General features: G+C 50.2%; 6 protein-coding genes, 2 long non-coding RNA genes and 4 other non-coding genes across 38 annotated transcripts; 9 read left to right on the top strand and 3 right to left on the bottom strand.

Annotated features, from left to right (window-relative positions):
• Positions 1–14,766: 14,766 nt before the first annotated feature.
• PDIA4 (protein disulfide isomerase family A member 4) lies at positions 14,767–34,179 on the bottom strand. 3 transcript variants are annotated; one of them, XM_051839384.3, is made up of 10 exons: positions 33,998–34,179; positions 28,193–28,373; positions 26,509–26,714; positions 23,378–23,516; positions 21,600–21,805; positions 21,302–21,460; positions 19,240–19,391; positions 16,914–17,070; positions 16,283–16,516; positions 14,767–15,536 (listed from the first exon to the last, which is right to left on the bottom strand). In XM_051839384.3, the coding sequence occupies exons 1-10, from the start codon at positions 34,083–34,085 to the stop codon at positions 15,121–15,123; spliced, it is 1,938 nt and encodes a 645-aa protein (XP_051695344.3). In that variant the 5' UTR covers positions 34,086–34,179; the 3' UTR covers positions 14,767–15,120. The 3 variants fall into 3 exon arrangements, with proteins under 3 accessions (XP_051695344.3, XP_051695345.3, XP_051695346.3); XM_051839385.3 differs by having other exon boundaries at positions 28,193–28,358; XM_051839386.3 differs by having other exon boundaries at positions 14,770–15,536; positions 21,683–21,820; positions 23,379–23,516.
• Positions 34,180–59,241: 25,062 nt separating this feature from the next.
• On the bottom strand, positions 59,242–118,668 carry LOC100353522 (zinc finger protein 786). Of its 5 annotated transcripts, none has more exons than XM_070071350.2 (4): positions 113,244–113,370; positions 70,980–71,106; positions 62,788–62,937; positions 59,242–61,271 (listed from the first exon to the last, which is right to left on the bottom strand). In XM_070071350.2, the coding sequence occupies exons 2-4, from the start codon at positions 71,011–71,013 to the stop codon at positions 59,311–59,313; spliced, it is 2,145 nt and encodes a 714-aa protein (XP_069927451.2). In that variant the 5' UTR covers positions 71,014–71,106; positions 113,244–113,370; the 3' UTR covers positions 59,242–59,310. The 5 variants fall into 5 exon arrangements, with proteins under 5 accessions (XP_069927451.2, XP_008256275.3, XP_051695338.3 ...); XM_008258053.5 differs by lacking the exon at positions 113,244–113,370 and adding an exon at positions 75,256–75,397; XM_051839378.3 differs by lacking the exons at positions 59,242–61,271; positions 62,788–62,937; positions 70,980–71,106 and adding exons at positions 97,668–100,130; positions 108,579–108,737; positions 118,498–118,668.
• A 28-nt stretch (positions 118,669–118,696) lies between these two features.
• Positions 118,697–122,214, top strand: LOC149127608 (uncharacterized). 2 transcript variants are annotated; one of them, XR_016231792.1, is made up of 2 exons: positions 118,697–118,968; positions 121,870–122,214. It is a non-coding gene; the product is annotated as an uncharacterized LOC149127608 (long non-coding RNA). The 2 variants fall into 2 exon arrangements; XR_016231791.1 differs by having other exon boundaries at positions 118,820–118,968; positions 121,866–122,214.
• Positions 122,215–132,950: 10,736 nt separating this feature from the next.
• ZNF398 (zinc finger protein 398) lies at positions 132,951–171,318 on the top strand. Of its 2 annotated transcripts, none has more exons than XM_002711940.6 (6): positions 132,951–133,289; positions 138,086–138,481; positions 147,506–147,632; positions 148,157–148,270; positions 167,319–167,432; positions 168,673–171,318. In XM_002711940.6, exons 1-6 carry the CDS (start codon positions 133,266–133,268, stop codon positions 169,824–169,826), a joined length of 1,929 nt encoding a protein of 642 aa, XP_002711986.1. In that variant the 5' UTR covers positions 132,951–133,265; the 3' UTR covers positions 169,827–171,318. The 2 variants fall into 2 exon arrangements, with proteins under 2 accessions (XP_002711986.1, XP_089185691.1); XM_089329565.1 differs by lacking the exon at positions 132,951–133,289 and adding an exon at positions 133,438–133,544.
• A 10,012-nt stretch (positions 171,319–181,330) lies between these two features.
• ZNF282 (zinc finger protein 282) lies at positions 181,331–207,645 on the top strand. 7 transcript variants are annotated; one of them, XM_051849850.3, is made up of 8 exons: positions 181,331–181,618; positions 183,687–184,106; positions 192,080–192,206; positions 192,729–192,848; positions 194,828–194,941; positions 196,916–197,029; positions 198,801–198,914; positions 205,239–207,645. In XM_051849850.3, exons 1-8 carry the CDS (start codon positions 181,454–181,456, stop codon positions 206,036–206,038), a joined length of 1,974 nt encoding a protein of 657 aa, XP_051705810.3. In that variant the 5' UTR covers positions 181,331–181,453; the 3' UTR covers positions 206,039–207,645. The 7 variants fall into 7 exon arrangements, with proteins under 7 accessions (XP_051705810.3, XP_051705809.3, XP_008256274.4 ...); XM_051849849.3 differs by having other exon boundaries at positions 196,913–197,029; XM_008258052.5 differs by having other exon boundaries at positions 194,822–194,941.
• LOC149127607 (uncharacterized) lies at positions 184,198–192,073 on the bottom strand. Its single transcript, XR_016231790.1, has 2 exons — positions 191,467–192,073; positions 184,198–191,357 (listed from the first exon to the last, which is right to left on the bottom strand). It is a non-coding gene; the product is annotated as an uncharacterized LOC149127607 (long non-coding RNA).
• A 5,270-nt stretch (positions 207,646–212,915) lies between the features above and the next one.
• On the top strand, positions 212,916–236,983 carry ZNF212 (zinc finger protein 212). The gene is made up of 5 exons (XM_008258051.5): positions 212,916–213,064; positions 232,186–232,575; positions 232,702–232,828; positions 234,824–234,913; positions 235,669–236,983. Exons 1-5 carry the CDS (start codon positions 213,041–213,043, stop codon positions 236,526–236,528), a joined length of 1,491 nt encoding a protein of 496 aa, XP_008256273.2. The 5' UTR covers positions 212,916–213,040; the 3' UTR covers positions 236,529–236,983.
• LOC127491870 (U6 spliceosomal RNA) lies at positions 220,409–220,515 on the top strand. The gene has a single exon (XR_007920803.1). It is a non-coding gene; the product is annotated as a U6 spliceosomal RNA (small nuclear RNA).
• A 152-nt stretch (positions 236,984–237,135) lies between the features above and the next one.
• On the top strand, positions 237,136–271,914 carry LOC100353013 (zinc finger protein 783). Of its 13 annotated transcripts, none has more exons than XM_089329563.1 (8): positions 237,136–244,512; positions 245,880–246,263; positions 246,361–246,487; positions 246,635–246,766; positions 254,120–254,287; positions 254,590–254,718; positions 255,542–255,652; positions 261,376–261,528. In XM_089329563.1, the coding sequence occupies exons 1-8, from the start codon at positions 244,489–244,491 to the stop codon at positions 261,393–261,395; spliced, it is 1,095 nt and encodes a 364-aa protein (XP_089185689.1). In that variant the 5' UTR covers positions 237,136–244,488; the 3' UTR covers positions 261,396–261,528. The 13 variants fall into 13 exon arrangements, with proteins under 13 accessions (XP_089185689.1, XP_089185685.1, XP_089185678.1 ...); XM_089329559.1 differs by having other exon boundaries at positions 254,590–254,886; XM_089329552.1 differs by lacking the exon at positions 261,376–261,528 and adding an exon at positions 256,397–259,270.
• A 3,936-nt stretch (positions 271,915–275,850) lies between these two features.
• On the top strand, positions 275,851–275,922 carry TRNAC-GCA (transfer RNA cysteine (anticodon GCA)). Its single transcript has one exon. It is a non-coding gene; the product is annotated as a tRNA-Cys (tRNA).
• Positions 275,923–279,159: 3,237 nt separating this feature from the next.
• TRNAC-GCA (transfer RNA cysteine (anticodon GCA)) lies at positions 279,160–279,231 on the top strand. The gene has a single exon. It is a non-coding gene; the product is annotated as a tRNA-Cys (tRNA).
• A 1,241-nt stretch (positions 279,232–280,472) lies between these two features.
• Positions 280,473–280,544, top strand: TRNAC-GCA (transfer RNA cysteine (anticodon GCA)). Its single transcript has one exon. It is a non-coding gene; the product is annotated as a tRNA-Cys (tRNA).
• Positions 280,545–280,817: the final 273 nt, after the last annotated feature.

Below are 280,817 nucleotides of genomic sequence, written 5' to 3'. Positions count from 1 at the left end.
CTCGATAGTGAAAGGAAAAAGCAAACTCACATTTCATCCAAGAAAACTTGCTGTGGGTCAGTTAAAATGAAAAGGCTCCTTGGAGCCAGCGCCGCGGCTCACTAGGCTAATCCTCCGCCTGCGGCGCCGGCACACCGGGTTCTAGTCCCGGTCGGGGCACCGGATTCTGTCCCGGTTGCCCCTCTTCCAGGCCAGCTCTCTGCTGTGGCCAGGGAGTGCAGTGGAGGATGGCCCAAGTACTTGGGCCTTGCACCCCATGGGAGACCAGGAAAAGCACCTGGCTCCTGCCATCGGATCAGCGTGGTGCGCCGGCCACCTGCCTTGGCGGCCATTGGAGGGTGAACCAACGACAAAGGAAGACCTTTCTCTCTGTCTCTCTCTCTCTCACTGTCCACTCTGCCTGTAAAAAAAAAAAAAGAAAAGGCTCCTTAAAAACAGTGCAGAGGTGAGGCAAAGATGAATGGAGTCGCAGAAGACGTGTACATATACCACACACGGAGGCCCTCCCTTTGCAGGAGTGCATGATTACTGGCCATGCAGAAATACCATTCATGATGAGGAAGCTCTTAGGCAACTGTTCTTTTGAATGACTGGACTTTGATAACAAGCTGTCCTACACAAACTCCCCACGAGCCATTACACTTACCACCTGTGGTCATGATTCTTGATTTGTGATGAGACCCACAGGATTCACAGGGGCTGACTGGAGAATGTTTCAAGTGCCTGCAGTAAAATTGCAGATTTAGGGGCCGGCGGTGTGACATAGCAGGTTAAACAATTGCCTGCAGCCATTTTGGGTCTCAGATACTCCACTTCTAATCCAGCTCCCTGCTAGTGCACCTGGGAAAGCAGCAGAAGATGGCCCAAGAGCTTAGGCTCCTGCACCCTCGTGGGAGACCCAGAAGAAGCTCGTGGCCAGTGCCACTGTGGCCATCTGAGGAGTGAACCAGCCAATGGAAGAGCTCTTTCTTCCTCTCTTTGTAACTCTTTCAAATGAAAAATAATTAACTAACTTTTAAAAAGATTTAGGTTTTCTCAATGATTAGTCTTTCTTAAAAATATTTATTTATTTATTTATTAGAAAGTCAGAGTTTACAGAGAGACAGGGAGAGACAGAGAAATCTTCCATCCACTGGTTCACTCCCCAAATAGCCACAATGGCTGGGGCTGGGCCAGGCTGAAGCCAGGAGCCAGAAGGTTCATCTGGGTCTCCCACGTGGATACAGGGGCCCAAGCACTTGGGCCACCTTCTACTGCTTCCCCAGGCGCATTAGCAGGGAGCTGGATCAGAAATAAAGCAGCCAGGACTCGAACTGGCGCCCGTATGGGATGCCGGCACTGCAGGAGGCAGCTTTACTGTCTATGCCACAGTGTGGGCCCCTATTAAAGTCTTTAAAAGACAGAAACCACTAAATTTTCTGAGGTCGAGATGTGGTAATTACCAAACTAGAAATCTCTCCTAAATTTTACCTCTTCAAGGGCATAAAATTTTGAGTCAAGGCCGGTGCCGCGGCTCACTAGGCTAATCCTCCACCTAGCGGCGCCGGCACACCAGCTTCTAGTCCCGGTCGGGGCGCCGGATTCTGTCCCGGTTACCCCTCTTCCAGGCCAGCTCTCTGCTGTGGCCCGGGAGTGCAGTGGAGGATGGCCCAGGTGCTTGGGCCCTGCACCCCATGGGAGACCAGGAAAAGCACCTGGCTCCTGGCTCCTGCCATCGGATCAGTGCGGTGCGCCGGCCGCAGAGCGCCGACCGCGGCGGCCATTGGAGGGTGAACCAACGGCAAAGGAAGACCTTTCTCTCTGTCTCTCTCTCTCACTGTCCACTCTGCCTGTCAAAAAAATAAAATAAAAAAATTTGAGTCAAATAACCAAGGAGTCTAATTTGAGCAACTGCTATAGGTCAAGAAAGAGTTTGAACTGTTAGAGTCAACCGCCCGAAAAACGTCACCAAGAGACATCTCTTATGCAAACAGCAAGGGGAAGCTTTATTGATTATCCAGCATGCTGGGGCTGTCTGATCATCATGAGCAGAGCAGCCCCGAATAACCAAAGGTTAGGGTTTATAAAGGCAAAAACCGCAAAACCGGGAAGGGGAAGAGAATACACGGTTGTTAAGCGGTTGCTAAAGTCTTACAATCAGCAATTATGATCTTAAGACATAGACAAATCACATCTTCATTATTAGCCCAGGTAACCCAGGTGCAACCTTTCTACTTTTAAGCTTGAGCAATCATGCTAGGGGGTTTTTGTGTGTTGCCAAGGGTGATGTAGTGCACTGCTATTGTCTGACTATTTGAGATCATAGTTTCGGACCAGAGTCTCACGGTGGGGGGTTGCTTTCCCAGAATGCAGTCTCAAGTGCTCCAAAATGGAGTCCCTACTGTCAAGGTGCTACTTCACTGTTTTATTTTTACAGCTGCACTAGGAAGGTTTAAACCTGTAAGCTTAACTTTTTACACCCGCACATATACAATTTTAACTCTTCAGAACATTTATGCTAATTTCAAAATATAGGACTACATGAGTGAGAAGCTGTTGCTAGGGAAGATGAAGTTAGGGTGGACATGACCGGTTCTTACCAACTACGTCACCTTCCTCTAACAGAGCCCTCATTCAGCTCTCCACCTCTTCCACACAGCTCACCCATCAGGGAAAGCAGCCCCACCCCCAGCTTTAGGGACGGATGCTCCTGTTCTAAACACTCCAATTCCATCCTTGCCGGGCCCTTGCCTGGAACTGGCTCAGGATTTCAGCCCATCAGGGCATGGCCTGACCTGGCAGTATTGCCTGGGAGCCGGGCACATGACCACACCCTATTGATGGAAAAGACCAGTCTCCCTCCAGGGGGATGTGAATCAGCACACATGTTTTCTCACTTGTGCAAACGGGAAGGCCCCTGAGGACGAGGCCGCACAGGATGCAGAGCTAAGGGAATTCCAGACAGACCAAGCCAGGTCCTGATGGGATCACCCCTGGAGCCCAGCTGTGCACGGCACACAGTACTTTCCTGCTTTTTGTTTTGCTTTCTTTAAAAATTCTGGCAAAAATTTATAGCCTAGGGGCCAGCATTGTGGTGCAGTGGGTTAAGCCACAGCCTGGGACACCAGCATCCCATATCGGACAGCTGGTTCAAGTCCTGGTTTTTCTGCTTCCACTCCAGCTCCCTACTAATGTTCTCCCACATGCAAGACCTGGACGGAGTTCCTGGCTCCTGGTTTCAGCCTGGCCCAGCCCCAGCTGTTGCAGGCATTTGGGCAGTGAACCAGCAGATGGAAGACCTCTCTCTCTCCCTCGTTGTAACTCTTTCAAATATATATATATATATATACACACACACACATATACATATATATATATATATATATACATATAGCCTAAATGGTACCATCTTAACCACTTTAAATGTGCCCCTCAGTGGTGCTAAGTTTATTCACATTGTTACACAATCTCCAGAATCTTTTCATCCTGCAAAACTGAAACTTTGTACAACCCTTCGCCATCCCTGGTCCTGGCCAACCCCACTCTGTGTTCTTTTTCTAGGAATTTGACTACTCTGGTACGTTTCTGTCGGTTTATCCATTCATCCGTCAAGGAACATTTGGGGGACTGGCTATTGTGAAGAGTGTTGTTACGGACATGGGTGTACAAGGATCTGTTACTTTGCTTTTTAGACACTAGTCTGAGGGGCACGATTTATTCTGAAGCTGTAGTCTGTACGGCCGATTGTTGGATTTGCATTATCGTTCAACTTCTCCCTCTACCCAAACCTGTCCCACCTCCTCTCTTTCCTTTCACAGATGCTGATCCCTAAGAAAAACCTGGGACTCCAACCGCTTTGCAAAGGCCCCAGCACGGCTGTCTTTATGCCCCTCCTCCCACCACAGCCTGACCCTCCTTGTGTGGGCATCAGGCACCCAGGGCTTTCTTCACTCTCCCGTGCAAAGCTTCCCTGGAGCCATGACCCCACCCTGGGACTTTTCTGGAGCCTCTGAGAGAGGAGGCGGTGGCACAACCTGGCCAGCCTGGAGCTAGGGTTGGCCAAACGTGCTCCTATAGGTGATCCACGTCAAAGCCAAACCCTTTCACGGTCCACTTCCCACAGTTTGTGTCAGGGGTCAACAGCGGTGGTTCCATCACTCTTTTTGTCAGTCGGCCACTGACAGATGCGGTGGCACATGCGTTGAAGTGTTTTAACCCACCTTGTCTGGTATGTGCAAAAGCAGTAGGAGACAAGGCTCTGGAGAAGGGTGTGGTCGAGGGAAAAACTGATCGATTATTGGGTATCCGGGTACTTACTTGGGTCCTGCTAATGCAAATGGGAAATGGTACACTCGCTGTGGAAAAACAGACAGCACTTCCTGAAAAAAATAAATAAATAAAAGCAGAGTTACTATGTGTTCCACTTTTGAATAGATCCCTAAAAGAAGTGAAAACAAGGCCTTGAACAGCACGACTGACAGGAGCCAAAGGTGGGAGCAACCAAGTGTCTGTTGACCGATGAATGGCTAAGTAAACCAATTTATGTACAGACCACGTTAGCCCATTCAGCCATAGAAGCAAGGAGATTCGGACAACACAGATGAACTTTGACACCAGGCAAAGTGAAATCCGACAGGTACAAGAGGACAAATATTTGAGACACAGTGTTCTGTGGAACTGAGGGTACACGGAAAGTCTGTACCGTTAGCTCAATTTTGCTGTGGACCCAAGACTGCCCTAAAAAGAAAGTCTATCTTAAAAACAAAAGCAAACGGGCCAACACCTCCACAGGATAGCGAATGCTTTCAGACAAGAAACAGAATTCAGCTGCTACGTTCTGAAACACAAAATTTAAAAGCGCAGTCTTTCAAAACTGAAGCCGAGGACACGACAAAATGTAACATGTTTGTTATTCGGCACCTACAGATTTCAATTCCTCCATGAAATATTATACTAAATTTGAGAGAAAAAAAAATTTAACACAGTAGTTCACTCTTTTTGCAAATTGTTAGGGGCTCGTTCCGAAAGCAAAGGACGAACGGGGAGAGCAGGGACCCTCGATGGCCATCACCTGAGCTGTGCTGGAAGCAATTTGGTCGTACACGAGGGTGCACGATGATGGGCGGGAAGCCTCAGGTCCCGGCTGCGGAACGTGGAAACGCGAACGGCTCGGCCCAGCCCGCGGCACCGCGCGGCAGGCGGGGGCGGTGCGGTCGGGGGCCGGGGCCGGGCACGGGGGCCGGGGCGCGCCTGCCCCTGAGGAGGGGACCGGGAGGTTCCTGGCTGCAGGGGTCTGAGGCCACGGCGCGTTGGTCCTCCTCAGCACCATTTAAACACACATTGCTACTTCTGTGCTGGTAATCTCCGCTGCCGTGGGCAGAATCCACTTGTGTCCCTTTCTGTTCAGACGGGGAGGACCCCTGTCTCCCCCCGGATTACCTCGGAGCCCCCAGTTCTCCTTGCAACAAAAGCGCCAGTCAGGGAGAAAGCGACCCCGGGCGAGCGCTCCCGAAAAGCGGCCCCTGAGCGTCTCGGGGCAAACGCGGACTGGGACGCGTCTTCAAGAGCAGCGGCCGCTCTCGTGGGGCGCCCGGCGCGGGGCACTGCATCCACGCCTCCTGCTCGAGAAAACTGCGCGGGGCGGCCCGTGTAGACGCCAGGACTCCCTCAGCGAATCCAATCGTGGAATTCCGCTGTTTTTGCATACAAATCACCCACAATGCTCTGAGCGGGGCTTCTCCGGAGAGCCTTTAATTTTATTGAGAAATTTTTCCTAACAAACTCCATGTGTTTAATGTACATGGTATGTATTTGGAGTGTATCGTATACATTTTAAAACAAGCGCGCCTTAATAATCACCATAACTGTTAAAGTATCTCAACTTTGGATTCTTATATAAGCCATAGCACAACAGGCAGACTTGGCTGGTCCGAGTGCAGTGGTGTTTACAACTAATTGATCACAACCAGTTACAGATTTCTTTGTTCCTTCTCCACTCCCACTGCTTCACTTGACCAGTCTTTTGCGGTCAGATAGGAAGACAAAGAAGGTGTTGAAAAGTGCTTTTGCGCTTTTTTTGTGAGACGGCCAAAGAACGATGTTTTCTCCAAGAATTTAGAAAGCACCTGTGCAACACTGCACCTGCCAGTAAAGATGGCTAAGGGACTGCAGCAGATTACGCGTTTAGGAGTCTGTGCTACTCCCTAAGAATTGGGAGAACCGTGAGTAGGGAATGATTCTTCCATGAACCATACGCCTGCACGAAGACAGCAGGTCAGCAAGGCACAGCAGAGTGTAAGAGCAAGCTTTGCGAGTTGCAAAGTAGTCTGTGTAGCGGGAGTCTCACGCCTACAAAGCAAAACTATCCGAGTCAGATTGCGTTGGCTTTAGCAAGGTGACACGGTGAAGAAAGAAACGCCAGAGTTGTCCATCCGGAATGACGCGAAGTGCAGCTCTCCTCCTTGGGCCTTGCTCAGACTGCACAGTTCATGATATTGGCTTTAAGATCTGGGAGCACCAAGCTTTGCTTTTCTTGATTTGGGTATTGGAGGGAGAGAATCCATTCTCTTATCAAATGTATCAAATGCCTGGCTTTTGCAAGTTTTGCAATTTTTGGCTTCCATAGCGCATACATAGTGTGTATGCAATGCTAGCAGAATACGCTACACAAAACTTGGGACATACTTATAACTGCTATTCAAATTCAGATTTGACTAGTGCTACTGTCTAATTGTGGCCCCTCAGTTTCACATGTTGGAAATTAAATCCGTCATGCAAGTGTTGGAAGGTGTTTCCGTCGGAGGACTTAGAGCCACTCTCTCTGAAAGGGGCTTGCAGGAGCGGGTTCTCGCTCTTCTGCCGTCTGCCATGCACCGATCTAGCAAGTAAGCGCTCATCAGATGCCCACACCGTGATCTTAGACTTCCGGCCTTCAGAACCATGAGGACATACACTTCTACCCTTTATCAATAATCGCAGGGTCTGTGGCATTCTGTTACAGTGGCACAGAATGGATGAAGACAGCTGGGCATCCTGTATTTTATCTGGCAACCCCATTGTAGTCGAATAAGGCTTAGGAAAGAACTAACCCCAAATGCTTTTTTTCTACAGTTATTGTATGACTCTGCGTTCCGTTCCACGGACTATTCATGATGGCTTTGTAGATATCTGGTTAGCAATCTTCGGAAGATGGGACACATATGTCATCAAGACAGATGACATCGTCTAGTCCTATAACCTGTGCAGAGAGATCTTCCAAGTGTCAGAGAAGTAGACTTTGCTCTCAGCGACTCTTGTTTCCTACACCTGCAGTTATTCCACCATTCTCCCCCCCTCCCTTTATTTATTTGTAATGTTTCTACCGACTGGGGCAGTACGGCAATTGGTTTCATGGCTCTGTTTCCCTGGTTTTGTTGTTGATTTCTGCATCATAGAGTAGCAGAGAGCATTTTGCTGAAGAAGAAAGGTTATCCTGGCTCTGCAAACAGTGGCTGGCTTTGAACTGCCCTTGTGATCCCTTAAACCTCAGTTTCTTCCTTTGTAAAACCGTAATGCCTACCCCACGAACCCAATAAGCTTGTAAAGAATATTCAATAAATAACACAAATACAAATACTCTGCATCTTATAAAAATTAGTACAAATGTAAGGATTTTTCCTTGACACATATTGATGATGACCAACAGACTGATATTCTCTTTATTGCCATTGGTATTCTATTTACTGTATCACTTAATGCCATTATTCCTTAGAGACAAGGAGAGTCGTGTGCTAACTACTGGTAGGTGAGCACAGTGCTATCAACTGGCTTGACCCATCCACTATAAGACAGATTTGCCTCCCAAGAGGGAACCCGTCACTGACGGAGCAGCGAGCTGTACGGGAAAGGACATGGGACCTAGACCGCGAAGGCCTGCTAGGGTGCCCCGAGCTGCGTGTCGCCTTCCCTGAGCCTGGCGCTCTGAAAGATGCCTCTTTTTCGTGGGAGTTCCCTGGAGACTGAAAGATGATAACCGTGGAAGCCTTAGGAAACCCAAATGTGCTTTCAAGGCCGCACCTGTACAGACAACATTTTCTCCTCTTGGCTACCGGCTGTGGTGGGCACACTGCCGAGACACCACCGCACTTGTCACGAACAACGCCTGGCCTCTGAGGCCACTGGGAGCCTGCGCTTGCACCAGCAGAGGGAAGAGGCAGAGCTTGGAGGCAGCTGAGCTCTAGGACAGGGAAGGAGGCGTGGGCCGAGCCGCACGAGAAGGCTACTCTGCTGGGCACCCCACAACACGCTCTGCCCTCTCCTGCCCTGCTCTCTAGTTGCCGACTTGCAGACTTGTTTTTTTTCCCTCCAAAACACGCTCTCTCTGAGCATGTTCACATTTCCATCTTCAAAACCTAACAAGATTGTCGGCTTTGAAACGTCTCCCGATTTTGTCTATTGGATGTTGTGAGCATCGTGTAATACCAATCCCTCATGCTTTTCCTATTAAATCAGTGAAAAACCTTCACAAAGCCCCAAAGATTCTGCCTTTCATCTTCCATCCCTCCTCCCTTTCTTCTTCTGTTTTCAAATGACTTAGAGGATGCAGAAATTAGGAGCAATCCATACTACATTAAAAAGTGAGAAAATTCAAAGCCCTACTCCACTCCTGCCCCGTTTCCTTCCTTTGATCTCTTAAGACAGATGCTGTCTTCACCAGTTGTTGTCCTTGGGAGGCGGGGGAGGATCCGTGGATTTTCTGAAACTCACTGAGTTCCTCCCGGGAAAAGCCTAGATTTCTCTTTTTACCTTCCTGCATTTAAAGCTTTTACATCAAGGACAGAAACACAGAATTACCACTTGGAGCTTTCAAATTTGTTAAAGCAGGGTTAGAACGGGAGCAGCACTGCAAAAGACTAGTCTAGTGCAGTAGTGAGAAGGGGGGAAAGAGTAGATCAGGAGATCGGTCTGTAACTGACTGTGAACAATCAATTGAGATAACTCACTACCTTCGGACCAGCCAAGATAGCTGCCCACTGCTTGGACTATTTAAAGCCCAAGGACTTTTTCATTTTTCCCTTATTGTGATATTTCATTTGTAACGAGGCGATGGCTACACTTACGGTATGGATAATCTACATCCTCTAAGGATTCCTGGAGGCATCGGGTTATCAATCGGTTGGATAAACATATTTCAAAACAGGAATCAGATGCTGCTCTTCCTTGCTGAGCATCCTGGGAAAAAGGCATGCAAAATTAGCATCCTCTCACCAGGGCATCCCTCCTCCTGTCCTGTTGGTCCGGCGCGGCTCGGCCTCGCAGGGAGCGCTGCCCAATCGGCGCTGGCCTCCTTTGTTTACTGCACTGGCCCTGGGGACTGCGCTCCCGGACCCGGAGGAAAGAGCCAGGCAGAGCGAGCCCGGCGCTTCCTGCCCCTGCAAAGCTGGAAGCTGACTCTTTCCCATCGGAAAGGAGGGAAGGTGCCTGCCCGCTGCCCACGATCCTCGCCTCCTCCCCAAAATCCCGAGCGATTGAAAGACAGAAAACCGCCCAGAAACGTGGGGGGTGGGGGTGGGGGGTGCCTGAAACCCTCGGAGGACGTCAGAGCTGAAAGGGACACCAGGCAGGAGCGGGAGGAAAGACGCCTGGGGCGAGCGGGCGGATTTCTGCAACAGCGCCTCGGAGCCAGAGCACACCAGGGCGCCGGAGCCGGGGAGCCGGAAGGCGGTGGCCGCCCCGTGCGAAGAACGCATCTCTAGGGCCAGGAATGACGGGCCCTGGAGACCGCGGCTGATGGGAAAAGTCTGAACGGCCGGCTGCAGCCGGGCGCCGACAGCACCGAGCTGACACTCTGTCCTGCGCAGGGCACACGCCTGCGACGCTGTTCCGGCTTGGATCCTGCACAGGCTGGAGTGGTCCCTGCGGCTCACAGACGGGACACCCCAGGCCTGGCCAGCCCCAGAGCGCTAGGTGGCTCTGATCCAGAATCCCCTTCCTCCCTGAGGAGGTTGGCTGATGGCTGCTTTCCTTTGCTCATGGCTCAAAGCAGGATGGGTCTGACCACAGTGTGCTAATTCCCAGCAAGGGAAGAGCCTCAAAGTCTCAAGGAATTGAAATGGGGCATCACCAGTAGACTTTCAGCCCTTGTGCCTCTGCAAAGCTGGAAGTGCCCTGGCCAGCCCTCCTGGCTCTTCAGCCTCCGGTCTCTTGCAAGGGAGGGAGATGGAAGAGGTACGGCTTTGGAAGGAACAGCAGATTTGGACGGACTTGAGCCCAGCCAGCCCCACTCTCAGGGAGCTGTTGCAGCCTCTCAGACCCAGATGAGCCTTGGGGTGACCAAAAAGCGACTGCCTAGGTTGAGGCGTGGCAGCTCTCAGCCAGTGTGCTATGAGAGAGGGCGGAGAGCGGGCAGCTCCACCAGGCAGTATGTCCAGGGGACCCACGAGACGCAGCACGCCTGCCTGGCCAACCGACAGCTCTTGTGCCCAAACTCGATTGAAGCAGGAGCCGTGCCAGGCAGCCAGTCCCCCATCCAAGCCACCTGCCTGCAGTCCACAAGCCAACACGGGACCGCAGCCTTCAGCTTTTCAAAGGGAAAACCTCAATTTTTGAGCCCTCATTATGCTTGTCAGAAGCTTCTAACCGAATCCTGCCCTAAATGCCTTTTCTCTGGCCCACATAGTGTTGCTGAAACAATTTGAATTAGACCTGGCATTTTAAAGCTGGAAGATTTATGGAGTGCCTGTGTTTAAGTCCTGGATCTTCTCCTGCTAACATGCACCCTGGGGGGCGGCAGGTGATAGCTCAACTGGCTGGGTCCCTGCCACCCACGGGAGACCCGGACTGAGTTCCTTTCTGGCTGCTCCAGGCTTTGACCTGGCAGAGCCGCTGCAAATGTTGCAGCATTTGGGGAGTGAACCGGTGGATTAGAGATTCTCTCTCTCTCTCTCTCTTTCTGCCTTTCAAATAAAACAAACACTTTTTTAAAAAAAAGTATTTATTTATATGAAAGGCAGAATTACAGAGACCCAGAGATCTTCCATTTGCTGGCTCACTCCCCAAATGGCTGCTGCAGACAGAGCTGGGCCAGGCCAAAGCCAAGAGTCGAGTCAGGAGCTTCTTCCAGGTCTCCCACGTGGGTGCAGGGGCCCGAGCACTTGGGCCATCTTCCACTGCTTTCCCAGGCACATTAGCAGGGAGCTGGATCAGAAGCGGAGCAGCCGGGACTAGAACTGGTGCCTGTATGGGATGCCAGCACCACAGGCAGCGGCTTTACAGGCTCCACCACAGCTCTGGCCCCCAAAGAAACATTTTAAATTGGGGGATTTAACATAAAACTGCTTGGCTTTTCTTGAGAAATCAGGATAGTTACAGTGGGCCCAAATTCCCAGAAAAGTGTCTGGGGCCCACACCAGCACCCCTTTCAAATGGGACACAGAACCTGAAGTGTGCCCTGGTCCCCACCACTCCCTATTGCTCCTGCCTCCACTTACCTTACCTGTCTGCTTCCCGGAACACTAGAGATGCCAACCTCTGACTTCCAAGGCCTCTAAAGCTACCTGTCAACCCCAGTCATTTCTCATTTCTGAGCAGGACACTTTGGCCGCAGAGGGAGGGAGGATTCAAAGGCATCACAGGTGCACCTGCGTTGAAGCACACTTTTACATCCACGTGAGAAAACCCAGGAAGGGCTCCTTTCCCTCAGCATCCCTCCTCCAAGCCTCAGCCACGGCTCCCTACAAGACCCCTTCCCAGTCCCCACTTGCTTATAAGCGTTCCTTTGTCCTCTGCCTGCCACAGTTATCTCAGTAATCCAAGATGGGAGCGCGTGGATTTAGCGCACTATGCTGCTTTTGTTTTGTGCTGAGCCAGTGAAAAGAGAGGGCGCGCAGGGGAGCTCCGGAGGCTCTAGGTCGGGCAGGAGAGCCCCTTCTCCTAGCCTCCGCTCATTCACTCAGAAGCAGTTAACCCGCTGTGTGCTGGGTCCTAGGCGGCCTCCTGGCTCCACCTCTCCCTTTTTGCTTCCTTGCTTGGCACAGTCAGCCAATCACCAAGCGGATAACAGCCTGGTGGGGCGGGAGAGTGCTTTTCCTCTCCGTGGGATGGATTTGACATTGCTCTTTGATTCCCAGTGGGAGGTTCCAGTAACCTCCTGCCCGCGGGGTTCGTGCCTCCGGCCCACCGGCTAGGATTTTCAGCAGACAGGAGAGACACACGCGCTCTCTGAAGCTGTGCACCGAGACGGCTCCAGGGTCAGGTTTGTCCTTGGGGCTTCTGGGGTCCTCTGGGTCCACAGATGCGAAAGGGGCACGGGGGGCTGCTGAGCTAACCGGGGGTGCAGTCACCGCGGAACTCGGGGGCCTTGCCTTGTCCTTGTCTCCTGACCGCCCCCTTCACTCTCAGGCAGCTCTGGTGTTCGCCACGCCAGAGAATTCCGGGAATTCAGTTATGGACCGCCTTCAGAAATGTTCTGCCAACACATTGGGAGATGCAGGTGCTATGGAAAGGATACTAGTTCTTTTGCTTGTTTAAGTTATTTGTTTGAAAGGCAAAGTTACGGCGAGAGAGGGACACACACACACAGAGAATCTTCCATCCACTGGTTCACTCCCCGGGGGGCCACAACGAAGCCAGGAGCCTGGAACTCCATCTGAACCCCCACGTGGGTTCAGGGGCTCGGTCTGTTGGTCCATCTGCCGCTGCTTTCCCAGGCGCGTTAGCAGGGAGCTGGCTCGGAAGTGGAGCAGCAGGAGCTCAAACTGGTGCTCACAGGGGATGCTGGCCTGGCAGGCGGCGGCTGAACCCCCTGCACCGCAACCTGAGCTCCGGTTCTGGCTTCCCACTTACACAGCCAGCCGGCGGCTCCAGAGCACAGCGTCTAACCTCCCAGCTCTCCACGCCTTTTCTCCTCGATGGAGGGCAGCCAGCCTGCCCGCCTGCAGCACGGGACTCACTGTGCTGCCGATGGGAGCTTTTGGAAACATGGGAGGCGCCAAGGCTGCAGGCTGACTGGCAGCAGCCAGGGTCGGTACTCAGGGACCCACAGCCTTAGCTGGGCACCTGCCCTGCGAGCTTGCGGAGCTAAAGGAAAAGGCTTTCAGATCCAGCTTTCCAGGGCTCCGGCAGCGGTCACATCGGTGCCTGAAGTCCTGTGCACCAGCTACCAGCTTCCCGTTTCATTGTTTACATTGTGTACTTACTCAAGTTTTGTGTTTTCCCAGAGGGGTGGAATATCCTGGACTTTGCCCAAGGTAGCTTTTTTCCCTAGCCCAGCCTCAGGGGTCTCTTACAATCTCTCCTTGCAATGGTTTTCTTCTATTGGGTGCCAAGTGAGCAATGCATGGATTTCAAGTTTTTGCACCCAAAATAAATTTAATCCCATTTCCATGAAATTTCTGAAGTATCGATAAACTCATTTTTGGACACACTTGAGATGTTTCATAATTAAAGAAAAAAAAATGTCTAGAGGACCAGCATTGTGGCGTACCAGGTAAAGCTGCTGCCTGCAGTGCTGGCATCCCATATGGGTGCTGGTTCTAGTCCCAGCTGCTCCACTTCTGATCCAGCTCTCTGCTATGGCCTGGGAAAGCAGTAGAAGATGGCCCAAGTGCTTGGGCCCCTGCACCTGCATGGGAGACCTGGAAGAAGCTCCTGGCTCCCAGCTTTGGATTGGTGCAGCTCCAGCTGTTGTGGCCAGTTGGGGAGTGAACCAGCAGATGGAAGACTCTCTCTTTGCCTCTCTGTAACTACCTTTCAAATGACAGATCTTTTTTTTTTCTTTTTGACAGGCAGAGTGGACAGTGAGAGACAGAGAGAAAGGTCTTCCTTTGCCGTTGGTTCACCCTCCAAAGGCTGCCGCGGCCAGCGCACCGCGCCGATCCGATGGCAGGAGCCAGGAGCCAGGTGCTTTTCCTGGTCTCCCATGGGGTGCAGGGCCCAAGCACCTGGGCCATCCTCCACTGCACTCCCTGGCCACAGCAGAGGGCTGGCCTGGAAGAGGGGCAACCGGGACAGAATCCGGCGCCCCGACCGGGACTAGAACCCGGGGTGCCGGCGCCGCAAGGTGGAGGATTAGCCTAGTGAGCCGCGGCGCCGGCCCAAATGATAGATCTTTTAAAAAGTGTATACTATGAAAACCCAGCACAAGTGTAAGAAAAAATTCCTATCAGTCCTCTCTGGTCTACTAACTTGCCTGCAACATCTGTCAGCCTGAGTCTTGGGGATTCTGCCCCCTGAGCCCTGAGCCCACCCTTTCAGTACTGGGTGCAGCCGGCCCATCACTCACTCCCTTGCTCCGACACCTGCTTTCGTACAAGGGAGATGCAATAGGACGAAGGCCAGGGGCTGCCCTCTGGTCCCAGCCCTCAACCTGCCATACACTCCTGAAACTCCCATGCCCAGGGCGTTCAGGATCAGGGGTGGCAACCCGCACCCGGCCCAACAGGCCCAGGCCAGGCCCTCCTTTGGCTTCCACCCAAACCCTCTGCTCCCAGTCACAGCAGGTGTTTTCCGACAGTCAGGAGGTAGATTTTTAATAGTTCTGTCTGTCCCTGTCTTTCCCCCTGCTCTGAAGTATCTGCGTCTGTGTCTGGGTACATCTCTTCTGGCAGGGACAGGTTGGGGAGACCTGGGCAATGCTGCTCCATCTGCAGCCCCTGGTGTCCTGCCTGGAAGGCACGTGCACAAAGCAGGCCAGGACGGTGCCACAGCACAGTGCTCGGTGACACCTCTCACCACACTAAAACACACCGCCAGTCAAATCCCAAGGAAACCACTCCTCGGACAATGAGACAATAAAAGGCAAGACAAACATGGTTTGGCAAAGGTTTTTTAAACTTTAAATTAAAAAAGAAAACATTCTCACACAGAAAAGATTCAACTTATCAGCTTTGAGGAAATATTAAAGAAAGTGGAAGGCCAAAAAAAAAAAATCAAACCCCAAATGATAAAAATAAATGTATCCTCCATAAAAATCTGAACTAAACTATCGAGTCATTCACGGCTACTCAGTATTCAGAATGTGAGCTGAAATACCAAAGTATAAAAACGGCCAAAGGGTCACGATCCCGCCCTTGCACCACGGCCTTGGCCCGCAGGGCTCCCTCGCGCCCCGGCCAAGTCTGCAAAAGCGTCTGGTCCCCCCGCCCTCCGCAGACGCCTAGGCCTTCAAAGCTCCTCCTTGGTCCGGCTCTGTGCTGTGGTGTGTTCATCTACAAACTGGCTCAAATGCTCCAAATCTCTGTCTCCACCCTCAAACTTAATTGGGTTCTTTTTGTCCCCACGGGGGGCAAAGTAGATGGTGGGGAAGCCATCCACCTTGTAGCGGTCGCTGGTGATGTCGTTGGCGGTGGCGTCCATCTTGGCGATGACCAGGCCCTTGTGGCTCTTGTACTTCTTGGCCAGGCTGGTGTAGATGGGTTCCAGCTGCTTGCAGTGCCCACACCATGGAGCGTAGAACTCAATGAGTACATCCTTCTTGGGGTCCATCACGATGGAGTCGAAGGTCTTCCCCACCACGACCTGGACGGGTCCCTTGTTGTTCTTGGGCACTGGCTGGGACTTGATGACTGGTTTCAGTTTTCCTGCCAAGGAGAGCAAGTGGGGAAGGCACGGTCAGTGCTGGAGAGGTCCTGGACCCTGGCTGCGCTAACTGGACCAGGCAGCAGGGCCGTGCGACACAGGGCACGGTGATGCCGTCGGAAGGGGTGAGTCATGTGCTGGAAGGGCCAGGAAGGGCCTTGTCCTCCAGAGCCTCACCCCAACAATGGGCACCTTATTTCTCTGCTTACCCCCATCTTTGCTCTCCAGTCCCTGCCAGCAGGGGCAGGTGAACCCTACACTCGGTGTAACGGGCCCCAGAGCCCGGGAGCCCCGTGAGGAAAGCTCCAAGGCAGCGTGGCCTGCCTGCCATGTGGCGAACACCAGCCACTGGGGCCATGTTCAACCAGGATCAAAGCAGGCCTTCCACACACACCTAACTGCGGTCTAAACCCAGAAGATTTTTTACAATAAGGCTTCTTAAAATTTCTAAGACATCTCAGTTCTTTGTCTCAAAGAAGGAAAGCAAGCACAGAGCTGGGGTCTGGCTCTGTCCTCCCATCCCTTAGGTCCAGGACAGCGAACGGCTGGGAAAGAGGCGGCTCCTGGTCGGGCTCTGAGGCCACAGAGGCAAAAGACGGAGGAGCTGTTGGAAGGAAAAGCAAGAACCCTACACGTCCCACAACGCTTGCTGTCCTGGTACTTGCAGTTCAGGCTACACGGGGCCCTGCCCGGCAGACAGCGTGCACGGGAGGGGGCTCAGCGCTGCCCCACCCCCGCCCAGGCTGACCTTTTTTGAAAGCTGTGACGAACTCGCGGAGGACGTCCGAATCGAACTCCTCGGGCTCCATGGCGAACTTCCTGCCGCTCTCGTCCAGGATGGCCGCGTTGACGTCCTCCCCGCTCTCGCTGAGGCCCAGGTCCTTCACCTCCGCGGCGTAGTCCTCCTCGTCGGCGATGGCAAAGGTGTACTCGGGGAAGTCCTTGGCCACCTCCAGGACTTTGCTCCGCCAAAACTGGGTGGCTGCAACAGACCAAGGGCTGTGAGCTCAGGGTCAAGGCTGCCACTGACCTTCTGACAGGGCACCAGCCCCGGCTCTACAGCAGTCGCAGGGAAGCGTCCTGAGAGACGCACGTGCTGTGAGCACAGCTGGGCCACGGCTGCAAGCCCAGGGGACCTGTGCCGGGGCAACACAGCCACTGCCAGGGCTGGAGGCTGGTCTGGTCCCCCTCAGGTGAGGCCTCAGCCCTAAGCTTCTCTAGAAGGGAAGGAGAAGGGACAGTTACGCAGCACAGCATAAAGATGATCTCGAAGCCATAAATTTAAATCAACCTGTGCCACAACCTGCCAGGGTCCCAGGGCAGATCTCTAAAGGAGTGAGGCGCCCTCCCCCATGCAGCTCTTGGTGGGAGCCCCTCACCCGCTCTGTAATCGAAGCTGAAGTCCACGCCGTAGTACACGACCACCAGGGGGCGCTTGGTGTAGCGCTTGGCGTCGTTGGAGGTCTTGCGGTGGCCAACCAGCGGCAGGGCGTGCTTCACCACGTGGTCCTTGATGGCCGATCCCTCCGTGGAACCCTGCTCCAGAGGGGATGGACGAGAGGGGCGTTAGTGAGCATCGCGACACAGAGGCACGTATGGGCAGTGGAAGGGCCCAGTCTGGGGAAGCACAACACCGGGCCAACCCCTCTCAGCACTGCCCAGCCACTCCCTCGGCTATTGGAGCCTTCTCTCGCTGTGAACACTAGCGTGCTTCATGGCACACTGTCCTTTGGCTCTGGCCTCACCAGGCCCCGTGGCTGCTCAAGGAAGGCCTGGCTCTCTGCCATTCACATGGACGGATCCGTGCGGCTGGCCTGGTCGTCACCACAGCCCCGAGAGGTACACTTCCTAAGCGAGGCCCCGTGACACCGCGTTCTGCCTGGAGAAACCGCCTCAAGCCTGCTGGCACCAGGGGGGAAGGCAGAGGCGGCGGCCCTGGAAGCCACAGCAAGACGAAGGCTTTACTCCCAGGCAGCAGTCCCGGAAGTGATCTTCACTCAGAAGACGGGAACTCAAGAGCAAAAAGCGCAGCCGTGTGCTTCAAAGACCGGGCACATGGAACTATCCATCTCTGGGGGTCAAGGGCTGCTTCTCCCAATGCATGCACTCCTGCAGAGAGCTAGGCCTGATCCCCTGGGGCCCACGCCTCCACCCTCCAAGAGGACCCCAGCTCTGTATCTCTGGATGAGAGAGGCCGAGGGAGGAGTCACAGCAGCTGCCCTACACCAAGAAGAGGGCACAGAGAAAGAGATGCGGCAGACAAATGAGCAACACCATCAAGGACCGACGGAAGAGGACGAGGGACAGGAGAGCTGGAACCTGACCCGGGGTGCAGAGAGGGGGCCGGGGGAGGCCAGACAAGGGTACCCAAATGCAGTCAGATAGAAGTAACAAGCACCAGTTCCACAGCACAGCAAGACAAAGAAAAGAAATGGACAGCCTAGTTGCCTGGGTTGACTGGTTTGTGCTGTATTTGTGTGTTGAAATGTTCTGCTGTAGCCCACAAAAATGCACAAGTATTGCATGTTAATAAAAAAAAGTTCATACATAATACAAAAGGTGAACACCATAAGGGTAAAAACAGATTAAATTTGACTACATGAAAATCATTGGTAAGAAGTATCACAGAAATGACAAGGTGGGAAAAACCTTTGTGGCATACACAGTGAACGATTTCAAAGACTTCTTACAAATCATTAAGTAAAAGACTACTAGAAAAATGGCAAAACACAACCAATGTGGCAAAAAACAACAACAACAACAACAAAATTATAAAAAGTTCTACCTCCCTAGTAAGCAAATGAAAGTACAGAACAGAACAGAACAGCCACTGGCTTGGGTTGGGAACAAGGCACCACCACATTCCTCGTTTCCTGACGCTCCTACCTCCTGAGCTCCCCTGCCTTGCCCTCTCCTCCTCCAGGTCTTCACCCAAACAGCAGGGACCCAGTGCCGGGGGTCCGCAGAGCTCGGGAAACGCTCCTGCCTCTCCTTCTCAGCTCTGCTTCCACCTGCTGCGCTGTCCAGGACGGGTTCCAGAACTCTCTCTGCAGCCTCAGATCTGGCATCTGCAACTCCCTCCAAACCCGAGGTCTATCTGGTGACGCCCCTGGAACCCTAAGCTGGACCCAGGCCCATCCTGGAATGGGTGATCTCTTCTACAGCTGAATGCGTCACTCCCCTTAAGAAGAGGAAGTGAGTGGGTCTGGAGTGGGGGATTGGAAAGGCAAAAATCCATGTGTTAAGCTCAGCAGCTCCATCCAGGGAACAGAAGGGCCTGCCCTTGACCTGCCAGCAAACAAGGCTTGGCTCAAGCCCCAGCAACACACCTGGCTACACATTGGCTAAGCCTGCAGTTGAATGGGTGCCGAGGGAGACCAGCGTTTGCCTTCCAGGAGATATGAGGAGTGGGAACAATTGTTCTGGCAAAAGCAAGTGGAGCTTTGCCAGGGCCTTTGTCCCAGGATGTGCCAGGCACACCTGAGTTCCCAACGCTGCCCCTCCTGCAAACCAGGACGAGCCACCTGCTGGCTGCGCTCCCTTCCCGTGCCTTCAGGCAACCTGCCTCTTAACCAGTGACGTAGGGTAGGTGGGGCTCGGAAAGACACTCCAGACTCTACAGACAGGACAAAACCAGGCGTCAAAACCCCAGAATCCTCAGGCCTGCCAGGTGCCCGTCATGGGCCCCAGAGAACCGCCACGCACCTGAATGTCCAACACATTGGTCCTGGGCTCATACTTGGACTGGAACTTCTCAGGCTGCATTACCACCAACTTCCCTGGGGACACTTTCAAGAACTTCGCTATTTCAGTGCTGAAAGTATGGTGAAATTTGTAATCTTCTCTCAGGTTGTTAGCTGAAAAAATTATCAGAATGATAAAATGTAATTTATCAAATTGCTCACACAACTGAAGTTTAATTTGTTACCCTGATCAGCCAGAGCAAATGCCCAAACAGTATAATCACCACCATAAAATCTGTGTGGACAACACCGGAGCTTGAGCACTTGAAGAGTTTGTTCTGAAAAATTCTGTGCAGGTGTAGTAGTATCTAAGTCCTGTGGTCTTGGAATGTGTCAGAAATAAACCAGATGTTTCCCAGAGAGGCTCAGAGCTGATGTCAGCAGCAACGGCTGACTGTGCCTACCAGGAGCACTGCACACACCCCCTGGACAACAGCATGCCCTGGCTGACAGGCAGGTGCCACATGTGCCCAGGTCCCTGTGCTGTATTTATGTATTTGAAAGGCGAAGTTAGAGAGAGAGAGAGAGAGAGAGGGAGAGAGAGAGGGAGGGAGAGGGGGGAGGAAGGGAGTGGAGGAAGGGAGGGAGAGAGAGAAAAAGGGAGGGAGGGAGGGAGGCACGGGGGGAGAGAGGGAGAGAGAGAGACAGAAGAGAGAGAGAGAAAGGGAGGGAGGGAGGGAGGGAGGTCAGTCTTCTATTTGCTGGTTCAGACCCAAAATGGCCCCAACAGCTGGAGCTGGGCCAATTTGAAGCCAGGAGCTTCTTCTGGGTTTCCCACACGTGTCCCAGGGCCCATCTTCTACTGCTTTCTCAGGCCATAGCAGAGAGCTGATCAGAACTGGAGCAGCCAGGACTTACACCGGCACCCGTATGGGATGCTGGCACCGTAGGTGGCGGCTTTACCTGCTATGCCACAGCGCTGGCCCTCCTCCCTGTGCTGTTTTCACATCCAGTATCCTCACAGGGAAGTGGGAGAGATGCATGCACATGTGCACAGACACAAACCCCACATTCCCATCTGCTGGTCTGCTGGCTCACTCTCCACATTCCAGCTAGGCCAAGGCCAGGAACTCACTCCAGGTCTCCCATGGGGGTGGCAGGAGCCCAATGACTTGGGCCATCACTGCTGCCTCACATGGTCTGTATCAGCAGGAGCTGGAACCAGGAGCCAGAGCTGGGTACCAAACCCACACGCTATTATGGCATGTGGGCATCTTCTTCTTCTTCTTTTTTTTTTTTTTTTTTTTTTTTTTTTTGACAGGCAGAGTGGACAGTGAGACAGACAGAGAGAGAAAGGTCTTCCTTTGCCATTGCTTCACCCTCCAATGGCTGCCGTGGCCGGCGCACTGCGCCAATCCAATGGCAGGAGCCAGGTACTTATCCTGGTCTCCCATGGGGTGCAGGGCCCAAGCACTTGGGCCATCCTCCACTGCACTCCCTGGCCACAGCAGAGAGCTGGCCTGGAAGAGGGGCAACCGGGACAGAATCTGGCGCCCCAACCGGGACTAGAACCCAGTGTGCCGGCGCCGCAAGGTGGAAGATTAGCCTAGTGAGCCGCGGTGCCGGCCGGCATGTGGGCATCTTAACTACTAGGTCAAATGCCCACCCCCTTCATGGGGTTTAAATCCCTCCTCCCAGAGGTGGTAGGCTGGAGCCCCAAATGTTGCTCTTTTACATTTGACGGACCCTCACGTTGTGGGTCAGCAGCCTTTCCCTCTTGCAGGGGGTCCTGGGGAGGGGGCTCCTCAAGAGAGGAAGGCAGACAGTGAGCTGGATGAGTCTGACCTGCTCCTCCCCTCCTTTGAGCGACCAGCAGGGAGATGGCACGGAGGGTCTGCTCCACGCCCAGTGTGATCACACCATCCATGTACAGTGAAGGCAACAGCGACCAACTCAGCCCCAAAGGGAAAGCTTATTCCCACAGACACCACCTCGGTTCTCCCACCAAGTCACTCCCTACACTGATGCCAACTTCCCACGGTCCGGCAGAGGTGCGCGTCGCTCAGCCCGCAGTCACAACTTACCAGCATCCTGATACTGCTGGTATGCTGGGTCACTCTCCCCCTTAAAGACCCCAATGATGATGACATCATCTCCGTCCTTCAGGAATTCCTGGACCTGCTTCAGGGTCGGAACCTCCTTGGAGGGAGGCCCGGACTGCTCGATCATGTAGTCAACGATCCCTGGGAACAAAGCACGCCTCTGAGAAGGGGACCTCAGAACTGCCTGCCCCCTGCCCCCTGCCCCCAGCCCTTCCAGGGGCAGTGGCCTGGCAGGGAGCCGCCCTTCCCCACGGTGGCAGCAGAGAAGGAAGCGGAGTACCATATTTTTCTCGTGGGCCATTGTAGTCAAAAGGCTTTCCTTTGCGGAAGATTTTCAGGGTCGGGTAGCCAGACACATCGAACCTCTTGGCCAGGTCTGTTTCTGCCGTGGCGTCGACTTTTGCCAGGGGAATCGGGGGCGTGCGCTTGCTGAGCTCCTTGGCTGCCTTCTCGTACTCGGGGGCGAGCTTCTTGCAGTGCCCACACCTGCCAGGAGGAAGCCAGTTCTGTCAGGGGCCTGCTGCACTGCAGACTCACCCCCTTCCCAGGCCAAGTAAGGTGCAGAAACCCATCCTGTGTCTCACGACTGTCACAACCTGCAAACCCTAACGTCTGCTAGGTGAGGCCACTGCACAACGCCCCTCAGGAGACACCAGCAGGATGAAGACGTGAGCCTCCTCGGAGCCATTCACACCCTGGGGGAGGGCGCGTGCACACACACATACACGCACAGCGTGTTTCCGTAGCGTAGTGGTTATCACGTTCGCCTCACACGTGTACACACATGCAGACAGGAGCACCAGGACTGTGGCACAGGGAGAGCCACGGGCAAGCCAGGAGACGCGAGGTCTACCCTGAGAAGGGTAGACTGGTAGAAGCCAGTTCATTTTCCTCTTCCAAAACCCATATGTCACTCAGCGCTGAGGCATAGTGGGTTAGGCCACTGCCTGCGATGCCAACCTCCCATACCCTCCTCTACTTCCAATTCAGCTCCCTGCTTGCGCACCTGGGAGAGCAGCAGAAGATGGCCCAAGTGCTTGGATCCCTGCCACCCACATGGGAGACCCGGAGGAAGCTCTGGGCTCCGGGCTTTGGCCTGGCACAGCCCTAACTGTTGTGGTCAATTTGGGGAGTGAACCAGCAGATGGTTTGTCTCTCCCTCTAATTTTGACTTTCAAATAAATAAAAATGAATCTTTAAAAAAAAATACCACCCATCTGTCTTCTCTTTTTCTTGCTGTACCCACTGATTACTGGATGTGGTGGTTTTTGCTGTAAAATCCAGAGACCATCAGGTTTGGGCACACCCAGGCACTGGCTGGAGCAAGGCTGCCCTGGCCAAACCCACCCTCACCATGCAGAAGGTGCGACCCTGCCCACCACGCATCAGCCCCAGCCTATGGGCTCCAGGCCCAATTCCTCTCTTGCTGATCCCCAAAGCCCATCCACACAATACATGCACTAGAGGCCATTCTTGGCCTGATGGTTCCTATTCCAGATTCACAGTTTGTTGGATTTCATCCTAGTCTACACAGTACATTCAAATAAATAACAGGCCTGCTCAATAACTAGAACCACCATGTCAGGTGACCCATGACAAATTCCTCCTAACTGGTACCTTGGGCTAGTTCTTAGAAAAGTTGACATCCTCGTGTGGAGCTGCACTCAGATCCCCCCACTGCTTCCCTGGCTCACCCATGCCACTGGTCATACCTCTGTTCCCTGCCCTCCTCCCCAGGAAGGAGGGTAGCAGCAGCCACCTTGGGTCCTCAAACTGGGCATCTCACACAGGCATTACCTCCCACTGTGCTTTTCTTTCTGCCATCTCCTAGCATTGGGGTCCCTGCTCCCCTGGCACCTCTCTCCTTACCCGTCCCCACAATGACCCTCTTCTGATCAGCCCTCTTCCACAAGACTTGGTGCCGCAGCTTGGCCCTGCAACTTGCAGAGGCCTGTTGTCCGTCTGCCTGCCACGCTCTCACCCAGGGCCCAGCAGAGTGCTGAATCTGCAAAGGGCCGCACCAACACCCTAAGAGTGTGAAACTCATACCCATCTTACCATGGGGCATAAAACTCCACCAAGATGATATCTGCATCATTCACAACATCATCAAAGTTATCTTTGGTCAACACAAGTGTGACTTCCGGTGGGGGAGTCCAGTTGGGCTGGGAGACCTCTTTGACCTTGGCAACAATTTCTGAAAGAAAGCAAACAGGCTGAGTATGAGGAGACCCTGAGTTGGCAAGTCCTTCACCTCACCCAGGGGCAGATAGGGATGGGGCCAGAGAAAGTGGCAGTGGCCTCGGAGACCAGGGGATGTGACCTGAAATCCAACTGCATCCCTAGCCAGGGCCACCCCTGCAGTTTGAAGGACACAGTTCAGAGTGGGGAGGCCCACTGTTTCCCAGCAGCCACCTGGCACATTTCTGCCACTACACAGACAAGCTGTAGGCTTCTCCAGATGACCTAAGATCCACCTGTCAAACGAGACTTCCTTTATTCCCAGACTATGGGACCAGCTGCAGGTAAACCCCGAGTGCTGCCTCCTAATGACTTGGACCACATGTGCCCATTAATACAATCTGGGGCATCCCCTACCGTGTACAAAACATGGTATACAGTATTCAGTCATGCCCATCCAGCAGGAATGCAAAGATCAAGAAAAATGTCAAAGACGAGCAGGAGCTTGTGGCCTCATTCCCCAAAACGGATTCCACAAGCAGAGTAGGACACAAGAACGTGTCCTGACAAAAACCCTGGCAGGTGCTTCCCAGGATCAGGGCTACACACTCTCTGTGCCCGTTGCAGAATCCACCAGGAAGGCAATTCTGGAGACCGACTGCTGCGACACAGAAGCCTTCCAACTAAAGCACTGCAGCGCGTCCACGCACAAGCTGTGCGCCCCTCCCCACACCCAGACTTCAGCCAGTGAACCTGAGGGGGCCACCCCTTAAGACACTTGGAGGGGAGGGCCCGTGAAGTGAGGGGCCCGCTTTGGACTGCGCTGTCCTAGTGGGCCATGCTTCTCACGGTCAAACACTGGGCACAGACCTCCAAGTAGATATGTCGATTTACTTTCAACCTGTTTTACTTTTTATCACTTATTTTTATTTATCTCAAAGGCAGAGAAACAGAGAAAGACAGAGACACAGATCTTCCATCCTCTGGTTCACTTCAGCTTTACCAGTAGAAGCCAAGAATCCAGATTGTGGAACTCCATCTGGGTTCTCCCACATAGGTGGCAGGAACCCAAGTACTTGAGCCATCACCTGTTGCCTTCTAGGGTGTGTGTTTGCAGGGAGCCAGAATTGGGAACGGAGCTGGGACCTGAAGCTAGTGCTCTGATAAAGGGTGCAAGTATTACAAGCGGTGCCTGAACTGTTGTCCCAAATACCCGCCCCTAAACCTGCTTTTAGATCAAGTTCCTTATGTACTGATACAGCCAAGATATATTTGTTAAATAAAAGCATGAAGGTGCAGCATGGTATTTAAGATAAGCTCATGATTGTGTAAAAATGAGAAAAATTATATACACACAAAAACATACTTGCTTTTATGTGTACAAAATATGTCTGAAGACCACACTAGTCACATTCCTGGAGGGGAGATGACTTATTCTAAAAGAGGATTCACAGTGCCACCTCTTTGAATTATGAAGCAAATACATACGTTTCCTAGTTAACAGACAAATACACTGTGAAATTAAGCATCGAAGGAAGCGACGCTGTTTTCTTTGGGCACCCACGATGGGTCCAGTGCTCCAAGGAGCAGAGGAGAGATTCTCACACCAGCTGGACGGGACTCCGACAACACGTCCACCTGGTCTCAGGGTCCACCCGAGAGTCTAAGGCCCAGCACACGTGCCTGTTTTGTGGCTTTAAAGAAGTGGACCCCATTCAACATCCTCCCCCCATTCCACACTGGGAAAGGACAACGCAGCATCACTTTGCTGGTGCTGTCGTTGGTGGTGATAAGACGCGGGGGTGGGCATTTGGTGCAGCAGCTAGCGATGCTGCCCGGCATTCAGGCGTCCCAGCTTGAGTACTCCTAAGCTTCTTATCCTTCTTTGTGTTAACGTGCACCCTTGGAGATGGCAAGGTGAAGGCTCAAGTCCCTGCCATCCACGTGCGAGACATGGATTGAGTTCCAGACTCCCGACTTCAGCCTGGCTCAGCCCAGGCTATTACAGGCATTTGGGGAGTAAACAGGCAAATGGGAGATCTCTGTCTCTGTCTAATAAAGTGAAAATAAGAAAGAGGGTCTCGCTGAAGGATGTTACAGTTTTCCTTGTTCATTCATTTAATAAAATGTACAGTGCCTTGGCCAGCGCCGCGGCTCACTAGGCTAATCTCTGCCTGCGGCGCCGGCACCCTGGGTTCTAGTCCCGGTTGGGGCACCAGATTCTGTCCCAGTTGCCCCTCTTCCAGGCCAGCTCTCTGCAGTGGCCCGGGAGTGCAGTGGAGGATGGCCCAAGTCCTTGGGCCCTGCACCCCATGGGAGACCAGGAGAAGCACCTGGCTCCTGCCATCGGATCAGTGCAGTGCGCCAGCTGCAGCGACCATTGCAGGGTGAACCAACGGTAAAGGAAGACCTTTCTGTCTCTCTCACTGTCCACTCTGCCTGTCAAAAAAAAAAAAAAAAAAAAAAAAAAAAGTACAGTGCCTAATCTGAGCCAGGCAGCAATCCATCAGGCCCAGGGGAAGGTGCCGGCAGAGCCCTGAATCGGCACTCTGCACCAGTGCTTCTCAGTACAAGGCTTGGCGAGCCCTGGGCGCCTGTAAGGAATGCCAGTTATCTGGTCCAACTTGAAACTCACTGAACCAGAAACTCATTTGAGCAAGCCCTCTGGGGGACCCTGATGCACGTGAACACTGAGAACCACTGCTCTAGAACTCCAGAAACCATGGACATTGATGTCATCTCTTAGCACTCCTGTTCTAGATCCTCACTTTCAACGGTCTAGAATGGGGAAGACGCTCCTCCCACCCAAGGACAAGTTAACGGAGATCTCCGTTGCCCTAAGCTGTGCAGTAGAGCTGCTGTCTTGGGGAAGCCAGTCTCGGGTCTGTTCAACTTTTCCTCCTTTCCCTCTATTATCCAAGTGCTCACCACACCCCTCCCCCCACCTTGTGTTCCCAGGGAAGAGTGTCCTGGCCCCAGATCCTCCAACAACTCAGGTGCCAGCTCACCTTCCTGCGTCCTGGAGCCCTCGTAGTCGACGGCCTGCCCCTTCTTAAGGATCTTGATGGTGGGATAGCCACTCACGTCAAACCTGCTGGCCAGCATGGACGCTGAAGTCGCGTCAATCTTAGCCACAGCAATGGGAGGATCATTTTCCTTCAAGACTTTGGCTATTTTTTCATATTCCGGAGCAAACTGTTTGCAATGTCCACACCTAAGGATTAAATTTAGGGAAGGAGAAATAGGTTAATTGTCCTCTTGGAAATTTAAATTGATGCATACAAAAACAGGAGCTTTAGGAAGGAACATGCAGTTAAAGGAGAGACACATGGGACACAGTGGAGGGAGCCATGAGGGGCTTGGACGTCCAACTGTCCATGGTTTGTGGTCAGCTCCGCCCTGGGCAAACACTTTAAACACTGCTCAACCTCCATTTTCCATCTCTAAGTCTTGCAATGCTTGGTCCAATGACCCCTTCTCAAGGAGTCCACGAGGTCAGAATCCTTCATGTAAGACACTGTCCCTGTCACTCTTCTGAGTGTGCACTGGGGTTTTCCAGAGCCACCCTGACTGACAAGCATGTCAGCCTTCTGATGTTAACGTGTATTGGACTGTTGTAATTTTAAAATGAATAAACTCTTTCAGAACTCCTTGGTTTTAATTTCTAATGTGGTTAAAACTGGTAAGCACAATGCACACACAAAGCTCTTGGAGTTCTACATTTTTAGGAATGTTAAGGAGCCCTGAAACCAAAGAGTTTGAGACTGCTGATCCATAAAACAGAAATTACATAATCTCGTAACCCTGTTAAAAGAACTAGATATTTATTTATTTATTTGTAATGCAGAGAGACAGACACAGATTTGGTCCCATCTGCTAGTTCGTACCACAAATGCCTGCAATGGTCAGGGCTGGGCTAGGCCAAAGTTAGGAGCTGGGAAATCAATCCAGGTCTCCCGTGTGGGTGGCAGCCATGACCTACCGCCTTCCAGGGTGTGCATTAGCAGGAAAGTAGGATCAGGAGCAGAGCCAGGACTCAAAGCCAGGCACTGCCGTAAGGCACACAGGTGTCAACAGGAATCTTAACCACTAGGTAAAACACTCACTCCTACATACTTTACATAAATGTTTGAACTAAGCTTGAACATCAGGCACTAGACAAACAACACCTGCACATATCCTTTTACCTCAGAAATGAAACAGAGAAGGCAAGAGAGAGAAAAGAAGGGGTTATGAGACATAAAACAGAAGAGAGCTGGGGGCAGGGAGACGAGTTACCACATACCACATCACGATAGGCCAAAGACAGGAAAAGGTGTGGAGTGCCACGCAGGCCAACAGTATGCACTTGGGGCAGCCACCTAAATACCAGCCCTATGCGGCCAGAGAAGAGGGAGGTGTATGACCCAGGGATGGAATATGGAACAAGGACCTGGCCAGTCCTAGCCCCAGTCTCTGTGTCAACACCACGTGTTAAATGCCTGTGCCCAGCCGCAACTATCAGGATGGATCCAAATTTAAACCCCGCCCCTGGAAACAAGAGGAGACTGCCTTCCTTGTAGGCTCCTCATTCAACACAGAGCAGTTCCTCAATGAAGAGGATGAGTTCCTGCAGGCAGCGCTCCCACCCGCCGTGGGGAGAAGGCGCAGCCCAGGCGCCGGCCGGCTGCGGCACAGGCTGCCTGTCCTTACCACGGGGCGTAGAACTCCAGCAGCACCGTGTCTTTGTCAGCCACAAAGTTATCAAAGTTTGCATCATTCAGGACCAGGACGCCGTTTTCTTCCTTAACTTCCAAATCGTCTTCCTCTTCATCATCTTCATCCTCCTCCTCTTCCTCTTCATCCTCAATGGCATTTTCTGTAACAGAAGAATCTGAGTGGAAAATATCCAGAGTGGTTAGGAAGCCAGCCACTCTTTAGAACCTTCCTAGACTCCAAAAAAAAAAAAAAAAAAAAAAAAAAAAAAAAGCCTCAAAGTGTGTGGCCCAGGGGATCCAGAGATGGGTCACATCCCTCAACAAGGCACTAAGGACCAGTTAGGATTTCACAGCTACACGATGTGTGAAAACCACAGCCTCAAATTTAATGTCCAAATGTCCCAGTTGGATTTGGAAGGCAGGACCAGCTGCTTCCCCACTCAGTCCTCCGCCCTGTTCTGCCTTCCACAGAACCTCCCGTGGCCCCCAAAACAGTACAAACAGGAAACAAATACTCATTCTCAACTTTCCACTGTGGGGGACTGAATACTAACTTAACTTCTGAAATGGAGAGGCATTTATCTCGTACTTGTAAAGCCCTACAGGTCAAGGGAAACGGAAAATACGAAGGGGAAGAGGATGAGGAATCACGTCTTACCTCTACAGTCTCCCTGCTTAGTCTCCGGGGTGGAAATTATTTTGAGATGATGAATTGAGGGGCCACATCATGTACCAAAAATATACAAGTATTCGGTGCAGTAGCTGAGACACCCACATCCCGTCACTGGAGTGCCACCCAGGCAGGAGTCCTGGATTAAGTTCTAGGCTCCTGGCTTTGGCCTGGCCCAGCCCTGGCTCCTCCATGCCCTTGAGTGAACCAGCAGATGGGAGAGCTTTCTTTCTTTCTCACACATACACATACTCTGCCTTTCAAATAAAAAAGTTTTAAAATATATATAAAATTACACCTTTGCTTGGAAGCAAAATTTTCTTCCCAGAATGTGAGAAACAGTATGTCTTACTGTGAAGGTTTAACTTAATTTCTTTTGGGCAAATGGCCACATACAGACAAAAGGAATTGTGGAATTATGGTTATTTATTAAGGTTTACTTATTTATCTGAAAGGCAAAGTTACACAAGAGAGGGAGAGATAGAGATATGCCATCCACTGGGTCACTTCCCAAATGGCCAAAACAGCTGGAGCTGGGCCAAGCCGAAGCCAGGAGCTGGGAGCTTCTTCCAGGTTTCCCACATAGGTGCAGAGGCCCAAGTACTCAGGCCATCTTCCACTGCTTTCCCAGGCCATAGCAGGGAGCTGGATTGGAAGTAGAACAGCCAGGACTCCAACCAGAACCCATATGGGATGCCAGCACTGCAGGTGGTGGCTTTACCTGCTATGCCACAGCACCGGCCCCACTACAGTTCTTATTAATAGGGTTCTCCAGCTACTGTCACATCATGAAAAGAACTGAGTGCAGCCAGAGGGATAATTCATGAACTCTGAAGCCAGAATGTTTCAAGGGGCCAATTATTCTCCTTTGGAGAGGCTTCCCGAGAGATAAATCAACAGTGCTAGTTACTGCTGGGAGCTGTGGACAAGGTGAGGGCAGGAACACCTGCCCTCAGGATCCTGGACCCCTAGGGTTTGCAAGTGCTGGGAAGAGGGAGAATCCCCACAGGGCCCCCCCCCCAACACACATACACACACCCTGCTGCTCATTCTACTCCCAGGCCTTGGTGGGTGGGCAGCTTGATTCATGCTCATTGAAATTTACCCACCTGCAAACTACAGAGAGGCCCATCCCTCTGCAGTGGCAGCTCACCAACCCTTACCCCTTAGACACCCCTGCCCCTCTCTCCAAACTAAGGTAACTCACTCCCTTATTGAAAGAGGGACAGACAGCTCTAAAACACGGAAAGCAAGCTCTGATTTGAGAAACAGGCTCCAAGCTGGCTTCGTGGTTCTCCTGCCACCTACTTTCCTCCCCACCATGAACCCAGAACAGAAGAGCCAGGTGCCCAGGTGCCCTGGGAGGACAGGACACAGCAGAAGACAACCTGGGCTCCGGCCCCGCTAGCACGGCCTCGCTACTCTTGGGCGACTGCATGGGAACAGCCCACCTCTGAGTGTGAGAGACCCACAAGTGCTTTCCCCATGTCTCCCAGGGGAACAGAAGGCAGCTGCTCGCCCTGTTCCCAAATCCCTAACCAAATCCTTCTAGACCCCTGGGGGTGGGAAGGGGACCGGGAGCAAAAGAACCTCTGCTTAGCAGTGCACAGAGACACTTTCTGGTCTATTTACACTTCCCGGAAAAGAACCCCATGAGGTTAAAATACACATCTTGCTCTGATGTTATTAATTAAGACTAAATCGAAGTGGCAAGTAACCATCCATTCCAGGGCTGATGGCCTAAGCTCGTTTCTTTACACACACACCAGACCAAAATCCCTTCTACTTGTGACCGGAAGCCCACACAGCCCAGTCCTCAAGAAATCAGAGGACCTTGGAACGCAACACTGGTTCTCTGGGGTCATTGTTCCTGGTGTGCCCAGGAATCCGTGGCTACAGCAGCTCTGTCCAGCCAGGTGCTAGTCACAAGGCTTCCCCAAGGCTAGTCTGAATACCCCTCACTCCTGCAAATGACCTGGGGGCAAATGACCTGGGGGCGTGACTCAAGAATGTTCAAGCTGGCAGCAGGGGGCCTGGGAGCATCATTCTCTACCCTGTGATCTGATCTGTGCGCTGGCGCCAGCTGAAGGCCCGCTGTGGCCAGTGAGGAAGGGTTTATGGGCCATCTGAGCTCTCACCGTCTGGCCGCTCTGCCCAGGAAAAGAACGGACTTCCCATGCAGGCAAATGGAAAGACTGGAGTAAAGTTGGAAAGGAAGAACTGGGGAACTTAGTCCACTGTTCAGGCTAGAGGAAGAGCAACTCAACAATCCACTCAATACACAGGTGTTCAGATTTACTTTACAGCGAAAAGCCTTAAGTCATAGCCACATGGGGACGGCCTGTCCAGAGTGAAATTTACAAGAAGGAAATATCAAGATGCTTCCTTACTTCCGCTCAGCCTGAAGTGGACTCTACACTACTAGTGATGCAGTGCTCAATGGGTGTCAGTGAGCTGACACGGGACACAGCATTCCTAAGAGGCATCTTATTTCTGGACACTTCAATAAAACGAGTATGTTTTAAGGACAAACAAATGCACAGTACACTCCCTCTATAATTAATGAACTCTGAAGCCAGAATGTTTCAAGGGGCCCTATATAATTAACGCCTCTCAACTGTGTCAAGGCGTGGTTCCTATCTTCTCATTGCCCCCAAGTGAGTGACAACCCAGGACTCATTCCTCTGCACTTTGAGAAGGTGCTGCCTCTGTATTTTTACCGGAAATCCACGCACCTCCACAAGGAAAACACCCCACATTTTAACGGGGAGACTACTTTTCCCTGGGCTTCACTGAAAACCTCCCAGCACCTTCTGAAAGGGTATGAGCCTCGGCAGCACGGGTCAAATGAAGCCTTCCCGTGCACAGCCACCTGCTCAGCCTGCACGGGAAGGCTGCTCCCAAAACGTGCCAACCTAGCCAGGTTGCTGCAACCCCCCACTCCACGGCACACAGCTGACAGCAGTAAGGGACCCTGGCCCAGCCTGGATGCAGGCCATGACTTCCAGGATGTCCTCACTCTACTCTTCAGCCGCTGACTCCCCAATCAACAGCAGGATAAATTACTGCTATTACGCCATTACAGGTTGGTTTATAGCAAATACAGAAAGTACGAAAATTTTTATCCGCTATTTACCACTATGGTTAATAGTATGTGCCAGGCCCCGCGCCAAGCTCAAACGCGTTATTTCCACCCCTTGAGGGAAGTCTGTTACACGTACTCTAGAGAAAGAGCGGCACTGAGAACTTGAGTCACTTGCCCAGGATCCCAAAGCTACCAGGGCTAGGTGGTGGGTCCTCCCGCCCTAACTGCTATGCTGTGTTGTCACATCAGCTTCTCCTCCCAAACACTGAAGGCTGTAGGTGGAATCATCCAGGCCTCCCACTTCTTTCAGGCTCTGAATATAATTACTTCTCAGGAAAGAAAATAAGGGGCGGTTTTATAGTTCCTTAACATAACAGACAAGTGAATTTCCACTTACTTCTAAACAGATGCAACCCTAAACAAATGCAGGTAAGAAAGAGCAAAATACTCTATTTAACCTGGAAGGATGTGAAGAGGGCAGGTGACCTCTATCCTGAGAAAGTCCTGCAACCTGAGGCTCAAATCAACCAGGCTTAGGAGCTACTTAGTAATACACACACACACACACACACACACACGAGTTAGGTGCCCAGACACCACTGTGCTATCACATCCAGTAATGGGGTGGAGGAGGGGGAAGCCTAAAGACTTGGACTACAGTGGTTAAGAGGTAGGTACAGTCCCCAGATACATCTGTTGCACAAGTGACCCGTGATAACCAGAGAAAATGGTGGGCCAAGGGTTCCCTCAAGGATGGGGAAAGAGTCCAGATAAATGCTACAGTCCCTCCCCAGAGGACCTGCCCTGGAGGACTGTCCTTGGCAGCCAGGACCCCAGGGATTCTGGGGCAAGTAACCCACAGGAAAAACCCCTCCCTGTCTGTAACAGCCCGACATCTCACCAAAGTTTGCCTCTCTCCCCGTCTCTCCAGAATCACCCCCCAAACAGAACTGCTGGGTCAAACCCAAGGCAAAGCTATTTTCTATGTTGCAAAAAGTACCCTCCACATACACCTAACTTTAACGTGCCTTCCAGAGTTTTCTCTGCCCTTGAGCCATGAAGAACTCGCTTAAAACGCAGAGTCTGCTTCAGGGCGGTTTTTTTTGGGTCTCTGAATTTACATAAAGGTCCCAAGACAGCACTGCTACCTGTTTCCTTCCCACAGGTGTTTCTTTCACAGGGTGTTGGCTCTTCCTTTCCTATTTGGGCAAAGGCTCTCTTAAATTCGTGACCCACACAGAAATGGCCCAACGTGTCTGAAAGAGTGTAAAGTTCACGTTTCTCCCGCAAGTTCACATTAGAAGAGGGGTTTATTTATATTGGGACAAACCCAGTAAGCTCAGTGACAGGGAGAAGGGTTGCTACTAGCAGCCCTGGAACATGCTGTTCTCCAGGAACAGTTATTTTTCCAGCAAGGACTTCTAATGTTCACAGTTCTCTGCTGTCTGCGGCCAGCCGATTTCGAAGCTCGCAGGCAACGACCTGGAGCTGCGTGTTGTTCCTGCCACAGCGGGTGCCTGCTGCATCGGCAGGACCCGGCGTCAGCGCTAAGGAAATGCTGGTTATCTCCGGTTTCCCGAAGACGAACACCGAGCCTCCCTCTCCCCCTCAAAGCAGGACGTCTGGATTAATGACCCGCGGAGCCAGGGATCCCGCGTTTAAAAGTAGAACGCGTGCCGCTCGCAGGGGCTGCGGAGGGCTCCCACGCCGGTCTTCACGCCCGCGTGAGGTGCCCGAGTGGGTCCTCCTTGGCTCGCTCCCACGTTCACACCCCCCACGCGTGTTCGCCCGTAAGTGCTGGCCCTTCCCAGGAGCGGACGGAGGGCCGGGAGCCTGGAGGACAATCCAAGTTGGGGACACGGAGCCAGCTTCGCACCCCCTGCCTCGGCTGGCCCGGCGTCCAGCAGCCCCGGCCGCGCTCCTGTCCCCCCGACCGCCCTGAGACCGCGGCTAGTCCTGGAGGGGATGCGTGCCCACGCCCCGGCCCAGTCCCGCGCGGCGCACGCCGCTCTCCCCGGCCCGGCCAGGCGCGCCCGTCCGCTCACCTTCGTCCGCTTCCCCGGCGCTCGCCACAGCCAACAGCTGCGCCAGCGCGAAGAGCAGGACCAGCAGGCAGGCTTTCCGGGGCCTCATGGCTGCAAGAGCGGAGCGCCGCCAGCCCGCGCCCAGTGCCGCTGAGGGCTCCGCACTCCGGGTCAGGCCCACGGCCCCTGGTCCCCCGAGCGACACTGAGGGGCGGGAAAACCCTCCAGGAAGTCCTCCCAGGCGATTGGCTGGGGGCGGAGGAAGCAGCGGGCTGGCCAATCCCCGCGCGACGCAGGGCGCACGAGCCGTGGCACCGCCCACGCGCCCAGGCCTCTCCTAGCCACCGACACCCCCAGTGCTCCGCGCGCCCCTCGTCAGCGCGTTTAAAACTCCGAGCTCTAACATGAGGTGCCCCCTTCTGATTGGCTGCGTCGCGGCCACCAATCAGAGCCTGCCACTCGGTTTGCGGGGAGCGCACAGGCCGAGACCGGGAGCGGGGGGGAGAACAAAGGCGGCGAGCCGCGCCCGGCGGGGCGGGGCCTGATGACGCCTCGGGGCCCGATTGGCCGGCGGGAAGGTGGGCGGTGCCTGGGAAGCGGGGGCTGCGCTGAGCGCGCTCTGGTGTCGGAACTCGGCCGGAAGAACGCGTGTCCTTACCGCTGTCCGCCTGGTTCGCCAGGGCTCCGGGAGGCGGTCGAGCCAGGCGGGCGGAGGAGCGAGCGCGGGACTCCCGAGAGCGCTTTTACGTTCGTGGGCTTCTCGGCTGGTTTCTTTCAGCTTGAGCTACTAGAAGTCTGCGTTTCCTCTCCTGGCCCCGGGCCGGGCCGGGCCGGGCTGACTGGGATTCGAGGGAGATGCTTTCCAAGGTGTCTTCCGCGAACTAGCCGGGGCATCGCCTCTACGCCGCCTCACGTTCCTTAGTCCTCTGGTGACTTTCTGCACGGGAAGTACCAGACAGAGCGTGCATGTGGTTTGCGCAGCTCCGAATAGGGTTGCTTGTGGTTCTGTGGCCAAGATCGTCTCTCTTGGGAGAAGAAACTTAGGTAGGACTTTCACGTGTCGGAAGTCTGTAGTAGGGTTTGAGACTTTGGACCCCTGGGGATTACTGTGTCTGAAGAATTGCAGAAGACAGGACAAGAGCAACAGAAAATCCCAATGAAACGCAGGACCTCAGCGGTATTTTCTTGTACACGCAGATTATCTGAGGAGGAAAAATGGGGGCCGCTCACAGACAGGCCTTAGCAATTAGAAAACTTCTCTTACACTTCTGTGAACCTGCTGGGTCCTTGACAGTTTTGTAGAGCAGAAAGGTGTGCGCCCTTAAATTTAACACCAGAGTATACACTAAGTGGTTTATTAAAGCGCTAGGGATGTCAACTAGCAAGCAGTTTGGTATCATTTTAAAGAACTCTAAGGGATTCTTAGATAGGGAGAGGTTCTAAGTAGACTAGTACTAAGGGATACTTTCTAATAGGAATCCTTGTCTTTCTTCAGACTTTCCTATGCGTTTATTAAACAGAGGAATGAGGGCCCCATTTGCCCAGATGTGAGACAAATACCACCGACTTTACTAAGGCCCTTTGTTAATTCAGGTAGGGGAGGAGGAAACCTTTAAAGTGCAAAGTGTGCACTCAGAGATGCATGCAGACACACACATGTTGCCAGAGCTGGGCCAACCTGAAGCCAGGAGCTTCCTTGGGGTCTCCCACGCAGGTGCAGGGGGCCAAGGACTTGGGTCATCTTTCACTGCTCTCCCAGGCCATAGCAGAGAGCTGGATTGGAAGTGGAGCAGCCAGAATTCAAACCTGGCACCCATATAGGATGCCAGCACTGTAGGTGGCAGCTTTACCCACTCAGCCACAGCACTGGCCCCAGTAATGTCCTTTTTAAAGCAATTATATAGCAGGCAGTGCATTCCACAGCAAAACATGATCTGATGGAGTTGGAGAGCTCCTGTTCTTTGATCCCTAAGTCTCACCTGATGTGGTTGTAGGTACAATTTGGAGAATGCCTTTTGAGGGTTGGCCTGGAGAGAGAGGACACGTCCACGAATAGCTGGTTGCTAAGCCATAGTATTGGACCCTACTTTGGAAATTCATTCATATAAATGAACTTACCCCTGACTTGTCCCCAGGGCTGCCATTTAACACTATTAGGCTGGGTGTGTAGGTCATTTTGAACATGTGTTTTCCTCTCCTCCCACACTTCACTCCCTAGAGAAGTAGCCTATGGGGAAATAACCTTCATCTACATTGTCTCCAGGTGGATCTGTGACTTTCCTGTCACTTGCCTACCGTCACAGGCTGAGCTTACACGGTTGGAAAACTAACCTGAGACCAGATAGCTGCATAGTCTTTATTCTCTGCCTGTGTGAGGTTGATGATCAGTCCACTGGAGGAGTTAAACCATGTGGGATGGAATAATGTATTGTATGTGCTGGAGACTTCAGGAATAGTCCTGCCTTCCCATGATTCTGATACAGTTCTCTGATTCTCATACAGGGGAAAAGCTGAAGCCTTCAGAGTTGAATTCATTTTCAGAACTCTCTACCTTTTCAGACAGTGATGTAGCTAGAAATATGAACTATATATAATTTTGTATCCTACATTTTAATATCACATCATAATCATTTCCCCATGCTATCACATTGTCTTCTCAGGAAAATTAGCTCTCCCTTGAAAGATCCACATTAACTCATAAAGATTACAGACCAAAATGAAGTCTCAGGCCAACACGCAGGGCTCCGTTAACAGTACAGGCAAGCGGGCAGGGGCCGCGGCTCGCTAGGCTAATCCTCCGCCTGCGGTGCCGGCACACCGGGTTCTAGTCCCGGTTGGAGCGCCGGATTCTGTCCTGGTTGCTCCTCTTCCCATCCAGCTCTCTGCTGTGGCCAGGGAGTGCAGTGGAGGATGGCCCAAGTCCTTGGGCCCTGCACCCCATGGGAGACCAGGAGAAGCACCTGGCTCCAGGCTTCGGATCAGCGCAGTGTGCCAGCCGCAGCGGCCACTGAGGGGTGAACCAACGGAAGGAAGACCTTTGTCTCTCTGTCCACTCTGCCTGTCAAAAAACAACAACAAAAAAACAGTACAGGCAGGCACCTGGGGATGTTGCACTATTCCTTAGTTCCAGTCTATGCTTAACTAAGATATCGTATTCAGATTCTATCATCACATTTTAGAATGTAATGACTAGAATGTAATGCAATTATCTTCCAGTAACTTTGAACACTGCCTTTGATGTTCTTCAACTAAGAGGAATGTTCACATATAAAAAGGGTCTTCAGGGCCGGCCCTGTGGCGCAGCGGGTTAAAGCCCTGGCCTGAGGCACTGGCATCCCATATAGGCGTCAGTTCTAGTCCTGGCTGCTCCTCTTCTGATCCAGCTCTCTGCTATGGCCTGGGGAAGCAGTAGAAGATGGCCCAAGTCCTTGGGCCCCTGCACCCACGTGGGAGACCTGGAAGAAGCTCCTGGCTCCTGGCTTCAGATCGGCACAGCTCCAGCCGTTGCGGCCATCTGGGGAGTGAACCAGCGGACGGAAGACCTCTCTCTCTGTCTCTACCTGTCTCTCTGATTCTTTCAAATAAATAAATAAAAATAAATCTTTAAAAAGTAAAAATGGTCTTCAGAAAGCTTATGGGGAATGCTATTGTGAAAAAAAAACTGCACTGATTTCAAGATTTTCCTGCACCAAAATAAATTCATATTAACTTGTCTGAACAGGATTTAGTTTAAGATATTAAGAACAGTAAAACAGTTTGAAAAGAGCTTCTGTCAGCAATACAAATTCTGCTAAATATTGAAGCAAAAATAGGGAATTTATGTTGAAGTGTGAGTGGTAGAATGGTGAAATCATTGATGCTTTATGAAAAATATATGGTTTCTGTGCCCTGAAGAATTCATCAGTTTAAAACGATTAACCCGGGGCAGGCATTTGGTAAAGCAGTTAAGTCGCTGTTTGGGATGCCCACATATCCCATATAGGAATGCCTGATTCAAGTGCTGGCTCTGCTTCTTTTTTTTTTTTATTTTTTGACAGGCAGAGTGGACAGTGAGAGAGAGAGAGACAGAGAGAAAGGTCTTCCTTTGCTGTTGGTTCACCCTCCAATGGCCACCGTGGCCGGCGCACTGCAACCGGCGCACCACGCTGATCCGATGGCAGGAGCCAGGTACTTCTCCTGGTCTCCCATGGGGTGCAAGGACTTGGGCCATCCTCCACTGCACTCCCTGGCCACAGCAGAGAGCTGGCCTGGAAGAGGGACAACCGGGACAGACTCCGGCGCCCTGACCGGGACTGGAACCCGGTGTGCTGGTGCCGCAAGGTGGAGGATTAGCCTAGTGAGCCGCGGCGCCAGCCTGGCTCTGCTTCTGATCCAGCTTCCTGTTAATGTGCACCCTGGGAGGCAGCAGATGATGGCTCAAGTACATTGCTCCCATCGCCCATGTGGGATGGAGTTATGGGCTCCTGGTTCTGACGTGGCTCAGTCTTGGCTGTTGTGGGTATTTGGGGAATAAGCCAGAAGATGGAAGATCTTTGTCTCTCTGCCTTTCAAATAAAATGAGAAATGTAAAAAATATAAATAGATAACTCATTTTACGAAGGAGTGATATTGAAGACAAAGCCTGCTGCAATGTAACAGCAACAACAGCTTTCCAGGAAAGAATTAATGTTATGTGTGCCCTGACTGAAGAGAGGACTGATGATTAACTACAGAGGCAACAGCCAACATGAGAGATGTCTTGATTGATTTGGTTTATACAATTCTGGAAAATTAAATCAGAGCAAGTTTTCTGCCAAAATTTATTGCCTCCAGATCAGCTCCAGACAAGAGCAAGTCATTCAGTGAAAATATTAAATGTTTTTTTTGAAGAATTGGAGCTAATGTCTATGAGAAACTAAGATGCAGGGCCCGGCGCTGTGGCGCAATGGGTTAACGTCCTGGCCTGAAGCGCCGCCATCCCATATGGACACTGGTTCGAGTCCCAGCTGCTCCACTTCCGATCCAGCTCTCTGCTGTAGTCTGGGGAAAGCAGCAGAGGACAGCCTGGATCCTTGGACCCCTGCACTCGCGTGGGAGATCTGGAGGAAGCTCCTGGCTCCTGGCTCCTGGCTGTGGATCGACCCAGCTCCAGCTGATGTAGCCATTTGGAGAGTGAACTACTGGATGGAAGTCCTGTCTCTCTCTCTGTCTCTCCCTCTGTGTGTCTGTAATCAAATAAATAAGTTAAAAAGAAAATGTGGGGAGCCATTGCACGGCGCCCTAAAGATGGCGCCGGCTCCTTTCTCCCGGAAGGACTGGCGAGAAACAAACAACTCCTAATAAGGAGATGGCTGAGCTCCCTTCCGGCTTCCGCATTGTTGTACCTATCAATCCTTGCCACTTGGCTGCTTTTGATTGGTGTGCTGATGGCTATAAGAGGGATGGGAGAGGGAAGGAGGCGGAAGAAGAAGCTTGTTCAAGGTTCCTGAATAAACTGCTTGAAGAAGAGTTCGGGTTGCGTCTTCCTTGCTGGTCGAGGGACGCGACAAGAAAAAAGTTTATTTGGACTTGTGTGGAACTGAAGACTCTGAAAACCCAAAGCTCTAGCAGTCTTGAAATTGTGCCCTGTGGTCTTATGGGTTTTAAACAGGTTTTTTATTTTTATTTATTTATTTGAAAGGCAGAGTTACAGAGAGGCATAGGCAGAGAGAGAGAGAGAGAGAGAGAGCGAGCTTCCATCTGCTGGTACACAACCAAGTGGCTGAAAGAGCCAGAGCTGGGCTGATCCAAACCAGGAGGGAGGAGCTTCCTCCAGGGTTCAAGCACTTGGGCCATCTTCCACTGCTTTCCCAGGCCATAGCAGAGAGCTGGATGGGAAGTGGAGCAGCCAGGTCTGGAACTGGCGCCCATATGGGATACCGGCACTGCAGGTGGTGGCTTTACCCACCATGCCACAGTACCAGCCTTATTTATTTGAAAGAGTTACAGAGAGAGAGGTAGAATCAGAGAGAGAGAGAGGTCTTCCATTCCATTGTTTCACTCCCAGAGCTGTGCTGATCTGAAGCCAGGAGCCAGGCCATAGCAGAGAGCTGGATCGGAAGAGGAGCAGCCAGGACTCGAACCGGTGTCCATGGGATGCCAGCGCGGTGGCCCTTGTTTTTTGGTGTGTTTTTTTTTTTTGGGGGGGGGGTTAAGTTTTATTTTATTTGTTTGAAAGGCAGAGAGAGAGAGAGAGAGAGAGAGAGATGTGCTGGTGGCTGAGCAGGTATGAAATTCCTGACATGCACAGCCCACAGATGGCTCCAGACTGGTGTGGGTCATGAGTTTCAGCTTCTCAGGGAAGTCCTGGCTGTACTCAGGACAAGGGAATGGCCTCTTCCCCAAGGTCCACTCTCACATTCTGGGGACTTTTTTTATTTTTTGACAGGCAGAGTGGACAGTGAGAGAGAGAGACAGAGAGAAAGGTCTTCCTTTGCCGTTGGTTCACCCTCCAATGGCGCACCACGCTGATCCGATGGCAGGAGCCAGGTACTTATCCGGGTCTCCCATGGGGTGCAGGGCCCAAGGACTTGGGCCATCCTCCACTGCACTCCCTGGCCACAGCAGAGAGCTGGCCTGGAAGAGGGGCAACCAGGACAGAATCCGGCGCCCCGACCGGGACTAGAACCTGGTGTGCCAGCGCCGCAAGGCGGAGGATTAGCCTAGTGAGCCACGGCGCCGCCTACATTCTGGGGACTTAAAGGAAGTCCTGTGTACACAAACCAGGCTTCGTTTGTCACATTCACCAACTGATGATCACCAAACTTCACCCACAGGCCCAAGTTCTGCATCCACTCAGTGCGCTGGCAAAGCTCTCCCTGGGGGGCCTTCTCGAGCCCTCAAGATCCATCAGCTCCCGGGGCTTCTGTTGGCTCCTTGAGTGCTTACGAAGGTAAGGATTTGAATGGTTCAGTTTGGGTCTTTGGCCAGAGACTGTTCTCGCACACAGGGCAGCCACAGGGTCCCAGTGCGCCCAGAAGCCCTCCAGGAGGAAGGCAGAGCCCAGCACTGTGGGTTGCATCCCCAAGTAGACTTGGAAAGCAACTTGCATCTTTTTTCTGTGAACTTTCTAGAGCAGCCCTGCTTCTGAAGACCATCCAGAGTGCACTCTCCTCATGTGTGCTCACGTCGTCCTGTCTCCCTGGAAGTACAAAGCGGTATCGGCTATTATTTGTGTCTGGCTGGTGAGATGAAAGAATCCCTTCGTTTGATCTCCACAGGGAGACCCTGACAGTGACGTGGACTGCTGCAAAAAAAAAAAAAAAAAATCTACTTTTCCATGAGAAAAGAAAGAAAACCTGCAACTGCCAGCAAATACCCTCTTCCAATAGCACCACCAGTACAATAGACTATGGGATTCATTTGCAACAGATTCAGGACAGGTCACAGAGGGGTCACAAAGCTACTCACACTTACATGGCAGAACAGTCTACAGCTGAATGCCTAGGACCAGAACACGGTTCCTGTTTCTCTGCTTACTTTCCACAGAATGGACTCAACCTGGGGCTGGCACTGTGGCATAGTAGTTTAAACCTCCTCCTGCAGTGCCAGCATCCCATATGGGCACTGGTTTGAGTCCTGGTTACTCCACTTCCAATGCAGCTCCCTGCTAATGGCCTCAGAAAGCAATAGATGGCCCAAGTTCTTGGACCCCTGCACCCATGTGGAAGACTTGGAAGAAGCTCCTCACTCCTGGCTTTGGATTAGCCCAGCTCCAGCTGTTGTAGCCATCTGGGGAGTGAACCAGCAGATGGAAGATCTCCCTCTGTCTCTCAAATAAATAAATAAATAAATCTTAAAAAAAAAAAAAATGGACTCAACTCTCAGGTCGTCTTTCCCTTGTGGTTTCTGAAGGAGTCCCCTTGGCAATTCCTGGAGCTACTGCACTCCTCTTCATACCCAGAGGCAAGACAGACTCTATGTATGTATGTATGTATTTTGATTTTTCAGAGAGGTAGAGAGAGAGAGAGAAAGTTCTCCCATCCTCTGGTTCACTCCCCAAATGCCTGCAACAGCCAGGGATGGAACAGGGCAAAACCAGGCTCCTAGAACTCAGTTCAGGTCTCCCACGTGGGTCAGGAATCCAAGTCCTTGAACCATCATGGCCCTCTCCCAGGTGCGCATCAGCAAGAGGCTGGGTCGGAAGTAAAGGAGTAGGGACTGGAATCGAGCACCAGGTGCTCCGATAGAGTGTGGGTGTCCCCAGCAGTGACTCAGTCACTGCACCAAACACCCACTCCGAGTGACTCTTTCGCTAGCTCTCTCTGGCCTTTTCTTTCTCCTTTCTAGCTGATTTCTCCTGCTCTCTCCCTGGTCTGAAGAGTCACATGCTCACCCCGAATCAAGTGCTGTGGCCACGGTATAGAATGCACTAACTGGGGTAAGCCCCTCCTTGGAACAGGCGGAGGTGTTTCTCTTCCATCCAGATTTTCTATCAGGGAGGATGAAACCCTTTGGGATAAATCAGATGACTGTGGGCACTGCTGATAGAGAGGCAATCAAGGAGTGTCCATTATACTCCATCCCCTTAGCAGCCTCACAGCCACCGATTCTCTTCTGATTCCTCAGAAACGTGCCCACATGTTTCCATAAAACGTGCTAATGTCCTCCCCAAAAGCCAACAACACAGATTCCCTTTCTTGGAGTTTTCATCCCCCAGTCCAGGTTCTCTCTTTCTCTAAACAGGCATAAAGGAAACAGTCATGTTCCTACACACTGTGGCTGGGCGGTGTCACCCCCAGTGCACCAGAGCAACAGTGGTGGACAGAGACAAGGCTACTGAGAAGAAACACTCCCATTCATGCTGGAGAATGAGGACAAAACCAGAAAGGTCTCCTCCCAGAGCTGCTGTCACTTCCCTGGCCAGCTGTTTGGCAACCCTTTGTTCTCTCTCTGGAGATCTTCTTTCTCTGGTCATCCAGGGACATGGGCATTGGAGATGCTACTTCTGGGAGCTGCAGATTTGTCAGTTTTCTCCTTGTTGGGGAGAACTTGCAGGCCAGGGGAAGATCATGTACCTTTGTCAACCAGGCTCATACCTTCTTTGCAAAAACACTTCCCTCAAAAACATAGTAGGGGGTGGGTGTTTGGCCCAGCAGTTAAGACCCTGGTTAAGACACCTGGATCCCATATCAGAGTACCCGGGTTTCAGTCTTGGCTCTCCTGATTCTAGCTTTGTGATAACATGAACCCTGAATGCAACAGGTGATGGCTCAAGTAATTGGGTCCCTGCCAGCCAGTGGGAGAAATGGACTGAGTTTCCAATTCCAGGTGTTGGCCTGGCATAGCGCCAACCATTGTGGGCATTTGGGGAGTGCTAGCCAGTGGATGGGAGCTCTCTGTCTCTCCACCTCTCAAATAACTTATTTTTTTTTTAATGTGGTAGGCACCCAGTCCACTGGAACCCACACATTTCAGGGATTGGTAACTGAAGCCAGAAATCTAACCAAGCTATGGCAAGTTGAGACCAGATACAAGCCAAGGAATTTCTGCCTCCTGGCAGCAGGCCTCGGGCCCCTCCTGTTCCTGGCTGCCACTTAACACCTTCTGACCTGTGAGTTGCATTCCAGCTCTGTCTTCATGCTGGCACGAATGGGCACTTATCCAAAGCCCCTTAGCAGAGGGCTGGGCATCCGGCTTTTCCACCCCACCCCGTCCCAGATCCTGATTTATTCTCTACATGATTCTGTTCTTCCTGATTTCATTCTCACCAAACTAGAAACTTAGACGTTTTGTTCTTGACAGGCTACATGTTATTGACCTCTTAGGCAATCTGGTTTAGCGATTACATGGCAGAAGGGCTCTTCTATCCCCCTTTAAAAAGAAAAGTAACAACGTTTTTGTTTTGTAGAAGTGATACATGCACATTATAAAAACCTTGAGCTGCTTGGAGAAGGACAGAGAAGAATGGAAAATAATTCACCTCATTTCACACTATCCAGGAAAGCATGGGATTTAGTGGATATCATTTTAGACATCTCTCCATACAACATATACAGTCATGAATACAGAGATTAGCATAAAGATAGATTGCAATTATTTTACCAACTGCAAGCATGCTCTTCCAATTAATTTGATAGCTAGAGTTAGTGAGAGAGAGAGACAGAGAGAAAGGTCTTCCTTCCGTTGGTTCACCCCCTAAATGGCCGCCACGGCCGGAGCTGTGCCGATCCAAAGCCAGGAGCCAGGTACTTCTTCCTGGTCTCCGACACGGGTGCAGACATCCAAGCACTTGGGCCATCCTCCACTGCACTCCCAGCCCACAGCAGAGAGCTGGACTGGAAGAGGAGCAACCGGGACTAGAACCTGGCGCCTATGTGGAATGCCGGCGCCACAGGTGGAGGATTAACCAAGTGAGCCACGGTGCCAGCCCCTCCAATTATTCTTAATAAAATAATTAACTGGGGCTGGCACTGTGGCAGAGCAGGTAAAGCTGCCACCTGCTGGGCCGGCATCCCATATGCTAGTGGAGTCCCAGCTGCTCCACTTCCTATTCAGCTCCCTGCTAATGTGCTTGGGAAAGCAGAAGAAGATGGCCCAAGTCCTTGGGGCCCTCACCCATGTGGGAGACCCAGAAGAAGCTCCAGGTTCCTGGCTTCAGATCGGCTCAGCTCCGGCTGTTTCGGCCATTTGGGGAGTGAACCAATGTATGGAAGACTTCTCTCTCTCTCTCTCTCTCTCTCTCTCTCTCTCTCTGACACTGCCTCTCAAATAAATATTTTTGAAAGTATAATAATTAATTAATTTTACCTGAAAAAAAATTAAATGGAAATGAAATTTGAAGAAATTGATGAAGTTTGGAAAGGGCCTCTTTTAGAAATGTTGTATTTCTTTCTTCCTTCTTTGTTTACAAGCTGACTGTCCAAAGCAGTCTTTTTTTTTTTTTTCCCCCTGGAGATTTACTGAGGGCTGAAGCAAGCAGCTGTTAACAGCCTGGATTTTTTTTCCTACCACGTCCCCAGTGCTCCACGTTAATATATTCAGGGTCCGAGTCCCAAACAGCGTAGGTCACAGTTCCTGCCCAACAGACTGTCAGCTTCCCAGAGCAGGACAGTCCGCACTTCCCCACTTTCCCTGTTCAGCCAGTTCCGTATTTTTGGATCTGTATTTGCAAGCCTCCATTCTGTTCATTATTTCTGTGTTAGGGCACTTCATTTTATAAGAGGAAACCTGACTCTAAAACATCTTAAACAATAAGGAGACGTTAGTGACTTCTATCACCGAGGCACCCCAAGGTAGTGTAAATTCAGGTAAAGCTTACCCCGGGGCTAGTACTGTTCACAGGACAACGTCTGCCTGTCTCCCTTCTGCTTCCCTGGGGCTGGGTCAGCATTTCTTAGGGTGACATCCTTCCTCGTTCGTATCCAGCAGGAAAGACGGTGGCCCAACCGTGAGTTATGCTTGTGGAACATGGAGTTTACGACCTGATTTTCAAAATAGGAGGATTCTGGGCAGCTTTCTCTTCTCCCTCCATGAAAACGCTGAGAGTGGTGGAAGGGGACCACTGTCTGTACACTTGGACTCTTTCACCACTGTGTGGATGTCTCACTGAATCACTGCTGACCATTCAACTACGAAAGTGACTTTAAAATGAGATATATATGAGTTTAAAAGTCACCGGATGGATCAGTGATACACAAGAAGGTGAAAAGAAAGCGTAGATATTTTTACATTTCCTGGAGTTTCCCATATGTGATAGAGTCGAGTGAGACTGATGACTAAGATTGGGGGAACTGGATTCAGTAAAGCAATTTCCGGAACCCTCGCATCAGGCTCTGGCCCCCAACATTTTGGTCATGTTTCTGGCTCATTATCTCCTCACATCCAGGTGAAACACCTGGACACCTCCTTGGCCCCCCTCCCCCATTTTCGCAGAGACTGTACAAAACCTCTACCATGTTACTCCTGCTCCGGTTGTCTACCAGCTTCATCTCTGGCAGACATCTCTTTTTGAGAGGCAGAAGTAGCATCATAAATGAACTCTTCCACCTCCTGCATCAAAACACTGCCTTTACCAATGGTGGTGGGCAGCCCCAAAGATGGCCCTCTGTGACCCCTGCCCTCTGGTGTCTGTGTCCTCCTGGAATCCCCTTCATTTGACTGAGTAGGGGTGGACTCAAGGACTCCCATCTAGCAAAGCAAGCAGGATACAAAGTCATGGGCTTTCATTTTCAGGATTAAGCTTTTTTTTTTTTTTTTAGAGAGATTTATTTATTTGTTTGAAAAGCAGAGTTTACAGACAGAGAGAGGGAAAGAGAGATCTTCTATCTACTGGTTCACTCCCCACATGGCTGCAACGGCTGGAGCTGGGTGGATCTGAAGCCAAAAGCCAGGAGCTTCTTCTGGTCTGTCATGTGGGTGCAGGGGCCCAAGGACTTGGGCCATCTTCTACTGCTTTCCCAGGCACATTAGCAGAGAGCTGGATCAGAAGTGGAGTAGCCAGGACTCAAGTGAGCACCCATAGGAGATGCCAGCACTGTAGATGGCAGATTAACACACTGCTCCACAGCACTGGCCCTGTTTTTAAAAGACTATGGCTTGGGGGCCGGCGCTGCGGTGTAGTGGGTAAAGCTACTGCCTGCAGTGCTGGCATCCCATATGGGCACCGATTCAAGACACAGCTGCTCCACTTCTGATCTAGCTCTCTGCTATGGCCTGGGAAAGCAGTAGAAGATGGCCCAAGTGCTTGAGCCCTTGCACCCCCATGGGAGACCTGGAGAAAGCTCCTCCCTCCTGGCTTTGGATCAGCCCAGCTCTGGCTGCTTTGGCCACTTGGGGAGTGAACCAGCGGTGGAAGATTTCTCTCTCTCTCTACTTCTCCTTCTTTCTGTGTAACTCTGACTTTCAAAGTAAATAAATAAATCTTTAAAAAAAAGGAATATGGCTTGCATGTTTTAAAAAATATTTATTTATTTATGAAGCAGAGCAACAGAGAGGGAGAGAGAGAGAAAGAGACAGAGAGAGATCTTCCGTTCATTGGCTCACTCCCCAAATGCCCACAACAGCAGGGCTGTACTAGGCCATAAGCCAGGAGCCCAGAACTCCAATGAAATCTCCCACGTGGATGGCAGGAACACAAGTACTTGGGCCATCACCTGCTGCTCCCTAGGCACACTGGCAGGAAGCTGGATTAGACCAGAGAAGCCAGGATTTGAGCCAAACCAGCGCTCCAATACAGGAGGTGAACTTTCCCAAGCAGTCGCTTACTCTGCTGTGCCATAGCACCTACCCCCGGCTTCCACACAGAACTGTCTTGCTCTCTCTGACATTCATTCTCTTCTCTGTCTCACCCTGGTGGAAGCCAGACGCCATGTCGTAAGGCAGCTTCACAGGGATGCCTGGCTGCAAGCAAGTGAGCGGCTTGAGTGGAGCCGCCTTCACGCAAACCTTCAGATGAGACTACAGCCCTGGCTAACAGCTTAGCTAAAACTTTCTGAGAGACTTTAAGCCAGAGGTAACCCTTTAGGCTGTGCTGGATTCCCAACCCACAGAATCTGTCAATTAATACGTGCTTCCTGTTTTAAGCCACTAGGTTTTGGGGTAATTTTTAAAAAATATTTATTATTTATTTGAAAGAGTTACAGAGAAAGATAGAGACAGAGATGTCTTCTGTCCACTTTTCACTCCCCAAATGGCTGCAATGGCTGGAGCTGAGCTCACCCGAAGCCAGGAGCCAGGAGCTTCTTCTGGGTGCAAGGGCCCAAGGACTTGGGCCATCCTCTGCTGCTTTCCCAGGCAAGTTAGCAGGGAGCTGGATTGGAAGTGGAGCAGTCGGGACTCAAACTGGTGCCCATATGGGATGCCAGCACTGCAGGCTAGGGCTTTAACCTCCTGCACCACAGCATGGGCCCCTGGGGTAGTTCTTCTCATAAATACTGTTAGATAATACACTAATACTTATCTGAAAAAGGAAGAAAGCTTCCTATTTTTAAAAGTCACCATGGGGGCCGGTGCCACGGCTCACTAGGCAAATCCTCTGCCTGAGGCGCCGGCACCCAGGGTTCTAGTCCTGGTTGGGGTGCCAGATTCTGTCCTGGTTGCTCCTCCTCCAGTCCATCTCTCTGCTGTGGTCCGGGAGGGCAGTGGAGGATGGCCCAAGTCCTTGGGCCCCTGCCCCTGCATGGGAGACCAGGAGGAAGCACCTGGCTCCTGGCTTTAGATCGGTGCAGCGCTGGCCGTAGCGGCCATTTTGGGGGTGAACCAATGGAAGGAAGACCTTTCTCTCTGTCTCTCTCTCTAACTCTTCCTGTTCAAAAAAAAAAAAAAAAAGTCATGGTGGGGCCAGCATTGTGGAGCAGTGGGCTATGTTACACCATCAGATGACAGCATTCCATGTTGAGAATTGGTTGGAGTCCTGGCTGCTCTGCTTCTAATCCAGCTCCCTACTAATGCACCTGGGAAAACAGTAGAAGATGGCCCATATTCTTGAGCTCCTGCCACCTATATGGGAGACCAGAATGGAGTTTCAGGCTCCTTGCTTCAGCCTGGCCCAGCCTTAGCTGTTGTGGCCATATGGGGAGGCCTTATTGGGAGGGAATCTATAGATAGAAGATCACTCTGTGTGTGTCTCTCCCCTCTCTTTGACACTCTGCTTTTCAAATAAATAAAAATAATTCTTAAAAAAAAAAAGTCAGGGGCTGGCAATGGTGTGGCAGGTAAAGCTACTGCCTGCAATGCTGGCATCCCATATGGGCACCAGTTCATGTCCTGGCTGCTCCACTTCTGATCCAACTCCCTGCTAATGGCCTGGGAAAAGTAACAGAAGATGGTCCAAGTTATTTGGGCCCCTGCCACCCATGTGGGAGACCTGGATGAAGCTCCTGACTCCTGGCTTCAGCCTAGCTCAGTGCTGGCTATTGTGGCCATCTGGGGCGTGAACCAGCAGATGGAAGATCTCTCTAACTCTGAATTTTAAATAAATAAATAAATAAATTTAAGGAAACAAGTCATCCTTAAGCTGAGCTTGTGGTCTAGCAGTTAAGACGCCTATGCCCCATATTGGAACACATAGGTTTGATACCAACCTCTGCCTCCTGATTCCACTTCCAGACCCCAGGAGGCAGTGGTGATGGCTCCAATAATTTGGTCCCGCCACCTAGTGGGAAACCTGGATTGAGTTTCCAGCTCCTGCTTCCTGCCTTTGTTCCCAGCCAGGGAACATTGCAGAGTAAACAAGTGGAGGTATTGTCGGGTATGGGATCCCCAGTTAGACTTATCCCAAGTTCTCATCCCAGTGTGAAAGACGGAGTCAAAGCAGATGCATAGATGAGGTGGGAGGAGGAGGAGGAGGAGGAGGAGGAGGAGGAGGAGGAGGAGGAGGAGGAGGAGGAGGAGGAGGAGGAGGAGGAGGAGGAGGAGGAGGAGGAGGAGGAGGAGGAGGAGGAGGAGGAGGAGGAGGAGGAGGAGGAGGAGGAGGAGGAGGAGGAGGAGGAGGAGGAGGAGGAGGAGGAGGAGGAGGAGGAGGAGGAGGAGGAGGAGGAGGAGGAGGAGGAGGAGGAGGAGGAGGAGGAGGAGGAGGAGGAGGAGGAGGAGGAGGAGGAGGAGGAGGAGGAGGAGGAGGAGGAGGAGGAGGAGGAGGAGGAGGAGGAGGAGGAGGAGGAGGAGGAGGAGGAGGAGGAGGAGGAGGAGGAGGAGGAGGAGGAGGAGGAGGAGGAGGAGGAGGAGGAGGAGGAGGAGGAGGAGGAGGAGGAGGAGGAGGAGGAGGAGGAGGAGGAGGAGGAGGAGGAGGAGGAGGAGGAGGAGGAGGAGGAGGAGGAGGAGGAGGAGGAGGAGGAGGAGGAGGAGGAGGAGGAGGAGGAGGAGGAGGAGGAGGAGGAGGAGGAGGAGGAGGAGGAGGAGGAGGAGGAGGAGGAGGAGGAGGAGGAGGAGGAGGAGGAGGAGGAGGAGGAGGAGGAGGAGGAGGAGGAGGAGGAGGAGGAGGAGGAGGAGGAGGAGGAGGAGGAGGAGGAGGAGGAGGAGGAGGAGGAGGAGGAGGAGGAGGAGGAGGAGGAGGAGGAGGAGGAGGAGGAGGAGGAGGAGGAGGAGGAGGAGGAGGAGGAGGAGGAGGAGGAGGAGGAGGAGGAGGAGGAGGAGGAGGAGGAGGAGGAGGAGGAGGAGGAGGAGGAGGAGGAGGAGGAGGAGGAGGAGGAGGAGGAGGAGGAGGAGGAGGAGGAGGAGGAGGAGGAGGAGGAGGAGGAGGAGGAGGAGGAGGAGGAGGAGGAGGAGGAGGAGGAGGAGGAGGAGGAGGAGGAGGAGGAGGAGGAGGAGGAGGAGGAGGAGGAGGAGGAGGAGGAGGAGGAGGAGGAGGAGGAGGAGGAGGAGGAGGAGGAGGAGGAGGAGGAGGAGGAGGAGGAGGAGGAGGAGGAGGAGGAGGAGGAGGAGGAGGAGGAGGAGGAGGAGGAGGAGGAGGAGGAGGAGGAGGAGGAGGAGGAGGAGGAGGAGGAGGAGGAGGAGGAGGAGGAGGAGGAGGAGGAGGAGGAGGAGGAGGAGGAGGAGGAGGAGGAGGAGGAGGAGGAGGAGGAGGAGGAGGAGGAGGAGGAGGAGGAGGAGGAGGAGGAGGAGGAGGAGGAGGAGGAGGAGGAGGAGGAGGAGGAGGAGGAGGAGGAGGAGGAGGAGGAGGAGGAGGAGGAGGAGGAGGAGGAGGAGGAGGAGGAGGAGAGCTTACTTAAAAGGGTAGTACACATTCAGACCTAACTGTGAGCAGCTTCTCTCCGTGAGCAGAGTGGCTACTGCCCCTACCAAAGTTCAGGCCGACCCTTTAGGGAGTGGTACCCTGGCCGCAACACACACATGGTCATCACGTTATCTCATTCATGATAGGTAAGTGAGGCTTAGGTACATGACGGGGAAGTCGGTAGCCAGCCTGCAGCCATGTTGGATTGGCACCGAAGGGGGTGGGGTTTTAGGTGGCACAGGGCTGCAACAAGTAGATGCTGCAGTCTCTCAGCTCCTTGTTCCTCACTAGCCCTCTGCCTAGTGCACATCGTGTGCAATTGCTTTCTCTCAACTTAAAAAGAACCCTGCACCTATCTATGCCTTTGACTTCATCCCACTTGCCCTCATACGTGATTTTGCTTGGCAAATTACTTTTTAATATTTCCTTCCTCCATTTCCACTGGTTCACTTCTCTAAGTCATTCCCCCAAATCCTGACTTGATTCTGTTTACTTTGTACTTTCATTACAAGGTTGCTTCCTCCCTTACCCATCAGAACTGAAAGGCTAGCTGCTAATAGAACTTACTGCACGTTGGCCTCTGCTCCCTGCTAACCTTGAATTCTCAGAGGTCCCCAGTGACATCGTTATTCGATTGTCTCTTTTCTTTGTGCTATCATCCAGGCGCAGACTGTCCGTGATTCACCTCACTGGATGTGACCTGGTTGGGTAGGCAGGAATATTTTTCCTCTAAATAGTACAGAGAAGCCTTTCTGTGACAAAAGAGGTCCATTCTGTGGTTAAAACTAATTGAGTAGGGGCTGGCGCTGTGGCGTAGCAGGTAAAGGTGCTGCCTGCAGGGCTGGCATCCCATATGGGTGCCAGTTCGTGTCCCAGCTGCTCCACTTCCAATCCAGCTCTCTGCTGTGGCCTGGGAAAGCAGTAGAAGATGGCCCAAGTCCTTGGGCCCCTGCACCCGCGTCAGAGACTGGGAAGCTGCACCTGGCTCCTGGCTTCAGATCAGTGCAGCTCCAGCCACTGTGGCCATCTGGGGAGTGAACCAGTGGATGGAAGACTCTCTTTCTCTGCCTGCTGCCTTTCAAATAAATAAATAAATAATTTTCTTTAAAAAAAAAAAAAAGTAATTGAGTAGCCACACTCACCACAAATACTCACATCCTTGACTTCTCGCAGCAGCCACCACGACCATCAGCAGCAATGCTCTCCTCCTCACCCTGCGTAAAGCTCTCCTGTCCTCTGGTGTCTCTAACGTGTTTTTCTTCTTCCTTTCATTGCCTCTCCTGTCTCCTACTGAGGCAATCTTACTCTCTTGCTTTACATTGTGCCTGGCTTCCATTATCTCTAATGTGCAGATGGCGTCGAGTCTCTAGACCAGAGATCAGCAAAATGTGGCAACGCGTGGGCCAACTCCAAACCACTGCCCATTTTCTCACGTTCTGCGAGCTAAGAACACATTTTTGCATTTCTTAATGACTGAAAGAAATCAAGTAGATCATATTTAATGACAAGCACAAGTAACACAAGACAGGAGCTTCAGCATCCATGCCTAAGGGTCTCTGGGCACAGAGCCACCCCCATTTAACACAAGACAGGAGCTTCAGCATCCATGCCTAAGGGTCTCTGGGCACAGAGCCACCCCCATTTGTTGCTGTCACACCCGCACTGCCTTCACGCTGCAGGAGCAGAGCTGAGCAGTTGTGACAGAGTGACTTTTGCTCTAAAGTTTCAGATGTATATTGGCCATCTTTACTTCGATGTTCACCGGGTTCTCTGATACACCAAATTCTTCCATTTCATGATTTTTCTCCCTTTGGAGCTTCCTTCCCCAAATCCTCACTCAGCTGTACACTCTGCAGGTCTGTCATGTTTTACTCCTCCAGGCTGCCATTCCCAACATCCGCCGAGTCCCTCTCTCATTAGCTCTGACTTCTAAAACAGCTCTTGCACTGAATCCAGGTTTTTAAATACTTAGAATTCTTGTTAATTTCCTATCATCTTCCCCACTAGTTGCTGTAATAGCCCCATACCTGGCCGTTCTGCTTCCAATTTCCCCAGGTTCACATTCACCCGACATCGTGTGGTCAGTTACTTGCTGGTGCAGAGAGCAGCACATTCTCCCCCCAAAGCCTCTGCGGCAGCCCAGATTCAGTGTGGTATTCACGGCTCTCTAGGAGCTGGCCTCAAACAGTTTATTTCCTGATGTTTTCGCCCCAAAGAATCCTATGATCCAACTATGGACATAGTCCATTCTTGCCATCCCCTGCCTTTTCTCAGACCCTCTTATAATGTCCTCTCCCACCTAAGATGGGGCCAGTGCTGTGGCTTAGCAGGGAAAACCGCTGCCTGCAGTGCTGGCATCCCATATAAGCACAGTTAGAGTTCCGGCTGCTCCACTTCTGACCCAGCTCCCTGCTAATGTACCTGGGAAAGCAGTGGAGGATGGAGCAAGTACTTGGGCCCCTGTACCCACATGGGAGATCCAGAAGAAGTCCTGGATCCTGGCTTTGGCCTGGCCAAGCCCCAGTCACTGTGGTCATTTTTGGAAAGTGAACCAATGGATGGGAGATCTCCCTCTCTCTCTCACTCTTTCTCTCCCTCTCTCTTTCTCTCTCTCCCTCTCTTTCTCTCTCCCTCTCTTTCTCTCTCCCTCCCTCTCTCTCCCTCCCTCCCTCTCTCTTTCTCCCTCTCTCTCTCCCTCCCCCTCCCTTCTTCCTCTCCCCCTCCCCTCCCCTTCCTTTCCCCTCCCCCTCCCCACACTAAACACAATTTGACAAATTTCTTTGCTGCAAGTCTTCTTAGAACCTTAAAAATGCTGACAACAACTCAAATCTGCACAGAGAGAAGAAGAACTAAGAAGAACGAGCAGAAAAGAGAACTAGAACATGAAGCAAGTCCCTAGATCCAACCTTCTATGAACATAATGTGACCACTGGACTTCCTCCTCACACGAGCCTATCAATCACTTTCCATTTTCCCCCATAGCTTGAGCTGAGTTCTCATCATCTGCAATCAAAAGAGCCCTCAGGTGACACATGTCTCTCCCTTAGTGGGCTGTTTGCTCCTTAAGGTTAAGAACTATGTGTATTTTACTTTTCTACTTACTCCAGGGTGGGTATTCAATACATGTTTACTGATTTCACTTGAATGAAATAAAGGCATGGAAATTCTAAATAGATGAGCACTGATTGACTTGCTATCTATGCCGTCTCTACTTTGTAGTATGAGTTGGAAGACAAAGTCAAGATTCAGAGACCTGAAGAACTTGGTGGCAATAATAGAGTTGGGTAAATGCAAGGGATTAAGGGGCAAGGAGCATACTTTGAAAAAATGAACTGGCCATGATGTCAAGCAAATAATTTGTTTCCCTAGGAGATCCTATGGCTAAAGAAGGTTGTTTTCTCATTAAAGGCTGACCAAGCAGCAAATAGAAAGACCAGATGACCTGCTGAGACTTGCATAACCTTTGATTCCATGTCCATGAGAATGCACCTTGCATAGAGAGATCAGAATCTTACCTATATTTCTCATCACATGCTTGTAAGGTTCTTTCTGATGTCCATCCAGATTCCCCAACTCCTGTGTCACATCAGCAAAGGTCACTGTCATGTGGAATCCCATACTTTCCTCGGACTCAGGATGACCACATCTGTCCTCCTCCAAGATGTTTAAAAGCTCTTTTATCTTTATTCACATCAGATAAGGAGCTACTAATGGATTTGAGAAGGCAGGATGTTCAATATGTTAAGATGGGCTTAAGTAGGCTTTGGTGTCATAATTCCAGTAAGAGGCTTAAGATGATTTTGCTGGACCTCTTTTCAAATATTAACAAACACTTCAAACAAAGCAGACTGAGGCGGAATACTGACAGAGGTGGAATACTGAACACACATACCTTTTCATAAAGGAATAGTGGAAGGGAGGGAAGGGGCTCAATAAGTCAATCATGGGAACAGCTACAGACGTGCACTATTTATGAATTTTTTTTGAAGGCATACACACACACACACACACACACACACAAGATCTTCCATTTTCCAGCTCACTCGCCAAATGCCCACAACAGCCAGGGCTGGGCCAGGCTAAAGCCAGGAGTTTCCCAGGGTGTGCATTAGTAGAAGCTGGGGTTGAAGCGGAACTGGTGCTTGCGCCGAGGCACTCCCACATGGGATGTGGGTGTCCCAAGAAGCCCCCAGACACTCATTTGCAACTGGAGAAACATACCTGAAATAAGGTGATTAAATTATTCAATTAAACATACACTTGTACACTTACCACAGGATATAGTTGTGTAAGTACCTACTCTAGAACACAGATATGTAAATTTATAGTATTTTGTGATAAAATACATACAGAACTATCTTCAACATTTTCTCTGAGTGTAAAAACACCCAAGCGTTTATAATCAAGAAATACTGCAAGTATAATCTGCAGAGACTCCTGAAGTTGGTAGTTTCACTCCACTAAAACGAAATTTAAACAGGAAATGGACAATTTGCTCCAAGAACACATTACAACTGTCAGAAAGAGATGATAGGCCACTGATTACCTGGCTCAAAATGTTTCATACCAGAAAACCACATCACTTTTCCTACAGGTGATAAAGGAGAATAAAGAAAATGCCCTTTAGGTTCCTAATAATTTAAAAAATGTGGGAGAGCACCTTGGTTAGGCAGGCACAACCCCTGGAGAAGTAACACTAAATACTGACCATTAATACTTATTAAAGGCGAGAAGTCCCGATAAAGGAGAGTATAGAACTGCAACCCAAGAAGGCAGGCTTTCCTCTCAATTATTAGCAACATGACCTGCAGCAAATCCCTTCAACTTCTCTGTGATTCACTTATCTGTACAATGAGGGAGTCGGATTATGGCCTTCAAGGATTCTATTCTGAATCTCTTTTTCACAAGCATAAAAGGCTTGAAACTGTGGGGCTGGGGTTGTGGCAAAGCAGGTTAAACAACTGCTGGTGACGCCGGTAATGCACCTGGGAAAGCAGCGGACGATGGCCCAAGCACTGGGCCCCTGCCACCCCCGGGATGGGGTTCCAGGCTCCTAGCTTCTGCCTGGCCCAGCCAAGGTCTCCGCGGCAAGGACTTTAAGGCTCCGGGGCTGGGGACGCTGCCGTCCCCCTCGCGGCCCACTCTGCAGCCCGCAGGGCGCGGGCCAGGGCTGCAGATCTGACAGTCGGCTCAGGCAGCTCCAGCGCGGACCTGGGCCTCCTTCCATCCCAGTACCCTCCGGATCGGGACAGCTCGCCCAGGCGTCTCCTCCCGAGACCACCACCGACTCCTGTCCGGCGGGGAGAGTCCACAGAGACGGCGGAGGCCAGGGAGCCTCCGCGGGCGAGGTCCTTCCACAGCGAGACCAGAACCTGCCATCTCTCCCGGCGGCGGCCGTCGCCATGGAGACACGCAGGGCATTCTGGGAGCACAGCTCGGACTTGGCTCCCACAGCGCCACCTGCAGGCGGGAGGAGCCAAGAACTGCGGCGCGCGCGCACCGGCGCGCTTCCCCGGACCCGCGCGTACCGGAACGCGAGCTGCCCCAGGCTGTCAACGGCTCGGACCCCTTCCTCCTTTGGGGGCTATACGGGACTGAATCTAAAATCGATCTGTAGGGAAGCGAGGGCGCTGGATCATGTATAGTGTCGCCTTTTTCTGCCTCGCTTCAAAATGGCACTGGATGTGTCGTTTCCCATTAGGTCACTGCTGCGTGCATCTCTCTGCCACCCACCGTTGGGATTCTACGTTTCGGGAAAGACTCGGGCTATCTGTGGCGCAGAGCAGCACCTCCGGCTTCCCCATGAGGAGCTGGCGGGAGAGGTGTGAGAAAATTCTTCCTGCAGCGACTGCTTGACAAAGGCTGGAGGTGTCACTGGCCTTGGGAAAACTCACAAAATCAGAAACGCCGATTCGCTCTGATCGGGAGGGAAGTCGCTGCCGCCCAGCCTGCTTCTGTGCCTCCGTCGGTTCACATGTGCTGTGTAACCGTGACCATTTTCCTTAAACTTCCGTCTCCCTTCACACCACACGTTCTCTTCTACTTTACCCTGCTCCAACATGCGGCCACAGGATCAAAACCTCAGGAGGAGGAGGGGCAAAGCACCAGAATTTGTACAATTCACTTTTTTCTACTTTCTTATTTTCTATTTGTTGGATCTTCTGTGCTACTTTCTGGAGATTTCTTTGACTAATCTACCATGAAATTCAAAACTTTTATTAAACAACCCATTTTTCTTAACATGTTAGGGTTGTTTCCAGAAGCTTCCTTTTCCATAAAGTTATATTCTTGTTTCATAATTAACAGCGTCTTCTCTAATTTTTCTGAGTATGCATGTTTTTAAATTTTTGTTTTTATTCCCTAAATTATATGATTCATCCAATTTTTTTTTCTTATCTTGGTCTTCCTCTTTTATGTGGAAGTTTTTCTTCAAATGCTTTATAAACTTTGTCTAAGAATGCAGCGACAGACAATTAGGATCTTTATGTAATTTTCCATGGAACTCTTTTCTTGCAGAATATTTTTGGAGCCTTTGTCCCAGGGAATTTAATTTGTGTAACACTGTTTTATAGTAATGTCATTTACATTTACCTGTAATTTCATTTTCTGTCACCCTTCAGAATTTTGTAAGCCATTTTTAAAAATTAATTTTTTATAGCGGCGCCGGCACACCGGGTTCTAGTCCCGGTTGGGGCGCCGGATTCTGTCCCGGTTGCCCCTCTTCCAGGCCAGCTCTCTGCTGTGGCCAGGGAGTGCAGTGGAGGATGGCCCAGGTGCTTGGGCCCTGCACCCCATGGGAGACCAGGAAAAGCACCTGGCTCCTGGCTCCTGCCATCGGATCAGCGCGGTGCGCCGGCTGCAGCGGCGGCCATTGGAGGGTGAACCAACGGCAAAGGAAGACCTTTCTCTCTCTGTCTCTCTCTCTCACTGTCCACTCTGCCTGTCAAAAAAAAAAATTTTAATTTTTTAAAAAAATTATTTATTTGAGCCGGCGCCGTGGCTCAATAGGCTAATCCTCCACCTTGCGGCGCCGGCACACCGGGTTCTAGTCCCGGTTGGGGCGCCGGATTCTGTCCCGGTTGCCCCTCTTCCAGGCCAGCTCTCTGCTATGGCCAGGGAGTGCAGTGGAGGATGGCCCAGGTGCTTGGGCCCTGCACCCCATGGGAGACCAGGAAAAGCACCTGGCTCCTGGCTCCTGCCAGGATCAGCGCGGTGCGCCGGCTGCAGCGGCGGCCATTGGAGGGTGAACCAACGGCAAAGGAAGACCTTTCTCTCTCTGTCTCTCTCTCTCACTGTCCACTCTGCCTGTCAAAAAAAAAAAAAAATTATTTATTTGAAAGGTAGAGACAGAGTGACAAAGAGATCTTCCATAGGCTGGTTCACTCCTCAGATGCCCACAGCAGGCAGGACTGGGCCAGGCTGAAGCTGGGAGCTCAGAACTCTATCCCAGTCTCCTACATGGGTGGCAGCAACCCAAGTACTGCTGCCTCCCTGGGTGCATATAAGCAGGCAGCTGGAAATGGAGGCTGGGAAAGACTTGAACTAAGACATTGGATATTTTTTTTTTAATTTGACAAGTAGAGTTACAGACAGTGAGAGAGAGAAAGGTCTTCCTTCTGTTGGTTCACTCCCCGAATGGCCACTATGGCTGGTGCTGCGCTGATCCGAAGCCAGGAGCCAGGTGCTTCCTCCTGGTCTCCCATGCAGGTGCAGGGCCCAAGCACTTGGGCAATCCTCCACTGCCCTCCCGGGCCACAGCAGAGAGCGGTCCTGGAAGAGAAGCAACTGGGACTAGAACCCAGCACCCATATGGGATGCCGGCGCCTCAGGCGGAGGATTAACCCACTGAGCCATAGCACTGGCCCCCCAAGTATCATCTTAATCACTGTGCCAAATGCCTCCCTGTCAGCCATCTCCTACCTGACCATAAACCCTCTTAAAAGCAGGAATTGTGTGTGTATACAGTATATTCTGTCCCTGAAGTATACCTATTCGGTGTCCATACAACTTCCATCTAGTGTAACAAATAGGAAAGACCCCATCTCTTCCCTGCAATTCCACATGTTTATGTGGGACTTCAAAAAGTTCATGCAGGGGGCCAGAGATGGCCCTGCCACCCACATGGGAGACTCAGAAGAAAGTCTTGGCTCCTGGCTTCAGCCTGGCACAGCCCCAACCACTGTGGCCATTTGGGGAGCGAACCAGCAGGTGAAAGACTTCTTTGTCTCTCCCTCTCTCGCTAACTCCAACTTTCAAATAAATAAAAATCTTTGGGGAAAAAAATTCATGGAAAACTGAATGAACAGGTAAGTTTAGGGCATGCACTGGGGTACTACTGGTTGGGATGCCTGCATACCATAATGGAGTGCCTGGTGAGTACTGAGCACTCCGCTTCTGATCCAACTTTCCTGCTAATGTGCCTGGGAGGCAGTGGATAAAGACCAAAGGACTTGGGTCAGTACACCCAGGTGGGAGTTCCTGGCTGGCTATCCCAGCTGTGGCAGGCACTCAAGGAGTGAGCTAGTGGATGGAAGAGCTCAGAGCTCTCTGTCTTTCCCTCTGTGTAGCAAAAAAAAAAAGTGAAATCCATGCAGTGTTTTTCATCACATGCCTTTATCACGAAGTGTTGAAGACCTCTTGCGCTGCCTTGATGGCGCGCTCTGCCTCAGCTCCAATCAGCTTCTATCATTGCAAACAGCTGGCTAAGCCTTTTCTTAACGTCAGGCCGGTCCTGAGCACGGCAGGATTTGGCGTGCACGCGGACGTGCTCGGCGAGTTTAGACTTATAGATGAAGCCCTTCCCGCAGTCGCCGCAGGCAAAGGGCCTCTCGGGCCGGTGGATGCGCTGGTGCCTCAGCATATGTCCCCTTTCCCGGAAGGCCTTGTCACACTCGGGGCAGTGGAAGGGCCTCTCCCCGCTGTGCAGGCCCTGGTGGCTAAGCAGCTGGGCCTTCAGGCGGAAACTCTTGTCACACTGGGCACACTGGAAGGGCTTCTCCCCCGTGTGCGTCCTGACGTGCTCGACGAGCTTGGACTGCTTCGCGAAGCCCTTGCCACACTGGCAGGAGAAGGGCATCGCGCCGCCGTGCAGCAGCTGGTGGGCTCTCATGTCGGCTTTCACGCGGTAGCGCTTGTCGCAGTCCGGGCACTGGAAGGGTCTCTCTCCCGTGTGCAGGCGCTGGTGGCTGCGCAGCTGCCCTTTCAGGCGGAAGCTCCTGCCGCACTCCGCGCAGCCAAAGGGCCGCTCCCCACTGTGCACGCGGAAGTGCTCCGTGAGCTTGGACTGCCTGGTGAAGCCCTTGCCGCACTCCCCGCAGGAGAAGGGCCGCTCCTGGCTGTGGGTGCGCTGGTGCGCCTGGAGGATGCCCTTCAGCCGGAAGCTCTTGCCGCAGTCCGGGCACGGGAAGGGCCTCTCCCCGCTGTGCACCCGCAGGTGCTCGCGCAGCTTGCACTGGTGGCTGAAGCCGCGGCCGCACTCGCCGCACGAGAACGGCCGCTCTCCGCCGTGTCGCAGCCGGTGGGCTCGCAACAGGCTCTGCAGGCGGAAGCTCCGGCCGCACTCCGGGCAGGGGAAGGGCTTCTCCTCCGTGTGCAGCCGCTGGTGCCGCCGCAGCTGCGCCGTCTGACGGAAGCTCCGGCCGCACTCGGCGCACCGGAGAGGCTTCTCTCCGCTGTGGGCTCGGTCGTGCTCGGCGAGCTTGCGCTGTTTGGGGAAGCCCGGGCCACACTTCCCGCGGGAGGCCGGTCTCTCCCCGCCGGGGCCGCTGGGGCCCGGGAAGGGCCTTTCTCCTGCGTGCACCCCCAGGCAGTTGGCAAGCTTGGACCTTGTGGGGAGGCACCTGCCGCCCGCGGCGCCGGGGCAGGGCCGCGGAGCCTCTGCGTCGCCCCGGGGGTGGCGGGGGCCTGGCTTCTGCCCTGACTGCACGCCGGGGAAGGCCCTGCGGCCTCGCCTCCAGGAGCCGGGCGTCTCTCTGCCAGGCTGGCACTGGAGAGCCTGCGCGCTGCTCATCGGCGGAAAGCCCGGGCTGCATTTGGGATGCTGCGAAGGCTTCTCCCCTTTGTGCGTGAGGTGGTGGGCGAGGGGGCCCCGCCTGTGGCAGAAACACATCTCACACTTCCCCGTGTGGGCAGTCAGCTGCCTCGGCAAGTACTGCTTCCGGCGGAAGGCCTGTCCGCACTCCCGACCCGGGCAGTGCCTCCCTGCCCCGGGGACGCCGTCCTGTTCCTGCCGGGCACCAGCTCTGCGGCTGACCTTGCAGGCTTTCTGCGGCAGGTCCTGGGGGCGGCTCCTCTGCTGCTTTCCCAAGCGGCCCTTCCAGAAATTCTCCCCACGGTCAGGGCAGGGGTGCTGGGGGCTCTCCCGCGAGGGGACACTCGGAGCTCTGTGCCTTGGGATTCCCTCTCTGTAGGGAGATTCGCTGCAGCCAAGGCCTACTGCATTAGGAGCCCTGGGGCTGCGTCCCTGTGGGTTCTTGGTCTCCGTCTCTGTGAGGTCTTGGTCAGGCCTAAAGGAAACAGCTTCCCTGCCTCCTAAAGAGAGTCCAGAGGAATGCTGGCTCCGAAGAGTGCCTGCCTGGAAATGGCATTTAGTTTCTCCTGAGCTCACCGGTTGCTGGCTTCCTGAAACTGAAGACAAAAATTCAGTCAGTTCTCCTGTTGATGGCATGGCACATGACTGTTACCGGTAACGTGATGTGTAACAGTAACTGGGGGGTAGCCTGGGAACCATGCTGCCAATGAGCCACACAACCACATAGTGTGGTTCTATTTCACAACCAAAATGAGTCTGATGATGGTCTGGGTAACTAAACCGAATAAACTGATCTTTTTAAAAATTTATTTGAGAGACAGAGAAAGCTCCTATCTACTGGTTTATTCCCCAAATGCTGACAATAGTGGATCTGAGCCAGGCTGAAGCCAGGAGTCAAGAATTCAAACCAGGTCTCCCATGTGGGTGGCAGGAACCCAATTACTCTGGGCCATCACTGCTGCCTCCCAGGGCCTGCGTTAGCAGAAAGCGAGAGTCAGGCGCGAGAGCTGGGACTCAAACCCAGGTACTCTGATATTGGATATAGGCATCTTAACCTGTGTCGTACCAGCTAAGCTAAATGCCCATCCCTGAACAGATGCGTCCTATATTAAATAATACTGAAGAGGAAAATACAGGTCACAAAGGTACGATCTAAGCTTCGGAATTAGACTGCCTGGGTTTAAATCCCATTTGTCCACTGCACAATGTCTGCCAAGTTAATCTCTTTTTGCTTTATCTCCTTCTATAAGAGCAGAGAAACAAAGTACATATGACTGGAGTGAGTTACATGAAGCTAACATGCATGAGGTTCTTAGCATGTTCCAGCATGTTGCATATACTCTTAAATGCTGAACACCACTATGACTTCAGGTATACGTGACTTACCTGATGTTGATGTCTAGACATACCTGGAGCCCCAAGACGTTGATGGCAGTTAAGTTCCTAACAGAGACCCTGACTAATACCACAGTTTATACCATCCATGAGCTGTCCTAAGAACAGACAGCAAGACTACGGGCCAGCACTGTGGTGTAGCAGGTAAGGCAGTACTGGCATCCCATATGGTCACCTGTTTGAGTCCTGGCTGCTCCACTTCCCATCCAGCTCTCTGCTATGGCCTGGGAAAGCAGTAGGAGATGACTCAAGTCCTTGGGCCCCTGCACCCATGTGGGAGACCTAGAAGAAGCTCCTGGCTTCTCGCTTCGGATAGGCCCAGCTCCAGCTGTTACAGCCATCTGGGGAATGAACCAGCGGATGGAAGATTTTTCTCTCTTTCTGCCTCTGCCTCTCTGTAACTCTGCCTTTCAAATAAATAAATTAATAAAAAAAAAGACTAGGCCTACTTTGGCTCTTTTCCTTACTACTAAGATAGCTTCTAGCACTGGGCTCTTGCTATGTGCCAGAGATCATTTTAACACTACATACATTACTCATTTAATCTTAAAACTTAAGTACTTTCATTATCTTAATTTTATAGATCAAGAACTGAAATACTCAATGGTTCAGTAACTTGATTAAGGTTACCCAGAAAAGAGAAGATAAGATCAGAAAAGAGAAACCATGAAGTCTGAATATATGCTATCTTAAGACCATATATTTCTTAATACTCACCCCAAAACAACTGTTCCTCAACAGCTGGATCAAAATGTGTATCAGCAGAGGAGCAAATTATGTTTCTTGGTTTCTGTGATTCTGTGCAACTCCCGAACTCTCCTTGCTGTTCAATCCAGGTTATTAGTTCTGGCTTGGGAAGTCCACCATCTGCACAGAAAAGTCAGGCAGGGTAGTTTGGCTTACTTGAACACTCAAAGTTTCTAAATGCTCACTGCTGGGACAATATATGAGGAGAGATGAAAAAAAAAAATAGGTTCTAGACTTGCACAAAGAGGACCAAGCTGCCCCCTCATCCTAACAGTGTTTCCCAGCCTATCTGGACTTGTTATTTTAATTTTGTCATGCCCCCATGTATCTACAATGCCGTATTTTGTCCAAAAACAAAATGGCAAATATCGTTCAAAATTTATTTGAGAGACAAGAGTTCCCATCCACTGGTTTACTACCCAAATGCCTCCCATTGCCATGGCTAGACTGGGGCTGAAGCCAGAAGCTGGGAACTTAATCGAAGTCTCCTACATGGGTAGCAGGGCCCCAACTATTTGAATCATCACCTGGTGTCTCCTAGGGTGTGCATTAGCAGGAAGCTGGATTCTAGAGCCAGAGCCAGAAATCTAACCCAGGAATCCTGATATGGGAAACAGTGTCCTTTTTTTTTTTTTTTAATTTTCAATTAGTTTTTGAAGGATTCAACGTGCTTTATAGATACAATTCGAAGAACATAATGCTATTTCCTTCCCCTTCCCCTCCCCTCCCTCCCTCCCTCCCTCTCCTTCTCTCCCTCCCACTCTCCTCCTCCTGTTTTTTTATGAAATAACATATTTTGAATTTACATTATAGTAAAAAGGATTAATACTGGGGCCAATGCTGTGGCATGGCAGGTGGGGCCACTGCCTGCAGTGCCGGCATCCCATATGGGTGCCAGTTCGAGTCCCGGCTGCTCCACTTCTCATCCAGGTCTCTGCTGTGGCCTGGGAGGACAGAGGAGGATGGCCAAGTCCTTGGGCCCCTGCACCCACGTGGGAGACCCGGAGGAAGCTCCTGGCTCCTGATTTCAGATCGGCACAGCTCCGGCCATTGCAGCCATCTGGGGAGTGAACCAGCAGACGGAGGACCTCTTCTCTCTCTCTCTCTGTAATTCTGACTTTCAAATAAATAAATAATCTAAAAAAAAAGGCTTAATACTTCACTGAATAAGAAGTTTAACAAGTAAAAGGCAAAAAAAAAAGCCTAGTTTAGTGGGAATATAGACAACAGCCATAAACAATGAATGAGAAAATGACCATTTCACCCATTTACAGTAAATTTTGAAGTAATCACAGATCATTAAGACTATACTAGTATAATATTCTTAACCATTAGTTTCATAAAGGTATAAAACAAAGCTTTACAAAGTTATATTTAAAGCAATACTGATTCACGCAGACATTTCTTACTTTTTTTTTTTTTAAATTTTAGCTCCCATATATAAGGGAGAACATGTGGTATTTCTTTCTGGGTCTGGCTATTTCACTTAATATGATATCCTCCAGTTGCATCTATCTTGCTGCAAATAGCTAGAATTTCATTCTTTTTTGTCCTGTTTTATTTTTAAGATTTATTTATTTATTTGAAAGTCAGAGTTACAGAGAGAGAGGTAGAGACAGAGAGAGAGGTCTTCCATCCAATGGTTCACTCCCCAGATGGCCGCAGCCTATCCGAAACCAAGAGCCAGGAGCTTCTTCCGGGTCTCCCATGTGGGTGCAGGGGCCCAAGGACTTGGGCCATCTTCTACTGCTTTTGCAGGCCACAGCAGAGAGCTGGATCAGAAGAGGAGCAGCCAGGATTAAAATTGGCGCCCATATGGGATGCCGGCACTTCAGGCCAGGGCGTTAACCCACTGTGCCACAGCACCAGTCTGATTTTCATTCTTTTTTTTTTTTTTTGGTTGAATAACATTCTATTGTGTATATATACCATATTGTCTTTTTTTCTTTTTTTTTTTTTTCTTTGACAGGCAGAGTGGACAGTGAGAGAGAGACAGAGAGAAAGGTCTTCCTTTTGCCGTTGATTCACCCTCCAATGGCCGCCGCGGCCGGCGCACCACGCTGATCCGATGGCAGGAGCCAGGTACTTATCCTGGTCTCCCATGCGGGTGCAGGGCCCAAATACTTGGGCCATCCTCCACTGCACTCCCGGGCCACAGCAGAGAGCTGGCCTGGAAGAGGGGCAACCGGGACAGAATCCAGTGCCCCAACCAGGACTAGAACCCGGGGTGCCGGCGCCGCAAGGCAGAGGATTAGCCTATTGATCCGTGGCGCCGGCCTACCATATTGTCTTAATCCATTCATCTGATGATGGACACCTTAGTTGATTCTAAATTTTGGCTGTTGTCAACAGTGCTGCTATAAACATGGGGGTGCAGGCATCTCTTTGATACACTGTGTTCAAGCCTTTAGGGTATATACCCAGTAGTAGAATTGCTGGATCATATGGCAAGTCTATTTCCATTTTTTTTTATTACATCTAGGCTCTTTTTTTAAAGATTTATTTGTTTTCAAAGATTTATTTATTTATTTGGAAGGCAGAGTTACAATGCGAGGCAGAGGCAGAGGCAGAGGCAGAGGTAGAGGCAGAGAGAGGAGAGAGAGAATCTATCATCTGCTGGTGACTTCCCAGATGGCCACAATGGCAGGAGCTGGGCTGATCTGAAGCCAGGAGGCAAGAGCTTTTTCCAGGTCTCCCATACAGGTGCAGGGACCCAATGACTTGGGACATCTTCTACTGCTTTTGCAGGTCATAGCAGAGAGCTGGATCGGAAGTGGAGCAGCCAGGACTTGAACTAGTGCCCACATGGGATGCTGGCACTGCAGGTGGCGGCTTTTACTCACTGCACCACAGCACCAGCTCCTATTTCTAGTTTGTTTTTTTTTTTTTTTTTTTAAGAAATTGCCACACTGTTTTCCACAGTGGCTGCACTACTTTACATTCCCACCAACAGTGTGTAAGTGTTCTCCTTTGTCCACATCATTGCCAGCATTTGTCCCTCTCTGTATTTTGGATTTCAGCTGCTCTGACAGAGGTGAGGTAATATCTCATTGTGATTTTCATGTGCATTTCTCTGACGGCTAGTTATATTGAGCATTTTTCATGTATTTGTTGGCCATTTCTATTTCTTCTTTTGAGAACTGTCTAGTGAAGTCCTTTACCTATTTCTCAACTGGATTGGTTTTTGTTGTTGTTTTTTAACTTGCTGATATAGTCAGGATATTAATCTTTTGTCAGATCGGTGATTTGCAAATATTTTTTCCCATTTTGCTGGATGTCTCTTCACCCTATTGATCATTTCCTTTGCTGTGCAAGAGCTTCTAAGCTTGACATAGTCCCATTTATTTGGTTTTGCTTTTGTTGCCTGTGTTTTGCTTTTGTTGCCTATCCAAAAGTCATCCATACACCAACTTCTTGGAGTGTTTCCCCTACATTTTCTTCGAGCAACCGCACAGTCTGACATCTTAAATTTAAGTCTTTGATCCATCTTGAGTTGATTTTTGTATACGGTGGGAGGTATGGATCTAATTTCATTCCTCAACATATATAAATCCAGTTTTGCCAGCACCATTTGTTGAAAAGACTATCCTTATTCCACTGTATGGTTTGAGTACTTCTGTCAAAAACCAGCGGACTGTGTGTACATGGGTTAATTTCTGGGCTGTCTATTCTGTTTTCCACTGATCTATGTACCAGTTCTTATGTAGTACTATGCTGTTTTAATTACTTTAGCTTTGTTGTAAGCTTTGAAGTCAGGTATTGCAACGTCTCCAGCTTGCTTTTTCTTATTCAGAATCACTTTGGCTATTCTGGCTGTTTTCTTATTCATACAAATTTTAGAATTGCTTTTACTAGGGGCCAGTGCTGTGTTGTAGCGGGGTAAAGCCTCCACCTGCAGTGCTGGCATCCCATATGGGTGCCAGTGTGAGTCCCGGCTGCTCCACTTCCGATCCAGGTCTCTGCTATGGCCTGGTAAAGCAGTAGAGGATGGCCCAAGTGTTTGGGCCTCTGCACCTGCATAGGAGTCCTAGAAGAAGCTCCTGATTCCTGGCTTTGGATTGGTCCAGCTCTGGCCATTGCAGCCATCTGGGGAGTGAACCAGCAGATGGAAGATATTCTCTCTCTCTCTCTTTCTCTGCCTCTCTGTAACTCTGGCTTTCAAATAAATAAATAAAGCCGGCGCCGCGGCTCAATAGGCTAATCCTCCACCTGTGGTGCCGGCACACCAGGTTCTAGTCCCAGTTGGGGCACTGGATTCTGTCCTGGTTGCTCCTCTTCCAGTCCATCTCTCTGCTGTGGCCCAGGAAGGCAGTGGAAGATGGCCCAAGTCCTTGGGCCCTGCACCCACATGGGAGACCAGGAGAAGCACCTGGCTCCTGGCTTCAGATCAGCGCAGTGCACCGGCCGCGGCGCGCTGGCCACAGCGGCCATTGGAGGGTGAACCAACAGTAAAGGAAGACCTTTCTCTCTGTTTCTCTCTCACTGTCCACTCTGCCTGTCAAAAATAAATAAATAAAAATAAAAAACAAATAAATACATCTTTTTTTTTTACAAAAGAATTGCTTTTTCTAGTTATATAAATAATGTCATTGGTATTTTGATAGGGATTGCATTGAATCTGTAGATTGCTTTAGGTAGTACAGACATTTTAATGATATTGATTCTTCCAATCCATGAGCAAAGAATGTCTCCATTTTTGGGGGACACAGAGTTCTTTAAAAAATTATTTATTTGAAAGGCAAAGTTACAGAGGCAGAGGCAGAGAAAGAGGGCTTCCATCCACTGGTTCACTCCCCAAATGGCTGCAACGGCTGGAGCAGGGCCAATCCAAAGCCAGGAACTAGGAGCTTCTTCCATGTCTCCCACGCGGGTGGCAGGGTCCCAAGGCCCTGGGCCATCTTCTACTGCTTTCCCAGGCCATAGCAGAGAGCTGGATGGGAAGTGGAGCAGCCGGGACTCAAACTGACACACGAATGGTATTCCAGCACTGCTGGTGGCGGCTTTAACAGATATGTCACAGTGCCAGCCCCAAGGAACACAAGTTTCTTAACCAGCACCTTAACTGCTAAGCCAGATTCCTATCCTGAAAATATTCTTAATAATAGCTGAATCTTATGTGTTCAATGTTGAAGCAAGTCGGCTGAGGCCAAAATTCCATCAAAAAGGGTTTCAAAAAATAACGCTTTTTTATTAAAAATATTTTTATGGGAAAGTAAAGAGAACAATATACAAAAAGCTGGGTGTCATCTAACTTTGTCAGCTCTTACCATGCTGACATAGGTACTTGCTTTAGATTTTAAAAGATGGGCAACGTTACACAATTTAAGCCCCAGTGTGTCCCTCTCCAGAGGTAGGCATTACCCTGAATCGGCATTTATCATTTCTGTGTATGTTGTTATTTTTAAATGCAAACATAAATAAATATTTTTAAAGATTTATTTTATTTATTTGAAAGGCGGAGTTAGAGAGAGAGGCAGGGAGATAGAGAGACAGAGGAAATAAAAATATTTATTGCTGGTTTATTTATTTATTTATCTTTAAGACTTATATATTTGAAAGGCAGAGTTACAGAGAGGCAGAGGCAGAGAGAGAGATATCTTCCATCTGCTGGTTCACTCCCCAAATGGCTACAACAGCCAGAGCCAGGCCAATCTGAAGCCAGGAGCCTGGAGCTTCTTCTGGGTCTCCCATGTGCATGCAGGAGCCCAAGCACTTGGGCCATCTTCTACTGCCTTCCCAGGCCATAGCAGAGAGCTGGATCGGAAGAGGAGCAGGTAGGACTAGAACCAGCACCCATATGGGATGCCGGCACTGCAAGCAGTGGCTTTACCAGCTATGCTATGCCATCAGCCCCTACTGCTGGTTTAAATTTCATATAAATCATACCGTCACTCTGTATCTTACTTTTTCCCTCAAATTATGTTTTAAAAATTCCTTCACTTTGAAACAACTTGCATTGATTCACTCATTACCATCTAATACATGACTGTCTCACAATCTGTCTTGTCTGTTCAGTCTACTGGCTCGCCTCTGTGAGAACACACAAGCCTTGCCATTCCTCAGGCTGAACTGCTGCATACACGTCTTCAGCTTTACTGCATGCTAGCGAATTGCTCTCACAGTCACTGTGCTGATTTGCAATCTCAATAGCACAGCAGGAGTGTTAACTTTGCTCAACGACTCGTGGTGCTAGCAGCTATTTCTGTATCTCTAACACAGTACCACATAATAAATCTTGCTATCCAAAAAAAAAAAAAAAAAATTTCACCTCCCATCTTGTTCCAAAAAATTGTCTTGGCCCTTTGTTCTTTCATGTTCTTTATGATCAGCTGATATTCCATGATATCCCTGCTGGGATTTCAGCTGGAATTGCTTTGAAGGGATAGACTGATTCAGGGGGAACTGACAGAAGCGGGAATGGTCCATGTAACTGACTGTACGATTAAGAGGATACAAGGACCGGTGTCATGGCGTAGGGGGTTAAGCCACTGCCTGTGATGCTGGCATCCCGTATGGGCACTTGTTCATGTTCCAACTGCTCCACTTCCAATCCAGCTCCTTGCTAATGGCCTAGGAAAAGCAGCAGAAGATGGCCCAAGTGTTTGGGCCCTTGCCATCCACATGGAATACCTGGATGAAGCTCCTGGTTTCTGGCTTTGGCTTGGCACAGCGCTGGTCATAGTGTCTATCTGGTGAGTGAACCGGTGGATGTATGGGACATCTCTCTCTCTCTCTCTGTCTGTCTCCGTCTCTGTCTCTATCTTTCCCTCTGTCTCTGTAACTTTCAAAATAAAATATATAAATATATAAATCTTAAAGAATCCAAGAAAAAATCCAAATCTAAAAAAGCCACGGCCTAATAGTGAAGGAAATTAAAATGAAGCATGATACCAATTAACTCGTGTGTATGAAAAAAAAGAACCCACTTGATCTTGGTGCTTGAATATTCTTTATGGGTGGCACAGAGTTCATGACATGGAATTATATTTCTTTCTCTATAGGTTAAATTACTTTACCTGATTCTCCAGTCACAATGTAATGTCTTGGGCTATATGTTTTAGAAACAATCCATAGACAGAGTCTAGAAAACTTAACTATGGTAACAGAACAGAATGTAAGTTTTAGAAACCTTGCAACATAAAGGAAGCCGTATGCTGCGTTAAACTTGCAGTACATGTGAAGGGAAGTACGGAGAACCAATTACTTTATACACTGAAAAGGTTCAAAGATAAAGTTGATGGAACGTGATCTATAATTTGCTCAAATATTTTAAATTATAAACCTAACCAACAGAGGCACACAAAAACTATGAAAAACTGGGGGGAAAGGGGAAAAGGAAATAGAAGGGGGATAGGGGATAGTATAACTGAGCTAATACTTCATTTCTCCTAGGAACCGATTCATGCTGTCTACACTCAACATGAAGAAACAGAGGTATAGGCATGATATTTAGGTTGGGGGAAACCACAGTGAGAACAGAAATGGTTACAAGTGGTCGCCTCTTTTAAAAATGATGCAGGAGAGTGTGTCTTTCATTTGATGCTTCTCTGAATATTTTCTTTTTTATTCTATTTATTTATTAATTTTTTGACAGGCAGAGTTAGACAGCGAGAGAGTGAGACAGAGAGAAAGGTCTTCCTTCCGTTGGTTCACCCCCCAGATGGCCGCTACGGCTGATGTGCTGCGCCGATCCGAAGCCAGGAGCCAGGTGCTTCTCCTGGTCTCCCATGGGGCGCAGGGCCCAAGCACCTGGGCCATCCTCCACTGCACTCCCGGGCCACAGCAGAGAGCTGGCCTGGAAGAGGGGCAACTGGGACAGAATCCGGCGTCCCAACCAGGACTAGAACCTGGGGCGCCGGTGCCGCAGGCGGAGGATTAGCCTAGTGAGCCGCGGCGCTGGCCCGGAGACAGCTTCTTCTAAGCAGCTCAGTGTACAGCTGCCAGACACCACTGCAGGTGGGAACACCACGAGCCTTCCCGAAGCAGCTAGACCCACTGCACAGGTGTGAGGCAGGGCCAGGCTTAGGTTAGTGACCCTTAGGTTAGGGCCCTCCTGAGTTAATTGCTGTGCAGTCCTGCTACCTGACAAACAGAGGCATTCAATGAGAGACCCCTTACTGGAACCAGCCCACGACATACCCACGAAATCCTACATTTCTTACCTAGAGAGGCGAGCGTCTCGTAATTGGTTCTCATTACGTGTCCATAAAGCTCCCTCTGCCAGGCCTCCAGACTCTGCCATTCCTGCTCCGAGAAGTAAATGGCAACATCCTCGAAAGTCAGAGGCAACTGAAAGGACAGGGACACAGTCACGGCCGCTCCATGACCTTGACTCCTGTGGCTCTGCTGCTCACCACTACAGCCCCTCTACGTCTTCGTGCTTCTCTGAACTACTTGCGCTGGTGTACACATGTGACTGATGTATGTGTGGAATGAAACTCTTTACAAAGATGTGAACAAATCACTGTGAGACTTCATTCAGTTCAAATATGTCATGGCTATCTTTCCAGGTCAATACTTGGAGACAAACTGACTTTTCTGTAAGTTGCATTATATTCCATGAGTAGATAAACCCTTGTGTCATTTATACATAAATACCCTATTATAACCTATTATAATACAACTTGCATTTTTCATTCAACACTTTAAGATCTACCCATGTGGACATGTGAGGGAATCTCAGTTTGTGGTAGGACCAGATATTTAGTATACCAATGAAGATGTTAGTATCCCACGTCAGTGTACAGGGGTTCAGCTCCTGACTCTAGCTTTCTGCTAATGTGAACCCTGGGAAAAGTGATGACGGTTCAAGTAATTGTCCTGCCTTCCATGTGGCAGGCCTGGATAGTGTTTCCTGCTCCTGGCTTAGGCTCTGGCCCAGCTCCAGCTGTTGTGGCATTTGGTTGTCTGTCTCTCAAATAAACACAAATTAAAAAAAAAAATTGTGGAAATTTAATTAAAAGTTGAATTTATTTTGGTATAAAAATTTTGAAATCCATGCATTTGACAGGTATTCAAAAAGTTTGTGGAAAATGCATATTATGAAAAAACTATGCATGAATTTCAAAATATTTTTGCTCCAAAATAAATTTTAATTCTATTTTCCATAAACTGTTTGAATATTCTCATATAGAGAACTGTTTTAAATTTTCTGTGGTGTTCCATTGTCTAAATGTCACTTTAATACATTCTTTTATCCACTGACCATTTCTTCTCAATTCTGTGAATTGCTTGTTCATCTCCTTCGCCCTCATTTTTTATTGGGTCATTTAATCTTTCATTTCTAGTGCTTTTTTCCATAATTTACACGTTGACTGTTTACTAGACAGGTTACAAATAGTTTTTTGGTCTGCTTAGCTTTTTTTTTAAAAAAAAAAAATTTATTTATTTATTTGAAAGTCAGACCTTTCTCTCTCTCTCTCTCTCTCACTGTCCACTCTGTCAAAAAAAAAAAAAAAAGTCAGAGTTACACAGAGAGAGAAGAGGCAGAGAGAGAGAGAGAGAAAGTCTTCCATCCGATGGTTCACTCCCCAGTTAGCCGCAACAGCCGGAGCTGTGCCAATCCAAAGCCAGGAGCTTCCTTTGGGGTCTCCCACGTGGGTGCAGGGCTTAGGGACTTGAGCCATCTTCTACTGCTTTCCCAGGCCATAGCAGAGAGTTGGATCAGAAGTGGAGCAGCTGGATCTTGAACTGATGCCCATATGGGATGCCGGCGCTTCGGGCCAGGGCGTTAACCCGCTGAGCCACAGCACCGGCCCTGGTCTGCTTAGTTTTGTGTTTTTTTTTTTTTTTTTTTTTTTTGACAGGCAGAATGGACAGTGAGAGAGAGAGACAGAGAGAAAGGTCTTCCTTTTGCCGTTGGTTCACCCTCCAATGGCCGCCGTGGCCGGTGCACTGCGGCCAGCGCACCGCGCTGATCCGATGGCAGGAGCCAGGCACTTATCCTGGTCTCCCATGGGGTGCAGGGCCCAAGCACTTGGGCCATCCTCCACTGCACTCCCTGGCCACAGCAGAGAGCTGGCCTGGAAGAGGGGCAACCGGGACAGAATCCGGTGCCCCGACCGGGACTAGAACCCGCGGTGCCGGCGCCGCAGGAGGAGGATTAGCCTAGTGAGCCGCGGCGCCAGCTACGGTTAGATTTTTAGTTTATCAGAATATAATTTATTGTGGCATAAGTTAATGACCTATCAATGTTTTCCCGGGATGGAAAGATCAACTGTGACAATACCACATCTGAAGGTCTCTGTGTTGGAGCGGCTGAACAAAATACCACAAACTCGGAGGCTTAAAACAACAGAAACTTCTTCCCGCACGGTCTGGAAGCCGGGCCTGAAACCAAGGCGTTGGCAGAGCCTGCCCTCCCTCAGGGCTCCTGCGGAGAATCTCTGCATGCCTTCGAGGAGAGGGACCGCGGCATCCTTGGTGCTCCTGGGCCTGTAACTGCATAATCCAACCACTCCTCCACTGTCACGTGGCTGTGTGACTTTCCTGATGTGGGCATAAGCCAGGCTGGTTCAATGCCCTTACCCTACTCCATGACCTCATCTTGATCAATTAGCCCTATGGGGGCCAATGTCGTGGCACAATGGGTTAAGCTGCCACCTGCCCATGTGAGCACCAATTTGAGTGCCAGCTGCTCCATTCCCAATCCAGCTCCCTGCTAATGCACCTGGGAAAGCAGAAGATGGCCCAAATGCCTAGTCCCCTGACCCACGCGGACACCTGGAAAACATATCAGGCTCCTGGCTTCGGCCTGGCCCAAACCCCACCATTGAGGCCATCTGGCAAGTGAACCAGTGAATAGAAGATCTCTCTCTACCTTTCAAATAAGTAAGTAAATATATAAATTTTTTAAAAAGTGAGACTTAAAAAAATTTACTTCTGCAACAACCCTGTTGCCAAATAAGTTCACAATCTGAAGTTCCAGCAAGGCCATGAGTTGGGGTGGGGGGAGGGGGAACAGAACTATGCAACTCAGGACATTCTCTGCATCTGTGTTCTGTGTTGTTTCTCCTGCTCTCTTTGTCTACCCCTGCACAAAACAGTACTGCATCTACTCTATAGACTGACAGTGTTATCTGGTAGGAAAATTCTCCCTTAGTTCTTTTTTCTGAATCATATTTCTGTTTTTACTTTTACAGTAGTCCTCCATTAACTGGTTTTGTTTCCCATGGTTAGGGTTACCCGTGGTTAACTAGTCTGAAAATATGAAATGGACAACTCCAGAATTTGTTTTAAACTGCATGAGGTTCTGAGTAGCATGATGAAACTTCATGCCATCCTACTGTGTCCCACCCCAGACAGGCACCATTCTTTGGTCCAGGGAATCCTCACTGTATATGCTACCTGCCTCTCAGTCACTCAGTCGCCTTTTTGTTTATAAAGTCAACTGTCCCAACACTGCAGCGCTTGTGGTCAAGTAACTTTGTCTTACTAACAATGGTCCAAAGCACTAGAGTGGTAATGCTGTCACTTCGGATTTGGCAAAGAGAAGCTGTAATGTGAAAGAAAATTCATCTGATAAAAAATTTGTCCTGCTGACATCGCTAAGACCTACAATAACAATGAATCGTCTGTGAATTTGTGAGCAGGAGAAAGAAATCTGTGTAGGGTTGTTATCCTACCTCAAAAGTTGTGCCACATTACATGATAAATGCTTAGTTAAGATGAAAAGGGTATTGAATTACAAGGTTCTTACTATTTGCTGTGGATTGCGGGGGGAGGGGCTACTGTAATTTTTTCAAATGAATTTTAGAATCTGTTTAAGCTCACACAAATCATACTGTCACTTGAATTTAATAGCATTTTTACTAGTCCTTCCGTCTATGGCCATGACATATCCCCCATTTATTCACAATTGTCTCTATCAAGGTCCTGCATCTCTTTTGTAGATTCAATCCTGGAACGTTATGTTTTGTGTTGCGATCATACAGGTCATTGTCAAGTTTATGATCTCATTAATTCACTTAGCAAACGTGCCTAATGGAAAGGCGCATAAAGAACACATGAAAATCAGCCACGCCCTCTGAACTCCGGTTTCAACAAACCCTAAACCATCAATCGGCACCCCCAGTTGGGTTTTACGTCCTCTTTCCCTGCACCCTCCCGCGAGCCGCCGAATTCTGACATCCAAGCTCCAGCGCTCAGAGCCTGGGATCTTCGCACCGTGCCAGGACGGACCGCGGCGGCGCGGCCACCCGCCCTCGCATCCGTGCCTTCCCCCGTCGGCTCCGCCCGCGGGGTCTCTCCCCGGCCAGCGTCCACGCTCGGCTTTGTTCCGTGGTTCGGCCAAGGACTCCCTTTTGGGCCTAGACCCGACACCCGGCACCCAGGCGACCCCGACTCAGCCCTAGCCCACCCGCCCACGAGGACCCGCAGGATGCGTTCCCCCGACCCGAGCCCCGACACCGCGCGTCCGCGCGCGGCAGCCCGCCTTACCCGAGCCCGCTCGGCCATGGCCCCGGCGCTCCCGCCCAGCTCCAGCCCCTCGGTCCACCGCTCCGCCGACCTCCAGGTCTTTCCCGCAAACCCCGCGCCACCGCTGCGGGGCGCGTGCTGGGTCGCCGCGGTCGGGAGCGCAGGCGCGCCTCCCCACAGCGCCCCCTGCGGGCGGGAGGAGCAGTCGCGGCCACAGCCCACCTGCGGGGGGCGACCCTCGGCTCTCCAGCGAGGCCAACAGGTGCACAACTGGAGAGAAAGGTGAACGTGGCGGGAGAAGCGACAGGAGGGGAGACGCGCTCTTCCTAGACAAAGACTGACAGAGCGGGGTGGTGGTGGTGGGCTGGTTTGTTTCCTTCTCAAAGCAGAATCTGAGACAAGGATGGGGTTCAGGGAGGGTTCGTCTGTGAGGTGACCCCCCAGAACCAAGCAAGGGAGTTAGTCGATGAGCCTGGAAAGAAGGTGATGTAACTGTACCGAAAATATCTTTTATTTTTCTTCTTACTTTTTTTTTTTTTGACAGGCAGAGTGGACAGTGAGAGAGAGACAGAGAGAAAGGTCTTCCTTTGCCGTTGGTTCACCCCACAATGGCCACTGCAGTTGGCGCACCGCGCAAATCCGAAGCCAGGAGCCAGGTGCTTCTCCTGGTCTCCCTTGCGGGTGCAGGGCCCAAGCACTTGGGCCATCCTCCACTGCACTCCCTGGCCACAGCAGAGAGCTGGCCTGGAAGAGGGGCAACCGGGACAGAATCCGGCGCCCCGACTGGGACTAGAACCCGGGATGCCGGCGCCGCAGGTGGAGGATTAGCCTAGTGAGCCACGGCACGGGCCTCTTCTTACTTTCTGATGATCAAAAGCTAACTACTGAACCTACGACTGACTAGAGCATCTGTTCAATTTAACAAATAGCACTTGTTTGAGAATTTCCAGAAGCGGGCCCTGGGGTAGCAAGCTGAAGTCGCAGTGTCTGGCCCTCCTCAGTCGGCATGCGCAGAGGACTGGGTTTGCTGTAATGGGGAGTGTGGGGTACAAATAAGTGAGGACGCAACGAGCAGAGGCTGTAGGCTCAGCGGGCCTCATGCTGGTTGATGAAACACAATCCGTTTTCTCTTTCAGCTTCCAGTCAAATAACGTTTTGCACCTGCGTAGTTGTGCAGACCATCTTGCTGTGACCTCCTCGAATTAAAGCCAAGCAATTTTCTCAAGGATTGCATCGACTTGAGATTGATAAAATACCCTGTTGTCAGACCCACAAGTGTCTTCAGCACACACCCACTCCTGACTTGCCATTAGTCACGTCCTCAACAGCCCACACTCCCCTTTGCACTCCTTAAAAGCCCCCAGACCAGCCGGCTCTGCGGCTCACTAGGCTAATCCTCCGCCTGCGGCGTCAGCACCCTGGGTTCTAGTCCCGCTCGGGGCGCTGGATTCTGTCCTGGTTGCTCCTCTTCCAGTCCAGCAGTGGAGGATGGTCTAAGTGCTGGGGTCCTGCACCCGCATGGGAGACCAGAAGCACCTGGCTCCTGGCTTCGGATCAGCGCGGTGCACCGGTGCAGGTGCACCGGCTGCAGTGGCCATTGGGGGGTGAACCAACGGGAAAAGGAAGACCTTTCTCTCTGTCTCTCTCACTGTCCACTCTGCCTGTCAAAAAAAAAAAAAAAAAAAGGCCCCAGACGGCCTTCACTGAACAAGACAATAGTTCTTCAGACCCAAGTCTGCTACCTGTCGCTCCCCTCTTCGTGGAGGAACGACACAGGACCCTGCGCTGTTCTTTTGTCTGCTCGGTCCTCCCCGGGTTTGCTGCTGGTCCTTCCCGGGTTGGCTACCGACCCTTCCACCTCCGTGGAGGGGCGGCTCCCCCTGCCACTTTCCCCACTTCCATGGGGGAGTGGCACACCGCGGGCCGGCTCTCTGGGGGGGCTGCTCAGATGTTATCCGGATGTTCCTGGTGCATGTTGTCTCTCTCCTCCTTTATAGTCCTCTTCCACCAATCCCAACTCGGCTGCCCACACGCCGAGCACACTGCTCTCCTCCAATCAGGAGCAGCTCCTGCAGTTTATTGGTCGAACTGGAGGCAGCTGCATAGAAGCTGTTCACTCCTCTCCCAGCGCCATACTGTGGGAGAGCAGATGCATAGAATAAGTCTTAATTCCAGTAACTTAGTCTAGTCCGAGTTGCTCCCCACAGATCCCCCTTTCTTTTTATTTTTTGGCGTTGATACGCGCCTGTCTTTGGTGCCCCACGTCGCACACTCTGCTCTGCTTGCTAGAGTTGCCCACAGGTGCTTACAAGCCCTACCAATCAGGCAAACCGAATCCGGGTCCTCTTTTCGCCATGTTGTGAGGAGGTTTTTAGGCACTGATGCATGCTTGTGTTCGGTGCCCTGCAGCGCACGCTCTGCTAGAACTGCCTGCAGGTGCTTATCGCCTTACTAATCAGGCAGACCGAATCCAAGCCTTCTCATTGCCGTATTGTGGGGAGACTTATTGGTGTTGATAACGTGTCTGTCTTTGGTGACCTGCAGTGGATATTCTGCTCGAGCTGCCTGCTGGTGCTTATCGCCTAATCAGGCAGACCGAATCCAAGTCCTCTCATTGCCATGTTGTGGGGAGGCCTTATTTTTCTCTATTTCTCTATCTCCGGGCATTCCTATTTCTCTTATTTTACTTCTATCTGCCAGCATTCCTATTTCTTTCATTTTACTTCTATACTTCTGTTTCTCTTATCCCTGCGGCTTCCCGGCGCCCGCCCCGAGGCGACTTCTCAGCTCTGCGCAGCTTCAGCCCACGCTTCTCTCATCTGCAGGGCTTCCCGGCTTTGCGCACGCTCGGTGGTCTCCACGCCTTTTCGCACCCGCCCCATGGCCTCCGTGCTAGCCCCGCGCTCCCTATCTACTCGCGCCCAGTGCTCTCTCTCTCCGCTTGTGCCCCACGCGCTTTCTCTGCGCGCGGCGGCTTCTGCGAATCACAGCCTAGCTCACGTTTCTGCTTCTCGGTTTTCAGTCTAAGTTCCCCGGGCTAACCTGACGAATTCCAACCTAGCTTACGTCTCCGCTCCCAGTTTGGCTTCCCGTCTTTTGCTCCCCGGGCTAATCTGACGGATTCCAACCTAGTTTATGTCTCCGCTCCCAGTTTGGCTTCCCGTCTTTTGCTCCCCAGGCTAATCTGACGGATCCCAACCTAGCTTATGTCTCCGCTTCTCAGTTTGGCTTCCCGTCTTTTGCTCCCCGGGCTAATCTGACGGATTCCAACCTAGCTTACGTCTCCGCTTCTGGTTTTAGTTTTTCGCCTTTTGCTCTCCGGGCTGACTTGACGAATCCCAACCTAGCTCACGTCTCTGCTTCGGCCTGCCCCCACGGCTTCACTTTCCCTAGCTTATATCTTTCTCTACCCGGTTCTTTTCCTAAGTTTCTTCCAACAATATTTCTCTCATTTCTCCTGGCTTCTCCCCACAGTTCATATCCGAGTCTAAGTTTCTTCTAGCTTTCACTTTCACTTTCACCCCTAGATTTCTTCCTGCACTTTTTCCGTCCGGCTTTTCCCTAGGCTCTTTGCTAGTCTCCCTCTCCAGTATTTTCCCGCTTCTTCCCTCCTAGGTTTCCTATCCGAGTCACGGCACCGTTATCCCTCCTAGGCTTCATATCCGAGTCACGGCACCATTATGTTGCTCCCCCTCTTCGTGGAGGAACGACACAGGACCCTGCGCTGTTCTTTCATCTGCTGGTCCTTCCCGGGTTGGCTGCTGTCCCTCCACCTCCGTGGAGGGGCGGCTCCCCCTGCCACTTTCCCCACTTCCACGGGGGAGTGGCACACCGCCGGCCGGCTCTCTCGGGGGCTGCTCAGATGTTATCCGGATGTTCCTGGTGCATGTTGTCTCTCTCCTCCTTTATAGTCCTCTCCACCAATCCCAACTCTGCTACCCATACGCCGAGCACACTGCTCTCCTCCAATCAGGAGCAGCTCCTGCAGTTTATTGGTCGAACTGGAGGCAGCTGCATAGAAGCTGTTCACTCCTCTCCCAGCGCCATACTGTGGGAGAGCAGATGCATAGAATAAGTCTTAATTCCAGTAACTTAGTCTAGTCCGAGTTGCTCCCCACACTACCCTCTGCACCCACAAATGGATTACGCTTTTTCTCTCCTTCATCCTCAAACCTTGGCCTCATTCCTCTGATTTAACACCATCGAAAAGGACTGGGCTTCTGGTAGCCAATCTGGTGTTTAGCCAGCCACTGTAGTGGTGGTGTGCACCGTGCTGCGACTTCCCACAGGGGAGTCTGCTGTTAGAGCGGTGAGGGGTCACCCCAAGTGGCTATGAAGCCTCCAGCAGCAGGGGCTCTGTCTTCTAGAAGGGAGAGTGGGGACAGCCCCTATAGCTGCTGGAACTGCTTTGCTTCTAAGGGACTCGTCCCCTCTCCCCCGGTGAGGGCGTGGCCCCCGTGGCTCAAACCTTGAGGAAAAGAAAACAGATTCTGGAAGCCGCAGTAACAGCCTGGCCACCTGGGCAAGTCGCCTGGTGTGCACGCAAAGACTTAATGCCCCATTGCTGGGGGAGGGGCAGTTAGGAATGACTTCCCTGCCCTCCATGGGGCATCTGTGGCACTGTTAATTAACTTCTGTTGGGGTGGGGGAGGGGGGCTGCGAGCTGGGGATTCTGTTCCCTTCTCTTTTGGGTTCTGGTTCTTCTGAACTCCTAACTGAAAAATTTGACTTGGTTCAATAAAATTTACGCCTCATGTGGCCTTGGCGCAATAAAATTTGTGCTTCTTTGGGACTGGCACATTTCTTTTTTTGTTCTGTTTTGTCTTTGAATATGGAGGTACCAGCTCAATATTATCTGAGTCCCCTAAGGAGCATTTTGGCCAGTTGGTCAACTTATAGCTATAAGCCCATGACTGAAAAAAACTGGTAATACTAGGACCTATGTATGTCTTAGATTCTAAAAAATAAGGGAGGAACAGGCATTGCGGCATAGCGGCTAAAGGTATTGTGCTGTGTGAATGCTAACTAGATTTGCTTAGAGATTCACACTGGGGCCCATATGGGATGTAGGCAAACTGCACCACAAAGCCCCCATGTTTGCCATCATAATAAAAAGGACTTGAGGGCTGTAAGCTCTTTAAAAGTGCCCCTCCCCCCCATCACAGGCCCATGTGCCTGAAAGGATTAAAAAAGTTTGTAAACTTTGTTGCAGGGACCAGTGTTGTGGTGTGGTGGGTAAGCTTCTGCCTGTGACACTGGCATCCCATGTGAGTGCCAGTTCAAGCTCCAGAAGCTCAACTTCTGATCCAGCTCCCTGCTAATGGCCTGGGAAAAACAGCAGAAGATAGCCTAAGTGCTTGGGCCCCTGTCACCCACATGGGAGACCTGGAAGAAGGGCTTGACTCCTGGCTTTGTCCTGGCCCAGCCCTGCTATTGTGGCCATCTGGGGAGTGACCCAGTGGATAGAAAATCTCCCCCTCCTCTGTCTCTCTCTCTAACTGTTTCAAAGGCTGTGTGCAATAAAAGTAACTAAATCTCCTTGTTGATTGCTGAACTGTCACCCAAATGTTAACTGTGATTTTTAAAAAAGATTTTACGGCCAGCGCCATGGCTCACTAGGCTAATCCTCCACCTGTGGCACCAGCACTCTGGGTTCTAGTCCCAGTCGGGGCGCCGGATTCTGTTCCGGTTGCTCCTCTTCCAGGCCAGCTCTCTGCTGTGGCCCAGGAAGGCAGTGGAGGATGGCCCAAGTGCTTGGGCCCTGCACCTGCATGGGAGACCAGGAGGAAGCACCTGGCTCCTGGCTTCGGATCGGCGCAGCATGCCAGCTGTAGCGCCCATTAGCGGAGTGAACAAATGGAAAAGGAAGACCTTTCTCTCTGTCTCTCTCACTGTCTAACTCTGCCTGTCAAAAAAAAAAAAAAAAAGATTTTATTTATTTAGGCACTTGAAAGGCAGAGCGTATTTTAATAACACAAAAAACAGCTCATACTCATATTCAGTCTCATCTTCACATTGTTAAAAAGCACTGGCATTTGAATGATGGCGAAACAAAGTTGTTGTAATACCCAGTTAAGGTTATGACCCTCCTTGAAAATGGAGCAGGCACCTGAGCAGAACCACTGAGATTAGTGTCCTGAGAGCTGAACCAGCAGGCTGCTAAGGATTCTATTTCTTGGAAGATCAATTATCAGCTGCCTGTGGCCCTGAGTGAAGAAAACTCAGCTTGCCAACAAATATCAAGTTGTCCACTCTCGTGAAGTAGGGCACATGAGAGCCCCGTTATTGAATGGAAGTGATACATTCAGGATCTAGAAAATCGCAGGCCAGGTGCAGCTTTATCCTTTCATACAATTCGGGCTGCCCTGCTGACGCCCAGTCTTTTGTAAGAGGTGTCCCTATTGCATCCCAGTGACACTTTCAGGGTCCTGGAAGCTTGCACGGTTCACAGAATCCTCCATCACTAGCACCTTCACACAGAGCAGCTAAATTTGCAAGCCATCTCATAGCTGACGTCAAGGAAAATGATTTACATGGTAGATGAGAAAATTGTTCTTCAACTGGAAATTACAGGCAGTAGAAGACATGGTCCTTATACAGATAGCTTGGCTGCCTTGCTACAGTATTCTGCTGACTAAACTATCATGCCACCATACCATACCATATCACCTGCTATGGTAAGTTGTCTGTGGATTTATAGTGCAGGTAGGTATTGTCAACAAGCTTAAAAATCCTATTGTGCAGTGTGAATGCTGAGTGGATTTGTTTACATAAATATCGCTGCTTAAATATTTAGAGAAGCAGAAAGTAAAAGTTCAAAGGTAAGGCCACTATGTTAGGTTAAGATTAAAACTTTTTTTTCAATCAAAAGACATGATAAGATTGAGCAAAAACAACATCTCAGACGGGAAAAGATATTTACAAGAAGGGATGAGTAGATAAGCAACTTCTGAAAACCCAAGACTCCCCAAGAGGAAAACGTGTAAAGTTATGCACAGTGAATTCACAGAAAAGGAAAAAAACGAGCGGGCAGTGAGCGCACAGGAGTCTCCTCACTGCTAGTCGGGGAGAAGCCTGTCTGCTTCTGAGGAAGCGCAGGCCCATCACGCAGCGAGGCTCCCCGTGCAGCTTCTGCGTGTGTTTGCCCCGGGGACCACATCAAGACTCTCCTACCGCCTTGTTTTAAGAGCAAAACCAGCCAAGTAATGTAAATGTCTACTACTGTCAGAGAGGATCACTTACGTGCGGCTTTTTTCTCATATATTGAAAACTGGCAGCAAAGAAAAAATGAACTATGGCTAAATATCAGCATGGATAATATCCTTAGCATAGGAGTGAGAGAGTGTGCTGCAGAGTATACATGGGAGGACATCACTTACAGAAACTTTAAGATATGTAAGGGGCCGGAGTTGTAGCGCCGCGGGGTGGGCCACCGCCGGCAATGCTGGCATTCCATGTGAGCTCTGGCTTGCGTGTCCCAGCTGCTAAGCTTTGATTCAGCTCCCTGCCCATATGCCTGGGAAAGCAGTGGAAGATGGCCCAAGTAACTGGCCCCTGCCACCCACATGGGAGACCCGGATGGAGTTCCAGGATCCTGGCTTCAGCTTGGCCCAGCCCTGGCCTTGTGGCCATTTGGGGAGTGAGCCAGCAGATAGAAGATCTCTCTCTCTCTCCTTCTCTCTCTCTCACCCCTTCAGTCTCTCTCTGTAATTCTGCCTCCCGAATAAATAAATAAATCTTTGAGGAAGAAAAATAGGTAAAATAGCACTGCTTGTTATTTAGGAGTGACACACAGGAAAAGTATATACGTGCAGGAATGATAAACACCCAGTTTGGAATACTGTTTATCTCCAGGACCTGGGGTGGGGAAGGGTGCAGTGAAAAGATTGAAATCAGGGCAGGTGACATATGTGGGCTGTGGGTATTGCTAATGTCTTTTTAAAAATATTTTATTTATTTATTTGAAAGAGCTGGAGAGAGAGAGAGAGAGAGAGAGAGAGAGAGAGAGAGAGAGAATCTTCCATCCGCTGGGTTACTCACTCCCCAGTGCTGAGCTAGGCCAAAACTAGGACTCAGGACCTTCTTCCAGGTCTCTCCCATGGGTGGCAGGGGCCCACACCTGCTGCTGGGTCATCTGCTGCTGCTTTTCCTAGGCCACTAGCAAGGAGCTGGATCAGAAGTGGAGCAGCTGGGACAGGAACTTTCACCCACATGGGATGCTGGTGGCACAGGGGCAGTTTTACCTGCTCTGCCATAACGCCAGCCCCAAGTGTTGCTAATCTTATTGTGGAGTGAAGGACACACAGAACATTCTTTACATTTTTGATTATCTTGGATATGGTATAATACATTTTTTTAACTTTTATTTAATGAATATAAATTTCCAAAGTACGATTTATGGATTACAATGGCTTCCCCCACATACCGTCCCTCCCACCCACTACCCTCCCCTTTCCCACTCCCTCTCCCCTTCCATTCACATCAAGATTCATTTTCGATTATCTTAATATATAGAAGATCAGCTTAGTATACATTAAGTAAGGATTTCAACAGTTTGCTCTCACACAGAAACATAAAGTGAAAAATAATAGATGATTTTTTTAAATGATGAAGGTATAATACATTTAAATGAATAAAGTCATCAATGAGTATTTGCCATCTTGTGCGGAGGGACACAGGCTTTCAAAAAACAAGGTGGGGGCCGGTGCTGTGGCGTGGCAGGTAAAGCTGCCTGCGGTGCCAGCATCCCATATGGGCGCCGGTTCAAGTTCTGACTGCTGCACTTCTGATCCAGCTCTCTGAAGTGGCCTGGGAAAGCAGTGGAAGATGACCCAAATCCTTGGGCCCCTGCACCCATGTCGAACACCTGAAAGAGGCTCCTGGCTCCTGGCTTTGGATCGGCACAGCTCCAGCCATTGTGGCCAATTGGGGAGTGGACCAGTAGACGGAAGACCTCTCTCTCTCTGCCTCTCCTTCTCTCTGTGTGTAACTCTTTCAAATAAATAAATAAATCTTAAAAAAAAAAAAAAAAAAAAAAAAAGAGGCCAGCATTGTGGCGTAGCAGGTAAAGCTGCCACCTGCAGTGCCGGCTTCCCACATGGGCACCGTTTGAGTCCTGGCTGCTCCATTTCCCATCCAGCTGTCTTCTATGTTGCAGCAATTTGGGGAGTGAACCAGTGAATGGAAGATCTCTTTCTCTCTCTGCCTGTCTTAAACATAAATAAAGTAACTCTTTAGAAAACAATACCAAAGTAACATGGATTGTGGTCAGCATTTGGAGACATGGTTGGGTGTTGCTTGGGGCATCAGCATGTTGGGTGGCAGTGCCTGGGTTTGACTCCCCACTGTGCTCCTGCCTCCAGCTTCCTGCATCCTGGCAAGCAGTGTCGCTCCCCCTCTTCGTGGAGGAACGACACAGGACCCTGCGCTGTTCTTTCATCTGCTCGGCCCTCTCCGGGTTTGCTGCTGGTCCTTCCCGGGTTGGCTACTGTCCCTTCCACCTCCGTGGAAGGGCAGTTCCCCCTGGCCACATTCCCCACTTCCGCAGGGGAGCGGCACACCGCCGGCCGGCTCTCTCGGGGGCTGCACAGGTGTTCCCCTTAGATGTTCCCCTTAGATGTTCCTGGTGCATGCCGTCTCTCTCCTCCTTTATAATCCTCCTCTGCCAATCCCAACTCGGCTGCCCACACGCCGAGTACGCTGCTCTCCTCCAATCAGGAGCAAGTCCTACAGTTTATTGGCTGAACTGGAGGCAGCTGTGTAGAAGCTGTTTTCTTCTCTCCCAGCGCCATATTGCGGGAGAGCAGATGCATAGAATAAGTCTTAATTCCAGTAACAGTATAGTCCGAGTTGCTCCCCACAAGCAGGAGATAATGGCTCAAGAACTTGGATTTGGGAGACCCAGATTAAGTTCTGGGCTCCTGGCTTCAGCCTGAACCAGCCCTGGGTGTTGCAGGCATTTGGGGAGTGGGCCAGTGAAAGAAAGATCTCTATCTTTCAAATGAATTCGTGAATTAATGAACAGAAACTTTAAAAACAATATCGGGGGCTGGCACTGTGGCACAGCTGGTTAACGCCCTGGCCTGAAGCACCGGCATCCCATATGGGCACCGGTTCGAGTCCCGGCTGTTCCGCTTCCAATCCAGTTCTCTGCTATGGCCTGGGAAAGCAGTGGAGGATGGCCCAAGTCCTTGGGTTCCTGCACTCGTGTGGGAGACCCAGAAGAATCTCCTGGCTCCTGGCTTCGGATCAGCACAGCTCCGGCCGTTGCGGCCATCTGTGGAGTGAACCATCAGACGGAAGACCTCTTTCTCTCTCTGCCTCTCCTCTCTCTGTGTAACTCTGACTTTCAAATAAATAAATAAATCTTTTTTTTTTTTTTTTTGACAGGCAGAGTGGACAGTGAGAGAGAGAGACAGAGAGAAAGGTCTTCCTTTGCCGTTGGTTCACCCTCCAATGGCCGCCGCGGCCGGCGCACCGCGCTGATCCGATGGCAGGAGCCAGGAGCCAGGTGCTTTTCCTGGTCTCCCATGGGGTGCAGGGCCCAAGCACCTGGGCCATCCTCCACTGCACTCCCTGGCTACAGCAGAGGGCTGGCCTGGAAGAGGGGCAACCGGGACAGAATCCGGCGCCCCGACCGGGACTAGAAGCCGGTGTGCCGGCGCTGCTAGGCGGAGGATTAGCCTAGTGAGCCGCGACCCCGGCCTAAATAAATAAATAAATCTTTTTAAAAAATTAAAAAAAAAATATTGGTAATACACAGAAGGTTGTTGCATGGTGTACTGCAAAGAACATCACACTGTAGCCAAGAGGCTTGGGCCATGAGATATTTGAGGAAAGTCACATGCTTAAATTTCTTCATCTCTATAATAGTGGGAAAGGAGAGGTAGATTAATAGTATCTAGGCTCTGTCTCATCCTTTAGTTTTTTGATATTCCAGATACCTGACAATTCATATCCCTCAAAGCAAAGCCTGTTTCTATCAGCCATTAAAAATTGTAATGTAACTGGTATATCACAGGAAGTTACAAAGTGCTATAAGATCATGTAAGAAGGGATTGGCTAGCTAACTGTATGAGAAAGTAAGCACTTACAATCTCCCTTTTCCCTGTTTCTGAGTGGACTTTGAAACTAGTGTGTATATATATACATACTAGTATATATATAGTGTATATATATATATACTAGTATAGTATATATATCATATATATGTATACATATATATACATATATGAATTATATATGAATGATTTTTTTCCTGAGTATCATTCTAAAAGAATACTTAGAATTCCTCTCAAATTTGAAACATAGAACTTTCAATGTTGTTAAGTTCTAAAATTGCCTTGTGAGTATGGTTTCTTTAGGAGTATACTTTTAAAATTTCTAAGCATAGGGAATTTGTTTAAAAGGCTTATTTTATGTCTAAGTTAATATCACAGTAAGAGAATTTTGATCACAATGAAACAGATTTTTAAAGATCTGTTGAGACTTCATTGTGATGACCTCATTGTGATCTATTACATACTCAACTTTTGTACACATCCTGTACTTAAAACATTTATTTTCTACACTAGGCTTATTATTTGGTAAAACCTATAAATTTGTTCTGTTAAATCAGAAGTTTGTTTTTTGTTTTTTGTTTTTTTTTGACAGGCAGAGTGGACAGTGAGAGAGAGAGACAGAGAGAAAGGTCTTCCTTTGCCGTTGGTTCACCCTCCAATGGCCGCTGCGGCCGGTGCACTGCGCTGATCCGATGGCAGGAGCCAGGAGCCAGGTGCTTTTCCTGGTCTCCCATGGGGTGCAGGGCCCAAGCACCTGGGCCATCCTCCACTGTCCTCCCTGGCCACAGCAGAGAGCTGGCCTGGAAGAGGGGCAACCGGGACAGAATCCGGCTACCCGACTGGGACTAGAACCTGGTGTGCCGGCGCTGCAAGGTGGAGGATTAGCCTAGTGAGCAGCAGCGCCGGTAAATCAGAAGATTATTAATGCTTATTAATTTTATTGTATTCCTAATGTATATGTTTCTCAAAGAGGTATGTTAACCATGTAACTAAAATTGTGGTATATTTCATTCACTTTGTTAGCTTTTGCAACAAGTTAGCTTTTGTTACATGTTTAAAAATTAATGATCTTTTAAAAAAGTTTATTTATTTACATCTACTTGAAAGGCAAAGCAACAGAGAGAGAGAATCTTATGTCCCCGTGTCATTCTCCAGATGCCTTCAACATCCAGAGCTAGGCCAGACTGAAGCTAGGAGCCCAGAACTCTATCCAGCTCTCCCACATGGGTGGCAGGATCCACACACTTGAAACATCCACTGCTTCCCAGGATGCCTCTGTGGGAAGCTGCATTGGAATTCACGTGGCTGATCAACAATTTTGTTAGTGATTTTAGTGACCCCCTGAAAACATCTTATCAAAATGGACATTTTCACCTCAAGTTTTTCTACCATACCTTCCTTTCACCACCCAAAACCATTACAGACCTGAAGACCTCAGTTTTTTAAAAAAAAATCATAGCTGGCTGGTGCCTCAGCTCATTAGGCTATTCCTCCGCCTGTGGTGCCGGCACTCCAGGTTCTAGTCCCGGTTGGGGTGCTGGTTCTGTCCCGGTTGCTCCTCTTCCAGTCTAGCTCTCTGCTGTGGCCCAGGAAGGCAGTGGAGGATGGCCCAAGTGCTTGGGCCCTGCACTCGCATGGGAGACCAGGAGGAAGCATCTGGCTCCTGGCTTCGGATTGGCGCAGCGCGCCGGCCATAGCAGCCATTTGGGGGGTGAACCAACAGAAGGAAGACCTTTCTCTCTGTCTCTCTCTCTCACTGTCTAACTCTGCCTGTCAAATAAATAAATAAATAAATATATCACAGCTTTTCCATAGCAAAGCAAAACAACACTATTTTTTCAAGAAGAAATAAGACTTAAAGAAGCAAAAACAGTCGTGAAAGTGTAAAAAAAAAAAAACCAAAAAAGCAGTTGGAGAGTGAATTTACCTGCTACTTCAAAAAATTTGTGGCTAAACAGAATTAAATGTTTATGTTCATGAAAAAATTTTAAAATCCATGCATTTTTTTCATAATACCTATGTCCATGAGGATTTTGAAGACACCTTGGTATGCCTGGATTTCAAAATGTTTTACACCAAAATAAACTTCTTTTCATTTTTCCATGAACACTTTGAAGCCCCCTCATTTTAAGGGAAGGGACCATCTCTTCCTCTGACTTTCAAGAAGCAGGATTTACCTGCCGAAGGTATATGCTTCCATGTTAGAATGTCTAAACTTTAAATCAGTGGTGACCCACCTTCTATTTTATCAGACTATCTGATCAGCAGCATAGGAAACATTAAAAGGAACAGGACTGGAGTTAGCACCTCATTTATACACAGCTTTTCTATTTCTTGCTTTGAGAGGGAGATGACTCTAGTACCTGTATATAAAAGCTCCCTCATCTCCATCCACTCCGTCTCTGTTCCTCTCTCTACCTGATAGGATGGACATCAGACTCACTAAGTCAAGCCCCTCCCAACTGAGCACGTATCCATCTCCAACTCCAAATCAAGCAGGAGGAATGAGCCTCCAGACCCTCAGTGCCAAACACCCCCTGCTGCCCTGTTAGGGATGTCCCTGACCTGCACGCATGCCTAGAATAGCCCAACGTGACTGACAGATGACCTTCCGTGGGTGGTAATAATGAGCAAAACCCTCATTTTGAGTTTGTCATGTCCTCCAACTCCCAAAAAACTGTGCCTGTGCATATCAAACTAGGTGCACACAAGTGCTGTATGCCAAGAGACCCTTCATGCCTCCCCAACCCCTCAAAGGCACCTATTGCCCCTACAGGGAGCCAGTTGGCAGAGGCTTGTCCCCCCATGCTGTCTCCTTTGTGCTTGAGCACGAGCCCCCGATAAACCTTTTCTGCATTGCCTGTTGACCTCCTACAAATCGCTGTTTGAGAGTGGACCAAAGAACCTGAGGTCAGTCTCAGTCACATCTTCTTCATTGCCCTTACTGTGTCAACCGAATAAGGACTCCTCCTTACCAAGATCTGTTCCAGAGAGCAGTCAACTCCTTTCCCTCGTAATACCTCCAGAATACTCCCTCCGATTAGATGCTCTGTCTCTGGCATCTCCACCCTTCTATATTGAATCCTCCATGGCGCCCTCTGCCATCAAACCATCCTCATGAAAAAAAAATTTTTTTTGAGCCGTTCCTCTGAGGTTCAGTGTTTGAAGAGACTGGAGGGGATGGGCAATGGTACAGTGTCGTTGTGTCAAGATCAACTCTGAGAGCTTTGGGAGGTGTACATACATCCCTCACTCAGCTAACAGGACCCAGAACCACAGTACGTGGTTTGGCTTTTCATTGCTGTAACAAAATACCTGACCGAGATTAGCTTAATAAAAAGTAGAGGTTTACCTTACAGTTTTGGAGACTGGAAGTCCAAGTACTGTGTCACAGACTCTGACAAGGCCCCTGTGCTGGACAGCAGGTGTGTAGGGAAATAAGGGGACCACATCTTCATACTGGAAGCAAGAGCCAGCTGGCGTGGGGGCAGGCTCACTTCTTTTACAACAACTCCACCTCTAGCACTGACTTAGGCCTGTGAGCACCTTCATCCCTCCCAAGGGTACTGTGCCCCTGACCTGAGGACCTCTCATGAGGCCAGCCCCTTTAAGGTCCCACCACTCCACAGCATCACAGTGGGGACGAAGCTTCCAAAACACGGACCACTGGGAGACAAAGCACATACAAACCATAGCAAGCATTCTCAAGAATCTGATTTCTTCCTCCTCTGGTACCTGTCACCAAGGCCTACTCAATCTTCCTTTGCTTTGCCTTCAGATCCAGCCTCTCTTACAAACCCAAATTCAGTTAATTCTTCCATCTGAACATTCAACAAGAATTTCTAGAATGTCTTCTATGTCAGGCATATGCTAAGCACACATACAATGATAAAGTATAGGGGCCGGCACTGTGGTGTAGCAGGTAAAGCTGCCACCTGCAGTGCTGGCATCCCACGTGGGCAACAGTTCCAGTCCTGGCAGCTCCACTTCTGATCCAGCTCTCTGCTGTGGCCTGGGAAAGCAGTGGAAGATGGCCCAAGTCCATGGGACCCTACACTTGCGTGGGAGACCCGGAGGAGGCTCCTGGCTCCTGGCTTCAGATCGGCTTAGCTCCGGCCGTTGCGACCAATTGGGGAGTGAACAAGCAGATGGAAGACCTCTCTCTTTCTCTGCCTCTCCTTTTCTTTCTGTGTAACTCTGACTTTCAAATAAATAAAATCTTTTAAAAATAATAAGTATAAAAACAAAATCAAATCCTTGGCTGTCAAGGGTTCAGTCTATGAGAGGAGTCAGACAGTTTAAGAGTTTGATATTTACAGTTCTACTGGATAAAAGCATTTAGAGAGCACCATGAGAAGAGATGAGAACATAACTAAAATGTTTCTGGTGAGGCAACAGGTGACAGCTGACGTAGTTGAGTTCCTGCTATTTTATACCTGCTGAGTACATACATTGAAAAAGAGAAACCATGTGAGAAACCTGGATTGAGTTCCCAGCTCTTGGCTTCAGGCCCAGCCCAAACCCAGCCATTGCGGGCACAGGGGAGTGAGTTAGAAGATGGGAACTTTCTATCTTTCTGCCTCTCAGATAATACAAAATAAATAAAATGTTGCTGGTGTTTAGATTGAATTGTGGAAGATGATGGGATTAAGCAGATGAGAAAGAAAAGGCATTTCAGCAGAGGGAAAAATCAGAGACTATAATGCACTTCTGAAAAATTTCGTGATAGGGCTGAGGTCTGTCCACTTTATAAATGGGTAACAGCATCGATCTGCAAAGCAGGTCGGAGTCAGTTCACAGGTTAGGTTCTTATGTGTAACGTTAAAGTTTTCATTTATAATACAGTGGGAAACTTCCAAATATTTCTTGAGGGGAATAATGACAGAGTTGTATTTCAGAAAAAGCACTGTGGCACAGTAATTAACCTATTGTGAGGAGAAAGCCAGAGGCAGGTAAATTAAAAAAAAAAATTATTGTGGACTTAAAGAGTAGAATGGTGACTGCAAAAGACCTAAGATGCTGTCATGCTGTGAATACACCCTGCGGCTGATTCCCAGGCAACTTGACCCTCCAGTGAACCTCACTATGACTAAGGAACATCTACTGAACCTTAAAGAGTGAGCTTTGCAATTTAGGGTCATTGTAGGAAGTGATTAATAATCCCATTATTTGGCCGGCGCCGTGGCTCAATAGGCTAATCCTCCACCTTGCGGCGCCGGCACACCGGGTTCTAGTCCCGGTCGGGGCGCCGGATTCTGTCCCGGTTGCCCCTCTTCCAGGCCAGCTCTCTGCTATGGCCCGGGAGGGCAGTGGAGGATGGCCCAGGTGCTTGGGCCCTGCACCCCATGGGAGACCAGGAAAAGCACCTGGCTCCTGGCTTCTGCCATCGGATCAGCGCGGTGCGCCGGCTGCAGCGGCGGCCATTGGAGGGTGAACCAACGGCAAAGGAAGACCTTTCTCTCTCTGTCTCTCTCTCTCACTGTCCACTCTGCCTATCAAAAAAAAAAAAAATAATCCCATTATTTGCCTCTCCCTGCATATAGGTAGCACTGAGTGTGGGAATGCAACAGACCTCCTTCAATCAGTAATCTAGTCCAGTTTATTAGCAGGTGTTTGATTTTCAATGAGGTATCCTTCCTCAGTTTTCAATGTGATTTATAACCACCCATGTATCTGCTTTTTTTAAAAACCTCATTCAATGTATATACTCAGCAGAGTATAAAACCTGCAACCAAACTCAGGCTTGTGGAACAGCCAATTCAAGACAGATGACTGGTTGTGACTGGTTGTTTCTGACGTTACAGCCTCAGTTTGACTATCTGAATAAACTTTAATTTTTAAAAAAGATTTACTTACTTGAAAGTCAGAGTTACAGAGAGAGAGAGAGAGAGAGAGAGCGAGCACAACCAAGAGGTCTTCCATCCGCTGGTTCACTCCCAGATGGTCACAACAGCTGGAGCTGCGCCAATCCGAAACCAGGAGCCAGGAGCTTCTTCCAGGTCTCTTACATGGGTGCAGGGGCCCAAGGACTTGGGCCATCTTCTACTGCTTTCCCAGGCCATAGCAGAGAGCTGGATGGGAAGTGGAGCAGCTGGGACTCCAACCAGCACCCATATGGGATGCCTGCACTGCAGGCGGCAGCTTTACCTGCTACGCCACAGCGCCGGCCCCTAAACTTTAATTTTTTAACCAGACTATATAGTCAACAGTATAAAAAGTTTTAAGAAGTGGGCTAAAGTAGCGACAGTGGAGGAGGAATCTTATTTGAAAGAAATTAGGGCGGCCTGCACCGCGGCTCACTAGGCTAATCCTCCGCCTTGCGGCGCCAGCACACCGGGTTCTAGTCCCAGTCGGGGCGCCAGATTCTGTCCTGGTTGCCCCTCTTCCAGGCCAGCTCTCTGCTGTGGCCCAGGAGGGCAGTGGAGGATGTCCCAAGTACTTGGGCCCTGTACCCCATGGGAGACCAGGGCGGCCTTTGGAGGGTGAACCAACGGCAAAAGGAAGACCTTTCTCTCTGTCTCTGTCTACTCAGCCTGTCCAAAAAAAAAAAAAAAAAAAAAAAAAAAAAAAAAAAAAGCCTCTTAGGCTATAAAAAAAAAAGAAATTAGGAGATAGACTGGATGTAGGAGGAAAATCTAGGATCATTAGGGTTTTTGGAAATTAGCAGATAGTATAATTTTAGAGGTAGGAAACACAGAAGAGCATAAAGCAAGGAGAAGTGTTGATATAGATGAAGTCTCATCTTGGGCATTTTGTGGTTACAGTGCCTGTAGCATTAAGAAATACTCAGGGCCGGCGCTGCGGCTCACTAGGCTAATCCTCTGCCTGCGGCGCCGGTATTCCAGGTTCTAGTCCCCGTTGGGGCACCGGATTCTGTCCCGGTTGCTCCTCTTCCAGTCCAGCTCTCTGCTGTGGCCCGGGAAGGCAGTGGAGGATGGCCCAAGTGCTTGGGCCCTGCACCCCATGGGAGACCAGAAGAAGCACCTGGCTCCTGCCTTCGGTTTGGCGCAGCGCACTGGCCACAACGCGCCAGCCATAGCAGCCACTTGGGGGGTGAACCAACAGAAAAAGGAAGACCTCTCTCTCTGTCTCTCTCTCACTAACTCTGCCTTTCAAAAATAAAAAAATAATACTCAGAAGGAAACTGAAAAAATTGGCAAGAATTTATAGATTTGAAAGTCTAAGCACCTAAGGGATTAATAGAAGAAATGGCTGTGCAAGATGTGGCTCAAGAGAGGGAAACAGTCATGCATATGCTCTTGGTTTTGGAGATGGCATATTTCTTTCCACTAACATAGCACTGCTCCTCTGCCTCTGCATCCACTTTGTTCAAGTCCAGTTATGGGCCGGTGCCATGGCTCAATAGGCTAATCCTCTGCCTGCGGCACCAGCACCCCGGGTTCTAGTCCCAGTTGGGGCACCGGATTCTGTCCCAGTCGCTCCTCTTCCAGGCCAGCTCTCTGCTGTGGCCCAGGAGTACAGTGGAGGATGGCCCAAGTGCTTGGGCCCTGCACCCCATAGGAGACCAGGAGAAGTACTTGGTCTCTGGTTTTGGATCAGCGCGGTGCGCCAGCTGCAGCGGCCATTTGGGGGTAAACCAACGGAAAAAGGAAGACCTTTCTCTCTCTCTCTCTCTCTCTCTCTCTCTCTCACTGTCCACTCTGCCAAAAAAAAAAGAAAAAAGAAAGAAAGAAAGAAAAAGAAACGTCCAGTTATGCACAGCAGTATTTTCCGATATTCTCTTTATCATTAGTAAAGAGGATATTTTCATCTTATGTATGTTTCCTTGTTTTAATTCTTAATTTAGAATTTGGACAAGAAACAGTGCTATTATGGGTTACATCTCAAAAAAAAAAAAAAAAAAACTCAATGTGCCACTGATCAAATTATGGGAAATACCAACAGTTTACCATGTAAATTCAGAACTAAAAACAATGTGAAAATAAATAAAAAGAAAATGTTGTCTGGGAGGAATTCCAAGAGATAATAAGTACTTGACAATACCAAATGCTGCAAAAAGAGGTCAAAGAAAGAACTTAAAGGATTATTAACTTTAGTGAGAGCTATTCCCAAGTGGTTGAATTAAAACTGAGAAGGGGGCCAGCACCGTAGCGCACTAGGTTAATCCTCCGCCTGCAGTGCCGGCATCCCATATGGTCACCAGTTCTAGTCCCAGTTGCTCCTCTTCCAGTCCAGCTCTCTGCTTGGCCTGGGAAGGCTGTGGAGGATGGCCCAAGTGCTTGGGCCCCTGCACCCACATGGGAGACCCGGAGAAAGCTCCTGGCTCCCAGCTTCAGATCAGCGCAACTCCGGCTGTTGCGGCCATTTGGGGAGTGAACCAATGGAAGGAAGACCTTTCTCTCTGTCTCTCTCTCACTGTCTGTAACCCTACCTGCCAAATAAATAAATAAATAAATAAAATCTAAAACAAAAAGCTGAGAAGACATGAGACTTGACAAAGTCATGTGACATTGTAGAAAAAGCACAGGATTTTGTGTAAGGTCAAAAGGACAGATCCTGGGTCTACGTCTGTTCTTGGGCAAGGAACTAGAACTAAGCTTTAGTTTTAAATAGAATATAATGGATTTACATTTTTTAGACAATTTTCCATTTAACAGATTTACAATTTTAGACAAAGTCTAGTTTTTAGAGGACAAAAAAGGAGGGTACTAATATGAGAATCAGCCATAGCTACAGAAAAATGCCATTTCAGACATATGCTGCTAATACGGCAACTAGCATGAACTAGATAGAGGATTGCAGTACACAAGTGACATGTACAATCACTCCCAGTCTCCTGGAAATACAAATGGGGGACTAGCACAGGAACAGAATCAAGGAGTTCTCTGTCAAACCAAAGCAGGAATTCTAGGCTCAATAAGTGACTAAGTGGAGGTAGAGAATGGAGAAGAGATGAAAGCAAGGAGGAGGGATGGCTTTGAGAGAGAAGGGAACTCTCTGATCTACATTAACAGGAGCTTTCCAGATACTCAAGAGTCGTTAGGAGTCAGGACTCTCTTGGCTGGCAAAGGCAGTCAATGAGAAATAGAGGAGTTTCTAAGATGTGTGTACATATATCTTAGAATATATATATAACACACCATATCTGGTGATCTAAGTAAGGGGGTATAAATCATTTCATGCTCAATACTCAGTTTTCAGAGAAACTAAAGAACAAATTAGTAATGGAGATTTCATGTGAGGACTTAGGTGAGATTATGAATGTGAAGTATATGGCACTGTATTTGATAAGTTTTAGGCATTCAATAAATCTAAGCATAACCTCATGTTATGGACTGAATCATGTGCCCCCCACACTCCCCAATTCTCCCATTGAAGCCTTAACCCTCAATGTGACTATCTGCATCAAAGCTTTAAGGAAGTACATAAAGTACAGTGAGGTAATATGGGTAAATAAGGGGCCTGCAGTGCCAGCATCCCATATGGACACTGGTTTGAGTCCCAGCTGCTCCACTTCAGATCCAGCTCTCTACTATGGCCTGGGAAAGCAGCAGCAGATGGCCCAAGTCCTTTGGCCCCTGCACCCATGTGGGAGACCCAGAAGAAGCTCCTGGTTCCTGGCTTCAGACTGGTGCAGCTCTGGTCGCTGTGGCCATCCGGAAAGTGAACCAGCAGATAGAAGATCTCTCTTTCCCTGCCTCTCTATAAATCTGACTTTATAATAAATCCTTCAAATAAATAAATAAATCTTAATTTAAAAAAAGATAAAGCCCAACTCCAATCCCACCCACTGCACAGAGAAAAGGCTATGGGAAGACACAGTCACACAGCAGTCTATAAACCAGGAAGTAGCCTCACTAGACACCAATGCTGCTGGCACCCTGACATTGGACTTCCATCCTCCAAGAATAAGAAAACAAACTTTTGTGGTTTAAGCCACCCAGTCTAATGGTATTTTGTTATGGCAACCTGAGCAGACTAACACACCCCCCTAAATGTAAGCAACTTTTGCAACAAAAAGCTTTAATACAAGAGAGAAGGCTAAAGGGAGAGTCCTAACCTAAATCGCACAGTAGAATGGCTAGAATGCCTCCAAAAATAGTTTTTCCGAGGGTAGATATAGTGGTGCAGCAGGTTAGGCTGCCACTGGGGACGCCAGCATCCCACACTGGAGTGCCAGTTTGAATTCTGGCTACTCCTTGTCTGACCCAGCTTTCTGCCAACACATCCTGGGAGGCAGCAGATGGCCAAGCACTTGGGTCCCTGCCACCCACAGGAGACACCCAGGAATTTCAGGCTTCTGGCTTCAGCATGGCCCAGTCCCTGCGCCTGCAGGCATTTAGGGGGTGAACCAGCAGATGGGAGATCTCTTTCTGTTTCTCTGATGCCCTTTCACATAGATGAAATAAACATTAAATAATTTTTCCTTTCTCTGCCCCTCCACCCAATGTTCTTTTTCTTTTCTTTTTTAAGATTTTTTTATTTAGTTTTTGAGAGTTAGAGTTAGAAAGGTATTCCATCTGCTGGATGGAACTTCCCAAATGGCCACAACAGCCAGAGCTGGGCTGATTTGAAGCCAGGAGCCAGGAGCTTCATCCAAGTCTCCCATGTGGGTACAGAGGCCCAAGCACTTGGTCCATCTTCCACTGCTTTCCTAGGGCTTAGCAGAGAGCTGGATTGGAACTGGAGCAGCCAGGACACGAAATGGTACCCATATGGGATGCCAGCACAGCAGGCAGAGGCTTAGACTACTATGCCACATTGCTGGCCCCCAACCCAATGTTCTAAAAGCTTAGTTTATATAACGCTACCTCGGAAAATTCTTGTTCATCTGTAGAGATTCCCAAGAATCTGCATTTTTAACATGCACCCCAGGCAAAAGCTCCCAGAGGCACTCTGAAGTGCACTGGTGAAGAACCCCAAAAACACTGAAATCAGGCCTATATGTGCCTTTGCACAGGTCAATGGACCTTTTTCTTTATGCAAAGGCATCATCAACTCACCAAGAAATTCACATCCATAGGACCATACCAAACACAGGTGGCACCCTATTCCTCTAAAGATTCCCTAAAGATTTCTTAAGGGAAGCTGTGTGTTTTCTTAGGAGTTATATTAAAGATTGACAGCCCCAGAGACAGATGAATATTTGTTAGAACAGTATGAAAAACTGCCTTTTCATAATGACAGATTAGACTACAGAGCAAAAAATGGGGTGATGCCATGGCCATGGACAACATTCTTTCCTTTGGTATTTACCCCCAGAGACCCCAAAGTTACAGGAAGTGTATTTGAGAATGAGAACCACTGTTGAAAAATGTAGAGGGACCAGATAAATAGCATTGTGACTCACAGTGGTGACATTTTGGGTGACTACAATGACTCTACAGTAAGGAAATAACACATAGGTAATCATTTTAACAAATGGGTTGATGAACAACATTTATTTTCAGCAACACAGAGAAATTCCCCCAAGAAACAGATGCTATCTCACCATTTGAGAGGTAATGAAAATCTACTCTGAGAGCAAACTGGAGAGTCCAACACAAATTTAAATAAAGAGGCCTGGTAATGGAAAAGCTGGCGGAGGTGGATGTGGGGAAAAGTTCCAGCTTGTAACACTTCTTTGTTCAGGCCACAGTTGCCAATTCAGTAACAAGAGTATCACAGGCTTCCATGGCACTGAAAAATCTTTTCTACTAGCAGATGGGTATACAATGTTTCTTCCATGACCGGCAGTATTTCTTCCACCATCTTTGCCTGCATTATCTGCAACTTTTGTCAAGGAGCCACCAGGTGCTCCTGACTGCATGTGGCCAGGATGTCTGTAGGCAGCAGTCTGTGAATTCTTCATTCTGCTTCAGGCACAGCACACAGAGCTGGCCGGCTCCACCTAAAGGCGGTCACTGTGTGACTGCTATGTAGCTTGCCAGGGGGCCTTTTCCCTGGCATGGACTGTCATGTGCGTGGTAAGGGCCCCCATGTAGGTGAAGCTTCTTCCGCACTCAGCACAAGAAAAGGGCCTCTCCCTGCTGTGATGGTGCAGGTGGCTCTCCAAACTCCTCTTCTGAAGGAAGCCTTTGCCACACTCTGGACACTGGAACGGCTTCTCTCCGCTGTGCGTGTGTAAGTGGGCCTTCAAACTGCCCCGGGTGCAGTAGCTCTTGCCACACTCCGGGCAGTGGAAAGGCTTCTCCCCACTATGGACCCGCACGTGCTCCGTGAGCCTGTACTGCTGGGTGAAACTTTTGTCACACTTCACACAAGAGAATGGCTTTTCGCCACTGTGCTGGAGCAGGTGGCTTTTCAGATTTCCTTTGAGACGGAACCTTCTGTCACAGTCGGGACACTGGAAGGGTTTCTCCCCACTGTGGACCCGCAGGTGCTCCGTGAGCTGAGACTGCTGGGTGTAGGTCTTGCTGCACTCGCTGCACGCGAAGGGCTTCTCCTCCCTGTGCGTCCGCTGGTGCGACCTCATGGAGGCTTTCCAGAAGAAGCGCTTGTCACACTCGGGACACTGGAACGGCTCCTCCCCGCCGTGCAGCCGCATGTGCTCGGTGAGATGCGCGCATTGACGGAAGCGCCGGCTGCACTGGGCGCAGGAGAACGGCTTCTCTGTGGCGTGGCTCTTGAGGTGCTGTGTGAGCCTGGACTGCCGGGAAAAGGTCTTGCTGCACTCGCCACAGGCGAACTCCTTTGGCCTGCTGTGCACCGTGGCGTGGCGCGTGAGCTTGGAGGGCCGGGTGAACGTCTTGCCACACTCCCCGCAGGAGAACGGCTTCTCCTCGCTGTGCAGACGCTGGTGGGCCCTCATGGCGTTCCTCCAGAAGAAGCTGCGGCCACACTCGGGACACTGGAACGGCCTCCGCCCGTCGTGCTGGAAGCGGTGGGCTTTCAGGCTCCTCTTCTGGCGGAAGCTTTTGTTGCACTCAGGGCACGGAAAGGGCTTCTCGCCCGTGTGCACTCTGATGTGCTCGGCGAGTTTGGTTTTGTAGATGAACTTCCTCCCACACTGGTCACAAGAAAAGGGCTTCTCTCCGCTGTGTGTCCTCTGGTGGGTCTTCAGGGCTGCCTTGCGAGAAAAGCTCCGGCCGCACTCCGCGCAGTGGAAAGGCTTCTTCCCGCTGTGCTGGCAGAGGTGGGCCTTCAAGCTCCTCTTCAGGCGGAAGCTCCGGCCGCACTCTGCGCACGGGAAGGGCTTCTCCCCGCTGTGCAGCCGCAGGTGCTCGGTGAGCTTGCACTGCTGCACGAAACCCTTGCCGCACTCCTCACAGCGAAATGGCCTTTCCCCTTTGTGCAAACACAGGTGCTTCGTCAAGTCAGCTTTGTAGCGGAAGGTCTTGCCACATTCTGGGCACGGGAAGGGCCGCTGCCCAGTGTGGACGACCTGGTGAGTGATCAGACTGCACCTCAAATAGTAGCTCTTCTCACAGGCACTGCACTGGAACCGCTTCTTTCTGCATAGCAACACTGCGGGCCAAGCGACTTCAGAATTCCCTCTGGGTTTATTCTTGTGCTTTGGATACTTACGGGGCTGCTTCCTGGAGTGGCTCCTCTGGTGCTTTACCAGCTCATTCTTGACCTGGAAGACTTGCCTACAGGTAGAGCAGGAATAAAATCTTGGTTCAGGCAGACTTTCCAAGTGACCTGGAATATCTGGAGGCTTATGACATGGATCTTCCTTGTCTGGATTAGATGCTGTGCTGTGGACTTTTTGATTTACAGTCTCTGTTTCTTGGAGACTTGGAGATTGTAAGGTAGCTCTTTGATCACATAAATTCCTTCTTTCGTTTCCGGGCAAGGTAGCACACAAGTCCTGTTTTTGAAGACCATTTAAATGGCATCCCTCCTCTCTTGTCCTGAGAGTTCCTTGGTTATCTACAGAGGAAAAAAGGATCACTCGCATCAGTCTACCACATTGGGGTTCTAGGATCAGTTTATGCCACTAACAAAGCAGAAAAGGGAATCCCAGTGATCTCAATGACTGTGAAATCTGCCTCCCATAACTCTTGTGTTCCTTTTACTACTTATTAAGAAATAGCTTAGTATTGGCCGGCACCGCGGCTCAATAGGCTAATCCTCCGCCTGCGGCACTGGCACGCCGGGTTCTAGTCCCGGTCGGGGCGCCGGATTCTGTCCCGGTTGCCCCTCTTCCAGGCCAGCTCTCTGCTATGGCCCGGGAGTGCAGTGGAGGATGGCCCAGGTCCTTGGGCCCTGCACCCACATGGGAGATCAGGAGAAGCACCTGGCTCCTGGCTTTGGATCAGCGCGGTGCGCCAGCTGCAGCACGCCGGCCGCGGCGGCCATTGGAGGATGAACCAACGGCAAAGGAAGACCTTTCTCTCTGTCTCTCTCTCTCACTGTCCACTCTGCCTGTCAAAAAAAAAAAAAAAAAAAAAAAAAAAGAAATAAAATTACAAGCAAATACATCTTATGAACCTAGAGATGACACTTAGAGGGTATGTAGAAGTTGGAGATCATGAGCAACTGAGAATCTGTACCCATTACTCTATTTCCTTAAACCTGTGAAATAAATATTCATGCAGAAAAGCTGAGAATCATATCCTTATTCTTCTATAATACGTTTCAGGAAATTTTTTCTGGAAGAAATGTTATTAGAATGTATGGGGGGGGCGGCACTGTGGCATAGCAGGTGCCACACCACCTGCAGCACCACCTGCAGTGCTGGCATCCCATATGGGCACTGGTTCGAGACCTGGCTGCTCCACTTCCTTTCCCAGCTGTCTGCTATGGCCTGGGAAAGCAGTAGAAGATGGCCCAAGTCCTTGGGCTCCTGCACCCACATGGCAGTCCTGGAAGAAGCTCCTGGCTCTTGGCTTTCGATCGGTGCAGCTCTGGCCGTTATGACCAATTGGGGAATGAACCAGTGGTTGGAAGACCTCTCTCTCTCTCTGCTTCTCCTTCTCTCTCTGTGTAACTCTGACTTTCAAATAAATAAATCTTTAAACAAAAATAAACATTGATTTGCTTTAAAAAAAAAAAAAAGGACCTGGGGACTCACATTACTATTGCACAGGCACACATGGCAGAGAGCACTTGCCAAGTCTAGGGAAGGGTCATGAACTCTGACCCCCCCAAAAAAAAACCATAATCCCAGAAGCTGTCTCCCCTTATTCTTGATCTCCCTTCCTTTCAGCTTTCTCTCACCTCTGATACCGGAGTGTACCCCACTCAGCAGTAGCCACTGCTGTGGGAGTGTCGGGTCTGTGCCCGATGCAGGACAGTGAGTGTGGCAAAGAGATGTAGCTTCTTGCTAACGGCCTGGGAAAGCGGTGGAAGATGGCCCAGGCGCTCGGACCTCTGGACCCACATGGAAGACCCAGAAGAAGCTCCTAGTTCCTGGCTTTGGATCAGCCCAGCTCCGGCTGTTGCATCCATTTGGGGAGTGAACCAGCAGATGGAAGACGGGTCTCTGTCTCTGTCTGTAACTCTGCCTCTCAAATAAAAAAAGGACCTGGGGGCTGGTGCTGTGGCATAGCAGGTAAAGCCACTGCCTGCAGTGCCAGCATCCCATATGGGCACCAGCTGGTCCAAGTCCCGGCTGCTTCACTTCCCATCCAGCTCCCTGCTACAGCCTGGGAAAGCAGCAGAAGATGGTCCAAGTCCTTGGGCTCTTGCACCCACATGGGAGACCTGGAAAAAGCTCTTGGCTCCTGGATTTGGATCAGCCCAGCTCTGGCTCTTGCGGCCATTCAGGGAGTGATCCAGAGGATGGAAGACCTCTCTCTCTCTCTACTTCTCAAATAAATAAATCTTAAGGAAAAAAGAAAGAAAGAAAGAAAGAAAGAAAGAAAGGAAGGAAGGAAGGAAGGAAGGAAGGAAGGAAGGAAGGAAGGAAGGAAGGAAGGAAGGAAGGAAGGAAGGAAGGAAGGAAGGAAGGAAGGAAGGATCGTTCTGGGACTAGTGTTGTGGTGGAGTGGGATAACCTGCTGCCTGTGACAATGGTGTCCTATATGAGTGCTAGTTCATGATCTAGATGTTCTGCTTCAATCCAGCTCCATGCTAATGAGCCTGGAAAAGTAACAGAAGGTGGCCCAAGTACTTAGGCCCCTGTCACCCGTGTGGAAGACCTGGATGGAGTTCTTAGCTCTCACTTTCAGCCTGGCCCAGCCCTGGAGGTTGTGGCCATTTGGGAAAAGAACAAGAAAATGGAAGATCTCTCTCTCTCTCTCTCTCTCTCTCTCTCTGTCCTTCTGCCTTTCAAATAATTCTTTTTTTTTCTTTTTTTTTTTTTTTTGACAGGCAGAGTGGACAGTGAGAGAGAGAGACAGAGAGAAAGGTCTTCCTTTTGCCGTTGGTTCACCCTCCAATGGCCACCGTGGCCGGCGCACTGCAACCGGCGCACCACGCTGATCCGATGGCAGGAGCCAGGTGCTTCTCCTGGTCTCCCATGGGGTGAAGGGCCCAAGCACTTGGGCCATCCTCCACTGCACTCCCTGGCCACAGCAGAGGGCTGGCCTGGAAGAGGGGCAACCGGGACAGAATCCGGCGCCCCGACCGGGACTAGAACCCGGTGTGCCGGCGCCGCTAGGTGGAGGATTAGCCTAGTGAGCCGCAGCGCCGGCTCTCAAATAATTCTTAAAAAAATAAAGTGTACTTTTCTTAGGAATGCTGAAGTAGAAGTTTACTGAATTCATAAAGAACACTTCAAAAAATATTTCATTTTCTAAAGGACTTTGCATTATATAAAAAAGGTATCATATAAGCATAATCACTACTGTTCCCAAGTAAAGGCCATTGTCGCTCCCCCTCTTCGTGGAGGAACGACACAGGACCCTGCGCTGTTCTTTCGTCTGCTCGGCCCTCCCCGGGTTTACTGCTGGTTCTTCCCGGGTTGGCTACTATCCCTTCCACCTCCGTGGAAGGGCAGTTCCCCCTGGCCACATTCCCCACTTCCGCAGGGGAGCGGCACACCGCCGGCCGGCTTTCTCGGGGGGCTGCACGGGCGTTCCTTCAACTAGATGTTCCCCTTAGATGTTCCCGGTGCATGCCGTCTCTCTCCTCCTTTATAGTCCTCCTCCGCCAATCCTAACTCGGCTGCCCACACGCTGAGTACGCTGCTCTCCTCCAATCAGGAGCAAGTCCTACAGTTTATTAGCTGAACTGGAGGCAGCTGTGCGGAAGCTGTTTACTTCTCTCCCAGCGCCATATTGTGGGAGAGCAGATGCATAGAATAAGTCTTAATTCCAGTAACTCAGTCCAGTCCGGATTGCTCCCCACAGATCCCCCTTTCTTTTTATTTTTGGCGTTGATACGCGCCTGTCTTCGGTGTCCCGCGGCACACACTCTGCTCTACTTGCTAGAGTTGCCACAGGTTCTTACAAGTCCTATCAATCAGGCAAACCGAATCCGGGTCCTCTCTTCGCCATGTTATGAGGAGGTTTTTAGGCGCTGATGCGTGCCTGTGTTCGGTGCCCCGCAGCGCATACTCTGCTCTGCCTGCAGGGGCTTACAAGCCCTATCAGGCAAACCGAATCCAAGCCTTCTCATTGCCTTTTTGTGGGGAGGCCTTACTGATGTTAATTCGTGCCTGTCTTCGGTGACCTGCGGCGCATAAGCTGCTAGCCGCCGCAGGTGCTCATCGTGCTCATCGCCTCACTTAATCAGGCAGACCGAATCCAAGCTCTCACATTGCAGTGTTGTAGGGAGGCCTTTCTATTTCTCTATTTCTCTATCTCCGGGCATTCCTATTTCTCCCATTTTACTTCTATCTTCCAGCATTCCTATTTCTCTCACTTTGCTTCTAAACTTCTATTTCTCTTATCCCTGCAGCTTCCCGCTGCCCGCCCCGAGGCTACTTCTCGGCGGCTTCCCGGCTGAGCCGCTTCAGCCCGCGCCTCTCTCATCTGCGCAGCTTCCCGGCTTTGCGCGGCTTGGCTTCGCGCGCTCCGTGGTCTCCCCGCCCTTCGCGTCTGCACCACGGCCTCGCGCCAGCCCCGTTCCCTATCTATTCACGCCCCGTGCTCTCTCTGCACGCGGCGGCTTCCGCGAGTAACACAGCGTAGCTTACGTGTCCGCCACTAGCATTCAATCTAAGTTCCCCAGGCTAGCCTGGCGAATTCAACCCAGCATACGTCTCCGCCCCACGGTTTGGCTTCCCGTCCTTTGCTCCCCGGGCTAATCAGACGGATCCCAATCTGGCTTACGTTTCAGCTTCTGGTTTCAACTTTTCGCCCCCTATTCCCGGGCTAACTTGAGAATCCCAAAGTGGCTTTCGTATCCGCCTCGGCCTGCACTCGCGGCTTCATTTTCCCTAACATTTTTCTCTACCCGGTATGTTTCCCCAAGCTTTCCTCCAACAATACTCCTCCCTCATTTCTCCTGGCCTCTCCCCACAGTCCGCATCCGAGTCTGTTTGTTCTAGCTTTCACTTTCGCTTTCGACCTTAGAGATTTCGCCCAGCTTCCCCCCGTAGTCCGTATCCGAATCTATGCCTAGGCTTTCAATAGCTTCTTCCGGCACCCTTTTCGTCCGGCTTTTCCCTAGGCTGTTTGCTAGTCTCTCTCTCTGGTATTTTCCCAGTTCTTCCCGTTTCTTCCCTCCTAAGTTTCCTATCCGTCCTAGGTTTCCTATCCGAGTCAGGTTTCCTATCCGAGTCACGGCACCATTATGTCGCTCCCCCTCTTCGTGGAGGAACGACACTAAACCCTGCCTAGGCTTCATATCGGAGTCACGGCACCATTATGTCACTCCCCCTCTTCGTGGAGGAACGACACTAAGCCCTGCCTAGGCTTCATATCCGAGTCACGGCACCATTATGTCGCTCCCCCTCTTCGTGGAGGAACGACACTAAGCCCTGCCTAGGCTTCATATCCGAGTCACGGCACCATTATGTCGCTCCCCCTCTTCGTGGAGGAACGACACAGGACCCTGCGCTGTTCTTTCGTCTGCTCGGCCCTCCCCGGGTTTACTGCTGGTTCTTCCCGGGTTGGCTACTATCCCTTCCACCTCCGTGGAAGGGCAGTTCCCCCTGGCCACATTCCCCACTTCCGCAGGGGAGCGGCACACCGCCGGCCGGCTTTCTCGGGGGGCTGCACGGGCGTTCCTTCAACTAGATGTTCCCCTTAGATGTTCCCGGTGCATGCCGTCTCTCTCCTCCTTTATAGTCCTCCTCCGCCAATCCTAACTCAGCTGCCCACACGCCGAGTACACTGCTCTCCTCCAATCAGGAGCAAGTCCTACAGTTTATTAGCTGAACTGGAGGCAGCTGTGCGGAAGCTGTTTACTTCTCTCCCAGCGCCATATTGTGGGAGAGCAGATGCATAGAATAAGTCTTAATTCCAGTAACTCAGTCCAGTCCGGATTGCTCCCCACAGCCATGATGACAGGAAAGAGAGGGCCCTCAGTTATCACATTCTTACCCACAAGATCTGAGGAGGAGGATTTCAGACATTCACCTAGCTATTTTATTTCAGAACTAGTTTTCTTCCAGTTGAACTGGGTAATGGCGCTCTCTTCTTAATTTCATTTTCCTTTTTAAAAAAAAAAAAATTAATTGAAAGAACCTTTTCCCCTGCTGGTTCATTCCCAACAGCTAGGGCTGAAGCTAGGAGCTGGAACTCAATCTGGGTGGTAGGAACCCAGCCACTTGAGCCATCACCTGCTGTCTCCCAAGGTGCACACTGGGAGGAAGCTGGAGCTGGAAGCGAAGCCAGGAGCTGAACTGCGGCTCCAATATGGGATGCAGGTGTACCAAGTGGCATCTTTTTTTTTTTTTTTTTTTTTTTTTTTTTGACAGGCAGAGTGGACAGTGAGAGAGAGAGACAGAGAGAAAGGTCTTCCTTTGCCGTTGGTTCACCCTCCAATGGCCGCCGCGGCCAGCGCGCTGCGGCTGGCGCACTGCGCTGATCCGATGGCAGGAGCCAGGTGCTTCTCCTGGTCTCCCATGGGGTGCAGGGCCCAAGCACCGGGGCCATCCTCCACTGCACTCCCTGGCCACAGCAGAGAGCTGGCCTGGAAGAGGGGCAACCGGGACAGAATCCGGCGCCCCGACCGGGACTAGAACCCGGTGTGCCTGCGCCGCTAGGCGGAGGATTAGCCTAGTGAGCCGCGGCGCCGGCCCCAAGTGGCATCTTAACTGCTGCTCCAAACACTAGCCTTCCAATTCCTTTTTAAAAAATTTAAATATTTTTATTTTTTAAAAGATTTGTTTATTTTTAAAGTCAGAGTTACAAAGAGAGAGGGACAGAGAAAGAGATTTTCCATCCACTGGTTCATTCCCCAGATGGTCACAACAGTCAGCACTGGGCCAAGCTAAAGCCAGGAGCCAGGAGCTTTATCTGGGTCTCCCACCTTGTGCTGCTTTCCCAGGCCATCGGCAGGGAGCTGGATTGGAAGTGGAACAGCTGGGACACAAACCGGTGCCCATATGGGATGTCAGAGTCACAGGCTGTGGCCAACCTCAGCTGTTTCTTATTTTTGAAAATTTTTTTTTCCTTTTTTATTTTTAAGGACTTCTTTCTTTATTTTTAAGGCAGAGTGACATAGAAAGGAGGAGGTTGAGATGAGAGAGATTGATGTTCCAAATACTGGCTCATTTCCTATGGCTACAACAGCTGGAGCTGGGCTGATCCGAAGCCAGGAGCCAGGAGTTTTGCTAGGGTCTCCTATATGGGTGGCAGCGGCCCAAACACTCAGACTGTCTTCTGCTTTCCCAAGCTATTAGCAGGGAACTGGACTGGAAGTGCAGCAGCTAGGACTCAAACTGGTGCCCATATAGGGTGCTGGCATTGCAGATGGCGGCTTTACCCATTATGCTATAACATCAGCTCCAAATTCACTTTTTTTTTTTTTTAAGATTTATTTATTTATTTGAAAGTCAGAATTACACAGAGAGAGAGAGAGAGGCTTTCCATCAGCTGGTTCACCACTCCCCAATTGGCCATGACAGCCAGAGTTGTGCTGATCTGAAGCCAGGAGCCAGGAGATTGTCCTGGGTCTCCCACACAGGTGCAGGGGCCCAAGGACTTGGGCCATCTTCTGCTGCTTTCCCAGGCCATAGCAGAGAGCTGGATTGGAAGTGGAGCAGCTAGGACTCGAACCGGAGTCCATATGGGATGCTGGCACTGTAGGAGACGGCTTTACCCACTATGTCAAAGCGCTGGCCCCCAAATTCACTTTTATTGTGAAAGGCAAAGAGACAGAGCTCTCCCATCTGTTGGTTCACTCCCCAAATGCCCACAATAGCCAAGGCTGGGCCAGGCAAAAGCTAGGAGCCAGAATTCAACCCAGATCTCTCACATGGATGGCAGGGACCCAACTACTTAAGCCTGCTGCCTTACATTAGCAGGAGGCTGGAACCAGGACTGGAGTCGGGACTCAAACCCAGGCACTCCAATATTGGATGCAGGTGTCCCAAGCAGCCCCTTAACCACTTTGCCAAGCACACACCCCTGTAAATATTTTCTTTAGGTTTATTTATTTATTTGAAAGGCAAAGAGAGGGAGAGATAGAGCTCTTCCATCCACTGTTTCATTCCCTAAATGCCTGCAACAGTCAGGGCTGGGCCAGGACTTCCATCCTGGTATCTCACATGGGTAGCAGCAACCTAAGTACTTGGGCCATCATCTTCTGCCTCCTAAGTACATTAGGAGGAGGCTGGATTAGAAGCAGAGTTGGGACTCAATCCCATATGGGGTGCAGGCATCCCAAGAACTGACCATTGTGCCACAGTGCCTGTCCCCCAGCAAATATTTTTAAAGAGGAAACATAAAACATTTTAAACACTGTTTTTTTAAAAACAGGACTTCATTTTTATAGTGAAATATTAAGTATTTAACATACCTTTAAATACTAAAAGTTTTAAGATATTTTAAATGTTTTCTTCATAATAAAAGAAATTCCTTCAAAAGGAGTAACAAAACTCAAGTTCTATAAATCTGTACAATAAAAAATATTATACAAAATTGGAAGGTTTTCCATTTTTCTACATACAAATGGACATGATGGTGTGACAGGGAGGTGATTTTTTTTCTTCAGGGTTTTGACAAATGGATCCTTTGTTCTTTTATAAGAAATTCCCATCTTTGCAGGTTTTATGGATTTTCTTTTGTCTTAAAATATATATATATGTGTGTATATATATATATATCTGACTTTCAAAATAAACAAATCTTTTAAAATACATATATATGGGGGAGAGAATATAAAAGTAGCAGAATCTCACATCTGCTACCCACTAAGTTAAGAAAACTAACATTCTCAATCAAAGCAATGGTTTTTAATGATGAGGAATAGCCAACAACCCAGAAACAATCAGAAATAAGACTAGGAAGATTAAATGGAACTTAAATCCATTTTACTCACCAAGACATGGTAGCTTTCCAGTATTCTTCAAGTCCAACAGGTCATCAGTGCAAGAGCCAGTTGTCTTTCTTGTTTTGTCTAAGCTTCCCTGATCTCTGATTAATAGCGTTCTCCCTTGTTCTATAGAAGTGATCAAAACTGGCTTGGACCAAATACAGCCTGCAAAGAGAGTCCACCCAGGCTCAGTATGGGTTAGCTGAGTACTTGACAAAATAACAATTCTAGGAGGCATGACACCAAAGTGAGGTCAAAAGATGAAAGCCTTTGAAATTACATGAAGACAACAGAATACAACCTAACCAAGACTAGTCAGATTAAATATTTTCTTCAATATTTTACAAAATAAAAGGAAGGAGAGAAATTAAGGATAATGAGGATTTTAAAAAGGTCTGAAACCCAAAATTTTCAAAAGTAATCATAAGAACTATGTGACTAGAAAAAAAATACCTTTTTTCTTCATAGAATTAAGTAGGGAATCTTAATCACTACACTTTTTTGAAGTGCCAAAATTCTTGATAAACTGAAAAAAACAGGAGTTGTTAAAAGACTGCAATGACGGGTAGAGTAATGAGGTCTAATAGCCTAAGTCTAAAGGGAAGAAACAGTCTTTAGAAATCAGTGTAGTGGTTCCTCAAAAAGCCTTTGGTGGCATTACCTAAGGCTCAGCCCTGGGATAGATACTTGTCAAAGTGAACTGTGTACCATAGCATTAGCCACACCTCAAGTGCTTGTTAAAAATGTAGATCCCTGGGCCTTGGCCTGGACCTGCTAAATCCTAGTCTCTGGGGTAGGGATTTGGACGTTCTATAGAGAAAATCATTTGCAAATAATACCATTTGGTTTTTAGAATTTGGGAAAATCAGACTGATTTTTCCAAGTTCAAGGATGCTAATTGTGGCAACTTAAAAGTTAATACTGGAGGGGCTGGCACTGCAGCATAGTAGATTAAGCATCCTATGGACACCAGTTCGGGTCCTGGCTGCTCCACTTCTGATCCAGCTCTCTGCTGATGGCCTGGGAAAGCAGTAGAAGATGGTTCAAGTGCTTGGACCCCTCCACCCTCATGGGAGACCTGGAGGAATCTCTTGATCCCTGGCTTCAGATTGGCCCAGCTCTGGACATTGCAGCCATTTGGAGAGTGAACCAGCAGATGAAAGACCCCTCTGTCTCTCCCTCTCTCCATCTGTAACAATGCCTCTCAAATAGATAAATCTCAAAAAAAAAAAAAAAAAAAAAAAGTTAACATTGGGTCATCAGTACGGAGCCCTCATCTCTCCTAACTTGCTGGCCACCGAGCTCAGTCTCTTCAGCTTGGGGGTTCCAAGGCATTCTCTGCTCTAGCTGACTATTCTCCCTAGATGATCCCAACAAGCCTCATGGTTTGTAATACCATTCCTATACGTCTCCTAAATGTGTAAATCCAGTCCTCACCTTCACTTGGAATTCCAGTTTTGCACATTCAGTTACCTTCTCTCTATTTCCACAGAAGTGCCTAATAAGCCTTTCAAACTTAATTTAGCCAAAGTCTGGCCTCTCCCCAAGCCTTCCTTTCGTCAGTGAATAAAGTCATCTGCCAGCGAGATACTCAAACCAAAAATCTACAAGTTATTTCTTCTTTAACTCTTAAAAAAATCTATTTTATTTATCTGAAAAATAGAGTTAGAGAGCGAGGTAAAGCCAAAGTAAGAGAGAGGTCTTCCATCCCCTGGTGCACTCCCCAAATGGTCGCAATGTCCAGAGCTACACCAATCCGAAGCCAGGAGCCAGGTGCTTCTTCCTGGTCTCTCATGCGGGTGCAGGGGCCGAAGCACTTGGGCCATCCTCCACTGCACTCTTGGGCCACAGCAGAGAGCTGGACTGGAAGAGGAGCAATCGGGACTAGAACCAGCACCCATATGGGATGCTGGCGCCGCAGGTAGAGGATTAACCTAGTGCACCACAGTGCTGGCCCCCCATTTCTCTATCTTTGTTACTGTTTACCTGTTCTAGTCACCACAAAATCATACCAGTACTGCTAAGGATCTTCTTGGCTGGTCTCCTTTCATTGCTGTCCTGTACAATTCATTCTCCAAATAGCAATCCAAGTAATCATTGGAAAATTATATCATATCACTCCTCTCTGTTTAAATCCTCCCATCATCGTTCCCTTGTATTTAGAATAAAATCCAACTCCTTACTTCGACCCTTCCCAACTTGGCATCACTTTCCCTCTATGCATGTGCTACAACAGTCTCCTTGTGGTTCCCGACACTTTGAACCCCTTCACTCCTACCTTTGGCCTTTGCACTAGATCAAACCTCTGCCTAGATTTCACATGGTTGACTCCTTGTCATTCATATCTCAAGTAGAGAAAGTTTTAACCCCCCAAAAAGGGAATGAATGCTTCAGGCTAGACTGAGATTGTGGGGAGCAACCCGGACTAGACTGTTACTGGAATTAAGACTTATTCTATGCATCTGCTCTCCCACAATATGGCGCTGGGAGAGAAGAAAACAGCTTCTACACAGCTGCCTCCAGTTCAGCCAATGAACTGTAGGACTTGCTCCTGATTGGAGGAGAGCAGCGTGCTCGGCGTGTGGGCAGCCGAGTTGGGATTGGCAGAGGAGGACTATAAAGGAGGAGAGAGACGGCATGCACCAGGAACATCTAAGGGGAACACCTGTGCAGCCCCCGAGAGAGCCGGCCGGCGGAGTGCCGCTCCCCCGCGGAAGTGGGGAATGTGGCCAGGGGGAACCGCCCTTCCACGGAGGTGGAAGGGACAGTAGCCAACCCGGGAAGAACCAGCAGCAAACCCAGGGAGGGCCGAGCAGACGAAAGAACAGCGCAGGGTTTAGTGTCGTTCCTCCACGAAGAGGGGGAGCGACATAATGGTGCCGTGACTCGGATATGAAGCCTAGGCAGGGCTTAGTGTCGTTCCTCCACGAAGAGGGGGAGCGACATAATGGTGCCGTGACTCGGATAGGAAACCTAGGAGGGAAAAACCGGGAAGAAGTGGGAAATTACCGGAGAGAGAGACTAGCAAAGAGCCTAGGGGAAGGCCGGACGGAGAGTGCCGGTAAAAAGCTAGTTAGAACCTAGGAAAAAAGCCGCGGGGGAAGAAAATTAGAAGCTAGGAAGGAGGTATTAACTGGGAACGTCTGGGAGACTCAGTCTTCCATTACGCCCACTGCTCCAACATGTCACAGACGGTACAGACAATGGAGTTCTTTGGCTACTCTTTGCCCACTGGCTACCTCTTCCTCCTGCTGGGCACCATCCTCTGTTTCTCCCTAAAGATCATCCATGGGCTAAATATGGTTTCTCTCTCTCTCTCTTCCTACTCCCCACCTCCTCGCAGCTTTTCCTCTAAGCAAGGGAAACGAGGGGGGAGGAAAATTCATGCATTCGTAAGAGCAGTCGTAGAGACGTCCCCCTGGTTTCTACAGCAGTGGAGGCAGGTGGGACGGCAATTACGCGAGGCTGGGGAATCGATAGAAGTGCTGAAGCTGTGGCAACTCGTTGATCAGGCGCTTCAGGACCCCACGGAAGGGATCGAGTTGTTGCTTAATGAGGGGAGTGAATTGCAGGAAGAATTATGGCAGGGCAGCCAGGCGAGCAGCTATTGTAACGAATAGGTGAGAAGAAAATCAAAGAAGGATTTAGAGAGCCAGGAAGCTGAAGAGGGAACCTCGCCCCCAAGAGAGATGCCAAGAATATATCCTGGCCCTACAAGGCTGGCAAATTCAACCATAAAGGATGAATCACCACCCCGGTATCGCCCATTGGTACTACCAAAGTTTCCTCCTGTAAAGAAAAGCCCCTCTTTTTCCACATGAGATTGAAGAAGAGTGGGAGGAGGAAGAAGGAGTGATGGAGGGAGTAGGTATGCAGGAGGAGATAGGCCAAGAACCGAAAGCAAGCAAAGGGGAGCGACATAATGGTGCCGTGACTCGGATATGAAGCCTAGGCAGGGCTTAGTGTCGTTCCCCCACGAAGACGGGGAGCGACATAATGGTGCCGTGACTCGGATATGAAGCCTAGGCAGGGCTTAGTGTCGTTCCCCCACGAAGACGGGGAGCGACAGAGATCACTTATTAAACTGACGCCAGCGGAAATGGTTTTAAGGATTCCAGGATGAGTTAGAGTGAACGGGGTAAGTGGTACAGTATAATTTCCCCAAATTTCTCTTTACTTCCTGAGTATTTCCTTGGCTACCTACATGTCCCATCCCACTGCTCTTTTCTCTCTTGCTTTACTAGGGCAACCTTTCTTCCCTGTTGTAGCCACACTGAACACTGTGTTATATCCCAGTTCATTTTAACTTAGTAACCACGTCCCTTCGTGAGAACCACAGATCTTCTGAAGACTGAAAAATTCCTGAGTCCAGCAACATGAGTGAACAATAAAAGAACCAGTTTCAGAAATAAAAGAACACATTTAAAAGAGACGCAATCGGACTTTGGGAGACAGAGACAGAGAAGGATCGGTGTGGGACTCAGAGAATTCAGAATACTGAATTCATAAAAATACTGAAGGCATAGATACTCTGGATAAGAAGGGAAAAGTTGAATATTGTTTATAGGAAGGTAAAAAGACATTATGAATGTAAATCAGGTACAGCGTCACATCCAACCAGCCAGCAGCTGGGAGGAAGCCTGTTCGTATTAGGCAGCAGCCCACTCTTACCTAAGGAGTCAAGGGTCTCATAATTGGCCTTCATCACTTGCTGATACATTTCCTTCTGCCATTTCTGCAGGATCTCCCACTCTTGCTCCGAAAAATACAAAGCCACATCATCAAATGTCATGGTTATCTGGAGTCACAAACAGATATACATACATTTCACTCTGAGGCCACTTTGTTTTTCAATGTCTATGACTTTATTAATGGACAGAAAGAGAAGAGATTTGTTATTTCTGTATAGTGTCATACAATACAATGAACGATATAATAGAGGGGTCCCCTGTTCCCGCAGGAACCAAGCGCACGAGTGAACGGTAAGCCTTTGCTCGCATGCACTATCTAAAGCAGAATCCTTTATTAGCAGCAACCAACAGTTACTACAGAGACAGCCCAGATTTGCTGCATGGGTTCATGTTTATTTGTAAAAACATTCTTTATTTTAAAACGATTACAGATTCACAGGAAGCTGAATCTATCGCCTGTACCCTTTATCCAGCTTCCTCCAAAGGTCACACTATACATTACTATAGTGCAATATCAAAACCAGAAAACTGACATCAGTACAGTGAGTCTGTCTAACTCTGTGTGATTTTATCACACGGACTGATTCATGTAACCACCACTACAATCAAGAAAAAAAAAAACTACAAAACAAGACACAAAACTATTTCATCACTATAAAAAGCTTATTTCAACCATTTATAATCACACCTAATAAAGTCTATTATCTATCACTACAATTCCATTTTAAGAATGTTGTATAAATGGAATCCTACAGCATGTGACCTGTTGAGGTTTGTTTTTTTCACTCAGCATAAGATCCTTTCATTCATTTTTAACCATTCTAAGTATATAGTGATACCTCAGTGGCTTTAATTTGCATTTTCCTAATGAGAAACGATGCTGAACATCATTTTTAAATTTTGAAATGTCCAGTTTATCACTTTTTTCCTTTATAAGTTATGGTTTTATTTTAGATTTATATATTTATTTGCAAGTCAGAGCAGCAGAGAGAGATCTTTCATTGGCTGGTTCACTGGGCTAGACCCAGCCAGGAACCAGGAACTCCATCCTGGACTCCCACTTGTGTGGCAGAGCCCAAGTATGTGGGCCATCTTCTACTGCCTTCCCAGATGCATTAGGAGGATGCAATTGGAAACAGAGCAGCCAGGACTCAAACCAGAACTCCCATGTGGGAAGCTGGGGTTGCAAGGGATGGCTTACCAATCACACCAACCCCTATAGTTTGTTACTTTGGTGCCACATCTAAGAACTCTTCAACATGCCCTAAGTCCCAAGGATTTTCTCCTCTGTTATCTTCTACAGGTTTTTTAGCTTATGTTTCATATTGAGGAATGTTCAGTTCATAAAGAGAAACTGGAAACCACGGGGCATCTTGAAAAGACAGGGCTCTTCCCAAGTGTATAAAAAACGCTGGTCACAAATACTTCAAAGTAAATTTTTCCAATAGGAAAATCAAGGATACCGAGAACCAAGGCTATTTGACAGTTGGGATTTTGGAGAGAAAAGTTAGAGAGATGGGGCAAGTACTGTGGTGTAGCAGATTAGGCCACCACTTGGGAAATGTGCACCCCCTATCAGAATGCTTGGGATCAAGTCCCACCTCTACTTCCAATCCAGCTTCCTGAGGCTGCAGATCACCGCCTGAGTGTCTGGGTCCCTGGCATCCATCTGGGAGGCTCAGAGTTCTTGGTTCCTGGATTTGGTTTGGTCAAGCCCCTGGCTGTTACAGCCATTTGGGAAATGATCTAGCAGATGAAAGTTCTCTCTCTCTCTCATTCTGCCCTTCAAATAAATAAATAATTATTTTTAATGGAAGAGTAAAACCTAATTGAAACTGTCCCTTTCATGGGGCTGGCATTGTGGCATAGTGGGTAAAGACACTGCCTGCTGATGCTGGCATCCGACATAGGCGCTGGCCCAAGACCCTGTTCCACTTTCTGATCTAGCTCCCTGCTAAAGCACCTGGGAAAGCAGTGAAAGATGGCCCAGTGCTTGGGCCTCTGCACCCACGTGGAAGACCCAGAAGAAGCTCCCGGCTTCTGCCTGGCCCAGCCCTGGCTGCTGTGGCCCTTTGGGAGGGAACCAACAGATGGAATCTATCTCCCTTTCTCCCTCTCTGTAACTCTGCCTTTCAATAAATAAAAACTAAAAGTGAATCATCCCTCTCCCAATATTAAAAACAAGTTGCGGCCGGCACAGCGGCTCAATAGGCTAATCCTCCACCTAGCGGCGCCAGCACACCAGGTTCTAGCCCCAGTCGGGTAGCCGGATTCTGTCCCGGTTGCTCTTCTTCCAGTCCAGCTCTCTGCTGTGGCCCGGGAAGGCAGTGGAGGATGGCCCAAGTGCTTGGGCCCTGCACCCACATGGGAGACCAGGAGAAGCACCTGGCTCCTGGCTTCAGATAAGCGCGGTGCGCTGGCCGCAGCGCGCCAGCCATGGCGGCCATTGGAGGGTGAACCAACGGCAAAAGGAAGACCTTTCTCTATGTCTCTCTCTCTCACTATCCACTCTGCCTGTCAAAAACAAAACAAAACAAAACAAAACAAAAACAAAAACAACAACAAAAAAAACAAGTTGCGGGGCCCGCACCGTGGCTCACTTTGTTAATCCTCCACCTGCGGAGCCAGCATCCCATATGGGCACCAGTTCTAGTCCCAGTTGCTCCTCTTCCAGTCTAGCTCTTTGCTGTGGCCCGGGAGTGCAGTAGAGGATGGCCCAAGTCCTTGGGCCCTGCACCCGTATGGGAGACCAGGAGGAAGCACCTGGCTCCTGGCTTCAAATTGGCATAGCTCTGGCCGTGGTGCCATTTGGGGGGGTGAATCAATGGAAGGAAGACCTTTCTCTCTCTCTCTCTCTCTTACTCTGTCAAAAAAAAAAAAAAAAAAGTTGCAGAGATGAAATTCCATCAACATTATTATAGGTCTCAAAAGCTGAAGTATGAGTTGTTAATAAAAAACAGTATTATTTTTATAAAACTTCAAAGAAATTCCTCTATAGCTTTTTGATTGCTTAAGTTTTATTTTAGGGGCCGGTGCTATGGTGTAGCAGGTAAAGCCACCACCTGCAGTACCAGCATCCCATATGGGCACCAGCTGGTTCAAGTCCCGGCTGCTCCACTTCTGATCCAGCTCTCTGCTATGGCCTGGGAAAATGGCCCAAGTCCTTGGGCCCCTGTACCCATGTGGGAAACCTGGAAGAAGCTCCTGGCTCCTGGCTTCGGATCGGCCCAGCTCCAGCAGTTGCAGCAATTTGAGAAGTGAACCAGTGGATGGAAACCTCTCTCTTTTTGCTTCTGCCTCTCCGTAACTCTGCCTTTCAAATAAATAAGTCTTAAAAATTATTTTAGGGGCTGGTACTGTGTCACAGGCCACTGCCTGCAATGCTGGCATTCCATAGGGGTACCAGTTCGTGTCCCAGCTGCTCCACTTCCTATCCAAATCCCTGCTAATGGCCTGGGAAATAAGTGGAAGATGGCCCTAGTCTTTGGGCCCCCATACCCACGTGGGAGACCCAGAAGAAGCTCCTGGCTTCCATATAACCCAGCCTTACCCATTGTTGTCATCTCAGGAATGAACCAGCGAATGGAAGATTCTCTCTCTGTAACTGTCCCTTTCAAAAAAAGATTTATTTTTATTTCCTTGAAAGGCACAGCTGGGGGATGTGCTGTGTGGAAGAGGGTAAAGCTGCCATGTGCAGTACTGGCATCCCATATGGGCACCAGTTCGAGTCCCAGCTGCTCCACTTCCGATCCAGCTCTTTGCTATGGCCTGGGAAAGGAGAAGGTGGCCCAAATGCTTGAGCCCCAGGACCCATGTGGGAGACCTGGAAGAAACTCCTGGCTCCTGGCTTCGGATCAGCCCTGTTCTGGCTGTTGTAGCCATTTGGGGAGAGAAGCTGTGAATGAATGGAAGACCTCTCTCTCTCTCTCTGCGTCTGCTTCTCGGTAACTCTGCCTTTCAAATAAATAAATAAATTCTAAAGAAAAAAAGGGCATAGTCACAGACAGGAAAAGACAAAGGATCTTCTATCTGCTGGTTCATTCCTCAGATGGCTGCAATGGACAGGGCTGGGCCAGGCCCCCAGGTCTCCCACATGGGTACAGGGGCCCCAGCACTTGGGCCATCTTCCGCTGCTTTCCCGGGCGCATTAGCAGGGAGCTGGCTCAGAAGTGGAGCAGCCTGGGCACAAACAGTCACTAATATGGGACAGCGGCCTCACAGTTGGCGGCTTAACCAGCTGGGCCCACTCCACCTGTTTTCGTAGCTCACTCCCGTGTTTGTCACCTACAAGAGGCTCATTGTGAAGATATTCACCATTACCAGTGAACTGCTCTTTTTAAAATGGAGAAAATGATTTCTTTTTGCCTATTCCAAATAAAACAGGAACCAAGAAGCTGTCGTCACATTTTCTATGGACTCAAAGTTATAACCAAAGAACTACCACAAACCGCCAACTCTCACACCACAGAGAGGGCTTAGGAAAGTCCGCACAGAATCCGTACTGGCCAGGACAGGCTGGGAAAGGGGAGCATAAAGAAGGAACCCTGGTGAGGGCACAAGGCACACTGGCCTACTTAAGCAGGTTCCAGTCAACTGAACTAAGAGTTTCCTGGATTCAGCCCCAGGATGTGCCTCCTGAACCCTAAACCAGGGCTCCGATGTTCCGTTACGCGGTAAGTGCCCCGTAGGAGGACCGCTCCAACTGCTCTCGTGTGTTCTGGAGGAAGCGGTCTGCGGCACTGCCGCTAGCTTTCTCGGTGGCAGAGCCCACACAGGCGCGCGCGGGGAGCCGACGGACCGCAGCGCAGACACCGCAGCCGCGCTCGGCCTCGACGGACAGCGAACGCTGCGGAACCGCGCCTTCTCCACTGCCGGCTCGGCGCTCGGCGCTCGGCGCTCGGCGCTCGGCGCTCGGCGCTCGGCGCTCGGCGCTCGGCGCTCGGCGCTCGGCGCTCGGCGCTCGGCGCTCGGCGCTCGGCGCTCGGCGCTCGGCGCTCGGCGCTCGGCGCTCGGCGCTCGGCGCTCGGCGCTCGGCGCTCGGCGCTCGGCGCTCGGCGCTCGGCGCTCGGCGCTCGGCGCTCGGCGCTCGGCGCTCGGCGCTCGGCGCTCGGCGCTCGGCGCTCGGCTGCGGACGGCCGCCCCGCCCCCAGCCCCGGGCTCGCACCGCTGGAGGCGAAACGGGACCCACTCCGGCCGCGACAGGGACCACAGCCTCGCCCACCGGCCTCTCTTACCGAGGCCGGCTCGGCCATCGCGGCTCCGCAGCAATCGGACCCACTGCGAGGAGACTCCGTCTCGGCCCCGACCCTCAGGCAGAACCTCAGTCACCCGCAAGCCAAGCGCCAGCCCGGGCGCGGTGCGTGCTGGGACGCGCTGGCCCGGAACCGCGACCGCGCCGAGCCACAGCGCCCCCTGCGGGCGGGAGGAGCAGGCGCTGGCCGGGGCGCTGGTGCAGCCTGAAGGGGCGGCGGCCTCAGCCTGCCTGTCCCGGACGGACCCTCGGACTGCCCGGAGCGGCCAGGGGCGGCAGACAGCCGGAGAACCGGAGAGAGAGGTGGAGATGGAGAGGGAAGTGACGGAGGCAGGGAGACGCGCTCTTCCCAGAAACAGACTGAGAGAGCAAGAGGGAGGGAGGGAGGGTTTGGTTCCTCCTCAAAGCGGACCCTGAGCCAAAGGTGCGGGGCAAGGAAGGGTGCATCAGTGAGGTGAGCCCAGGAATGAGCGGGAAAAGGGGCCGGACGGTAAAGGGGCATCACCGGGGGGCAGGTGGGCCTGTGTGGGCCCCCGGGTGCACCTGCAGGCGCCTGAGGCTGGCCCAGGGGACAAGGGGAACACCGGCAGTTTATGGGGAGACAGCGGGACAAAGAGGTGCAGAACACGACACAGAATGAGGAACACAGTCAGAAACGGGGAGAGAGAGGGAGGGGCCCAGGGAGGAGGTACCAGGGAGAGCGAGACAGAAAAAGAGAGAGGGAGAGGCGGGGGGCAGTTGTCCCCAGGAAACCCACCTCGGACGCCATCCCAGTCATATTTTAGGCATTGGGCTGTAGTAACCTAAAGGAAAATTGTTTAGCTCGAGGGAGGGCACCTAGAGTAGAAATAAAACAGTAATAAAATGAGGTGTGTATGTTGGAGTGTGTGTACACACCTCCGTTTGGTATGGAATAGAGAAATAGCTTGGTATGGAACTGTGCACATGTACCTTGCTGTTTATAGTGTTTCACTTTAAAAAATGATACAATAAGATTGACCTGTTTTTGGTGTATAGCACTAGGAATTTTAGTACATGAATACGTATGTGTAACAGATGCAATCGGGCTATTGAAGATTTCATCTCTGTCCCAAAATGTCCTTTTTCTTTTTTATCCACCTCCCTTTCCACCTCTGTAACCCCTAGAAAAGAATGATTTGTTTCTGTCACTATAGTTTTTATTTTTCAAAAATGTCACATAAATAGAATCATACAGTCTGTCAATTTTCTTATCAGACTTCTCAAAATATCATGCTTTTGTGATTCCTCTTCATTGTTGAGTGTGACAATAGTTTATTTACTTGTTTAAAAATTTGTATTTATTTGACAGGCAGAGAGAGAGGGAGAGAGCACCCATCATGTGGTTTACTCACCAAATGCCTACAACAGAGGCTGGACTAGAGCTGAAGCAGAAAACTGGGAGAGATTTATTGATTTATTTGAAAGAGAGGGGGCAGGAGAGAGAGAAAGAGAGAGAGGAAAGAAAGAGAGAGATGGATTTTCCATCCGCTGGTTCATTCCCCAAATGGCCTCAATAGCCAGGGCTGGGCCAGGCTGAAGCCAGGAGCCAGGAGCTTCTTCCCCATCTCCCAGGTGGGTGGCAGGGGCTGAAGCACTTGGGTCATCTTTTGCTGCCTCAGCCCCAGGCCATTAGCAGAGAGCTGGATCAGAAGTGTACCAGCTGGGACGTGACCCCATGCCCATCAGGAATGCTGGCATTGCAGACAGTGGCCTTACCCACTATGCCACGATGCCGTCCCTGGGAACAGGGAACTCAATCCAGGTCTCCCAGGCGGATGGCAGGACCCAATTACTTGAACCATCCCTGCTGCCTCCCAGCGCACTGGCTGGAAGCTGGAGACAGGAGTCGGAGGGGGGTGTCAAACCCGGGTATTCCGATATAGGACAGGGGCTGTTACCTGGCATTTTAACCACTAGGCTAAACGCGCACCCCATTTATTTTGGATGCTGAATAGTATTCCACAGAATGGATGTCTGAAGTGTGTTTACTCATATACTTATTGAAGGCTGTGTTGTAGCTATTGTGAATAGAGGTGATAGAAACATTTGTGTAGAGCTTTTCGTGTGAACATAAATCTCAACTCTTGAGAGTAGACACCCATGAGTGGGACTGGGGAATCACATGATAAATGTTTAACTTCACAAGAAACCGGCGGGCTGTTTCAAAGAGTGACGGTACCATTCATTATGGATTCCCCTCTTGGGTATATGAGAATTCTAGTAGCTCTACACCCTGTCATCCCTTGGTATTGCCAGTGTTTTTATTCACTTGAAAGGCAGAATGCGAGAGAGATTTTTTTTTCCTTCCACTGGTTCACACTCTCAAATGGCCACAGCAGCTAGGGCTGGGCCAGGCTGAAACCAGGAGCCAGGAACTCCATCCTGGTGTCCTGCATGGGTGACAGGGGTCCGTGCACTTGGGCCATCTTCCCCTGCGTTCTCAGGCACATTAACAGGGAGCTGGCTCAGAAGCAGAACAGCCAGCACTGACACCACCACTCCAGTATGGTCTGCTGGTATCACAAGCAGTGACTTACCCTCACTGAACCACAATGCCGGCCCTGTGTTTTATAAAATTTTAGACATTATGATAAATTTGTAGTGGTGTCTCAGAATCATTTGCATTTCCCTGATGGTCAATGATATTAAAAATCCCATGAGCTAAATTGCTACCCCTCGGTGAAGTGTTAGTTCTTGTCCTTTACCTACTTTTAAATTTTCTTTCTGGTGAGTTTTGAGAGCTCTTACTATATTCTGGGTACAAGTCCTTTGTCATATATAATTTGCAAATATTTCCTATAGGTCTGTAGCTTGTGTTTTCTTTCTCTTTTTAATAGTGTCTTTTTTCAGATAATGATGAAGTGCTTTTTATAATTTATTTCTTTTTGTGAGTTGTGCTTGTGGTGTCATGTCCAACAACACATGCTCAGGACATGAAGATTCATTTCCTTCTACAAGTATCATGGTTTCATGTTTTAGTTTCTATCTATGATCTATTTTTATTTACCATGTGTAAGATGTGAGAGGCTTGGGTTGAAGTTCACTTTTTATTGTTTTGGCATATGGAAAGTCCAATATTTGAAATATAATTTATTGAAAAGATTATTTTTTCCATTGAATTGATTTTACACCTTTGTAAAAACTCAATTGTACAAATTTGTATGGGTTTAATTTTGGACTCAATTTGTTTCATTCATCTATGTGTCTATCCTTTCGCCCATACCACACAATCTTAATTACTGTAGCTTGATAAAGAATGGTCATCCCTGCCTTTTCTCAATCTTAGGGAATAATGTATTTTTTTTTAAAATGTATTTATTTATTTGAAAGGCAGAGTTACAGACAGAGATCTTGCATCTACGGGTTCACTCCCCAGATGGCCGCAACCGCTGGAGCTGCAATGATCTGAAGCCAGGAGCCAAGAGCCTCTTCCAGGTCTCCCACCCGAGTGCAGGGGCCCAAGGACTTGGGCCATCTTCTACTGCTTCCCCAGGCCACAGCAGAGAGCTGGATCGGACGTAGAGCAGCCGGGTCTCGAACCAGCACCCACATGGGATGCCGGCACTGCAGGTGGCGGCTTCACCTACTATGCCACAGTGCAAGCTCTGCATGTACTTTCTTGTACTTTTACTATGAGCCTTTAGAACTGTGAGCCAAAATAAATTTCTTTATAAACTTAGTTTGCTTCAGCTATTTTGTTATAGTAATGAAAAGATGACTAAAACACACATGTACCAAGGATACGCTGACATTTGGCTTTAGGTACAGTGTTTGGCCAAGTTCTGCTTCTCAGCTTTTGCCGTGGCAAGGCAGAATAGCTGGGTGCTCACTCAACACTATTGTTGTTATCCTGAAATCTGTACATTAATAATTACCAGATAATTACGTAGATCACAGCATATCTGATCAGTGCAACAGTCTTTAGTACTATATATATGTGTGTATGAGTGTGTGTGTGTCACTCATATTCATTATTAGTATTTGAATATCAAGTTAGTGTTATTTAAAAAAAAAACTATTTGAAAGGAAGAGAGAGAGAGGCAGACAGACAAAGATACTCCATCCATAGGCTCATCCCTGAATGCCTGCAACATCTGGGGCTGGGCCAGCCAAAGCCAGGAGCCAGGAACATAATCTGGGTCTCCCACAAGGGTGCAGGCACCCAATTACTTGAGACATCACGTGCTGCTTTTCTGGGTGTGCATTAGCAGGACACTGGAATCAGAAACAGAGCCAGAACTCACACAAGCACTCTGGGGCTGGACTTTCCTTGCAGCAGGTTAAGCTGCTGCCGTGACACCTGCATTGTGTGTGAGTGCTGCCACATTGCTGTCATCTGGGAGTGAACCAACAGATGGAACAATGTCTCCCTCTCTCTCTCTCTGTAATTGTGCCTTGCAAGTAAATAAAATTAACATTTTTTAAAAAAGAATGTTTAAAGGGGCTAGCACTGTGGCTCTCTTGGTTAATCTTCCACCTTTGGCGGCAGCATCCCATATGGGTGCCAGATTCTGTCCCTATTGCTCCTCTTCCAGTCCAGCTCTTTGCTGTGGCCCAGGAAGGCAGTGGAGGATGGCCCAAGTGCTTGGGACCCTGCACCCACATGGGAGACCAGGAGGAAGCACCTGGCTCCTAGCTTTGGATCAGCACAGCGCCAGCTGTGGTGGCCATTTGGGGAGTGAATCAACGGAAGGAAGACCTTTCTCTTTGTCTCTCTCTCTCACTAACTCTGCCTGTCAGAAAAATAAAAAATAAAAAAGAATGTTTAAAAACAAAACCCAGGCAACCTGGCGATGTGGGATTTGGGTGTCCCATGTGGCATCTTAACCCCTGCACAAACCTGCCCTTGAATGACTACTTTCAAATGTCCCTATTCTATTTCAAATTTAATTTGGAGTATAAGATATTATGATGTTATTTATATGTTGAAACTCTAACAGTTAATTGAAGTAGGTATGAATTGCAAAGTAAAATGTTACAATAATTATTGCAGATTACTTAAGGTATTCTATGTAATAACAAGAATCATCTATTAGTTAAAATATAATGGTGATACTAATAATAGCAATGTCTTATCTATATAACTTTAGAAAGAGCATTACATCCTTTTTGAGCACACAAATGTATATAAGGTAGACATGCTATCACAGAGCAAAACAATAAAAGTTGAATTATATCACAATTCAAATTACTATACAATTGTTTGGTACAATTATATTCATAACAGCAAATAAGATAATCTTTAGAAACTAATGCTGGGGCCAGCGATGTGGCACAGTAGGTTAATCCTCTACCTGCGGCGCCTGCATCCCATATGGGCACCGGTTCGAGTCCCGGCTGCTCCTCTTCCAATCCAGCTCTCTGCTATGGCCTGGGAAAGCAGTGGAAGATGGCCTAAGTCCTTGGGCCCCTGCAGCCATATGGGAGACCGGAGGAAGCTCCTGGCTCCTGGCTTCAGATCAGTGCAGCTCCAGCCATTGCAGCCATTTGGGGAGTGAACCAGCGGATGGAAGACCTCTGTCTCTGTCTCTCCTTCTCACTGTCTGTAACTCCAACTTTCAAATAAATAAATAAAAATCTTAAAAAAAAAGAAACTAATGTTATTTAATTCCATTTACTCCATGAATGTCGCTCTCTCTGCAGGCTCCCGGAGGAGTGGCAATGGATTTGCTGTTGTCTCTTTCCCCGGTCCTCCCCGGATTAGCTGCCGCCCCCGCCTCCACAGAGGGGCAGCACCCCCGCCACTTCCCCCACTTCCGTGGAGGAGCGGCACACCGCCGGCCGGCTCTCTCGGGTTCCTCAGATGTTCCTCCTGCGTGGTGTCTCTCTCCTCCTTTAGAGTCCTCTTCCACCAATCCCAACTCTGCTGGCGTTCTCTCCCCACAGGCTGAGCATGCTGCTCTCCTCCAATCAGGGGCAGGATCAGCTCCTGCAGCTTGTTAGTCGAATTGGTGAGGCAGCTGTGTGGAAGTTGTTTACTCCCTCTCAGCGCCATATGGTGGGAGATCAGATGCATAGAGTTAGTCTTAGCAGTTCCAGTAGTTTAGTCTAGTCTCGGTAATCTCAGTATTTGTCCTCAGTATTTATTTGTCCACAGTCTTAATACTTATTTGTCTCCCGGATGACGGGCCCTGCCATGTTATGGGAGATGGGCCCTGCTCCCCACACATGAATCCTTTAATAGCCTTGTTTTCTGTTTGGTAATTTTTCACATATTAGGAAAATAAAAGCAATGTCAACTTGGCAACTTCAAAATCCACAGAGGAAATAATTAAAAGTATAACACATTTATGGGAAGTCATCTTTGAGACATGATTTTTTTTTTTTTTTTTTGACAGGCAGAGTGGACAGTGAGAGAGAGAGACAGAGAGAAAGGTCTTCCTTTGCCGTTGGTTCACCCTCCAATGGCTGCCGCGGCCGGCGCACCGCGCTGATCTGATGGCAACCGGGACAGAATCCGGCGCCCCGACCAGGACTAGAACCCGGTATGCTGGTGCCGCTAGGCGGAGGATTAGCCTAGTGAGCCGTGGCGCCGATGGCAGGAGCCAGGTACTTCTGGTCTCCCATGGGGTGCAGGGCCCAAGTACTTGGGCCATCCTCCACTGCACTCCCTGGCCACAGCAGGGAGCTGGTCTGGAAAAGGGGCAACCGGGACAGAATCCGGCACCCCGACCGGGACTAGAACCCGGGGTGCCGGCACCGCAAGTCGGAGGATTAGCCTAGTGAGCCGCGGCGCCGGCCTGACTGAGACATGATTAAAAATATAGAGAGAATAAAAGAGGAGAAAATTTAGATAAAAATGAACCATCCCATCACATTTGTTCCATCTAAACAACAGACTTTTATTGAATACCTTCAATAAAACGACTGTTGATAGTTGGTGATCTGTGACTTAAGTTTTTTAAAGCTTGTAGAATTGTTAGCTTTGGGATCCGCAAGAAGAGAAGGCCCACACTTCCGGGAATGGAGAGTCCTTACCCGCACTCCGGGAACAAAAATTCCTTGTCAAGGTCTCCGTGGGTGCCTAAAGGTCAACCAGTGAGGATCAGACCCCCTTCAACCTTTAACCCCCCATACCCTGTGTCTATAAAAGGAGCCCTGCCAACCTCTGCCGTGCGACTTCCCCAGCCCTCACTCTGTTGGGACCCATGAACCTCACCCGGGAGTGGAATTTCAATAAAAGCTTGTAAATTAATTGATTCATCTGCCTGGGAAGATTTGTTACGCGCCAGACACCTTGCAGAAATGAGCTATCGGCAGATAGCCATGTTCAGAAGTTGAAGGGAAAGAATATTTAAGATTTCCCTGAGTTATGAATTGTAAATATTGGTTTTTTAAAAATTCCTAAAAACTTGTTCCTGATTTATAGTCTACTGCGCAAAAAAAAGTTCAGGCCGGCGCCGCAGCTCACTAGGCTAATCCTCCGCCTAGCGGTGCAGGCACACCGGGTTCTAGTCCCGGTCGGGGCGCCGGATTCTGTCCCGGTTGCCCCTCTTCCAGGCCAGCTCTCTGCTGTGGCCAGGGAGTGCAGTGGAGGATGGCCCAAGTGCTTGGGCCCTGCACCCGCATGGGAGACCAGGAGGAAGCACCTGGCTCCTGGCTTCGGATCGGTGCAGCGTGCCAGCTGTAGCGCCCATTAGCGGAGTGAACAAATGGAAAAGGAAGACCTTTCTCTCTGTCTCTCTCTCTCTCACTGTCCACTCTGCCTGTCAAAAAATAAAAAACAATAAAAAAAGTTCAGTGAAATTATTAATTATGTTTCCATCATATTGTTGCATTTACTCATCAGCTAAAATAGAGTATTACAAAAACCAGTGATAGTCACACATGAATTTTATTGAAAATGAGAAGCAAATGAGAGACAGATGAGAGGCAACGTAACCTATTGGGACCGGCCACCGATCAGGACCAACACTTCATACCAGAGTGCGGCCCCCAACAGCGGGTTACACAGCTTTTTATAGTATTCTGTCCACTAGTGAAGTAGGCAGGCATACAGGTTAAAATTGATTAGGTTTGTGAGCTGGAAGACCATGCCTTCACCACACCCTTGTGTGACCTCATGCTCTGACACCTTCGCCACACCCCTGTGTGACCTCACGCCCTACCTGCCCACACCTGGGTGCCCACCAGCCAATCAGGTTAATTAACAGCTCCCCTTTGGAAGTGGGTTAAAAGCCTGGGACACGGTGTGTCTGACCATTCTCTTAGGCCCTGACCACTTGCCAGGAAGGGGCTTCCTGTAGCCCTGCGCCTCCAGGGTGCATGGTCTTCGGGGGCCACCCACCCTAGGCTTCCTGGCCTAGATGCTCCTCCATGTGGCTGGTTCCTGGTGCTCAGTATGAACCCAGATTTCTCTCTCTTAAATAAAGCTCTCACTCTCCTATGCATCTTTCTCACTAAATCAAAGCCTAATATGTACCATACTGCCTCATTTATTAATGTATTAATGCTGATATTTAGAATTCTTCTCTAAATGTTAGGCAAGAACCCTCTCGGGCTTATTTAATATTGGGGATTTATTAATAAGCATATGGTGATATCATATGGCACCCCAAATTCCAGTAGCATATGTGGCACCCCAGATGTTTCTGGGGAACTTTAAGGGGCCACATTTTCGTATAGATTTTGGGGAGTCGTCTCCAGTATCACTAGGGCTCACAATTTTGAACCGGACCCCTGGTATGCAATAAAAAGGAAAACCAAGGTCGGCACCGCGGCTCACTAGGCTAATCTTCCGCCTTGCGGCACCGGCACACCGGGTTCTAGTCCCGGTCGGGGCGCTGGATTCTGTCCCGGTTGCCCTTCTTCCAGGCCAGCTCTCTGCTGTGGCCCGGGAGTGCAGTGGAGGATGGTCCAAGTGCTTGGGCCCTGCACCCCATGGGAGACCAGGAGAAGCACCTGGCTCCTGCCATCAGATCAGCGCGGTGCGCCGGCCGCCGGCCGCCGGCCGCGGTGGCCATTGGAGAGTGAACCAATGGCAAAGGAAGACCTTTCTCTCTGTCTCTCTCTCTCACTGTCTACTCTGCCTGTCAAAAAAAAAAAATATATATGGTTGTAAGATAACAGGTAAAAGTAACAGATCCAAGATATGGTTGTAGGATAACAGTGAAGAACACATTTTGGTCAACCTAGTTCCTGGGAATTTGGGCCTACATAGTTTCACAAGATACACCCTTAGCCATTAGCAAGCAAAGCTAATATGTACAGAAGGAAGAGGTCTGCAATTAGCTTTTAGCCACACTCCATTTGATTCTGATTCTACAATATCAGGTCTATGAAACATTTGGGCATGAAGAATTAACCTTAATTTTTTAGGCTTAGTTCACTGTGTTTCTGTTTTCTTTATTTAATGAAAGATCTGTGAGCCTCTCACACATAGTATATCTGACTTTGAGAAACACAGAATGTAAAATCAGAAATGTGTGAAAATCTCACTGTCCTGATATGGTGAAGTCTATGAGCACGTGAGACTATAGTCTGTTCACACCTTCAGCTGTGTATTCACAAAATATCGAGCTTCCAATGTTGTGATAGAAAATTACCAGCCATGAGCAGAAACATTGTAGACCACCTCCACAATTTTCCTTCAGCTAAAGCAAATTAAATGATGCCCAAGAGATTTTGAAACGTCTTACGTACATTTGGAAGCTATTTAAACAAGCTGGAATAGTGGCCGGTGCTGCAGCTCACTAGGCTAATCCTCCGCTTGCGGCGCCAGCACACCAGGTTCTAGTCCCGTTCGGGGCACTGGATTCTGTCCCGGTCGATCCTCTTCTAGTCCAGCTCTCTTCTGTGACCCTGGAAGGCAGTGGAGGATGGCCCAAGTGCTTGGATCCCTGCACCTGCATGGGAGACCAGGAGAAGCACCTGGCTCCTGGCTTCAGATCAGCGCAGTGCACCGGCTGCAGTGGCCATTGGAGGGTGAACCAACAGTAAAAGAAGACCTTTCTCTCTGTCTCTCTCTCTCTCTCACTGTCCACTCTGCCTGTCAAAAAAAAAAAAAAAAAAAAGATGCAATAGTGTGAGGAGTCAGATGGGTTAGTAGATAGTCAAGGGGACCCCAACGGAATTTGGGGTGTAAAATATTTGCTTCCTTCCCTAAAACTTTAGCAAGAACAAACAGGCCGCCCTCCTTCCTCCAAAATCTCCAAATTTATCATGAGAATAGCTAGGAAGCTCCTCCTGAGCTCACAGCTAATTGGGAAAACAAGTTATCTACCCCACCCTTAGCAGGCCAGACAGGACTGAGAATGGTTAATGAGGTCCTTTGATGGTTTTTGTCTCAGCCTGGTAACCGAATGCCAAATTGATTGCTTTTTTTTTTCTTTGCAATTGTACTTAAAGCCAACTGCCACCAGGCCCCTTTGGGTCTTCCTCTCTTGGAACCCTCCTCATTGCTGCTCTGGCAGGCTTCCAACCTAATAAATCCACTTTACTTTTGCCGCTGTGTCCACCTGGTAATTCTTCTTTTGCCAGACAAGGAACCGAGGCCATCTCTTTGCCGCCTTTCCCTGTAACCATAGCAGTTATTGCATCTTTCAAAGGCTGATAGAAGGGCTTCAATTTTGGATTTTCCAGAGAATATTACCAAGTTAGCAAGATTTACTATTTTTTTTTTTGACAGGCAGAGTGGACAGTGAGAGAGACAGAGAGAAAGGTCTTCCTTTGCCGTTGGTTCACCCTCCAATGGCCACTGCGGCCGGCGTGCCGCGGCCACGCACCGCGCTGATCCAAAGCCAGGAGCCAGGTGCTTCTCCTGGTCTCCATGCGGGTGCAGGGCCCAAGCACTTGGGCCATCCTCCACTGCACTCCTGGGCCACAGCAGAGAGCTGGCCTGGAAGAAGGGCAACCGGGACAGAATCCGGCGCCCCGACCGGGACTAGAACCCGGTGTGGAGGATTAGCCTAGTGAGCCGTGGCGCTGGCCGCAAGATTTACTATTAACAAGTGTTTGCTTGTCGACAGAGCAGGTTGCTTGTGAGAACTTGCAGAATAAATTGATGTGTCTTCTGAGTGCAAGTATGTTTTCTGGGTTTCCTGCTGAAGAGATCTTCCTCTGATTTGATTCAAGGGAAATGTCAAAATAGGTGTGCCTGCTAGGAAAGCTAAGTTGCAGATGGAAAACATTTGGTTAACTTGGAAATTATTTTGTTAACTTGAAAACCAATTAAATTCCCTGATTATCACATTTCTAGCTCCAAACTTTAAGAATAAAATTTTTCTCTAGTGAATATGCATATTAGAAACTAGAAATTTAAAATATAACTGAGCACAGCAATCTTAGATTCCCTGAACATATTGCATTTTCTTAATGCAGTATACAAAATTTCAGGCAGTGAAACAGTTTAATGAAATGCTATCACCATCCAGAAAAAAAATCTCTTTAAGGCCAAGAATTTTTTTTTAATATTTATTTATTTACTTGAAAGTCAGGGTTACATAGAGAAAAGGAGAGGCAGAGAGAGTGGTCTTCTATCTGCTGGTTCACTCCTCAATTGGCCTCAATGGCTGGAGCTGCCGGCTCTCCCACATGGATGCTGGGGCTCAAGGACTTGGGCCATCTTCTACTGCTTTCCCAGGCCATAGCAGAAAGCTGGATTGGAAGTGGAGCAGCCGGGACCTGAACCAGTGCCCATATGGGATGCTGGCACTGCAGGCTGTGGCTTTAACCCGCTAGGCCACAGCGCTGACCTAGGCCAAGAATTAAATAGGCGAAATCTGTTCCTATCCAAAGAAGGATTAATAATTTGGCAGTAGTATTTGTTAGCTGTCACAAAGCACACCAAACACCAGAGTAAGGAAAGGGTTTATTGAGGAAAACCCAGCAGACTGGAGGGGAGGGACGAAGAAGGATAAGAGAGAAAGAGTATGAGAGAGAGAGACAGAGGAGAGGAGCTAGTGAGGAGAGAAGATAGAGCAGAGAGAAGAGAGATGAGAGGAGGAGAGGAAAGTAGAGGAGAGGAGCCAAGAGAGCAGGAGAGAAGAGCCAAGAGAGCCATGTGTTCAGGAACAGGACCTTTTAAAACTTTGCCCAAGGGCGGGCAGGGAAGCAGGAGCAGCGAATTGAATTAGGATGGGGGTGGAGCTTGACAACAGGGGTTGGGCCGTGTGGCCACCTGGCTTCCAGCAATGGCGGCGGGGGTGGGGCATAGGATGTAAATCAAGCTATAGATCACGCCATAGATAAAACTGCTCCAGTTTCCTAACAGTGTTACTATATTTTACAGGTAGAACCTGCTGCTTCACAGCGCTCTTGTGAAAAATGCCTTATGCAAATTTCTATTAACAGCATCTAACAGTTGACAAGGCTGAGAAATTACTGTTCTGGTCTTATAGAATCAGTTTTAAAAGTTGTACCTGCTACATTTTTAATAATAAAATTATTAAGTAATTTAAATTTTTTCTTGTATCTTAGAAGAACGATACATCATTCTGTTATGGTGATTTTTTTTGTTTTTCTTTTTTTATTTGAGAGGTAGAGTTACAGTGAGAGGGAGAGACAGGCAGAAAGGTCTTCCTTCCACTGGGTCACTCCCGAAATGGCCGCAATGGCCACTGCTGCGTCGATCCAAAGCCAGGAACCAGGAGCTTCTTCCCGGTCTCCCTGCAGGGGCCCAAGGACTTGAGCCATCCTCTACTGCTTTCCCAGGCCACAGCAGAGAGCTGGATTGGAACAGGAGCAGCCAGGACTAGAACCGGCGCCCATATGGGATGTCGGCACCGAAGGCAGAGGATTAACCTATTGTGTCACAGTGCTGGCTCCTATGGTGATATTTTGAATCAGAGAATGGCAATTTTAGCTTTCAAACAATCACCATGTGGCCAAAATATATGTTCCAATAGACCTCATATGCCATACATGCATGCTACTGCTAGTAAAAGAGTTGCAGATTGGTGCCTCCTCACAGGGGCACCGAAATGTTAGGAAAAGAGGTGCAGAATAGAGAGGAGGCAGTGTATGAATTTATAGCCAGACCGAATTTATCCAGAGAAAATAAATCCATAGAGGTAGGTGAGCAACTGTCCCCATGCACCATAATGGAACGGGGGCCAGCGCTGTGGCACAGCGGGTTAAAGCCCTGGCCTGAAGTGCTGGCATCCCGTATGAGTGCCGGTTCGAGTCCCGGAAGAAGCTCTTGACTCCTGGCTTCGGATTGGCTCAGCTCCAGCTGTTGTGGCCATCTGGGGAGTGAACCAGCGGATGGAAGACCTCTCTCTCTCTGTCTCTGTCTCTACCTCTCTTTGCAACTCTGTCTTTCAAAAAAAAAAAAAAGGACGTTGAACACAGGATAGAAGGCCCTGACCCCCAGTGGCAGGTCCTTTTTATTTTTCAGGAGGGCTAGGGATGGGGGTAGGGGTAAGGGGCAGCAGGCAGAGGTGAATTCCTGAAACTGGAGCAACTGGTCTTTCAGGTGGCCTTGTGGGGTGGGGTATGAAGACAATAGTGTGTGAGACCCAGCTGAGATTCTAGGACAAGGAATACATTCCAGGGTTTATCTCATTTGGGCAATGAGGGGAATGGCTAAGGCTTCTTTGTTCCATCAGCTACAGTCTACAAGTAACTTATTTGCTCAAGAGCAGGTGCCCCAACAGGATTTGTGACTTGTAGACATTTTTACTGTTACTGGCATTGACTCGATCCGTTTATTGAAATACAAGTTTGAGGAGATTTTGATTGTAAGCTTAAAATAAAGACTGTAGTGGAAAAGCAGGTTTGCATGGTTATAACACTCACTCTGTTGACCTGAGAAACACAGCCTCTGCAGATAACACTCAGTTCTTCCAAGTCACCTGTCTTGCAGCGCAGCCCCAGCAAAGCATAACCTGGGGCTTTATCTCTGCTGATCTCAAGAATTCATTTCCAGGCTTGGCCCTGGACAAGCAATCTAAGGGAGACCATAGATTAATATGAGTGTGTTCCAGAAGTTTAAAGAAAAGTTTATTTTGGTGCAAACTAATTTTAGAATCCGTGCAGTTCTCATAATACTCATTTTTCCATCGATTTTTTTTTTTGAAGACCCCTTCCTCTTCGCACTTGCTTCCCCTCCAAGCAAGCGGGAACGCGCTTCCCCTAGGCAGCCACATTTGTAATTTCTGCAAATGACACAGTCTTCTTCGGTACCCCGGATTAGCTTTGCACCTGACTCTCGCACCGGGCCCTTTCCCGCCTTTCTAAATCGGGCTGCCTTCCCGCAGAAGCGCTTCCTTTCAGGCGCTGCCGGCCCGCCGGACCTCCAGGAAAGAAAACGCTTCCCGGAATGAGCTCAGATTTGCGGCTGGGCCTCCAAGTGCCATCTCGGGGTAGCAGAAAGAGAACTCCCTTGGGGTGTCTGCCACGACCCCGGCGCGCAGGAGCCGACCGGCGGGCGGGGCGGCGGTGCCCGCGGGGGCCGGCAGGGGGCGCGCTGGCCACGGCGCGCGGGCGGCGGGAGCTGCGGCGCGTCTAGGCCGGTGCCGCTCGCGCTGCGCTAGCTCCCCACAAAGCGCCAGCTGAGGGGCCGCTGCGGACAGAGTGCGGCGGAGCCTGCCTGGAGCCCTTAGTCCCGGACGCCGCGTCGTCGGCTCGCCCGCGCTGTGTCGCCTCCCCGCGCGCGCCGAGGCCGGGCCGCCGCGCACGACCGTGCCGGGCCGGAGCCGCCGGCTGAGCGAGGACCAAGCGGCCGGGCCTGCGTGGGGCCGCGCGCGGCGGCGGCGGCGACTGCCCAGCCCCGCCAGACGGCGCAGAGCCATGGCCGAGGCGGCCCCGGCTCCGGTAAGGGTGGCGCACGCGAGACCTGCGAGCCGGGAGGGTCTCTGGGACCCAGGCCCCGCGGGAGGAAGGAGGGCGGGAAGGCCCGCCGGCAGCGGCCGCGCACGGGCGCCTTCCCCCGGGCCCCGCCGGCCACGTCGCCTGTGGCCCTGGGCTTTCCGGCCGCCGAGGGCCGGGAGCGGCCGGCGGGAGGCCGCGCGTCGCGGGGCTCCAGAATTGAGCGCAGGTCTGAGCGCACGCGTCCCCGCCGCGCTCCAGGTGTGAGGCCCGGGGAGCCCCCCGGGGCAGGTTTCCAGCCGAGCGGGGCCGCCCGCTTTGTGTCAGCTGCCAGAAACGGGGAAGTGAGGTTGGGGTGGTTTTGTGATCCGTCAGCCATTCTCAGTGCTGCCACCACGTCCTGCTCGGGCCGGCTACCAGGCGCGGTGTGCTGCGGTGTCCCCGCGCCGGACTGCGTGGCGCCCGGAGGCTCGCCGCCGCGCTGCACCGCCGAGGCCCTGCGGAAACCCTTGCCGGCGCGATGACCGGTGCAGTCCGAGCTGAGCTTGGCCTTGCGTGTGTTTGCCGAAGGCCTGCGTGGGCCCAGCCGTCTTATCAGTTGCCAGAGCCGCAGAGACCGCGAGACAGGGCTTGCACACAGCCGTTTACGAAGGGGAGGCACAGGACTGGGAAGCGTTCCTGGGTCTGCCACCTGAGAGGACTCAGGCAGCCTCCAGGAGGGCCATTTTAGTGGGTCAGGAGCCGGAGGGGCCCGCTGAGGAGCGAGCAGCAGCGATGGAGGGGGAATAGGGTGCAGGGAACTGCTGACTCCATTCTGGGACCTGTTTCTGCTTTTCCAGTCTTTATTACTATTATTATTATTAGAAGATATTAGGGTCGGCTTTGTATCTGCGCCGGTCCTGTTCAATAGAAGTTTAATGAAAGCCATACATGCATTTAGATTTTCTAGTAGTCAGGTATAAAAACTAAAAAGTAGATGACAGTAATTTTAATGGTGTCTACTGTGTTTAACTCAATATATTAACATATTTCAACGTGCGATCGATATTATTATTATAAAATTATTCATGAGATTTTACATTTTTTCCATACCAAGTCTTCAAAATCTGGTGTGAATTTTATACTCGGATCATCTTAGTTGAACTGAGTACATTTCAAATGCTCAGTGGCCACATGCAGCTAGTGGCTTACCCTGCCGGACAGTGCAAGTCTATTTGACAAGAAGTATCAGGGAAGATTGACATATTGGTGATAAAAGAGAAAGGAACAATGTACCTAAAAAAGTGAAAGGGATTGGCCTGAGTATAAGTGGAGAGATGAGCTTTATTATTATTATTATTATTATTATTATTATTATTATTTTGACAGGCAGAGTGGACAGTGAGAGAGAGGGAGAGAAAGGTCTTCTTTTGCCGTTGGTTCACCCTCCAATGGCTGCCGCGGCCGGCGTGCTGCTGCCGGCGCACCGCGCTGATCCAAAGCCAGGAGCCAGGTGCTTCTCCTGGTCTCCCATGGGGTGCAGGGCCCAAGGACTTGGGCCATCCTCCACTGCACTCCCTGGCCACAGCAGAGAGCTGGCGTGGAAGAGGGGCAACTGGGACAGAATCTGGGGCCCCAACCGGGACTAGAACCCAGTGTACCGGCGCCACGAGGCGGAGGATTAGCCTAGTGAGCCGTGGGGCTGGCCGAGAGAGATGAGCTTTAAGTAACGGAATTTTTCCCATGGAAAAGAAAGCAATCACATATTAAGTTACTGATAACTCTAAAGTAGGAAGAAGTATACAGGAAGAAAAAGAGTTTAGGTCTAATTTTTTTCTTTAAGTAGAAGGTTGTGTCTTTCCTGAGAGTGAGGGGCTATGGTGGACAAGTCTTTTTAAATTATTTGTGTATTTTTATTTATTTGAAAGGCAGAGAAAGATCTTCCATGTGCTGCTTCCTTACCCATAAATGCCTGCAGAGGCTGGGACTGGGCCAGGTTAAAGCCAGGAACCCAGAACTCAACCCAGGTTTCCCATGCGGGTGGCAGGTACCTAATTGAGCCTTCGCTGGCTGCCTCCCAGGGTTCATGTTAGTGAGAAGCTGGAATTGGAAGTAGAGATGGAACTCAAATCATGACATCGGATGTGGGTATCCCAAATGGTGTCCATGCCACTGTTCCAAACACCTGCCCTGGACAAGTCGTACTACTAGTGTGTGTTTCCTCTATCAGCAATGTCAGCTCCAACTGTGAGCTTGTTAATAATGCAATATCAGTTTTCCTCCCAGAACTATTGAGTCAAAATTTGTATTTTAACAAGATCTCCAAATGATTCTTGTGCCTGTTAGTTTGGGACTAACTACTGTAAGTTGAAGGAGTAGCCACGGCTTGTGGTAACTGCTTTATGGAATAGAAAAAGAAGTCAGGAGGGCATCAGGCCATGTAGAGTTCCTTTTTTTTTTTTGACAGGAAGAGTGGACAGTGAGAGAGAGAGAGAGGTCTTCCTTTTGCCGTTGGTTCACCCTCCAATGGCCGCCGCGGCCAGCGCGCTGCAGTAGGCGCACTGCGCTGATCTGATGGCAGGAGCCAGGTGCTTCTCCTGGTCTCCCACGGGGTGCAGGGCCCAAGCACTTGGGCCATCCTCCACTGCACTCCCTGGCCACAGCAGAGAGCTGGCCTGGAAGAGGGGCAACCGGGACAGAATCCGGTGCCTCGACCGGGACTAGAACCCGGTGTGCCGGCGCCGCAAGGTGGAGGATTAGCCTAGTGAGCCACGGCGCTGGCCAGTGTAGAGTTCCATAATAAGCTAGAGGCCTTGTTGGTGTATGATGACAGTTTACCAAGTTAAGTGATTTCCTTTTAGTAGGGCTCACTGGCCTGCTTACAGGAACAGAGTGAGAATAATTTTATTTATTTATTTATTTATTTATTTATTTTTTGGCAGACAGAGTGGACAGTGAGAGAGAGAGACAGAGAGAAAGGTCTTCCTTTGCCGTTGGTTCACCCTCCAATGGCCGCCGCGGCCGGCGCCACCGCGCTGATCCCATGGCAGGAGCCAGGAGCCAGGTGCTTTTCCTGGTCTCCCATGGGGTGCAGGGCCCAAGCACCTGGGCCATCCTCCACTGCACTCCCTGGCCACAGCAGAGAGCTGGCCTGGAAGAGGGGCAACCGGGACAGAATCCGGCGCCCCGACCGGGACTAGAACCCGGTGTGCCGGCGCCGCTAGGCGGAGGATTAGCCTAGTGAGCCGCGGCGCCGGCCAAGAGTGAGAATAATTTAAGGCTGAATGGAAGTTAGCTGAGCAAGTGAGGCAGAAAGACATGAACGGAGAGGGTTTGGGAGTAGCTGAAATGATCAACCAGAAAAGAAAGCAAAACTAGGATCAGGCAGATAAGCTAGGGGCAGATAGAGTAAAGCAGAAATTGCAGGCCAGGTGAAATGAGAATAAGGTAGTGGGTCAAAGATGGGAGGTTGTAGCCAGAGAGTAACTTATCAAGTTCACAGCTTTATAGAAGTCATCCTAGTGCTGCCTCCTCCTTCTAGGCATCTCAGGCATCTCTCTTTTTTTTTTTTTTTTTTCTACCAGTCTTTGTTTCAAAGTATATGCAGGAGCTGGCACTGTAGCGTGGTTTGTAGGTAAAACCACCGCCTGCAGTTCCAACATCTCTTGTGAGTCCCAGCTGTTCCACTTCTGATCCAGCTCCCTGCTATGGCCTGGGAAAGCAGTGGAAGATGGCCCAAGTGCTTGGGCCTCTGCACCCATGAGGGAGCCCTGGAGAAAGCTCCTGGCTTTGGACTGGCCCAGCTCCAGCCGCTGTGGCCATTTGGGGAGTGAACCAGCAGATAAAGACCTCTCTCTCTCTCTGCCTCTGCTTCTCTGTAACTCTGCCTTTCAAACAAATAAATAAATCTTAAAAAAAAAAAAATTCAGTGGTGATGTCCTGCAATTTCTTGGAAAGATCTAGTTCAAAAGTTATATTATGGGCCAAAAATTGAAAATTTCTGTTTGTTGGTTCTCATTCTGCCCATCCTTTGGAATAACACATTCTAAGATTACACAAGCCTGTTCTCCCTTCCGTTCTATAACCCTCAAATATTTGAAAACATCTGTCATATTTCCTCCAGACTCAACTTATTCAGCTGTTACTGAATGACATGGCTGTGGTTTGAAACAGCATGGTGGACAAGGCCAGACCATGTCTGTGAGGGATTTGTCACGGGGCGTTGAATTCAGTAAAACCTGGAAAGGGCCTTGTGTACTTTTGCCTTTTTCAGAGAGAGAGCATGTGGCAGCAGCCTGAGCCTCTGGGCCCTATATCAGGGGAAAGACGCCAATCTAGTTTTTTGGTGGTTTTTTTTTTTTTAAGATTTATTTTATTTATTTGAAAGGCAGAGAGAGTTAAAGAAAGTGAGGGAGAGACCAAGAGAGAAATCTTCCATTTCCTGGTTCACTCGCCAAATAGCTGCAATGGCCAGGGCTGGGCCAGGCCAAAGCCGAGAGCCCAAGCACTTGGGCCATCTTTCTCTGCTTTTTCAAGTCCATTAGGAGGGAGCTGGATCAGAAGCAGAACAGTGGGATTCGAACCTGCCCTCTGATATGGGTAGCTGGCATCATAACCACAACACTGGCTCGTCAGACTGATTCTTAAAAAGCCAGTTTTATTCATTCACTATCTTACCAAACCCGTCCTCTGAGTTATCAAAGTAGTACTTCTATATTTAGATTAACTTCAGCTGGACAGTTAAGCAGTCCTTATTTGATTTTAGTTTGGAGTTAGCATTCCTTTTAACACCCAATGTCTTGTCCTGTTTCTCTACTGCACAGACTTCTGAATGGGACTCCGAGTGCCTTACATCCCTGCAGCCCCTTCCTCTACCCACACCCCCAGCGGCAAATGAGGCGCACTTGCAGACAGCAGCCATCTCCCTGTGGACAGTGGTGGCTGCTGTTCAGGCTATAGAACGGAAGGTGGACGTGCACAGCCGGCGACTCCTACACCTAGAAGGCCGGACAGGAACAGCAGAGAAGAAGCTAGCCAGCTGTGAGAAGACAGTGACAGAGCTTGGCAGCCAGCTGGAGGGCAAGTGGGCCGTGCTGGGCACCCTGCTGCAGGAGTACGGGCTGCTGCAGCGGCGCCTGGAGAACTTGGAGAACCTGCTGCGCAACAGGAACTTCTGGATCCTGCGGCTGCCCCCGGGCGTTAAAGGAGATATCCCCAAGGTAATACCTTCATTCTGTGTGTGAAATGGTACCATTAGACCTTACACCAGTAGCAAGAGGTAGCCTTGGCCAGTTAGCTAGATCTTTTTAATTCCTTTTAAAATTTCCTACAGTGTCTTAGGCTGATGGTGTTTCATGTTTATCTATTTGGGAAGAATTCTCTTTTCACTTTAGTGCTCATTTAGAGGGTCAAGCTTCATATTGGAAAATTCATTCCAAACCCATATTGGCTATTTGGTAGTTGGATTTTTTTTCTTTTGCTTATTTTGACCTGTTATCCATGAGTCACTTTTAATTATTAAATGTCTGCTGGAAATTTGGTGAGGAGACTAAATTCTCATTTAAATCAGTGAATTTGAATTTGTTCATTTTGGTGAAAAAGAGGGAGGGCAAAATAAGGAATGTGTAGTCAGGTTTGTATGATGTATAATCAGGAATGTATAACGAGGTTTGAGATTGTCCAGAGTTCTAGGACTTATGTGGAACCTGTACTTAGCATCTTTTGTGTGAGTGTGCCGGGTTGTAGGGCCCTATTCTGGTTGAAATAGGCCATAATCAAAAGGAAATAGACATTATTCTAAAGCTGTAGAAGACGACCGTGAGGCAGCTAGTTTCCATGTATGCCTGTTTTGCTACCTGGTTATCTAGTTTCAATTGTTTGTCAGAGAAGTTCTCATAAAATAGCTGCTGTTTAAGCTGAAAGTGAAGGATGAGAAGGAGTCCATCTGTGAGAAGGTCTGAGGAGAGTTTCCAGGCAGGAAGGGGGACTAGTGCAGAGACCCGGAGGCACAAACGCATTCGGAACACTGAGGCAAGGGGAAAGGCCAGTTCGCTGGTGTGCATTCATGAATGGGAGCATGACTCGGAGGAATGGGCAGAGGATCAGATCATTTAGGGCAGTGTTTTTCAGCCCATGCTGTACGTAAGTAAACATTTGGTGGGTATGACATAGAGATTCAGACATAACAGGTTCAGGATAGAGCCTAAGTAAGACTAATTTTTTAAAAAAGATTTATTGACTTACTTGAAAGGCAAATTACAGAGAGGCAGAGGCGGAGAGGGGGAGAGAGGTCTTCCATCCCCTGGTTCACTCCCCAAATGGCCATAATAGCTAGAGCTGAGCCGATCTTAAGCCAGGAGCCAGAAGCTTCCTCCGGATCTCCCGTGTGGGTGCAGGGGCCCAAGGACTTGGGCCGTCCTCCTTTGCTTTCCCAGGCACATTATCAGGGAGCTGGATAGGAAGTGGAGCACCCATACGTGATGCCGGCACTGCAGGCAGTGGCTTTACCCGCTATGCCACAGCACCAGCCCCAGTATGAATAATTTTTAAACTCCAAGGAAGATTCTGATATGTGATGAGGGTTGTGAGCCATTGAGGTAGGACAGTTAAGACCAAGAAAAGGAATTTGGATTTTTAACCTAAGTGTAATGAGAAGAAATTGGAGGAATATTCGGTTTGTATTTTGAAATAATCACTTGGGCTGCTTTGTGGAGGATGAATTAAGGGGGCAAAGAGGATGGGAGGTTAAAACTCAGATAAAGACTTTCTAGCCTAGTGATTAATGATTAAGACTCAGGTTAAGGCACCCACGTATCACTTCAGAGTACCTGGATTTGAATCCTGGCTCAGGCTCCTGACTCCAGTTTCCTGCCTATGCAGACCCTGGGAGGGTCTTCTGTAATAGGGTTTCTGCCATCCATGTAAGAGATCTGAATGGGTTCCCTGGCTCCTGGTGTTGTCCTGGGCCATTGCGGGCATCTGGGGAGTGAATGAGAAGATGGGAGCACTCTTTCAGATAAATAAATAAAAAATAAAGAAGCTGGTAGGAAATAATAAGGCAGCTATGTTGGTAGAAGAGATGAGTGGCATGGATGAGGGTAGCAGGAGTTGAGGCAGAAAGAAGTAGACAGATGATAGAATTTACTACTGAGAGTTGGGAAATGATCAATTAGGAACAACAGTCATTGTTAAATTTACTGTGTGGCAATTTACTTAAAATTTACAGTCTAAATGCTTTACTTATTTTAAGGCATAGGATTCCAACGCTAATTTGCCCATGACAGAGTTGTATGTGTATTTTAACCTAATTGATTCCAGAGCATATGCTCTTAACCATCCTATGTCATTGAGTCTCGGGCTGCAGGTTTGAAGGACTGAATGGGTGGTGTTGGCATTTCCTTGAGGGAAAGGAATACCTTGGGGAGGGAGGGACGGCCTTGGGAGTGAGGAGGAATTGGTTCTCCTTTGGTCGAGTTAGGTTTCAGATGCTTGGGATACATGCAAGAGAGATGTTAAGTGGACTCTGAAGCTCAAAGAAGTGAGAAATACTTGAGAGTTGTTGAAATAGAGCTGATATTTTAAGTTATAAGATTGGAAGTAATTATCTTGGGGTAGAAAGTGGATATAAGCAAGAGCAGTGGTCCAAGGACCAAGCTCCAGGGGTAGGAGAAGACTAGGAAGGAAAGTCCAATCAGATAGGAAAAAAAGCACAGAAAAGTATGTGGTGTGACAGGGCTAGAAAGAAAAAGGTATTTCAAGGAGAGAGTTGTCATTTGGGTTGGGTATGTTCTTTAAAAGTCTAAAATGATGAGGGCTTGAGTAACACACATATCACTGGTGATCTTGACAAGAATTGTTTGAGTGGAGTGGTGGCGAGACAAGATTGAATGGAGTGGGTTGAGAAGAGAGAGACTAGAGTGATGATAAGCAACTCTTTAGGTTTTTCTGTTAAGGGAGGAGCAGAGGATGAGGAAGTAGGTGGAAGGTATGTTTTCTTTGTGTACCTGGAGCCCCTCTGTAAGCTACTTGGGATAATTTAAATTTAGTGTTTGTTAAAAAGAATAGCAGTAAAGGTGATTAAAATTATTGCCTTTCTTGGATAATGGAAAACATTAACTTTCCATCTTAAACTCCAAGTTTATATATAAAATAATATTTCTCTTAAAGATTTCTTTATAAAATTAAAATGCAATTAATTCTAACCAAACATTGAATATTTACTGGATTGAAATATGGAAATAAATTTTTGTGTCTTTACTTTATTGAAAATACCCTTTTATTTGAATGCCACATTCCAGATCAAAAATTTTTCCTTAAAACTTCTATTTTGGGGGATCAGCATTGTGGAGGAGCAGGCTAAGTCACTGCCTGCATTGATGGCAGTGGGCACTAGTTCCAGTCCCTCTGCTCCACTTCCAATCTAGCTCCCTGCTAATGCACCTGGGAAAACAGAAGGTGGCCCAAGTACTTGGGCTCTGCCACCCACCTGGGAGACTCCAGTGAAGCTCCTGGCTCCTGGGTTTGTCCTGGCCTGGCCCTGGCTGTTGTGGCCATTTGGGGAGTGAACTAGTGCATAGAAGATCTCTCTTACGTACATGTCCCCCTCTCTCTCTGTAAATCTGCCTTTCAAGTAAATAAATCTTTAAGGAGAAAAGATACTGAAAAAAATCTTTTTAAAAATATTTAAGAGGGTGGTGCTGTGGTGCAGCAGATTGAGTTGCCACCTACAGCACCAGCATCCCATGTGGGCACCAGTTTGGGTCCCGGCTGCTCTGCTTCCAGTCCAGCTCCCTGCTTATGTGCCTGGGAGAGAAAGGAAAGATAGTACAAGTCTTTGAGCCCCTGTCACCCTCATGGGAGACTGGAGGAAGCTCCTGGCTCCTGGCTTTGTCTTGGCTTGGCCTCGCCTCGGCTGTTGCAGCCATTTGGGGAATGGGCCAATCTCTGTTACTCTCCTTCTCCCTCTGTAACTCTAATGTTCAAATAAATAAATAATACAGGTTGCTCCTTTTAAAAAAAAAGTAATGTGATAAAATACATATCATAACATTTACTGTTTTAACCTTTTTTTAAAATTATTTATTCTATTTATTTGAAAGACAGAACTACAGAGAGAGGTAGAGAAGGAGATAGAGAGAGGTCTTTCATCTGCTCCCTCACTTCCTAAATGGTAGCAATGGCTGGCCAGAGCTAAGCTGACCTGAAGCCAGGAGCCAGGAGATTCTTATGGGTCTCTCCTGTGGGTGCAGGAGTCCAAAGACTTGGGACATCCTCTGCTGCTTTCCCAGACACGTTAGCAGGGAGCTGGATCAGAAGTAGAGCAGCCGACACTTGAACCTGGAGCCCAGGGTTTTTTTTTTTTTTTTTTTTTTTTTTTGACAAGCAGAGTTAGTGAGAGAGAGAGACAGAGAGAAAGGTCTTCTTCCATTGGTTCACCCCTCAAATGGCTGCTACGGCCAGCGCTGCGCCGATCCGAAGCCAGGAGCCAGGTGCTTCTCCTGGTCTCCCATGCGGGTGCAGGGCCCAAGCACCTGGGCCATCCTCCACTGTCCTCCCGGGCCACAGCAGAGAGCTGACTGGAAGAGGAGCAATCGGGACAGAATCTGGCGCCCCAACCGGGACTAGAACCTGGTGTGCCGGCGCCGCAAGGCGGAGGATTAGCCAAGTGAGCCGCAGTGTCGGCCCTAACATTTTTTTTTTTTTAAAGATTTATTTATTAAAAAAACAGAGTGACAGAGTGCTTTCTGTTTGTTCATTCCCCAGATGCCCGTGATGGCCAGGGCTGGGCCAGGCACAGGAACTCCGTCCTGGTCTCCCTCATGGGTGGCAGGGACTCAGCTACTTGAGCTGTCGTATGCTGCTTTCCCAGGTTTGTTATCAGCAAGCTGGATTGGAAGCAGAGCAGCACTCTGATACGAGATACCGATGCTGTAAGCATGGGTTAACCTGCAGAGCCACAGTGCTGGTCTCTATTTTAACCATTTTAAAATGTGTGGTTCAGTGGCATTAAGTTGTGCACACAGTACCCCCATTCATCTCCAGATCGATGATTGTTAGCTCACTTTACAATATGGACATTTTCTCCAACAGTTTTCCTCCTGGTGGAAACAGTGGGCTGAGGATTCTCAGTCTGAGTTTCAAAGTAATGTTCATTGATGAAAGGTAACATTGTGAACATCACAAAACTGGTTATTGGATTCTGGAAGCAGCACACACAAGGTTGTAGGATGAGTACAGAGAGTGGTAAAGTGAACTCAGGTGCCTTGTAAATGAAAATCAAACTCACCAGCAAAAATCTTAGTGCTGCTTGAAAATCTAAAACAAGAATTAGTGAAGAAAACTACCAAAGACTTAAAAGAAATAAGCTGCCGATATTAACACCTTAAAAACTAGAATTGTTAGGGGCCGGCACTGTGGCACAGTAGGTTAATCCTCCACCTGCAGTGCCGGCATCCCATATGGGTGCCGGTTCTAGTCCTGGCTGCTCCTCTTCTAATCCAGCTCTCTGCTATGGCCTGGGAAAGCAGTAGAAGATGGCCCAAGTCCTTGGGCCCCTGCACCCATGTGGGAGACTGGGAAGAAGCTCCTGGCTTCAGATTAGCACAGTTCCGTTGCGCTATTGGGGAGTGAACCAACAGACAGAAGACCTTTCTCTCTTTCTCCCTCTCACTGTCTGTAACTCTACCTCTCAAATAAATAAATAAAAATCTTAAAAAAAAATAAACTATAACTGTTAAGAGCCCAAATAGACAAAAAATTTAGAAACTACAATGAGAGTGTTTTCAGAATCTGGGTAAAAAAGTGAAAAAGTATAGGACTAAATATAAGTTTCTCTATGAACATGCATTTCTCAAATCAGAAATTTGGATACCAGGAAGAATTTGCATATACTTTAGAAGAGTGAAAATATTAATTAAAAGAAAATATTAATTAGAAGATTAAAATATTGATCACAGATTGCAAGACTGGAGAAAGATGAACTACATAGGCTGCTGCTTTGTGTTGATTGCACAAGACAAGTGACAAGACAGCAAACAAGTGAAGCAACTTGTTAGAGAAAAACTTCATATGTTTCTGAAATTAAGATATTCAGATGTAGCAGAATTAAGGGCTAAAAAAGAATTATGGAGCTCAGACAGAAAATGTCCAAAGAATGCAAGTGTGGCAGTTGGCTGTGCTTAGGCTACAGTCAGTTCTGCAGAAGCTGTAAAAGTCAAATGCTTGATGGCCTGCGCCGCAGCTCACTAGGCTAATCCTCCACCTTGCGGCGCCGGCACACCGGGTTCTAGTCCCGGTCTGGGCGCTGGATTCTGTCCCGGTTGCCCCTCTTCCAGGCCAGCTCTCTGCTGTGGCCCGGGAGGACAGTGGAGGATGGCCCAGGTGCTTGGGCCCTGCACCCCATGGGAGACCAGGAGAAGCACCTGGCTCCTGGCTTTGGATCAGCGCGGTGCGTCGGCCGCAGCGCGCCAGCCATGGTGGCCATTGGAGGGTGAACCAACGGGAAAAGGAAGACTCTCTCTCTCTCTCTCTCTCTCTCTCTCACTGTCCACTCTGCCTGTCAAAAATTAAAAAAAAAAAAAAAGTCAAATGCTTGGAAAAGGGGCTGTAATCAAGCAATGAACAAAATCTCTTAATTAGTGAATTGCATAAATCTGAATAAGAAAGACATACATTGACAAGTAAAAGAATTTGAACATTCAAGCAAACTAGAATTAACAGACATCAAACTGGAGGCAGCAAAACCTGAGTGAGCTAGAAAAAGAAATAACTTTCAATGTGAACTGGTGGCTTAGACAATGAGGTTCTCAAATTAGCTGTTGAACACTACGAAGTGCTTAGTAGAAAAGGACTGTGAATCGGCCGGCGCCGCGGCTCAATAGGCTAATCCTCCGCCTAGTGGCGCCGGCACACCAGGTTCTAGTCCCGGTCTGGGCGCCGGATTCTGTTCCGGTTGCCCCTCTTCCAGGCCAGCCCTCTGCTGTGGCCCGGGAGTGCAGTGGAGGATGGCCCAAGTGCTTGGGCCCTGCACCCCATGGGAGACCAGGAAAAGCACCTGGCTCCTGGCTCCTGCCATCGGATCAACGCGGTGCGCCAGCCGCGGCGGCCATTGAAGGGTGAACCAATGGCAAAGGAAGACCTTTCTCTCTGTCTCTCTCTCTCACTGTCCACTCTGCCTGTCAAAAAAAAAAGAAAGAAAGAAAAGGACTGTGAATTAATATGTAACGTACACGCTTCAAGGAAGATGATTACAAAAAGGTTGTGATACAAGTTGAAAAGCTGGAATTTCAGAGTTGCAGATTTAGAAGAAATAAAAATGGAACATGATGTTTGGAAGCAGCTGAAAGGATCATGGGGAGAGAAGTTGTGTGCTTCACAAGTGACAGAAGAATTGGACAGAAGAGAACTTCAGGAGGTTAGGTTAAAACATCAGCGAATTGTGAATTTTGAAAATGTAGAGAAAAAAATTGTGGTCTGAAACAGCAAATCAGCAGTTTGCAGATCTTTCATGGTCAGAGAATGACTTGTTGGATTTAAGCCAAATGCTGAATAGTGGAGAGGTTAAAATAGGAATGCCAAAATTTAAGAAGCCAACCTGAAATAGCACAGCTAAAAGTTGAGAATGCATTAGGGACAGGCGCTGTGGTTTGGTGGGTAAAGCTGCTGCCTGCAGTGCTGGCATCCCATGTGGGCATCAGTTCGAGTCCCAGCTGCTCCACTTCCAATCCAGCTCTCTGCTATAACCTGGGAAACCAGTAGAAGGTGGCCCAAGTGTTTGGGCCCCTGTACCCCCATGGGAAACCCGGAAGAAGCTCCTGGCTCCTGGCTTCTGGCTTTGGATCGGTGCAGCTCCAGCTGTTGTAGCCATCTGGGGAGTGAAACCAGTGAATGGAAGAACTCGCTCTCTTCCCTCTCTCTCTCTCTGTCTCTGTGTAACTCTGACTTTCAAATAAGTAAATAAATCTTTTTAAAAAAAAGGAAAGAAAATGCATTAGAAGAGGAACAGAAATGGTAATTGGAAGAAAAGCAGAGGCTTCATGAATGTATCACACCGAAGAACCAAACATTCAAACTAAAGATTGAAAATGCAGTGAGCTGCATTTCCCAGAGAAATAAACTCTCTCTATAAAAACAAATTGAGGGGCTGGCACTGTGGTGTAGCAGGTAAGGCTACCGCCTGCAGTGCTGGCATCCCATGTGGGCGCTGGTTCGAGACCCAGCTGCTCCACTTCTGATCCAGCTCTCTGCTGTGGCCTGGGAAAGTCCTTGGGCCCCTGAACCCCTGTGGGAAGACCTGGAAGAGGCTCCTGGCTTTGGATCAGTGCAGCTGTAGCTGTTGCAGTCATCTGGGGAGTGGACCAGCGGGTGAAGGACCTCTCTCCTTCTCCCTCCCTCCCTCCCTCTCTCTCTCTCTCTCTCTCTCTCTCTCTCTCTCTCTCCCTCCCTCCCTCTCTCCCTCTCTCCCTCTCTCCCTCTCTCCCTCTCTTCTTCTCCCTCTCTCCCTCTCTCTGCCTCTCTGCCTGTCCTTCTCTGTGTAAGTCTGACTTTCAAGTAAATAAATAAATCTAAAAAAAAAAAAAAACACATTGAAAAGATTGCAGGAGAAAGTAAAAGTCTTATAGGCAAATAGAGAAGAATTGGTGAACAGAAATCAGATGTTAAGCAGGCAAAATGTCCCGTTTAATGTGTAAACAAAGCTTCCAAAAAGATGGATATACAGAGAAGACAAAATGAATTTTGAAGTTTAATTTTGATTCTTAACATTCCTCCAATATCAATCCCACTAGCTTTCAGTCATCTACCATGGAACTGTCCCTGCTCCACGGAGGAGGAGTGGCATCAAAGGGAACTGTCTCTATTTGACAGACTAGTGGAAGAACTAAAAACAACACAAAGAAAACAACTTGAGATTTCCTGGGGAGTGATGTTCTTGGAGAAAAGGCAGTTCATACAAGTGAAATCGTGTGGTATTTACATACATACTTTCTTACTGTTAGCCAAGACTTGGATGCGCCTCAAGAAAAGGTACCAGCTGCAGGCAGCATTGCCTGAGTGTTAGGATTTTGGGATTGTAGTAGTGGCAAGTGGGCATTAAAGGAAACAGTTTTAGAGATACTTAGAATATTTTCTACCAGCTTTTTGAGAAGGTAAAAAAATAATGAAAGGGACTAATTATGGAGGAAAAAAGAGTTACTGAACGACTGGGTGGTAATGGGAGGGACTAATCCCTGTGATTGTAATTTCAGGTGCCTGTGGCATTTGATGATGTCTCCATCTACTTTTCCACTCCAGAGTGGGAAAAATTAGAAGAATGGCAGAAGGAACTTTACAAGAATATCATGAAGGGCAACTACGAGTCTCTCATCTCCATGGGTGAGGCTGAGTTGGCACCCTTTGAATGAAGTGACAGCAACTCCAAGAGGGCTCCACACAGTCCCTTCTCCTCGCTCTCTGTCCTCACATACTTCTGATTCTGGTTCAGACCAAAGCTGACCCTTTCACAGTTGCCAGATAGGAAATAATTACCTCTGCCTTTGCCAGATCACAGGACAGAGAATGAAGTCCAGTGTGCCCCGTGGTGGTTTTCATGGGTTAACCTTCACCTTTGAATAGAGTTTACTGCTTCCCCACGGGGCACCCTGCGTTTTCAATGAAAGGAACAAGTGAGTAGTGCCAGCAGCACCTGGACTTTTCCCACACATTACGTCTTTTTTCTCCTTTCCTGAGTTGATATCAACCGTGGTGGGAGGTGGGCAGATGGGCGAAGTGTTGTGGAATCTTAAAAAAACTTTCCTGGCACCGTGAGCCTCAAAGATTGAGCTAAGCTTTGATGACCATTAGTTTGTCAAACTCATTTATCTCTTTGTCAACCCCACTATCCCTTTTGCTTCTCCTAGATTATGCCATGAATCAGCCTGATGTCTTATCTCAGATTCAACCAGAGGGAGAGCATCATACAGAGGATCAGGCAGGGCCAGAGGAAAGTGAGATTCCTGCAGACCCCAGCGAAGGTAAGTGGAGACTAGATGCACCGTGTGTCTCCCTTTTCTGGCAGGAAAGGGACTAAGTAAGCAAGACATTCAGTACTAAATCCACTAGATTCTGAATGGTTCATCAAGCATTTAAATATAAAAAGGAGTGAGGGATCATCTTGTTAAATGCTTTCACTATATCAATAGCACACATCTAAGGTTACTAAGGGGCTAGTGTTGTGGCATCACTTGGGAAGCCTGCATCCCCTGTCAGAGTGCTAACTTGAATCCCGGCTCCTCTGCTCTGATCCTGCTAATATGCCTGGGAAGGCAGTGGACCATGGCCCAGGTATTTGGGCTCCTGCCACTCACATGGTAGACTGAGATATAGTTCCTGGCTCCTAGCTTCAGTTTGGCCCAGCCCTGGCTGTTGCAAGCATTTGAGGAGTAACCCAGGAGATGGAAGATCTCTCATATCTCCCTGTCTCTCTGTCGCTCTGCATTTCAAGTAAATGTTGTGAAAAAGGTTGTTAATTACATTCTCTGACAGAGGTATTAGCTATTTGGTAAAATAAACATGTTTTTTAAAAGGACATAGTCATGCTCATCTGGAGTGCAGTGGCATGAGATAAATGTATACACGGCCCCTCCAAAGTACAAAAGGGACTGTGAGTCTATGTGATTCCCCCACTGTGCATTTGACTAGTGGCAACTGGCTTTTGTCAGGTCTGGAGGACAAGCTTAATATTGTGTGGGAAAGACTGCTAGCTAAAATCTAGTTGTACTGTTTCTCTCACATTCTGCTGTTGCTGTTATTAAAAAATTCTTAGACTTTTTTTTTTCTGGATAGAAACTTACAAAAATTTCATCCTTCAGACATCTTATAACTCACCCCATCCTATGTACTTTAATTTTTTCTAGCATTTTATTATGAAAAATTTCAATCAGAAAAGTTGAAATAATTTTTTTTAAAGATTTATTTGTTTGTTTGAAGGACAGAATTACAGAAAAGCAGAAAGAGGGAGGGAGAGGTCTTCCATCCACTGGTTCACTCCCCAGATGGCTGCAACAGCTAGAGCTGGGCTGATCTGAAACCAGGAGCCAGGAGCATCTTCTGGGTCTCCCAAATGGGTGCAGAGGGCCCAACGACTTGGACCATCTTCTGCTGCTTTTCCAGGCCATAGCAGAGAGCTGAATTGGAAGTGATGCAGCCTGGACTCAAACTGGTACCCATATGGGATGCCAGCACTACAGGCAGTGGCTTTACCCGTTACATCACAGCACCAGCCCCAAATTTGAAATAACTTTACAGTGAATACCTATATATCTAGCACTTAGATTCTACTGCTAACATTTTACCATCCTTACTGTGCATATATCCATCTCTGCATCCATCCATCCATCTATCCATCCATTTTATTGCCAGTGCATTTTAAACTCAGTAGAGGGGCTGGCATTGGGGTTTAGAGGGTTAAGCTGTTGCCTGCAGCACCAGCATTCCATATTGGCACCATGTCTCGGCTGTCCCAATTCAAATCCAGCTGACTACCAATGGCCTGGGAAAAGCAATAGATGACCGAAATGCTTGGGCCCCTGCCACCCATGTGGAACACCTAGATGAAGCGCCTGGCTTTGGCCTGGCTCAGTGCTAGCCATTGCAGCCATCTAGGAAGGGTACCAGTGAATGAGAGATCTCTCTCTCTCTCTCTCCCTCTCTCTCTGTAACTCAGACTTTAAATATAAATAAATAAATAACAATCTTTAAAAAAGGGCCAGCATTGTAACGGAGCAGGTAAAGCTGCTGCCTGTAACACAAGCATCCCATGTGGCACCGGTTCAAGTCCCAGCTGCTCTATTTTTGATCCAGCTCCCTACTAATGTGCCTGAGAAAGTAGTGGGGGTGCCCCGTGTGCTTGGGCTCCTGCACCCATGTGGGACACCCAGAGGAAGCTCTTGGCTTCTGGTTTCATCTTGGCCCAGTGCTGGCCATTGCAGCTATTTGGAGAGTGAATCAGCAGATGGAAGACCTCTGTCTGCCCCTGCCTCTCTGTAACTTTGCCTTTCAAATAAATAAATCTTTTAAAGTAAAATAAAATCAGTAGACATCAGTACATTCCCCTTTAAATAGTTCAGCATAAATGTCATTAACTTAGAGTCCTTATTTGTTTTTCTTTTAAGATAAATTTTACATGTAATGAAATGTTCAAATCTTTTTTTTACTTTTTTTAAGATTTATTTATTTATTTAAAAGAGTTACAAAGAGCAAATGAGAGACAGAAGGATCTCTGACCTACTGGTTTCACGCTCCAAATGGCCACAGTGGTCAGAGCTGGGCTGATCGGAAGCCAGGAACCAGGAGTTTTTTTCTGGGGTTCCCATGTGGGTGTGGGGGCCCAAGCTCTTGGACCATTCTCTGCTACTTTCCCAGGCACATTAACAAGGAGCTGGATTGGAAATGGAGCAGCCGGTATTCAAACCAGTACCCATAAGGAATGCTGGCGTCCCAGGTGGCAGCTTTACCTGCTACACCACAACACCTGCCCCCAATATATATTTTTATTTTTAAGATTTATTTACAGGGCCAGTGCTGTGGCATAGTAGGTTAAGCGTCCATCTGTGGTGCTGGCATCCCATTTGCACACTGGTTCTTGTCCTTGTTGCTCCTCTTCCAATCCAGCTCTCTGCTAATAGTTTGGGAAGGCAGTGGAAAGTGGCCTAAATCCTTGGATCCCTGTACCCAGGTGGGAGACCTGGAAGAAACTCCTGACTCCTGGCTTCAGAATGACACAGCTCTGACCATTGTGGCCATTTGGGGAGTGAACCAGTGGATGGAAGATCTATCTATCTCTATCTCTCCTTCTCTCTGCCTCTCAAATAAAATAAATCTTAAGAAAAGGAGACTATTTATTTGAAAGGCAGAGTTATGGAGAGACAGAGAGACTCAGAGAGAGGTCTTGCATCCACTGGTTCACTCCCCAGAGGGCCACAATGGCCAGTGCTACATCAAATAAAAAGCCAAGAGTTTTATCTGGTCTCCCACATGGGTAGCAGAGACCCAAACACAGGCCATCCTCCACTGCTTTCCCCAGGCCATTAGCCAGGAATGGCAAAGGGAGCTCCTAAGACATAAACCAGCTCCCATATGGGATGCTGGCGTCGTAGGCCGTGGCTTTACCTGCTGCAGCACAACACCAGCCTGAAATGTTAAAATATAAAGTGTACATTCTTGAGTTTTAATCAATGCATATATCTGCCATACATTATATTATTAAGAATGTTTGATTATTTTAGGCAATGCAACAGGTTGAATATAATTAATATCTATATTAAGGATATATGTAATAGAGTTAAAATAATAATACCAGTAAGGATGGGTGATTTGATTGCAGAAAGAATCCTTATTGGAAATACCTTTTTGGTTTACATTATTGGTGTTTTCATTTTTGGCGATGGATAAAAAAGAAATAATTTGCTTTTGTAAGCATGTATCAGAGTTTCATTTAGCTACCATCTTGTTTATTTTTACCTTGGTTTTTTGAATTCCATTTTAAGTCAACCTATATACTTTATTTTTACTGAAAATTAAGTGTTGAATTTATCTAATACTCTGATTTTGTTCTTTACAGCCTTAGTGTACATTAGTAATTATCAACCTAAATGTTTGCTGGAACTTGAGGATTCATATAACTTGGGCTAGTTAATTTATAGCATTTAAAACAACAACAACAAAATTGTATCTTTGTATTTCCCCTTTAAGGTTTGATTATATATTCACTTATTTCAATTTTCTTTTGGTTGCGCACATTGTCAACTTGGAAAGTGAGAAGACTTTAAACTGGCCTTTGCCCCCTTCCAATATGGTCTCAATAGTGTACTTATTGTCTTTAAGAACATGTGTTCCTGGGTCTGTTGGGGGTCACCAAGACCTCTGTTGGGTTTGTTGATTTGCTAGGAGGATTCACAGGATTAAGCAGATGGTCTATTAATGGCTAAGATTTCTTACAGCAAAATCATACAAAGGAATATTAGCAAAGAGAAAAGGCACATGGCGGGAAGTCTGGAAGGAATCAGATCAATCAGAACTTCCCAGAGTCCTTTCCAAAGAGTCTCACAGGACACAGTTAATTCTTTCAGCGATGAGTTGTGACAACACCTACAAAATATTGTCTACTAGAAAAGCTTGCTAAAGATTCAGTGCCTGAGTTTTTTACTGGGTGCTTATTACAAGCACCTCCTGCCTAGCACATACCCAAATTCCAGGCTGCCAGAAGGAGCGTGTAAACCTACTACCTGACAAATAGTTTAGGCATAGTGAGCCGCCTTATCATTTAGAGAAAAGTTTATGTCAGTGTAGGGAAGAGTTTGCCAGCCAAGGGCTAATCCTGTAAGCAGATTTCAGGATAGGCAGTCTGAAGCCTGTTTTTAATTTTCCTCCCAACACTTTAAGGGATCCTGGTTCCTTTCAGTGGAAAATAGTGTTTAGTCATTATCTGATCATTAAGGTGTGTAAAGCTTGTTCAGCACAAGTTCTAGGTGGGGGACACTAATGCAAGGCCAACTTAAATGTTTTAAAATATCATGTAATTTGTTAGACCAGTGTGTTTATTTTGGAATATTGGTACACTTTGTAACTTTCTAAACTATACCTGGATTTTGTCCATATTTCCTATGAAATAAAATCAATAATATATTATTGTATTATTTCATTTAGAACTTTAGGGAGAATTAATTGTGCATTTTAATTGAGAACATAGAATGGGAGCAAGCTGGTAGCTGAGTAAGATTCTCCACTACTCATCTCCCCATAGAGACATCAATTTGAACAGCTATTCACATGCCAAACTACCTTTACAAGAGCTGGGAAAGCCAAGTGAGAGACCACTGTGGCTGGTTTAGTATAATAATAATCAAAGATGCATTGAAGAAAGCAGGAAGGAAAGAGTTCCTGTATCACCCATGCGCCAGCTCCAGACAACATGGAGTATAGAGATGCTTTCTTCTTGAGTGAGGAAGAGGGAATTAAGTCCAGGCCTTCCAACCCAGCCCAGTACCAAGCCTTCTATGGTAAAACCTAGAATATCATGGTCCCTGACCCAGGCTAGTACCCATGGTCTGAGTCTTGAAACATGTTAGCCAGATGACTCAGGGACTGCCCGTACCACCTCATCCCCAGCCTCAGACACTGTTAAGGTCACATTCTTATTATGGATGTTCCAGAAGGAGAAAGGAAAGGAAAAGGCATAGAAAACCCCTTCAATAAGTAGTTATTGAACTTCTCAAATTTTAGGAAAGAGACAGATACCCTCATCCAGGAAGCTCAAAGGACTCTTTTTTATTTTTATTTTTTAAGATTCTATTTATTTATTTATTTGACAGGTAGAGTTACAGTGAGAGGGAGAGACAGAAAGAGAGGTCTTCTGTCTGCTGGTTCACTCTCCAAATGGCCTCAATGGCCGAAGCTGTGCCAATCCAAAGCCAGGAGCCAGGAATTCCTCCCAGTTTCCCATGTGGGCACAGGGGCCCAAGGACTGGGGCCATCTTCTACTGCTTTCTGCTTTTTCAGGCCATAGCAGAGAGCTGGACTGGAAGAGGAGCAGCCGGGACTAGAACCGGCACCCATATGGGGCACTGACGCCACAGGCGGAGGATTAACCTATTGCACAACATTGCCAGTCCCTCAAAGGACTCTTAAGATTTGACCAAAAAAAAAAAACAAAAACAAAAAAACAAAACAAAACAACAACAACAACAAAAACCCTGAAGCGTACTGTAGTCAGCCAGTCAAAAATACAAGACAGGTATCTAAAAAACAAGAGAAAGGCATAAAGTCACTTTTTTTTTTAATTTTTTTTTATATATATTTTTTTTGACAGGCAGAGTGGACAGTGAGAGAGAGAGACAGAGAGAAAGGTCTTCCTTTGCCGTTGGTTCACCCTCCAATGGCCACCGCGGCCAGCGCGCTGTGGCCGGCGCACCGCGCTGATCCGATGGCAGGAGCCAGGAGCCAGGTGCTTTTCCTGGTCTCCCATGGGGTGCAGGGCCCAAGCACCTGGGCCATCCTCCACTGCACTCCCTGGCCACAGCACAGAGCTGGCCTGGAAGAGGGGCAACCGGGACAGAATCCGGCGCCCCAACCGGGACTAGAACCCGGTGTGCCGGCGCCGCAAGGCGGAGGATTAGCCTAGTGAGCCGCGGCGCCGGCCGGCATAAAGTCACTTTTAAAAGAATCTCCAGGGGCCGGCGCCATGGCTCCCTTGGTTAATCCTCCGCCTGCAGTGCCAGCATCCCATATGGGCACCGGGTTCTAGTCCCGGTTGCTCCTCTTCCAGTCCAGCTCTCTGTTGTGGCCCGGGAAAGCAGTGGAGGATGGGCCAAGCGCTTGGGCCCCTGCACCCACACGGGACACTGGGAGGAAGCACCTGGCTCCTGGCTTCGGATTGGAACTAGCAGCCCTTTGGGGGATGAACCAACAGAAGGAAGACCTTTCTCTTGTCTCTCTCTCTCTCATTGTCTATAACTCTACCTGTCAAAAAAAAAAAAGAATCTCATTTGATTAACTTCAGACTTCTCAAGAAACTTTAGGAGACATGAGATAAAATGCTAAGGCCTGAAATAAAAATTTGCCAGCAAAGAATACTATACTTAACAAAGGATCCTTCAGAATTGAAGGAGGAAAAAAAACTTCCATGTTAAGCAAAAACTGAAAGAATGTATCACCGTAAGACAGGCCCTGCAAGAATGCTTAAGAGAGTCGTACAGAATTGAAAAGGTGAAAATTACGAGCACGAGAATACACGATATTATAAATCCCAGTGGTGGAGAGGTACACAGAAGAGAAGGATAGTGATTCCTTTTTTTTTCTTTTTTCTGGATTTGATTTACCATATATTTCATTAAAGGTTTTTCTACTTGTACTAATTAGGACTATAGTACTGTATTTTTTTTTTCCTTGTACTCATTAGGTTTTTTATCAGGGTAATGTTCTCTTAAAATGAGTTGGAAAGTTATTATTTTCTGTTTGCTGAAAAAAATTGTTTTAAAATTTTTATTTCTATGACTTAAAAATATTTATTTGAAAGGCAGAGTTACAGAGAGAAGGGAGAGGTAGAGAGAGATCTTAACATCCACTGGTTGTGAGAGAGAGAGAGAGAGAGAGATCGATTGATCTTCTGTTTCACTCCCCAAATAGCTGCAAGAGCCAGAGCTGGCCCTGGCCAAAGCTAGGAGCCAAGCTTCATACAGGTCTCCCACATGGGTGCAGGGGTCCAACCACTTGGGTCATCTTCCGCTGCTTTCCCAGGCACATTAGCGGGGAGCTGGGTCAGAAATGGAGCTGTGGCATAGCAGGTAAAGCTGCCGCCTGGAGTGCCAGCATCCCATATGGGTGCCGGTTCAAGTCCTGGCTGCTCCACTGTGATCCAGCTCTCTGCTGTGGACTCTAAAAGCAGTAGAAGATAGCCCAAGTCCTTGGGCCCCTGCACCCATGTGGGAGACCCAGAAGAAACTCCTGGCTCCTGGCTTCAGATCAGCACAGCTCTGCCTGTTGTGGCCATTTGGAGAGTGAACCAGTGGATGGAAGTCTTCCTCTCTTTCTCTGCCTCTCTCTGTCACATTCTGCCTCTCTCTAACCCTTTTGAATACATAAATAAATAAATAAATCTTTAAAAAAAATGGAGCATCTGGGACTGGAACCAGTATTCATATGGGATGCCAACATTGCAGTCAATGGCTTAACCTGCTGTGCCACAACACCAGCACCTACTCTAAATTACAGTAATTGTACATATTTATTGTGATACTGTATATATGTGTGATGATCAGGTCAGAGTAATCGGAGTATCTGTCACCTCAGACATATTCAATTTCTTTGTGTTGGGATCCATTATTTTAGTTTTTATTATTTGAGAGGTACAGAGGGAAAAAAGAGCTCTCATTGGCTGGTTTACTCCCCAAATGATTAAATGGCTGGGGCTGGGCTGAAGCCAAAATTTGTAGCCAGGAACACAATCCAACCACACGTGTGGTTGACAGGAACTCAGTTGCTTAAGCCATCACTACTACTCACAAGGTCTGCATTGCCAGCAAGCCAGAGTCAGAGCTGGAACTGAACCTAGGCTCCCTAATGTGAAATGTCCATGTCTTAACCACAGGCCAAACACCTGCCCTGGGAGCAGTATGTTGTCACCTGAAGAAGTCAGGTCACCATTGAGTTGTAACTCAGCCTATAAGAGCTTTGCAGAAATCCTAGAACCTCAAATTTCCAGTCCCTTTTCAGAAAGTTCGAGTCTGTATATACTTATACTTAAAATAACATTTAAATAATATAGTCATTAAAATTTTATATAATTCTTCTAATCAGCCTTTCTAATTTTTACCACTTTCAAACCTAAACTTAGCATTTACTCAGTTCCTCTCATCTGATCAATATTTATGGTTTTTTTTTTCCTTTATTCTCTTTCTCCGAAGCTGGCTGCTTAAATAAACCAGATTTTACTTTCATTTTCTGTCTTAATTATGCATTGTTGGAATTCCTCAAGCTTGTGAAGAATGTTTCAAGGGCCACTGTGTACTGGCACTGGCAGCAGTTGCCATACTATCATATATTGGTGTCTGTATCATACCATCCTCGTATGCAAATTCTCCAGCTCCTTACCTCCGCCACTCTCACAAAATTGTAATAGACACTACAGTATTCTGTGTATGTGCTGAGAATCAATTATTTAATAAAACATTTATTTGTATTGATCTAGTTTTTTAAGATTTATTTTACTTGAAAGGCAGAGACTGAGAAAGAGATCTTCCACCTGCTGGTTCACTCCCCAAATGGCCACAATGGCTGAGGCTGGGCCAGACCAAAGCCAGGAGCCCAGAACTCCATCTGGGTCTCCCATGTAGGTGGCAGGGGTCCAAGCACTCGGGCTGTCTTCCATTGCTTCCCCAGGTGCATTAGCAGACAGGGAACAAAAGCAGAGCAACTCAGATTCCAACTGGTATTCCAGTCTGGATGCCAGTGTTGTAAGTGGCTGCTTAACCGATGTGCCACAACACTAGCTCCTCTAGTTATTTAGGGGAGCCTTGTAATGCAAAAGAAAGTGTTAACTTCTTAGGGGTTTCCCAAGTTCAGTAAGATATGCTTAGCCAGTGGACTCTAGTAATAACAGCCATTTATGTTTCTTTAGGACTGGCTTATTGTTTTAGCTTTCTGTAGCTTTTACCATTGGCAGCACTAGTGTAACACAAGACTGGAAAGGATACAAGTACTCATGAATTGGGACTCTTGAATAAACAGTGGTATAGTATAACTATCAAAAGGGAGTGAGAAAGCTCTTTACTGCTCTAGAAAGGTCTCTAGAACCCATTGTTAAATGGAAAACCAAGGTATAGAAGTTTGTATAGTGTGCCACATTATGTGAATTTATATGTATATATATTTATGTATTTACAAAGAAATAATTGAAGATTAAAACAAAAACAATATGGCTACCCATCCAGGGAGTGAATGAACAGAGATGGAAGCTAGACTTTCCTAAACATATTTATTTTATAGTTTTGCTTTTAGAATCTGTAAATATTTTACTTAAGAAACAACAACATTTATAAATGAAACACCTGCTAAAACAATTAAACCTAATTTGTAAGGGACTGGAGACATAAATACATACAGAAGATTCATTTGAAATGTCTTTCAAACATGTTTTAACTATGTATCCCTAGAGGATATATCTTAAAAACTAGAAGAACCACAGAAACTTTTGAGTTCAAATTTTTGTCAGTGATATTGATATTTTTTCTAATATATATATTACTTCACATACTTATTTTTTTATTTTTTTTATTTTTTTTTGACAGGCAGAGTGGACAGTGAGAGAGAGAGACAGAGAGAAAGGTCTTCCTTTGCCGTTGGTTCACCCTCCAATGGCCGCCGCGGCCGGCGCGCTGCGGCCAGCGCTTCGCGCTGATCCGATGGCAGGAGCCAGGAGCCAGGTGCTTTTTCCTGGTCTCCCATGGGGTGCAGGGCCCAAGCACCTGGGCCATCCTCCACTGCACTCCCTGGCCACAGCACAGAGCTGGCCTGGAAGAGGGGCAACCGGGACAGAATCCGGCGCCCCAACCGGGACTAGAACCCGGTGTGCTGGCGCCGCTAGGTGGAGGATTAGCCTAGTGAGCCGCGGCGCCGGCCCCATACTTATTTTTTAATTATTTATTTACTTAAAAGCTCCCAGCTGCTGCTGGTTCACTCCCAACATGCCCGCAGTGGACCCATGCTGGGACTGAAGCAGGGGATGGTAACTCAAGCCAGGTCTCCCATGTTACCTCAGCCATCAGTACTGCCGTCCAGGGTCTGCTTCAGCAGGAAGCTGGAGCCAGACCCAGAGGCAGGCATTGCAGTAGGAGATGCCAGTGTGCTAACCACTAGGCTAAAGGCCTACTCCTATATAATATTATTTTGAAGTACATATTCAGATAAAGCAAATATTATGTTAATGTCATTAGGAATCAATATTATGGGAGTTAAGAGAGAACAGATACAAATATAAAAACAGGATTTATAGGGCCAGCGTTGTGGTATAGTGGGTTAAACTGTCACCTGCAATGCCAGAGTCTCACATTAGCACCGATTTGTGTCCCTGCTGTTCCACTTCTTTTATTTTTTTAAGAACGTGTTTATTTTACTTGAAAGAGTTATACAGAGAGAGAAGGAGAGGCAGAGAGAGGTCTTCTATCTGCTGGTTCATTCCCCAATTGTCCACAACAGCCAGAGATGCGCCAGTCTGAAGCCAGGAGCTTCTTCTGGGTCTCTCACTTGGGTACAGGGGCCCAAGGACATGGGCCATCTTCTACTGCTTTCCCAGGCCATAGCAGAGAGCTGGATCAGAAGTGGAGCAGTTGGGACTCAAACCAGTGCCCATATGGGATGCCGGCACTGCAGGTGGCAGCTTTACCAGCTATGCCACATTGCCAGCCCCATGCTGCTGTTCCACTTCTGATCCAATTACTTGCTGATGTGCCTGGGAAAGCAGTGGAAGATAGCACAAGTCTCAAGTCTCTGCCACCCACATGAGCAACCTGGGTGGGATTTCTGGCTACGCCACAGCGCCGGCCCCAAATAAATAAATCTTTTTTTTTTTTTTTTTTTTTTTTTTTGACAGGCAGAGTGGACAGTGAGAGAGAGAGACAGAGAGAAAGGTCTTCCTTTGCCGTTGGTTCACCCTCCAATGGCCGCCGCGGCCAGCGCGCTGCGGCCGGCGCACCGCACTGATCCGATGGCAGGAGCCAGGTACTTATCCTGGTCTCCCATGGGGTGCAGGGCCCAAGTACTTGGGCCATCCTCCACTGCCTTCCCTGGCCACAGCAGAGAGCTGGCCTGGAAGAGGGGCAACCAGGACAGAATCCGGCGCCCTGGCTGGGACTAGAACCCGGTGTGCCGACGCTACAGGTGGAGGGTTAGCCTAGTGAGCCACAGCGCCGGCCCAAATAAATAAATCTTCTAAAAAATAGTAACTGCAATGGATTGAAATTAATCAAATATATAAGATTCTGTGATAAACAGTACGAAAAGTCAAAACCACTTGAAGTCACATTTGAAGTTTGTTGGTAGAGTATTAACTCATTCAGAAAATTATTAAAAAGAAACAGGTTATATTTTAAGTCACTTTTTTTTTTTTTAAGATTTATTTATTTTGCTTGAAAGAGTTAGGCAGAGTCCGGCGCCGCGGCTCAATAGGCTAATCCTCCACCTTGCGGCGCCGGCACACCGGGTTCTAGTCCCAGTCGGGGCGCCGGATTCTGTCCCGGTTGCCCCTCTTCCAGGCCAGCTCTCTGCTGTGGCCCAGGAGTGCAGTGGAGGATGGCCTAAGTGCTTGGGCCCTGCACCCCATGGGAGACCAGGAGAAGCACCTGGCTCCTGCCTTCGGATCAGCGCGGTGCGCTGGCCACAGTGTGCCAGCCGTGGCGTCCATTGGATGGTGAACCAACGGCAAAGGAAGACCTTTCTCTCTGTCTCTCTCTCACTGTCCACTCTGCCTGTCAAAAAAAAAAAAAAAGTTACGCAGAGAGAGAGAGGTCTTCCATCTGCTGGTTCACTCCCCAGATGGCCCCAATGGCCGGAGCTGCGCCAATCCAAAGCCAGGAACCAGGAGCTTCTTCCGGGTCTCCCATGTGGGTGCAGGGCCCAAGGACTTGGGCCATCTTCTGCTTTCACAGGCCATAGCAGAGAGCTGGATCAGAAGTGGAGCAGCTGGGTCTCTGACTGGCACCCATTTGGGATGCTGGCACCGCAGGCGGCGGTTCACTCCCCAATGGCTGCTATGGCCGGTGTACTGCGCTGATCCGAAGGCAGGAGCCAGGTGCTTCTCCTGGTCTCCCATGGGGTGCAGGGCCCAAGTACTTGGGCCATCCTACACTGCCTTCCGGGGTCACAGCAGAGAGCTGGACTGGAGTAGGAACAGCTGGAACAGAATCCAGTGCCCCAACCGGGACTAGAACCCGGTGTGCCTGCGCCGCAGGTGGAGGGTTAACCAAGTGAGCCCTGGCGCCGGCCTCATTATAGTCTTAGAACTATGTATAAGAAATTTGTTACCTTTATATAAATAAAAGCCACTGTTTTAAGGAAAAGCTTTATAAAAAGTCCTCTTCCGGATACATAATGTCTCCCCTCTGCCTTTTTCTGTACATATACTAGTATTTGTTTATAAAAGTCTGGACAGAGGCAAAGGTGGCACTGCATTTCATCCAGTTTGGTCTTGCTTGGAGCTGAGTAGGAAGTTGTGAAGGCAGGCTGCCACAATCTGTGCTTTCCAGTCTCTCCATAGCCTGCCAGTCTTTGGGACTTTGGTCTTATTCAGTATCTTATTTCTGCTTTGGGTGCACCTTTAGATTGCCATGTTCTCTAATTTAGAAGACATTTGCTAGGACTAAAACCATACCATGCTTCGAGGCTTTTTTGAGAAATAACTTGAGAACTTGAATTTACTCCCTGGGCCTTGTGAACTTGCCAGCTTGTCCTTTTAAGCCATAGAAAGCAGTGTAGGTCCAGGCTGGCCTTGGCCTGGCAAGCACAGCTGTTTCTCTGTAAAGCCTCTGGAGGCTGTGCATTTTTTCTTTGAAAGAGAATCCCCATGTCCTGAAGGACTTCCAGATACTGTTCTCTTCCCTTCCCCGTGTTTATTTAATAAGCGGAATAATATGATCTCTTGGAAAGAGCCCAGACCTGGGAATCTGGATAGTACGTTTCTGGGGATCAGGTTCTGTGCTCAGACTGGCTTAGCCTTGTAACTCCAAAACTGTTTTGTTTCTTAATTAACATTAAAAAATTTTTTTTCTTAGTCTTCTTTCTTATTTTCTGGTGTATTTTAAAGCCAGTCTTTGATAACATGAGTGTTTATTTCAAGAACTTCCTCAATGACAATTTATTTAAATTCTGTATGCCACTTTATTTAAATGGAGGAAATATTCTCTGTTTCCTTTTTTCATGAACTAACTGAGAGAAAAAGGTGAAAATATTTTAAATGTTAAGAGTGTTAGTGGGCTGCTAGCATTGTGGCATAACAAGTAAAGCCACTGCCTGCTACGCCAGCATCCCATTGGTGCTAGTTCAAGACCTTGCTGCTCTACTTTCGATCCACCTCCTTGCTGATGTGTCTGGCAAAGCAGCAGAGGATGGCCCACATGCCTGGGCCTCTGCACCTTCGCAGGATACATGGAAGAAGCTCTGGGCTCTTGGTTTCGGCCTTGCCCAGCCATCCGTTTCAGCCACCTAGGGAGTGAACCAGCAGATGGGAGATAGCCCCCTCCCCACCCCAACCTGTGTCTCTTTGTAACTCTGCCTTTCAAATAAATAAATCTTTAAAAAAAATTAGTGGATGGGGCAGATGTTGTGGCATAAGAGTTAAACTGCTGGCTGGTGCCGCGGCTCACTAGGCTAGTCCTCTGCCTGCGGCGCTGGCACCCCAGGTTCTAGTCCCGGTTGGGGCGCCAGTTCTGTCCCTGTTGCTCCTCTTCCAGTTTAGCTCTCAGCTGCGGCCCGGGAGGGCAGTGGAGGATGGCCCAAGTGCTTGGGCCCTGCACCCGCATGGGAGACAAGGAGGAAGCACCTGGCTCCTGGCTTCAGATGGGTACAGCATAGCGGCCATTTGTGGGGTGAACCAACAAAAGGAAGACCTTTCTGTCTGTCTCTCTCTCTAATTCTGCCTGTCAAAAAAAAAAAAAGAAAAAAAAAAGTTAAACTGCTGATAGTAACACCAGCATCCCATATGGAGTGCTGGTTTAAGTCCCAGCTGCTCTGCTTCCAATCCAGTTCCCTGCTAATGTGCCTGGAAAAGCCGCAGACTATGACCCAAGTGCTGGGGCCACTGCCTCTCATGTAGGAGACCCAGATGGAGTTCCTGGCTCTTGGCTTCAGTCTGGCCATTGCAGCCATTTGGGGAGTGAATCTGTGGAGGAATGGTCTCTTTCTCTGTCACTCTGCTTTTCCAATAAATACATCTTTTAAAAAAGTGCTAATGAAGTTAAAGATGTATTATTTCTACATTATTTTAGACTATCAACTCTGAAATAAAAATAGTGATTTGGTTTTTTTTTTTAAGTTATATGAGTTTCATGTATTTCATATATACAGATTTAGGAACATAGTGGCACTTCCCCCCCACCCTCCCTCCTGCCCATGCTCCAACCTTCCCTTCTCTCCCTCTTGCATTCCCACTCTTAATTTTTTTTTTTTTAAGATTTTTTTATTGTATTTGAAAGTCAGAGTTACAGAGAGAAGGTCTTCCATCTGCTGGTTCACTCCCCAATTGGCCACAATGGCCGGAGCTGCGCCGATCTACAGCCAGGAGCTAGGAGCTTCTTCCAGGTCTCCCACACGGGTACAGGGGCCCAAGGACTCAGGCCATCCTCTACTGCCTTCCCAGACCATAGAGAAGAGCCCGATCGGAAGAGGAGCAGCCTGGTCTTGAACCAGCACCCATATGGGATGCCAGTGCTTCAGGCCAGGGTGTCAACCCGCTGTGCCACAGCACCGGGCCCCTACTCTTAATTTTTACATAGATCTGTCTTAAGTGTACTTAATAATTGTATAGTTAACCCTAATCTAGGTAAAAGAGTTCAATAAATAGTATGAAGAAAAAAAAGTTCCTCAGTGGAAGAGAAAACAATCTTCAAATCTCAAAATGTCTATTTCAATCCAATACATTACACTTCATGTACTCTATTAGTTACTTTGGATTAGGGAAAACATGCTATCTGTCTTTCTGGGTCTGTCTTATTTCACTAAGTATAGTAGTTTCCTGTTGCGTCCATCTTGTTGCAAAAGACAGATTTCTTTTTTTTTTTTTAAACAGCTGATTAGTACTCCATAGTGTATATAAGTGTATATATAGCATAATTTCTTTATCCAGTCAACAGTTGATGGACATCTGGGTTGATTCCATATCTTAGCTATTGTGAATTGTGCTGCAATGAACATGGGGTACAGATCACTTTTTCATGTACTGATTTCTTTGGTTTGGGTAAATTCCCAGGAGTGGGATGGCTGAATCATATGGTAGAGCTATATTTGGATTTCTGAAGTGTTTCCATACTGTCTTCCACAGTTTACATTCCCACCAACAGTGGACCAGGGTACCTTTCTGTCCACATCCTTGCCAACATTGTCGATTGTTGATTTCTTTATGAGAAAGCCATTCTAACGGGAGTGAGGTGAAACCTTATTGTGGTTTTGATTTGCATTTCCCTGATGGCTAGTGATCTTGAGTATTTTCTCAAGTGTCTGTTGGCCATTTGAATTTCTTTTCTTGAAAAATGTCTAATCAAGTCCTTTGCCTATTTCTTTTTTCTTTTTAAAGATTTATTTATTTATTTGAAAGTCAGAGTTACACAGAGAGAAGAGAGGCAGAGAGAAAGAGAGAGGTCTTCCATCTAATGGCTCACTCCCCAGTTGGCCGTAATGGCCAAAGCTGTGCTGATCCGAAGCCAGGAGCCAGGAGTTTCTTCCAGGTCTCCCCAAGGACTCGGGCCATCCTCTCCTGCCTTCCCAGGCCATAGAGAAGAGCTGGATCGGAAACGGAGCAGCTGGGTCTCGAGCCAGCGCCCATTTGGTATGCTGTTGCTTCAGGCCAGGGCATCAACCCACTGTGCCACATTGCCAGCCCTGTCCTTTGCCTATTTCTTAACTGGTTGTTTGTTTTGTTGTTACTGAATTTCTTGAGATTTTTTTTTTTTTTTTTTTTTTTTTTTTGGACAGTCAGAGTTAGACAGTGAGAGAGAGACAGAGAGAAGGGTCTTCCTTCCGTTGGTTCACCCCACAAATGGCCTCTATGGCCGGTGCGCTGTGCCAATCCGAAGCCAGAAGCCAGGTGCTTCCTCCAGGTCTCCCATGCAGGTGTAGGGCCCAAGCACTTGGGCCATCCTCCACTGCCTTCCCAGGCCACAGCAGAGAGATGGACTGGAAGAGGAGCAACAGGGACAGAATCTGGCGCCCCAACCAGTATGCCGGCGCCACAGGTGGAGGATTAGCCTAGTGAGCCGTGGTGCCGGCTGAGCTCTGTATAGATTCTGGATATTAACCCTTTATCAGTTGCATAGTTTGCAAATATTTTCTCCCATTCTGTTGGTTGCCTTTTCACTGCTGAGTGTTTCTTTTTCAGTGTAGAAGCTTCCCAGTTGATGTAATCCCATTTGTCAATTTTTACTTTGCCTGTGCTTCTGGGGTCTTTTCCAAGAAGTCATTGCCTATGTCAATGTTTTGCAGAATTTCCCCAGTGTTCTCTAGTGATTTGATGATATCAGGTCATAGATTTAGGTCTTAGATCCATTTTGAGTGGATTTTTGTGTAAAGTGTAAGATAAGGACCTGATTTCATACTTCTGCACGTGGAGATACAGTTTTCCCAGCAGCATTTGTTAAAGACTGTCCTTATTCCAGGGGTTGATGTTAACTCCTTTGTCAAAGGTAAGTTGGTTTTAGATGCGTGGGTTGATTTCTGGAGTTTCTATTCTGTTCCGTTGGTCTACAAGTCTATTTTTGTGCCAGTGCCAGGCTCTTTTAATTATAACTGCCCTGTGGTATGTCTTGAAATCAGGTATTGTGATGCCTCTGACTTTACTTTTGTTGTATAAGATTGCTTTAGCTATTTGAGGTCTCTTGTATTTCCATATGAATTTTAGCATCATTTTTTCTAGATCTGCAAAGAATGTCATTGGTATTTTGATTGGGATCACATTGAATCTGTAAATAGTTTTTGGTAGTATGAACATTTTGATAATGTTGATTCTTCCAATCCATGAACATGGAAGATTTTTCCATTTTTTAAATGTCTTCTTTAGTGCTTTGTAATTCTTATCATAGAGATCTTTCATTTAGGTCATTTTTTGTGAGGCCATTTACATTCAAGGTGACTATTGATAAGTAATGACTTTGCCCTGCCATTTTTCCATAAGTATTCCTGTTGTTTACTTTGGATTTCCTTTGTATTTTTACTGGGAGATTTTCTGCCTTCTCATTCATAATGATGGCTTTTTTTCTCTGTTTCTGTGTGTGGCACATTCTTAAGCATCTTTTGTAAGGCTGGACAAGTGGTGACAAATTCTTTCAATTTCTGTTTGTTATGGAAAATTTTAATTTCACCTTCATTCATAAATGAGAACTTTGCAGGGTATAGTATTCTGGATTGACAGTCTCTCTTTTAACATTTGGACTGTATCTCGCCATTCCCTTCTAGCCTGTAGGGTTTCTGACTAGAAGTCAGCCGTGAGTCTAATTGGAGATCCTCTGAAAGTAATCTGGCGTTTTGCTCATGCACATTTTAGAATCTTACTGATTTTTTAAAGATTTATTTATGTATTTGAAAGGCAGAGTTACAGAGAAGCAGAAGCAGAGAGAGAAAAAAAGAGAGAGAAGAGAGGTAAAGATTTTCCATTTGCTGGTTCACTCCCCAAATAGCCACAACCACTGGAGCTGGGCCAATCCGAAGGCAGGAGGGAGAAACTTCTGGGTCTCCCACATGGGTGCAGGGACCCAAGTATTTGGGCCATCCATTGCTTTCCCAGGTCTTCAGCCGGGAACTGTATTGGAAGTAGAGCAACCGGGACTTGAACCCTTGCCCATATGGGATGCTGGCACTGCAGGAAGAGGCTTAACCTACTATGCCACAGTACTGGCACCTGGTTGAGTCCATTCTGAGGAAAGTAAGAAGAGAAACAGGAACTGTGTTCTGATCCTAGCCATTAAGCTGTAGACTGTTCTGCTGTGTAAGTACCAGAAGCTTTGTGACCTCTCTGTGACCTGTCCTTTTCTGAATCTGTCACAAATGAATCCCATAGTTTAATTGTACTGGTGGTGTTATTGGAAGAGGACATTTGGTGGCAGTTGCAGGTTTGTTTTGTTTTTAAAGTTTTATTTATTTATTTGAAAGGCAGAGTTACAGAGAGGCAGAGAGAGAGGTCCTCCATCAGCTGGTTCATTCCCCACCCAGATGGCCACAATAGCCGTCGCTGTGCAGGTCCGAAGCCAGGAGCTTCTTCCAGGTCTCCCACATGGGTGCAGGGGCCCAAGTACTTGGGCCATCTTCCTCTGCTTTCCCAGGCCATAGCAGAGAGCTGGATTGGAAGTGGAGCTGCCAGTATGAACCGGCAATCATATGGGATGCCAGCACTGCAAGCGGTGGCTTTACCCACTGCGCCACAATGTTGGCCATGGTGATTTGTTTGTTTGTTTGTTTTGACAGGCAGAGTTAGACAGTGAGAGGGAGAGACAGAGAGAAAGGTCCTTCTGTTGGTTCACCCCCTAAATGGCTGTGCCGATCCAAAGCCAGGAGCCAGGTGCTTCCTCCTGGTCTCCCATGATGGTGATTTGTTTTTAAGGAACTCACTGGAAATAGAGGATCAAGCTGAGTATAACATGTGAAAATACATAAATCTAGCATCATTTTTAACTGGTTCTGCAGAGTTTATATGCATTTTTTAAAGGTTGGTTTAGTTTCATAGTTAAAAGTAAATATGTGGGCACATTTTAGTGTTCTACAAGCCAACATAATTATTTCACCTTCAGATTCAAGTCCCTGAAGGCCATTCTCCTTTTTCCTCACAAATAGAGCCTGGTATTTCAACCTCAGATATTCTGTCTTGGATTAAACAAGAGGAAGATCCTCAGGTTGGGGCCCCACAGGAGACCAAGGAGAGTGACATATACAAAAGCACATTTGCTGGTGAGTATTCAGTTGAAGAGACGTTCATGCCATGCTAGGAATGACTGAAAAAGCATATGAAATACATGGGCTTGGAGAGGCAAAAAAGTTGGAGAAGAATCAGAAAGAAAAAAAAATAGACATGCTCAAACAAGTTAGAATTAAAACTGAAATGTCACTAAAATAAATTTTAAGTGAGAAAACATGTTTAAGTGCAAACTCAAATTAAGAATTATCAGAGGAAGAAAAATAAGTGCTTACAGGTGGACAAAAGTATGAGGATAGGGAAAAACAGAAGAACATTTAACAGTCATAGGAAGAGAACAGAACAGAAATGAGGAGCGGGGTGGAGAGAGACAAGCAGTGGAAACAAAAACAGCATTGGGGAGGCACGATTGGGAATGTTAATTCCGAGCCCTCCTAGTGAAAGGCAGAAGAAACAGAAATATCTTAGTACCATCTATATGTTGACGGTTGAGTGACGGAAAAGATTCTCAAGGTCAGAAGAGACTCAATCATTTATCACTATTCAACTTAAGGCAGTCTTTTTCATATCTTCCATGCCCTGTGTTCTTCTAGACTCTAGGAAATAAAATGAAAAATAAGATAATTTTTGTCTTTCAAGAAACTTACACTGGGGACACATATTGATAAGCATGACTGTTAAGTGTCAAGGGTGAGTGAAATGGATCTTATTTTAATTTAGATATTTAGATAAGGCCTGAGGAAGAATTAAAGACAGACTTAGGTCTTAGACGATTGATATGGTATAGTCAGGTATAATCTGGGAAGAGAGAGAAAGAAGGGAAGAATTCTCCAAAAAAGAGGGCAGAATGAACAAAGATGCAGAAGCAGAATTATGTTGTTAATTGGGGAACGTAGAGCCAGCTGATTACATGGAAGGATTTAACTGATAGACTAGCAAGAAGCGGGAGTAAAGAAATGTGTGATTTGAGGCTTTGTCACAACAGGCAACACAGAATTCTTGAGCAGAGACCAAACATAATGAACGTAATGTGGGAAGATTGGTGCCAAGGTTTTTCCTTTCCTAAGCAGGTAGCATCAAAGAGGTACACTGTTAAATACTGTGAGGACTTGCCACAGGGACTACAGATGCCTTGATCATTATCACACCTCCACTGAGTTTCTTATCTGAGCCAAATTAAGAGCTTGGAGCAGTTTGTTGGAGCTGGGCAGGAACATAGGAGAGCTGCTAGTGAAACAGGTATTGATAGGTGTAATCCTGCGTCCTTTCTTTCAGATGAAGAGCTTGTCATCAAAGCTGAAGGCCTTGCGAGAGCCTCCTTGTGCCCTGAGGTCCCAGTCACCTTCTCTTCTCCACCACCGGCAGCAAAGGATGCTTTTTCAGAGGTGGCTTTCAAAAACCAGCAGTCTGCACCTGTGACACCTTTTGGACGTCCAGCCCCTGACCTGCCTGAAGCCTCTGAGGGACAAGTGACTTTCACTCAGTTGGGTAGCTACCCTCTCCCACCCCCAGTGGGGGAGCAGGTGTTTTCATGCCACCACTGTGGCAAGAGCCTCAGTCAAGACATGTTGCTCACGCACCAGTGTAGCCATGCTGGTGAGCACCCCTTACCCTGTGCCCAGTGCCCTAAGCACTTCCCCCCTCAGGCTGACCTTAGTAGCACCTCCCAAGACCATGCCAGTGAGACGCCGCCCACCTGCCCGCACTGCGCGAGGACTTTCACTCACCCATCAAGGCTCACCTACCATCTTCGGGTCCACAATAGCACTGAGCGCCCTTTCCCCTGCCCTGACTGCCCCAAGCGTTTTGCCGACCAGGCCCGACTCACCAGCCACCGACGAGCTCATGCAAGCGAGAGGCCCTTCCGCTGCACCCAGTGTGGCCGAAGCTTCAGCCTGAAGATCAGCCTCCTGCTCCACCAGCGTGGCCATGCACAGGAGCGGCCTTTCTCCTGCCCTCAGTGTGGCATTGACTTTAACGGCCACTCGGCCCTGATCCGCCACCAGATGATCCACACGGGCGAACGCCCTTACCCGTGCACTGACTGCAGTAAGAGCTTCATGCGCAAGGAGCACCTGCTGAACCACCGGCGGCTGCACACGGGAGAGCGGCCCTTCAGCTGCGCTCACTGCGGCAAGAGCTTCATCCGCAAGCACCACCTCATGAAACACCAGCGCATCCACACGGGCGAGCGGCCCTACCCCTGCTCCTACTGCGGCAGAAGCTTCCGCTACAAACAGACGCTCAAGGACCACCTGCGTTCAGGCCACAGCGGAGGCTGCGGAGGTGACAGTGACCCATCTGGGCAACCGCCCGACCCTCCTGGTCCCCTTTTACCTGGGCTGGAAACCTCCGGCCTAGGCGTTAACACCGAGGCTCTAGAGACCAACCAGTGGTATGGGGAAGGAAGTGGAGGGGGAGTTTTGTAAACCTCTGTGGCTTCATGGTTATCTGTACTCACAGCAGGGCAGAAAACCCAAGAGAAGGCCCAGGAGCCCCTGTGTCACCCATGCTATTGAGTGCATGAAGGAATTTGGGGCCCTCTACATTTGACTAGAAGCATACTTGTGTCAGAACTTCACAATATTACAAGAAACCATGTTTGAAACCCAGAAAGACCTGGAAAGGAGCCCAACATCCTCATCTTTTCAAAGATACTACAAAAGCAGAAGTTAGAATGTTGCAGAGAGCTTGGAAAGCAAGATTTGGCCTCTGGTTGTCCTGTTGTCTTTTACCACTGAGTAACAGATTAATAATAGTTTGCATCTCTAGATAGACAGGTGCAGAGGAAGCACCTCCAAAGCTTAAAGCCCATCATGAGACATGAGAATGTTTAACTAAAATCCTTTCATTCATTCCTTGATAGGTAAGATGGTTAACGGGAGAAAATGCTTAAACCACCATTCATGTTACTGTTTCCTATCTCAAAACCAGCTAAGATCTGTTCACGCATCCCTGTAGCTGCCTTTGCTGAAATATAATAACTCAAGACTGCCTTCCTGGGTTTCCTAAATTGATTCTTCTAATACATTGTATTTAATATTGGGTGAAAAAGAAATTTGACTTTAAAAGCAAGGGCATCAGTTATTTTACTGGCTTGAATTGAAACTTGTGGTTTCTTGTACTTGCATTTAAACTGCTAGAAACCTTTGCCAAGGTCCTGTTTAAAAATTGGGAGTGGTGTTCTCAGCCCTATCTTTAAAAGCTGGAGATCCCAGAGAAATAGCTGGCATAGCAATGACAGCTCAGCCTAAAATGTGTGCTTGCACCGTGTTTTTAGAGTCATTTATGTCAAGTTCTCCCTTATCTTTTCCAAGCCTGTGAGCTTGCTTTTCCGTTTTTGCTCTTTGATATTCTTGACAATCATCAGCAACAAAGATCACAGCACTTTCTAAAAGTATTACGGGGTTTCAGAAAGTGCCAGTGAACCTTCAGCTTTTACTTCCTCGGTAGTGAGATGATAGTGGTGTTGAAATGCAGCTTTCCTGAGCCAGTATAGAGTGTAAGTTCACCCCATCTGGCTCTGCCCTGTTGACAGTAGATTGAGGAACTTCCTAGATCACTGAGAGCTAAGCACTGTCTATAGATAAGGACAGCCTGTTCCTGCTTGTTTTGCTTTTAGGGATCTTGGCTACCATGTGTTTTCTCCGGGGCATTCAATCACCTGGGAGCGTCTGAACCTTTTACTATTCCTAAGTGACTTTGCACCTGGGTATAAGTCCTTTTCCCTTTAGAGATCTCAAATTTTGACTTGCAAAATGAGGTTGTTGAAAGCAAAGAAATGAACCTTTAGAAACTAAAAAGAAAGAAAACCTTGTGATACATTCCTTCTCCTGCCAAAATTCTGTCTGTATCTTTGGCTTCTGTCCACACAAAGCCAAATAAAACAGCAAAATCAAAGCAGAGAATTTCTTGCTGAAACTTGACTGAAATCAATTTGATTTGTTGTTTTGCTTGCAGCCTGAAGTAGGTAGAAGACAGAGTATGGAGAAGCCTGTGTGTTGGGCAGAAAAACGATTTAACCCTGCACTCTCTTGTTTACCCTGAATCTTTCCAAGATGCTTGGAACAAGACTTTAGAGTATTTAGATAGGATACTTGCTTGATGAAATGGTAAGGAAGACCCATTTTTTTCCTTATCACCTAGCTCAACATTCACTCTCCCTGCTACACTAGGAAAAGGTGTTAGCCCGGCTAGTTCTCCTCCTGTCTGCACATGCTGCTCGTTAGAATAACCACATCTATGAAGAATCTGCTCTGTGGCATTCACAGTACAGGGGCAATAGGAGACATAAGCATGTGTGTGAGACCTGACCTGCTGTCTTAACTTACAGCCGACAGGCAATGAAAAAGTCCAAGGGGACAGAACAAGACAGATGACAGGCAGTGTTGAAATAAGGAACTTTGTAGCCAGGACCTAGGTCCACACCATGGGAAAACTTGGAGGTTCTGTGAATCCCAAAGCCAGAGTTCTAGCTTCATTTGTGACCCCTTAGGAACTTGAGATTCAGCTTCAGTTCACACCTTGATTTCCCCGGTGAAAAGGGGAGAGTTGGTGCTGTCTTGAGGTGGTGAACTCCCTTTTCTGAATGGATTTGAGTATTTGCCACAATATGCTGCAGGGTGGATTCCTACTAGGGGTAATGAGGGAGTAGGTCACATCTAAAAAATTTTTTTTAAACTCAAATATTTGCTGAGGACACAGGTTTCTAATGAAAAAGACCTATGGTGTAAAATGTTGCAGCTGGAGTAATTCCTTCCATAAGGAAATATAGCCAGCAGGAACATAAACTTCAGCCAAAACAGCACAGGTCAAATACCACTGGAGCAAAAGCCATAAAGCTGAATGAAAGGAAATGCGCATGTCATTCCAAAATGATGGAAGGTGGGATCCTAATCTTCAACCGTGGTACGAAGTAGGAAGCTCAGCTCTTGTACATTCTGTTCTGTTCCTTAATCAGTTCCCTACCAGGTCAAACTCCAGGTAAGCTCCTAGAGTTGGTTTGCCAAGATTCAGGAGTGGTTAAGTACAGTGGATTAGTGGTCAAGTCAGCAAAGCTTCAGCATGAGGAGAAACCGTTGGCCTATCAGGTGCTCCTGAGAAAAACCACGTGTTTACCTCTGCAGTTAAAGAAGTACTTGAGGACAAGTTGTCATGAGCAGACAGGAAAGAGGAGAGACCCAGAAATGGGCTCTTGCTCTGTCTGTCTTGTGAGCTAAGACATCAGTACTGTCATACACAGGTCCCATCTCCTCAGAATGGATCCAGCTTCACTCCTTGCTTGCTAGGATTTTCATTGCTACCTTTGGATGAGCCTCTGGTTCACCCACAGATGTGAAAATAAATTACAGTTGATTTTTAGAAAGTAAAGTAAGATGACTCATCCTTTTCCGCTGGACATCTGGTGTTGGAAATGTCTTAGCTGGGCTCTAGTTAGAGGAGTGTTCTACATAACTTCTCATTAATAGTGAAGTCCGCAAAACTCCTGTTGGGGGACAGTGCCAGGCTTCTCTTGGGAGTGTTTGTTTATTTGAGAGGTAGAATTATGGACAGAGAGAGGGAGAGACAGATCTTCCATCCGTTGCTTCACTCCCCAATATCTGCAATGGCCAGAGCTGGTCTGAACCGAAGTCGGAGGCCGGGAGCTTCTTCTGGGTCTCCTACGCGGGTGCAGGGGCCCAAGCACTTGGACTGTCTTCTGCTTTCCTAGGCCATCAGCGTGAAGCAGGTGGGACATGAACTGACACCCTTATGGATGCCCGCGCTGCAGATGGAGGCCCAGCCTACTATGCCACAGTGCTGGCCCCCGTTGGGAGCGTTTCTCAGAGCTAGGTGTCCATGCCTATCTTATCTAGGACCGGACCCTGTGGCTTACTGGGCAGTAACAGGTGCTCGCTGTCTCAGACCACGGTTGCCTCGTTGATGTTCCTTTATCTATTCAGTCCAAATAGGATGGAAATCCCAAATTTCTGCTCAGATTTCCTCTGCGGGGGAGGATATCCATGTCTTAGAAATCCCAGCAGTTGCCTGGAGGCTGCTCAGTAACAAGAAGGAAAAGCAAATCTTCACTTTCCCTGCTCCCCCCAAAAATAAATAACAGGCTCACAGATGAAGACCTCTGATGCCCGCAGGGGTGTGTGTGTGTGTGTGTGTGTGTGTGTGTTTGAGGGATACTTCTTACCCTGTTCTCTTCACTCTGGTTCTCCAGCAAAGGAGCAGTATGCTCTTACAGAGGGCATTCTTTGCAGGCTTTTACAAGCAAATGATGCTCAGATTTGGTCCAGTTGTTGGCAGGAAATGTGGATTAGTACAGCTTATCAGTTACAAGCAAGGACTTGAGTTAGACCTAGATTCAAGTCCTGACATCAGAAATAGCGTGACATCCATTATTTTGCTGTCTTGAGATTTAGTTTCCTTATCTGTGAAACAGGGATAGTGGAATCTTACGTCTCAAGAGGTGTTAAAGCTTAGGAGGAAAGCTATGTAAAATGTTCTGTATAGAGCTTGACACATACAAAGTGTTCAGCATGGTTGCTGTCTGAAAAGATTTTACAGGACCAACCAGAAGAGATCATAAGGTCAGCCTGAATTGGAGGTAGCAGTTGTCAAAGGCTGCTTTCTAGAAGCTTACGATCACCAGTTGTCTCAGCTTTTGTCTCTCTCCTTTTGCTTGCATTTAACTTGTTCTTTCTGTCCAGCCCTTGTAAATTTCTCTGTGGCATAACATCATGTGGCTCTGACTCCTTGTTTCTCCCAGTTCAGATTCTACACTGAGGAATCTGGCTCAACCCTTCTTTCTATATCGGGATGCAGAAATTTCCAACCAAGCCTTGCATTGGCTCTCCGTGGATTACATGACTTGCATCGCTCAGTCAGCTGGAGGTAGTAGTGAACGGCCTGTGGCTCCTGCACTAGGATTTTTGGGACTGATAGATTCACTTGAGAATGAGCAAACAGTGGCATAATATGGCATTTTCAGTCTAGCAAGATAGAATCTCTTTCGCCTATATCAGGGTTCCTTAAAAGATTTATACTTCAGTGCGGCTGGCACTGTGGTATAGCAGGTAAAGCTGCCGCCTGCAGTGCAGGCATCCCATATGGGCGCCTGTTCGAGACCCGGCTGCTCCTCTTCCAATCCAGCTCTCTGCTGTGGCCTGGGAAAGCAGCGGAAGATAGCCCAAGTGCTTGGGCCCCTGCACCCTTGTGGGAGGCTTGGAAGAAGCTCCTGACTCCTGGCTTCGGATAGGCACAGCTCCAGCCGTCAGCCATTTGGGGGATGAGCCATCAGATGGAAGACTTCTCTGCCTCTACCTCACTGTAATTGCCTTTCAAATAAATAAGTATTTTTTTAAAAGGGGGGAGGGGGCTTATACTTCACAATACTATTATAGGACATGGTGTTTTATCCCTTGCGTAAAGAACCTGGAAGGTGTTAATGCAACTTGCAAAAAAAGAGGCATTGGTTACTTGGAGTCACAGGGAGTCAAAGGAAGGTATTAACTCCCTTTTTCATTCTGCTTTCGTTTGTTTTCAAACAAGTAACTGGCCATGATGATACACACAATGACTTGTTAAATTACCTTTTCAGACAAAAAAAGTTATTTCACCCCTGAGACCAACCACCCATGAAACAAGGGAGAAAGACAGAACCAAGTTAGAGAAGCCCCAAAAGCAACATGCTGCATTGCTCCAAAGACTGCCAGGTTCCATTTCAAATAAAGTACTTGCAACACCCCCCTTGAGCTATGTGGCTCTGTGTGTGTTTACTAGCAAAGCCAGTCTTTGAAATCTTGAAACTGACTTGACTCACCAAGGACAGAGGCCATGTTTTTTTTTTCCCCCACAGGCAGGGTGGACAGTGTGAGACAGAAAGGTCTTCCTTTTACCGCTGGTTCACTCTCCAATGGCCGCTGCGGCCGGCGCACCGCGCTGATCCAAAGCCAGGAGCCAGGTGCTTCTGGTCTCCCAAGCGAGTGCAGGGCCCAAGGACCTGGGCCACAGCAGAGAGCTGGCCTGGAAGAGGAGCAACCGGGACAGAATCCGGCGCCCCGACCAGGACTAGAACCTGGTGTGCTGGCGCCGCAGGCCGAGGATTAAGCCTATTGAGCCGCGGTGCCGGCCTAAGAGGCCATGTTTTGTAGCCCTCACAGTGCCACATGCTGTCTGTCAGGCACATGGATGATGCTCAGTGAACAGTTATATGGTGGGAAGACCTTGCTAGAGGAGTTAAAAAATTGGATTTTGGTGCTAGCCTAACATTCTCTACTTTATATGGGGCAAGCTAATTTATGAATATCTCATTTTCCTAGTTCTAATGTGAAAATTGGATGAGATGGTAATATAAGTTCCCTTCAGACTTTAAAATTAACATGGGCTAGTACTGTGCATCATAGGCTAACCTGCAGCACCGGCATCCCATGTAGCCATTGGATTGTATTCTGGCTGCCCCTCTTCCAGTCCAGCTCTCTGCTTATGGCCTGGGGAAGCAGTGGAAAATGGCTCAAGTGCTTGGGCCCTGTACCCACAAGGGAGACCTGGAAGATGTTCCTGGCATTGGCCCAATTCTGCCCATTGTGGCCATTTAGGGAGTGAACCAGAAGATGGAAGACCTTTCTGTCTCTCCTCTAACTCTGCCTCTCAAATAAATAAATCTATTAAAGAATTACAGAATTTAAGAGTTTACTTCTGTTTCCTCTTTCCTTGGCTGGTTTCTTCCCAGATCCTGTCCAAGTGATTTCAATACAGCAGAATAAACACTAAGAATAAAGAGTAATTCTAACAATATTATAATTACTCTGGAACCACATAAACTGACCAGATTTTTTGCAAAAGTATAAATTTTTAGAAAATATTTGTTTATTTGAAAGGTAGAGTTAGAGAGGGAGAGTTAGATCTTCTTCCATCTACTGGTTCACTCCCCAAATGGCTGCAACAGCCAGAGTTGGGCTGATCAGAAGCCAGGAGCTTCTGGGTCTTTCATGTGGGTGCAGGAGCTCAAGCGCTTGGGCCATCTTCTGCTTTCCCAGGCCAGTCGCAGGGAGCTGGATCAGAAGTGGAACAGCCATGTCTCCAACCAGCACCCATATGGGGATGCCAGCACCATCGGGAACAGCTTTACCCACTATGCTATAGCACCGGCCCCAAAAGTATAAAATTTTTTTTAGTTGGTTACAAATTGTATATGTAGCTGGAATTTTAAACCATAGGACAATAAAAGAACAAAAACTGCTAGGGTCATTCGATGATTTTTCCCTAGAAATTTTATATAATGTAAAACATTTTTTAAAAAATTGACTTAGGGAGAGAGAGCTTCCATCCACTGGTTCAGTTCCCAAGTGGCCACAATGCCCAGGGCTGGACCAGGCAACAGCCAGGAGCTTCATCTAGGTCTCCCATGTGGGTGGCAGAGGCCCAAACACTTGGGCCATCTGCTGCTTTTCCCGGGCCATCAGCAAGGAGCTGCATTGGAAGCAAAGCAGCCGGGACACAAACCAGTGCCCTTATGGGATGCCAGTGTTCTAGGCAGAGGTTTTACCTGCTATGCCAGGAAGCCAGCCCCTTGTGTAAAAAACTTCAATGGTTCTTGTAAGAATGGGGATTATTATAATGAAAAAGGTCCTGGAGAGGAAGTCAGGAAGCCAGAGTTTTCATCTTTGTTTCAGTTTACCCATTCATAGTGTGAGGATAATACCAAGTTTACAAAGCTCTCAGAAGGATCAAATAAGGAAAGATTTAAAAGTGCGGTGAAACGTTGCAAGCAGCAGAAGAAAGTATTAATACAGGAAGTGCGGGAGAATCACTTGTTGGCCGGGTAAACAACTTTTTGGATGGTACTGATGCTTTTCTTCATCCAAGGCTGGGCAGTAGTAGTTCCTTCATTTCCAGTCAGCTCACCTGTGCTGGGGAAAAACTAGCCTGAGATTGCAATTTGGGGAGTATTGGGAGAAGCTGAAGTAAGAGCAGGAAGACATTGAAAACAGAGTTTAATGACAACAAATGTTAGATAATGTGTTGACTTCCGCCAGCAACTACAAGATAACCAGTTTTGTACATTTGATGACTTAGAACATTCGGAGAGCAGCAGGCGCTTTACTGGAGAGGCTGAATTAAATAAACCTAATTCAAAATTCAACATTTATAACTGCATAAACTTATGTATATCAAGTCAGTTCTTAGCCTTGAGTTTATAATTTTTAAAACTTACATAAGAAGGTATCTACAAGTCAACCTTATTGAGTAACCAGCAGGATAGACAATAAACAATAGTGACACAATCGTTTGTGTTATTAGTAGTGAATAATTTAGAATTTTCATTTCTCCAGATAATCTTGTAAAGCCAAGATAAGAATACAGGTAGACTGTCGGCATTGTTTTTTGTTTGTTTGTTTGTTTTTTTAAGATTTATTTATGTATTTGAAAGGGATAGTTTCAGAGAGGTCTTCCATCTGCTGGGTCACTCCCCAAATAGCTGCAACAGCCAGAGCTGTGCCAATCCGCAGCCAGGAGCTTCTTCCAGGTTTCAAGCACTTAGGCCATCTACTGCTTTCCCAGGCCATAGCAGGGAGCTAGATAGGAAATGGAGCAGCTGGGACTTGAATCGGTGTCCATATGGGATGCTGGACTGCAGGCGGTAGATTTACCTGCTGTGCCATAGCACTGGCCCACTAATTTGTTCTTTTCTTTTTCTTTTTCTTTTTCTTTTTCTTTTTCTTTTTCTTTCTTTCTTTGTTGTTGTTGTTGTTCTTGACTGAGTATTAGAATAACTGGAGAGCTTAGAAAATAGGCCATAGGCCACGCTGGCATGATTTTCTTGGTCTGTGATGGACCTTCAATATTTTGTTTTAGAAAGTCCCCTGAGGGGCTGGCGCCGTGGTGCAGTAGGTTAATTCTTCGCCTGCAGCGCCAGCATCCCATATGGGTGCTGGTTCAAGTCCTGGCTGCTCCTCTTCCTATCCCGCTCTCTGTTAATGCCTGGGAAAGCAGTAGAGGATGGCCCAAGTCCTTGGACCCCTGCACCCTCATGGGAGACCCGGAAGAAGCTCCTGGCTCCTGGCTTCAGATCGGCGTAGCTCCGGCCGTTGCGGCCATTTGGGGAGTGAACCAGCAGAAGGAAAACCTTTCTCTCTCTCTGTCTCTCTCAGTGTCTGTAACTCTACCTCTCAAATAAATAAATAAAGTCTTAAAAAAATGTCCCCCGAGGTAATTCTGATATGCCAGTGAGCTTTAAAAGATTATAGCGAGTGAGTTATTGGTCTGGAAATGGCCAATTAGCCTGCTTGACTAGAGCAGGGGGCTGTGGGTTTGAGATTAATAAAGCGTCTGAATCAACAATAGGAAGTCATAGTTTGAATCCAAAGGCAGGACGCAGAAGGAGATAAGGATTCGGGAATGGTTGTCCAACAAGTTCTGGCTGATTTCAGTAGTTAGGCGGTGTAGAAGCTCTGGGAAAAGCAGGATTCCCTTCAGCGGTGTCTGCTGTGGCCCTTCTCACCTCCGTCACGGTGAGGCCAGCAGCTCCTGGGAAGAGCTGGGCTTGCTAGCGAACTTTAGTGACATCATCACCAGTTTGAATTTAACAGCGCATGGCTTTAACATTTTAATTTTGATTTTTGTTGCATTTAGAAAAACCAGTATGTTTCTACATGAGCACTAGACTTTATTTTGAATGGATTTTGACCATTTTTAGTAAACAAATCTGTGTTTACAAATTGATGGTTGGGGCCAGTAGTGGTTAAAGCTGCAGCCTGCAGTGCCAGCATCCCATATGGGCACCAGTTCAAGTCCTGGCTGCCCCACTTCTGATCCAGCTCTCTGCTATGGCCTGGGAAAGCAGTAGAAGATGGCCCAATTCTTGGGTACCTGCACCGGCATGGGCATGGGACACACAGAAGAAGCTCCTGGCTCCTGGCTTCGGATCGGCGCAGCTCTGGCCGTTGTAGCCAACTGGGGAGCCATTCACTGTAAAGGAGAAACATGCAGTCGATGCACCGTGGCAGTGTCTAATTATGTGGGACACGCATTAAAGCCTCAGGAAGGGAAGTACTTTCCAGTGCTTAATCCTGGAAAGATAACCTAAATGCTTGGAACAACCCATTCCACCCTTTTCCACCTCTAGGAAAGAGGAAGACGGTTGACAATCTGTAGGTTCTGAAGTGTGGCTTGCCAGTAGGAATGAATTTATCTAAAGCGTTTCAGATTTACCTGGCTCCTGCAGTAATAGTGGACATGTCTGTAACTGGGGAGGGAAGGAAGGCACTGACTGGTGGGACATCACCTCCACTAGCTCCTGAGCACCAAGGCTGTGAAACACTCCTTTCTGTGTACTCGATAGTGGTCCTTCTGCGTGGGGTGCCTTAGCACGGTCTCCCTCGGAACTCCAAGGTCTGCCTCTCTGCAGGGTGATGAGCCTTATCAAGGTAGGGACTGGTCATTCGAAAGACAAAGTAGACATTATTTTGAAGATGATTACCTTTGGTGGTGGTGGGGTTCCTATCTTTGCTGAATGCCTACTGTGTGCCAGGCACTATTCTTGTCTCATTTAGCTTTTACAACATAGAAGTATGGGGTGGGGGGGGAGTAGGGGCACAGCGGGCTAAGCCACTCTGGTAACAACACATCCTGTATCCAGTGCTGGTTGGATTTCTAGCACCCCTGCTTCTGCTCCAGCTTCCTGCTCATGCATGTTGGGAGGCAGCTCAAATGTTTGGGCCCCTGCCGTCCATGTGGGAGACCGGGATGGAGTTCCAGGCTCCCAGATGTTGTGGCATTTGGAGAGCGAATCAACAGATGGGAGATCTTTCTTTCTTTCTTTTTTTTAAAGATTTATTTATTTAGCCGGCGCTGCACTCACTAGGCTAATCCTCTGCCTGCGGCGCCGGCACCCCGGGTTCTAGTCCCGGTTGGGGCGCCGGTTCTGTCCCGGTTGCCCCTCTTCCAGTCCAGCTCTCTGCTGTGGCCTGGGAAGACACTGGAGGATGGCCCAAGTCCTTGGGCCCTGCACCCGCATGGGAGACCAGGAGAAGCACCTGGCTCCTGGCGCTGGCCGCAGCAGCCATTGGGGGGTGAACCAACGGAAAAGGTAGACCTTTCTCTCAGTCTTTCTCTCTCTCACTGTCCACTCTGCCTGTCAAAAAAAAAAATTATTTATTTGATAGGCAGAGTTTACAGAGAGAGAGGTCTTCCATCTGCTGGTTCACTCCCCAAATGGCTGCAGTGGCCGAAGCTGGGCTGATCTGAAGCTAGGAGCCAGGAGTTTCCTCCAGGTCTCCCATGTGGGCGCAGGGGTCTAAGCATTCAGGCCATCTTCCCGTGCACATTAGCAGAGAGCTGGATAGGAAGTGGAGCAGCCAGGACCCTTAATTGGCATCCTTAGGGGTTGCTGGTGAATGCAACCTCAAAGTCCACCTTCTGCCCAAACAGTACCTGGCACACAGAATCATTGTAAATACCTGCGGAATGAGTGAATTCCCTCGTCCTACCTTTTCTCTCAGTCTACCCTGACTTCTCCCTGGTCCTCCTCTGGCTGCCTGGTTTCAAAGTGAAATTGACCTGCATTTAAAGGTCTTTGAAGTGACCATTGTGAAAATGTTCTGACACTGAGCACGGATCGTTTTAGCACCCGATCACCCGTACTAGTGCAAAGGCCCTGGGACTGGCCCAGGAAAATCGGGATTGGGACGAGAGGGCGCGGGAAGGGGAAAGTGTCTGAGTACAGGTACCATTTTCTCCCGGGATGCCCAGTTCATCTGCGGAGTGAACAGAAAGCCAGGCCGTGGTACGGGACTTCGAGGCAGGCCATCCCACGCTGGGGTCCCGGACGTTTTGGGGGGCTGCCGTGACCCCAGCCCGGGGTGGCCCCGACCGGCCCCTCAGGCAGGCAGCAGCTCCGAGGCCATTGGCTGGCGCGCGGGCTGCGGAGGGCGGGGAGCGCCGCCGAAGGGGACTGTTTGCTCCTACGGGCTGTAGATGGAGCTGTCCGGCCCCGGCGAGGGGGAAGGCGCCTGCAAAACGTTCTTCTTCTCCCTGGCCGGCCCGAGCGGGGAGCAGCACTCCCAGGATGCAGTTTGTGTCAACACGGCCGCAGCCTCAGCAGCTGGGCATCCAGGGCCTGGGGCTGGACAGCGGGAGCTGGAGCTGGGCCCAGGCTCTGCCCCCGGAGGAGGTCTGTCACCAGGAGCCGGCGCTGCGCGGGGAAATGGCCGAGGGAATGCCGCCCATGCAGGTGGGTGCAGCCCCCGCCGGCGCCATGGCCGCGCCAAGGCCGTGGGGGCGGGGCGCGGGCCGGGCCGGCCTCACGGAGCCTCGCGGCGCCCGCGTCAGGCCCGCGCCGAGACCGCGCCGAGACCGGGCCGCGGCGCGCGGGCGGACGGGCGGGCCCGACGCAGGCCCGGAGCGGCAGGCCCGCGCCGGGCCGCCCTGCAGCGATCCGCGCCGAGGGCCCGCGGGCCGCTGCTGCTGGGCCGGGGCCTGGCCGGGGCCTCCTGGGAGCCGGCGGAGCCGTGACCCCTTCCCCCTCGCCGAGGCCCGGCGGCGGCTGCCCTGCGCGCCCTGGCAGCGGAGGGTTCGCCCAGCCCTCCTGGCCGGCCGCAGGGACGAAGAGCTCGTCCATGTTTACGCGGCGGCCAGCGGGGCGAGATGTTGAGACTGACTGACCGCCAGCCTCCCCCGCGCCGGGGCTGACCCGGGAGGGGCCCGGGGAGATGACTTTGTCCCCTTGGGTTGGCAAACTTGGCTGGACGTGGGAATCCCGGGAGCAGCTCTGCCCACGCCGCGCGTCCCAGGGCGGCTGGCTCCGAGGCAGCGCGAGAGGGGCCTCCCTCCACCAGCCGTCCCAGGGTGCGGGCAACCGGCTTGAGGACCAGGGCTTCGGCAGGGGGCACACAGCGAGGTGGGCGCCGAAGGGTCCGGACAGACTCCCATATGGAAGTCTGAGCTGGCCCCGGACTGCACTCAGCCGGGTTCCAACAAGTTAGCCAGGAGTTGCTGGGTTGTTTGGTCATTCTCCAGCTTTAGCCGGGGAGCCTCCCTAAACTCCCGCGCTGGGCCTGTCCCTGCCTGTGGGCCAGGCCCTCCGGGAAGCCCACGGGATTGGAAATACCACCACCTCTTAGTCAGCGGGGGCTGGCGTGCCCAGGGCCCTGCCCCTCTCCCCCACGAGGTGGAGGGGTTCTCAGGACAGCAGGCTGTTCCGACGGTGTGGACCGGGGAGCGGAGCTGGCCTGTGTGTCCTTGGCCTGCTCAGCTCAGCTCGCGGCAGCAGGTCTCCACTTTTCCTCATTCCCAGGGCCTCTTCAGCAGCGACAGGAGGACAGAAAATGACACCTCCCTTTCTCACATGGCAAAGAGTTGGTTGTCCTCCGGCAAGCTCTATCCACTGGCACAATATGGCACCTGTTCCCAGATTCCCCCTGAACAGTGACTGAGTCTTGGAACTAAGACTCAGCTCCCAACCCGCACCTGCCAGCCTCACCCTTCCTGGGGAGGCTCCCCCTCCCCAGGAAGCAGGGAAGGAGCCCGGAGCTTCTCTTTTTCCTCTTCGCCCTCCTCTAATGAGTGACATTTTTGGTAGACCTATTTTCATCCTAGAAAATATTTACCAAAAAATCGGCTGTGTATTGGGGGGAAAAGAAGCTCTTGTCTAATCAGAGAGCTTGGGCTGTGGTCTGTCTCTTGACGGTGGCCTGGCAGGCATGGTGGCAGTGGCACCTGCCCGAAGCATGTTTTTTTGTGACCCACAGCACTGGGAGCTGCCCCAGTTGGCAGCATAGGGAGGCACTGTGGAATGACCAGCTGCTTCTGCGTGCCTCGATTTCGTCATCCCTAAAGCAGAGATAATCAGTCTTGCCCTAACCTGCTGAGAGATTGCTGGGAAGATTAGCGTCAGATAGCTTACATGAAACTTCTTACCTTGAAACAACAACAGAAATACATGAGGCAAACATGAAGTTTGTCCGAAAGTCTGGCCTGGAAAGAGAGCAGCTGGTCTATTCAGAGGAAGTGGCCTGAGATATTTTAGGCAAAGATTCGTGGCCTTGACTTGCTAAGGGTCAAGGTAGATGAACCAGTGACCGCCCTGACTCCCAGAGGCAGGGAATGGGAGAGTGTTTAGTTGAGCGGGTGGGTGGCTGGCCTAGCAATTGCTGAGGGTGCCCAAGAGCCCCGTAGTCTGAGGGGTGGGAGTGAAGCAGAGTCAGTCTGTGGCATTGGGCTGGTTGTACCTGTTGTCAGGCCACCTTTCTCCCTCCTGTAGGATCTCACCCCAGGCTGTCACTTTCTCCCTCTGCACACAGGCTCAAGAATGGGACATGGATGCCCGGCGACCAATGCCCTTTCAGTTCCCACCCTTCCCAGACAGGGCCCCTGTCTTCCCTGACCGCATGATGCGAGAGCCCCAGTTGCCCACAGCGGAGATCTCACTCTGGACCGTGGTGGCCGCCATTCAGGCCGTGGAGAGGAAGGTGGATGCCCAGGCCAGCCAGCTGCTGAACCTGGAGGGGCGCACCGGCACAGCGGAGAAGAAGCTGGCCGACTGCGAGAAGACGGCCGTGGAGTTCGGCAACCACATGGAGAGCAAGTGGGCCGTGCTGGGCACCCTGCTGCAGGAGTACGGGCTGCTGCAGCGGCGCCTGGAGAACATGGAGAACCTGCTTCGCAACAGGAACTTCTGGGTGCTGCGGCTGCCCCCGGGCAGCAAGGGGGAGGCCCCCAAGGTATGAGGTGGTCTGCAGGGGCAGGGCTAGAGGGGCTGTGCTGGTGAACAAAACCTTTGACTTGCTTTGCCGTTCCTTCCCCTACTGTTCTGGCTCCCTGTTGTCTGACTTTGGTGTCTTCTTCAAGTCTGTTCCACTCACATGAATGAGTGAATGTTCCCCAGAGTCTGATCTTGGAGCCTTGGCTTTTGCGATTTCTGAGTTTTCTGGTGGTCTAGAAATTCCTGCGGCTCTTCACTGCTTGGTTTTTCCACATGCAACTGAGCAGGGGCCATGTGTCATTGCTCATCTCTGCATACGCCTGCGTGCACGAGGAGGCTGGAAACCAACCCACAACCCCATTGACTGGAACTACCTTCAAGTCCTGGTCACTAGTCTCGGGCAGGAATGTCTCAAAGTCCAGAATTCACGCTCTGTTTCCCATTCCATTCACTCTCCCACTCTTCCCCCGGCTCATCTGTGGCCCTGCTTTCACTGTGGGAGTGGAGTCTCCCAAAAGAGGTTTCCAGGCGCAATCAGCTCATTTGTCGGCCTCAGTGCCCACTGCTGACTCAGCCTTCCCGTGTTCCCGTGGCAGGGCGTCTACCACTTCCTGCTGCGTGCTATGTCTGCCTCCTTGCCCTTGTCCAGGAGTTCACCCTAGCACCTCTCCCCTTTCTCATTCTCATTCATCCCCAACAGGGGGTGAACATTCTGCACCACTGCCCAGCTCTGGAACAAAACTCCTTCAACCTTGCATTTCCTGTCTATCAGTGCCTCGCTCACTACTCCTCTGATTCACGGTCCCTTAGAAGACTTGTTGATTCTTGTTATCTCCAATTCTCTCTTGTCTTGCTCACTTTCTCCCTGTTTTATTAAACGTATACAGAAGTAATAGAATAGTATAATGAACTCCATGTGCTGGTCATCAGCTTCAACAGTTGTCAACTCTTGGCCAGTCTTGTTTCCCTTATGGGCTGGTATTGTGGCACGGCAAGTTAGGCCACTGTTTGTGACATCAGCATCCCATGTCCAGGTGCTGGTTGTCGCACTTCCAATCCTACTTCCTCCGAATACCTGGGAGGGCAGTGGAAGATGGCCTAAGTACTTGGACCCCTGCCATCCATGTAGTTTGGAGTTCTGGCTCCTGGCTTTGACCTGACACAGACATGGTTGCAATTGTCATTGGGAGAGTGAACCAACAGATGAAAGATCTCTGTCTCTCCCTCTCTCTCTCTCTCTGCCTTTCAGACAAATAAATAAATAAATAAATAGAGAGCTCTTCTACCTGCTGATTCACTCTACAAATGGCCACAGCAGCCAAGGCTGGGCCAGGCTAAAGCCAGGAGCTTCCAATGGGTCTCCCACATGAGTGCAGGGGCCCAAGCACTTAAGCCATCTTCTGCTGCTTTCCCAGTTGCATTAGTAGGAAGCTGGATAGAAAGTGGAGCAGCCAGGCCTCATATCTGCCAGCATGGGCGTTGGCTTAACCATTACCACTGTGTCACAATGCTGGCCCATAAATCTTTTATTAAAATATAGTAACCTCCGTGTTACCACCATCACTACAGTAAAAGCCTCAATCTACTCAAATATACAATTGGTTTTCAAATTTTCAGCTGTTTGCATTTTTCTTCCATTTTTTCTTTTTTTTGCTTGGATCAGGTTTTAAATAAGGCCCACACACTGTGATTGGTATGTCCCTGAAGTCTTTCTGTTTTTTAACAATAAGATCTTCCTCTATCTCTTATTTTTCCTTGCAATTTATCTGCGGAGGGAATTGAGCCATCTGTCCTGTCCAGCGTCTGCTGACTGCACCCCTTGTGGTCATGCTCCTCTGTTCTCCATCCCAGTGAGTGGATGACTGGATCTCGCTCCTCTGGAGCCCTCTCTGATCAGGCTTTTGCTCCCACCCTCCATCCTGTTGTCTTGCCAAGGCCCTCCTGATGTCTACTGTTAAAGCCCACGGTCGTTTACGGTCTTCCTGTCCTGGCCCCGTCAGCGGCATTGCGTGCCCTCCTTGAGATACCTTTCCATGCGACTTCCAGGACACCTCCCTGTCCTGATTGTGACCCAGCTCATCGGCTGTTCTGTCTCCATTTTCTTTTCAGGCTTTTCTTTCTTTTTCCAACTTGTAAGTGTTCACGGCGGTCTCTGGGCTCACACTCAGCTTTGTGCTCTTTATTTACACTCACTCTCTTGTGACATCATCCAGTTTCATGGTTTGTTTATTTCAGAGGTAGGAAGACAGACAGAGCTCAGAGAGAGATACACAGACAGAGCTCTCAACTGCTCACCCACTCCCCAGACGCCACAGTCGCCGGGACTGGGCCAGGCCAGAGCTGGCGCCAGGAACACAATTGAGGTCTCCCAGCTGCCTGAGCCATCATGTGCTACCTCCCAGGGTACACATTAGCAGGACGCAGGAAGCAGGAGTGGACCCAGGACTTGAATTCAGACACTGCTATATGGGGTGTGGGCATCCCAAGCAGTGGGCCCCTAGCCTCATGGTTTTACACGCAGTCTGTATGCTGTCAACTCCCGAACATGTTCTATTTCTCTCCCTCATCCAGGCTTTCTTCCTGAATGCCAGATTCACATTCCCACTTGTCAGTTCAGGTGTCCCCATTTGGACATTTGGGTATCAGCAAGTTGTCTTAGGTTTACCAGGAACAAACTGAACTGCAGATGTCCTGCCTGCAGCACATTCTTCCCGGCGCTGTCCTGGTCTCCACTGGACAGTTCCAGACTTTCAGTTGCCCAGGACAAAGCCTAGGGATTTTGACCTCCGCCACACCCAGCCACTGCGGGCATCTGGGGAGTGAACCAGTGGGTGAGAGGTCTCTACCTTTCTCTCTCGCTCTCTCTGCTTGTCAAATAAATCGATAACCCACAGTCTGCCCGCCCCTCAGCACTCCCACTCGCCATTGCCTGTTGCAAGCTGCTGTCCTCCTTTACCTGATTTTGTCGCTGTGGCCGCCTCATGGGTCTTGTTGCCATCTTGTCCTCCCCACTCCATATAAGCTGTTCTCAATCGAGCAGCAGAGTGGTCCTTCTAAATATGACTCCTCTCCCTATGCCTTTGGCCATACCTCTCCAGTAGTTTCCCGTCTTATTCAGACATTGCCTGTTGTCCTTGCTGGCAACGTCCCCACCGTGCTCCCTTGCCCCCTTGCTTCAGCACATGGGCTTCTTGCTGTGCTCCTGTGGGCCTCACAGCTCCCACCTCAGGCTCCTCCCTGAGAAGCCCCTTCCCCAGATAGCAGCATTGCCACCCCCTTCCATGAGGGATCTGCTCACTTGGCACTTGGTCACTGTGTCCCTCCACAGACACTATGGAAAAGAACCAAGTACACCACCCCACCCCCCGCACTCTTTGTTCCCTGTTCCTGCCCTAATTTTCTCCAAAGCTCTTATGCCATGGGTATCTTAAACATTTGCTTCTTTTTCTGTCTTCCTAGTTGGCTCTCCCTGTCCAGAATGTGAATTCTCCTTGGTTCACTGCAATGTCCCTGTGCCTGTATCAGCACCTGGCTTAGGGTTGGCGCACAAGAGATCATTGCACAGCTGACGGCTCCATAGAAGGGAGCGGGTCTTACTTGTCTCTGTATCTGCTGAGGCAGCCAACCCAGTGACTTTGCCAGAGGAGTTGTTTGACATGGTTTATTGAAGCTGCACAGAACTGAGTTGCAAGAATGGCTTTGATTCCTGCACAAAGCATTCCCTGGCCACAGAGACTCGTTGCGAACATGGTTTTGCTTATACTGTTTGTCTAGCACAGTTAGCATCTACACTGCGCTTCTCTCTTGCCTGTGCTGTGTGTTTCAACTCGGGGCTGTATCCTCACATGGGACTCTGTGTGTCCTGTACCTTAAATGAGTCCTTTTTTTAAATTAAAAAAAAAATTCATTAATGCATTAATTAATTTGAAAGGCAGAGTGACAAAGATTTTCCATCTACTGGTTCACTCCCCAAATGGCCACAACAGCCAGGACTGGGTCAGACTGAAGCCAAGGAGACAGGAAGTTCATTCTGGTCTCCCACATGGATGTCAGGGACCCAGGTACTTGGGCCATTCTTGCTGCTCTCCCAGGCTCACTAGCAGAAAGCTGGATTGCAAGCACGGTAGCTGGAACTTGAACTGGTACTTGACGTAGGATGCTAGCATTGTAAGTTGTAGGTTATCCAGCTATGCCTCAATGTCAGCCTTGATGTCAGGAGTCTTGAGTTACCAGATGCCCTCACAGAAAGAGGAGGACCTGGGGTCTGAATCTTGACTTTGCCACATACTGATGTTCCCGCTGTTGATCAAGTATGTTTTTCATTGTCTCTGAGCCTCCTCAATTTCTTTTTTGAAAGAAGTGTGGTATAAATTAAATTCCTGGCAGGCAGGTCCCTGAGTTTCAGTATTCTGTAAAATGAAGTTGATAGCACACTCACCTCATGGGATTGTGTGGATTAATCGATTTTGTCTCTGGGAAAACACTCTGTAGACCATTGTGTTACTTACCTATTGCTATGTAACAAATGAGCCTAACATGTTATGGTGTAATCACATAGCTATCTTCTCACGTTTTCAAGGAAAGCTTGGCTGAGCAATTTTGGCTCAGTGTCATGAATTTATAGTCAAGCTCTGACTGGGACTGCTGGATCTACTTCCAAGATGCCCCACTCATCTAGCTGTTGGCAGGAGGCCTCCGTTCCTTACCAAATGGACTCCCCTTTGGGAGGCTAGAGCATCCCGGTGACATGCCAGCTCTGTCCTCCAAGACAGAGACCAAAATGAAAGCAGCATGTCCTTTATGACCTAGTCTCAAAAGTTGTCTGTTCGGCCGGCGCCGCAGCTTAATAGTCTAATCCTCCGCCTGCGGCGCCAGCACACCAGGTTCTAGTCTGGTTGGGGCGCTGGATTCTGTCCCAGTTGCTCCTCTTCCAGGCCAGCTCTCTGCTGTGGCCCAGGAGTGCAGTGGAGGATGGCCCAAGCCCTTGGGCCCTGTACCCGCATGGGAGACCAGGGGAAGCAACTGGCTCCTGGTTTCGGATCAGCGCAGCACGCTGGCGGTAACAGCCACTGGGGGGTGAAGTAACGGTAAAGGAAGACCTTTCTCTCTCTCTCTCTCTCACTGTCCACTCTGCCTGTCAAAAAAAAAAAAAAAGTTGTCTGTTGTCACTTCTTTGTTAGAAGCAAGAATTAGGCTCTACCTCTCTCTCTCTTTTTTTTTTAGATTTATTTATTTATTTGAAAGGCAGAGTTACAGAGGGGCAGAGGCAGAGAAAGAGACAGAGAGAGAGAGGTCTTCCATCTACTGGTTCACTCCCCAAATGGCCACACACCAGCACCCGTATGGAATGTTGTTGCTGCGGGCGGCAGCTTTACCGGCTACGCCTCAGAGCTGGCCCTAGGCCTACCTCTTGAAGGGACAAAGAATCTGTGGATGTATTTTAAAGCCACCACAAACAGAAATGGTGATCAATGTTGCTAGCAACAGGTCTTTAGCATACTAGCCACAGGCACATTCTTTTCATTTGTCAGATTTAAGGAAGGATGCTTTCTCTTTAGATATATTCATTGATTCATAGCTAATGCGTAAGTAGTCTTTTTGATCCAGCTCCCTGCAGTCTCAGACCAGTCTTAGGCTTCTGCTGTATCCTGTCACAGTGCAATTTTGGGAAAGAGATCTATTTCCAGCCATGAGAATAAGATTCCCGGCTTTTAATCCTCCGCAGAAATGTGAAGTGAGGAAGAAGCATTGGTATGTTGGAAATGACAGTGAATTTGATTTTGAATGCATTTAGTTTGAGGTACTTAAAGATGACTAGTGGGGCTGCTCGGAAGACTGTTGACTTTGAAGGGAGCGAGGCATTTGAAGAGTGTCATCTGCGAAGGGGAACAGTTGAACAGAGAAGAATGAAGTTGCCAAGGGGAAAGGAACAAATGGTGACGGAAAAGGCTGGAGCCGTGGCCTTGGGAGAGGAAGAGGAAACAGTGAAGAAGACATGCGCCAGATGGATGGGAAGCAAGCAGGAGAAAATTCTAGAAAGGCGGTGTGTCCTTTCAAAGAGTTGTGAAAAGGCAAGGATGACAAGAGAGGTGGCTGATGGTCCTCCAGGCGTGTCTCAGAGCATGGGGGGCGCATGGATTCTGAGGGATTAAAGTATCCACAGAGCGCGGAGGGGAAGCAGACTGTCTCTCAGGATGTTTCAAGTGAAGAGAGAGAGTAGGGTAACCTGAGATAGCAGAGTTGAGTCATGTTCTTGGGTTGGGATGCCTCTAGGGAAAGAGGGAGAACCTGAGGATGGAGAAGACAGTGGTGCAGCAGTGAAGGGCACGTGTCGGCAGTCGTGGTGGCAAGAGGACGGGCAAGGAGGAGCTTGCCAGCGTCGGCCTGAGATCAGAGGTAGGAAGGCCTGTAAAGGGTTTGGAGGAGGGAGAATTTTAACAGGGAAAGGAGCTAGTTTTGGACTGAGAGCCCTCTTTCCCCAAGGCAGCTGTCTTTTTGAAATAAACTCCTTCCTCTTACCACCTCCCCACCCTCCCAAAAGAAAGGAAAAAGGAAAAGTGTGTAACAAGCCTCCTCAACAAGAGAGCAACAAAAGGCGAGACGAGGGGTGTTTGTGTACTTGTGGCGGATGCTATCTGCAAGATCCTGGGCATTTTATGAAGACAGGGGGCTGTGTTGGTGTTCTTTTGCCGGAGTCTGACGGAAGGTCCAAGGAGTTGAACGTTCTGGTTCCAGTTCTAAAGGTGAATGGTTCTTATGGGTAGGGACAGGACCACCCCATCCAAGTGTGCACCTTGCACCTGTGAAGGGTGCCCTTGGAATCAGGTGCACCTGGCTCAGAGGCTGACAAGTGTAAAGGGGCCACCCACTCATCTGGCTTTGTCCCAGCAGCTGCGTGCCTGACTGTGCTTTTCCTAATTGGTCCCAAGGTGCAAGGCAGGCCAGCTTAGCCCTTGTATACACAGGTGCAGGGACTAGTGGATGAAGAGAAGAGGGTAATTGAACGAGAGTGAAAGGGTCCTCGGTGTGGATCTGGAAGTGGTGAAGCAGGGCGGGGTTTGGTTATTAAGGTCATGCAGGTGAAGCCACTTGGAACAACCTGGTCCAAGGTGAGGTCTCGCTGGGGAGCTGCTGAAATGAGTGTAGATCAGGATCCTTGTCAGACTGTAGCAGCAGCTTTGTGCACTGAGTAGATACCCTGGCCGCAAGTGGCTGACATTGGGCGATGACGCAGGCCACAGTGGAACTTTCTACTACAAAACACGAGCTCCTGGAACATGACCACATGGGGAAAATGTCACTGTGTACACAGAGGTGGTCTGACTTGAAATCCAGGTTTCATCACAGGGTTTTATGTGCTCTGCTTGCTGAGAACCTACCGCATCTCCTTCGCCCAAAATGCTGAAGGAAGCTCATCAGCTTTCAGTTGTGGTTAAAGCCTGAAGAAAAGAAAAGAGAAAAGGCAGCATGGCCATCACTGTTATTGAAAGCATGAGTTCAGGGGTAGAGAGGACTGACCCTATTGAGATGATCTGGGGCCCTGTGCTGTGGCACAGCGGGTAAAGCCTCCTCCTGCGACGCCAGCATTGCACATGGGTCCCAAGGTCCCAGCTGTTCCACTTCTGATCCAGCTCCCTGATAATATACCTGGAAAGCAGCGGAGGATGGCCCAAGTTGCTTGGGCCCCTGCACCCATGTGGGAGACCCAGATGAAGCTCCTAGCTCCTGGCATTGGATCAGCCCAGCATCAGCTATTGCAACCTTTTTAGGAGAGAGCCAGCGGATGGAAGATCTCTCTCTCTCTCTGTAACTCTGCCTTTCAAATGAATAAATACATCTTTTATTGTTTTAAAGCTTCTAGCCACATGGCCAGAATGCAGAGGTTGGGATGAGGGAGGCCAGGCCCTGGGCTGGGTGGCTCCTATGACCTGCAGGTGAAGGGTGTGGGGAGGAGCAAGCCGGAGGCGCAGACTGAAGCTCTCCGTGGCCCAGGTTCCCGTGACCTTCGTGGACATTGCTGTTTACTTCTCTGAGGATGAGTGGAAGAACCTGGATGAATGGCAGAAGGAGCTTTACAACAACCTCGTCAAGGAGAACTACAAAACCCTGATGTCGCTGGGTAAGGACGCCTGCTCTCCTGTCGGCGAGTGGTGTCTGGGGAGGGCCGTGGAATGTGTACTAACCCGTGTTAATACTTCCTGGGCAGGGTGTGTCATATCTACACCTGGTGGAAACTCAAGAAGTGATTTGCTTATAAAGCTAGGGAGGTAGAATAACTTATAGTGAGATTAAAAATTAGAACCCCAGTAACAAGGCCTATCACTGTAGATGTCAACATTACAGTACTGCTATCTTGGACAGCAGCATAATAGCACCATTTGTACCTCACTTTCAGCGCATCTCAATAGTCTGGGCAAAGCCACAGTCTGATGTTGGCTTCCAGGGACCAGCTCTTTCTACACTAGAAATATGGGGTTCCTATAAGAGATGACCTAGCTACCTTACATGCATAACTTACCACGTAGAGGGGCATGTAGGGGGAGATGGGGAGTTGTGGTGGCAGAGAGCTCTCCCCTCCCCTCGATCTGGATTCATCAGTCAACCCCACTCAGCTCTTTGTTCCTTCCCAATTGTCTTCCAGACTCAGAGGGCTCAGTGCCCAAGCCAGACCCTCCGGCCCAGGTGGAGCCCAGGGAAGAACCTTGCGTGTGGGAGCAACGCCACCCTGAAGAGAGAGATGTCCCAATGGATCCGAACACAGGTGATGGCAGCTGAAGATGGCACAGGAGGCCAGGGAGGGCAGGCAAGGAGAGCAGGGCACCCACCCAGTGCGCTGGGGGTGCTACTGCCTCTTTCTTTCTTTTCTAAGGTTTATTTATATATTTGAAAGGTGGAGTTACAGAGGTAGAGGCAGAAGCAGAGAGAGAGAGAGAGGTCTTCCATCTGCTGGTTCACTCCCTAAAAGGCTGCAGCAGCCAGAGCTGTGCCTATCTGAAGCCAGGAGCTTCTTCCGGGTCTCCAGTGTGGATGCAGGGGCCCAAGCACTTGGGCCATCTTCCACTGCTTCCCCAGGCCACAGTAGAGAGCTGGATCGGAAGTGGAGCAGCCGGGAAGTAAACCAGCATCCGTATGGGATACTGGCACTACAGGTGGCAGCTTAACCTGTAACACCACAATGCCAGACCCCTAATGCTTGTTTCAAGAGGGATCATCTCTTGAGTTGCTCCTGGGGACCAGTTCTGCCATCGTTGAAACTTGATGTTCACTTAGAGGGCCAGAGACCACATCATGCATATTTGCCTTTTGTTCTATCAAATCTTTGTGGTTCTGCACTCACAGGTAGATTGAGTGGAAAGATGTGTGAGGAATGGCTTAGGAAATGTGACACCTTTCAGGCCTGTTGAGGACCCTAGGCTTGGCAGTGACTGAAGACCCCCCCCCCCCCCCCCCCCGCCCACACACACACCCAGCTCAGGCTCAGGGAGTTGACAGAGGAGGTAAAGAGAGACTAGTGGATGCGCGAGCTGCCTTGGCCCACTGTTTGGTTACAGTCCGTAGTGTCATCACCTTGTTCTTACACAGACACACCCTTACATGCAGACTCACCCTGCAGACCAAGTATGATGTTCTCACTTTCCCTGGGGTGGAAGGTACGAGGGTTCTAGTCCCACGTCTTGGGGTTCTGTGTAAAGATGTGTCATTGTCTTTCAGAAATAAGGATGTGATGCATGATCTGGCCAAGAATAGGGCTTGGTTATGTCTCTTGGCCCAGCCTAATTTCTTTTTTTTTTTTTTTAAGATTTATTTTTTATTTATTTGGAAGACAGAGAGAGAGAGAGAGAGATCAGTCTTCCATCTGTTGGTTCATTCCCCAAGTGGCCACAGTGGCAAGGGCTGGGCCAGGCTCAAGTCAGGATTCCAGAGTTTCTTCCAGGTCTCCCATGTGGGGCAGGGAACCGAGAACTTGGACCATCTTCTGCTGCTTTCCTACATATACTAGCAGGGAACTGGATCAAACTGGAGCAACTGGGTCTTGAACCAGCGCCCATATCGGATACTGTCATCACAGGCAGCAGCTTAACCTGCTATGCCACAGTGCCGGCCCCCAGCCTAATTTGTTTTTATTTTTTAAAGATGTATTTTATTTATTTGAAAGAGTTACAGAGAGAGGTAGACAGAGAGAGAGAGAGGTCTTCCATCCACTGGTTCACTCCCCAGATGGCCGCAACGGCTGGAGCTGCACTGATCCGAAGCCAGGAGCCAGGAGCTTCTTCCAGGTCTCCCATGTGCGTGCAGGGCCCCAAGGACTTGGGCCATCTTCTACTGCTATCCCAGGCCATAGCACAGAGCTAGATGGGAAGTGGAGCAGCTGGGACTAGAACTGGCGCCCATATGGGATGCCGGTGCCTCAGGCCAGCACTTTAACCTGCTGTGCCATGGCACCTGCCCCCAGCTTAATTTCTTGCTAATTGTGTGTGTGTGTGTGTGTGTGTGTGTGTCTGGCCACAGCCAGGCCAACTTTTCCTGAGCGGGATGAAAAACTAGGATAAGTTGACTCTTCCATAGAGGTCACGCTCATAGCCTCTCCTGGATTAGGGTCCCCCATGGCTTCAACATGAACCCAAGACCCCAGCCCCCTCCCCTGGCAAGTGCTGACAGTGTGCCTCCTGAGCCCCGAACACTGGTGACTGCCATGCAGAGAAGGCATCACATGATGTGAGTCTCTGTCCCCAGGAGCAGAGCCCCTGGTGCCCGCCCAGGATACCTCCTCCCAGGTGAAGCGAGAGGAAGCCCTGTGTGTCCGGGGCCAGCGGGGCCTGGAGGACAGAGCCATCCCCACGGAATCCATCACTGGTGAGTGAGCTCCCACCCAGAAGGGAGGAGGAGGCTCAGCAGGGCCTGCAAGGCCCCAGGGGTGTCTGCTGTGTACACCAAGATAGAAGCTGAGCTAGAGATGAGAGCTAGTCCAGGACTGAGCTGAGTCGGGATTTCTCCAGGGTGCAGACGTGACACGTGGCATTGACGATCGTTCTGTCTCCTCTCTTCTTTGTATTAATCTGGTTTTAACCCTCCCGGCCTCCCTTTGAAACCACTATCATGGCAGCAGTACTGAGTGCTCCTCAGTAACAGGTGCTGTACGGGGCTCCGCGGGCTGGGGATGTGTTGGCCAGGAAGACCTGCTCCCTGGCTGGGAAGAGCTGTCACTGTTGGAAACCAGAGTTGTGTGCCGCTGCCTCTGTGCTGGCGGGGAGTTCCTCTTAGCTGGTCTTGCCAGCTGCCCTGCTGCAGAGGAGGTCTCTGTTGGAGCACATATGTGAGTCAGAGTTCTGCAGAGACACACGGCCTTACATGTGCACACACGCGTGCATGGTGGGGAGAGTAAGAAATGGTTCCTGCAGCCGTGGGAGCCGGCAGGTGGAAAACGTACAGGGCAGGCAGCAGGCTGGAGACCTAGGTGACAGCAGCCGGAGGCTGGCAGAGTCCCCCCTTCCCTGGGAGAGGTCAGGGCCTTCTGATTGGATGATGCCCGTCCATCCTGGAGGGTGGGCTGTTGTCGCTCCCCCACTCACGGAGGAACGACACCGGACCCTGGGCTGTTCTCTTCGCCCTGGCCCTTCCCGGGTTTGCTGCCGCTCCCCGACTCGCGGAGGAATGACGCCGTCCCGGGTTAGCTGCCGGCTCCCCCACCTCCGTGGAGGGGCGGCACCCCCGCCACTTTCCCCGCTTCCGCGGGGGAGCGGCACACCGCCGGCCGGCTCTCTCGGGGGCTGCTCAGATGTTCCTCTTAGATGTTCCTGGTGCATGCTGTCTCTCTCCTCCTTTATAGTCCTCTTCCACCAATCCCAACTCTGCTACCCACATGCCGAGCACGCTGCTCTCCTCCAATCAGGAGCAGGATCAGCTCCTGCAGCTTGTTTGTTGAATTGGTGAGGCAGCTGTGTGAAGTTGTTTACTCTCTCTCAGCGCCATATGGTGGGAGATCAGATGCATAGAATTAGTCTCAGCAGTTCCAGTAATTTAGTCTAGTCTCGGTTGCTCCCCACAGGCTGTGTTAGTCAAAGTCTGTTGATTTAGAAGTTATCTCAATTAAAAAAAAAAAAAAAAAAACCTTTATAGAAACACCTAGCATACTGTTTATCCAGGTAGCTGGGTGCTGTGGCCAAGCCAAGTCGATACATAAATTAACCATCACAAGATGCGTTAACATACTGCAGCTCTTTACTTATCCACAGGTTAGAGCTCCACAAACCTCATCCCCCCTTAGTCAAAGCCTCAAACTCATAGGTAAGTGACTAGGGTGTCTGGGTAGAGGGACGCCTGTTCACTTGTCCTCAGGCATGTCCCTTGAAAGCATCCAGTATTACTATCTTGACAAAGATCTTTAAGAGGGAAGAAGGCAATAAAGGGTAAAGTAGGTTCAGTAGACTGTAGAAAGAAGAGAACGTAGGATCTTCTCTTGCGTTTTAGCGAAGTCCCATTCAAATGACTGAGATAGAAGGCTTCCTGGCAGGTGTCATTTCCCCGGAAAATCTTTCATTCTGTAGTGGTCTTAGCACCAGAAGGGGAACCTCATTCTGGGAGATTTAAGTCCCTGAGCATGGAAAGACTCTGTCTGGAAGCCACCGTTATGTCACTGTAGCATCCCCTGAAGCTAACTGGAGCAAGCTGACTTCAACCTTTGGTTAATGAGACTAATTTAGTTACACCTGTGCCTGATATTTAGGGGAAAGAGATCATTGCATGACATCAGCAAGCTACTCAAAAACACAAACGTGCGGGCAGCTCCTTGCCCTCTAATGCCTTTGCTGCTCTTGTTCCCACAAGTAGACTCCCCGATTTCTGCCCAGGACCTGCTGTCCCGGATCAAACAGGAGGAGCACCAGTGTGTATGGGATCAGCAAGATCTGGCCGAGAGAGATATTCCCACGGACCCCAATTCAGGTGAGAAGGTGCCAGAAGGTGCGCAGAGGGCACCCAGCCGTTTTCAAAAAGGAACCATAATTTGTTGTCTCAGTGGGACTGATACTAACGTTACCCCAGCACTGATTTTGAGAAACACTCGAAAGAGCCAGAAAGCTTCTAAGAGCTGCACATCTGTCTAGGTCAGGAGGGAGTTCATGATCGCTGGAGTTTCTCTTGAGAAAACTAATTCGATGGCTCTCAACAAACTTTTGGGGAGAGTCCAGGCTTTCAGGGAAGTGTAAAAGGATAGGGGGGCGTCCCTTGCCTGGCCGGGTCTGCACATAGTGTTTGCAGAGCTGGGTGAGTGCAGTGTCATTCCCCTTGGTAGCTGGGGTACCAGTGTCCCATGCCACTGCCTGTCACAGGAAGACAAGGTGAGAACTGCAGTGAGTCTGGGACCACTTATCGCTTGTCACCTTCACACAGAGAGATTCAGGGGATCCAGGGAAGGTGGGCAATGTGTGTCCCCAGGCAGGGTGTCCCCAGGCAGGGCGTCCCCAGGCAGGGCGTCCCCAGGCAGGGCGTCCCCAGGCAGGGCGTCCCCAGGCAGGGTGTCCCCAGGCAGGGTGGGCAATGCATCCCCAGGCAGGGTGTCCCCAGGCAGGGTGGGCAGTGCGTCCCCAGGCAGGGTGGGCAATGCGTCCCCAGGCAGGGCGTCCCCAGGCAGGGCGTCCCCAGACAGGGTGTCCCCAGGCAGGGTGGGCAATGCGTCCCCAGGCAGGGCGTCCCCAGGCAGGGCGTCCCCAGGCAGGGTGGGCAGTGCGTCCCCAGGCAGGGTGGGCAATGCGTCCCCAGGCAGGGCGTCCCCAGGCAGGGTGTCCCCAGGCAGGGTGTCCCCAGGCAGGGTGGGCAATGCGTCCCCAGGCAGGGCGTCCCCAGGCAGGGCGTCCCCAGGCAGGGCGTCCCCAGGCAGGGTGTCCCCAGGCAGGGTGGGCAATGCATCCCCAGGCAGGGTGTCCCCAGGCAGGGTGGGCAGTGCGTCCCCAGGCAGGGTGGGCAATGCGTCCCCAGGCAGGGTGTCCCCAGGCAGGGTGTCCCCAGGCAGGGCGTCCCCAGGCAGGGTGGGCAATGCATCCCCAGGCAGGGTGTCCCCAGGCAGGGTGGGCAGTGCGTCCCCAGGCAGGGTGGGCAATGCGTCCCCAGGCAGGGTGTCCCCAGGCAGGGTGTCCCCAGGCAGGGCGTCCCCAGGCAGGGTGGGCAATGCATCCCCAGGCAGGGTGTCCCCAGGCAGGGTGTCCCCAGGCAGGGTGTCCTCAGGCAGGGTGTCCCCAGGCAGGGTGTCCCCAGGCAGGGTGGGCAGTGTGTCCCCAGGCAGGGTGTCCCCAGGCAGGGTGGGCAATGTGTCCTCAGGCAGGTCGTCCCCAGGCAGGGTGTCCCCAGGCATCACTGCCGCTGCAGCTGTGGCCGAGTTCTCAGGCAGCCCTGTGCCGTGGCCATCAGAGCTCAACTTCTGGCCGGGCCCCATGGGTCCCCATGGGCTCAGCAGGCAGAGCCGGCAGACCTGTTGCACCCCCGATCCTGCGGCTGCCCACACTTTGTGTGGGGCCTTCTCCTCTCCGGCCACCTTGAAATGCAGTGAGCTGCTTATTAGGAGGGCTCTTCTGAGGCTCATCTGAGCTTAAATGCAACACAGCTGCCCAAACCGCCGCCTGGCCTGCCTGGCGCCTTGGCGTGCAGGGGTCTTCAGACCTTGATGGGACGCTGAGGAGAAACGAATGGGGTCTAACCCTGCCTCTTTCCATGACACCAGAATCTCTCATCTCAGCACATGACATTTTATCCTGGATCAAGCAGGAGGAGCAGCCGTACCCGTGGGGCCCCCGTGACTCTGTGGAAGGAGAGCTCGGCTTGGACTCCGGCCCCAGTGAGTAATGTGCCCGCCAGGACCCTTGGGCGCTTTGTCCTGGGTTGGACAGCTAAGACCTGGTACGGGGATGGCTGTTCGCCTCAGCCAGCCCTTATGCAGTGAGGTTCGCTCAGTGGTCACTTTTCAAAGGTCTGTTCCAAAGCACTTAACCCTTTGCTTTTTTTTTTTTTTTAGATTTATTTATTTGAGAAGCAGAGTTACAGAGAGAGGGAGAGACAGTGAGAGAGGTCTTCCATCTGCTGGTTCACTCCCCAGGTGGCTACAACGGCCAGAGCTGGGCCATTCAGGAACCAGGAGCTTCTTCCAGATCTCCCACGTGGGTGCAGGGGCCTCTGCACTTGGACCATCTTCCATTGCTTTCCCAGGCCATCAGCAGGGAGCTGGATCAGAAGTGGAGCAGCTGGGACTCAAACTGGCACCCATGTGGGATGCCAGTACCGCAGGCAGAGGCTTAATCTACTCTGTGCAGTGCTGGCTCTGTCCCTTTGCTATAGGAGAATTCCCTAGGGTTGTCAGAAGAAGGTCTCACAGACTGGGTGGCTCACACAGGGGAAATGTATTGCCTCAGCGTTCTCCAAGTGAAAAATGGAAAGTCAAGGAAGGGGTCGGGCCCCTGCTCGGAAACCTGTGTGGACCCCCGTTGCCTCTCCGGCTTGCTGGCCACCCTTGGCATCCCTTGGCGTTAGCTTTACTCCTCTAGCCCTCCGTCTTTATATGGTGATCTGTTCTCCCTGTGTCTCTGTGTGGTCACCTCTCTCTCTTCTTGTAAGGATACCAGTGTGTCAGGTCAGAGGCCCACCCTGTTCTAGAATGACCTCATCTTAACTAACTGTCTGCAATGACCCTATGTTCAAATAAGGTTACATTCTGAGATACTGGGGATTAGGGCTTTGACATCTTTTTTTTTGGGGGGGGGGGCAAAGTTCAGCCTATAACACCTGGGAATGAGAGTAGAACATAATAAAGAAAGCTGGGCCAGAGTGCCCAGGGCACAGTTGAAAGCAAGCGTGTGGCACAAATGCTAGAAAAAACCAGCCGAAGGACCCAGGGCCCTGGGCTGACATTCCAGAGTAACTGGTAAAGGCACAAAGGCTTGAATAGGGAGAGGGGATTTTTTTTCTCCCCCAAAAGGTATGGAATCAAATGTCTCACTAGACCTGAGTCTCTTGGGTGTTTTGAAAGTGCGCGTGATGACCTAGACCTGTGTCTGTGGATTGTTTCACTCTGCGCATCGGGCTAACATTCCTTGGCAGCCCTAGTACCATCACCTTGGTGCCTCTGTTGATCAGTGTTTTCTAGAGGGCGCGGCGCTCTCTGTGTCCAGCCTCCTGAAGCCTGGAGGAGCTTAGTAGCCAAGTAAGAGCCAAGGACGTGCTTACTTCTGAATCTGCAGAACTGCCCTGAACTCAGACGACCAGATCACACTCTTCCAGTGCAGTTCTGGAAGAGTAAGGGGGGACAGGAGGAGTTGATAGGGGACAGGAGAGGACCAGCATATGCGCTTGCTTAAAATAGAACTTAAAGGAGTCCTCTTTGCAACCTGTTGGCATGGTGGTGTGCAAGAGAAAGCCAGGAGACTGACCGTGAGTACAGGAGGTAATGGCAGCAGGCGACTCAACAATCCCTGGGCCTCCAGTTTTAGCTCTGGCCTTGAAGGCACAGGAACCAGCTCATCGGCTGCTGTGCCAGGAAATTCTCTCCCAGTCTGGTCTCAGTGCTACCTTGTGATTCTTCCAAGCCGACTAGGAGAGCATGGGCCTGGAGGAAGCTCTTCCTGGGACCTGTGCCATCGTGGAAACAGATCTGGGAAGGCACCTGGGGAACTTGCCAGGCTTTGCACAGGACCAAACCTACTGGAGTAGTTCTGCTACCCCAGTCTGGATAAGACGACTCGTGGCATGGTTTCCTCATGGTGTTTTATCTCTGGGAGGAAATGCCCGGCATTTGGGAGACATCTCCCACCTGCCCAGTCATGACAACCTCTTACTAGGGCCTCTGGTCTTCCTCCCAAGTGAGCCTGCCTCCTAGTGATCGTTGGAATTTGAAATCAGTATCTTGTATACTGTTTCTTTGAGGTTTAAAACCAACCTAGTGTTCTGGTTGCCAGGGACAATGGGATGGACTTTTGGTAAGACATAGAATTATTTAGAAGAAACTTCAGGAGAGAGGTTGGAGGGGAGAGGGTAGTGGACACAGAAAACAAATGCAGAAATGTGTGACACCCGTCCCTGCCAGCATCCTTCCCCAGCCCTGGGATGGCATGAGAGGAGAACTGGTCTTGGAGTCCTGTGTGACTCCAAGGCAGACTAAGTGACACTGCATTTTAGTAAAAGAGATCTCAGTGTGGGAATCTGCCCTCAGAAAGTTTGTGTAAGACAGGAAAAAAAAAAAATCCAGCTCACCCAAAGTTAATACACATGGGGGTCTGTTGAAACAAGAAGTATGGGTAAGACTGTGCAGTCCGGTGGCTACCCCATGCTTCCAGAGCAAATGGTAGGCCAGGAGCCTAGAGCCGGGTCTCCCCACCCAGATGGCAGCACCCACCACCCACAGAATGTGATTTGAAATCATTCTCTTTAAATTGCCACATTGTTCACTACCTTAGGTTAAAATGGTTGTAAGTGTTGTAGTTTCTACTTATCTAACACCTATTTGCTCACTGACTGTTATGTGCTATGCAGGAGTAGATGAACCTAGGGAACTGAAGTTGAGGAGAGAGCCTGGAGCTAGATTGGTTTGGGAAGTTTAAGCAGTGCCCTCCAGCACCACTCTCCTGGAATCGAGCCACAATTCAGATTGAAGACACCCTCATCCGGGAGATTGCTCTCAGTCCAGGCACAGCCACAGACAAGTCTGGGGGTCGCAGGCCACCTTCACTTCTGACCAGCTGGCTGTAAATTCACGGGTGCCCACTACCTCCTCAAGTTCAAGAATTTGCTGGAATGCCTCACATAACACCAGAAAGTGCTGTACTTACAATTACAGTTTGATGATAGCAGAAGGATTCAAATCAGGATCAGCCAAAAGGAGACTTGTAGGCCAGGACTAGGAGGCTCTTAACCACAAAGCCTCTGTTGTCCTCTCCCTGTGGAGTCAGGGTGTCACCCTTCCCTCGCGTTGTCAGTGTGTGACAACACTCAGCGCATCACCGACCGGAAAGCTCATTTGGGCTTCAGTGTCCTGAGTTCTTATTGAGGTTTCTTGACATGGATGCAGTTGATTGAATCGTTGACCCTGAAGTTCAACATGAGAAATCTCCAGCTCCCTATCCCCTCCCTGCAGGTTGGACTCAAGAGCCCCAACCCTTTATTGATGGGGCTGGTCTTTCTGACGTGCCCAGACCCGGCCATCCGGAGTCATCTCATCAGCTTAAACTGTCCAGGGGCCCACCATGAATTGCAGACACTCCTATCACTTAAGCAACTCCAAAGATTGAAAGGCTACTATGCCAGAGACAAGGGCCAATCAAATTGTTAACACATTGGTTAATACTGAGGGCACTATGAGCTCTGAGGACCATGCAGACAAAGAATGAACGAGACCACAGGTCTGAGTGTGGCCAAAAACCAGAAGAAGGTAGCCTCACCAAGACTTGGAGAGGAGACTCTGGTGGGAAGAGTGGAGAGTGTGCAGGACAAGGAAGAGGCTGTTGGTTTTGGCCAGTTGGAGGTAGTGACAGTTGTTTCAGTGGTGTGGTGGGGACAGATGCCAACTTAATAGTTGGAAAAAAGAACAGAGGTGAAGAAGGGTTCGGGCAAGTAAAGATAGCTCTTGCTTAAGATTGCTATGAAGGGGCTAGTGCTGTGGTGCAGTGGGTTAAAGCCCTGGCCTGAAGCGTCAGCATCCCATATGGGCACTGGTTCTAGTCCCGGCTGCTCCTCTTCCGATCCAGCTCTCTGATATGGCCTGGGAAAACAGTGAAAGATGGCCCAAGTCCTTGGGCCCCTGCACCCGCGTGGGAGACCCGGAAGAAGCTCCTGGCTCCTGGCTTTGGATCGACACAGCTCCGGCCGTTGTGGCCGTCTGGAGAGTGAACCAGTGGATGGAAGATCTCTCTCTCTCTCTCTGTAACTCTATCTTTCAAATAAATAAAATAAATATTTTTTTAAAAAAAGATTGCTATGAAAAAGCAGAGGAATGAGATGAGGTGGTAGCTGGGGCAGGGTCACGTGGGGTCTAGGCAGGTGTTCCTTTAAGCTGGGGGATGACTACACCACTGTAGCAGATAGGATGCTCTCATCTGCTTTGCAGTCCAGGTTCAACCTGCCTTAGGGAATAAAGAAATTTACTCTCTTAGGAAACTAGAAGTCCTAAGGTAGCTCAGGTTCAGGCTTAGTTGACTCAAGGTCTCAGCCGTGTTCTCAAGGACCTAGTTCTTTCCAATGTTTTACCTGGCCATCCTTGGTGTGGCTCCATCCTTAGGATAGCAGCATGAAGGCTACAGCAGGTCCAGACATCACAGACAGACCCAGTGGGAAGAGAGGTGTCCATCTTTTCTTGCATGCTCCAAGGAGTGAGGAAACCTTTCCAGAAGACTGTGTGCACACTTGGCCAGAAGTAGGTCACGGGCTCGTGGCCCAGTTACCGGTACCAACTGGACAGGAGAAGCCCCCGTGGCCATGCATGAGGTGGGGTGGGAGCTAGAGGAGAACCTGCGATGTTATAGTTCCAGAGTGGGAAATCGGACGCTGGGTTGTGTGTGATTGTGCAGTTCTCTGCATTAGTACTCAGTTGCTGCAGTGTAGCTGCAGGAGTGGGGTTCTCAGGGCAAGCAGAGCCCAGGAGAGAGAATAGAGGGTACGGGTGCGGCCAGCAAGCGCTAATGGTGCTGGTTCATTAAGCCAAGTTGAGTCAGGCAGAGGGGACAGAGGCTGGGAGTCGGGCCTGATGCTCTCGCTGAGTTGGAAGAATTGTCAGTCGGGCTTTGTCAGGATGGGTTCCTAGGAAGCCTCCAGGGAGGTGTCCATGCATGTGGTTTCTTTGCGTCTACTTCTCATGGGAATAACGCCCATGGCCTATGGAAGATTGACTGAGTAGCAGCCGTGGGTAGAGGGAGACCCCCAGCAGCCACAGCCAGCCCCACAGGATGCTCTGGGGCTGGGAGAGGCCTCCCAAAGCATCCTGAACAGAGGAGGAATATTTTGGCCTGTGCCCCTGGCCAGTGTTCTAGGAAGATGGTTCTCTGCCTGGTCAGTTTTGATGGGCCCAGTCTATTTAAGCTGTTGCTCAAGGACAGGCCTTGGTCAGGAAGATGAACGGTTGAGTGGAAGCGAGGACAGGGATCCTGAGAAGTGGCCTCCAGAGGCCGGCAGAGGTGTGGGGTGGGGGAGGGCACAGAGGGGAGAAAGGGCTGTCAAGAAGAGGTGGGCAGAAGCAAACATCCCCTTCTTCACAAGGACCACCTGTGTGTACACAGGCTGCCCCTATATGGGGGAAGGAGGAAGTGCGAAGTGGAGAGTGGGGGAGGCTGGCGTGTGGCGGTGCAGGATTCCTGAATGTCATCTGTGTGTGCCAGGCACCTGCGGCAGCACTCAGAACTCTGAGCCTCAGGCCTCCAGCATTCCCAGTGCTCAGAGCCTGAGCCTTGTCCCCCTGGGACTCCAGAGTAGTGGACAGCCGTGGGCTCATGGGCCAGAGGCTCCGGGTGCAAGGAGTCTGCAATCAAGCCGGTTCTGTCTGGGAAATTCTGACTTCCAGGTAGCTGGAGCTCCCCCCATGCTCGTCTGCACTCCGAGGGGTGCCCTGTCATCCCTTGTGCTGTCAGCTGCTTGACAGCCTCTGCTGCGCCCCTGTAGGCTTAGGGCAGGTCAGAGAGCCAGGCAGCTGGCCAGGATCAGGTTTTTTTTTTTTTTTTAAGATTTATTTTTTAATTTATTTGAAAGAGTTACAGACAGTGAGAGGGAAAGACAGAGAGAAAGGTCTTCCATCCGCTGGTTCACTCCCCAAATGGCCGTAATGGGCGGAGCTAGGCCCATCCGAAGCCTGGAGCCAGGAGCTTCTTCCAGGTCTCCCACGTGGGTGCAAGGGCCCAAGGATTTGAGCCATCTTCCACTGCTTTCCCAGGCCACAGCAGGGAGCTGGATTGGAAGAGGGGCAGCCCAGACTCGAACCAGCGCCCAGATGGGATGCAGGCTCTGCAGGCGGAGGCTTTAGCCCACTATGCCACAGCGCCGGCCCTCTGGGCAGTATCATCTTGTTAAGTCTCCTTGGTTTTAGAGACACTGAGGCCCAGCTAGCATGTGACCTGGGCCCCCACCCAGGGAGGTTGGAGTCCTAGGTGAGAGCGCTGTCAACATGTCACTTCATGTCTCCGCCCTACAGGTGACAGCCTGCTGCTAGTGAAGAACCCGCCCCCGGCCCCGCCCCCGGCCCCGCCGCAGCCGCAGCCCCATCAGCAGAGCCTGCCCTCGCTCCCTGTGGCCGAGAACCCGGGTGGCCCCCCAAGCCGCGGGTTGCTGGAGGATGACTTCCCCGTGCTCCCAGGGGAGCGTGGCGGGGGCGAGGCGCAGCCCGGCGGGGAGGGTGGTGCAGGCGGCGGTGGCGGTGGCGGCGGCACGAGCGCAGGCGCAGGTGCAGGCGCAGGGGGCAGCTGCGGCAGCTGCTGCCCTGGCGGCCTGCGGCGGAGCCTCCTTCTGCATGGCGCGCGCAGCAAGCCCTACTCGTGCCCGGAGTGCGGCAAGAGCTTCGGCGTGCGCAAGAGCCTCATCATCCACCACCGCAGCCACACCAAGGAGCGGCCGTACGAGTGCGCCGAGTGCGAGAAAAGCTTCAACTGCCACTCGGGCCTCATCCGCCACCAGATGACGCACCGCGGCGAGCGGCCCTACAAGTGCTCCGAGTGCGAGAAGACCTACAGCCGCAAGGAGCACCTGCAGAACCACCAGCGGCTGCACACGGGCGAGCGGCCCTTCCAGTGCGCGCTGTGCGGCAAGAGCTTCATCCGCAAGCAGAACCTGCTCAAGCACCAGCGCATCCACACGGGCGAGCGGCCCTACACGTGCGGCGAGTGCGGCAAGAGCTTCCGCTACAAGGAGTCGCTCAAGGACCACCTGCGCGTGCACAGCGGCGGCCCGGGCCTCGGCGCACCGCGGCCCCAGCAGGCGCCTCCCGAGCGAGACTAGGACTGGGCTGGGGGGAGGGGGGCGCACTGGAGCCAGGGGAAGAGCGGCCCGCGGGCAGCCTGCGGCCCGACCGTCCCGTCCCGTGGTTCTCGGCGCACCTTCCCGCCCTCCACCCTCCACCTGCCAGAAATCGGACACGAGAATTGCACTCCAGACAGGGTCCCTCGAGGATTGGGCGGGGGCACCCCAGTTCTGTCCGGCCTGAGTGGAGAGCCCAGCTCAGCTCCGAGGGTGGACCGAGCTGCCGGGGAAGGGGCTGGAAGAACAGCACGGGCGCAGGAGTCCCTGGCACCCGCCCCGACCACCCAGTGTGCCCAGTGGCCGCTGGGGCCGCACGTCGTGGTCAGGGAAGTGGCCAGGAGCCTCGGCACCCCCGTGAGATAAGGAAATGAGCCCCCAGGCAGGCGCCCTGAGAAAGGAGGCGAAGGCGGGGCGTGAGCTGAGGGATGGGCTAAGGGCACCACCGTAATGGTGACAACACTGCCTCGCGTTGGAGTAGCGCTTTATACTTTCTAAAAAGCGTTTTCTATCCGTTATCTGTTTTCGCCCTTAGCCTATGCCTCAGAGATAGGTGGGGCAGGATTTTCCTGGCCCGATACCTGAGGGAAGTGACACAGGTGAGATGGTTTACCCACGACCGCAAGAGCCGCGCGTGGGCTGGCGGCGCCAGAGCTGCACACTGCCGCGCAGCGTCCCCGCCGCACACACTGCCTACCTCCGCGCCGGGGAGACCGCCCCGGCCTGGCCTTCCTGGTCCCCGCGCTCTCCCTGTCCTTCCCTTCATGCCCCCATTGGAAGCTACGGGGGGCCAACTCATGGGGTGACTGGCAAGAGGGAACACATTGGCTACGAAATGCCCTGGGTTGTGTCTGGCCCGTTCTTCCCACGGGAGGCTCCTGGGTGGTACCCCTTCACCCCAGCCAGTCCTCTGCACCCCGCACCCGTCAGTCGGGTGCAGCGCATCTTCTCACTGCACACTTGGTGGCCTGGCCCTCCAGAGGCAGCTGGTGCCCTGGGTCAGACCTCACTGACGATTGCTTCACCTCCCCAGGGCAGAGGGCTGGGGGGATTCTTGGGCTGCAAGAGCAGCCGTCAAGGAAGTGAGTCTTTCCCCAGGAGGGCCTGGCAAGTGGGTGCTAGAGTCTGAGCCTCAGTCTCTCCTGCCCTGGGCCTCCCAATTGGTGCTATCTGTTAATTGACCGTGCTCATGGACATGGACACAGACCCTACTATGCACCAACCCTGCCGGCGCCTTAGGAAGCGCCAGAGGACTCGCTTTCACGTTGGTGCGTCGCTCCCTGGCTCCGGGCGCCACGCCCACAGGGGCCGCATTCTCCACTTCAGCGTCTTGCATGGCCAGGCACCCGGGTGGGGTGGCATGCCCCAGGACCCTTGTTCGTGTCCAAAACGACTTCCTGCCCCGCCCCCCGTGGATCCCGCTTCCCTCCGAGCCAGGGAGCACGGTGGGCAGCCTGCACTCGGCACCACCTCTTCTGTGAGCGCTCTGCTTCTGCCCTGCCCCTCATCTGCGCTGCTCTGCTTTCTCAGACCCCTTTTTGCCGTGCAAAGGGAATTCTTGAAATTAAATAAAAGGTATCCAGATTGCAGACTGCATGTTCCGAGAGCTGGAGGGCTCTCCAGCGTGGCTTCCTACAGTAAAGCCTCCGTGAACTGGAATCCAATTAACTGGGCTTTTTTTTTTTCTCCCTATTCTGCAAAGTTTAAGAAAACAAGTTGGGATGGGAAATCAAACACTAGTAAGATTCGGTGGTGTCTTAGAAGCAGGGGCCCTCTGGTTCAGGAGTGGTCAGGAGGGAGCTGAGGGCATATGCAGAAAATCTTTTTATAATCCAAATCATGGAAAAGATGAAAAAAAATTTTTTTTTCACCCTCGGGAGTATAAGGAAGAGGGAGAAATCACTACTGAGACATAGATTTGAAATATTTGAGCAGATCGTCTAAGTCTATTCCCTTCGTTTTACCCTCAGGCAGCTGATTTCCCAAAGAGGTTTAGTGCCTGAGTAGTGGGAGAGCCAGGGTTGCGTCCAGTTTCCTGCCTTCTGGTCTGGTGGGTTCTGCTGCAGCAGGTGCCCCTGGCCTACAGCCTGAGTCTCCCTGGCTCTCAGCACGGGCTCCGCCTGTAGTGAGCTCTGCTCCCAGAGCATGCTGGCCTCTGCAGGGTTCCGCACTGCAGCAGGGACCTGTGGTGGAAGCTGGAGACAGACCCAAGCCTCGCAGTTTGCTTGCCAATGGGGTTGATGGGAGGAGTGGGGCTCACACTCTAAGCGTTAGGTGAAGCTTCACAGAGCAATCGGCTTGAGGAGTGATTTGGATGGGGCGGGGGGAGTGGGGTGGGAAGACAGGACCCGGGATTGTAAGGCAGGGGACGCGTGGCGGAGGTAGGGACTGTGAAGCGTTGGATGGTGAGGCTTAGGCAGGCCATGAGGAGACCCACTGCGCTGTACCCGCCGTGGAACGCCTTAGAAGCTGAGAACACAGCTCTAGGAGCAGGTCAGGGAGGATGAGGTGCTGAGAAGGCAGATTTAAGCCACACACCACTGGAAAACCCACAGGTAAATAGTTTCCGGCCAAGGATCTGAGACAGCATAACTGGCTGTCTCAGATCTGGTCTCCGGGTACTGAGTATTGGAGAGCAAGGGGGAAAGGTAGGACGCTTTCTACCAGGCCCAGCAGTTAAGATGTGCTTGGTCCCTGGGGCTGGCATCGTGGCATAGCAGGCCAGGCCGCCACTTGCAATGGAGTTCCAGTTGGAATCCTGGCTCCTCTGCTTCAGGTCCAGCTCCCTGCTACTGTGCCTGGGAAGGCAGTGAATGGTGGCGCCAGTGCTTGGTTCCCACCCTTGTGGGAGACCCGGATGGAGTTCCTGGCTCCTGACTTTGGCCTAGTCCTAGCTGCTGCCAGCATTTGATGAGTGAACCAGCAGATGGAAGATCTTTCTCTCTGTGTCCCTGTCTCTCTGTCACACAGACTTTCAGATAAACACATAGATTTTAAGAAAAGAGGTCTGCTTGGGATGCCTGTGTCCCATATCAGAGTGCCTGGGTTCTAGCCTCAGCTCAACTTCTGATTCCAGCTTCCTGTTAATGCACACTTTAGGAGGCAGCAGCTGGTGGCCCAAGAGCTTGGATCCATGCTATCCACGTGAGAGATCTGGACTGAGTTTCAGGCTTCTGGATTTGGCCTGGCCCAGCCCTGGGTATTGCAGGCATTTAGGGAGTGAGCCAGCAGATGAAAGCTACCCACCTCTCTCTCTCTCTCTCTGATTTTCAAGTAAGTTTTTAAAATGGAGTTAAAATATATTTATTAACAACAAAGAAACTCTTGATAAACAAAACACATTTCTTTCCCTCAGAGGACTTCCTGTCGCTCCCCCATTCGCGGAGGAACGACACTAGACCCTGCGCTGTTCTTTTGTCTGCTCGGCCCTCCCCGGGTTTGCTGCTGGTCCTTCCCGGGTTGGCTGCCGACCCCTCCACCTCCGTGGAGGGGGCGGCTCCCTCTGCCACTTTCCCCACTTCCGTGGGGGAGCGGCACACCGCCGGCCGGCTCTCTCGGGGGCTGCACAGGTGTTCCTTCAGATAGATGTTCCTCTTAGATGTTCCCCGTGCATGTTGTCTCTCTCCTCCTTTATAGTCCTCTTCCACCAATCCCAACTCTGCTACCCACACGCCGAGCACGCTGCTCTCCTCCAATCAGGAGCAGGATCAGCTCCTGCAGCTTATCAGTCAAGTTGGCGAGAGGCAGCTGCATAGAAGTTGTTTGCTCCCTTTCAGCGCCATATTGTGGGAGAGCAGATGCATAGAATAAGTCTTAATTCCAGTAACTTAGTCTAGTCTCAGTTGCTCCCCACACTTCCGCACCAGTTTTTCATGAATTAATTAAACTTTGAATAGATTTTACATCAATACGATCAAAATTCAACATGTGTAAAAGGGTATGCAATAAAAAGAACCTCCTTGTCACCCAGTCACCCTGGACCCTTATGTAGCAGCATCCAAGTTGTCCTTCCTTCTATAAATACAGCCAAATATATGTTCACATTATCTCATTTTTCTGCACGGATGGCTCAGTGTTCTGCAAGGTATCTTCAAAAATTCATGAAGAATGTACATTATGAAAAATATGTATCATTTCAGGAGTATGTTGCGCCACAAAGCCCCTTATATTTTAATTCCATTTTCCCATGAACTTTTTGAAGTAGTCTTGTATACTTTGGTCTGAATTTTGCTTTCTTTATTTTTTTTAAGATTTTATTTATTTACTTGAGAGGTAGAGTTACAAACAGTGAGAGGGAGAGACAGAGAGAAAAGTATTCCATTGGTTCACTCCCCAGATAGCTGCAATGGCCGGAGCTGCACTGATCCAAAGCCAGGAGCCAAGTGCTTCCTCCTGGTCTCCCACACAGGTGCAGAGGCCCTAGGACTTGGGCCATCTTCTGCTGCTTTCCCAGGCCACAGCAGAGAGCTGGATGGGAAGAGGGGCAACTGCTTTCTTTTTTAAGGCATCTTGGAGACCATTCTGAACAGGAAGTCAGACACTTCCTCATTCCTTTTCCAGCTGCAGGCTGTTTGTTGAATGGACGGGCTTTATTTCACCATCTCTCTTTTGGTCGCCTTGTCTTTTTTTAAGAAAATATTTATATATTGATTTATTTGTTTGAAAGGCAGGGAGATATTTCACCTAATAGTTCTTCCCCAAATGCCCACGATGGCTGGGGCTGGGCGAGGCCGAGGCCTGGAGCCTAGAACTCCATCCCAGTCTCCTACTTGGGTGGCGGAGACCCAGTACTTGGGCCATCATCCACGATGCAAACCGGGCACCCCAATATGAGATGCAGGTGTCCCGAGCAGCAGCTTAACTCACTAAACCACAATGCTTGCCCCCAGTCGCCATGTCCCTAGCAGCTTCTTCTCTTTCACTGGGCCGGTGATGACAACACAGGCACTTAGCCGTTCAGTGGAAGTTGTGGCTGGTCTGCTGCCCCTTGCCCCAGCTTGCTGCCGGTGCTCAGCCAGACCTGTCTCGTGACCGTTTCCAGATCACACCATGGTCATACCCACATTTGCTCCCAAGGGATCCCGGGCTGTGGAATCCAAGTTGTATCCAAGTTGTGGTCTCTCAAGCCCCAGCTCTGGTTCCACCTTTTCCCTAAAGATTCCCTAAGCACTCTGGGACTCCCAGTTTCGACCTGGCCCAGCCTCGGCTGTTGTGGACATCTGGGAAGTAAATCAGTGAATGGAAGGTCTCTCTCTCTGTCTCATTTACTCTAACTTTAAAATAAATAGAATTAAAAAAAAAAAGTATCTAAGGGCCGGCACTGTACCATAGCAGATAAAGCTGCTGCCTGCAGTGCCAGCACCCCACATGGGCGCCGGTTCAAGACCCAGCTGCTCCACTTCTGATCCAGCCCTCTACTATGGCCTGGGAAAGCAGTAGAGGATGGCCCAAGTCTTTGGGCCCTTGAACCCACGTGGGAGACCCGGAAGAAGCTCCTGGCTCCTGGCTTTGGGTCAGCACAGCTCCGGCCGTTGCGGCCAATGTGAGAGTGAACCAATGGATGGAAGACACCTCTCTCTCTCTCTCTCTCTTTCTCTCTGCCTCTCCTCTCTCTGTGTAACTGACTTTTAAATAAATAAATAAATAAATCGTTAAAAAAATTGAGAGTGGGGATGGATGATGTCCGGGCTCCTTCTCACCTCTGCAGTTATGGTCTAGAGATGTGGAGGTGATAGCAAGCACATACTGAGGCTAATTTCCTCCCTCCCTCCCTCCCTTCCCAGGCAGAGTGGACAGTGAGAGAGAGACAGAGGGAAAGGTCTTCCTTTGCCATTGGTTCACCCTCCAATTGCCGCTGTCGCCGGCGCACCGCGCTGATCTGAATCCAGGAGCCAGGTACTTCTCCTGGTCTCCCATGGGGTGCAGGGCCGAAGCACTTGGGCCATCCTCCACTGCACTCCCGGGCCACAGCAGAGAGCTAGTCTGGAAGAGGGGCAACCGGGACAGAATCCAGCGCCCCAACCGGGACTAGAACCTGGTGTGCCGGCGCCGCAAGGCGGAGGATTAGCCTAGTGAGCCGTGGCGCCGGCCGAGGCTGTCTAATTTCTTGATTCCTCCGATTCCACTGCAACCCATGGGACTAACTGTGAACCAGAGATAAAGGCGGTTTTTTAAAAGGTCTATGTCAAGATTCGTGTTAGTGGAAAAAGACAAATCAATGGCTTCTGTGAGCCCCACAGAGTGACATTGGTCTTGGTGAATTCATGGTAGTACAAGACTTGGACCTTGCAAATGCAAGAGAGAAACAAGAGATTACCAGCCACTGAGTGCTTGTCTTACCCCAGGCACTCAGCTACATAAACAATTTATGCCAATTAGTTCCTTCAGTCCCATTAACACCCCCAGGGTGCGGTGTTCCCATTCTCAGCTGGAGGACAAAGACACTGAGGCAGAGCAATCCGGAGCCACACGCTTGGTGAGGGACGGAGCTGGCACTCAAAGAGAGTAATGAACATGAGCACTCCCGGCGCGCGCAGGTACTGTTCTAAGTACTTGACTTGAAATGGTTCATCGTGTCTGCACATCTCCGTGAGCTAAGTATGATTATTATTTCCTAAGGAGACAGAAGTAGGAGAAGCTCAAGACATGCCCCCGGCCCATACCTAGTTAAGTGGAAGTCCAGGCTAGCGGGTTTGTCCTAAATTCACAACTTGCCTTCGAGTTTGAGGGACTGAGTCCTTTTTCCATTTTGTGCCACGATGCTCTCCGCCCTCCGGCCGCACGGGGGCGCAATGCAAACCCAGCGCGGTGAGCACAGGCGGCGGAAGCCGGTCTTGGGCCGGGCAGGGCCCGGCTCCCAGAATGCACCTTGTGTCAACACGGCGGCTGAGGCGACTTCCAGGAGCGTCTGGGCCGTATCGCTGACTGGAACGCAGCCTGAGGGCTATCAGGCGGGGCTCGGGGCATTGAGAGGCGACTGGAGCCATGGCGGAGTCGGCACCTGCTCGGGTAAGAGGCATCGTTTCGCGGATCCGCAGGCGCGTTCGGGATGGCGGAATCCTTGCCCGGGGTGGGGCTTCGCGGGCGGGACTCGGACGCGGACTGGGTGGCGAGGGGCTTCCAGCTGCCGAGAGTAAGCGCGGACCCTCGTCCCCGCCACCCTCAGGCTCTGCCCTGTTCCTCCCGGGCTCCTTTTGTGCGGGGTCCGAGCCTCGACGCCGCGCGCCCTCGCCCAGGACCTTCGCCGAGGCTGTTCCGCGTTACCGGGCTGTGACTGCCCACACATTGTCCCTCGCTGCCAGGAGAGAGCGCGTTTCCAGGAGGGCGCGGTGGCGCGGGGTGTAAACTCCGGGTCGATTTTAGGCACTCGTGTTCCCCTCTCTGGCCCTCTGTGTCCCTGACGGTGACTAGAGAGAGCTGGGCCGGGGATGCCTGAGGTTCCTTCCAGCCCCGGCATCTCAGTCTTCCAGAAGAGTGGTTGATAATGGACGAGGGTCGCGTATGGAGAGGGCAGGTGGCGTTGAATCGTTCTGATGCAGAAACGCTTTCAGATGCATGTGAGGGCTTTGCGGAGACGCTGGGCTGCCGAGATGGTGGGCACTTTACCATGAGGAAGGTGCGCGGTGTTTGGTTCTTGCAGGAAGTGGATAAGTGAGGGATTTGGGGGAAAAAGGGAAAAAAAAAGTGAGAGATTGAAAAACCTAAAGAATACTGTGTTTGGTTTCAAGGAATTTACCAGTTAAATTGGGAAGACAAGGCACAGGGGTTGGCAATATTTACCTCATCTGACTCCTTTAAAGTCAAAGAGTTGGCTTTTCCTTAAGACCAAATTAATGCCAGGGTGTGGCAGGAGGAACCTTCTAGAATGATCTTTTCACGGCCATCTACAGTCAGCTGACCTTGTTAAGAGGAAGCATTAAAGCCCCACCAATGGGGCCGGTGCTGTGGCTTAGCGATTGAGCCACCACCTATATGGCATCCTGTATGGGCACCGGCTCCATTCCTCAGGGAAGAAGCTGCTGGCTTCGACCTGGCCCATCTCCAGCCGTTGCGCCATTTGGGGAGTGAACTAATGGATGGAAGATCTCTCTCTCTCTCTCTCTCTAACTTTGCCCTTCAAATAAAATAAAAAAATCTTTAAAAAATCCACCAAAATAAAAAATTGCACTTTAAGTAACTTATGGGTTTGTCACTGTAGAATTTAATTAAGTCTTTAAGTATATATGTATTTTAAAGACATTTATTTATATGAAAAGCAGAGATACAAAGAGGCAGAGACAGAGAGGGAGGGAGGGAGGGAGGGAGAGAGGTCTTCTATCTGCTGGTTCACACCCTAAATGGCCGCAACAGCTGGAGCTGGGCCAATTGGAAGCCAGGAGCTTCTTCCAGGTCTCCCACACGGGTGCTGGGGCCCAAGGACTTGGGTCGTCTTCCACTGCTTTCCCAGGCCATAGTGGAGAGCTGGATTGGAAGTGGAGCAGCCGGGACTTGAACTGGCTGGTACCCATATAGGATGTCGGCACTGCAGGTGGCAGCCTTACCTGTTATGCCACAGTGAGGGCCCCTCTTAAGTATATATCTTCGTTTGTTTGTTTTTAAAGAAAATATTTTAGAGGCGGAGAGAGAGATTGTGAGACCATCTGCTGGCTCATTCCCCAGCATGTCTGCAGTGGTCAGGTCCGGGCCAGGCTGAAGCTGGGAGCCTGGAACTCAGTCCAGATCAGGCACAAGGGTGGCAGGGACCCAACCACTTGAGTCACCACCTGCTACCTTCCGGGGAGCTGGAGTCGGGAGCCAGAGCAGTAAATGGACCCAGGCTCTCTGATATGGGATGTGGGCCTCTTTTGTGCAAGGCCAAATGCCTGCCTCTCTTTAAAAATATTTCTATTGTCAGGCATTATTTCTTCAGATAAGGATTCAGGTACCTCTCGTTTAACTGTATGACCAAGTAGGTGCCCTGATGAGACAATTGAAAATGCTAAGGAAAAAACCCACATAAATGTATTTTAGATGTATGTTTTAAAGAATACTTAGAGCCCAAAAGCTAAGTGAAAGAGGGAACTTATGAAGTGAGCATAGGGACTGGCGTTGTGCCTTAGCGGGTAAAGCTACCACCTGTGATGCTGGCATCCTATATGGGCTCCGGGTCGAGTCCTGACTGCTCCACTTCTGATCCAGCTCCCTGCTGATGTGTCAGGGAGAGCAGTGGAAGATGGCCCCAGTGTTTGGGCCCTTGCCACCCACATGGGAGGCCTGGAAGAGGTTCCTCGCTCCTGGTTTCAGATTGGCCCGGGTCTGGCCATTACACCCATTTGAGGGAGTGAACCAGTGGATGGAAGACCTTTCTCTGTAACTCTGCCTTTAAAAAAAAACAAAACAAAACAAAACAAAACAAAAAAAAACAAAAAAAACCCAAACAAACAAAAAAAACCAGCAGATTTCTGAAGCCTGAAGCCAACATTGAGAACATTGGCTGAACATTTATTCATCTTTGGTGTTTATGACGTCATGCATCCTAGAAAATAGAAGACAAAATAGAGCATAGGGTAGAGAGTCCAAGAAGAAGTCCCCTGCCCCAGTCCCGTAAAGCTGAGACTTCAAAGGGCAGCATTCTGTGTGAGGGTGAACTGAAAGTAAGCTCTTACCCCAGGTGATTGTAAATAAAATTGTATTAAAATTTGATACTGAGAGATGGGTATGAGGTGCCCATTGAGAAATTATGGTGAGCCTCTTGTGGGTTTGTTGCCTGAATTCACACTTCTTAAATAGACCAAGAAACCTCAAGCCAAGGGTTTAAAGTAGAGCCATTCACTAATAAACATAAAAAACACAAAGAATTGTCGTGTAACTCAGACTTCAACTACTACAGATAAAGTTTCAAAAAGTATGAGTTCACAATAAAAAAATTTAACAACCAAGCAAGAAAAATCATCAGGAAAAGCCAGTAAAAATAATGGACAATGAAATTAGACCCCCAGAGATTTCAGATATTGGAATTATCACGCATAGAATATTAACTAAGTATGTTTTTTTTTTTTTTAAGATTTATTTATTTATTTGAAAGGCAGAGTTACAGAAAGGCAAAAAGAGAGGGAGAGAGGTCTTCTGTCCGCTGGTTCATTCCCCAGATGGTCACAATGACCAGAGCTGCGCCAATCCAAAGCCAGGAGCCAGGAGCTTCTTCTAGTTCTCCCACGTAGGTGCAGAGGTCCACTGCTTTCTCAGGCCATAGCAGAGAACTGAATCAGAAGTGGAGCAGCCAGGACTCAAATCATCACCGATGTGGGATGCTGCACTGCAGGTCTGCATCTGCATTGCAGGCGGCTTTACCCATTGTGCCATAGCACCAGCCCCTGAAATAACTATGGTTAGTATATTTAAAGATAAATGAAAGAATGAAAAGTATAATAAAGGCCAAGAGACTGTAGTAATTAAAAAACATTATTTCATTGTTGTAAGATGAAAGAAGCAAAAAAATAATTAAAATTAAAAATGTAAGAAAAAATTTAAAAGACAGGGAACCTTAATCAACACTTTAGATATATTGTGATAAATAGTGAACTGGTTGGTAGAGCTAAAGAAATTACCCAGAAAGCAGCCCGGAATAAAAGAGAGAGATGGAAAACATGAGAAGTAAGAGATATGGAAAATGGAGTGAGAAAGTCTGATGTTCGTTTAATTGGTATTCCAGAAGGAAAACACGTACTCTCTGTATTGGAAGCTATCTATATTTTAAAATTTGTATTTATTTATTTATTTGTAAAGGGGAGAGAGAGAGAGAGAGCACTTCCATCCCCTTATTTACTTCTCAAATGACCTCAATGGCCACAGCTGGGCCAGGCCAAAGCCAGGAGCCAGTAACTCCATCAGGGTCTCCCATGTGGGTGGCAGGGACCCACGTACTTGAGCCATCATCTGCTGTCAACATAATAGAAGATTTTAACACAACCTTAGTATTTTGTCAATTAGTAAGGGGATAGCATATCCAGTAGAGCTTGCTTGCTTTCTTTTTTTTTTTTCCCAACAGAGCTTTCTGAGGTGATGGAAATATTCTCTTCTGACTAGTACTATGTTGCTGTTGGACACTTGAAATATAGTTAGTATGACCAAGGAACTGAATTTTTAAATTTTATTTAATTCATTTAAATGTAAACAACCATGTGTGACTAGTGGCCATTATGTTGGAAACACAGGTACAGAAGAGATAATTAATTTTTATCCATGTATCTATCAATATGTAATGTCAGTATATAAATATACAGTGAAGACAAAAGAAAGAAACAAAAAAACCTGTTGGGAACGATGGTATGTTCATTCACCTATCTGTTGATTGATGCTGGCTATAGACCGGGACCTTAGGTGGAGTTCCTGAAGGGAATACCTCCATGTAGCCCCTCCATGTGCATGGGGGTTCCTCAAGTGATTCCAGTACCAGCCTGCCTGTGATTTGCCCCATTGGACACAAAGTAGAACAGAGACAGATTGTCCCTACCAGACCCTCTTTTTACTCAGATTCGCGAGCAAAATAAATATTGTTGTCTTAAAGCCACTATATTTTGTGATTAGTTGTTAAATAGCAGAGGATGGTTAGAAGAGTTACCTAGGGAATGTGTAAAATATCAAAAGATGAGGTGGGCATTTGGCCTAGCCGTTAGGATGCTGGTTGGGTTTGAGTTTTGGCTCTGCTCCCAATTCTAACTTCCAGCTAATGTGCAGTTTGGGAGGCAGCAGGTGATGGCTCAGGTAGCTGGCTCACTTCCGTCCGTGTGGAAGGACTGGTACAGGGTTCTCAGCTCCTGGCTTTAGCTGGTCAGATCATTGTGGACACTTTGGGAGTGAAGCAACTGATGTGAACTCTGTTTCTTTCTGCCTCTCAAATAAATAAACATTTTTAAAAATGAAAGATACTGAAAATACTTTTTAAATGAAGTGGCATGTTATGTGTATGGATTGAAACATTTTATCCTAGAGATGTCATTTCCCTGATTTATCTGTCAGTTTGATGCAATTTCAGACAAACTCCAAAGATATTTTAGGAAAACTCTTCAAGTTTGTAGAATAACAGTGGGCCAAAAACTGGTCAAGAAACATGTGTAAATAAGAAAGTGGGACTTGCTTTACCACATTTCAGTAATGATCATAAAACTGTGATCATTAAGATATCAGAAAAAAATTGAAGTAACAGAAAAATTGACACATAAAACAGATTAAAAATGCCAGAGACAAGCTAAGTATGAAACTTGATTCATGACAGAAGATAAATAACATTATTGATAGGGAGTAAATGATGGAGTTTTCATTAGCTACTGTTAGGTCTGTTGATTTCCCACATGAAAATTGGGCCTTACTCTGCACACAAATATCTATTTCTTTTTTAAGATTTATTTATTTGAAAGAGTTACACAGAGAGAAGGAGAGGCAGAGAGAGAGAGAGGTCTTCCATCTGCTGGTTCACTCCCCAATTGGTAGCAATAGCCAGAGCTGTGCTGGTCTGAAGCCAGGAGCTTCCTCTGGGTCTCCCACGCAGATGTAGGGGCCCAAGGACTTGGGCTATCCTCTACTGTTTTCCCAGGCCATAGCAGAGAGCTGGATTGGTAGTAGAGCACTGCAGGTGTTGGCTTTACTTGTTATGCCACAGTGCCAGCCCCAAGAAGATATTTTTCAGTAACCCAAAGGCATATGGATAAAATACTTGAGCAGATAATTGACCAAATGGAAATTAGAAGGACCAGTAAACATAAAGATGTTATGTTTGGCATTATCTACTTGAGATCATGGTGCATACATACCCTGTAACTCAACAGTTTCCTTCTTGGAACGTCTTTGTCAGTTTGTGTCTGCTAGCAACCATGCATATCCTGTTCATCCTGGCACTGTAAATAATGACAAGAAATGGTGCAATAGAAACAAATTGTGGGACACCAGTACAATGAATATTATAGAGCAGTGAAAATTAGTTAATTACAGCCACAGTCAACAACAGAATATTTCGAGGAGTTGTGGATGAATGATTCTGTTTACATAAAATGTCCTAGGACATGCAAAATGGAAGAATATGTTGTTACGGAAATGTGGTAAAAACTTGGAAAAAGGCAATTAATAGTAAAAAATAAAAGTCAAAACAGTTCAGAGGGTCACATAAAGGACTTCAGTGATTATATATATATTTTAAACTGGTGGTTACATGAACAGTTATCAGTACATTTTATGTGTTGTAAGTATTTTTTTTTTAAGATTTATTTATTTATTTGAAAGGCAAAATTAAAGAGAGGCAGAAGCACAGAGAGATAGAGAAGTGTTCCTTCCATTGATTCACTCCCCAGATGGCCTCAACAGCTGGACCTGGGTTGATCTGAAGCCAGGAGCTTCTTCTGGGTCTCCCATGCTGGTGCAGGGGCCAAGGACGTGGGCCATCTTCTACTGCTTTCCCAGGCCACAGCAGAGAACTGGATTGGAACTGGAGCATCTGGGACTCGAAATGGCACCCATATGGGATGCTGGTTCCACAGTTGGAAATTTAGTTTACTACATCACAGCACCAGCCCAAATAGTTATTTTTAGAAAGCATTTATTTATTTATAATTTTATTTGGAAGGCAGAGCGAGGGATCTTTCATCTGTTAGTTCACTCACCAAATGCCCACAACAGCCAGGGGCTGAGCCAGTCTGAAGCCTGGAGCCTGGACCTCAGTCCAGGTCTCCCACATGATTGGCAGGAACCTGTTACCTGCTGCTGCCCAGGGTATGCATTAACAGAAAACTGGAATCAGAAGCAGAACTGGGACCCAAACCCAGGCACTCTGGTATGAGATGCAGGGATCCCAAGTGCATGGTAACTACAGTGCCAAATGTCCACCTCCAATTGATTTTTTTTGTTATTGTTGTTATTATTTTTTAAAAGATTCACTTATTTATTTATTTGAAAGAGTTACAGAGAGAGAGTAGAGAGAGAGAGATGGAGAGAGATCATCCATCCACCGTTTCATTCCCCAAATGGCTGCAAAGGCCAGCGCTGGGTCAGGCTGAAGCCAGGAGCCAAGAGTTTCATTTGGGTCTCCCATGTGATTGGCAGGGGCCCAAGCACTTGGACCATCTTAGACTGCTTTCCCAAGTGCATTAGCAGGGAGCTGGATCGGAAGTGGAGCAGCCAGAACTTGAACCGGTGCCCATGTGGGATGCCAGCGTCGCAAGCAACAGCTTTTACCTGCTGCACCACAGCACCAGCTCCCCCAGTTGTTTTTAATGAAAGAATAAAATACATCTGTCGCCTTCCCAGTCACCTAAATGTATCCCATGTTAACAATTGTTTGGTAAATATCTCTCCAAACCTTTCTGTATGCTGAAACAAACATATGTGCTTGCTTTGGCAGCACATATACTAAAATTGGAATGATACAGAGAAAACTAGCATGGCCTCTGCACAAGGATGACATGCAAATTCGTGAAGCATTCTATATTTTTGTATATTTATAAGTAAAAATGGTACAGTATTAAATGATCATTAACCCTCAAAAAAAATAAACATATGTACTTACAATTTCTCTTCTTTAAGAAAACTGGATCATAATGAAAAATATATTTCTCTAAAAGTTTGATAGTTTTAACCTATTGATATATGACGAATGCTTTTCCAAGCCATGCATACAGGTATAACTCATTCTTTTAAAATTTAGGAAGAGTGTATATCCGAGACAGCATTCTCATTTACTACAGGTTCACTCCCTAAATGGCCTACAAGGCTAGACTGGGCTGGCTGACCTAGGCCCTGGTAACTCAATCAAGGTCTCATGTGCATGGCAGGAACCCAGTTACTTAAGCTATCACTGATGCCTCCCAGAGTTTGTGTTAGCAGGAAGCTGCATTAAGAAACAGCCCTATATTGAATGCAGGTAGTCCAACATGAGACCCAAGCATGTTTACTGCTAGGCTAAAAGCCTGCCCCTAACTCAAGTCTTTTAAGTGATTGTATAATGCTGTGCTTGATTGTGTCATAATTTATTTAACCATTCCATTATTAATAGATATCTAGGCCGGCGCCATAACTCACTAGGCTCACTAGGCTAATCCTCCGCCTGCGGCGCCAGCACCCCAGGTTCTAGTCCTGGTCGGGGCGCCGGATTCTGTCCCGGTTGCCCCTCTTCCAGTCAAGCTCTCTGCTGTGGCCCGGGAGTGCAGTGGAGGATGGCCCAAGTCCTTGGGCTCTGCACCCGCATGGGAGACCAGGAGAAGCACCTGGCTCCTGGCTTTGGATCAGTGTGGTGCGCCGGCCGCAGCTGCCATTAGAGGGTGAAGCAATGGAAAAGGAAGACCTTTCTCTGGGTCTCTCTCTCTCTCACTGTCCACTCTGCCTGTCAAAAAAAAAAAAAAGATATCTAAGTTATTTCCAGGTTTTGACTGTTCCAAAAAGTATTACCAGTAATCATCTTTTCATGAGTGTCATTAAGTACTAATACCAGTTATTTTTGTAATAAATTCCTTAACTGGGATTGCTAGGTGTAAGAGGTTTTTTTTTTTCTTTCTTTTTAAAAAATATTTATTTATTTATTTGGAAGGTACAGTGACAGAGAGAGAGAGACCTTCCACTGGTTAACTTCCCAAGTGACTACAACAGCCAGGAGCCTAGGACTTCATCTTCCACATGGGTGGCAGGGGCTCAAGTGCATAGGCCATCCTCCACTGCCTTTCCAAGCTCGGTAGTAGGAAGCTGGATCAGAAGTGGAACAGCTGGGGCTCACTCTGATATGGGACGTCAGGGTTGCAGGCAGCATCTTAATCCACTGGGCCTCAGTGTTAACCCCACGAATGAAAGCATTTTTAATTTTAATGACTTTTAAAATCTTTTAAAAAGATTTATTTTATTTATTTGAAAGCATTACAGAGTGATGTAGAGACAGAGAGAAGTCTTCCATCTGCTGGTTCACTCCCCAAATGGCTGAAACAGCTGGGGATGGGCAGGCCGAAGCTGGGAGTCAGGATCTTCTTTCTGGTTTCCCACATGGGTACAGGGGCCCAGGGGCTTGGACTGTCTTCCACTGCTTTCCCAGGTGCATTAGCAGGGAGATGGATCAGGAGTAGAGCAGCCCCTATTGAACTGGCACTCATGTGGGTTGCCAATCCCTTTAATGACTTTTTGAATTCCCTTCCCTAAGAGTGTTATGAAAATGTCAGTTTACCACATCAGGATCAGTTCTGAATGTTATTCCTTGTGTCTGTCTTTCATGCTGGTCAATCTGTTGGGTAAAAACTAGTTTCAGAGGTCAGCATGTGGCACAGCAGGTTAAGCCACTGCTTGTGACACTGGTGTTCCATATGGGAGCACCAGTTCAAGTCCTAGCTGTTGTGCTTCTGATCCAACTCCCTGCTAATGTGCCTGGGAAAGCAGCAGATGGCCCAAGAGCTTTGCCCCTTGCTGCTCATGTGGGAGGCCTAGATGGAGTTCTGGCTCCTTGCTTCTGCCTGGATCAGCTGTTGAAGCCATTTGGGGAGTGAACCAGCTGATGGATGATCTCTTTCTCTGTCTCTTCTCTGTCACTCTGCCTTTTGAATAAATAAAATATTTTTTTAAAAGTTTGTTTCAGGGGCCCGTGCTGTGGCATAGTGGGCTAAGCCTCCACGTGCAGCACCGACATCCCATATGGCTACTGGTTCTAGTCCCAGCTGCTCCTCTTCGATCTAGCTCTCTGGTATGGCCTGGGAAAGCAGTAGAAGATGCCCCAAGTACTTGGGCCCCTGGACCCATGTGGGACACCCGGAGGAAGCTCCTGGCTTCTGGCTTTGGATTGGGCCAGCTCTGGCCATTGTGGCCATTTGGGGAGTGAACCAGTGAATGGAAGACCTTTCTCACTAACTCTCCTTCTCTCTGTCTATAACTCTGCCTCTCAAATAAATAAATATATATTTTTTTTTTAGAAAAAAGTCACTTGGTTTTCTATACATTCCTCACTGATTATCTTTCCATTGTTTATCAAATTGCCTCTGTTTCTACTTTCTTTTTTTTTTTATTTTTATTTTTTGTTTATTGACAGGCAGAGTGGACAGTGAGAGAGAGAGACAGAGAGAAAGGTCTTCCTTTGCCGTTGGTGCACCCTCCAATGGCTGCTGTGGCCGGCACGCTGCGGCCGGCACACTGCGCTGATCCCAAGGCAGGAGCCAGGTGCTTCTCCTGGTCTCCCATGGGGTGCAGGGCCCAAGTACTTGGGCCATCCTCCACTGCACTCCCTGGCCACAGCAGAGAGCTGGCCTGGAAGAGGGGCAACCGGGACGGAATCCGGCGCCCCGACCGGGACTAGAACCTGGTGTGCCGGCGCTGCAGGAGGAGGATTAGCCTAGTGAGCCGTGGCGCCGGCTTTCTGTTTCTACTTTCATGAATGATTTCTAGTCCACAGTTTTATTTTTGGGTTATTAATTTTTTTTACTTTATATCCTGCTATCCTGTTTTTAAATAAGATTTTTTTTAAGGCGGAGTTAGAGAGAGGAAGAGACAGTTAGAGATAGAGATCTTTCATCTGCTGATTCAATCCTAAGATGGCCACAATGGCAGGGCCAGGCTGAAGCCAGGAGCTTCATCTGCATCTCCCACGTGGGTACAGGGACCCAAGTTCTTGGTCCATCTGTTGCTGCTTTCGCTTGTGCATTAGCAGGGAGCTGGATTGGAAGTAGAGCAGCCAAGACATGAACCAGTGCCGACATGGGATGTCAGCATCACAGGTGGCAACTTAACTCACTGAGCCACAACACCGGCCCCTTATATCCTATTTAGAAATATTATCTCCCTGATTGCTTTTAGATTTTGTTTATGGTATCTTTTTCTTTTTAAAAAAATCTTTATTTTTATTTTTTTTTTAATTTTTATGTATTTATTTGAGAGGTAGAGTTATAGACAATGAGAGGGAAAGACAGAGAGAAAGGTCTTCCTTCCATTGGTTACAGTCCAGGTGGCTGCAATGGCTAGAGCTGTGCCGATCCGAAGCCAAAAGCCAGGAGCTTCTTCCGGGTCTCCCATGCGGGTGCAGGAGCCCTAGCACTTGGGCCATCTTTTACTGCTTTCCCAGGCCATAGCACAGAGCTGGATTGGAAGAGGGGCAGCTGGGACTCTAACCGGCACCCATATGGGATGCCGGCCCCAATGTTTATGGTATCTTTTATGACAGTTAATGTTTCCTCCTACCTTGATATTCTAAATCCTGTTTATCAAGATGCAATTTATATACTGTAAAATTCACGTTTAGTTATATACAACCATATGTACAGGATGTGTTTGGTGAATTTGTCATGTGACCATTATAGAATGTACTTACATAAACTAATAGTATAACTTTAAAAATTTTTTTTTTACTGGGGCTGGCGCTATGGCGTAGCAGGTAAAGCTGCTGCCTGCAGTTCTGGCATCCCATATGGGCACCAATTCGAGTCCCGGCTGCTCCACTTCCGATCCAGTTCTCTACTATGGCCTGGGAAAGTAGTAGAAGATGGCCCAAGTCGTTGGGCCCCTGCACCCACATGGGAGACCTGGAGGAAGCTCCTAGCTCCTGACTTCAGATCTGCACAGCTCCGGCTGTTGAGGCCATCTGGGGAGCGAATCAACGGATGGAAGACTTCTCTCTCTCTCTCTGCCTCTGCCTCCCTGTAACTCTGCCTTTCAAATAAATAAATAAATAAATAAATCTTTAAATATATATATTTATTTATTTAAGAGCTGGCATTGTGGAACAGCAAGTTAAACTACCACCCATGATGGTGGCATCCCATATCAGAGCACAGGTTTGAGTTCTGGATCTCTGTTTCTGATCCAGCTCCCTCCTTATGTGCCTGGGAAAGCAATGGAAGGTGGCCCAAGTGTGTAGGCTCTTGCTACCCATGTGGGAGACCTGGATGGAGTTTGAGACTCCTGACTTCAGCCTGACTCAACCTGAGTCATTGCAGCCATTTGGGGAGGGAACCAGCAGATAGAAGATCTGTCTTTCTGTCTCCAACTCTCTATCACTCTGCTTTTCAAATAAATAATTATTTTAAAATATTTTATTTATTTCTTTGAGAGGAAGAGTTATAAACAGAAGGAGACAGACAGAAAAGTCTTCATCCGCTGGCTCACTCCCCAAATGGCCACAGTGGCCAGAGCTGAGCCAATCGGAAGCCAGGAGCTTTCCAGGTCTCCACATGGGTGCAGGGGCCCAAGCACCTGGGCCATCTTCCACTGCTTTTTCAGGCACACTAGCAAGGAGCTAGATTGAAAGTGAATCTGCAGCCAGAGGATTAGCCTACTATGCCACAGTGCCAGCCTCTAAAATCTGGAACCAGACAAGGATGCTCACTTTGACTATTGCTATTCAATATAGACCTGGAAGTTTTAGCCAGAGCTGTTAGGCAAGAAAAAGAAATAAAAGGGATACAAATTGGGAAGGAGTAAATCAAACAATCGCTATTTGCAGATGACATGATTCTATATATAGGGGATCTGAAAGACTCCACTAAGAGACTATTGGAACTCATAGATAAGTTTGGTGAAGTGGCAGGATATAAAATCAACACATGGCCTGCGCCGCGGCTCACTTGGCTAATCCTCCACCTGCAGCACCGGCACACTGGGTTCTAGTCCTGGTTGGGGCCCCAGATTCTGTCCCGGTTGCTCCTCTTCCAGTCCAGCTCTCTGCTGTGGTCCGGGAAGACAGTGGAGGATGGCCCAAGTGCTTGGGCCCTGCACCTGCATGGGAGACCAGGAGGAAACAGCTGGCTCCTGGCTTCAGATCGGCACGGTGCGCCGGCCGTAGTGGCCATTTGGGGGGTGAAGCAATGGAAGGAAGACCTTTCTCTCTGTCTCTCTCTCACTGTCTAACTCTGCCTGTCAAAAATAAATAAATAAATAAATAAAATCAACACACAAAAATCAATAGCCTTTGTATACACAGACATTGCCACAGCTGAGAAAGTACTTCTTAGATCAGTCCCATTAGCAATAGCTACAAAAACACATAAACAACAACAACAAAAAACCCAAATATCTTGGAATGAATCTAACCAAGGACATCAAAGATCTCTACAATGAGAATTACAAAACATTAAAGACAGAAATAGAAGAAGACACAAAAAAGGGAAAATTCTTTCATGTTCATGAATTGAAAGAATCAATATCATCAAAATATCCATAATATTGAAAGCAATTTACAAATTGAAAGAGATCCCATTCAAAATACCAAGGATATTCTTCTCAGACATAGAAAAAAATGCTGCTGAAATTCATATGGAAACACAGGAGTCCCAAAGTAGCTAAAGCAATCTTATACAACAAAAACAAAGCCAGAGGTATCATAATACCAGATTTCAAGACATACTACAGGGAAGTTCTAATCAAAACAGCCTGGTACTGGTACAAAAACAGATGGTTAGACCAATGAACAGAATAGAAATACCAGAAATCAATCCACGCATCTACAACTAACTTATCTTTGACAGAGGAGCTAAAATCAGTCCCTGGAGCAAGGACAGTCTCTTTGACAAATGGTGCTGGGAAAACTGGATCTCCTCATGCAGAAGTGTGAAGCAAGACTCCTACTTTATACCTTGTATAAAACCTCACTCAAAATGGATTAAAGACCTAAATCTATGACCTGATACCATCAAATTATTAGAGAACATTGGGGAAACCCTACAAGACATTAGCATAGGCAGAGTTCTTAGAAGAGACCCCAGAGGCAGAGGCACAGGCAATCAGAGCCAAAATTGACAAACGGGATTACATCAAATTGAGAAACTTTCTGTACTGCAGAAGAGATGCTCAGCAAAATGAAGAGGCAACCTGCAGAATGGGAGAGAATATTTGCAAACTATGCAACTGATAAAGGATTAATAACTAGAATATATAAAGCGATCAAGAAGCTCAGCAACAACAAAACAAACAACCCAATAAGAGATGGGCAAAGGACTTAAACAGGCATTTTTTAAAAGGAGATCTAAATGGCCAACAGACACGTGAAAAAATGCTCAAGATCACTAGCCATCAAGGAATTGCAAATCAAAACCACAAGGATGTTTCACCTCTTCCCAGTTAGAATGGCTTTCATACAGAAATCAACAAATAACAAATGCTGGTGAGGATGTGGGGAAAAAGGTACCCCAGTCCACTGTTGGTTGGAATGTCAACTGGTAAAGCCACTATGGAAGACAGTAGGGAGATACCTCAGAAGTCTTAATATAGACCTATCATATGACACAGCCATCCCACTCCTGGGAATTTACCCAAGGGAAATGAAATCAGCATATGAAAGAGGTATCTGTACCCTTATGTTTACTGCAGCTCAGTTCATAATAGCTAAGACATGGAATCAACCCAAATACCCATCAGCTGAAGACTGGATAAAGAAATTATGGGATATGTACACCATGGAATACTACACAGTAGTTAAAAAAAAAATCAGGCCAGCACTGTGGCCTAGCGGGTGAACGCCCTGGCCTGAAGCGTGGGCATCCCATATGGGCGCTGGTTCAAGACCCATCTTCTCAACTTCCAATCCTGCTCTCTACATTCTTTTTTTTTTTTTTTTTTTTTTTTTGACAAGGCAGAGTGGACAGTGAGAGAGACAGAGAGGCTGTTGGTTCACCCCGCAATGGCCGCTGCGGCTGGCACACTGCAGCTGGCGCACCACGCTGATCCGAAGCCAGGAGCTTCTCCTGGTCTCCCATGCTGGTGCAGAGCCCAAGGACTTGGGCCATCCTCCACTGCATTCCCGGGCCACAGCAGAGAGTTGGACTGGAAGAGGAGCAACCGGGACAGAACCCGGCGCCCCAACCAGGACTAGAACCTGGTGTGCCAGCACCGCAGGGGGAGGATTAGCCTAGTAAGCCGCGGTGCCAGCCCCAATCCAGCTCTCTGCTATGGCCTGGGAAAGCAGTAAAGATGGCTCAAGTCCTTGGGCCCTGCACCCGCATGGGAGACCCAGAAGAAGCTCCTGGCTTCGGATCGGTACAGCTCCAGCCATTGTGGCCAACTGGGGAGTGAACCATTGGATGGAAGACCCCCCCACCCCCCGCCTCTCTGCCTCTCCTCTCCCTGTGTAATTCTGACTTTCAAATAAATAAATGAATTTAAAAAAATCCGGTCATTTACAACAAAACAGATGAAACTGGAAAACATCATACTCAGTGAAATAAGCCAGTCCCAAAAGGACAAATACCATATGTTCTCCCTGAGCTGTGATACCTAATAGAGCACCTAAAAGGTAATCTGTGTAAGTGAAATTGACATTTTGAGAAGCAATGGCTTTAAACAGCCCTTGTCTCAACTGTTGAGGAACAGTTTTTTCCCCACGCTATTTGTTGAACTCTTTACTAAACATGGAGTTAATCACATTTGTATAAAATTAATTGAGAATAGATCTTAGCAAAAAAATAAGAATGGGAACAGGAGAGGGAGGAGAAAGAGGGGTGGGAAAGTCGATGGAAGGACGGTGGGAAGAATCACCATGTTCCTAAAGTTGTCTTTATGAAATGTATGAAGTTTGTATTCCTTAAATAAAGTTTCTGGGAGGAAAAAAATGATAAATAGAGCCAGAAGACACAGAGTTTTCCAGAAACTGATCCATGTATAAAATACGAGTGTTTTCTATGTAAAATATTGTCATTTAAATCAGTAGACAGCTGATAGGCTATTCAAGAAATAGTGCGGTAATAAATTTTTAAAAAATATTTATTTATTTATTTGAAAGGCAGAGTTACAGAGAGGAGAGATCTTCCATCCGCTGGTTCACCCCCTAAATGGCCGCAACAGCTGGAGTGGGGCCAATCTGAAGCCAGGAGCCAGGAACAACTTCTGGGTCTCCCACGTGGGTGCAGGGGCCCTAGCACTTGGGCCATCTTGCTGCTTTCCCAGGCCATAGCAGAGAGCTAGATTGGAAATGGAGCAGCCAGGGCTTGAACTGCACCCATATGGGATGCTAGCACTGCAAGCAGTGGCTTTACCTGCTTCGCCACAGCACTGGCCCCCAAAAATCTTTCTTAAAATTTTAATTTTAAAAGCAGGGTGTCTTCCATCTACTGGTTTACTTCCCAAATGTCCAGAACAGCTGGGGCTGAACCAGACTGAAGCAGGGAGCCCAGAACTCAGTTCACTTCTCCTTTGTGGGTGCCAGGGCTAATTGGGCCGTCTCCACTGCCTCCGAGGGTGTGCATTAGCAGGAAGCTAGGATGGGGAGCAGAGCAGATGTGAGTGTCCCAAATGTTGTGTTAACCACTAAGCTGAACATTCATCCGTGGGCATATCATGCAAAACAGCCATCATCTATGTGATCTGTCACTGGCTGAACTGCATTATGCCACATATTACTATAGTTCTAACCATCATATTACAAAGATAGAGCATATTTCCATCATCCCAGAAAGTTCCGTGGTGCCCCTTTATAACCAGTTTTCTCCTATCCCTGGGCCCTGGCAGCCACTGATCTATAGGTCTCATTTTTCTCTGTGTCATATAACTAAGGAATGAAATACATTATGTGGCCTTTTTTGTCTGGCCTCTTTCATGTAGCATGTTATTCACTTAGCATTTTAAGTAGTTCCTTTTTATTGTTGAGTAGTAGGTTATTGTGTTGTGTATTCACATACTGTTGGCTTAAACAACAGAAATGTGTTGTCTTACTGTTCTAGTGCATAGAAATCTGAAATCAGGGTGTCTGCAGGGTTAAAGTTCATGCTTTTTAAGAGGTTCATTCCTCTATCCTAGCTTTTGGTGGCCCCAGGCATTTGGTTTGTGGCAGCATAACTCCAATCTGACTCCATCTTCATTTGGCCATCTACTTCCTGCATTTGTTTTAATATCATCTTACCCCTTTGTGTCTGTGTCTAGATTTTTCCCTGTTTTGTAAGGCCCACCACAATAATGACCTCATTTTACTTGATTAGTTCTAGAAAGACCCCATTTCTAGATGAAGTCACATTCTGAGAGACTGGAAGATGGATCTTTAGCATATCTTTTTAAGATGGCATAGTTCAACCGAAAACATATGGGTGGGCAGTAATTTATTCAGCCATTCACTCATTGATGGGCATTTAAATTGTTTCCATCATGCTAGACAACTCAGAACAGAAGAGAAAAGAAACTTACTTGAACCATTCTTTCCAGCCTCTTGTGTGGAAGAGGAGAGAGATGATTCCTCTGCTCAGATCCTGATCTACCTGCCTATCTGAAAAAGAAATGCTAGCAAGTAACAGAAAGGAAAGAGGAGACTCTTTGAAAAGCTGGAGACGGAGCCAGCACTACGGCATAGTGGTTAAGTTGCTGCCTATGATGCCAGCATCCCATATGGGCGCCAGGTCAAGTCCTGGCTGCTCCAGTTCCAATCCAGCTCCCTGCTAATGTGCCTGGGAAGGCAGTGGAGTATGGCCCAAGTCCTTGGGTCCCTGCATCCATGTGGGAGACCTGGAAGAAGTTCCTGACTTCAACCTGGCCCAGCCCCAGCCTTTGTGGGCATTTGGGGAGTGAACCAGCAGATGGAAGATTTCTCCCTTTTTTTCTCTCCGTCTCTCTCTCTCTGGCTGTGCCTTTCAAATAAATAAAAGGAAAATCTAAAAAAAGAGACTTAGAGACTTCAAGTGAAAAGCAAAATAAATGTGATGCAGTAAGTTTATCCAATCTGTTGTTTCATTTGTATTTTAAATTAAATCTTTTTAGGGGAGGATATGCAAGCTTTTGTCACATATGTTCCACAGTGAATTAACTGAGTAACTTGAGTAGGTCAGGATCAAACTTTAAGTGTTCCGTTCTGTTCTAGTTGATTTCAATTTGTTCCATGTTTCTCTAAGACCGTGATGCTTGGCCAGCAGTTCTTGAGAGATATTTCCTCTCAGGGTATTGGGCTCAGTGTGCTTACTATTAGAGAAGCAGCCTTGAATACAGTGTGTGCCAGATGAAGGAATATGGAATGGGGTTGGGGAATGACATGAACATGTGGAGGGCAAAGAGAGTGAGAGGGCAGCTTTGGAAAGTCAGCCCCAGTGTTGGGTTTTAGTAATTTTGAGCTTTAACCACACTGGGACAGAGCATAAAAATGAGAATCAGAAGGAAAATGTCAGTAGGCTTAGTCAGATCATTACAGTAAATGTTTATTAATGGCTAGGGTGCAAAGAATGAGTTAGGTCTTGTAGGTTGGCCCTGTTGTGGAATTCTGTCTTTATTGGGAGCCACTGAAAGATTTTCATCAGAGGGGACATGATTAGCAGTAAAGCCTGGCAGGGATTTACGTGTTAATCAAATCGTCCAAAATAGCAAGTAGAAACAGACTGAAAGAAATGAACACATCTCATAGACTATACTAAATGTGAAACACATGGCACAAAACATGTAAAGGTCTCATTACAAAGAAGTGATACATGTTTGAGCGGTGGGTAACCTAAATACCCTGAGTCGATCAATACACATGGTGTGAATGCACCAGCACATCACACTGTATCCCGTAAAAGTGGACAGTTATTATCTGACAATTTTTAAAAATAGACTTGTATAAAAATGTACAATATGATTTCAATTTTGTTGAAAAAAAGCTTCTAGGAAGTACACCAAAGTTTTATTTCTGATGGTGATTATTTACATAATTTTTTCTTTTTACTGTTTTGTATCTTTTTTAAAAAAGTTTTTTTTTTTTTTTTATTTATTTGTTTGAGAAGTAGAGTTACAGACAGAAAGAGGGAGAGACAGAGAAAGATCTTCCATCTGCTAGTTTACTTCCCAGATGGCTGCAACGGCTGGAACTGGGCCGATCTGGAGCCAGGAGCTGCTTTCAGGTCTCCCAAGTGGGTGCAGGGGCCCAAGGACATGGGCCATCATCTACTGCTTTCCCAGATCATAGCAGAGAGCTGGATTGGAAGAAGGGCAGCTGGGACATGAACTGGAGCCCACATGAGATGCTGGTGCTGCAGGTGGAGGCTTACCTTACTACGCCACAGCACCAGCTCCTGGTATCTTCTAAAATCATAACAGTGCCCATATAATTTTCGGTATCAAAATTTAAAAAGAACATGCTTTAAAAAAAGAAAAATAGGCGAGAAGCTTGATAACTGTGAGCACTTCTGGACTTGGGCGTGCTTTCTATACTTGATGTTTGGAAATGACTTTGACTGACTGACCCTGTGTCTTTGATCTTTCAGCACAGGAGAAAACGACGCTCCACTCCTTTAACTTCTTCCACACCTCCTTCACAAGCAACAGAGAAAAGCTCATATTTTCAGACCACAGAGATCTCACTCTGGACAGTGGTGGCTGCTCTGCAGGCCGTAGAGAAGAAGATGGAGTCCCAGGCTGCGCGGCTGCAGAGCCTGGAGGGGCGCGCAGGCACAGCCGAGAAGAAGCTGGCCGACTGCGAGAAGACGGCCGTGGAGTTTGGCAACCAGCTGGAGGGCAAGTGGGCCGTGCTGGGCACCCTGCTGCAGGAGTACGGGCTGCTGCAGCGGCGCCTGGAGAACGTGGAGAACCTGCTGCGCAACAGGAACTTCTGGGTGCTGCGGCTGCCCCCGGGCAGCAAGGGGGAGGCTCCCAAGGTAGCTTCATTATCTCTTAAGTCAGCCAAGAAGGGAGCCAGGCCTTTATTATCCAAGCTTCTAAATTGCTGGCTTTTCCTTCCTGGATGTGTCAGGGTGCTCATTGTGTGCCAATTGTGATTTCAGATGTCCAGGTCGCTGGAGAATGATGGTGTCTGTTTCACTGAACAGGAGTGGGAGAATCTGGAAGACTGGCAGAAGGAGCTCTACAGAAACGTAATGCAGAGCAACTATGAGACACTAGTCTCTCTGAGTGAGTAGCAGGTCTCTCTCTAGAGCACTCTCTCAGATACCCTGAAATTCCTGGTGGGTAGCTTGTGGCTTAGACCATACCTGTGACTCTAACTGGCTTTGGATCATCTGTTGGCCTGTGCCAAGTGGAGAAACAGGCATCTCCAGTCCTCTCACATAGAGAAGTTTGGAAAGGCCTCAGATTTGTGCCTTTGTATTTCTTCTCTCTGTCGCAATCAGTTCCAGAGAATATTTACTAGTATTTTCATGCGTTGTGGTATAATATTGCTAGGGTTCCTTATGCTGTTTTTAATATTTAAGTCTGTTTGGGCCGGCGCCGCGGCTCACTAGGCTAATCCTCTTCCTTGCGGCGCCGGGACACCGGTTTCTAGTCCCGGTCAGGGCGCCGGATTCTGTCCCTGTTGCCCCTCTTCCAGGCCAGCTCTCTGCTATGGCCAGGGAGTGCAGTGGAGGATGGCCCAAGTGCTTGGGCCCCGCACCCCATGGGAGACCAGGATAAGTACCTGGCTCCTGCCATCAGATCAGCGCAGTGCGCCGGCCGCAGCGCACCAGCCATGGCGGCCATTGGAGGGTGAACCAACGGCAAAGGAAGACCTTTCTCTCTGTCTCTCTCTCTCACTGTCCACTCTGCCTGTCAAAAAAAAAAAAAAAAAAAATTAAAAAAAAAATTTAAGTCTGTTTGATAAGAACTCCTTTGTTTTTTGTGTTGATTAGAGGTGCTGTCAGGGCTGTGCTGTGGCATAGTGGGTAAAGCTGCCTCCTGCAGTGCCAGCATCCCATATGGGCACCAGTCCTGGCTCCTCCACTTCTGATCCAGCTCTCTGTTATGGCCTGGGAAAGCAGTGGGGAATGGCCCAAATCCTTGGGCCCCTGCACCCATGTGGGAGACCTGAAGGAAGCTCCAGGCGCCTGGCTTCAGATCAGCCCAGATCTGGCTGTTGCAGCCATTTGGGGAGTGAACCAGTAGATGGAAAACCTCTCTCTCTCTGTCTGTCTCTCTCTCTCTCTGTCTCTCTCTCTGCCCCTGCTTCTCTGTAACTCTGCCTTTCAAAAAAATAAATCTTTAAAAAAAAAGTGCTGCCTAATATATTTAAATTTTTGTATGTAAAGTATTATCTATTACATAATAAATGCATTTTGCTTGGTACACAAAATCTTTTAAAATGTTAAGTCCATGGAGGAATGTCAAGAAGGCCAATGTGGCAGGAGCAGAGTGAGGGGAAGTAGCAAATGGGCCAGAGAGGAGAGTGTGACCTTGATTATTTCCTGTCTGTCACAGTACTTACTTTACCTTGTTATAGTACCCTAGCAAGCCTGGAGTTAGATCTGAAAGGAAGCATTGACTGAACTTCAGCCAATACATGTGGAGAAATAGTGGTGGTGTTGGTGGGGATAGGAGAACGGCTCTGCAGTCTGTCTCCCTCCACCAAAGATATCCCTACTGAAGGAGCAGCAGCAGCTTCTTCATTAGAATAAGCCAGAACTTTCTTTTCTTTCTTTTTTTTAAATAAAGATTTATTTATTTATTTGAAAGAGTGACACAAAAAGAGAGGAAGGGACACAGAAAAAGATTCCATCTGCTAGTTCAGTCCCCAAATGGCTGCAATGGCCTTTGCTGAGGCAAGCCAAATTCAGAAACTAAGAAATCCATCTGGGTCGTCTGTGTGGGTGCAGGGGCCCAAGTGTTTGGGCCATCTTCTGCTGCTTTTCCTGGGCACATTAGCAGGGAGCTGGTTTGGAAGTAGAGCAGCCAAAACATGAATCAGTGCCCAATAATGGATACAACATCACAGGTGGCAACTTAACCTGCTGGACCACAACACTGGCCCAGCCAGTATTTTCTAATAGGGGAAAGTGGCAAGAATGGTAGCTGTTGAAGTTTGGAAAGTTATAGTTATCTACTCCCTGCCATCGGTCACCTGGTTCATTAGCCGTTGACCAGAATGAATGAGCTTTTATTTTCTCCTAGACTTAACTTGTACCGTTTTCAACCCAGAGGTCCTTGGCCAGCCAGAGGGAGAAGCGGAGTTGGGTACAGAGATGTTGGGTGACTTGGAAGAAGAAGGCCCTGGTGGTGCCCACCCACGTGAGTGTCTCCACCTTATCCTATCTTCCTATCCCACAGTTACCTCATAGCTCCCTATAGGCTGTAGTCCACTTTCCCACTGCCTAAACTGCCAAATACCTACTGTCAGTAATCTCTGGCATTTGCTTGTGTCGTCAGTTCATCACTTCTCTGTCTGTCTTAACTCTGCCACTCTGGGGTCTTTAAGACTAATGACCATATCACCCTGCATACCCTACAGAGCAGAGTGCTAACAGGCTGCAGTCAAACCCTGCTGGGGCCGAGAATGGGTGGGTCAGAGTGTCGGGAGGAAAGGAAATTCAGGGGAAGTGTTTGGAAGTGTTCATTTGTGGAGAATATGCAGGAAGAACAGAGCTTGATACATGAAATCGTAAGGTACGGCTTAATTTATTTTCCTTTAAGCATTCAAGTTTGTTATTTTAACACTACCTCAAATTAGTATAGTTGTTATAGTAGATTTTGTTATTTTTCACACATATTTATAGACAAGCCTGGAGAACTATCATTTACAACATTCTATAAGAGTGGTACACTTGGCTCTCTAGTCAACATGTCTGCTCACACACAAGTGCAGGTTTTGTTTTTTATGAGTTGTGGAACCAAGTCAGCCCTGTCCTGTAGATTGTCCTAATTCACTTGTTCCTGGGGTGCTTTGGTTTGAGCTCCTCTGAAATTCACAGGTGTTTGCTTGGCTCCAGAGAAACCAGTGGTGCTAGAATGTGATCTTTTTCAAATGTTGATCTTTTGCTTTGCAGCAGACGGAATCGTGCTCAGACAGGAGCTACAATACCAGCAGGAAGGCTCTGCAGATCTTCCTGGAGAGTTCTCGGGTGTCGCTGAAGAGCAGGCTTTCCTGAACCCAGAACAGACTGAACTCTGGGACGGTCAGGGTGGGTCTGTCTTCTTGGAATCAGGCCCTGGAGACTCTAATCTGGAGGAGCCTGTGGGCAGTAGAGACCCCAGCAGTGGCAGAATTCTGGGCTGCCCCCCAAAGCAGAAATCTCGTAGGCAGGTGCAACTGGGTCAGGAATGTGGGCAGGGCCTGAAGCTAAAAAGGGATGCTTCTGGCCCCTATCAGTGTTCAGAGTGTGAGCTCAGCTTCCGCTACAAGCAGCAGCTGGCCACTCATCTGCGGAGCCACTCAGGGTGGGAGTCTTATACAGCTGCAGAGCCAGTGGAGAGCCTTCGGCCCAGGCCACGCCTTAAACCCCAGTCCAAGAAGGCAAAACTGCATCAGTGTGATGTATGTCTGAGGAGCTTCAGCTGTAGGGTGAGCCTGGTGACCCATCAGCGCTGCCACCTGCAGGAGGGGCCCAGTGCTAGCCAGTACATCCAGGAGAGGTTCTCACCCAACAGCCTGGTTGCCCTGCCTGGTCACATCCCTTGGAGGAAAAGCCGGAGTTCCCTCATCTGTGGTTACTGTGGCAAGAGCTTCAGCCACCCATCTGACCTGGTGCGGCACCAGCGCATCCACACAGGGGAGCGGCCCTACCGCTGCACCGAGTGTGAGAAGAGCTTTGTCCAGAAGCAGCACCTCCTACAGCACCAGAAGATCCATCAGCGGGAGCGGGGTGGGCTGGCCTTGGAGTCTGGAAGGCCCAATGGCCTGCTTTAAGGGTGCCAGCCCCTCGCCCGTCTGGGGGGCGGAGGGGGGTGGCATTAGTCCCCCCAAGAGACACTGCAGAATCAAGGACTGACTCCTTCCTAAAGGGAGTTGTTTCTGACTTGCCTTCCCTAACCAAAACCAGGCCAAACCTAAATGCTTTGGTGAAAACCAGGTGGAAGAGGAGTCTGGGGCCAGGCCTTTCCCTGCTGTTGTGACCCTGCTGCCGGGGTTGCTATCTCTTTGGGCTCCTCAGGTTTCTGGTTTCGATTCCAGGCTGTCACTCATGGGTTGGAGTTGGCATTTTGACCCCATGGGGACTGGTGGCCAGTTCTAGGGCCTATACCAGTGTTTCCTGTCTTCCTGCAAGGTTGAATCAGGCCACAGGAGTGGGCAGATGCGTGGAAGAGTTCTGGGAAGCATTAATCTCCATTTCCTCCTCTTCTGTAGTCTCTGTTAATAATAAGTAGAAGAAATAATTTAAATGAACAGCTTACCTTGTTCTAAAGACCATTTTTTGGAATTAGATTTTAGTTGACTATATATATATATGTACATATATATATATATATATATCCCAACACTTTAAATTGAGAAATTGTAGAAGTTGTTCCTAACATGGGGACTGGGCCTACCCTCTGGGAGGGAATAGTTTATGGGGCTCTTTTAGCCCACCCACACCTTCTTAGGCCAGAGAACAGGGGACACAGTGCTGGGCTCTCTCTTCTTGGGGTGCTTGGTGCTCTTAAATGGGGCTAATTGTCTCTAAAGGACCAAGGGGAAGAGAGTAGCATGGGTAAACCCAAAGCCCCTGCTAAGAGTAAAAATTCCTATAAAGTAGCTGAGGGTTCCATTCTTGTGGGAGTTTTGATGAGTCTCCAAGTCTCATCACACCCTTCTCTTCCTCTGCCAACCCAGTCCTGTGGTTCTACAGCCTCCTGGGATAGAAGACTACTTTGTTACTTAAGTTTGTTCAGCTTGTATCAGTGTTTGTTTGTTTGTTTGTTTTTGACATTTGTTCCTATTACAGCAGTCATCACTTAAAGTTGCTCAGATTACATTTGCCAAATCTGTGCCAGAGATGATGGAGAAAAAGCACACAGATGCTTGTCTCAGGAGTGTTGAATTCCTGCCCTGCTGTTGCTAGGGAGATGAGAATGGGTTCTTGGATCGCATTTGAGCATCCCCTTGGATGATTTGCCATTGCCTAGAATAAAAGTTGCTACTAGCAAAAACAAAAAAAAAAAAAAAAAAAAATCTGTTGTTTTTCTCTATTTGTCAAGAACATTCTCCTTGGGCTAAGGGGGAAGAGGTGCCTAACCAGGAGCAATGACAGAGAGGACTGAGCCTAATCTGCACTTTGACTTAAATTTAGGACAAGAAGAGGGTGTAGATGAGAATTTTAAGGGGATTCTTTCTGTAGTGATGGATAGCTAGAGATAATCTGAGTGTTGGTTATTGGGAGGTAAAATGGCTAGGTAAAATATGGCAGATAAGTGGGATAAGCATTTAGCCTAGCTGTTTTTTTTTTTTTTTTAAGATTTATTATTTATTTGGGCCGGCGCCGCGGCTCACTAGGCTAATCCTCCACCTAGCGGCGCCGGCACACCGGGTTCTAGTCCTGGTCGGGGCGCCAGATTCTTTCCCAGTTGCCCCTCTTCCAGGCCAGCTCTCTGCTGTGGCCCGGGAGTGCAGTGGAGGATGGCCCAAGTGCTTGGGCCCTGCACCCTATGGGAGACCAGGAGAAGCACCTGGCTCCTGGCTTCGGATCAGCGCGGTGTGCCGGCCACATCACGCCGGCCGTGGCGGCCATTGGAGGGTGAACCAACGGCAAAAGGAAGACCTTTCTGTCTGTCTGTCTCTCTCTCTCTCACTGTCCACTCTGCCTGTTAAAAAAAAAAAAATTATGTATTTGAAAGAGTTACACAGAGGAGAGAGAGAAGTCTTCCATCCGATGGTTCACTCCCCAATTGGCCACAACAACCAGAGCTGCACCAATCTGAAACCAGGAGCCAGGAGCTTCTTCTGGGTCTCCCACATGGGTGCAGGGGCCCAAGGACCTGGGCCATCTTCCACTGCTTTCCCAGGCCATGGCAGAGAGCTGGATCGGAAAGTGGAGCAGCCGGGTCTCAAACCGGTGCCCATATGGGATGCCGGCACTTCAAGCCAGGGCATTAACCAGCTGAGCCACAGTGCCGGTCCTTATCCTAGCTGTTAAGACACCTATGTATCATATCAGATCCCTGGACTTGATAACCCTGCTCTGGCTCTTGATTCTAGCTTTCTGCTGCTGCAGACTGGGAGGCAACAGTGATGGGTCAAGTAGTAGTAATTGGGTTCCTGACACCATGTGGAAGATACGGATTGAGTTCTTGGCTCCCTGCTTCAGCCTTGGCCCAATCCTGGCCATTGCAGGCATTTGAGGAGTGAGCCAGTGGCTGGGTTGGGGGAACGCTTGCGCTCTCCATCTCTTTCTCTCCACCCTCCCCCTTTTCTCCTTCCCAAAGATACGGAGGATATACAAGGGAGTACTAGGCAGCTGTTGGAAACATTGGGTTAGATGCACATGTAGCCAATGGTCAGTCTTAAGCAATCTGAGTAGAAAGTGTGACACAGATCTATAACACCATATGTGTGAAATAAAATACATATCCACCAAACATTTTGTTAGGGACCAAAAGATATACATTAAAGACATTATAGTTAGGCCGGCGCCGCGGCTCAATAGGCTAATCCTTCATCTTGCAGTGCCGGCACACCGGGTTCTAGTCCCTGTCGGGGTGCCAGATTCTGTCCCAGTTGCCCCTTTTCCAGGCCAGCTCTCTGCTGTGGCCCGGGAGTGCAGTGGAGGATGGCTCAAGTGCTTGGGCCCTGCACCCCATGGGAGACCAGGAGAAGCACCTGGCTCCTGCCTTCGGATCAGCGCGGTGCGCCGGCGGTGGCCGTTGGAGGGTGAACCAACGGCAAAGGAAGACCTTCCTCTCTGTCTCTCTCACTGTCCACTCTGCCTGTCCAAAAAAAAAAAAAAAATATATATATATATATATATAGTTGCCTGTGGGGACAGTGAGTAAGATATGGTGATAAAAAGGAACAAATAAATAGATAAAAAGAAAGTGGTTACTGCAAGGTATGGGGTTGTCTTGTTAGAGAAATGGAACTTGGAGGAAGAGTGTCCTGGGCAGGCACTGTGTGAGGTGTGAAGCCTCATGGTGAATAGGAAACCCCTGCAGCGGCTTTTCTAAATTCCTTTGTCAGTCTGTTCCTACTCCCAAGCTTTTATACTGCAGATATCCTTTCCTATCTTTGATTATTCATATCTCCCAATTATTGAATGCTCTAATGTAAACTTGCTTTGGGGGAGAAAAAAAGTTCAGGATAAGCTCCTGGTTCTGCAGCCAGGTTGTTTGCCCTGGGGTAAGGGAATAATTGTATTAAATAATTGGAGCACTTCCAACATTTGTTGAACACTTGTGTATTGGGCACTGTTTTACATTCTTTACATATAAGCTAGTCTTCAGGCCGGTGCCGTTGCTCAATAGGCTAATCCTCCGCCTGCGGCGCCGGCACACCGGGTTCTAGTCCTGGTCGGGGCGCCAGATTCTGTCCCGGTTGCCCCTCTTCCTGTCCAGCTCTCTGCTCTGGCCCGGGAAGGCAGTGGAGGATGGCCCAAGTGCTTGGGCCCTGCACCCGCATGGGAGACCAGGAGAAGCACCTGACTCCGGGCTTCTGATCAGCACCAGCCACAGCGGCCATTGGGGGGTAAACCAACGGATAAAGGAAGACCTTCCTCTCTGTCTGTCTCTCACTGTCCACTCTGCCTGTCAAAAAAAACCCCAAAAAACAAAAAACTAGTCTTTGTACAACTCCATGACTTCACCCCGTCTTATTTAAGAGCTGTGAGAGGAGACCTGAGGAGTGAGGTTCAGCAGAGGGGATGAACCCAGACTACCTTGTTGCAGAGTCAACACACTTCATCCTGGTGTGCTCTTGTTTCTGCAAGGTCAAGATTGGATTCTTAGTTCCCAATAGCCTGGTGTAGTCTCTGTACCAGCACCATTGGCATCTCCTAGAGCTGAGGGAAGGGTAGATTCAGACTGCAGATACGCATTTTAGCAAGATCTTGAGTGATGCATAAGCCACCCTCTTAATGCTACAACAAAATAGCCTCTTGTCTGCTTTAACTCTAGTCCTTCATTGAAAGCCTGCTCCACTAATTGCTGAGAAGAAAACAAGAAATGAACGGAAAGAGATGGTCAAGTTAGAATTTGGTCAACACACAGGGAAGAGTGAAACACCAAACAGTGCCTCTAATGTGTCCTGCCTTCTTGCCCCTTTCTGTTACCACAATTAGTGTCCTAATTGGCACTCACCTAAACTACTTGGAAATCTAACTGGCCACCTACTTGTCAATGTTGTTTCTGCTACCAGTGTTACCGCCCTAGAGTGTATAACTGAAGATGGGCTTTTCCCAGAACCTAGCAGCAGCATTTGCAACTACTGACAAAGAGCACGCTTTTTAGTGTAGGACTCAAGACGTTGAGCACCCATCTTTCTACATTCTGCCACGTGGCCTTGTCACTTATTGAATAAGCCAGTGCTTTCTCCCAGGAGTATTCTCTATGAAACAACAGTTTTCACTGTTTTGATTTGCAAGCCTCTTCAGTGAAAGTTTTCCTCATCCGTTTCTTTCATTGAGCACCTGTTTGCTAGGCACTGTTTCGAATGCTGGGGATACATCAGTAAATGAGGCAAAGATCTTGCTCTAGTTGAGTTTTTGTTCAGTCAAAGTCCTTTTCCTCTGCTGCACGTTTGCACAGCACTTTCCTAGTCTGGCACAGTGTTCTATTCTGTGCTAGGGTTTGTGCACCAACAAATAGCTGGTGCCTTCTGTGTGCAAAGCTCTTCAGAGGGATAGAAGGGTAAATCAGGGCACTTACAGGCTGTAAAAGGGAGCCAATACAAGATAAAGTATGTGTCTTAAGTGAGGCTAATGCCTATGAGAATTCAAAAACTTTGAGAGGTGACTGTTGAACTTGCCCTTTAAGGGTAGGAGAAGGGGGACCGGTGCTGTGGCATAACATGTAAAGCCACTGCCTGCAGTGCTGGCATCCCATATGGGCACCGGTTCGAGTCCTAGCTGCCCCACATCCCATCCAGCTCCGTGCTATGGCCTGAGAATGCAGTCAAAGATGGCCCAAGTGTTTGGGTCCCTGCACCTGCGTGGGAGACCTGGAAGAAGTTCCTGGCTCTTGGCTTTGGATTGGCACAGCTCTGGCCATTGCGGCCATTTGGGGAGTGAACCAGCAGAAAGAAGACCTTTCTCTTTATCTCTCCCTCTCACTGTCTGTAACTCTACCTCTCAAATAAGTAAATCTTAAAAAAAAAAGAAAAAATCAGAGCATGGAAGTGGACCGTAGCTGTGGGAAGCTGACTCCCAGGCCAGTAGAGTGAGTATCTCCTGGGAATATTTTACAAATGCCAATCCCCAACCTCCCCACCCTGTCCAGACTCCTTTTAAGAAACATCCCGGGTGAATGTGATGTACACTGAAACTTGAGTCCCACTTATTTAAACTGTTTTCCAATGAAACCAGCTGTCAGAATATCAGACTCTGGGACAGGTATTTGGTGCAGTGGTTAAAGAACCTTTGGGATAGGCCAGCGCCGCGGCTCACTAAGCTAATCCTCCGCCTTGCGGCGCCAGCACACCGGGTTCTAGTCCCGGTCGGGGCGCCAGATTCTGTCCTGGTTGCCCCTCTTCCAGGCCAACTCTCTGCTGTGGTCAGGGAGTGCAATGGAGGAGGCCCAAGTCCCTGGGCCCTGCACCTCATGGGAGACCAGGATAAGCACCTGGCTCCTGCCATCGGATCACCATGGTGGCCATTGGAGGGTGAACCAACGGCAAAGGAAGACCTTTCTCTCTGTCTCTCTCTCTCACTGTGCACTCTGCCTGTCAAAAAACAAACAACAAAAAAAAACAAAACAACTTTGGGATGCCTGCATCTCCTGTGAGGAAGTGCCTGGGTTTTAGTTCTGTTTCTGCTTAGAAGCCAGCTTCCTGCTGATGCAGAGCCTGAAGGCAGCAGGTGATGGCTCAAGTACTTGAGTTCCTGCCACCAACACTGGAGACTCAGATTGAATTCCAAGATCCTGGTGTCAGCCTGGCCCAGCCCAGCCCAGGCTGTTGACCACATTTAGGGAGTGAACCAGCTATAGAACCAGAGCTGTCTGTCTACCTTTCAAATAAAATGACAAAAGATTTTAAATATTCTCTGAGCAGAGTTTGTTAAATACTATTGTTTTCTATTTTCCAGACTTTACGTTGGACATTAACTCTTGTAAGGTCACAGTTGACTCGTAACTTGTAATCCTTACTGTATTGGACTGACTCCTGGTGAGATCCTAGAGATGCCTTTTTTTTTTTTTTTTTTTTGACAGGTAGAGTTATAGACAGAAAGGTCTTCCTTCTGTTGGTTCACTCCCCAAATGGCCGCCATGGTGGGCGCTGCGCCGATCCCAAGCCAGGAGCCAGGTGCTTCTGGTCTCCCATGGGGGTGCAGGGCCCACGCACTTGGGCCATCTTCCACTGCACTCCCGGGCCACAGCAGAGAGCTGGCCTGGAAGAGGGGCAACTGGGACTAGAACCTGGTGCCCATATGGGATTCCAGCGCCACAGGCTAAGGATTAACCTAGTGAGCCACGGCGCCGACCCCTAGGGATGCTTTTAATATCTTCAGTACAGATTTACTTCTTCACCAAAAGTTTCCAAAAATTAGTAAGTATTGGCTTGATCTTTTTGTTCCCTCAAAGTAACACTTCTTAACCTTGCCCCAAATTCTAGTGCGTGCACCTTGCTCAGGGTGCTGGTTTCTTTATGTTCTAATGTTAGTTGACCACTCTTGCTTGGATCAAATTTAGGGGAACTTTCTGCCCCCACAAAATGAAAACCTAAACACCCAGAGAGAACTGCAGACTAGCTTCTAATGGGAAGGGTTTGCTGGCTTGTTGGACAAAGACTGCAAGACGAACGAGAAATGCAGAAAAGCAAGCCTAAACTGCACACAGCACATTTTATTTCAAATGGGTCCTCGGCTAAGTGGTGTGCGCAGGATGCCTCGCGGCCTGACTCTTGCGGTGATCCCAGCTTCTTCGAGCCCGGGCTACCAAGATCCCAAGATGGCGGTCAACCTGCACAAGACTGGTGTGGCCAAGGGTGGCTGAGCAGGTAACTGCCCAGGAGTCGGCCCTGGGGCAGAAGGGAGAGGCCTCAAGTCCCTTGGAAGATGAAGACTCTAGAATGTGGTGGTAGGAGTAAAGGTTTTTTTTTTTTTTTTTTAATTGAGAAGAACTAAAAGAGGAGTTAAAAAACTCATGTTTTCCCTGGCTTCCCCAGGGCACACAGCGTACACCTCCTCTTTAATAAAGTCGCTGTCCTGGCGCGTTGGAGGTGCTAGAACAGTCTGAACTGCCAAGAGCGGGGGAACCGGCAGGGACCGCCCTCTTCTCCGCACACAGGTGCTCACGCCCCGAGTTTCCCGCCCGTTTCCCTCACAGCCTGCCTGCCTGCCTGGGACGCCAGGCTCCCCGCTCACTGGCGGCCCCGAGGGTCGCCTCAGCCCCAGGGGGCCCCGCCGCAGGCCGCCCCCGCGTCCACTCCGGCAGGGCCCGCGGCCGTCTGCGCTGGCCGGCGGGCGGGCGGGCAAGGCCGCGGGCCGCGGCGGGGCGGCGGCCGCCGGCGTGCGGTCCTACGGGCTGCAGGGGGCGCTGTGCGCGCCCTCGGGCGCGGCCGCCCAGCGCAGCTCTTTTTTAAAGGGCCAGCGGGGCACGTGGCTCGGGACGCAGCTCGCGGCCGCCCGGCAGGAGCTCCGAAGCTGGGCGGCTCCCTCTCCGCCTCCGCCGTCGCCGCCGCGCCTCGCTAGGCCCGACAGGCCGGCCCGAGGACTGCGACCCAGCGAGGGACGCGGGCAGCCATGGCCGAAACGGCGCCTGCCGTGGTAAGCGCCCCGGGCCCCGCTGACGCCCGGACCGGGGAGGCCGCCGCCGCCGCCCTGTGAGCCCCCGCGAGGGGCTCGGCTGCGGCCCGGCGGGCGGAGGGAGGGCCCCGCGGCTGCCTCCGAGCGCGCAGCCCTGGCTCGTCGCTCGGCCCGGCGGCCCTTCGGTGTCCCTAGTGGAAGTCCGACCAGGCGGCCCAAACCCAGGCCCGGCAGGCGGGCCCCGACGTCGGGGGGCCGGACGAGCTGGCCCTGGGCTGGAACCCCACGATGAGACCCTGCCACCCACAGAGCGTTTCTGCTCTTTGGAGACCCCGAGGCGGGCAGGCGGGGAGGGCCGGGTCGCCCCCGCCACGGGGCGACCCCACAGTGGAGCTGGCTAAGGTCACTTGCCCGGGCCGGGACCTCGGAATTAGACGACTTTGAAGAGACCGAATATCACACTTTCACAAAAAGGGAGTCGAATGCTGTTTACAACAGGGAAAAGAGATGTGGGGTTTTTTTTAAAATTTTCTTTTAAAAAATTAATTTGGCAGATTGTAGAACACTGCCTTGGTATTGTGCGGTCTGTCCAATCTGAAGAAAAGAACCCTTTGGCCATTTTTGACACACGAGGGGAAAAAAAAACCTTAGGCAGGGCTCTCTAAGCCCTGTGTCAGTGAAGTTCTGCACCCTGCTTCTTGCGGATGCTTTTATTTTTTTATTTTTTTTTAACTTTAATAAATATAAATTTCCAAAGTACAGCTTTTGGATTACAGTGGCTCCCCCCCCCCCCCAATAACTTCCCCGGATGCTTTTAGAGGGAGCTTCCTTGCCCTCCTCGCTGGCTAGTGAGTTTGGTGTGTTTGTGAGTTTGGGTTCCCTGAGCGCAAGGGGAGAAAGAGGGGTTGGGATTCTGCAGGTTTATGGCCTGGTTTCCTGGGGCAGGCCCCTCGGAGGCCTTGAAACCATTATAGATTATCAGTGCCCTGGGAGCTCTGGTTCTCACAGCCCTGTTACGGACCCACTACTCTTCACCGTTTTCTAGACGTGGAAGTGAAGTTGAAAGACATTGGAAACTTTCCTAAAGTTGCCGGCTTGTGAGTTGCAGGGCTGTGCAGAGCTCCTGTCCTGAGGAAGAGACAGATGCAGGGAGGGGCGTCACCGAGAGTGGATGCTGGCTCTCTCCGGTCCTGTCTTCCCGCCTGTTTCCCACGTGCTGGCCGTGTCTCCCGCCAAGGAGGCTTCACCCCGACTCGTGTCCCGGCTTCCCCCCCATCCCCATTTTGCTGTCGATTGGCCTTTGGGAGCCCAGAGGGGGCCTCCGGAGGGCAGGTAAATCTTGTGATTGGCACTTGCGGAAACATCTCTCTTCTCTGTTTTGTGAGCAGGCTCCAGAGAGGGACCAGCGGCCTCCCACGCCTCCCTTGCCGCAGGCAGCTGCTGAGAACAGCTCTTACCTGTACTCTACCGAGATCACGCTGTGGACCGTGGTGGCCGCCATTCAGGCCTTGGAGAAGAAGGTGGATTCCTGCCTGAGCCGAGTGCTGAGCCTGGAGGGGCGCGCAGGCACAGCCGAGAAGAAGCTGGCCGACTGCGAGAAGACGGCCGTGGAGTTCGGCAGCCAGCTGGAGGGCAAGTGGGCCGTGCTGGGCACCCTGCTGCAGGAGTACGGGCTGCTGCAGCGGCGCCTGGAGAACATGGAGAACCTGCTGCGCAACAGGAACTTCTGGGTGCTGCGGCTGCCCCCGGGCAGCAAGGGGGAGGTCCCCAAGGTAGCCCGTGGGTGCCCGTGGGTGCCCGGGGGTGGGGGAGCCCGAGGAGCCGCGCCTGTCAGTGTTGGGCGAGTGAGTGTGACCCTTGTGGTTCCAGGTGCCCGTGACCTTTGATGACGTGGCCGTGTATTTCTCCGAGCTGGAGTGGGGCAAGCTGGAGGACTGGCAGAAGGAGCTGTACAAGCACGTGATGAGGGGCAACTACGAGACGCTGGTCTCCCTGGGTAAGGCCGCAGGGGGAGCCTCTGTGTGCAGCTTGGGTGTCTTTGCGGCCTGTGTCTTTGCTTTGCGCCTGTTTCCTTGGGCATCTCAGGTTCTCTGTGGGCACTTGGGACCCAGTTCTTTCCCCACTCCCTCCCTGTTCTGTCCAGATTATGCCATCGCCAAACCGGACATCCTCACCCGGATGGAGAGGGGAGAGAATCCTTGTCCTGAAGACCAGTGGGGCCAGGAGAAGAAGGAGAATGAGCAAGGGACTGCATGTCCAAGGAAGCCAGGCACTGGTGAGTATGGGGGCCAGGTAGGGGAGCCACTGCGCCAAACTGAGCCAGGCCCCCTCTCCTGGGCTTCCCAGACAGTCTGGCAGGCCAGGAAGGGGCCATAGGCCCTCAATCCAAAGTGGGGCATGCTCTGTCCAAGGCCGCTCAGAGCCACACAGAGTCTGCGTCTGCCCGGGGGAGCAGGTGGCGCTCACCTCACACGGCTGTGGTGGGACCGAGGGCGAGGGCGCTCGGAAAGCCCGTCAGCCCTGAGCTTTATCGGTGGGGACTCGTTTCCAGCAGTGACAGCAGCAGCAGCACCTGCAGGGGTGTCCGTATCTTCCCTGTGCCTCTCACTGCTGCTGCCCAAGTAAGGCTGAAGTCAGCAAGAGGAGGGCTGGGGCCTCCCTCCCTGCCTGTGTGGACAGAGATGCCAATGATGACTGCACGTTTCCTCCAAAAAATGCAATTCTAAAAAATAAGTGGAAAAGTAGTTCAGGGGACCACTAGGTGAGCATCACCAGACTGAACAGCGAGCTAGATCCTGCCACACGTGCTTCACCCATACGTTTTTCTAAACATAACCGCAGTACCATGGTCACACCCACAGAATATCACCTAATATCTAGCCCTTACCGGCTTTCTCCTGATTGTCTCAAAAATGTTTTCTGTAGGTGTTTAGATCCTGATTATAATAAAGTCCACATGTTGCATTTTGTTACGTCTCCTAAGTCTGTCAAAAGCCTATAAAGTCTGCTCTTCCTTTAAATTCTTGTTTCCTTCTTTTGTTGAGAGGCAGAGAATCAGAGAGAGGGGGCGCGAGCTAACTCTCATCTGCTGGTTAACTCTCCAAATGCCTGCAACCATTGGGGCTAAGATGGGTTGAAGCCAGGAGCTGATCTCCCACTTAGATGGCAGGAGATCCAATCGCTTGAGCCGTCACTGCTGCCTCAGGGTCTGCGTTAGCAGGAAGCTGGAGTCAGGAGCTGGAGCTGGCACTCAGGCCTAGGTTCTCCGGTGTTTTCACTGCTAAGCTAAATACCTGCTGCTTCCTCTCATTTTTAAACAGTCTTACTGAGATATAAGCTTCATACCATGCAGTTCACCTATTAAAAGTATACAGTTCAGTATTTTCCAGTGTATTCAGAGTTGTGTGACCGCAGTCTGATTTTAGAAAAATCTTGTCCCATGAAAAAGAAACCCCGTGCCCATTAACGCACGCTGCATTCCCATTTCACCTGCCCAAGCAACCAGTAATCTGTTCCCTGTCTCTGGATTTCCCTCTCCTGGACGTTTCATATAGGTGGAATTATACGATGACCTTGTGACTGCCTTAGTGTTTTCAGAGTTTGTCCATGCTGTAGTGTAAGTACTGCATTCCTTTCTTGGCTGAACAATCTTCATTCTACAGAGAGACCACATTTTGGTGGCTCACTTATCAGTAGTGCCTCCCACCCTCCAGGCCATGTATTTGTTGACATTTGGATGTAATTGTTCTTGCTGCTTTTGAATGCTGTTTACTTTTGAATACGTTTGGGTTTGGTGTTCCTTAACATCCTCTTTTACTTTCTGTGTCTCCTATGAACTGATAAGTACATCAAAGAGGAGTTTCCGTATTTTTTGGCAAGACCACTTGAGAGGTGGCACTGTGTACTGCCTGCTGTAACATCAGGAGGCACAAAGGTCTGCCTTATCCTTCTATTATAAAGATCCCCATCATCAGCTTTCCACAACAATTAATTGGCCATTGAGGATTCTTGTCTGGATTTGTTACTTCATCAGGGGCTGCAAAATGGTATAATTCTATCATTATGCCTGCATTTGGTAGCTAAAATTTTTTTAAAAGATTTATTCATTTATTTGACAGGCAGAGTTACAGACAGAGAGAGGGAGAGCTAGAGAGAGAGGTCTTCCATCTGCTGGTTCACTGCCCAAATGGCTGCAGTGGCCAAAACTGGGCCGATCCAAAGCCAGGAGCCTCCCATGTGGGTGCAGGGGCCCAAGCACTTGGGCCATCCTCCACTGCTTTCCCAGGCCAGTGGCAGGCAGCTGGGTCAGAAGTGGAGTAGCTGGGACTTGAACCAGTGCCTATGTGGGATGCTAGCACCTCAGGCAGAGGCTTAACCTACTGTGCCATGGTGCTGGCCCCTAAAATTTTTAAAAAAGATTTATTTATTTGGAAGGCACATTTAGAGAGAGGGGGAGAAGGAGACAGAGATCTTCCATCCACTGGTTCATTTCCCAGTTGGTGGCAATGGCTGAAGCTGGGGCAGGCCAAAGCTAGAGCTTCTTGGTCTCTTGTGGGTGACAGGGTGGCACTTGGGTCATCTTCTGGTTTCCCATTAGCAGGCACTCGAACTGGTGCCCCTGTAAGATTAATCTGGTTTTGTATAGCTCTTTTGTCCTCCATACCTTCTATTCAAGACTTATAGATAAAATGCCTTTTACAGTCGCTTGAAATAATTATTACCTCTATGCAGTTATGTCACCCGCTTGATGTGTGCGGGATCTTCTAAAAGTTCGTGGAAATATATATTATGAAAAAGCTATGCATGATTTTCAAAATGTCTTTGCACCAGAATAATATGCCAGAGTAATATGCCAGAGTAATAATATACCAGAGTAATATGTAAATCTGAAAAGCAAAGCAATGGAGAGAAAGAGGGAAAGAGATCTTCTTCCATCTACTGGTTCACTCCCCAAATGGCTGCAATGGGCAGGCTCAAGCCAGAAGCCAGGAACGCCATCCAGGTCTCTCATGTGGATAGCAGGGCCCCAAGCGCTTGGACCGTCTTCAGCTGCCTTCTTGGGCGCATTAGCAGGAAGCTGCATCAGTGGCAGAGCAGCTGGGACACAGCCGGCACTCTGACACAGGGTGCAGACATCCCGAGCAGCAGCTCGACCCGCTGTGCCCCAACGCCTACCCCCAGTGTATCTAGGATGGATCCTAGAAGCTGCGCTCTGGGGTCAAAGGAAGATGAGGGTGGGCACTGCGGCACGATGGGGTGAGCTGCCACTTGGAACACCCACATCCCATAGCAGAGTGCTAGTTCTAATCCTGGCCGTTCCATTTCTGATCCGGCTCCCTGCTAATGCACTGGGAAGGCAGTGGAAAGTGGTCCAAGTGCTTGGACCCCGTCACCCACGGCAGCCTTTGCCTGCTACTCCACAATGCTGGCTCCTGTCAACATAGTCTCAATGGCAGCTCCCAGTGTGGTTGAGTATCTTTCATATGTTAGAGGCCAATTAATTTTTTAAAAACTTTTTGTTTGTTTGTTTGAAACACAGAGATGCAGAGAGAGCTTTCGTCTACTGTTCCACTCCCCCGATGGCTGCAGTTGCTGGGGCTATACCAAGCCAAAGCCAGGAGCTAGGAACTCAGGTCAGGTCTCCCATGTGGAGTGGCAGGGTCCAACCACCTGAGCCATCACTGCTGCCTCCCAAGGTATGCATGAGTAGGGGCTAGAATTGAGGGTGAGACCAGGAATTGAGCCCAGGTACTCAGTATGGGATGTGGGTGCCCCAAGCAGTGTCGTAACCACTGCACTATTTTAGTTTCTTGTTCAATTATTTATTCAGCCCCTCTCTTTTGCTCTAAGAAGCTTTTTAAAAATGCATACTTCCTAGTCCCACCCAGAATTACTGATGCTAATGTTGGGGTTCCACAGTGGTTCCCCAGGGAATCCTTTCATACCTGCCTGGTTTGGGAGTCACTTGTAGTTTTTTTTTTTTTTTTTTTTTTTTAATTTAGTTTTACCTATTTGAAAGGAATAGTTACACAGAGAGAGGTCTTCCAAAATCACTCTCCAAATGGCTGCAATGGCCAGGGATGGCTCTCTCATGAGTGCGGGAGCCCAAACACTTGGGCCAACTTCCGCTGCTTTTCCCAGGCCAGTAGCGGGAAGCCAGATTGGAAGTGGAGCAGCCGGCACTTGAACCCGTGTCCATATGGGATGCCGGTGTTGCAGGCAGTGACTTTACCTGCTGCTCTACAACACTGTCCATATTGTAGTGTTCTGAATCAGGAGTCTCTAAAAAGCCAGAATCTGTTTGTTTTGTTTTTAAATAATCACTCTATTTAAAATAAGTAAACCCTCTAACAGGGCCTCTGAGACAGAAATCACATTCAGAATATGTTCATTTAAAAAGGAAGAAAAGATTTATAGATTACCAAACTGACATTTAAGCACTTCAGTGTGTATTGTTTGAGTTCAGTTCTTACACACACACACACACACACACACACACACACATGCCCACAGACACACACACACATGCACATGCCCCTTGGAGCTGAGGGTCCATTTGCTCACACACACACACACACACACCCACACCCCTTGGGGCTGAGGGTCCATTTGCTCACACACACACACACACACCCCTTGGGGCTGAGGGTCCATTTGCTCACACACACACACACACACACACCCCTTGGGGCTGAGGGTCGATTTGCTCACACACACACACACACACACACCCCTTGGGGCTGAGGGTCGATTTGCTCACATACACACACACACACATACCCCTTGGGGCTGAGGGTCCATTTGCTCACATACACATGCACACACACACCCCTTGGGGCTGAGGGTCCATTTGCTCACACACACACACACACACACCCCTTGGGGCTGAGGGTCCATTTGCACACACACACACACACACCCCTTGGGGCTGAGGGTCCATTTGCTCACACACACACACACACACACACACCCCTTGGGGCTGAGGGTCGATTTGCTCACACACACACACACACACACACCCCTTGGGGCTGAGGGTCGATTTGCTCACATACACACACACACACATACCCCTTGGGGCTGAGGGTCCATTTGCTCACATACACATGCACACACACACCCCTTGGGGCTGAGGGTCCATTTGCTCACACACACACACACACACACCCCTTGGGGCTGAGGGTCCATTTGCACACACACACACACACACCCCTTGGGGCTGAGGGTCCATTTGCTCACACACACACACACACACACACACACACACACACCCCTTGGGGCTGAGGGTCCATTTGCTCACACACACACACACACACACACCCCTTGGGGCTGAGGGTCCATTTGCTCACACACACACACACACACACCCTTGGGGCTGAGGGTCCATTTGCTCACACACACACACACACACACCCCTTGGGGCTGAGGGTCCATTTGCTCACACACACACACACACACACACACCCCTTGGGGCTGAGGGTCCATTTGCTGAGGGACAAGGGTCATCACTGGTGACCGCTGGGCTTAGAGCAGCTTCCTGGGCGTGCTGCTGCTGTCGCTCCTGCTGTTCTGTGAAAGCGATTGCGAGTGAGTCTGGCCTCCTGGTCTTGGGGACCTCCCTCTGCTTCCTCCTCTTCATCAGGAGCCACTGGAGTCCAGGGGGTTCTGTGGGGTCTTCTCACTGAGGTGGTATCTTTGGGGAGGACCAGTTTTCTCTGACTGGAAACAGCCCTGGCTGGCCGGGTTGCGTCTGGGAGTGCAGCTGCCTTCCCCCTGCTGTCTGCATCCCCCAGTCTGACTCACTCTTCTTTCCACTGTTGAAAAAGTAGTTTTGGGGTGAGCATTTGGTCTTCTGGTAAAGATGCCAGGTAGCAGTCCTGCATCCCGTATCGCAGTTCAAGTCCCGGCTCTCCTCCTAATTCATGCTCCCTGCTGATGTGCACCTGGCAGGCAGCGTGTGATGGCTCGGGTAGGGTCCCTGCCACCCATGTGGGAGACCCGGATTGAATTCCTGGCCGCTGTCTTCAGGCTGATCCAGCCTGGGCCAGTGACGGCCTTGGGGAGTAAAGCAGCAGATAAGAAATCTCAGTTTCTCTCCTGTTTGCTTCTCAAACAAATACTTAAATAAATCACTTAAAATTATTTTCACTCCCTAGTGGCTCCTGAATGTAAAAATTTCTTGATTCAGACTTTTTCCGCTCCTTTTTTTTTTTTTTTTTTTTGACAGGCAGAGTGGACAGTGAGAGAGAGAGACAGAGAGAAAGGTCTTCCTTTGCCGTTGGTTCACCCTCCAATGGCCGCTGCGGCCGGCGCACCGCGCTGATCCGATGGCAGGAGCCAGGTGCTTCTCCTGGTCTCCCATGGGGTGCAGGGCCCAAGCATCTGGGCCATCCTCCACTGCACTCCCGGGCCACAGCAGAGAGCTGGCCTGGAAGAGGGGCAACCAGGACAGAATCCGGTGCCTCGACCGGGACTAGAACCCGGTGTGCCGGCGCCGCAGGCGGAGGATTAGCCTAGTGAGCCGCGGCGCCGGCCTTCCGCTCCTTTTTTGAGGCCTCGTTTTGTTCTTGGTCGCCATGTGCACTTCTCAGTGGGATGAACGAGGTGCTTCTCTGTTGTGGGGAGGATCCAAAGGTAAACCTGCAGAAGATGAGATACTAGGATTTCTAGGATCTGCTGAGGGAGCAAGCCTTTGGGTCCAGCGTGGCGGTAACACTTGTAGGGGCTGGGGACAGTTCCGTGGATGATGTCTGCCCCACAGCACACCCACATCTGAGACAGCTCCGTGGATGTGTTAGCTGTTTTCCACCAGCACCTCGCCCTCTGATGCCACCGTGGCTAGCTTTACCACTTCTTCTAGAAGAGAAGTATCTGTCGAGGCCGAGTGGACGGGCCGCCTCCTGGGCATCTCTGACACATCTTCTTTCGAGACTCCACTGTTCTGGAAAAGCCGACGCAGTTGGTTCAAACTCAGGTTTGGAGGTGGAGCCAGTTTTTTCAGGGAGTCTGGATGCCTTGTCTGTTTATGCAGGTCGTCTGATTTCAGACTTCTCAGCACGAGAGAAGTGACGAGAACCCGCAGTTGATGCTGTCAGCCGTTCGCTGTCACCCTCTTGCTCACTGGGTTTTTCCCTCATCCAAGATTTTTAAACATCGGATCTCTGTTTCTTATGGGAATGGGTACATGTGCTTACTTAGGCGTCACCATTTGGAAAGCTCAGTAACAAGTGGGTTGTCGGATCGTAGTGGGTGGCAGGCCCTGGGCAGACGTATGCAGCCCCGGATGTAAGGAGAGTGGAGAGCTATCTCAGGAGAACCTGCTCAGGTGGAAGTGCTGCGCTGCGAGGCCACAGCCTCACTGTGTGTCTTGTGCTGCGCCTTGGACTCCCTGACACTCTAGAGTGGCTTGCAGGAGGCCGGCAAGCCACTGTGGTAGCTGTAGGGACAGGCAGCAGGGCCTTTCTCTTCTGCTTACAGGGCCAAATTCTTACCCCTGCGCTGTTAAGACCTGTCTGGTTCTTTTAGGGAATTATCAAGGCCTTAAAAAAATTGTAAGCATTTTTTTAAAAATTGTAAGTATTCCTTTTTCTTTTTGAAAAAAAAAAAAAATCATTCTCGTTTTATTTAAAAGGCAGAGAGACAGATGGAGAGGAACATTCCTTCAGCCGGTTTACTCCTCAGTTGCCCACAACAGCCAGGACTGAGCCAGGCCAAAGCCAGGAGCCAGAAACTCACTGCGGGTCTCCCACGTGGGTGGCAGGCACCGAAGTACTTCAGCCATCGCCTGCTATCTCCCAGGGTGCGCATTAGCAGGAAGCTGGGTTGGAAGCAGGGTACCAGGACTCAAACAGGCGCTCCAGTGAGGATGCGGGTGTCCCGAGAGGTGACGTAACTGGTGTGCCACACACCCACCCCTGAGTGTGGCCGCCTTGGGCCGAGTCCAGGTGCTGGATGTCGGGGAGGCCCACCTCATTATTCTGCCCTTTGAGCTGATGCCCCAGGACCCCAGGGAGTGCATTTAGCCCTTCCCCAGAGGATCCCTGGCCACCGGGGTGGGAGGCCTCCGTGCTGTGCTTGGCGTCACTGATTTTTGTTCCCCAGGCCTCCTTCCATGCCCGGAGCACATCCCCAGCCCGGTCAGCCCTGCCCACCAGGAGCCTACGGAAGGGCAGGCCCCTGAACAGCAGCAGGACTCAGCAGCGAGAGAGAGCCCCTGCGAGCCAGGCACGGGTGAGGGGCACAGCCAGGCCAGCAGCGTGAATGGTCCCCCAGGGCAGTGCACAGGTACCAGACACATGGTCCTGGGAAGACGTGCTGGAGGTCTGGGGGCTGGAGAAGTGGCTGGGGGCCTGCCTGGACGGAGGCGGACTGGCTCCCCCGACATAGGCTGCAAAGAAGGTAGGTCTTAGCGTTTTCACCACAAGCAGATGCTCTGAGGGGAGCTGCTGGAGTCCTGGGCTCGCTAGGCTGGCTGGAGCGTGGCTGGGGAGGGGTTCTCGCTGCGGTTAGGGCCACGGGGCCGTGTGTGCCGTGTCTGCATGTGGCTTCCGTCTCCGTGTGTGCCCGGCTGTGTGGCCTCCTCCGGCCTGCTCTTCCTTCTTGCTGCCAGCCTGACTCTGCCTCTGTTGCCTTCTCCCCGTGCTTTCTACGTGTCTCCCGCTGAGCGTGGCCCCCTCAGTGGGCAGTGACATCTCCTGTCCCTGGGTGCTTTCCCAGCCACGTGTAAGTTCGGGCTCTGCTCATGGAGTTGGAGAGGTGGGATCTCTGGTAGGAGGGCAGTGTGCCTGTCCACTGCTTACCTCCCCAAGCCCTGTCACCCCGAGGACCGTCAGCGTGACGTTCAGGTGCAGAGGGACAAGGTATTAGTGGCCTGCAGGAGGTCTGGGGCAGGGCCTTTGTTGCCCTTTTCCCACCTGGGAAGGCCGCTGGACCAAAGTCTGTGGCTCCCTCTTCCTGGCAAGTCCGCCCGCCTGTTCCCTCTGGCAGGTCCGCCCGCGCGTTCCCTCTGGGAATCCAGTGTCGGAAGGGCCCTCACGGATTCTGTCTCTCACAGGGCCTCCAGCCAGCACCGGCGTTCTGTCCTTGATTAAACAGGAGGGAGAGTCTTCAGAGGGGGAGGCACCAGTCTCCCCTCCCAGAGACATCCTGCCCAGCAGGGGCCCAGGTGAATGAGGGGTGAAGGCACATGAGGTCAGGGCGGAGCCTTGCAAGGAGAGGGGTGGTGGGGTCAGGTGCTGGAGCGCCCACCCTCAGCCCCAGCGTGGACTTCCGGAAGTCTCTCCCCACTGCAGTCTGGCCAGGCTGGAAAGACAGGATTTGAAAGCAAGCTGCACACTGCCAGCTTGTGTTCCGATGACAGAAAAGCCATCCACGTGGCCTCGTTTCAGCCTCTAGTGGCCCAGGCTCAGCCTGTGATTTTAGGTTCCTCTGCCCTAACCGGGCTTTTCCAGTGGGCTCAGTGCCAGGACCCCTCCTCCTTGCCCTAGGGGCCCCCAAGATGTGACCGCTGTGGCCTCGAGTCTCCGGTCCCAGCCCATCAGCCTGTCCTTTTCTCGGCTCTGTGCCTCAGGAGCCTCTGGGCTCGTGCCTGCCGCCTGGTGGCAGAAGGCATGATGCAGGCAGGCAGGGCGCCCTGCGCAGATGTGCTGTGCCTGGGAGTGGCACTGAGTGGAGGGGGTTGCTCACTGCTCCCAGGCTGCAGAGGCCCCGTAGCACGCTTTGGAGGCAGGGCCTGATGTCAGAGGTCTGTCCTAGAGTTCTGACGTCAGGCTAGAGGGGTTCACTGCGCACATGGGGAGACAGGATTTGGAGGGAGGGAGGAGCAGGATGGACCTGGATGCAGACTGGGCTGAGTGACTTGAGGGCAGGTGCAGTCCAGTTGGAAACCAACACAGATTCCTTTTGCCAGGTGGTGGTGTGGCCATCAAGACAGAAGCACCGTCTGAGGACGAGATGGGTCCTGAGCAGCCCTTTCTGGGGTCCCCGAGCCAGACCAAGTGTAGAATCCCCAAAGGACCCAGGAGCAGGACAGGGGGCCCCAGTCGGCATCACGCGGAGGGGGTGCCGAGGGTGCGGGTCGGGGAGCCTCGGCCGCCAGGGGCCATGGGTCAACCGCCCCGCGTCCTCCCTCGCCGGCGCGAGCGGGCCTTCCCCTGCCCTGACTGTGGGCAGAGCTTCCGCTTGAAGATAAACCTGACGATCCACCAGCGGACCCACGTGGAGGAGGAGCACAGGGAGGCTGGGGACAGCACATGCCCTGAGTGGGGCGAAGCTGACTCCACGCTGGAGCCGGGGGAGGTGGTGGTGCCTGGCCCCGTCATCCGCTGGCTGCCCGAGGAGCCCGAGGGCCACCGCTCCCTGGCAGGCCATGCGTTTGTGGGGCGCAGGCCAGCAGCCGCCAAGGTGTACCACTGCAGCGAGTGCCTGCGCTTCTTCCAGCAGAGGAAAAGCTTGCTGCTGCACCAGCGCCTGCACACGGGCAGCAGTCAGGGCTGGCCTGCCTGTCCCTACTGCGGCAAGGCCTTCCGCCGGCCCTCGGACCTCTTCCGGCACCAGCGCATCCACACCGGCGAGCGGCCCTACCAGTGTCCCCAGTGTGGCCGGGCCTTCAACCGGAACCACCACCTGGCTGTCCACATGCAGACTCATGCCCGAGGCCATGCCCGCCAGGGGAGCCCACCCCTGCCCGGCCCCAGCCACATGGAGGAAGGCTGAGCAGGCGGAGGCGCCCTGGGCCGCTCTGGCCGTGAGGAGCCTTTCCCTTCGTGCCTCCGACTGGTTTCTTGTTTGCAGATACTTCGGTGGTTTTTAATTTTTTTCCGTTCAAATGGGAAGCAATAGCCCCTTTGATGTCAGATGCTTCCAGTTCCTGTTTCCTAGGTCTGTCACTCTGCTGCCTTTTTTCTACATTCCTGACTTATAATGGATTCCTTCAGGCTTAGGGAATGCCAGTGTTGTCGAGGCCCTTTGGCAGGTACCACAGACAGTCCAGGGGACCAGAGACAGAGGCCCTTCCCTCGTGGCCTTGAGTCTGACAACAGTCGCCTCCTGCCGGCGGCCAGCATGAGCCCGAAGGAAAGACCCTGCGCGTCTTCGACTCTTACTTTGAAGCATTTTTTTCTCTTAATGGATTTTTCCTTTTGCTTTTCCAAGTGTTATGTACTGTTGCAAAGAGGACCAAGAGCCCCAGGCTGGAGGGGCTGCGAGAGGGGCCCAGTTTAGACCAGCCCGTGGCTTTTGATAGTGACGCCTTGATGCTTTGGTTGCTGTCCTGGAGGCCAGTGGCCTTCCCAGGTGTGTGTTTCTTGGCCCAGAGTGAGCCCCAGTATTCCCTGCAGGACAGTCACACCATCGTCTACCCCGTTAGCGTGGAGAGAAAGCTGAGCTGGGGTGGGGTACACTAGTCACAGGAGGTCTCAGGGTCGTGGATGCACGTGCCCCATGGACTGCACCCCAAACAGTGCCTTGAGGGGGAATGCAGAGTGAGCCCAGGAGGCCCCTGTCCAAGAGGAGGACGTCTGTGGCAGTCCACCTGGACTCGGGCCTCAGATGTCTCCTCTCAGACGAAGAGTTCTCCTTTGAGGAGCGTGGCTCTGGGGCAGAAATGGTCTAGGAGATCTGGGTGAATCCTTCAACCATGTTTAGTCTTAGATTCCTCGTCTGTCCAAGTGGGTGATGGCCCCGGTCTCCTAGGTCACCTGAGAATTGTCAGGGTCAGATTAGAGCCACTGGGACACACAGGTTGTCCTTTCAGGGTCAGGACAGCCTTTCCCTTCCATCTTGATCTGCAGCCCTCCCTGCAGTTAGAATCCCCCTCTGCAGTTTGCAGCAAGGTAAGGCTTCCTGCTGGCCTGCGGCCACTGCGGGAGTTCAGGCAGTAGTATCAGGCCTTGTGGAGAAGTCCCGAGGGAAGTGTTCTTGTGCCTTTTAAACGCACCACTTTGGGTGCTGCCTGTAAGTCAGCCTGGGTGTGGATGGTTCTGAGACTGGAGCATTGGGTACCCAGTTACCCTGATGACTGCTGCCTTGCCTGGCACCATGAGAGGCAGCAGTGGTCGGGTCTGCACCCAGGGTGAGTATGCTCCTGGGTGTCCAGCAGTGTCACCTTGTTTCCCCTTTGACCCTGCACACTCCTTCCAAAGTCCTGAACACAACTAGGTAGGGGCTGATGGGGCCAAGATAAGTGTGTAAGGCAGTGCAGCCAAGCTCACTGGGTTCGCCAGCATGACACCACCCTGTGGTGTGCTCCCTGTGCTGTGGGTGCTCCCTGTCTGCTGTGGCACCCCCTGCCCTTGTTGGGGCCCCAGGTCAGAGGAGGGTGGGCTGAAGTTCTGAGGATGTGGTGCCAGTGTAGCTGATCAGAGCTTAACGCACAGCTGCAAGAGCAGCCCTGAGAGGTGGGAAGCCCTGGGCTAACGCTTTTTTCAGTTCCTACGCCCGTGTTTTATATGGTAAATGCCGTGTGTTTGTGCAGGTGTTCCAGTAGAAACACAAACCATATTCACAAGGCACAGGCTCCCTCCGCTCCCCGCTCCCCGCCCCCCGCCCTTGTTTTAGTTCAGAGCGCTGTGTGCTCGGCTCTGGGTTAGGCCTGGCTTGCAATAGGAAGCTTTGCGTTGAAACACGTGAAAAGAGGTGCGTGGGTACCACTGCTGGCAGGGTCCCAGAATTCTGGGCCTAGATTTTTCCTCGTTTGTAAAGCAATGAAGTGTTTGGGCTCCTGAGGACTGTGAAAGGGGCAGCCCGGCCCCTAGTCGGTGCTCAATAAACATGTCGGCATTAACGCGTGGCTTGCACAGTGCGTGAGCTGCGGTGGGGGAGCTGTCTGGGCGCTGCGGGGGTGCTGGGGCTCGGCTGCCTGGAGAGAAGCGCCTGGTCCCCGCACCTGCCGGGCTCCAAAGCCAGCCAATGGGACGCCTGTTTCGGGCCGCAGGGACCCTCTGAGCGCGGGGCAGGGGCAGGGCTTTCCAGGGCGGCCAATGGGGACACGAGTCCGGGCTGCCCGCTGCCGAGCGCTGTGGCTCAGCGTGCCCGCCAGGGGTGGGTCTCGGCTGTCTCTGCACTCCCTGAGCATCCCTGAGCACCCAGCCCAGTCGGTGTGCAGAAGGGTGGGCCGAGGCCTCCCGCAGAGAGGACCGCGCGGCGGCGCCTGCAACTCCCGAGGCCGGCGGACAGTGCTGGGGCCATGGCCGAGGCGGCTCCGGCTCCGGTAAGGGAGGATGAGCTCCCCGGGAGGATGTCTTGGAAGAGGGAGGAAGATGAGACTACGGAGGGACGTGCCTTCCTGACAAGCACGGAATAAGGCCCTGGGGACGCAGCCATAAAATAAAGTGTCGAGGTGCCCTGCCGCCCTGCCGTCTGGTGGAATATGGGCTCTGCTCTGATTGCCCGGGGTGGGGGTGGAGGTGGGGGAGGGCTGTGGACGTCGTCCAGAGACCGCCCACGCGCCTCTTCCTGAACGGTCCTTTGGGCCCACCCTACACTCCCCCGGTGGGGATCTCCGAATTCCCCAGGAAGCCCTTTCTGCGGCAGCTGAGGGAGGGGCAGATGCAGGTGTGACCGAGGCCACCCCCACCACAAGAGCCAGCCCTCCGCAGGTGGAGGGACTGTCTCCGCGCGCAAACAGAAACTGCTTCACCGTAGTTTTAGGTCCATTCCTGGGTGCCGGATCGGAGGCAGGGCATTGCAGGAGGCCAGGGACGTGCATCCCCGGCCGTATCCGTCTCCTGCAGCCTACACTTTGCCGCAGGGGTCAGTGGCCTGCCTTGGGGCGCAGAGAAGAGAGGCCGCAGGGGCAAGTGTCTGGTGACCAGTGCCTAGTATGAGTGGGCCGTTTCGCGGAGTGCTGTTTGGAAGGAGGCTTTGGGGAACTCCATTGTACAGAGTGCACTAGTCAGTCTTTGGTTCCTGACACGTCTGCTCATTAATCCATTTATATTTGCTTGAAAAAGCATAGTAGGTGCTAGTGTTGCATACCCCAAGTGCTTCCCATTCTTCTAGTGCATTTCATTCACGTAGTCACTAAGGCAGTAGTGACAGCCTCTGAAGTTGCGGAGGATTTGCATGGCGGGGTGGGCGTGGATGGGGGTTCCCAGACTTCCATTTTTGGCAGTGTCCCACTGAGACCCTCCTTTTTTTTTTATTTTATTTTATTATTTCTAAGAATACATGGTACATTTTCCAACTCCCGTGAGTGGGGTATTCTCTGAAATAGTCCCTTGTTCTGATTACTGTAAGGTGCTGGTTTTTAGCTTTGGCCTGTTTCTGGCAACGAAGACCTGGCATCCAAGTGGAGGCCGTGCTGGGGCTGGTTGACAAAGCACCGAGGTCTTGGGGACCCGGGATCTCAGATGGGACAGGAAGTCACCAAGCAGTGGACGTCAGGGCAGAAATACCACAGCGATCTTTGAGGGCAGAACAACGGGGCCTTGCTCGTCTCTGCGCTCAGTCACTGGGGGTTTGCGCTATAGGAAGGTGGGCACTGAGCTGGCTGCCTGGGCTGTTTTCCAGTTTCTCACTCACTCCTTGCCTGCTCTTGATGAGCCGTGTCCCCGGGGAAAGGAAACGGGGCTGGTCAAGTCATTGGCTGCACTAATCCGACTATGGAGTGGTAGAACTGGGATTCAGGTCTGCTAGGCTCTCTGTCCACTTTGCATGGTAATCGTTTCCCATTTCATTTTCCACTGTTCCTCGCTTGGTTTAAGATTCTTCTGCAGGGGCCACCTCTGTGGGGTCCAGGATCTGCCTCCTTTGTGGGTCAAGGGATCTGACCAGAAAGGACTTCTAGCAACCAGAAGTTCTCCCCAGACAGAGGACCCTGGCCTTCCTGTAGCTAGGATGGCTCTGGGCACCTCTCCTAGTGGCTCACCTGCTGCTGTCTTGTTGCAGGACTGGCATTTGGGAACTGACTTCCAGCGAGAGGCCCGGGTCCAGTGCACAGAGATTTCCCTTCTGGCCGTCTTGGCTGCTGTTCAGGCCATAGAGAAGAAGATGGAGTCCCAGGCTGCCCGGCTGCAGAGTCTGGAGGGGCGCGCAGGCACAGCCGAGAAGAAGCTGGCTGACTGCGAGAAGACGGCCGTGGAGTTCGGCAACCAGCTGGAGAGCAAGTGGGCCGTGCTGGGCACCCTGCTGCAGGAGTACGGGCTGCTGCAGCGGCGCCTGGAGAACGTGGAGAACCTGCTGCGTAACAGGAACTTCTGGGTGCTGCGGCTGCCCCCGGGCAGCAAGGGGGAGGCCCCCAAGGTACAGGAGCTGCGTGTGGGGGAAGAGGACCCACTGGGACTCACAGCGGAAGGGGACTCCTGGCCCTCTTGGCACCTAACGCTCGTCACCGTTGACTTTGAAGGGCTTGGGAAATGTCAGAGGAAAAGGGTGACCCGGGAAAGATGTCTGTCTGTCTGTCTGTCTGTCTGGGATGTGGTTGGCCAGTGGTTGTAGCTCTCATGCCCAAATGACCCTTGGGAGTGAGGGTGGGATCAAGGTAAGGGAAATCAGCCGAAAGCCCCTCCACAAAGCCCACATGGAGGACACGGGTATGTGTGTAGCCGGGAGAGGGAGGAGAACCAGGAACCCTGACCCTGAATCCCCTGGCTCCACCCCTTTCCTGAAGTGGGCTTGGCCAGAGGGGAAGAGAAAATACCTTAGCTGGTGTTAGTTCTCTGAGTGGTTGTGATGCCGATGACCTGTCCTTCCAGGCACCCCTGACTTCCGAAGAGGTGGCCGCCGAGTGCTCGGAGCAGCAGCGGGGCGGCACGGCAGCGTGGCAGGAGGCGCTCGGCCGGCACGTGGTGTCGGGGAACCCGGGTAAGAGGCCGGCCCCTGCGGGCTCCCACGCCTGGCCTTCATTCCCTTATTCAGTCACAGGAGCCCACTGAGGTCGCTGACCAGCCCTCCGTCTGCCGGCAGGTGGAAGGTACCTGAATTCCCGTTTTTGGGTCTTGTGAAGTGAAGTGCAGAGGGGTTAAATGACTCGTCCAGGTCTCGTGGGGGCCACCTGGAAGTTGGGGTCTGCTCCTCACCGTCCTGCCTTTCCTGTGACGCCAGAGGTGGCTCCTGCCCACACTCTGTCTGCCGCTCGCTCACTTCTAGTAAGCTGGGACCTCCCCGCCTCGGTCTTTGCACGTCGGGCACGCGCAGGGCTGTGCCCTGCATACTACAAGGTCTCAAGAAACCCCTCCCACCAAAGGAGGATTGACTGTGGCTGTGCTTTTCAGGGAGCCCTAGGTCCAGAGAATCAGGGCCGGCCTGGAACACTCAGAACTTGATAAGTCTTAGATATTTATTTTAGAGGTAGAGTTACAGACAGTGAGAAGGAAAGACGGAGAGAAAGGTCTTCCTTCTGTTGGTTCACTCCCCAAATGGCTGCAACGGCCGGAGCTACGCCGATCTGAAGCCAGGAGCCAGGAGCCAGGAGCTTCTTCCGGGTCTCCCATGCGGGTGCAGGGGTCCAAGGACTTGGGCCATCCTCCACTGCCTTCCTGGGCCACAGCAGAGAGCTGGACTGGAAGAGGAGCAGCCGGGACTAGAACCAGCACCACAGGCAGAGGATTAACCTATTGTGCCATGGCACTGGCCCCTGTGTTTTTTTTTTGTTTGTTTGTTTAACATGTATTTATTTATTTGAAAGAGTTACAGAGGGAGAGGGAGAACGAGAGAGAATGAGAGAGAGAGAGAGAGAGAGATCCTCTATCTACTGGTTCGCTCCTCAAATGGCTGTAATAGCTGGAGCTTGGCCAGGCTGAGGCCAGCAGCCAGGAGCTTCTTCCGGGTCTCCCACATAGGGGCAGGGGCCCAAGGACTTGGGCCATCCTCTGCTGCTTTCCCAGGCACATTAGCAGGGAGCTGGATCAGAAGTGGAGCATCTGGGACCCGAATCAGTGCCCTCCTGGGATGCTGACTCTGCAGGCGGAGGCTTAACCTTCCACACCACAGCGCCAGCCCTAGTCCTGGAGTTTTCTGGCTGCCCCCACTCCCATCCTAGCCTGCTTGCACCCCCAAATACTCGCTCTGCTTTGGGAAGGTGAGCAGCTGGCCTTTGGTCCGCTCCCTCCCATCCTTGAAAGGCTGAGCCCCAGAGCCATGTGCCTTGCTTCCCTTGGCCAGGCTGCAAAGGTTCTTCTTCCACAAGATGATCCCAGCATGCTGTGGGGGAGGTGGAGAGGGAGGGAGGGTGCCCACCCACCCTCAGGGAGGCCGGGATAACCTGGGGAAGGAAGGCAGCAGGAGGCTTGACCACTGACGCCCCATCCTGGGCCTCAGTTTCCCCATCCTGCGCTCTGTGCTCCCGGAAGACCGTGAAGGGGTGCAGGCCCTGCGCCGGGCTTGCAGAGGATGGCCTGCCATTGTCTTGTTCTCCCCAGACCCGGCCACCAGCAAGCTGCTGCTCCTGAGCCCGCTGGACGGTGGAGATGAGGCAGGCGGCTGCAGCCTGCCCAGGGCAGAGGGATGTGTGCGGCCTGGCACTGGTGAGTCCCTCGGCGGGTGGGCCGGTGCTTCTTGCCTTTACCTGGGGTCAGAAGTCCCCGCGGGCTCGCAGAGGCAGGGAGAGTGAGCTGTTGGGGCTGCCTCGGCCACTTCCTGCATTGTAGCCTGGAGCCCTCCGAGGGGCCCCTCTGGGAGCTTGGGGAGGGCATAGCGGCAAGCGTCTGAGAGTGGGAGCCCGGGAAGGGTCCCCAGGGAGGGGTGGGGGCGCGGCTGCCCACTCCAGACCTTCCCTGAGCTCTCTCTGTCCCCACGGCCCGGCAGCTGCTGTCCTGGATCGGCCTTGTTCCGCAGGCTGATTCCTTCTTCCACCTCTAGGCTGTGCTCTCCTGATGGCGCCAGCAGCTTAGCTAGACTTTCTCCCTCAGCTCCTAACCCGTGCCTGGCGCAGACCAGGATGAAAAATAATGAGTCCGTTCAGGAGCTCGGTTTCATCTTTCAAATAGTAGCATTGCATCAGACGCAATTTTCAAAGCTTTTCCTTTTAAAGGTCACTTAGGTGTCAGATGACGCCTGGACACGCATAACAAAGGGGAGAGGGCAGCAGCACCCCTGGGGCACTAAGGGTCAGGCCTTGCCTCTCTTGAAGTGCAGGCCTTGGAGTAGGTGTGCTCAGTCCTAGGGAGTCTGGAGCCAGGAGGACGGCGGAGTATTGACGAGGACAGTGACCCTTTCCAGGCACTGCAGCCACACTCTGGCCACCCAGCCAGGTCCCCACAGCGGGCAGGGGTAGCACTGGGGCTGCGTCAGAAGCTGCGGTCACCACGCACTTCCCAGGGGGCAACAACTCTCAGGCAGATGCAGAAGCAGGGCCTGACTGGGGTGCCTGGGGCCAGAAGCCGCCGGCAGGGAATGAGTCTCAGGTAAGCTCTGGGAGGGGGAGAAGGGGGCTTCCGCAGGGTTCGGGGCCGCCCCATGGGCTAGGTTGTCCTCCCTCTTTGAGCAGAAATCATTTTGTATTCCACCTTCTGCAAGCTTTTCCCGATGCCTCAGGAGAGAACTTCGCTTCCTCCCTGTGCACCTGCTGCTGGGCCCCCGCGTGTGTGGGTGCCAGACAACTTTATTTGCTGGGAGTGTCCCCAGGCAGGCACCTCCAGGGAAAGGTGGAAACTGGGGCCCACAGCCAGCGGGCCTGCCCCGGCAGTCCTGTGTTCTGGCCCGCTCCTCAGGTGCTTCTGGTGCGGTCAGTTTGAGAACAAAGCTTCCAGGTTCCCTTTGAACAGGGACCGACTGGCCTCGAACCTTTGCAAATAACTGTGTTCTGACGGTGCGGATGGATCATGCAAGTGTGTTCGGACGTGAATACGTCCTCACTAAGCAATGCAGACGGTAAAGACAGCCAGAAAAGGTTCTCTCTACTGCCCCTGTCTCCTCCCCAGGGCAGCTGCTATGATCACTGTGGCGTGGGGCTGCAGGGTTTCCCATGCATGCTGGCGCTGCATGATAGGGACTTGGTTGTAGGGCCCTGGCTGACTGTGGAGCCAGCTGGCGCATGGCGGCCAGGCACATGGGTCTGGGCTGGCGTCTTCTCAGCGTCGCTGTGTCAAGGTGCCCCGTGTACGACAGAAGGAATGAGCTGTGTTCCTGGGTCCCAGAGCACAGTGCTAGCCCCAGTGTTGAGCGGTGTGTGTGACTGGTAGAGGGCATCGCTGAGAGTGGTCTCTGCTCATTCATTTGTTTAACAGAAATCACACCTACCCTGTGTCAAGTGCGGGGCAGGAAGGAGAAGCAAAATGATTGCCTATTCTTTTCTTCTCTTTTTTAAAAAGTTATAAATTTGTTTGAAAAGCAGAGTTAGAGAGAGAGGGAGAGAGAAAGAGATGTCTTCCATCCGCTGATTCACTCCTCAATGACCAGGGCTGGGCCAGCCCAAAGCCAGGAGCTAAGGGCTTCTTCTGGGTCTCCCCCATGGGTGGCAGGAGCCCAAAGACTTGGACCACCTTCCACTGCTTTCCCAGGCCATAGCAGAGAGCTGGATTGGAAGAGGAGCAGCCAGGACTAGAACCGGTGCCAATACAGGATTTTGGCATCACAGGCAGTGGCTTCACCCACTAGGCCACAACACCGGCCCTGCGTATTCTTTTTTAAAAGTTTACTTATTTGTATTTATTTGAAAGGCAGAGCGATTATCTATCTATTTATCTTCCTGTCTTCCACCTGCTGGTTCACTCCTCAAATGCCCGCAGACCACAGCCAGGAGCCGCAAACTCCATCCAGAATCTCCCACGTGGGTGGCAGAGGCCCACGTCCTTGAGCCATTGTCCACTGCTTCCCAGGATGCACAGCAGCAGGAAGCTGCATCAGAAGCAGAGGCAGGACTTGCCCGGGCACTGTGCTGTGGGGTGCAGGCATCCCAGGTGGCAGCTTCACCCACCGAGCCACACGCCCACCCCCGCTGCTAGCTGCTCAGACCGACCTTGGAGACCGGCATGGATTGGTGAAGCCGCTCAGGTCTGAAGGGCGCCTGGCCAGGGCACTGTGTAATGGAGGACAGGGGTTGTATCATAGGCTGTGGGACAATGGAAACAGCAGAACAGCAGCTCAGCCAAGACAGTGGGTGCCTTCTTTCTCCGGCCAGAGCTTGTTTGGCAGCTCTCAGGGTCACAGACCCAGGCTCCTCTGGCGCGTTCTGCCTTGTGACCATGGTTCAATGTCTAGCCAGTAAGGAGGGAGCAAGAGGGGACAAGGGGGAGAAGGGGGCCTGCTCCTTTAAGGATGACATGCTTATTTCTGATTTTTTTTTAAAGGCTTATTATTTTACTCAAAAGAGTTACAGAGAGGCAGAGAGAGAGGTGTCTTCCATCCACTGGTTCACTCCCCAGATGGCCACAATGGCCGGAGCTGCGCCGATCCAAAGCCAGGAGCCAGGAGCTTTTTCTGGGTCTTCCACATGGGTGCAGAGGCCCAAGGGCTTTGGTCATCTTCTACTGGTTTCCCAGGCCATAGCAGAGCTGGATAGAAAGTGGAGCAGCCGGGACTTGAACCAGCACCCATATGGGATGCCGGCACTGCAGATGGCAGCTTTACCTGCTACACCAGAGTGCCGGCCCCTGTTTTGGCCGTTTGATGAAGAAGCTGAGGCACAGGTGGCTAAGTAACTTGTCAGAGGTCACGGGGCTGGGAGAGGCAGCGCTCCTTGCATCCATTAGTTAGAACCAGCCCCACGCACACCTGCTTGCTGGGGAGGCCTGGAAGCAGGGGGCGCCCATGCAGGAGCTCGGGGCATCAGGAGCCCGCTGGCCATCTCGGGACAGCTCACAGCCTGTCTCGTGCAGGCTGGGCTCCCCCAGCTCTCCCGACTCCCCACTGCCACACCATGCATCCGTGTTGTCAGAAATCCCAGTATCTGCCCTGCCTTTGCTGGGACTGCGCTGCTGTCCGTGTGCCTGGTGGTGTCTGGTCGCAGGCTGACGTGGCAGGGGAGAGACGCCTGGGACAGCTGCTGCCCTCAGGGCCCCCTCCTTTCTCCCTCAGAAGCAGGCCTGCTGGAGTGTGCACCAGGACTTCTGCCCTGGATCAAACAAGAGGAAGAGGCACACGGGAGGAAGCCGCAGGTTCCGCAGGGGATGGCTACTGCGCACCTGTGCTCAGGTAAGGCTGCCTGCCTGGCCTTAGGAGACAGCTGGTCCCCTGCAGGGCCCTGTCCTGCGCGAGTGCCCCAAAGAGGCCCACTGCCTCCTACGTTTGCTGTGTGGCGTCCTCCCAGTCAGCTGCATGAAATTATTCCCCTTTTATTCCAAAAACCTTTTCCTGGCTTCATTTTTCCCTAGTGTAACCAGCACAGTACACAAGACACAGGTGCCCCCCGCCCCCCGTCAAAGGCCTTTGCAGCTGGGAGCGAGACTGGCGCAGTCAGTGTCAAGGACGTGCACAGGATACCCGTGTGACTTACACGCCTGTATTTTTCTACAGTGCATGCATGCATGCAAAAGCCTGCGCAAAGGAACCTAGTTCTAGAGCCACAAAGCCCTTTGAACGTCTCCAGAAAGTCACGGGCAGTGTGCACGTGCGCTTACTCTGTGCACACAGCAGGAGGCATCCGTGGTTAAGCTGCGGTGGAAGGAAGGGCTGTCTCACGGCCACGTGTGGCACACACAAAGGTGCTGTCGGGAGGAACGTCACCGCAGTGCACTTCGGGCAGTAGACATGAGAGGGGTTTCTAGCCTGGCGGGGGGCAGAGAGGAGCCCAGAGGTGTTCTCTGGAGTAGACCCTTGAGTCTCGGGATGAGCAGGGCGATGGGGCGACGTGTGGAGTGGCGCAGGGCACGCCCCTGGTGGCAGCAGGTGGGACCATGTAGACTGGGGCCACAGAGAGGGCCTCTGGTGACAAGTTGTCCCCAAGCCTTGGCCTTCAGATGCCAGGAAAGCAAGCGGTCAGAGTGCCCGGCTCCGGAGCCGATGGCTCAGGGACTCACTGGCTGTGCTTGTCTGTGTCCCTTCCACAGAGACCTGGCTGCTCAGCAGAGAGAAGAGGAGCCTGGAGGAGGAGCCCCAGGGGCCAGGGCCAGCCTGGGCAGCTGAGGGGGCGCCTGGCAAGGAGCGCTCTGCGGGGCTCACCTGTGGGAATCTGCTTCCTGCCCCCAGCAAGAGGGAGGTGGCCTCCCTGCCTCCAGGTCCCCAGAGCCAGGCTGTGCCAGCTGCTGGGGTCACAGAGCCGTGCTCTCCCTGTGCGGAGTGTGGACAGGGCCTTGACCAGGAGGAGCTTGGTGCACAGCATGCGCGAGCCCACCCTGGTCCTCAGCCCTTGGCCTGCGCTCAGTGTCCCCAGAGCTTGGCACAGCAGGCCACCCTCACCAGCCGCCGGCGGCCCGCGCACAGGACCCAGCGCACCTACACCTGTGCCCAGTGCGGCAAAAGCTTCGTGCACCAGTCCACGCTCACCACACACTACCGCACGCACACCGGCGAGAAGCCCTACGAGTGCGCCGAGTGCGCCAAGCGCTTCGGCCGCCTGTCCACGCTGCTGGAGCACCGGCGCACGCACACGGGCGAGAAGCCCTTCCCTTGCGCGCAGTGCGGCCGCCGCTTCGGCCGCCTGTCCACCCTGGTGGAGCACCGGCGCACGCACACGGGCGAGAAGCCCTTCCCCTGTGCCCAGTGCGACAAGCGCTTCACGCGCCTGGCCAACCTGACCGTGCACCAGAGCGTGCACGCGGGGGAGCGTGCCTTCCAGTGCGCCCAGTGCGGCACGCGCTTCACGCACAAGCCCAGCTTCCTGCGGCACCTGCGCGGCCACTCGCGAGAGAAGCGCTATCCCTGTGGCCAGTGTGGCAAGAGCTTTACCTGTCGTTCCTGGCTGCTACGCCACCAGGGCAGCCATGCCAGCCAGGCCACTCCTTCCTGTGTGGCTTGCGACAGGGGCTCCCCAAGCCCTGAGCCATCCAGGAGCCTCCTCCAAGGTGCAGTATGGGGGAGGCCCGCCTGCGACCCGGCAGCCGCAGCCGGGTCTGAGGGTGCCCTGACCGGGTGTGACCCCAGGGTGTGCCGGGGAGGCAGGCGACTGAGTGACAGGGGTCAGGAAGGTGTGGGGGTGTCCTCGTGCAGTTCGCTGTCTCCTGTGAAGATGGAGAATGCAGGGTAGCGCCCAGAGATCTCTGACGGGGCCAGGGAGGGCTCAGGGGCCACTGGCGTCCTGGACTCCAAGCCGACCTTATCTAAGGACACTTGGCTGGCTCAGGGCGTCCTGTGCAGGATGCCGCCACTTCGCCAAGAAGGACAGGGCTCCCAGGGGCTGCAGGGCCGGCAGAGGGCCCAAGGGGCTTCTTGCTGCAGGGGTCGTGTGTGGAGGCAGGGCTGAGGTGGAGGGAGTCGTCCCAGTCGGGCCTCACTAGAGCTGGCCAGGGGGAGAGCTCGCTTGTGCCTTGTTCCATAAGGAAGTGACTGGGGAAATGGCGGTGACTCAGTTCTTTGAAGGGGCGGAGGGCCTGCTTGCACCCTTTGCCATACCCCCTGCTGCCCGCTGATAACCAAGCAGAGTCCACTGTCCTTCCTGGGGGGGTGGGAGGCCCAGGGCAGTCCAGCCTCCCGTTTCATAAACTCAGCCACGTGGCCCTCGGGCTCGAATCCAAGAGCCGTGGAGTTGTCACGGGATTCACATGGGGGCTTTCTGTGACTCCCCACTGCCTCGGAGAGGCCTGGGCTGGCCGTGGCCCTGTGCTCGTCAGCAGTTATCTCGGCTGCCGACGTAAGACACTGCCCTCTTGGCCTACAGTTTGCCTCTGAGCTGCTGGGGACAGGCAGAGGGGCCTTTCTGAAGGCCCAGGCTGTGCTGGCCACCGGGGACACCAAGCAAACCAAGGCCTGCTTCCGGGCTGGGGGCTGGGAGGGCTGTCCACTCTCAGTGGGAGGCACACACTCTCGGGGGAGGCACACAGGCCAGCAGACAGCGGGGCACGGGAGATGTTGCAGAAGCACTCAAAGTTCAGGAGGACGGGAGGAGGGACTGGAGGTGGCCCGTCCGTGGCTGAAAAGCGCCTGGAGATCCTGGTGGTGCCTGCCACCATCTCGGCGACTTCAGCCAGCGGCGCACTGTTCAGGTGGGCCCTTGGTGGTGGCTGGCAGTTTGGGTTGCAGGCCGTGTTGATAAATGGAGTTCTTGCTCAGCTGGGGCCCCGACTCCCCCCAGGACCCCTGGGAGCGCAGCGCCCCGGCTGTCGGATAATCCCCATACCCTGTCCCATGACCCTGAGTACTTGACATGTACACTTGTGTGCTTCCAAGAATTCTTGTCGCCTTGCGGAACACGGAAGCAGAAGTTCACAAGCCCCAGGAGCTGCGCGTGGGCCAGCGCGCGGCCATGCACTGCCACCCGGGCTCGCGCGTCTGCGTCGGGAGTTGGTTTCTACTGGAAGCTCTGTGACGTGCTGACAGCCTCTGTAAATAAGGACGTGTTTATGAGGAACCATCAACCTCCTCCTCCCGCCGCTGACCTGCTGGCCAGTGTTCCTGTTCGTGTTGCAGGAACTCTGACTCCAGGTTCTCTCGGTTAGCGGCAAATTACAGTTATTTCCAACTGCGTTTCCATTTTGAAGTAAAAAAAAAAAAAAAAAAAAAACCCAAAAAACAGACGGACAGGGTCCCAAAGGCAGGCAGAGCGCGGGAATGCTTGGAGGGTCAGCCTGTCCGTGCCCAGATGGCAGGCCTCAGCCTGCTGCCCTGGGCCGGGCATGGAGAAAGCAGCCTGTATTTGTGGAATGAATGAATAAAAGGTCTCCGTAATTGGTGCCATACCCAATTCTATTTTTCCCCCCAAAGAAACTGTTTATTTCTAATGAGTACAAATTTCATAAGCAACTTAGGAATATAGTGATTCTTCCCATCATACCCCCCGACTCCCACCCCACCTCACCTCCTCCTCCCCCATTCCCAGCCCCAGGCAAGCAAACAAAAAAACTGTTCCTCCACAGTCAAGACAAGGGCCGTTCAAGTCATTGCTTCTCAAAGTGTCAATTTCACTTCGACAGGTTTCCTTTTTGGTGCTCTGTTATCACAGATCAGGGAGAACATGTGGTATTTGTCCCTTTGGGACTGGTTTATTTCACTAAGTATGATTTTTTTCTAGATTCATCCATTTTGTTGCAAATGACTGGATTTCATTTTTTACTACTGTATAGTATTCCATAGTGTACATATTCCATAATTTCTTTATCCAGTTTTTAGTTGATGAGTATTATCCTGACTCCATGTCTTAGCTATTGTGAATTGAGCTGCAATAAACATGGGGCTGCAGATAACTCTTTTATTTGCTGATGTCAATTCCCTTGGGTGAATTCTCAGGAGTGGGATGGCTGGGTTGTATGGTAAGGTTATATTCAGATTCCTGGGGTATCTCCAAACTGTCTTCCATAGTGGCTTTACCAGTTTACATTCCCATGCCCAATTTTAATGTTGTCAATCGGATGCCAATTTTACCACTTCTCACCTTGAATAATAGTTGCTTTTACTGTATTTATTGAGTTTCAGATCCATTGATTATAAGATAAACCTTTATCTTCTATTTCACTACGCTAGGGGACAGAATGCATCATTTTGCTGTGACTCAGTTATCACTGCAATATATGTATTTTTTAAAGATTTATTTGAAAGGTACAATTACAGAAAGACAGAGAGGTCTTCCATCTGCTAGTTTACTCCCCAAATGGCCACAATAGCCGGAACTGGGCCAATCCAAAGCCAGGAGCCAGGAGCTTCTTCCATGTCACCCATGTGGATTCAGGGACCCAAGCACTTGGGCCATCTTCCACTGCTTTCTCAGCCATTAGCAGCTGGATCAGAAGTGGAACAGCTGAGACTTGAACCGGCGCCCATATGGGATAGAGGCTTCAAAGGCGGTGGCTTTACCTGCTACACCACAGTGCCGGCCCTGTCAGTGCAATCTGTTAAATGCATCCTAATTGTAGACATGTTCTTAAATTGAGAAAAATGGATATGAGGTAGATATCCTAAAGAGTGATAACTAGAGGGGCCGGCGCTGTAGCACAGTGGGTTAACGCCCTGGCCTGAAGCGCCGGCATCCCATATGGGTGCCAGTTTGAGACCTGGCTGCTTCATTTCTGATCCAGCTCTCTGCTATGGCCCGGGAAAGCAGTGGAAGATGGCCCAAGTCCTTGGGCCCTTGCACCCATGTGGGAGACCCGGAAGAAGCTCCTGGCTCCTGGCTTCAGACCTGCCCAGCTCCAGTCATTGTGACCATTTTGGGGGTGAACCAGCAGATGAAAGATCTCTCTGTCTCGCCCTCTCTCTGTCTGTAACTCTGCCTCTCAAATAAATACATAAATAAAATAATTTTTTTTACAGGCAGAGTTAGACAGTGAGAGAGAGAGAGAGAAAGGTCTTCCTTCCGTTGGTTCACCCCCCAGATGGCCACTAGAGCCGGCGCGCTGCACCAATCCGAAGCCAGGAGCCAGGTACCTCCTCCTGGTCTCCCATGCAGGAGCCCACCACTCCACAGCGCCAGCCCCCACACTGCTCTTGGATCTGGCCTCTGCCATCTGGAATCTTGTTATTTCTGTTGGCACCAGTGAGCTGAGTACATCCTGCTATCAACCCCAGGCTACAGACAAGTCACCATGAGATGACAGTGCCCCTCTTGCCCTTGTAAGTGCATCTCTGCTTTGGGGAAAGCCTTCTAGTCCTTCAAGGAGCAAAGATGTGAGCCTTACATTTTTTTTTTTTTTGAGCAGAAAGCGTGGGATTTACTGATATCTGTTCTTGTGAGGGTGAGCAGCAGGCGGAAGCAAGTACCCCTCAGAAACTCATCTCCTTCTAACCCTGCCACTCAAGGTCCCTTCCCCCACTTCCTCAATGGTTGGGTGAGTTAGATGTACAGTCTAAACTCAACAGGGCAGCTAAAGGGTGGGTTAGCCATGAATCCATTCTCACGTTCTGCTGTGGACCAACTTGTTCCCTCCTCAAACTCATGTGTGAAAGTCCCAACTTTCAATGATAATATTTGGAGATCAGGCCTTTGGGTGAGATAATTCGGTTTAGATGAGGTCCTCATAATGGGAGTAGTGCCCTTCCAGGAAGATGTGACCAGAGCTCCCTCTCTGCCACGTTTAGACGCAGTGAGAAGACAGCCAGGACCTGATGGACCGTGCTGGCACCTTGACCTCGGATTTCCAGCTCCAAAACCCTGAGAAGAAAATTTCTGTTGTGTAAGCCACCCAGTCCATGGTTTTGTTAGGGCAGCCTGAGCCAACTGGGACATACCCCACCCCCGAGAACTTTCTGATCCCTTCCTCATCGCCATGCCTTTCTAGAATTTTCACTCCATATATGATGGACCATTGCTCTGCCCAAGTTTCAAGGAGCATTTTCAGTAGATGCTTAAAACTGGTTCCAAGTCTCCTTGCAGGGGTATTGGATTCTGATCTTGGGGGAGGGTATCCTTGACAATAAATCCTCTCCTATCCAGCCTAATATCCATCTCCCCGCAATGATACAAAGCTGTATGCGTTGCTGCAATTATTCCTGGCACATTGTGTGTTGAATTGGGTCCCCAAAAAGACCTGGCCAAGTCCTAATCCCTGCACCTATGAGTATGACCTAAGTTGGAAATAAGGTTTTTGCAGATATAATTAAGATGTAAGATAATGGGGCTGGTATTGTGGTGTAGTGGGGTTGGGCCTCGTCCTGCAACCAGCCACCAGTTCAAGTTCCGGCTGCTCCGCTTCTGATCCAGTTCCCTGCTAATTCACCTGGGAAAGCAGTTGAAGATGGCCCAAGTCCTTTGGCCCCTGCACCCATGTGGGAGACATGGAAGAAGCTCCTGGCTTCTGGCTTCGGATTGGTGCAGCTCTAGCCATTGCAGCCATATGGGGAGTGAACCAGCAGATGGAAGACCTCTCTCTCTGCCTCTGTTTCTCTCTCTGTGTAACTCTGATTTTCAAATAAATAAATAAATCTTTAAAAAAAAAAAAAGCCTGGCCGACCAACACCATGATTGTGGACATCTAGCCTTGTCTGCCAAACCTAGAAGTTTCGATTTTATTGCACAGGGGCCAGTGCTGTTGGATAGTAGGTTAAGCCTCTGTTTGCAGCACCAGCATCCCGTACAGGCACTGATTCAAGTCCGGCTGCTCCACTTCCAACCCAGCTCCCTGCTGGGAAAGCAGAAGATGGCCCAAGTGCTTGGGCCCCTATACCCATTTGGGAGACAGAAGAAGCTCCTGGCTCCTGACTTCATATTGGCTCAGTTCTGGCTGTTGTGGCCATCTGGGGAGTGAACCAGCAGAAAGAAGGAAAACCTCTCTGTCTGTCACTCTGCCTTGCAAATAAATAATCCAAACACTCAGGGCCCGTGTTGCTTATTAAGTCAGCATGGGAATCCTGTTGTGCTACAGACTGCCCTCGGGCTTCAGCTCCTCTCCCACCTCAGCCAACTCCACGTGGATGAACCTTCTTGTCAGGGCAGCGCGGATTCCTTTGATCTTGCTGCCGCTTCCGCCTGGAACTCCTGCCCATCTCCCTGTTTGTTAGGTGGGCTCCTCAGAATGCAGCACCCATTTCAAACGCAGGGTATGTTATCGCCCCAGTCTCTGGCCAGCTCATGGTCGATGCTCTCTCTGGCGTGCCCACAGTACCCAGTTCACACCCTGCTATCATTTGTTGACACTCCAGGGACTTTCCTAGGCTGTTAGGTGCTGAGCCAGGAGCTGTGTGGTTATTAGGGTCAGGCACATAGTAGGCACCCACTAGATGCTTGTTAGGTGAGAGAAAGATGGCCGTCAAGGAATCTGACCGTAGGGCTGTGCATGGCTGTGGGCAGCAGAAGCCGCAGGCTGCTGGGCTGCCTTGCAGGTGCACCCCTGGGAAGGCCTTCCCTACTGTTGAGGCATGGTCCCTGGGGCCACGTGTCCTTACCCCGACTACTTTAGGAGAAGTGTCCATCCCCTCACACTATGGACACGTTCTGAGTAGGAGGGGAGCTGCTCTGACAAGCCTCACTCCTAAAATACTGATACCTCTCGTGCACCCGCTCCTTGGTGGCAACGTTTGGTCACGCACAGGCACAGAACCAAGCCAAACTGATTGGAGTCCTGCCCTAGCAATTCCAGACACAAGCCTTTTCCTCTGTGACCACCGGAGCCCAATGATGTGAGTGTACACGGATCGGAGGCAGGGTCTCAGCTGCGTGGGGAGCCCGCTTTGAAACACAAAAATTGATCCAAGAGAAAATCCGAGAAGAAAGCTGGAGGGAGTCGGAGAGCACTGGAGTTCCTGGAAGTCGAGTTCTCTGATATTTCCACTGCTGTGGCCCCAGCGAATCCCTTCTTTTATTTTACAGCAGCTGAAATCTAATCTCTGCTACTTAACCACCAGTGTTAGTGCAATGAGATTCTAAAGCTGAAATGATGCTAGTGAGAAACAGCATCCCAGCCAGGGGGTATAGCTCAGTGGCAGAGCATTTGACTGCAGATCAAGAGGTCCCCGGTTCAAATCCGGGTGCCCCCTTGTTTTCTTGACTCACATAACCCACCTTAGAGGAGCTCCTGTTTTGGAGGCAGGATTTGGGGGCAAAAGAAAGCCAGGAGAAGGGGAAAAACAAGCATCTTGAAGGGGCGGGAGAAATGGATGCTGGATAAGCAGTGGATCTCTGTCCACCAGAGGGAGTGATGCGGTCAGGTTGTAACTTGAAGCAAAACAAAACCTGGCTTGGCCCAGCAATCTTTGGGTTGGAGGGGGACAAGACAGGGAGGAGACGCCCGAGCACTGTGATATTGATGCGTTGTGATACCGATGGGATGAGCTGAGTGTTGCCATATTGATTTGATGAGCCGAGCATTGAGATACTGATGCACCGAGCTGAGTGTGCTTAGCGGCGCTGTTTCTCGACTGACAAAGACTCGACAGGAAGATGGTTTCTGCTTGCGGTCTGCTCAACACCAGAAGAGCCCTTGGCCTTGGTTAAGGCCTCTCCTGGAGAACAGAGCCTGGGAGGATGACCACATCGCCTCTGCAGTGGGATGGTGCCTTGGGTGCTAAGATACGTGTTTTTTTAAAAGGTTTATTTATTTATTTGAAAGTCAGAGTTACACAGGGAGAGAAAGAGAGGCAGAGAGAGAGAGAGAGAGAGTCTTCCATCTGCTGGTTCACTCCCCAGTTGGCCGCAACAGCCAGAGCTGCGCCGATCCGAAGCCAGGAGCCAGGAGCCTCCTCTGGGCCTCCCACAATAACGCTGTCCACCTTTGAGATCGGAGTCTCAGTGCACCAGCTGACCCTCCCCTCTGTCCTCTGATGTCGTCAGGACGTCCTTGTCTGCGTGCCTGCAGAAGAGAAACAGCAGGGCGGACTCACGTTACAGCAACTTGCTCTCCAGGCAAGCAACCCGGCCCACGAAAATCAGCCCATGCCCACAGGACAGGCATCGCGTCCTCCTAATAGCCTAATCGCTTCAGAAGGTTTCACTTCCCAGCACTGAGACGACGGCGACCTAATCTCACCTTGAGGGGTGCACGTGTGGCCTGGTGGTTAAGATGCCCACGTGCCGGATCAGAGTGCCCGAGTTCAGTTCCTGGCTCTGCTCCTGCCCCACCTGCCTGGCATCAGTGCCCTCGCCCCCCACCTCCCACAGGAGACCTGGGTTAAGTTCTCAGCTTCCGGCTTCAGCCTCTGGCCCAGGGCCATTGTGGGCACCCATGGAGCGAACCAGTGGGTGTGAGCTCTTTCTCCCCACCCCCCTCTCACTCTGTCCCCATCTCCCATTCTTTCCCTCACTGTCTGCCTCTCCCTCTTCCCCTCCCTTTGTCTACCCCCCCCCCGTCTCCCTCTCTTTACCTCTCTTTCTCTCTCTCATAAATAGATAAGGCTAATATTTAAAAATGTTCAACATGAGTTTGGGGGTAGACACACAATCTTGAAACCACAGAAAATATGATATTTTCTATATAAAATAAAACACATGTTTTTAAAGATTTACATATTTGAAAGAGTCACAGAAACGGGGAGACACTTACAGACAGATCTTCCATCTGCCGCTGGTTCGTGCTCCAAATGGCCACACAGACTGGGGCTGGGCGAGGCAGAAGCCAGGGGCATGGCGCTTCCTCTGTGTCTCCCACGTGGATGCAGGAGCCCAAGGACCTGGACCATCTTCCGCTGCTTTCCCAGGCACGTTAGCAGGAAGCTGGATCTGAAGTGAGGGGCCAGGATGCCACCTGGCTCTGATATGGGTGCCAGCGTTGCAGGTGGTGGTTAAGCTGCTACGCCACAATGCCAGCCGCGTATTTGTGTTTTAGGGGATGAATAGATCAACATTGCAAGTCTGAGCCCTTGAGGCCAGGTGTAACACAAGGGCAGCGGCTGGGTCCCTGCTGTCCCTGCGGTCTCCCCAGCTGCTGCTGTGAACTGCTCCTCTGGCACGCCCTCCCCGGGGTTGCCGCAGCCTGCAGCCCACCCCTCTCTCCTGAATAATTCAGCTTTTCTACTACGCTTCCTTAGGGTTCTCTCTCGGCAACCACAGTTACCTGGAAACCCTGACTTCCTTCTCCCACCCCAGTGTCCCAGTGGCTTCCGGGTTATCTTCACGGCGGCATCTCTGGTCCTGTCTCGGCGCTGGCTGTTGTGGGCTCCTTGCACTCCTGGCCCTCAGGGCCTGGTCTCATGCCCTGGACAACCTGGGCTCCTCAGGCCCATTTGCAGCTCAAACCTCCCCCCTACTCCCATGGTGGGGGTGGCAAGAGGCGGTGCAGGGGTGGGGTGGGAGCCAGCCGTTGGCCGCGCCACCAGGGTTCAGAGGACCGTGAGTGGCCCTGGAGACAAGGACGGAGGACTCCTTTGGCTGGGGTAGCGGGCTGGCTGGTTTGCTATCTTCCTCTCCTGCTGTCCGTGGGAACGGAAAATATCCCGCCCTTGGGAAAAGAAGGCGGCACAGCGGGCTGGCCCAGGGCGTGGAGGACCCTCCCCAGCCTGTGTGGACAGCACAGGTGCCTTTACCTGGAGCCCTCCTGGACACTGGAGGCGGTGTGTGGGAGAGACGGCGGGTAGGGAGGGGTTCTGGGGAGGGCTGAGAGGGAGGCCACATCCTTTGGGGCTTCTCCTCCGACGGGGTCTCTCTCGCTGAGCCCCACACGGATTGGAGGGCAGCTGCCCACTCGCTGCCTCCCGGCTCCCACAGGAGCTGCCCACAGGGAGCCGTCTGCCCTGTGCCGTGGGTTTTGGAACCCAGTCTCCCACGGCCCGCGGGCTCACACGTGCCCATCCAAACCCTCCAGCACAGTGCGCTCCCTGAGAGCGACTCGGAGCTGTCTGCCCGCGTTTCTCTGCAATCCCGAGCCAGGGGCAGCGGGGAGGGTGGATAACGCATGCGTGGAAAAGCAGAAAGGGGGTCTCTGTATCTCCCGGCGGGCAGTGGTGGTCAGGTCTTGTCCCAGACCCACCCCTCTCCTGGCGCAGACCCCTCTGCTCCACAGTGCCCCCTAGTGCGTGAAAAGAGGAGACCAGGGTTCAGTTAATCTGGGAAAGCCAACGCCTGTCTAGGGTGGGCGGAGCAGATGGACCGGGATGCAGAGGGAAGAGATGGGCCTTGTGCTTTGAAGATGGTCAGTGGGTGTTTACAGGGGACCCATGAGTGCGAGGGCCAGGCTGGCGGGGGCTGGCTGCCCCTCCCAGGAACATGGCTATTATAAGTTCAGAAACACCAACCACCTGTACAGTTCAAAAGATATAATTAAGAGGTTATGGCAGGCCTGTGGGGGCATAGCTCAGGGGTAGAGCATTTGACTGCAGATCAAGAGGTCCCCGGTTCAAATCCGGGTGCCCCCTTAGCTGGGCTCACTTTTAGACTCCAGAGGGAGAGAAAAACTCCTGAGGTCTTAGTAAATAAGAAAGGGGGAAATAATGGCTATTGGCCCTTCACTCCTAACTTGTGTCCCAGGTGTCAGCTGTGCTCTGCACTGGGTTCTCTCTGCTCTAGAAAGACATCAGCTGAGCCACTCCACAGTGCTCCCTCTCATGAGATACCTGCTGCAGGCTAACTTTATAAAGGGAAGAAATTTGGAGTCTCAAGGGCATGGTGCTGGCCTCAGCTTGGCTCTGTCCCAGCAGAGAGGGAGCACACGTGGGGAGGAAGTGTCCACACTGCCCTCGGCTCTGAACCAGCAGAGTGGGCGCACAGGTGGGGGAGCGTCCACGCTGCCCTCAGCTGTGTCACAGCAGAGAGGGAGCACAGGTGGGGGAGCGTCCACACTGCCCTCGGCTCTGTCCCAGCAGAGTGGGCGCACAGGTGGGGGGAGCGTCCACACTGCCCGCAGAGCACAATGAGGACGGCACCTCTAACACATGGAGATGTCCGCGGCAGATGAGCCCGCCTTCCCAGTCACGTCACTCTCAGCCTCGCTGTGGTCCAGAACCCCGGCTCCCCTTTATACGTCTTCGATCTCACTCCTCCCTGCTGAAGGCCTGCCCAGCCTCCTCATCTGGAAGATCTTCCTCGTCCACTCCTCCAGGAAGCCCCCCGACTCTCCCAGGAAGAGGAGCTCCTTACTGCCTGCCCCCACTCACCTGGAAGTGTTCTGGCTTACAGGTTTGAATCCCATTTGGATTAAGACTACTTGAGGAACAGGGGCGAGGTCTTATTTGTGTCCGTGCGGATGATGGATACAATATCTCAGTGTGGCCTGGAATCTAACAAGGCGGTGAGTGAATGACTGAGTGGCGTAATGAGCCCCTTCCCCAAGGTCACAGAGTTTGGAGGAGCTCTCCTTGGGCTGTGTGCGAGGTTCTTTAAAGACGCAGGCCAGGCTTAAGGGGGACACTACAGTCAAATGCCCTCTCTGGGTGTAGAGACCTGTGCTGTGCCTTTACCGCAGTGCTAGAGAGAGGAGGGCTGGAGGCGGGGTGGGGGGTGGGGGGAGCTAGCTGGTGGAGAGGGAAGGGGGGGGCTGCAGTGGAGAAAGCGTGCCAGTTTCTGGAATAAACAGACAAAATAGCAGATTGTAAATATGTACACAGCCTGGGTGTGGTGCCATGGGTGAAGAGGTACTAACGAGAAGCCATCCATATGTGGGGGTATAGCTCAGGGGTAGAGCATTTGACTGCAGATCAAGAGGTCCCTGGTTCAAATCCAGGTGCCCCCTGCTTCTTTAATGCTTTTGACCCCTGACTCAGGGGCTGGGATTTCTGCCCCTTCTCCCCCACATGTTGCCTTTGGTAATAAGATTTAGAGTCCAGATCAGGACATAAGAATCCTCTCCTGTCCATTCTTTGGACAAAAGCCACCCCTCCCTGAAGGTCAGGTTCAAGCTAGCTCAGCCCAGCCCCACCTGTACGGGGAACTCTTGCAGGCAACCTGTAGTGATTTGAAAATGAGGTCAAAAACGGTCCCACTCCCTTTTCCGGGAGGCCCTCAG

The sequence above is a fragment of the Oryctolagus cuniculus genome, chromosome 3 (assembly GCF_051225735.1).
Source record: "Oryctolagus cuniculus isolate XC-2025 breed Fujian yellow rabbit chromosome 3, ASM5122573v1, whole genome shotgun sequence".
NCBI lineage: Eukaryota > Metazoa > Chordata > Mammalia > Lagomorpha > Leporidae > Oryctolagus > Oryctolagus cuniculus.
This window is presented reverse-complemented; position numbering and strand designations above follow the sequence as displayed.

What these genes read in the sequence shown, in the direction of transcription:
- ZNF398 (XM_002711940.6), top strand. Translation starts at nt 133,266, where the DNA reads ATGGCCGAGGCGGCCCCGGCTCCG. An exon ending in CGAGTCTCTCATCTCCATGG is followed by an intron (nt 147,633 to 148,156) that starts GTGAGGCTGAGT and finishes TGCTTCTCCTAG; the next exon opens with ATTATGCCATGAATCAGCCT. An exon ending in ATACAAAAGCACATTTGCTG is followed by an intron (nt 167,433 to 168,672) that starts GTGAGTATTCAG and finishes CCTTTCTTTCAG; the next exon opens with ATGAAGAGCTTGTCATCAAA.
- LOC100353013 (XM_017342654.4), top strand. Translation starts at nt 244,489, where the DNA reads ATGGCCGAAACGGCGCCTGCCGTG. An exon ending in CGAGACGCTGGTCTCCCTGG is followed by an intron (nt 246,488 to 246,634) that starts GTAAGGCCGCAG and finishes TGTTCTGTCCAG; the next exon opens with ATTATGCCATCGCCAAACCG. An exon ending in ATCGCCTGCTATCTCCCAGG is followed by an intron (nt 254,288 to 254,589) that starts GTGCGCATTAGC and finishes TTTGTTCCCCAG; the next exon opens with GCCTCCTTCCATGCCCGGAG.
- ZNF212 (XM_008258051.5), top strand. Translation starts at nt 213,041, where the DNA reads ATGGCGGAGTCGGCACCTGCTCGG. An exon ending in TGAGACACTAGTCTCTCTGA is followed by an intron (nt 232,829 to 234,823) that starts GTGAGTAGCAGG and finishes TTTTCAACCCAG; the next exon opens with AGGTCCTTGGCCAGCCAGAG. An exon ending in CCCTGGTGGTGCCCACCCAC is followed by an intron (nt 234,914 to 235,668) that starts GTGAGTGTCTCC and finishes TTTGCTTTGCAG; the next exon opens with CAGACGGAATCGTGCTCAGA.
- PDIA4 (XM_051839384.3), bottom strand. Translation starts at nt 34,085, where the DNA reads ATGAGGCCCCGGAAAGCCTGCCTGCTGGTCCTGCTCTTCGCGCTGGCG. An exon ending in GTGGAGTTTTATGCCCCATG is followed by an intron (nt 21,806 to 23,377) that starts GTAAGATGGGTA and finishes TCCTCCTGGCAG; the next exon opens with GTGTGGGCACTGCAAGAAGC. An exon ending in TGGCCCACGAGAAAAATATG is followed by an intron (nt 21,461 to 21,599) that starts GTACTCCGCTTC and finishes CTTTGTTCCCAG; the next exon opens with GGATCGTTGACTACATGATC.
- LOC100353522 (XM_051839378.3), bottom strand. An exon ending in TGAGACCCTTGACTCCTTAG is followed by an intron (nt 108,738 to 113,243) that starts GTAAGAGTGGGC and finishes CTCTCTTTGCAG; the next exon opens with GCTGTATTTGGTCCAAGCCA. An exon ending in TGGAAAGCTACCATGTCTTG is followed by an intron (nt 100,131 to 108,578) that starts GTGAGTAAAATG and finishes TTTCCTCTGTAG; the next exon opens with ATAACCAAGGAACTCTCAGG.
- ZNF282 (XM_051849848.3), top strand. Translation starts at nt 181,454, where the DNA reads ATGCAGTTTGTGTCAACACGGCCGCAGCCTCAGCAGCTGGGCATCCAG. An exon ending in CAAAACCCTGATGTCGCTGG is followed by an intron (nt 192,207 to 192,728) that starts GTAAGGACGCCT and finishes ATTGTCTTCCAG; the next exon opens with ACTCAGAGGGCTCAGTGCCC. An exon ending in CCCCACGGAATCCATCACTG is followed by an intron (nt 194,942 to 196,912) that starts GTGAGTGAGCTC and finishes TGTTCCCACAAG; the next exon opens with TAGACTCCCCGATTTCTGCC.